At 43.2% G+C, this 267,315-nt stretch overlaps 2 protein-coding genes across 4 annotated transcripts; one reads left to right on the top strand and one right to left on the bottom strand.

The window, feature by feature from the left end:
- Positions 1–51,365: 51,365 nt before the first annotated feature.
- LOC147641887 (uncharacterized) lies at positions 51,366–192,501 on the bottom strand. Of its 3 annotated transcripts, none has more exons than XM_086800675.1 (10): positions 192,315–192,501; positions 191,788–191,879; positions 191,132–191,384; positions 180,054–180,140; positions 179,809–179,936; positions 170,500–170,596; positions 60,305–60,382; positions 59,972–60,197; positions 59,479–59,702; positions 51,367–51,717 (listed from the first exon to the last, which is right to left on the bottom strand). In XM_086800675.1, the coding sequence occupies exons 1-10, from the start codon at positions 192,483–192,485 to the stop codon at positions 51,514–51,516; spliced, it is 1,560 nt and encodes a 519-aa protein (XP_086656801.1). In that variant the 5' UTR covers positions 192,486–192,501; the 3' UTR covers positions 51,367–51,513. The 3 variants fall into 3 exon arrangements, with proteins under 3 accessions (XP_086656817.1, XP_086656801.1, XP_086656810.1); XM_086800684.1 differs by having other exon boundaries at positions 51,487–51,664; positions 191,132–191,402; XM_086800691.1 differs by lacking the exons at positions 191,132–191,384; positions 191,788–191,879 and having other exon boundaries at positions 51,366–51,717.
- Positions 192,502–240,487: 47,986 nt separating this feature from the next.
- On the top strand, positions 240,488–242,847 carry LOC147641886 (uncharacterized). Its single transcript, XM_086800665.1, has one exon. The coding sequence runs from the start codon at positions 240,861–240,863 to the stop codon at positions 242,373–242,375; it is 1,515 nt and encodes a 504-aa protein (XP_086656791.1). The 5' UTR covers positions 240,488–240,860; the 3' UTR covers positions 242,376–242,847.
- The last annotated feature ends 24,468 nt before the right edge of the window (positions 242,848–267,315 follow it).

The raw sequence follows: 267,315 nt of genomic DNA, 5'->3' as shown, positions 1-267,315 counted from the left end.
ATAGGAATGAAATCTCTCTTTTTTTTTAAAAAAAGTATAAACCTTTTTACATGTAAATTTAAACATTCAAGAGAAATGCCATATCATGTTTTGCAAGAAAATAAGCATACATGCTTGTTGAAGAATACAATGCCAAACTCGATGTGCATTATGTGAATAGCACTCGGTTTCCCACACTACCTTGGTTCTCATAGAGAAAGAAGCTCCCATAAAAAAGCTTCACAAAAAAAAAAAGCAATGATGACCTGATGAGGCAAGATGCTTGTGATTGAGATAGAGGGAAGGAGACCAAGAAAGAGGTTGCCCATGGGCTCTTTGCCAAGAGGGCGATTGAGATTTTGAACCTACATATCTGCATCCAAGAGAAACAAAGAAGAAGATGACTACCTTCTATCGAGAGAGAGAGCTTGCCCCTACTTTATCCTTGCTTCCCAATTTTAAATCCTGAATTAATGGAGGTCTAGGCAAAGCATGCAATAGCTCGAAGTAGAAGAAGAACGAGGAGAGACAGAGAAGAGAAACTCATAATAATCATTTCACAAATCCTCAGTTATTACTAAATTAAATTTTTTGACGTAGCTATGTGGGCATTAGCCTCTACCCCACTCTTCCTTCCCTATACTTAAGTCTTGTACCCTATTAAAAATTTGAAAATATTTATATGATTCAAAAACCTTTTACACCATTCCAACATCAAATAAAAAAATGTTTGTTTTTACTATTACTAGTGGGCAACCAGTGCTTTGCACATCTTTTGAGACTCCAAATTCAAATTCTACCCAAATCTCCTCAAACCTCCTCCTCCCCTTCCCGAACCTCCAAATTATTGCCACGTGGCAGCTTTGTGAAACTCTTCCTTAAGATAATATAGAGATACGTCAAAAGGATTATAGCCCTAACTTTACAATTTGTGAAAACCTTTTTTTTATACTTCTCAAGGTCGATTCTCAAATTTTGTCATTCACTTGACATTAAACATGAAGTTTTCATAAACATTGACCATGGTTTGAACTTTGAACTCTATGACAATCCCCCATGGGCTAGATTACTTGGTCAAGGAAAAAGAAATCTTCATTGTGATAAGTTTAAAGTGGCCAAGTTATGAATGAGCCAATTTTGGCGCGATTGTATTTTTTGTGGCCAAGTTTTCTCTAAGGTTTGCTTTACACATCTAGTCCCCTTTTTTTATATGTCAGATTAAAAATAGGGTGAGTAGAACGAGAAAGACTCCATCTCCATGAGAGCCATGGGCAGAGGAGATTTCTCCCTTTTTTAAGGTGTCAATTAAAAAGAAGGGTGGGAGCATGATGTACCCCTTATTAAATTTATCCATGCAAAGGGTCGTTAAACAGTCTTAGGAGTAAGCTAGGGAGGGGCAGGACTCGGGAGGGAAGAATGTGTTCTTATTTGTGCACACACATACCACAGTATAAGGGGTTCCAAAGAGAGGGAAAGAGGAGAGTAATGGAGTTTTAGAAAGAATTTTAGGGCCTACTATGTGTTGCACTAGCCCTACTCATGGATAACAAGAAATTTTCATGACAGTCTATATCAATCAAATGCACCTATGCACCACGTGTTAGTGTCAATGTGTACTCCAGAAGGGGAGTGTGTTCTTATTCATATGAGATTATGCACACAAACAAGCCAGCGTAAGGGATTCCAAAGAGAGAGAGAGAGAGGGGAGAGTAAGAGAGTTTTAACAAAGCAAGTTAGAAAGAATGTTAGGGCCTAGCATGTGTTACACTAGCCCCACTCTATCTTACATGGAGAAAGAATTCTTTTCATGATAATATATATCAATCACGCGTACCTATGCACCACATGCTAGTGCAATTGTGTCAATGCATGCCCTTGTTGAGAGAGAGAGAGAGAGAGAGAGAGAGAGAGAGAGAGAGAAAGAGTGTGTGCATGTGTGTGTGCATGTGTGCATATGTGCATGCATGCATACATATGTGCATACGTACATGTGTGTACATGCATGCAAGTGGGCATGTGTTAGCACACATGCATTCGTGTGTGTGTGAGAGAGAGCACATGCATGCTTGCAAGGGCAATGATACTTTAATAATATAGATCATGAATTTATAAGAGCAAGAAAAAAATATCCAGTTACTTCTCACAACAACTTGTATGTTTTGAATTAAGAAGGTGAAAATTTTATACAAGTGCACGCAAAGTTGATGAGGCTTAGCTCTAAAAGACTAGATGCTTTCAAAACATCTTGAAAAAATCAATTTATATTTACTCTACAATAACAACCAGCAACCTCTTTACTAAGAAAAGAAACTTGTGTGGTTCGTACTAAAGAGTTAAATCACATAGCAATACTTGAGGTCACTATAACTTGTCATGAGATCCCAACACTTTTGAAATAAGTGCAAGTTACCTAATCTTTTCTTGCATAATTAAATTCAATCACCTTCCTTTAAGTCACTATAAGCATCACAATGCTTTGTGTGCATTTGTGAGTGGGAATTCAACCTAAGGTTAAGGGTTTATGATATACTTAAACATCTCTCCCTCCCTCTCTCTCTCTCTCTCTCTCTCTCTCTCTCTCTCTCTCTCTCTCTCTCTCTGTGTGTGTTTGTGTGTAAAGTATTGTAGGCCCATTTGATAAAGACGTGGAATCAAATGCATACAAGAGACTAAGAACCAACTAGGAAATAATTTAAAACCTTGTATGCCTTTCTAAACTCTTGCCCTTGGTGTTTTCTTGCAATCCTTTAAAAAAACTTAGTGTACTAACTTGTTGCATTTTAGACTCATATGAAATATACTATATTACACTTGCAAAATTAAGTCATTTCCCTTTAATTTGTATAAGCATGCTACAAAATAACCTATGATTTTGTTAACCTAACCTTCAAAGTGTGTAATTTTATTATTATTTTTTTGCATATAGAGTCTTTGAACCGCCACATCTTCAAGAACACTTGATTTAGTATAATTTACATCTCTACCAAAATGTAAGCTTCAGTGGCATCATACATTTCATTCATTGGAGCTTATAGGATTAAAAAAACTCTCTCTATCATCAAATCTACAAGCACTCTAAATTAACAAACTCAACCTTTAGAAGCTACTTGGTTGGAATTTGATGACATGTATTTTAAAAACTAAGGGGATTTTAGGGCATGTTCATGGAGGCCACCTATTGTTTTAGCACCATTGGCCATCATCTAGTTTTTTTGTTTTGTTTTGGTCATATATGGGGAAATCTAGCTATTTTTGGCATAGGTAATGGAGAATTCATAAGAATGCATGTTAATATTATCGCTCTAACATAGAGTGGTCACCTCAAAATGGACCACCCAAGGGATCTAAGGAGTGAATGTTAATATTCTCTCTCTAAAACATAGAGTGGTCACCTAAAAATGGACCACTTAAGGAATCTAGGGAGTGAATGTTAATATTATCTCTCTAAAATGTAGAGTGGTCATCTAAAAATGGACCACTCAATGGATCTAGGGAGTGAATGGTCTCTAAATCTAGAGAGAACCCTATGAAGACTTGAAGGAGAGAGAGAGAGTTGGATAAAGATTTTGAAGCCTTCCAAAACAAAAAACACTACCACTACAATCTTGTATAACGAGGAAACCAAAGCCCTAGTTGCTTATTCACCACCACACTAGTTGAGCTCATATGGCATCCTTATTGTCATTTCTTGTCACACCTTCTAGCCATCATACTTCAATAATAATGAGATGTCACATCGTGGTTGAAAAAACACAAAATGAATCAAAAGCAAAAAATTGATTACACAAAGGAATGAATAGCCCCTTTGTTGCACTAGTTGAGAAAGCTTGAAAATAAAGAAGGAAAAGGGTGAAAGGAGGGGGGGGGAGAGAGGGGGGATTTGTGCATGATTTATGAGATGGGGTTGCATTTTCTACCCCTAGCTCCATGCATGTGCCTAGGGTAGGATAAGGTTTAAACAACAAACCACATTGTGAAGCCCACCAAGGCTACCTTGGAATGATTGTAATAATTAAGTGCATTGTGAAGCCAATCAAGGCTACCTTGGATGATGTATGAGCACTATGATTATAACATTTTTTATTTGAACCAAAATGCAAGTGTAATTAAACAAAATTTTAGCCACCAAAGCAAAGTTTGTTTCTTGCATAAAAACATTTCTAGTCGTCTTCATAGCAAAGAGGTGGGAGCCTAATAAAATGTATACACACTCGGAAGCTCTCTCTCTCTCTCTCTCTCTCTCTCTCTCTCTCTCTCTCTCTCTCACACACACACACACACACACACACACACACACACACACACACACACGCACACGCACACGCACACGAGTGTGCACATGCACATGCACATGTGAGTGCACATTGAGTTTCCACTTCCTATACTAGATGTTCTCGTGTTCAAACTCACGTCCCTCCCCATCCCATCAATCAAGTCTTACCTTCTTCTCTCACCACTATTGCCACCACCACCAGTGCTGTGGATTCCATGTAAACACTTTTCTCATGTCACTCTATCTCAACTTCACACTTGCCCCACCCCCTCAAGTTGCACTATTGTCAGCTTGAACGAGGAGCTCTTACTCGCACATTCCTCAAATAGAATGTTTATATTTTATCTATGTTGGAACTTAGTGGCCCTTTCATTGATAAGAGAGTCTCCACTTTAATGAAGTGCTACATTCCCATGCACATAGCACACTTATAAATATGCCTTGCAAGTCTCACTCTCCTTATTATATTGAAAAAAATAAAGCAAGTTGTCAATTTAAAATAGCATCCCCTTTAAATGACATATACACATTAAACAAGGGTTTCTTATCATATGGACAAATGAGATAGATATACACATTAAACAATGGTTTCATTGATAAGAGAGTCTCCACTTTAATGAAGCACTACACTCTCATGCACACAGCACACTTGCAAATATGCCTTGCAAGTCTCACTCCCCTTATTATATTGAAACAAATAGAGCAAGTTGTTAATTTAAAATAGCATCCTCTTTAAATGAGATATACACACTAAGCAAGGGTTTCTTATCATACACACTTGTCACAATAATCATATTACACAATTGTAAGGTGACCACCAAACCATGTATTCCCATCAAATTTACCTTGAGGTTCACTCTCTATAAGGTTTGAAACATAACATTAAAAGTTACGACATTTTGATACAATGGATGAAAGCAATAAAGTGTAATCTGATACAATCTAATAATACATCTTCAATATATTCTCAATTGAATATAAGTATATCATGGTTAGATTAGGAGAAAGTAAGTTAAGTACATGTATAAAAGACTAGTTGATCACATCTCTAGTTAGATGAGGTAAAGAAAATTAACTTTTCTATCCCATATCTAAAAAGTTACTCACAAAATCATATATTGACATATCGTGACAATAGAAAGGGGCACATACTTTACAATGTGAGGGAAAAGCCATGGAGGCCAACCATATGCTTTGCTTATCAAAATTCCAAAAGAGTTGCTATCATATAATAGCTATGAACAATTAATATGAGTGAGCAATGCAATCCTTTTAGATTAACTAAAATAAGAATTCTTTTCTTCAAGGTCGAAATGATTAGACATTAACCTTTTCTTCAAAGTCAGAATGATTAGACATTAACCTTTTAAAGTATTGAAGGTGCTTAAAATCCAATTGGACTAGGTAATTCAATTTCTTTAAAAAAGAGCTAAATCACAAACATGCTCCTTATTGTTAATTAATATGCCTACATGCTCTATTTTGGGATAAAAACATGAGTGGGTAACATAGAGAGCTGTTGCAAAATCAATTTGCCTACATGCTCTATTCTAGGTTTAGTAGACAGCAAATAGTGTCACAATTCTCTAAATAGTGTCATGCAAATCAAGATGTTGGGATACTGTTATTATGATAAAATAATAATTCCAAAGTCTAAAAGGTTATGTTTGAAAAGGTAAACCTTGTGGCGTTCTATATTTAATGTAGATCACTTTATGTAAAGATAAATACCACATAGATGTTAGCCTTGATCTTTGTGTTTTAAGAGTCAATCGTGAGAAACTCTGTGTGTGTGTGTGTGTGTGTGTGTGCGCGTGTGTGCACGCGCGCGAAGTCCTTATCTCGTAATCTAGGGGCTTGATTAACCTAGAGCAAGTAAGGGATGTGAGTCTCTAATTCACCTCCCAACCTAGAACCATCGATCTAGTAAGAACCATTCATGGGCTCACCCTTGATGAGCAATAGAGGAATAGATAAATGTATCTACAATTCACTAATAAGATGATATTTTGGTGTATCCTTCACACAATGCAAGTAATAAGATGATATTTTTTGGTATATCCTATAGTGCACCATACCCTTTAGGAAGGGCTTCACACATGCAAGTATGTTCTCAATACATAGGTTTAAACTCATGATCCTCAAGTTCATAGGTTTACGTCTTAGCAACGTGCACACACCTCACACAACACAACTATTGCACATGCATGCAACACCTCGCACAAAACTATCTTCTAATCATCTCTATGAATCTTATATAGCTCAAAAAAATATAATCAAATTATACACATGCTTATCTTTCAATCATCTTTGTTGAACCTCTATAACCAAGAGTTTTGGCCATATGTGGCATCCACTACTAGAGTTCATGTTTCAAATCCGCTAATATTCATGAGCTCTAGTTTCCTAAGCAACAATTCCGTCATGATACAAAAACCTAGATCTCAATCTAGAACTTATAAGAGGAATATAAATTTCCAAAAAAGGCCAAAACAACATAACCAAATTTCACAGAACGGTGAGAACATACATGATCTTCACAAAATTAAGAGTAATTGGACCAATGACACATATATTATATATAGCCATCAAGAAAAGTTTATCGATACTCTTTCAAGGCACATTCCACCAACTTCTACCAAATAATATCAACATTCCTAGTGTCTCCACAATATTTATCTAGAAAGTTACACTTTCTAGACACCTTTATTCCATAGCTAGCACCTCCCTTTCTTTCTTCTTCTCTCTTTCTCTCTCCCTCTCCTTCTTTCTTCTTTTCTCCCCTTCTTCCTCTCCTTCTTTCTTCTTCTCTCTCCCTTTGTCTACTCCTTCTCTCTCCTTCTTCTTCTCTCCCTTTTTCTTCTCCTTCTCCTCCTCCTCCTCCTCCTACTCCTTTTCCTTCTTCCCCTCCTTTTTTCTTTCTCTCCCTTCCTCTTGCATGCTTTTTGTCCTTCTTCCCCTCCTTGTGTTTGTTTATTGCATGCTTCTTGTTGCACCCTAAGTTGCATTGCTTTACTTTATTTTCCCTTCTACACTTTCCTTACTATAGTTATATGTCACCTTGCTTTGCCCACTTATGTGCCTTGTTATGCTAAAACCACTTGTTTGCCAAATTTCCCATGCTTTTGCTTTTTCCTTTCTATGGTTATATATCACCTTGCTTTGCCCACTTATGTGACTTGCTATGCTGCAAGGCACAACCATTTGTTTGCCATGTTTCCCATGCTTTTACGCTTGCCTATGTTGTTTATGCTTATGTGCATCGTGTGCTTGTTAGCCTTTTTTAGCCCTTCCAATTGCACTTTAGCCTAGTGTGTTTTGGTGTCGCATGCTTGTTTTGCTTATGCACCATGCTATGTCACCTTTTATAATGCACATGTTGTGCTCGCCATGCTTATGTTTTGTGTATGCTTGCTTATGTTTTACGCATGCTTGTTTTGCTTATGCACCATGTTATGTCACCTTTTATAATGCACATGTTGTGCTTGCCATGCTTATGTTTTGCGTATGCTTGCTTATGTTTTACGTATGCTTGCTTACATTTATGTGCCCAAGCTTTTGCATGCTGTTATGCCTTGCTATGCAGCCTTCTTTACTTTTATTATACAGCCCATTATGTTCATGTTTCCAGGAAAGTTCTAATCGAATGAATCCTGTTGACATATATGTGATTTTATCTTGAATTGTATGAGTTCAAAATTAATTCAAAAGATTATTTTCTACTGATAAATCAAAAGAAATGATTGCTGCAATCACCAAGAAGGCATTACGGGCCATGTGGGCCTATGTGTGATGTGACGCATCAGGATTCTTAGCATGTGAAAGGAGGACAATGGGCACATTGAAGCTTGTGTCGGGTGGGGCTAGTAGGGCTTATTCATGCCTTGGCATAGAGAAGATCTATCGGTGTGGTGCTAGAGTCCACTGCTAGGTTTCCTTGTTGGTACAAATAATAATGAATTATATAATGGTTCTTGTGGCACCGTCACACCATCGACTAAAAAATAATAATGAGGGTATCATGGTTCTTGTGGCACTATCACACCACCTACTAAAAAATCAAGTTTGTTCTTTTGATATAATTTTAAATTGTTTCAGTGAAAGTAGGCACAACAATTACATTTTGATTACCCTTTTGGTTAGACCAACCCTTTACTCCAGAAACCCTAGGGAAAATAAGATAAATACTTGAGTCAAGCTCGTGGGAATGGCTTGTTGCCCTTAAAAAGATTAACCTAACAAATTATTTAAAGAAAAAGGGAAATTAATCTTGAAAAGATCTTATCAAATCAATGGACGATTGGTCAACCAATCAAGGAAATTATCCTTAGGAGCTGAAAGGAGATGTGTCTGAAAAGGTTGTGTGAGGATGAATACCAATGTAGTAAAGACTAGACTAGGTTAGATGTTGATCGAAAGTTAACCCACCAAGGTATTGGGGTGAATGGGGGAGAACCCCGGTTGTGAATGGTCTATGGTTATAGAAACTATAATGAGAAGTCCTAGTGAGAAGGGTGTGTGATGTGTTCATGTTTCTAGGAAAGTTTTAACCGAATGAATCCTACTGACATATATGTGATTTTATCTTGAATTGTATGATGCCAAAATTAATTCAAAAGATTATTTTGTACTGATAATTGAAAGCAATGATTGATGCAATCACCAGGAAGGCATTATGGGCTATGTGGGCCTATGTGTGATGTGACGCATTGGGATTCCTAGCATGTGAAAGGAGGAGTTGGAAAAACCAATGTGGCAAGGTTAGCTATATAGACCCTCTATGTGTTATTATTCTTTTGTTGCTAATTATAGCTATGATAAGGATCATCTGAGTGTTATGGAATCTTTATGAGATATAAGCCTAAGGTACATGGTAAAGTTTTGTTAGGTCTAAAGGAAACAATTTAATGAGAGAAGCTAAAGGAACTAGTCTAGAGTATATTGGGATCTAAAGAAACTGGTTTAGAGCATACTGTTTTTGTATATAAGAGGTTGATATAAAGAAACAAATTTTATCTTTGTTGGTTGTTTGGAAAAATAAAATAAAATCAATGCTCCACCCTTATGTTGTTTTTGCACGTGATGATGTGCTTTATTTTGTAAGGCCTCCTTTATGAGGAGTAGCCGCACCTAATAGTTCTTCCTAGGTTTAGACACGAGATGGTGGCCAAATGTGGCCAGATGGTTAGGAGACGGCTTTTGTAGGCTTGGCACTATACTAAGTAGGATGCATGCTTATGCGGGATATGTGACCACATTAGTAAGTGCTGATAACAAATTGAGGACACATTGTTCTTGGGTTGCGGGGGGCTTGTTTGAGGGTCCATACGGTCTTAGGTAACTCGTTTGAGGGTTGTGGGGGGCTTGTTTGAGGGTCCAAATGGTCTTAGATGGCTGCTGTGTGAGAGCTACACGCAGCTCTCACATAAGAGCTACACGCAGCTCTTATGTGACTCTTTTGTAGTCTGATATGATCCTAGTTAGATGATATGGTCAGGTGGCCATTTAGACCAAGTCGTGGGTTGGCCAATGTGGTCGACCCTTACTCATGCCAAACCTTAATACTATGTATAGACTAGATTGGCAGCCTTAATTCATCATTATCATTCATTGTGTTCAAGGACTCTTGTAAGCAAGACATCCTCCTTCCAGAGTCTGTTTAGATTGCCATGAAAACTCCATACTCTGGGTGGGTGAATGCCATCAATTGCAATCAAAGTTTGCAAGCAATAATATTATTTACTCTCCACTTCTTTTTACAATTCAGTGCTTTATATTGTGTTGATCTTACTTTTTCTATTATGGAATCTTGCATGGTATCAGAGCATAGGCTCTAGGCAAATCTTGATTTTAAAAGTTTGCCATTTGAAGAGGCAAATTTGGAGACATAGCCTACAAATGACGTCACCGCTCTTGCCCTCTTTTCACCTTTTAGTGAGACGAGGAGTTTGATAGGACAAATTACACTTTCTTGAAGTTCAAGATTAGGTCTATTATTGATTCATAAGAGTTGTGGGAAACCGTAACATGGGCTGATATAAAACTAGGTCCTCTTGTGAATCCTAGCAGATTCACAAGAGGACCTAGTTTTATAGTGAATCCTAGCAGATTCACTATAAACAATATCGTTGTTAGATCCTACTCTTGCTTTAGCATGGAGGCAAAGGAATGTAGATACATTATGTGCCATTGTCACTACTAGCATTATTAATTATTCGGTTGATGACCTTGATTCAACATACTACCATTACTTCTAAAGCATGGCGTAGTAGAGAACTAGTATGAGATGATGAATTAGAAAAGGATTCAAAATGTTGAGAATAAACTTGCGTAGATAAAGAATCTACAAGATATGGCGATGATGGGGATCACTAAGACTAGGAACTGGCAGGTGCACATCATAGCATTGCCCCTAAAGTATAATACTTTGGTGATCTCACTGAACATGTAGGTGTGTAATCTGCCTCTTACTTTTGAGGAGTTCGCTGAAATGCTAGTAGGTAGAGGATGAGATATGTTTCAAAGCTAGAGATGGTAGTGATGTTACATTCTCTCTGCGAATATAAAGAAAGGCAAGAGGAAGGGATCCGATAACCCTAATGCTTATGAGAAGAAGGAGAAATCAAAGGCAAAGTGTTTCTATTATGACAACCCTAATCATGTAGACTATGAAGGAAGCAGATGAGAAGAATGGCACTTTGAAGTCTTTGACAAAGGATTTTGGGAATATTGCTGAAGTAGAATTGGAGTTGTTTGTGGCAATAGAAGAAATATGTGCAAAGGCAATACATTTCTCAGTATCTGATGGTTCGTGGATCATCAATAGTGGAGATTCTCGACATATGACCAGTCAAAAGGGTAGGTATACCTTCCTCAAGCCTATGGGGGATTCCATCTTGATAGTGGTCATCCTGACATATGATCAGTCAAAAGCATCCTGACATATGATCAGTGAAAAGGGCAGGCATACCTCCCTCAAGCCTATTGGGGATTCCATCTTAATAGCAGTGTCGAGAATGATGCCAAATATCTAGCCATGGGTTTAGGTACTATTTCTTTTGTTTGTAGCAATGGTGATACTAAGAAGTTGTCAGATGTATTTTTTTAATGCTAGACATCAAGAGGAATCTATTGTATGTTGGAAGTTGATCGTAACTTGAAGATTCTATTTGTTGATAAGGTTGGTGTAATAATCATAGATGCCAATGGTAATGTCATTGGGAGAGAGATCCACCACAACTTGTATGAGCTGTCGGCTTTACATTTTGACCCGATATCAAGACAAGCAAGCTATGGCATGAGAGATTTGGGCATGTGAGTTTTGTAGTCTTAAAAGAGATACAAAGGTCTAGGATTGTGACACATCTATGAACATTTTCAAAGATGTTAGATCTGTGTGAAGCTTGTAGGATGGGTAATCAACATCGAAATGCATTTTTATAAGAAAGTAGGAATGGTGCAAAGGCTTCTCTAGAGCTTGTATATATAGATCTTTGTGGTAAAATGATAACCACTACATTGGGTGGATCTTCCTACTTCCTGTTTACTATGATCGATGATAACTTTACTAGGAAGATGTGGGTGTAATTTCTTTGGGATAAGGCTAAAGCTTTTGGAAAATGCAAAATATGGCATATCTTGGTAGAGAATGAGATAAGAAAGAGGTTGATGAAGTTTGAATTGATCAAGGAGGAGAATTCACATCAAGTGAGTTTAATGCTACACCTAGGATCAAGAGAGATTTGTCAGTTACTCAAACAATGCAATAAAATGGTGTTACAGAGTGCAAGAATCACACAATTATGGAGATTGCATGGAGTATGCTCAAAGAGGAAAAGACTTATAAAAATCTTTTTAGGGGTCGAGAGATAGTTAACACTGCTCATGTGTATATCTTTAACAAGAGTTACACAAGGGCATGATACCTCAAGAACCTTCTGTAGGTAAGAAACTTAGTTATTGTTGCAAAGGATTATAAAAATCTTTTTGGGCTGAGAGATAGTTAACACTACTCATGTGCATGCCCTTAACAAGAGTTACACAAAGGTAGCGACATCTCAAGAAGCTTATGTAGGTAAGAAACCCTTAGTTACATATTTTAAGACATTTGGTTGTGATAGTTTTATACATGTTCTAGAGTGAGATTATAAGAACAAGAAGTTTATGAAGCGCATGAAATCTCAAGAAGCTTATATAAGTAAGAAACCCTTAGTTACACATTTCAAGACATTTGGTTGTGATAGTTTTATACATGTTCCAGAGTGATATTCCAAGAGTAAGAAATTTATCTTCTTGGGGTATAGTATGGAGTCAAAGGGTTACTGATGACTACTAAACAACCCACATGCAAAGAAGATGTGGTGTTCAAGGAACAACCTCCTCATGTGGAGGAGAAGGCTCTGTCCACACTATCCTTCAACGAAGGAGTAGCCCAATGGACATAACCACAAGCAACAATACCAACTCCACAAGAGGTGGATTCATCAAATGATGAAGAAGAGAAGCTTGTAACACCACATAAAAGTTCATATATTGAATGGGTGAAGTGGCTCTTAGATGGGAAAGCTCCACGACAATTACAAAAGAGCTAGTAGTTGTTCCACAAATCTAAGAGAATAGAGTAGCAAAAGAGGGCCTCCACTTGTATTGTCAATATGGCCTTGATGGTTAAGATAATGAAAGTATAGTATCCAGCCAACCACTCGTATTGTCAACATGGCCTTGATGGTTAAGATAATGAAAGTATAAGAGTTAGCCATCCACCCATATTGTAAATATGGCCTTGGGTTAAGAGCCAGCCATCTACTCGTATTGTCAATATGGCCTTGGGTTAAGATAATGAAAGTATAGGAGCCAACATCTAGCTTGGGGGAAACATTAGTAGATACGAACTTGAGAAGGGACATGGAGTCAAAGTTTTAGAAACCACACTTGGGGGATCTTGTGGATCATCTTACAAAATGGAAGATTATTGGCACCAAGTGGGTCTAGAAGGCCAAGGATAAGTCTGATGATACATTAGATAAGTACAAGGCAAGGCTTGTGAGTGGTGAAAGGTTTTGCATAGGTCGAAGGGTTTGACTTTCAATAGACATTTACCCCCATAGCTAGATTGACCACTATTTGTACAAACTAGCCTTGGTCGCTCATGGCAAGTGGCTAGTATTACAAATAGATGTACAGTCATCATTTATGAATGGTCATCTCAAGGAGGAGCTTTATATGACAAAGCCACCTGCGTTTGAGATACCCGATTCAGAAAACAAAGTGTGTAGACTCCATGAGGTATTGTACGGGCCCCTCGGACATGGTATCAGTGGATATATCCTTTCTTTGTAAGTTTTGATCTTTTTAAAATCTCGTCGGGCATGGTACTAGTGGTGTGGATAGATTCTTTCTTTGTAAGTATTGATCTTTCTAAAAGCTCGTTAGATGAAAATTTGTATAGTTTCTCTAAGTAGGATAGGTACACGATCATTGTCCTATATGTGGATGACCTCATAATGATGGGAAACATGTTAAGTTCAGAGTTTAATATCATGAACCTGGGGCTTATGCATTTGTGTTTGGGGATTGAGGTCTAGCAAGAGTCAAATGAAATCTTCATTTCTCAGCAAGTATGCAAGAAAAATTTTGAAGGCATGTGGCATTGCTGAGTGTAAGTTAGTGGTGGTTGTACCCATGGAGGTTAGTGCTATGGCACAAAGTTGGGGGTTTCACTTTGGTCACTTCTTGATGCTAGAAGTATGCTCGATGAGACTTGACACCACATTCTCACCTTCCTCTCTCTCTCTCTCTCTCTCTCTCTCTCTCTCTCTCTCTCTCTCAAGTAAGATGTAGATAAAGACATCAAAGGTGAGATTATAATTCATAGAAGGAAAGATGAAAGGATCAAGAGAAGAAAGGAAATCTTCTAACTTAAGATTATGTAAACAACAACGACATAAGATGAGTGTTGGTATATGGCTCATCCATGCGAATTTGGTGAAACATCTTAGAGAAAGATAAGGTAGAAAGGTGTTAAAGATCAATTAAATACATGGAAAATGATAATTCCACAAAGAGATCAAGAGAAATTTGACTATCATACTAAAAATGGAGATAAACAAAGGAAAATTGTTCTCTCTTGAAAAGGGTCCAGAAAAACTGAATCACATAGATGCATGGGGATTGAAGAATCTTGGTGCCCATTAAAAAATAGACAAGGGAGTCAAAAGTTAATGCCCATTTTACTAGAGGGGCAAAAAGTGTCAAAGATACCTTGAAAATTGCAATAAATATAGAATTATAAATTTTTATCCTGATCACTCAACAATCAATTCTATTGCATATGTATAATAAACCACATAATGAGGCTTCTAATATAGATAGCCATTGATCCAATAACATTGTATATATTATAAGAAAAGCTAGCAAATGACTAAGCTTCATAGATTCGAGTTAAGTTTGGGTGCCCAAGTGTGAATAAGGGCCAATTGTATATAAGTGAATTTCTCATAATGCAAACACATAATCCCCCTTTGTGCCAATGATTCTTACTTATCTACTTACTCTCATAGTGTGTGTGTGTGTGTGTGTGAGAGAGAGAGAGAGAGAGAGAGAGAGAGAGAGAGAGAGAGAGAGAGAGAGAGTTGAGAGTACTTGGTGCATGTGCCTTGCTTGTTGTGTGAGAGTGAGCAAGAGTGGCATAGTGAGTCCTTGCAAGGGAGTGAAGCTAACTTCTTGGAGGTGACAACAAGGAGGAGATTCAAGAAATTGGAGCTAGCAACCATTGATAGTGCTTAGAGGTCAAAGAGATCCTAGGTCGAAAGCAAGGTAAGGATCCCACAACGATTGTAGTTTATTTCATTGTTTGCAAGAATGGGAGAGTTCTTGAGAGAGTAGAAATACTCTATAACATTTTATGTCGCCTTATTGGGGACTTAATCTTGCTTCTTCTATCTCCTTTGAGTTGCTCCTTCATTGTATGCTTAACAATCTTTATTTTTAGCTTTGTTGAAGTTTTTGAGTAAATTTGTGAATAGATAAGGTTACTGGAGTTTGAAGAAACATGCGGTAGATGTTTGATTTTTTATTATTTTTGGTGGAAAGATTGGTGTGTGAGTACTTGAGTAACTTGAAGGGAAGCACTCCAATCAAATTTTGTTTGATTTTTTGAGTTTTGTAACATTCTTCTCTTTCATGTGAAAACTAGTTTGTTGGGGTTTTTGTTTTTTTTCTAAAAATCATAAAAACTTAAAAAATATTGTTGTTTGAGCTTTGCTTCTAAGTTTCATTTCCCTAGAGCTTAGCTATACTCAATAGACTTAAACTTCACCTTATGTGAGTAGGTAAAAACAAGATTTGGATCTTCAAAAGTATGATTCAAATCAATTTTTAGTTTTTTATGCTTGATAGTTTTTCACATCCAGGAAAAATCAAAGAAATTCATGCCAATAAAGGGTCCCTAAAATCAAACTGTAATTTATAGGATTACATTACCTAAAATAGAAAATCTTATCCCAAAATCTTATCCTTTTATCCTTAAAAAATTTCAATGTGAAATATCAGAGTTTTTTATAGCCGTGACTATCTACACTTTTTCATGTGTGAATACTCATGTTGTGATTTTTTGAGAAAATCAGGTCAAAATATTTTCATCATTTGAGGATTTTAAGATGTCCACATAACCTAAAATATTCATTTAAGTTCATTCCAAGTGAATTTGATATAAAAACGTTTAAAAAATGGCATGAAAAAATAGAGTTTTTCACGGGCGTGAATTTCTTAAGAAATTCATATCAAAATTATTTCATCAGTTGTTGGGACCTCTGAGGTGCATATATGCTTTGGACAGTCTATTAGAATTTATTGGTGATGAATTTGCACTTAAAATTTTATCATGAAAAATTAGAGTTTTTCACGGTCGCTCATGACTCTCTCTAGTTATTCACGTGTGACTATCTCTTGGATTTTCATGTGTGACTATCTCTAATTATTCACACGTGACTATCTCTTAGATATTCACATCATGATGATCTTTTGAGTTAGCTCATTTGTGAATAGTGCATAGTTCAACCAATTCAGGAAACAATATTGGTTAAGAGTGTTGAGTCTAATGGATAGGTAAATAATTTAGATATAAAACTAAAGTTATTCATTTCGTGATGAGTAACTTAACTTTTGGGTAACCAAATATGCATAAATGGAAAGTTTGGTCGATAAATTAAAAATTAGCCTACTAAAACATCTTTTCATGCACTTGAGATTCGGGGAGGTCTTGGGAGATGAAGTTGCTCCAGAAAAGGTAGTGCATTGAATTATCAAGGATCTTCCTACTAGAGGAGTATTAGATCCGGTCCTCTTTGGATAGCACACATCAAAGTGTGTTTTCCTAGAGAGGTCTGCACTCAAGCAAAACTAGAAGTGATGAATCCATGGAAGATGCTTACATGATTAATGAGTGAGTGGAGGAGAGAGTTTCAAGCTCCCCCACAATATTGGGTGGCTTGTTGAACATTGCCCAAAGGGTTATTTAGAATGCTGTCAGATATGAAACAAGAGGCTTACTCTACCAACAAGGATCCAATGAGCAATAAGGAAAGAATCCCAATGAGAAGAGGAGTTACACAAGAAGCACATCTCTTGTGTAAAATTTTGTGCCACAAGGGAGCCTCACCAGAACTAGAGAAACCTTTTTACGAGTGAGGAGATGAAGATAGAGGGGAGGAGTAGAAACAATTACAAATCTATAACCAACAAAATAAAGAATTGGATAATGGAAGGGCATTAGTAGAACTGAGATACTAAGAAAAAGTGCCAAGCCTAAAGATAAACATACAAGAAAGGAATAGGTTAGAGGCTGTGGCACAAGCCCTAGCACTGCTGGCATACGAATTAGAGAGGGGATGCCCCCTCTAGAGCCAATCCAAAGGGAATCAAAGAGTGAGTAGTCATACAACCCAACTCAAAAAAGGGAAAAAATTTAAAGAACAATCTTACACACTAAGGAGGACATTAAAAAAATGATAACCAATCCTGATTTCCTCACCTACATGCATTTCCCTAGGGGAGAGAAGGACTGAATATGAAGCCCCATCCTTTTCCATGACCTCAAGTAGAGAGGAGGATCATGAGAGACTAATCCATTAAGGGGAAGGAGATGAATATAGAAGTCCCATCCTTTTCCATAACCTCAAGTAGAGAGGAGTATCATTGAGAGACTAATCCAAGAAGGGGAAGGAGAAGAGGGAGAGGACCTATATACTTCATAGAACCAACCTATGAGCTGGTTTCAATCTTAACCACAATTACCCCAGCTGACTTGTTAAGGATGGCAACTAAAATAGGTAGGGGGTGGCAAGGGAATTAGGGACTGCTCAAGTTCATGCCCCACGGCAAAATACCATGAAGCTATATCAGATATCAAAACTAATGCAAAGCTTCAATGGAGATGGGGATCCCATCCAACACCTAGAAACCTTTGAGTCCATTTGTGAAACATGTGGATACATTGATGAGCTCACAAAGATCCATTACTTTTTCCCTAACATTAGGTGGGAAGGCACATTAGTGGTATAAGGGATGCTTAAGCCAGAGGATGAGGTTAATTAAGAACATCTTTGTGCCAAGCTTTGCTAGAAGTGATGATAAGTGATGATAAGTGGAGCCTAGTGGCATAACACTACAAAATTAAGTACAAGAGCACAAGTCAATAAGGGATTATGTCTCTCATCTTTAATATTTGAACTCTTAGTGTAAGCTTCAAGTGAGGCTCACTGATGAAAATTTATTGTCGTGCTTTCGAAAAGGAGTATGAGACCCTAGAATGCAACCATGTTGGTACATGATTGAGCCAAATCTATTTACAAAAAGATGCCCAAGTTCTAAAGGAGGATTTACAAACATGGAAGACTCATCTTGACTCATTCTATGGAGGGTAACCTCTCTTTGGGAATGAGCACATCAGTGCAAGTGGGAAAACTAGAAATTGTTCCAAACAAGGGTGAGGAGGAGGAGAACATGATGTATGCATCCCTCCCTTCTTCTCTGATTTTAGTAAAAAGTAAAACTGGATGCATGTGTTGTCAACAAAAATTGAAGTCTTGATACATGATGGATTTTAGTGAAAATTGGGATGCACATGTTGTTAACGATTGATGTATTCCCTAGTCGGGGGACTAAGTACATGTATTCGGACTCTATGAAGCAAGGTACTTTAACTTCTATCATGATGAGGGTTGGGACTATTTGCTAATGTACCAAAAATAAAGTCGTAAGCTTTGATAGTGAATCATTGACAAATGAAAGAGCCTTAGAAAATGGTGAAGGCAAAAGTACTATTAGGCTAGACGTAATAACATATTATAAATTTGATGGGGTTCGATGCACAATGGGTAAGATACGTCAAAACTACAAAGATGCAGGAGGAGTTTTTTGAAAATTAGGGCAAAAAAATAAAAAAAAATCATTGTCAATGGTAAAACACAAGTAAGAACTCAATCTTTAAAAAAAGTTGAGTCGTGACTTTCTAGATCAAAAAGATGTAGGAGAAACGAAGACTTGGAAAACACATAACAACAATTCAAAAGAATATTGGCCTAGATTGAGGCACTTAAGACCCGAACATTACAAATCATATATAGTGGGGTGAAAAAAAATTGTTTGCCTTAGAGCCCAATGCTCTAAGGAAGGGCAAGAAGGAATTGCATATGATGGGCCCATTGAAGCCAAGGAGGTAGACCTAGCCGAACATGGGGTAGAGCCTAAACCAATATTCATCTCACTAAGGGTCTAACTCTAGATGAGGGAAAGGAACTGGTAGACTTGTTGAGAGAATTCAAGGATTAATTTACTAGAAGCACATAGATATGAAAAGGAGTGCCACCTCAAGTGGTAAAATACACTATCCCTATCACATAGAAGGATCAAGACTAACAAGGAAAGACCTTATCTCACAGATGAATCCCAAATATTATGTCATAATGTAAGAAGAAATTGAAAAGCTTATTGCTATGGGATTCATCTATGAAATCAAGCACACTAATTGGGTATCATCCATTTTCCTTTTACCAAGGAAAAATGGAAAGCTACAAGTGTGTGTGGACTGAAAAAAAGTCAATGCCAGGTGAAAAAACCATTATCCATTGCCATATATACTGAACATATTTTGGAAAGAGTTACCAATGAAGAAGCCTATAGCTTCTTAGAAGGAAGTGCAAATATTTATGGGAAAATATACTATAGTAGGTTTATTGTATTCTATGCAGAGATTACAATGCCATTATTTAGACTACTCATAGTTTTTAAGTGGATCGAGGAATGTCAACAAGTATATGATGAGCTGAAGAAGGCCTGGGTAAGCACACCTATCTTAAGACCCCCAAATCGGGACATAATATTCCATGTACATGTTGATGTATTAAAATTTTCTATTGGGTGTGTGCTGGCATAACTAGGGAAGCATAAGTTGGATTGCCCCATTCGTCTCACTAGCAGGCAACTCAATAAAGCTAAGATGAACACAACCATAGAAAGAGAAGGGTTGGCCATGGTTTATTGGTGAAAAAATATAGACATTATCTTTTGGACAACAAATTCATATTCTTTGTGGATTACTAGGCATTGTTATATCTTGTGAATAAGCCTTGCAGCATGGGGAAAATTACACAATGGTTGCTCTTACTCTTGGAGTTTAACTTCATAGTCAATGTAAGAAAAGGAACATAGCTATGATCATATGTCCTAAATTCCTAATGGAGAGTCCATGAGATGATCTCTCAGATACATGTTTAAGGGCAAAGCCTTCAATGTCTTAGAAATGCTGTATATAAGATGCACACATGAAAATCAAACATAGAGATAGAGAGAGAGATTGCCATGAAAACATAGAGATAGAGAGAGAGAGAGATTGCCATGAAAACTATTTTCTTCCTTGAATTGCATGCCATCAAATACAAGAAAATGGTGGTTATAACTCCATGCAAGCATGTGGGATATGAAAAGTCATAAGTGAATATGAAAGGTGATAAGTCTAAGGTTCTAAAAGTGCTTTCACATGAAACTACATAAGTGGGGTTCATGGCTAACACTTGGCACACCCACTAGATCATTTTTCAAATCCAATGAATTGAACCTATAGACTTCCCTTACCAAACACAATAGGGTCATGCGAAGGTTGTGCACACAACATATACATGTGATACCATGACATAGCATACAATATGAATATGTAGAATCATGCATCAAGAATCAAATCTCCACTCCTTGTCAAACTACCACATAAAAATATGCATGAATCACCAACATCTGCACCATAGGTTGAAAATAGCCTATTACCATAAAGACATATCAATGTAGATCCTCAAGCATCAAGAACATGCACCCAATATGGAACAACACCACAAAAACGTGTCAATGAAGCACATGGTGAAAGACCATCACCACATAACCATGTCGAATAGATCTCAACAACTGTATCAAGAATTGCATATTGAACGTCTCACTAATTTCCAAGTAGAGATAATGCTGGTTAACCTTGTGCAAGAAATTAAACAGCATATCTTGTGGAGTTTCCTACTCATTTTCATCGTGCTCCACTTTAAAAAGAACTTCACATATAAACACATGACTTACATCTTGCGCCACTTTGAAAAGAACACCGACATCTACAAATAATAAAAGACATTAATATAAACACATGAATAAAGAAATAACAAATTCACATTGTGAGATTCATTCAGATATACTAGAGAAGGTTACTTATTGACCGAGAAGGGAGCCCTGAATCGATGCATAACAACATGATATGGTTGAACCTATATAAATAAAACAATGGTATCGCTTTGTATTACATTGATTAGGAGAAAACATGTATCTATATTTAAGAATAAGTTAACCAAGAAGGGAGCTTGTTGTTGGGACACATAATAACACGATATGTATAAACCTATATAAATAAAGCAATAGTATTGTTTTATATTGCATTGATGAGGAGAAAACATGTATCTATATTTCAAGATAAGTTGACCGAGAAGGGAGCTTCGCAGGGATGCATAACAACATGATATGAATGAACTTATATAAATAAAACAACGATATCACTTCGTATTGCATTGATGAGGAGAAAACATGAATCGATTTTTAAGAATGAGCTGATTGAAAAGGGAGCCTCGCACGGATGCATAACAATAGATGAGGAGAAAACATGAATCTATTTTTAAGAATGAGCTAAACTAAAAGGGAGCCTCACACAGATGCATAACAATGCGATATAGATGAACCTATATAAATAAAACAACAGTATCGCTTTACATTGATAAGGAGAAAATATATATTGATTTCATTTGCTTTGACTATATCTCAGTGATGCATAACAACGTGATAGACACGAGCATATATAAGTGAAACAACAGTATCGCATTTTATTAAAACATGCATGACAATTGCCTTAAATTGAAAGTCTAATGAAGTTTTGCTATCGCTTATAAATAAAGAGACTGTAAGCCATACAATGCATACTTGTTGCGTACCTTTAGAATGCAAAAGTAAATTTTTAATTCGCAAATGTGAGTGTAGTGGAAAGGTTAAACATGAGGGCAACATGATATCTATGAGATCAAGTATTCAAAAATGGTCAAAACGGACAGAATATTCGGAATATCAAGGGAAAAATGGGCGAAAAGTGCATGTAAAATTGGGAAAAATGACTTCTTAAGTGTGTAATATTGGAGTGGGTAATATCGGGCAAACGTTTCTCGAGAAATAGGTGTACTTGTTGAATCAACAACGAATGCCATATGGTAGTAGACCGTTTTCTCGCATGTATTATTGTACAAACACATATATTCTACATAATCGAAGCATCAATAGGCTTACTATATCCATCAACAGCTCTGCATGAATCAATGTTTCCTTTATCTGGATAAAGTATTTTTATGTAATAAAAATGATAATTTATTTAAAGAGACTGGAAATAAATCTAAAAAATAATAAATAGTTAGTATCGAAGAATACTTGGCTGCTTGAACTCTTTTTTAAAGGCTTCCACCCACATTGATTGAGAGATTCTCTATATTATAAAGTTTCTTCTTTCTTGAATGAACACCAAGTATAATATTCTTTCTCCTTGCTTCAAGAAGTTTCTTCTAAAATGAGGATATTTTTTTATGTTTGACCTCAGCTTTTGTATAATCTTCTCATTCTCTTCCATTACTCTTTGGCATTCTGATATACTAAGATATTTCTCAAACTTTAGGAATTCATTTTCTACATGAAGATGCATCATATAGCCATGGAAACCATTTATTCCATCACACCTGTAAAATCAAAGAAGACTTGTGACCTTTGAGAATGGAGGTTTAGAATTTGTAATAGGATCCTTTGTATAAATCCTTTCATTTTTCCATAGATCCATGTTCTTCTTTCCATGTATTCTTCTTTCCTTTGGTTAAATCCTTCCATCTATCCATAGATCTATGTTCTTCTTTCCTTGTATTCTCATATAGTTTGTTACCTCTAATGGAGTCAAATTCTCACCTTGTTTCGTTTCTTATATGGCTCATATTTTCTTTCAATCTCTATATGATAATTATATAAATCTCTTCTATTGCTCACCATAGTTTCTATGTTTTTACTTTTCGAAATGAGACCTAGATACTATGTAGAAAATACAAAGAAGATGATTGGCACGCAAAAGTTTATACTTCAGAGAATAATCATCTTTTACAGTGATCGATACAAAGAATATATCTAATCATCTTTTACAGTGATTGATACGAAGAATATATCTAAAATTGATATCACTTATTCTATGTATGTCCTTGAAAATTGATATATTAATGACATCACCATTCTTTGATTCTAACTATTTTGTAAAAGGTTATAATATTAATATAGTTTTAAATTATTTATTATTTATTATTCTATTTATATTAGTGTTCTTTATTATTTTTAATGTTTCTCATTCTCTCTCTCTATGTTGAGTTGGACTTTCTTATGCAGCCCAAAAGTGGCCTCTTGAATCCCCTAATTGATATAGATGGCCATACTAAAACTTTGACGGTTAAGAGCATCAACAACTAATACACTTTCCTTACTAGGAAGGAAGGTAGTCTAAAAATTAAACTCTTGAAGTAGTTTGATCCATCTCCTCTGCCTCATGTTAAGAATAGGTTGAGAGAAGATCCACTTTAAGATTTTGTCATCGATAGTAATTAAAATCTACGTCCTAACAAGTAATATCTCTAGAGCTTCAGTACATGCCAAGAGGTCCAAATCATGAGTAGGATAATTCTTCTTATGCGGCCAAAGCTTTCAAGACTCATATGTGATAGGATGGCCTTGTTATTAAGACAACACCAATAGCAATACCACTAGCATCATTCACCACCTCAAATGGTTCATTGAAGTTCGGAATCTTGATTATAGGTCGAAAAGTAAGTACCACCTTTAGCTTCTCAACTTTGAAATTCTGTTAACAACCACTGGAATGGTAGCTCCTTCTTGAGTTGAGAAGTAAGTGGTACAACTATCCTTAGCATAGTCTTTTACAAAGATTTTATGCCATCATGTTAAACCCAAGAAGCTTCTAATGTCCCCTAGTAGGCTTGGAAGAAGTAGGCTAGTTAATGATAGTTCAGATTTTATAGGATCTAGATTCAACCCTTTCCTTAAAACTACATGACCAAGATAATCAACTTTGTCTATGAAGAAGGTATATTTACTCATCTTTGCATACAACTTATGCTACCTTAGAGTACCTAGAACCTTCCTCACATACATTTCATGCTCATGTTCATCTATAGAATACACTAAGGTATCATCAAAGAACACAAGCATAAAATTATCCAACTTCTCTTGAAATATATTAGACATCAATCTATTAAAATTTTTGGAGCATTAGTTAACCTAAAAGGCATCACCTTGAATTCATAATGGCCATATTATGAATTGAAAGTAATTTTCAAAATGTCCTACTCTCAAATCTTGATTTGATATAATATTTAGATTTTAAGTCTATTTTAGTGAAGTACTTGGCACCATACAACCTATCAAAAAACTTATTGATGCAAGAAATATAATATTTATTCTCGATATTGCATTGGTTAAGACCTTAATAATCCATAAGTAGTCTTAAGGTGCCATCTCTTTTCTTCTGAAAGAGAACATGTACTACCCAAGGTGACACACTAAGTTGGATAAACCCTTGATTAATTCACTACTGAGAGATATGCTCCTTTAGCTCAATTTTCTTTGGGGGACTGATATCTTATAAGCTCTCTTGGCCACTGGCTAGCTCTATCTGATGATCAAATTCCCTACAAGTTGGAAATTCTACAAGCTGGGGAATAGGTCTATTAACTACATGTAACATGGCCTTACCATGACATGAACCCCATTTCCTTGCACTCTACTGGAGGATGCATCCAAGAAATAAACATGACCCAATGAATGTTAGCATCATTCCTACTAAGCCAATCCATACCCAAGATGCCATGAAAAATTCCCAAAGGAATAGCTTTGAAAGCTTGAGAGGTAGGGTGACCATCAAGGAAAAATAAAACCTCATCTATCTTTGACTTAGAGAACTCCAGGAGTCCATTGGCCAACTCTACCCTTAATGATTTTTGAGTTTCTCTAGCCTTAATATTAATCATTTTTTAGATTAATGACTTCTAAGTTTCTCTAGCCTTAATACCAAGCATTTTCTAGCCTTAATACCAAGCATTTTCTAGCCTTAATGACTTCTAGCCTTTATACCAAGAATTTTCAGACATTAAGGAGAGATAAATGAATGGAAATTGCTTAAATCAATCAAAAGGTAGAAATTCATACCTTAAGGTTGCCGGGATCTAGAAAACATAATATTATATATTGAGCCCTCAAGATTTAGACTCAATTGGCACAAGGGGTATTGTGTGTTTGCATTATGAGAAACTCAGCTATATACAACTGGCCCTTATTCACACATGGGCATCCAAACTTAACCCTAATCTACTAAACTTGGTCATTCTTTAGATTTTCTCATACTATACACAATGCTTTGTAGTGTCATTACATAACACTTGTTATGCTACTTTTGTTTGTAGTAGTAGGGAATGCCTTTGTTAAGCCCAAAATGGGGTTTAACATCCCCCCTACTTGATGGATATTCGATCCTTATAACATTTTCAAAGCCTGAATGCCCAGTTGCCAAGCTTGAATCTGTAGTGATTCCTACATTATTGTAGCTTTGCATAATGGGGGTTTGAAATATGGATAAGGCATCTAGAAAGAGGTATCAATCTATCTTCAAATGTATGTGCATGTACCCTGGCAAGCATCTAAGATGATGATAATAACATAAAATCTTTTGCTCTTCTAGACCCCTATTCATTTGTCAAAGTAAAGCACTTCTTTGTCAAAATTTTCCACTATCTCCTTTCTTTGGTCTAGCAATACTAATGGCTAGATCTGGGACTCTCATCCAGGATTTGATCCATAAAAGATGACCACTTATTTAACTCTCTACATTGTCAAATTGTGCTAGATTAAAGAACGAGAATTTGCAATAGGCATAAGAGTCTTTTTTCTACCCTTGTGTAAACTCTGCTAGGTTGAATCTCCATTTGATTGGCATGTAGAGTGGGTCCACCCTGTTGTGTGTCAATAAATCCCACGTATAAATATGCCTATACTCTAGAATAGCCAAAAATTTCTTACGCCATTCAGGTTATATGCCAAAATACTTAATCTTCAAGTTGGTCTCATGTGTCTCTATCTTAAATCCCTTGCACCATTCAGGTTATATGCCAAAATTAGATACATGAGTATTCTAATCTCAAGCAAATCCTAAATTGAGGATTCGCGAGCTTTGTGTTGAGAGAGCCATGTTTGCCCCTAAGGTTTCTTACCTTGCCATTGCCATCAATCCTCCCACTCTCGCATTTATGCTCTGATTAGAGATGGTGCATATGGGAGATTGCGTGGAGTTGTGCTATAGGCTTCGATGAATAATCTTGTTGTTGGTTTGAAGGGTGTCTGAAGGGCATCACGTGCATGAGCACTTCAAAAACAAATTTGGGTAAGCAGCATTAGGTTCCCAACTCTAATGAGATCTTTATATTCTATAATAACAAAGAGCTATCCCACAACATCTTCATTAGTATGCTCTACATATGCAAGGTAACATGCTACCGCATTGTAGATGCAGTTCACTTCGGGGCCGACGACTCCTTGGCCTTGTGTTCTCTTTGACGTGAGAACATTGAGTGAGTGAGTGTTTGCAAAGTTTCTTACATTCAGAGCAAATAGTGGTATTAGAGCCAAGTTTTGAATAGCTTGGTTTCCAAGCTTTTCATAGCTTCCATTCTTTAATAGCTTGTTGGCTACAAGCTTTATAGCTTTCCATCCATGCTTTCATTATAGGTGGTGTAGTTAGGATACACTGGACTAATTTCCATATTAATTAATTGACGTACATGGATGTTCAGCTAGACAGTTTCCACTGACTCATGGTGGTAAATAACCTACCATGTGGTGGCTGATCATGTGCAATTTTCCAATCGTCTGGTTCTCTCGTTTGTGGAGAGCTCAATCGTTTGGCTTTTGTAATCGTGCTAGCCTGAATAGCCGGCGACTTCTCTAATCATTTGTCGTCTATGATCCAATCGTCTGCAGGTTTTTCCAATCGTTTGATTATGCAAATCGGCAGGTTTTTCCAATCGTTTGATTATGCAAATCGCCAGCTTCTCTAATTGCCTGACTGAGTAATCATATGGTGCAAATCATCCGCTTTTCCAATCGATGACTATAGTTTTTCAATCGTCCGATCATCGGTGGTGACCTTCAATTTTCCCCAATCAGTCGTGTTTAATCATCCAATCGTTCTTCTCCAATAGTCCGATCTCCACGATTTTCCAATCATCTGATTATACCTCCTCTCCGATCCTGCAAATCATCCAATCACTCTCCAATCGACAATTCCTCTTGCTTTCATCTCCAATTGTTCCATTCTTCATCTCTAATCGTCCAATTCTTCATTTCTAATTGGTGATTTGACTCATAATTTCCAGCAGCTTTCCAAAGCGTTCAACAACAATAGCTGCCTATGCTCACATCAAATCAAGCTTTATTTTAAAATCTTTCCTTCTCAAATTCTCCAGCACAAGTATGGCCAACAAATCTACAAATGATCTATGCTTACATCAAATCAAGCTTTATTTTAACATCTTTCCTTCTCAACTTCTCAAGTATGGCCAACAACTCTACAACTGATTTGTTTAGTACTCGTTTCAAAGAGGATAAACTGGATGGGTTGAATTACTCTTTATGGAGTTTTATGGTCAGAAATGTCCTAGTCGCAAAAGGGTTTATGGACTCATGTCAGTGGTATTGGCGACCCCTACCCTGACATAATTTCTCATGGTACTCCTCAAAGGGGTTAGGGCTAAATAAATAGTTCTGACACAATTCCAACAACAAGTTCCTCAAATTACTGCTGTGACCAAAAAAGATGGGATTCTCATGATGCTCAAGCTTTGGAATTGAGTGCCTTATCAATTAAAAGGTCTATTGTTTCACACATTCACTCTTGTAAAACATCCATGCTTAGATGGAACACTTTAGAAAATTATGTATTAGTATAAAAATGATGTAAGGATTTTCTTTCTCAGAAGAAAACTTGATAATGAAAATATGTAAGTAAAGGGGTCCATGAATGAACATTATTAAAATTATAGGACTTGAGAGAGTAAATTCTCAATATTGATAAAGATTTTCCTAAAAAATACATGATTAACATCACCCTTAACTCTTTGCCTGATCTTATCTTAATACTTCCCTCCATCTTTCTTTGAGAGGCAATGCAGTCGCTTTGACCTATTAGGAGCTTGTTAGCTTATTGTTACAAGAGGAACAATACAAAAATAATGTCTATGAGAGTTCTAGCAATGATAAAGCTTCAGTAACTAATGATAAGAGCAAGAAATTTCAGTGAAAGACCACTTCCAACAAAACTTCTAAGGCTAAGAGTGATTTTGAATAGCTAAAGAAGGAGACTTGTCGATATTGAAAAAAGCCCGGTCATGCAATTGAAAATTGCTTTAAACTTCAAAATAAAGAAAAAGGAATCCAACAAGGGTTCTAGTAGTTTTTCTTCAGACAATCAGAGTTCCAAGAAAGAGGACTTTGCTAATATCGTTGTCCATCAAGACTTCTCATATTTCAGCTGTAATCCTAAACAAGAAGCATGTCTTAGCGTAGTGCAAATGTCACTGACAATTGGTTTCTTGATAGTGGTGTTTCTCAACACATAACTTCAACGAATTTTGGTCAAACATATGGAGAGTGCGTAAAGTGGTCACGTTTTTATGTGTGCCAATAATAAATGTACTTTTTGTTCCAAGTATTCATAAGAATTTGATTTATGTGCCCACTCTAGTAAGAGGGGGACTTGATGTTAAATTCACAGATGATGATAAATGCACTATCCATAATAGAGAACATAGGACAAATAGATTGTGATTATTGCCCACCACCAGTGGTTTATACAAGTTTTATACAAATTGGATATGTATGACAAGTGTGATGTTTCTTGTCTAGCTAGCAGATCCTTCAAATGCAATGAAAGATGCCCAGTTTGTGGCATCCTAGTTTTGGCCACACTTCTATTGGTAGTTTGATGCTTTTGCAATAACATGTGATTTTAGAGAATCTTCCTCAACTTGATCCTTCAAATGCAATGAAAGATGCCCAATTTGTGGCATCCTAGGTTTAGCCACACTTCTATTGGTGGTTTGATGCTTTTGCAATAACATGGGATGTCAAAGGATCTTCCTAAACTTGATCCCCCACCAAGATATATTTGCGAAGGATGCAAACTTGCTCGCAACCTTTCCCAAAATGCAATAGATAAAGATGATCACAAATTATAGCTCATACAAAACGATATATGTGGTCCAATGAGGAGGACTTCTTTGGAGGAAATTTATACTTTGTTACATTCATTGATGGCTACAACAAGTATGGCTGAAGGAAAAATCATAGCTATTTTCTCATTTTCAACACTTTATTGCTATGGTTGAAAATGAAACTAGCTTAAAAATACAAACTCTCCATTTAGACAGAGGGAGAGATATATGTCCAATGCATTCAAAATTTTTTTGGCACAAAAAGGCATTAATCATCAATGTATAACTCCTTATACACCACAACAAAATGGTGTTGTTTGAGAGACAAAACATGACTCTCATGGAGATGATTAAATACACGGTTAAAGGTCAGCAACTTCCACACAAGTTTTGGGTAGAAGTAGTTCTTTGTGCTACCTGAATAGATGCCCCAAAGACTATCACTCTTTATGAGGCTTGGTTTAATTGAAAACCTAAGGTTGAACACATGTATGTTTTTGGTTGTTTGTCATATACACATGTGCCAGTACAAAACAGAACTAAGCTTGATGGTGAAATGGATTTTTATTGATTATTATAATGTTGAGAGAAAAGATTATCACCTCTCAAAGAAGATTATTGTCAGTAGGGATGCCATTTTTGTAGAGGATTTTGCCTATCCAATGATGGAATTAAATAAGCATGCCTATACCAATTCCCTAGACATGTTTGATGGGTTATTCCTTGTGCCAATTCTTATTGATTCTCAGTAGATTTTGCCTATTGATCCCTGTTTGTTCCAAGGGGGGAATGCTCAAAGAATTGATGCACCAACTTTAGAGATGGAGTAAATGCTAAAAAATCAATAATTAAAGAATGTAGGATTATGCCTAGATAGGTTAGAAGCACCTTACAGGTGGAGAGCAAATTGTGTGCTCCTTTGCAGAGTAGAACCAGATTTGATGCTCAAATAACTTCTTCAATAAATATTATTGAGTTTGTATTTCTTATTTCTCTACATGATTTAGATGAATCTGATTCTTTTGAAAAGGTTGAAGAAGATCCAAATTCATTTCATTTAGAAAAATGATACTTAGTGGATTTACCACTTGGCAAGCAAGTTATTGGTACTAAGTAGGTTTTCAAAGTCAAAAGAAAAGCAGATGGATTAGTTGATAGATTCAAGGTTAGACTTGTTTTGCAAAAGGTTATGCCTAGCAAAAAGGGATTGATTATGATGAAACTTTTGCTCCCACTTATGACCACTATCCAATTTGTTATTGCTTTAGCAGCCCATCATGGATGGAAAGTGTACCAATTGGATATCAAAACATTGTTCTTCAATGGTGACTTATAGGAAGAAGTTTATGAGAGTCAACTAGCTGGATTTGCCTAATCTAGTCAAGAACAAAAGATATACAAGCTTAATAAAGCTTTATATGGTTTGAAATAAGCTCCCAAAGCTTGATACCATAAGATTCATCCCTATTTAATTGGATAGGGATTTCAAAATAATCATATTGAAAGCAATTTATATGTGAGAAAGGAAAAGCGAGTTTTCTTGTTAATAGGATTTCATTACAGCCCCGTCAAGGCTATCCTTGCCTCAAATTTTAAGATGTTTGATCTTGATCTTTTGTTATAGCAAGATGATGGTATAGTCATTAAGTAGTCTAAATACATCAAGGCACTGCTCAAGAGATTCAATATGAAAAGTTACAATTCTATCTCTACAGCAATGGAGCTTGGTGCAAAACTTAGTGTACAGGATGCCATTTGACATAACCACTTATGATCAAGCTATTGGATTTGTGCAACTCATGTAAGTATGTCACAACTTTCAAAGTTCATGCACATTACTCAATCACTACACTCAAGATCTTGGATTGTTCTATGCCAAGTGGGTGATTTAGAACTTCAGGCCTTTAATGATTCTGATTGTGATTTCGATTAGGTAGGCAATTATGATACACATTAGTCCATATCTAAAAACTGTTTCTTTCTTGGAAATTTGTGCATATCTTGGCTAAGAAAAAAAAAACCAACTATGGCAACGTCGTCTTGTGAAGCTGATTATAGAGCAACATTCATTGTAATAGTTGAATGTGTATGGTTGAGAAGATTGATGGAGGATCTTACACCTCTACTCCTATTTTCTCACTGTGATAAGAATCAAAGTGTAATGATATTTGATCATGTCTTTCATGCTAGGACCAAGCACATTGAAGTGGATAGAAGAGATCAATTTGATCTACACATGACAATGTGGTAGATCTTTTCATTAAATCCTTATCCCATAAAAACTTTGGGGTCTTTTGCAAAGATTTGAGCCTCTTCTCTTTTAGAGACTAATCTGAAATCTCTATAAACCTCACATTTTTACTACAAGGGGGTTTGTTAGATATGTGGTAGTACTACACTGTGAGGTCATAAACTTATGCCATGTATACCTTTGTCCCACTAGGTTTTTACCCATGGCAATCTAGGTGTGAATGAGTACCTTAGGGTTAGCTAGCATATAAGTAGCCTCACCCTTAGTCTATGATTTTTGTTCATTTTGTACTTCATTGTATCATTGAGCTCTTCCTTCTAGTGAACTAGCCTTCTACAATCGCTCTTCTCTTTAATCTATGAATATTAGTGAGTGAGTGTTTACAACTTTGCTTATATTCAAAACAAACACACTTTTTTTTCATTTCACTTGGATGTTTGCATAAGTTAGTAATTGACTTCAAAGAAATGTAAACCAATACATGTGGAATTAGCAAATGAAAAAGTTCTTTTCTCCTGCCGCCATGAGATAGATATAATTCAGTTCTCCTTGGATGGGACCCAACCAGAATGATAATTTAGGGTCTTGCCCTTAGTAGGTGTGTATGATGGGATTATTGGTATGGGTTGGCTCACATAGAACCAAGCCAATATCCATTATCACAAAGGGGCCATCTCCTTAAACAATCTTCACAGGAACAAGGTGCAAGGGATTGGAGTAACTAGAACTACCACCTTACAACTTGTCAATGCATTAAAGTTATTATAAGAACTTAGGATGAAGCAAGAAATTTATATTATAAAACTAGAACTGCCACCCTAAAACTTATCAAGCTATCAAAGTTATTTCAAGGACTTAGGAAGAAGTAAGCAATTTATGTTGTGAAGCTTAATATAGGCTAAAAGTAAAATTCAAAGAAATCAGAATGGTTAAGTGAGTATGCTGACATATTTCTTGAAGAATTAACTGAAATGCCCCAAACTCGTGAAGTTGATCACGAGATAGAGTTAATTCCTAGAGCCCAACCAACTACAAAAAATATGTTACAAGATGGTTGTTCCAAAAGCAATTAAGCTCAAGGGCCAGTTAAGGCAACTTTTAGAGCAAGGATTTAATCGGCTCAATGCACCAATTCGTTTCTAAAAGAAGGATGGGACTCTAAGATTGTGCATTGATTAACGTGGGTTGAATCAACTTACTATCAAGAATAAGTATCCTATGTTGTGAGGATAGATGAACTATTAGACGATTTGCATGGAGCCTAGATATTCACAAAGATTGACTAAAAATTGGGATATTATCAGATTAGAATTAAGTAGTCTAGATATTCACAAAGATGATTTGAAATCGGCATATTATCAGATTAGGATTAAGGAGCAAGATACTCTCGACAGATTTTAATACCCGGTATGGACATTATAAGTTTACAATAATGCCATTTGGATTGATGAATGTCCCTACTACCTTTAATCGATTGATGGAGGAAATCTTCAAAGAGTATTTGCATGATTAGTCTTCTTTGATGATATTTTGGTTTACTCCAAGAATGTTGCTGATGCAATGTGCGTAAAGTCTTCAAAACTCTCAAAAATCATAAACTTTTTTCCAAGAAGAGCAAGTTTTTCTTTACTGCTCAAATTAAATTTTTAGGGTTCATGGTGCCAAGAGATGGCATATCATCTGACCCACAAAGGTGCAAGCTGTCATTAATTGGCCAGAACCAACGAGGGTAAAAGAAAGTCAGGGGATTGACAGGTGGTATCGGATCCCTAAGATTAATAGGGTGGCATAGGATCTTCATCCTCGGATATACTAAGATAGCTTCTCCATTGACATTCTTGTGAATAGCTTCTCCATTGACATTCTTGTAAGCTCATTAGAGAAATATTCTCCCACACCATCCAATCTTAAGCATTTTATCTACATACCTTTTCCCTTCTCAACCAAGGCTTTAACTCTTTGAAAGTAATCGAACACACGTTTCTTCTTCATGAAGTAAATCCACACTTTCCTAGTATGATCATTAACAAATGTAACATAGTACACGTACCTACAATTGTTGCAGTCTTGGTCGGTCCCCATACATAAGAATGCATAACATCCAATGGTCTTTCACTGATGTTCTTTTCATGTAGAAAAGCATGTTTAGCCTACTTATTATCAAGACGGCATGCTTCACATACTTTGTGCATACCATCAACCTTAAACTTTGCTAAACCTGCAACAGTATTTTAGGCTTGCATAGACACCTATCCCATGTATAAACATGGTTGTCACCCCCCTGAGGCATGTTAACATCATCCAAAGTAAACATCCTATCATTTTTGTTACCCTTTGTAACTAAGAGGCACTAATTTTTAAAGTCTTCCATAAAGCATCTTTAAGGATTGAACCTCACTTATTACAGACCCTGCTCAACTGTCTGTCCAATCGAAAATAGATTTTTTATAATATTAGGAATATGAAGTACATCTACCAAGTACTTCATTTTTCCATCCTGCATAGACAATGACACTTTATCAACATGCACAATCGGGTACATAGTATCATTATCTGTTTCCATATACCCTACTTTTTTTAAATTTTTACGTATCTCTAAACCACTCAATATGACTAGTCATGTGGGTAAAGGTGCCACGATTCACATACTAAATATCTCCTGATCTTAATATATCTCCTGTTGTGGAACCAAGCATGTGTTGCATCATAAACAGTTGCTCACTTCTGTCATCACCTTGTTTACTTTATGATGCATAGTTACCTTGATGTAACTTTCCACTTTTGATATCATTATACTTTATGGCAGTCCTTTACAATGTGTCCTCATTTGCTATAGTAATAGTACTCTGTTATATTTGTATTTTGATTTCTTTACTAACCATCTCGGCCTCTCTAGGTCCTCCCATCTCTAGAGTGACCTTTTACACCTCTATGAGACTCATTTTCTTATCATTGTTGTTGTTGTTTCTGGTTTTTATTCCCAAAAGATGTCCATGTAGGAACCTAGGGAGGGTGTTGAAAGTTGGCTCCCAAAGGCCATCTCCAATTACCATGCATTTTGGGGAAACAGATACAATCAGATTTCAACAGATGTAGGACTTTTTCCTAGCTAGAAGAAATATTTAAAAAATATTTCCAATGATTTAAATCCTATATCAAATCTTGGAAGATTTAGAGTAGCATCAAGTTCAAATGTTGGCGTATCAAGCTCCATGGCTTTAGAGGCTCCACCACCACGTCCTTTAGATGACAATCTGCCTCTATCTCTACTTATATATTTGAGTGGAATACTTGCTTATGTGAATTTCTAGAGGATGAACCTTCCCCAATATTCATCTCCTCATGGATGAGTAGCAGAGCTATCAGTTCCTAAAAATCAAGAAAGTTCTCTTGAACTCAAATGGATGTCTGAAATCAAGAAAGTTCTCTTGAACTCAAATGGATGTCTGAAACTGACTATATTCCTTGCTAAGACCATTCAAGGTCATTATCATCGTTATCTACTACTGGTGATCCAATATAAGTAAGGGCATCTACAATCCCTTACCAACAAGTAATCATTTATATTTAGCTTCCCTTTGGTCACATTATATAGCTCCCACTTTAGCTGCATCTTCTAAGCTTGAGTGTTCATAATGTACATCCTCACTAAGGTGTCCCAAGCCTCCTTAGATGTTTATGCATCATGTGTATGCTTAATCATAGAGTCTCTCACATTGACAGAGAACCATTACATCATCTTTTTGGCTCTTTCATGCCATGCTTTATATACTTGCACCTGTTGTGGGGTGGGACTTTTTTCAACAATCTTTGGCTCCTTTTCATCACATGTGATGAACTCTTAATATTCTTTTCCCACATAGAAATTTTTCATTCTCAATTTCCAAGCCTAGAAATTATTCTTGTTTAACTTCTCACTCAACCTATAATAGCTTACCAAATAGTGCTTACAAAAGCTTATGTACTTACAGAAGACGTGCAATCTCTAACACAGTGGTACTGTAAACTTGTTGTACCATAACTATATATGAAATAGTCACACAAACATGCATCCACCAACAACTTGCAAATCTTATGTTCTCTGCATAGACTGCCATGTAACCAAATTTTTGTTGCAAGTTTGCACCAAACCAAAAATTGGGCATACATAGTCAAAATTGACACTTTCACAGAGTACCTGCGAAAACTTACAGATGGTCTCGAATCTAAATTTTTAAATGGCCTTGTACAATATAATGCTCCTTTGCTTCATGCACTCTTCTCCTCAACTCTTTCTCTCACACACACAAGACTAGAGTACAAGAGAGACAAGTAGATAAGCTTGGCACAAAGAGGGATTGTGTGTTTCTAATATGAGAAATTCACTTATATATACAACTAGCCCTTTTTCACACTTAGGAATTTTAAAGTAACCCTAATCTACGAAGCTTGGTTATTTGTTAGCTTTTCTCATGATATACACAATGCTTTATAGTGTGTAAAATAAAACTTATTATGTTGCTCATGATATACACAATGCTTTATAGTGTGTAAAATAACACTTATTATGTTGCTCCTGTTTGTAGTAGAGAGTGCCTTTATTAAGCCCAAAATGCGGTTAACAACGTGTGTATGCACTCTTATGAGTGTGTGTAAATGATCTTATCATGTTACTTCACTCATTCTCACATCAATCTACTTTGAGTGTTGTGCTTCAATTTATCTCTCCTTGCTTGCTATATCTATGTATGTGTTGCTACCTTGCACTCCAACAAAACTAAACATCGTAAATTTAGAAAATCTTGTCAAATTTTTCGGATTAGACTAAATCTCTGCACAAGATCCCCAAAAGAGAACCCTAAAGTCAAAAATAATTAAATAAACCTTAGAAAAAGGTAGGTTTGTAACCTTAGGTTATTTTATAAATTTATGAGTATTCTCCTACACCTAGATTAATTTAAAGCATAGATAGCTTAATATTAATTGATCTAATCCTAAGAAATTAATTAATAACCTAGTCTTGGAATAACTTTCAAATCAGTAGAGAGAGAAATACTAGTACACATGCCTTGTGAGACCCCTATCCTTCTATCTATGGTAACAAAGTCTCACTAAGGGTAGAGAGACTCACTCGAGGCATCATGCCCTAACTCTTGGCTATTTAGTCAATTCATCTCAGTCTGACAAGAACAATCCTTTTACACAAGAAAGGTCAATGATTACTCTAGGTGTTTTCCCTTCATAAATCTCACAAGTAGATCACATTCAGTGGCTCCTCAATGTCTAACTCCTCGATTATAAAGAAAACTCTTCTATCCTTATTTATGATTTACCATCTAAACTACTCACTCCAGCTTTTTCTCATTTTCAACAACATAAGTTTGTTTCATTTGAAATGTATCCATAACTCGGGTCAACCCAACCACCCACTTTTTAGAGTTTAATCCTTTTTCTACTTCGACTAAATTCATAGGTTCAGCCTACTCGGCATAGAGGTCTCTTCCCTTTTCTCTCTCTTGAATTCTCCTTCTAGAGTTTTCTCTCTCAAGATTCTTTGGTTAAACGTGCACTAAGTCTGAAAAAGAATTATAAGATATTCATCCTAATAAACCCTAATTATGATAAGATATATTTTTTCCATCTTAACGCTATTCTCTCTCTCTCTCTCTCTCTCTCTCTCTCTCTCTCTCTCTCTCTCTCTCTCTCTTCAAACCTGTCACCTCCCGCGTGCTGACCTCTGTCGCCTCCCTCTTACCGCCCTGCCCTGCTTTGCCAGTTGCTTCACCCTGTTCGCTGTCCGCCGCCCAGCCCTGCTTCGCCACTGCTCTGCCCGTCGCATCACCGTTGCTTGCTGCGCCTTCTGTTTGCTGTTCGCTGCGCTGGCTAGCGCCCTCTCCCTCGCTGCGCCTTTTGTTTGCTGTTCGCTGCGCTGTGGGGGCTGGTGCCCTTTCCCCAGCCACTCTTGCTCAGGCCCCCAAGGTAGCAACATAACTCTCTCTCTCTCTCTCTCTCTCTCTCTCTCTCCCTGCCTGTGGGAAGGACTGCAGAGTGATCTGGAGGAATGGCCCCGAGTCTCCAAGAGAAACTCAAGGCCCTCGAGACGGCAATGAAGGCACTAATCAAGGAGAACAAGAAGACATCCGATTCCAACCTCAATGAGGTGGAGAACAAACTACACCGGCACATCATGGCTCTCGAAGCATGGGTCACGAACCTCGAACAAGAGAACACGGCACTCAAGGAGGAGGTGAGTGCATTGAAAGTGGAAATGGTAGCCATCAAGAATACTGAGAAGGAAGAAGGGGAGATCAATGACAACACTCTCACGGCCATCAAAGAAGAGATCTCCAAGGAGATCACAAAGGACATGGAGGGAAAACTCGAAGCCAAGCAGTCAGGATGGGTTGAGGTGGTGAAGAAGAACATCCGTGAGGGAGGAGACTGAAAGGGAAGAACACCAAATCATTCACACCACCATTGAGGAGGAGAAGATGAGGCATGCCCGTCGCCTCAACATTCGAGTCACAGGTATAGCTGAGACACCCGACTCCACTCCCGAAAAAGATGGATAGCTTCTATGCATGAAGCTCGGCTACAAGGAAGAGCACCCTCTCCCCTTCACCAAAGCATGGAGAGCGGAAAGACTCAACACGCAAGCGAGCCCTCATCCTACAGTTTGCAGGAGAGACGGAGAGACTCACCTTCATGAGGAAGAGGGTCATACTACGAGGTTTAGAGGGAGCTCCTATTTTCTTGGATGATGATCTCACGAGGATGCAGCTTGAGCATAGGAGAGCTTGCATGCCACGAGTCTTACACGCGAGGAGAGAAGGCAAGAAGGCCTTCTACCGAGATGGTCGGGTCATCATTGATGGCCGGCCCATGGATTAGCGGTTTGGGGCCTATGGGACACAGACCAGGCCACTGACAGAGATACACATGGCAGTATGGAACTGTAATGGTTCACTATGGGTGCAGCTTGGACGACTGGAGCATGTTATGGTGGGGAGAGACATCATACTTCTGACAGAGACACATCAGAGCCCAGAGAGAGGGTTACCTCGAGTAGAGGGATTCTAGTGGGAGTCAGCATACAGGAGGACCACACGCACGGGTACCTCGAGAGGGTCGGGGGGAGTAGTAGTTCTATTCAGACGGGAGCTACAAGGGAGACTGAGAGTGGTAGCACAGGATCCAGAGGCCAGATACATGTGGATCAGCTTACAGCTCTCACAGGACAGGGTTATATACATAGCTCTATGTTACTTTTCTCCATCAGGATCCTCCTATGTCATTACAGAGGACATGCCACAGGAACAGGAGACAGGAGCCTCGCCATACACTTGTCCGTCAGAGGAGATTATGCATTATTCTACACTAGGGGAAGTATTTCTTACGGGCGACTTCAATGCCCACACATAGAGCAGACAGTGTGAGGTGTATGACTATGATGACATGGAGATCCTCCACCCTGTGGATCCAGAGGAGATAGGGGCTAGTCGGGCACATCAGAGGACACTCGACCAGACAGAGGACATTATGGGGACCACTTACTAGAGTTGGGAGCGAGGCATCATCTCGTTATTTATAATGGGATGCTACAGTGGCCGAGATCAGGAGGGCTGACATGCTTCCCACATGGGGGTCATACACGGACCGGAGGCACGGTGGTAGACTACATTATGGGGTCTTTGGAGGCATCACAGCTTGTCACCTCATTCTCCATTCCACCTCGTCCTATTGGGGCACATCATACATACTTGGCATTTTCACTAGCCGGATCATTAGTATCACCAGCCCCCCACATACCAACGCCACACACTACCATCTACTTCACACATGATATGGCAGACATATACACTGGCAGAGTAGAGGATGGGCTCCTACTCATGGATCCCCTGGCACCTATGAATACCATTACAGCCCAACTGGCATCACTCCTACTACACACGGCTGCATTACAGAGCTTCCCACATCGTGTTCACTCAAGAGAGCCTGCGAGATCTAGGACTATGCCCCAGAACAGATGGTATGATGACGAGTGCAGAGCCCTATACTCACGGTTCCGCATACAGAGAGCCTTGGGAGCCATCATAGAGCAGGAGTCGAGGAGAGAGATGAGACTTACTCGCCGCAAAAGGCGGGCCTTCGCAGAGATACAGGAGCTGGAGATCTTTCATTTCTTCATGAGTAGAGATAGCCCTGTCTCATGGCGGCACTTCAGAGAGCCCCGGACATCGACACCTATTGCAGACCCACATACATGGCACACATATGCAGAGGGCCTATACCATGCCCCACAGCAGCCACCTAGCCACAGGAGCCTCGACCTACCACAAGTAGCTTCTTTACCCACTCGATGGTACAGGAAGCTATCTGCCGCCCTATAGCATGGACGGGCCGCCGACCATATGGGCCTGCAGGGTGAGCATCTCATATATGCAGTAGATTCTTTGGCTCCTTTTCTTGCACACCTGTTTAACAGGGCACTAGCAGAGGGTTTGCCTGCGGAGTGGACGATGCACACCATTGTGCCGATTCACAAAACAGGGGATATGCTCGATCCGAGCAACTACAGGACGGTTATGGTTGGCCACGTGCTGGCCAAACTCTATGGTGCAGTGTTGGAGCAAGAGCTTAGCTTATATGCTGAGCGAGCAGGTTTACGCTCATCAGGGCAGGCAGGCTTCAGGAGAGCTTTCTCTACCACTGACCATGTATTCACTTTGAGATGTATGATTGATCAGGCCAGAGTGAGGAAGAGAAAGCTCTATTGCTGCTTTGTGGATCTCCGCAAGGCATTTGACACAGTACCACGAGAGAGGCTCTTTCAGCACCTGCAGACTCTTGGCATACCAGCAGATATGACATGGGGCATCTATGCATTATATGAGCAGGTTTTTGGGCGAGTCAGATGTCTAGGAGGTATGTTCGAGACTATTGCTAGCACCATTGGTGTGAAGCAAGGATGCCCACTTTCCCCCACGCTATTTGGGTTATACATTGATGAGGTGGCTGACTTCATTACACGGGGAGGCGGAGATGGAGTTGATTTAGCAGGTACCTCAGTACATATTATGCTTTATGCTGATGATATTGTATTAGTGTCTGAGTCTCCAGGGGGTCTATAGTAGCATCTACATGCACTCGATGATTTCTGCACACAGAGGGGTCTTACTGTGAACCTTGGGAAATCCAAGGTTATGGTCTTTCATACATCGAGACAGGGAAGGAGTCAGTTGACATTCACTCTCGCAGGAAGCCAGGTGGAGGTGGTGACATCATACGTGTACCTAGGGGTTACCTTCTCTGTAGAGCAGCCACCCGCTTCACCATGGGTTTAGCAGCCAGAGCTAGATTGACACGGGGATATGCAGCATTGGCTATGCTAGAGAGGCAGTGCCACCAGGCGCATTTTCAGGAGCCCCGGACGAAGGGGTGGCTATTTGACACATTAGTCACACCGGCATTGATGTATGGAGCAGTGGTATGGGCGCCATGCCTTGCAACCAATTGGTGGACACAGATAGAGAGACCACAGGCCCTCATGATGGCACCCATGATACGTAGCAAACCATCAGTACCTCATGACATTATCCGAGCAGAGTTTGCTGCACCTCTTATGATGGTAGAGGCCATATTTCAGACTATATGCTTGCTAGACAGATTCAGAGAGATGCCATAGGACAGATTGTCATACAGAGCTTTTGAGGCATCGAGACAGCTGGCTGAGGCAGGAGACATGGGATCATGGTATGCACAGGTCACACATTGGTTCTCACAGCATGGCCTAGACATGGATCATCTACCACCATTCCAGTATGACAGGGATGCAGCACATATCCGTCTCTCTCATAGTGAGAGGAACAGAGTATTGAGACAGGACCAATGGCAGCTCTATACACGAGAGACATGGATATCGCCTACACAGCCTCTTCCACCGAAGATGCTATACTACAGAGATCACTTCATGAATATCACTGATGATGGATTTATAGAGAGGCCTAGATACATGGAGGGATTTTTACCACACGGCTTCCGAGTGGCTATTGGTCAACTTAGAGTTTCATCACACTGATTGGAGATTGAGACTGGCAAAGCAGCACGGGTCCCCCGAGAGGAGAGGGTATGCAGATTGTGCAGAGAGGAGGTGGAGAGTGAGAAGCATTATGTATGCAGATGCAGAGCATATACAGCCATCAGAGAGAGATATCCCATTTTATTCAGAGAGCCATATTCCCTACGCCAGATCTTTGAGGCAGCAGACCAGTGCATACTGGGGAGATTCATTCTAGACATACAGCGCCACAGAGAGACATCATTACGGCTCAGACAGCGGACGACGACAGACACAGATTACTACATTTTTTCAGAGACCAGTCCCTACACGGCAGGGAATTACTCTCCAGAGAGCAGAGACACTCAGAGCCCGCAGGAGACAGAGGACACCTGGCTTTTGGACACCACGCCTATACCAGAGAGAGATGACAGAGATCAAAGCTCAGTTTCACAAGGAGGGTGCGGAGCGACTGGCTCGCTTCAGAGCACACCCAGGCATGTTCTTCAGGGAGCTGTGGACACCCCCTTCATTGATGTATACCATTTTATACCCCCAGTATGGTACAGGATGGAGCTAGCTAGGTTGCATATCATGATTGTATACTCCATGCATATAGCTTGGCATTCTCCTAGTAGTAGAGCTCCATCCCCTCCCCCACTCATTGTACTTATTGCACACCCAGATTCAGCTTTTTAGTTCAGTACTTTTTCATTTTGTTGGGATGACAGAGGATACCCCATACAGGTACACCGATTTGTCTCATAGGCCGAGTTCGGTCTTTTGGAAGACGTTAATAAAATCTTTCTTTCTTTCTCTCTCTCTCTCTCTCTCTCTCTCTCTCTCTCTCTCTCTCTCTCTCTACAATCCTTATCTTATTTTCTCTATTAAACATACCTCCATGGCTCTCTTCTCCTTTGAATTTTTATAAAGAGCTCAATGAAAGAAAATATGGATATTTGGTTTCAAATAAATGGCACCAAAAAATCAACACATCCTTCATTCTCTCCCATGGTCTGTGTATCAAAATGGTCATAGGATTGAGAAGATCTAGTGTCATAAATGTGAAAATCGAAGGAAAGGAAGAGTTTGAAAAAGAAATAGAGCTTGGATATGGAAGTTAAAGGCTACACATAGAGGTTCAAATCTCTCTCTACAAAGGAGGAAAAGTGATAAAATTTGTAAAAAACCCTTTCTAATACTAATAAGTATGCAAAAGCATGGACAACTCAAAAACCCTTTTTTTCTAAACGGTAAATATATAAACCTCACAATACTTAATATAATAGTTCAAAATGCATAGACGCACTCTAAGAGCATAGATCTAGGTATGGCTAAAAAGAAATTCAAAAATCTAAATTCAACCACCAAATATCTATTTTTTAAATTTCAAATTCAAAAACTTTAAATACGTCTGATTTGATGGAATTTGAAGTTGAAAAAGTTAAGTGGGTGGTTAAGAGTGGCACATCTCTCAAGTTGCATGTTTTTAGCGCAAATAGAATAGTAGTTTTTGAGATTTTTAAATTTTGAGGACATGTGGTCCCAATCTTGGAGAGAGACACTATTAGAATAAAATACTAGGAAAATCTATTATAAAACTAATAAAAGGAGATCTCCTTGATTCTAAAATCAGAGAGAGTAATAATATAACATTTTTTAAACACTTTTCCTTGATTTATGAAAGAGAGAGAGGGCCCTTAAAAGGCCTTTTTTTTAAGTCCAAATTTTTTCTAATGGTCGTTCACTATTGGAAAACCAATCACATATACATACACAATATAGACTTAAAAACATGGAAGACTCGTCCAATGGGTCAAAGAGTTATTGCTAGTAAGTCTAATATAATTATCCAAACTCCTTTGGGTTAACATTTTCAATTGTTGACATAAGTTGTTGTATAGTGAAGATGAGAGCTAGGCAACAATAGACGCTCGTCCACATAAGCTTGGAATAAGGTTTGCAAGATTGGATGGAATGGAAATCACATCTGTGTTCATGCCAGAGGCATTGAAACAAAAATGACAGTGGAACCTGCTCATCTTAAGCTAGAATAACCATCTAGCTATGTGGCCAACCTTGGTTGACACACCAAGGCTAGTCACAATATTTTGTCTTTGGAGACATGGATCTCATTAGGCCACCCACCCCTCACACCATCCTCAACTACCCTTACCATGCTAAACAATTTCCAATCCATAATCGTCGGGATTATTTTAAAGTAGAGTTTTGCATTGGGAACTAAACCAACATCTTGCAAAGCTTTATATGCCCCCCACAGGTGTAATAAAATAGTGCATCATCCTAAGGAGATGGATTATAGCCACATGATTGTGTAATTAGCTGCAAAAGAACCGTAGCACTCGAGCTTTCCCAAAGAATGGTTAATGCACCCTTGGTGGACAAGGAACACCCCAAGCCTTGTCTTCTAAATTCAAGCCATCACTTGAGATAACCCCTAGCACTAGACACTCCTCTCGCCTCAACGCATATACCATCCCCTCAAACGATTGAAAGATCCAAAACCTCACCAACAAAGACAAAGACCACTCCCTAAACATCAACTTCAACAACCCTTTAGTACCCTATCTAACTAAGAAATGTACGATGACTAATCAAAGACCTGGTAACCACCATTTAGCTAGAATCCTACCCATGAGCAAAAAAATGACAAGTGGCAAAGTGCCTCAATTTATCCCACCACAACCTGAGGGTGTTAGAAGCTCAAGGCTTCTACGAGGGAAACCATTCTATTTTAGTTCCAAACAACCTTATGGTCTTTGCACCCCTATCTCCTAAGCTAAGAGAGTTTTATCCACCACAACTTGTCAGGGTGTTAGAATCTCAAGGCTTCTACAAGGGAAACCCTTCTGTTTTGGTTCCATATAACCTTGCGGTCTCTTCATCCCTATCTCCAAAGCTAAGAGAGTTAAGCAGTGTGACAGCCTTGAACCTAGTTTGAGCCCTAATTTGGATTGTTGACATTCCATTGGGTCCCAACCATGTTACTAGGTGCACAAGGCTTCTACGAAGAGAACCCCTACATTTGGCTTCCAAGATGATCAACAAAACCTGCACCACAAGCTTGGCAACCACACCATCAAAAGTTAAACAAAAAACACTAAGAAGGGAGAGTAGTGGCTTTCACCTCAATTCATGAGAAGTCAGAAGAATTCGTGGACACGCAAACAATCATCAAGAGGTAATACCATATACTAAGCCCATATTGGAAATTATGGAAAAATTCTAAATTTAAAATAAGAACAAAACAAAAAGCAATAAAAATCAAAACAATCGCCTGTGTGTGCACACAAAACACACCTACCCACACATGTACACACACACACTCACGCACACAACATTTACACAAAATCTTGTAGGTGCACAAACTAAAACACACATACTTGCACATGCACACCGTTAAAAACCTTGCACAGGGACACCCTCTCCACACTTCATGTATGTGCACAAACCCTCACTCTCCATGCGCGCACACACACACTTACACACATGTACACACCCCCTCTCCACACGCACACCTCGTGCTCTCCATGCGCGCACACGCGCGCACACACACACACACACACACACACATTTTTTGTGAAACCACTGTTTATATTAAATAGTAAATTGTATAGTCATAGTCACCCGAAGAGCGGGTGGAACTATGAGAACGAACTAGAAAAACTGGGAAAATTCTTCAAACTGCTGGCGAGAAAGCTCGTCAAGATCATAGCAATCTTGAAGAGACTGGAATAGGGTAGCACAAAAATAGGGGAAGGGATGAACATCACCATAAAAAGTACAGATGATTTCTAGTGGAATAGATGGTCCAAAGAGCCCAAAAGCGCACCCATGCGAAGAAACCATCATACCTCGGTAAAGCCGGGGACAATCTGCCAAAAATTCAAAAAAGTTGCCCAGAGCGCTGTCGAGGGAATCTGTACTATAGTAGTGCTGTTAAGTGTTGAAGAAAATCGTGGGGAATGAAAGCAACTCCACAACAAGTGAGGTACAGTCTCGGGCATAAGGTGGTAGTCTCGACGTAAAGCTGGAGCAATACGCCTTTGAGCCAGTAGAGTGCCAACCGGTAGCGCGCCCATAATGCATCGCCAAAAAAAGACCGTTGCTTAAGTGGCAACTTTGACTTCCACACACACACACACTCACTTACTTACACGCATGTGCACATTCCCTCTCCACACTTGCACACATGTGCACACCCCCCACTCTCTCCATGCACACACACACTTACACACACGTGCACACCCATGCGCACACACACACACACACACACACACACACACTTACTTACATGCATGTGTATACACCCTCTCCACACTTGCACATATGTGCACACCCCCGTGCTCTCTATGCACACATACACACTTAAACGCATGTGCACACCCCCCTCGATGCACACACACATACACATACACTTACTTACATGCATGTGCACACACACAGACTAAAACACAATACTCACATACATAACATTCACACAAAACCCCGTAGTGGCCATGGACTATTTTTAAGTTATGGCCGACTAAGTGTGAATACTAGCCAGTTGTATATAAGGTAAATTTGACATTAATATGCTTTATGATCTCGTGGGAGACACTGCTAAGCCTATTAAAAAACTTTTTTTTCCAAAAAAACACCCTCCTTTATTTTATTTTTCCCTGGAATTTTAGCAAAAAATAGTTAATTATTAGTTAAAAATAAAAAATTGAAAGCGCACGTTGCTTGGGCACACGAACTAGGCCCCCATGCCTGGGGCCATGCAACCCCAAATATATACAAGAAAAAGCCAGAAAAGAAGAAGAATTGGAACGAAAAATTAACGAAATTGAAAAAAGAGAAGCAGAGGGGAGGAGAAGAAAAACAACGTATGAAGAGAAGGGGATGTAAAGAAGAAAAAAGAAAGAAAGCAATCCAACAAGCAAGAAGGAGAAGAGAAGAAGCAGGATGGAACCAAGGGACCATGCACAATCTAGTGCATCTCCCGGATGTGTCAACAGACTGTCATCGCCCAACCACAAGAACAACCAAAACACACCTCGCAGAGCAACATCCTCACTCTAACAAATAGGTTTTCTACTCTAACAAATAGGTTTTCTTAACCCTCTTCTTATTACTTATTTGGCTCCCCATTGAGTGGGTAGAATGGCTCCCACTACTTATTTGGCTCTCCACTCAATGGGTAGAGTGGCTCCCCATTAAGCACATCTAACCGAAAAGTCCCAAAAACCCACATCGAAGACTACACATAATCTAGAAGCCAATCTACCCAAACCATTCATTCCCAAGAATGCATAGTACATCTCATTCCAATAGCAGTCCACAACAATCTTTTCCCACCTTAATACATTCAAACATAGCCTCCATTCTTATTTATTGAGACTTGTTTTTGCTATGCAATTAGGAAAATTATGAGCTTATTTTGGGGCCCTCTAAGGAGTTTCATGCTCTTTTTCTCTCAAAAAATGAGACCACGGTGAAATTTGAGCACATCATTCTCAAAAATTTATTTTTTTGGAGTTGGTAGATTTGGAATGTACTCTTCAAGATCTTTCCAATGGTATATAACATGATGGGGTTCTAACATAGGATAGTGAAGCTTCCCAAAAAAGTGGTTTCAAAAGTGATGATGTGGCATGTAACGTTACATTTTGGCATGTTAAATCTTGTTTGTGGTGTATCTTAAGCATTACTACTTGAAAGTTGTCGGAGATTGTATATTTTAAATCTACTCATCATAAGCTTTTTAATGATATGCAACATGGAGGGGTTCTTACATAAGATTAATAGGGCTCACCATGGCCCCATTTTTTAGAAAGAGAAAGAGCATGAAACTCCTTAGAGGGCCCCAAAATGAGCTTATATGAGTGGAGTCCTCTTTCCCACATTGCTTCACACAAACCGACTGGAACTAAGAACTTAATCCTCACATAAGGAACACCAAGAGTAGGAGCCTTGGCTGATGGTGCCGCTTCCACATCAATTCCCACTCCGTAGGGAATCTAGAAAGCGGCCTCTAGATCTTCCAAATCCATTAATTGAGATGGGAATCACAATTAAGGACAATTCATCCTCTCTCAACCCTGCAATGCTCTATAAGATCTGTGGAACCCTCACCCATGCACAGGTTCAAAATACCCTTGGAAATCCCCTCAAGAATCTCTATCCATTGATGTATTATCTTCTTGATCCATTTATTGAGATGGAAGTCACAATTGAGGATAATTTATCCTCCCTCAATCCTGAAATGCTCCACAAGATGTACGGAACCCTCACCCATGCACATGTTAAGAATACCATTAAAAAACCCTTCAGGAATCTCTATCCATTGATGTATTATCAAGACTACTCTTGGGAATCACTATCGTGTCACCTATCCATTGTTGGAATGTCATATCATCTTTCAACCACCTAAAGTAGCCTCCTATCTCAACAAGGTCAAATTCGCAAGCTCCCTAGGGACTATCCTCTGTGGACTCGGATGACCCAAACTTCATTAGGATCCATTACGTTTGATATTGCGATGACTTTTGACTGGGAATCATTGGTCCCATAGAGTTGATAATGAAAATCTAGGAACGTATCACTCACTCCCCATAATCCGACCTGAACCTTGAGACAAGGGCAAAATTTGCAGAATGCCCTCTGAACCTAACCATCATGGGGCTTAGATTTCCCTCTCACCATGTATTTTATTGAGTCCTATCACAATAATGATAATTTAGGGGAGGTAGTGATGCCAAATGGTTCTCTACGCTAGATCACTCTAAATAAGGATCTATTAAGAAGAGCTGGTCATGGTCATAACATTGGTTCATATGATGGCAAATGGGTCTCAATGCAAGATCACTCTAAATGAGAATCTAGTCAAAAGAGCCAACCACCACCAACCTCAAACAAGGCACACCACATATCAGTTGATTAGCCAAACACACTTCAAATATCCTGTATCGTGAGACCAATCAAAGCACACGATCGCTCACTGGAACCCACATACTACAAAATGTGCCTCCACCATACCCTCACCATCGACCAACATCTAGGTATATCTTTCGATGGGGTCCATGGTACATGACCCATTGCATGGATTCCCTTGAACAGTGCACGCACAAGTACCATTCTTTTGGACAACCTATTCTTCTCAACAGCCAACCCCTCAAGTGATATAAGAGTCAAAGAAGGTAGGGAGTTGGAGTCTCACCACCATGTCGGGCCCCATCTACTACTTTCCTTTAATTTATGGACCTGAAGCCACTACAAAACCCTCCTCAAACTTAAAGAGAGGTGCCACAAAAGATTTTGGACTTTGATTCTCCAAAACCGAGATGATAGGTGAATGTCAAAGAAAGCAAAATTGAGAGTCAAAGAAAGCAGAGAGCAAAAATTTTCACATGGATACAGCCACAACTTTAGCCCTCATAGCCCATGTACGACACATGCATTATTCATAAGGACTTTACACTTTACAAGCAGATCTTGCATACTTAGGTACTCAAAATCGCTAGCACTTGCATTGAGCCTCATCGTTGATAGCCATCTAGGTACATCTCTAGATGGGGGGGCCATGGTGGCGGGTAAAAGTGTAAGGTATGGTACGACCCATCGCTTAGATCCTCCTCAAGCGTGTAGGAATTTCTAAAGATCTTTAAAAGAAAAACAACTCCCTTCGGTCTCCATTGGACCATTTACCTCTTCTTTACCTACCTTCGCCATCATAACAAGAACCTCACCACGAAAGTGTGTAATAAGCAACAATGAAGCACCCTAGTCTCTAGTTTCACCACCATGAGAGCTGGGAATCATACTCCGTGCCAAACCATTCAGGACTACATCGGCCATTGCCAATCATATGAAGGTGGTCTTGGTGTATGAATCCGCAAGCAAGCCACGATCCCTCTTTCCTTGTACATGCCCAAACCCATAAAGGAGGCCTCACATCAAGCATTTTTTCGCCACATTACACCACATGTAACCTCGATGATGCTTCCTAACTCAATGGCTAACCAAACCCTATCTCTAATAGGCCTCGAAGCATGTGGATTAGTCTCTTCACTGACTATATCAACTGACTATTCACACCTCTTTGAAATTGATAACTACACCTCCCAAGCTTAGTGATACGAGGACATGGTCCACCGTTAAGAAGGGGGATATATTAACCACTTGTTGGCATGTTAACATAATTTCACTCAACCTACCGCAAGGTAATTCCCCATCTTAACTACACCATTAGGAAGGGGACCATGTTAACTACTTCCGACCTACCATAAGAAGGTGCTTTGTCATCTTTCTTGTATGTAATGAAAACCTATCTTACCCACATGTAACGGAAACCCATCTTTTGTAAGATGGCGTTGGACTTTATAAAGCACACTTAACCTAGCTTAATGCCAAATGGGGAGCTAACAAACTTTATGTACATAGCTGCTTAAGGCTAAAACTAGTGCCAGTGGACTATTTTTAAGTTGTATTTGGCCTAGCATGAAAGGTAGTCCTTTGTATATAGGTCAACTTGTATTAAGTCAATTTCAACACTAAGCAATACACATTCATTCCTCCCTTTCAATAGAAAACTTGTGAGCTCTCCCTCTTCTCTTCTCTTGCTTGCTTGTGTTTTATTGGCTTCTTGCATACTAGACTAGACGGGTTACTTACTTGAATAGGCTGCATTTTAAGCTTCTCCCTCTCATTAACTTCTTCTTCTTGTGAGTGAAGGCCATTGTAGGCTTCTCCCTCTCATTAGTTTCTTCTCCATTCACCTCTTGTGAGAAAGAACCACCATGAAGGCCATTCTCTTCTTACCTTCATCTAGGCAAGAAGAGCCATTATCCAAAGCGATGGGAGATTTCGATGTGAAAATGGAGTGAGGATGCTACGGAGAGGCTAGCACACCCACATTGGGAAGTTACATTTGTGGCTCAATGGCAAGACCAAATGACACTTGTTTCAGTATAGGCTAAGGTAAGCTCTTAACTTGAACAAAGGTGTGATGGGTGGCATCCTTACCTTATGAGTCGACATGGATGGGATCTTGCTATGATTCTCTGCGTTAGAGATAAGACATATTGCTAATGGTTTAAGTAAATAAAACATAATGGCTTGTAATCCAGATACGACAGCAAAAGAGAAGAAACAGTGGATGTAATCCTTGTCACTGTGTACTCATTCATGAAAGCTAGCACTTCTAGTCAGCTCAGGACTCCTGCAATCATATCATATGCCTTGGTGTGATTGTTTGTAACGCCCCCCTTTGTGATGGGTAAGCTCCTCGCTAAGGCCTTGGCAATCAAGAGCCTCCTATGCCGTTTGATCCTCCACAGGTCTGAGCACCACTTTTGAGCAACTGCTGTCAACATGCACCAGCTTGGTCTAGGCGCTCCAAATTGATGATTTCCTTGTGGAGGGCTTGTATGTGTATGTGTATGTGCATAAGCATGCGTACACATGCACATGTGTGCATGAGTGGGACTGCGAATGCAAGTGTCTGCACGTACGCGTGCACGTGCATTTGTGTGAGCGTGTGTGTGTGTGTGTGTGAGAGAGAGAGAGAGAGAGAGAGAGAGAGAGAGTTCATAGGATCCAAGGCTTGTAGAAATGCAATCTAACTTGTGTCTAGTGTGAAAAGGGCTTCATGAACATATATGTCTTCTTTATGTAGTCTTTTTTTTTGGGAGCCTTGCACTTCAAGCCCACAATTGCACTAGTCCACACTTCCTCCCTCAGTGAATGACTGTGAGAGCAGAGGAGTCACTTCTTAATGGTGTGCCCTTTAGGGGGTGGTCATCAAGGCATTACTTGTAATGTCCTTAATGTTTGGCCCAATATCTTACCATTTACCAATTATAATTTCCTCTCAAAGAGGACCTTGCGAAATGAAAAAATGGGGTGATAAATTTGACCTCAAGCGTTCAATTTGTTTAATGGTGAACACTTAGCTACTCAATAATCATATTCCATTCAATTAATTGAGATATAAAAAAAGAGAAATTGGTGTGTACACTTCAGGGTACACGTTTATTTGACAAAAATTGCAATATGGTAAGAATGAGGACACACTGTTGAAATTGTTGTTGAAGAATGAAGGCTAACCTTGCGGTTGCACAGAATATAACTCATTATACATCCATGAGGTAACTGTAATATAGAAACCCTTCAGCCACCTCAAATGGCAATAGGGATGGTCCTTCCTTGCTCCAATAATGCTAACGTAAAAGATCCGTATGAAGCACGACATGCTGCATAGACCATACATATCATTAGCATGCAAAGCCAAATACTTGCTTCTTAGCTGCAAAAGAGAAATTAAAATGAGAATCTTAAAATATTGTTCACAGGCTGCAAAAAAACAAGACTTATACAAGTCAGGGCAGCTCTGCATTAACAGAAATGGAGGGGTATGGTTGCAAAATAGCCTCGCGTAGTAACTAAAGAGGGTAGGATTGCCTGTTCAGAGAACAAATGCTCAAAAGACCAGGGATGCCAGGGATGCACAAGCTTTGTCACTCATTGCATTGTCAGTACAGAGGTCCATTATACCTCATATTCGTTCAGCTGGCTCTTCACAAAATGCATGGGTGACTTTGGAGCAGATGTATGCTGCTCGTAATGAGGCTAGGATCTCATTTTTGAAAAGAGAGCTGGAAAATCAGAAAATGAATGAAGGAGATGATATGTCTAGCCACTTAAACAAGCTGCAGGATTTGAGAGAGCAACTCATCAATGTGGATGAGATTATTCCTGAGACACAGCTTGTGTCCACCATCTTGCACTCTTTGCCAAGATCTTACTTGGCTTTCCATACCTCTTTGAACCTCAGCATGAGGAATGCTGTTGAACCCCTCAAGTATCAGGAACTTGTTGCTCTCTTACTACAAGAGGAGCAAATGAGGAAGAATATGAATATGAACACAAATGCTGAACAAGCATTTACTACAGGCCAAAAGGGGAAAGGAAAAACTCAGCCAAAGAGTGCAAATCAAAATTCAGGTGATGGTGGTTCTTCACAGGATACCAAGAAAGGTGATGGACAGCCCAAGAAGAAGGGCAAATGTCATTACTGTAAGAAGCCAGGTCACTACATCACGGAATGTAGGAAGAGGATTGCCAAAGAGAAGGCAAAGGAAGCTGGGATGTCAGTTAATGATACTTCTAAAGCTCCTCCAGAGACTGCTTCTTTTGTTGAGGACAGGGATTACTGTTTTTATACATGCAGCTATGATGCCTCTTGGTCTTCACAGGCACTCAGTTTGACAGAGCATGCATGTACTTGGTATTTTGATAGTGGTGCCTCAAAGCATATCACATCTCGCAGGGATTTGTTTAGTCATGTTGGCCCTGCCCCTGTTGGCAAAACTGTTCAGTGTGCCAACAATGCTTCATATCCAGTTCGTGGCATTGGGGAGATTCAGCTCACAGCCATTGATGGCTCCATTCTCCGCCTTACAGATGCCTTATATGTACCAGGGATAAAGAAGAATTTGTTGTCCATTTCTTCTTTAGCACATTGTGGAATGCAGGTCCACTTTGATGATGATAAATGCATGGTCAGAGACAAAGCTAATGCCTTGACCTTGATGCTTACTGGTACATTATGTCATGGACTTTATCAGTTGGATGCATTTCAGCCAGTGGATCAGTCTGCTTATCATGCATTCACTCTTACTCCAGCTATGGTTGATGCGGAGTTATGGCATGCTCGCATGGGGCATGTAAATTTTGGTAGTCTTATGCTTATGCAGCGACATAATATGTTTACAGATCTACCTCTCATAGAGAAGCCTCCAGATCACATTTGTGAAGGATGTATTTTGGGAAAAATGCACAGGTTTTCCTTCCCACGTGATCAGGCTCTAAGAGCAACTGCAAAGTTGCAACTTATACATAGTGATCTTTGTGGTCCCATGCAGACGAAGTCATTAGGTGGTTGCTTTTATTTTGCAACATTTATTGATGACTTCTCTCGTATATGCTAGGTCTATCCTTTGACACAGAAATCACAGGTATATGATGCATTTTTGGCCTTTGTAGCACTTGCTGAGACAGAGTCAGGATGCAAGGTGAAGACTCTCCGTTCTGACCGAGGGGGGGAATATATGTCACATGTGCTGAATTCCTTTCTTGGGAGTAGAGGTATAAAACATCAGTATACTACTCCTTACACTCCACAGCAGAATGGGGTTGCAGAAAGGAAGAATCGGTCACTCATGGAGATGGCCAGATGTATGCTAAAGGCAAAAAGACTACCACATATCTTTTGGGTGGAAGCAATAATGTGTGCTTGTCATATTTTGAATCGATGTCCCACAAAGGCATTGGTTTCTATTACTCCTTTTGAGGCTTGGCATGGCCGCAAGCCTTCTGTATCGCATTTTCGTATCTTTGGGTGTCTTGCATATGCACACGTACCCAAAGAGTTGAGGAGGAAGCTGGATGATAAAGCCACAAAATGCATTTTTGTTGGGTATAGCTGTGAGAGCAAGGGCTACAGGTTATATGACCCACTATCCAGGAAGATATTCATCAGTCGGGATGTGATTTTTGATGAAAAATCAGAAATATCCATGGCTGGTTATGAGGCAAATCAGGCTGAAAATGATGTGTTTGAAGGTCTACTACCCATGGAGTTTCATTCCACAGTTGGTGATCCAACTCATGAGGGTACTGGACAGCCAGCAAATGATGTAGGTGGTGCAGAAATTCAGCAGCCAAATGAGCCAGAAGCTGAACCAAATATGGGACAGCAGGCACCACAGGTCAGACATATACCTAGATGGTATTTGAGGACATTACAGGACAGCCATTTAGAGGGTCCTCTTGCTAGTCGTACTCGTAGGGAGACAAGGACCAATGAGCATGCACACATCATGGATTTGAATCTGGTTATGGCAGCCAGTTTACAGGATGATGATGAGCCTGATTCATTCGTGGATGCACGAGATAATGTGCATTGGAACAAAGCCATGCAGGATGAGATTGATTCTATTAAAAAGAATCAAACATGGGATTTGGTTGATCTGCCCAAAGGCAAGAAAGCAATTGGTACTAAATGGGTCTATAAGTTGAAAAGACATGCAGATGGATCCATTGACAGGTACAAAGCCCGTCTAGTTGCAAAGGGCTATGCACAGAAGAAGGGCATTGATTATGAGGAGACATTTGCTCCTACATCCCGTATGTCGACACTTAGGTGTGTCATTGCATTGGCTGCACATCGTGGTTGGGTTGTTCACCAGTTGGACATAAAGACTGCATTCCTACATGGGGACCTCGAGGAGGAAGTTTATGTATTTCAGCCCATGGGATTTGCAGAACATGGTCATGAGGGGAAAGTATGCAGGCTGAAAAAGGCCTTGTATGGTTTGAAACAAGCTCCACGAGCTTGGTATGCAAAAATAGATGCTTTTCTACTCACTCAGGGATTTGTGAACAGTCCATCAGAGGCCACTCTGTATGTAAAGAAAGAAGAGACAGATCTGCTGGTCATCAGTCTTTATGTGGATGATCTCTTGCTCATGGGATCAAATGATGACAAAATTGCAGCTTTTAAGGAGATACTGCAACATACATTTGACATGTCTGACTTGGGCCTTGTACATTACTATTTGGGCATACAGTTTGTGCAGGATAACAGAGGCATTGGGTTGTTGCAATCACGTTATGTTGCTAAACTTGTGGAGAAGTTTAAATTTCAGGATTGCAAGCCTATTAGTACTCCTATGGAGCCTGGGATGAAACTGTCACTACAAGATGACAGTGTTTCCTTTGATGCCACTACATATGCTCGGGCCGTTGGGTGCCTCATTTACTTGTGTAATACAAGGCCAGATATTTAGTATGCAGTCTCTCAGTTGAGCAGATTCATGCACAGCCCACGGTTGTCACATTGGCAAGCTGTGAAGCGTGTATTCCGTTATTTGCAGGGTACCTTGTCTCTTGGATTGCTTTATCCTGAGGCGGGTGACATGCAGTTACACGCTTACAGTGATTCAGATTGGGCTAGTGATTTTGATACCAGACATTCCACTAGTGGAAATTGTTTCTTCCTTGGCGCTTCATGCATTTCTTGGCTAAGCAAGAAACAGACCACAGTGGCCACTTCGTCTTGTGAGGCAGAGTACAGAGCAGCCTACACTACTACTGTTGAGTGTGTTTGGCTGCGTCGTCTTATGACCGATATGGATATTTCAGTGGAGGAGCCTACACCTATCTATACTGATAGTCAGAGTGCCATTGCTGTGGCCAGGAATCCTGTGTTTCATGCTCGCACGAAACACATTGAGATTCACTATCATTTTGTTCGGGAGAGACTCCAGGCAGGAGATATCAGTCTGATCTACTGTCCTACAGATCAGAATGTGGCAGACATCTTCACCAAGGCATTACCACGTCCGAAATTTGAAGCATTCCGCAATGCTTTGAATTTGTTTCCTTTTGGTGGATGATGTATAGTGATCACATATCACTCCAGGGGGGTTTGTTGGGTTTTATGCTGTGTATGCACCCAGAGGAGTGCTAGTGATCATCAGTAGGTTACTGGGGCACTTTTTACTTCAGTTAGTGAAGGTTTTTTCCCCCAGCTTAGTTCAGTTTCACTTATATGCAGTTTATAAGTGTTTTGGTCCACCCGGCACATTTATGGCCGGACATGTGAACACTTATCTTTAGGGTCACTATCATGTGGCTATTGTACTTCACTTTTTATTCATTGAAGCATACTGAAGTCGTGTTCTCTCTCATCTTGGTTTCCACGCTTGCTTGAACCTGTGTAAACCCTAACCCTAACCCTTGAGTGCCTTCAGATTCATCAACAAAAATCTAGTCTATCCGAATAACTCTGGAGAGATATAGGTAGTTGGGTCACACATCTATCTCAAATTTGTCCATGCCCCGCTGCCAGGTTCACACGGTAGACATTATCACTTGGCTAGTAGTCCACTCCCCATTCCATTCAAAATGGACTATTAATAAAAAATGAAAAGGTCTATGTGCCGGCAACTGATGAACTGCGAAAAAGGATACTTTTCGAGTGTCTTTTCAAGTGTCATGATGTCCCTAGTGCTAGGCACCCGAGCATTCAAAGAACTCTTACGTTAGTCAAGAGATACTTTTATTGGCCATAGATGCGGTCCTTCCTATGTGGAGGACTATGTAAAGAAGGTGCAACCAATGCCAAGTAAATATTGCCAAATGCCTTTGGTAGGGTGGTTTACTTCATCTACTAGAGATACCAGAGGCCAAGTGGCACATAGTATCTTGATGGATTTTATTGTTGGGTTGCCTTGCACAAATCATAGGCATGATGCTATGAAGGTAGTAGTCGACAGACTAACAAGATGGGGCTAGGTTTCTCCCAACACGATCTACGATTAAGAGTCATGAGTTGGCTGAGGCCCAGTTGGTCAGGCTATATGGATCACCTGAAGAAATTGTCAGTGTAGATTGTATGCTTTAAGTGCAGTATGTGATCTTTTTATTCATTTGTCTAAGCTTTTAAAGACTTTTCACCCTTCTAGTTTGTTTATTGTAGATAGACTTTTATCTCATGTTCAAAGCGTAGACCTTTATCTTAGTTTCAAAGATAACTTTTATCTTATGCTAACCAGCGCAGACCTCCAAGGGTCTTGGAGGTAGGCATGTGGGTGTATCTAAGGCAGAGTCACACGGGGACGCGGGGACGGCCCTTGGGGACGCGGGACGCGGGACGCGGGGACGGGGACGGCCGGGGACGGGGGGGGGGACGCGCAGGGGACGCCGTGCAAAATGGGGACGCATACAATCGTCCCGGGGACGCGTTCCCGAAACGCGGGACGGGCAGGGGACGCAGACAGGGGACGCAGACAGGGGTCATAAACGGTCAGAAAACGGCCAGAAACGGCCAAAAACGGGCAAATTTCCAGCTATAAAAGAAGGCACACTTTAGGACTTTTCTCCACACTCAAGTTTGAAGCTTCAAGCCTCATTGCTCAAGCCTCAAGCTTCCAAAGTTCCAAGTTCCATTGTCCAAGCCTCAAGGCCCAAGTGGCAAGTTAGCCCTCTCTCTCTCTCCATACTATCTACATTGTGCCAACTTCCAAGCCATCTCTCTCTCTCTCTCTCTCTCTCTCTCTCTCTCTCTCCAAGTTCCATGATCCATCCCTCTTGAGACTTGCAAGCCTCAAGAGTCAAGCGGCAACTTGCAACTCTCTATTGCACCCTTCTTCCCTCTCTCTCACACTATCATCATTCATGGCATCTCAAGGTGAAGGCGCCGCCGCCACATCTTCCGTTGCGGGCTCTTCACGAAGGAGGCCGGCGGTGCACACATGGTCATGGTGGGATGAGGTCCACTACGCTAGTCGTGGAGTGGGCGGTGGTTCAAGGGCATGGAATTGCATGATCTATTGTGATCTATCATCTATGATCTATCTAGTATCTCTATTTTGTACCCACTCTTTTTTGTAACCCTCACTGCCCATGAGGCATGTACTTATCTCTTTGTATCTATCAGACTATCAATCACATAATCAGTGTGCCATCGATGTTTTATTAGCGCATTTTGCTCAAAATGACTCTTGTTTTTTTGTCTATTCGGTGTAAAATTTTGTTCAAAGTGTGTCTCTATATGTATGTCATGCATACAACTCCTAAATTGCTTTTAAAAAAGAGGTTTTTTTTTGCCGTTCCCGACCCCGTCCCCGGAACGGCACTTCCCCGTCCCCGTCCCCGTCCCCCGTCCCCATGTGACTCTGATCTAAGGATACCAAAGGATGCCAATGTTATGCATACGTTGAAGCATTACAAATTATCTTCCAGGTTTTGTGGACCATTTAGGGGCATAAGGAAGATTAGTGAAGTTGCGTACCACCTAAAAGTTCCCCAGCGTGTAACGGTTCATCTTGTCATGTCAGTCGACCGAAAGAAAAATTGGGCGACTCAGACGAGGTTGTCCCTTTGAAAGAACTAGTTCAGGAAGAGCACACATAATATATCCCTAGAGAACCAGAACTGGCTCTAGATGAGCGTACTAGGCATTCAGGATGGAGTACCTATGATGAGTACCTGATTAAGTGAAGGGGAAGAGGCTACATGGCAATCCGTTTGGAATCTGAAGGCCCAGTTCCCCAAGTTTATTGGAGATCAATGGTCCTTAAGGAGGGAAGTATGTTTCGTCCACGTCCAGGACAAGTCCATACTAGGCGCCTAGGCCAGTGTAGTAAGTGCCCAGTAGGAGATAAATCATCCGACAAGAGAAGCGTTTATAAGCAGAGGCATAGTTATTATAAGTTATAGGGTTATTAGCAAGGCCAGTGGCCTATATAAGCATACCCTAGGCTCAATTGTTAGCACAATCGATGAGTTTGATTCGTAGAGCATGGACCATCAGGAGTGCTCATCATGACTTGACCTGTAGCGTGTGACCCATTGACCAGGTGGTATAGGATGCCAGGTCTTACTGCGGGGGAGCTCTGCCTAGGATCTAGCTATGGCTTCTAGCTCGCCTCAAGCTCGGGGGTGAGTCCAGAGTGTCTCTATGGCTGGAAGGTGAGCCTGAAACCTCACTCCACTTCTTGTGATCTCCTGGGCAAGGTCATGTGTAGACATCACAACACAGGGGCAGCAATGCCAAATAAGGTTGGGTGGGGCAGCGCAATTGGAGGTGGGGGCAGCAGCACAATGGAATGCGGGGCGAAGCAACCGAGGGCGGTGGAAGTGGAAGACAATGGCCTGGGGAGGCAGAAGCGGAGGGGATGGGAAAGCGAGGCAAGGAGGGCGAAGGCGAGGACAAAGGCGGCTGGATGCACAAACATATATATACGTGTACATATTATAAGCAAATAAATATACATACGCAAACTTCGATGTAAACATATACAAATACATACATGCATGCACACACTTGCACGCACACATGCTTAGACACACTCACACATATATGACTTAGCATCTATGATTATATTTATATTTATAGTTAAATTTATATTCATATTTATATGTATATTCATGTTCATATTTTTTATTTACATCTATATTTATATGTACAGTCCCAACAAGAGAAAGGGACCCGGAGCACCTTAATCTGTGTTCTGTTGTAGGTGTATGTTGCATGCAAGAACTTGTCGCTAGCTTGGATTACAGCAGGATAAGAGTACTCGTTACTCTCTCTATCCTCCAAAGTCAAAACATCACGCCAAGAGTTTCCATCATCATATGAGACTCCAACCTTGAGAACCGCACGTGAGACTGTGTTGTAAAGAAGAATCAAGCGCCCATCAGGTAGCTTGACTCCATCGATACCTAATAAAAAAAAGAAGAATCAGGCGCCCATCAGGTAGCTTGACTCCATAGATACCTAATCAAAAAAATGGGAAACGTTTATTTCTTGAAAAGATAATTATGTCATCTGTGGGGCACTTGCACGAGTGGCTATGGCACCACCCTGCCCAGAATGGAGGCGTGAGTACAAAATAATACATATTGAAGAAGGATAATTATGCCAGAGACAATTGCTGAACAGAAATAGGAAACGAGTTTTCTCTTCCAGTAAGCAAGAAAAACATGCATACCACTGTTGGGATTTTCCAGCTCCGTGTGTTGCACGTAACTCCATGTTAACCCCCCATCAATAGACTCTGCCATGGAGACCTTCCCAATCTCAAGTGTAGACCTTAGCAAGAAGCGGATTGTGTTACTCTTAGTTTTGTAGGCGAATGGTTGAATTACCCCCATAGGAACATCTCTTACATAAACGGGCCCGTGTTTCGACCACGTCACACCAAAATCATGTGTGATCTGTGCAAACATACTAATCATCAATGCAAACTTACATTCACAACTCAAGCGATGACTGTTGATACATCGTTAGGTTAAGGTGAAGCCTGACAAGAGAATTTTAATACCTCTGCCCATGCTCCCCACGACATGTAGCTCTCCACAGATGACCCACAAAGAAGTTTTCCATCCTCCAACAAAAGTGGCTACAAGTAACAAGCAGCAAAAAAAAAAAAAAAGAAGTCTATATAACTATTTCTGAGCCAATGCCTGGATCTTTCATGAAACAAGTGCAACCTATACCTAGTTTTTCCAAGGAAAACAAACAAAGGCTAGTCATGAATGTTAAAACATATCTACGGAATGAAAAAAGCTACCCCCAAAGAGTCTTGCTAACGGAAGAAAAGGAAAACGGAAACAGATCCCAACACCATGTCATCATACCACTTCAGATGGTAAGCCCCCCTGCACTGCTCCTATGAAATACCAATACACCTCCAGGCTGGAAAGGACCAAATGGGCAGTTGACAGGGACAGGCAGATCGGACAGTTCCTAGCATCACATAGGCTGACTAGCAGCATGAAGGCCAATGAATAGGCATCCCAGCCTCCCCACTTTCATCATCGTGCACTCCTTCCTTCACCTCTCCAAAAGTGGTCTATAGGCAACCTTGAAGAGCACAAAGGACAATCTAGTCGTCGTTTGCATCTGGGTAGCAGGTTTCCTCTGCAACTTGGGCTGAGATCAGAGTGTTAATCACCTTTTGTAATTCAGGCATTCCATTGTATGTAATACACGTTTAGATAGTCTTACATTTGGTATCAGTGTCTTAAGGTTTCGGCCAAAAAAATTCATTTCCACAATTCCATGTGTGTTGTCTGACTGATTAGATTCGAGAGAGCGTAGATAGGGTTTGGGAAAAGTGAAAACTTTGGACACCCTTTGCTTATTACCACTTTTCAGCTTCATCATAAGCACAAAGCAATGATTTCTGCTTTTTACCAATATGCTGGATGAGACGTTTGTGATGCTCCAGCAAGAATTCATTTTCCTGTTAACGGACATGCAACAGACACAATCAGGAATGTCTCAATCAAGGGAGACAAACCCAGCAAGCAAAGCTTGTAGCCCCACATGCGAGCCACACAGAAAGGCAACAACAATATCCCAACAACTACTGGTACGAGGGACATTTGACAGATCGCCATGCACTTTGCCATGAACCATCGTCGTGAGAGATGATCTCATAATCACCATGACCATTTTCATGAAGGACGGTCCCTTGATCGCCACGAGCATCGTCAAGAGGGGCAGTATAGAGTACTTGTGCCAATGGGCTAGGGATTCCGAAATAGAGAGAGAGGAGTGCAGTGGAACTCAAGCACAAGCATACACAAGCAGCCCTAAAACTACTGTATTGTATTAAGTACAATGAAATGTTACAAAATATCATTGAAGAAGTTGATCCCAGATCTCAGCCCACACACGGTTGTAGATCACTTTGGCCAGCCTCAGTCCAGAGAAAAGATCTGCAGAAACTTGATCACTTGATAGAAAACAAGATGAGAATGTTTAATATTTAGGCAAGGGACGCGCCTAGGAAACAAGATGAGTATGTTTAATATTTAGGCAGAGGAGGGCGCCTGCGGGGGGTGTGGTTTCTCAAGCCTCGTCAGCCTGTGCTGATGCTATTGGCCAGTAGAGGGCATGAATGATGTACCTGTGACCGATTGGCACATGGTAGCCACATGGCACATGTCACATTCTCCCCCTCTTGCATTGCAACTGTCCTCCTCAGCTGCACACTGTCCGTATAAAGTGCCATCTGTTATGTACCTAACACTAACCCTTGGGGTTGGTGACTAATCCAGTAGGGTTAGAGGAGCCCTGGGATTAGGAAAGGCAAGCGGATTCCGGTGGTTAAGGTTCCACTCCCACGAGTCCATGCCAGTCAGCCATACGGCGTCCCATACCACTAGTGCGCCTGCCCACAGGGGCCCTTGGCAAGACTACCCATGATCTACCATGTCCATGGCAAGAGTAAACCTCTTGGTCCAAGTCCAGACCACAGTAAATCAATAATAACCCAAGACTCACTTATATAGTGTTTATTGCTGCTGTAAGTAACAGTCCAGTTATAAATAGCCAGTAACTTTGGATTTATTAAATCTGAACCTTGGCCACTTGAATCCACCTACTTTTCTTAATCCCAGGGCTCCCTAACCCTATTAGATTAGTCCCTAACCCCCAAGGTTAGTGCTAGGTACATAACATTAATCCAATAGGGTTAGGAGAGCCCTAGGATTAGGAAAAGCAAGCGGATTCAAGTGGCTAAGGTGCAGACCACAATGAATCAATAATAACCAAAGCCTCACTTATATAGTGTTTATTGTTGCTATAAATAACAGTCCAATCATAAATAGCCAATAACCTTGGATTTATTAAATATGTACCTTAGCCACTTGAATCTGCCTTCTTTTCCTAATCTCAGGGCTCCCCTAACCCTCTTGGATTAGTTCCTAACCCCAAGGGTTAGTGCTAGGTGCATAACACCATTCATAGAAGAAAAAGATACAAGCAAAGCTCATCCAAGGTACCCAAGATCTCGAATACTGTGAGATCATTTTGCGTCCAATGCAAAGGCTCACATTCTATCCTCACCACATCAACACCATGTGGAACTAGGGTTAAGGGGGACATTGCTAAGCTATGGTGGCTCAATGATCTTCATGATTTATGTGTGTGCAGAAGGAAGGATAGAAAGAGAAGAGAGAGAGAGATAGAGAGAGTATTTGCCCGACTACAAATGATGTGACTTGTATATTTCTTCAATCAAGTCATGACATCATTACTTATGTCAAACACACATAAAATATATAGATATTATGTTAGCCAAACTAGAACCATGTAATTTATCCTTGACGAGGAAAACATACAATTCCTTGAGGGGGGTATGTTGGGATCAAGGTCTTGTCTATGTGTTTGTTTGTGTGTGTATGTGAACCCACTCTTAGTAGGCACATACTATTATGGGGTCCTAAGGGTAGAGACAAATCACGGATTTTAGGTCACACAAACAAAAGAAAGACAACAACATACATAATGGAGTTTAAAAGGCCCAATCATCCATACACTAGTTGGCCTCATGTGTGGAAGACTCTTCAACAACATTAGCGGTGTTCTTCTTGGAATAGCAATCTTTTTCAAGATGATTGCTTTTCGCATAGAAACCACAAGAATTTAGGCTAAAACATTAGCATTGTTACTCTTGGAATAGCAATCTTTTTCAAGATGATTGCTTTTCCCATAGAAACCACGAGGATTTAGGCTTAAAAAATCCTTTTCCAAGTGATTGCTTTTCCCACATAATATGCAAGGCTTTCCTTTGGCTTGTCCTTTGTATGAGCCCTTGGACTTTACAACAAGACCTTGTTCTCTAAGAGCTTATGATGACCTTTGCTTCTTCTTTCTTTCTTCTTCATGTAAGGCACTGATGATTCCCCCCAAGCTTGCATTAGGTACATTTCTCTCATCGTCTCAGATTGAGCTATCATCTTAGGTGTAGAAGGTATACCCTATAGTGTGATGTTAACTATGTCCACCACACTTGTTGACGCCTTTAAATGGCCCAAGAGTTTACGTACTCTACAAAGTTTGCATCTTATTTGCAGGATACATCTTCTTCATGTGAAACGTTAGCTTGTGTCTTTTTGTGATAACAATCCTTTTCATTGTGGTTATTTTAACCACAGTGCTACAAGGATGCTTTTTAGAACAATCTTTCTTGCATTTGCCACATATGGAGCATTTTTTATCTTTGTAATTCTTCAAGGAACTGTCTTCCCTTGCTTCTCTGCTCTTTATATTCTTTTCTTCTTCCTTGAAGGAGGTTATGACCCCTTCCAAGGTGAGATTGGGCAGGTTCTTTAGTGTGGTGATGAGGTTGCTATAGTGCTCTTCACCCATTGGCTTTAGTAGTGTTGCAAGGTGAGATTGGGCAGGTTCTTTAGTGTGGTGATGAGGTTGCTATAGTGCTCTTCACCCATTGGCTTTAGTAGTGTTGCTAGGGCCACATCTTCTTCCACATTTGCTTTAAGTCCTACAAGCTGGTTCATTAGAGACTTCATCTTGTTCACATGAGCATCAAAGCTCTCATGTGGTTACATTGTGAGTCCACAGAACTCTATCTGCAAAGAAACTTTGGAGTTTCTTGCCTGAGCCCCGAAAAGCTTCTCCAACTTATAGGCTCCTTTGGAGGTTGCATCTTCAGTTTCGGCCATCTTCTCATTAATTCAATTAAAGGCCGAGGCCCTTCCTCATGAGACTAAACTTCAGTTTAGTATGCTCTAAGTGTGGAAATTCTCCTCATTGAACTTTTCAATTAACATGTGGGCAGCCATGATGATATGATGAGAATTTGGGAAGGTCTTCATAGAGGGAAAAAAATTTCCAATGCTGGTGTTTGTTCCCTTAGAAATAATTCCCAAGAGAAATTAGGTTTTCCAAACAAGGGGGTTTTTAAAAAAATGATATAGTAGTCTGTAGCAACCCTCTAATGCTAGATTTGCACCCTTAAAGCTTTAATGAAGTAATTATAACTAATTACATGATCAAGCCTAATTTGCAAAAAGAAAGGAAAATCTCCAAAAAAAAATATGACTGTAGCAGCATCAAATTAAATGGTTTTACCCTTGATTTGAAAAAGGCCCATTTTGAATTTTGATGTGTGCAGATGTTGATCCTTCTGATTTGCTGAATTTGATTTTGTTGCAGTCGATTTGAGCTCCCCTTCTGTAATCTCCCCTCGGGTACCATGCCGCTATTCGACAATAGTGTTTTTTTTAATTAGGTGCACGGCTAGTCGCTGCAGGCGGCTACAAGTTTGTTGTTGTTGTACGCCTGCTGGTCGGCGCTGGCTGTGACTTAAGCGCCACTGGTTGCTGCTTGTCATAGATGGCAGCTAAGCTAAGCTTATAGGTGGGAAGGGCAGGCGCACACAGGGGAGCACACACTGGAGAGCAAATCAAGGGAGAACTATTACAGATAGTTGACAGAGATGGAGAGGGCTGAGCAGAGTGGCGAATGAGAATCGACGAGTATTAGGTATTAAGTCAGCGCAGCATCGAAGGGAGCAAGAAAGATTAACCTCGCTCTGATACCATGTTGGCTATCAGCATTGGACAGAGGGAAGCTAGCTAGCTATGGTGGCTTGAATAGAAACATTATGGCATGTTTAGGGGAGAGAGAGAGAGAGAGAGAGAAATGAAATGAAATGAAATGTTATATTAACGTCTTCAAAAGGCCATAATGACCTATGAGACCAAAAGTTACATCATGGTGGATCTGATACAATGTCTGGATAAAAAAACCCAGAAAATGAAAAAATAAAGATGATACTACTGGCACCTAAAAAATGAAACTGGAACTGGAAGGTACACTATGCAGGTACCTCCATCTCATAATATGTGCCGCATCGGACACTGGCGGATCTCCTCAATATCCTGTGTGGTCAGCACCCTGACTGGGTGTCTCGCATGCCTCGCAAGAATAATCCGAATCTGCCGCTGCAACATCCGTCTATGCTGGGATGCCCTCCTCCGTGGTCGTGGGCGTCTGGACCACCCAAGCTCAATCGCACGATCAATCAGTGTACCTCTGGTGTGGGCGGTATCCATGTCCTGCTGCTGCTGTGGTCCATCTGGCGCAGTGATGGCCGGACTAAAGAAGTCTGTAATGTGCCTCTGAGTCTGGCTCTCTGTGCGCCTAAGCAGGCTATCTCTATGTCTCCGCAGCTCAAGCAAGAACAATCCCAAACACCTCTGGTCCTGGTACCCCATGACTCTGGAAAGTGGTCCAAAACCCTCTCTGAATAAACAGTGGAAACGACCACGTATCTCATAGTATGCAGTACAATGGCATATATAATGCAGCTCTGTCTCTGGCTCCCCATGGCATACTCGGCATATCCTGGCCTCAGCTGGTATACCTCTATATCGGCCAATCTCAATCTCAAGCTGGTGTGAGGATGTGCGAATCTGACCAATAGCACATCGTACTGCATGAGACAAGTGTACATCCATGTAACTGGGTCTGATCACAAAACCATCTGCTGTGAGCTGAAGAAAATGTTCTCTGTAGAAAGCCATCTTCGTGCCCAGCTCCTCAGTCGGCTGTATCCATGTCCTCCTAATGTCCAGCTGAACTAAATCCTGACGGATGAGTCTGGTAATCTCTGTCCGTGTAAGAGTGAGAGAGGGTGCCTCCAGAGAATACTGGAAGGGAGGCAATCTGTCCATGCTAAAACCATGTGCCTGGAACCAAGATGTCATCTGTCCATACCAACAAGCCGTGTCTCCCTGTAAAGCTAACTGTCGGGAGGACTCCAGGGCGAGGCGTGCATATCTGTCTCGGGGGAGATCCCACAAGCCATGTATGTAGGAGACTGATCTCGTAAGAGCCTCAATCACCAGAGGGGCAGCCGCCAGCTCTGCTCGAATAATCTCATGAGGTACCACAGCCTTGGCTCTAATAAGCCTAGCAATCATAGATACCAAAGGCCTCTCCATACCTCTCCACCCGCCTGCGCTGTGATGGCCCACTGAAGGTCCCCATATCTGCACTCCATAAAGCATAGCTGATGTCACTAGAGTGTCAAAAAGCCAGAGTTTTGTTCGAGGTTCCTGAAACTGAACCTGCGAACACATCCTCTCCAAACCACCCAGGGCTGCATGTGCTCTAGTCAATCTAGTCTCTGCTGCTCTCCTCATCGAAAACACTGGCCCACTGAATACTACCCCAAGATATGTATATGCATCTGTATACTCCACAATCTCCTGCCCATATGTAAATGTGGAAGCTGATCGCCGAACCCACTGTGGCGTGGTGTTAAACACCATAACCTTGGTTTTGCCAAGGTTGACAGACAATCCACTATCATGTGCAAACTCATGTAAAGCATCCAGATGACGCTGCATACCCTCAGGAGAGTCAGAGATCAACACAATATCATCAGCATATAACAATAGTGGGATCCATGTACCTGCTAGCTGGGCTCCTCTGTCCCCCAATCTCTCAATGTAGTCAGAAGCCTCATCCACATACATACCAAACAGTGAAGGAGATAACGGGCAACCTTGCTTCACTCCTATAGTGGAGTGAACCAAAGTAGAGACCCCCTCTGGGGTGCGTACCTGTCCTGCAACTGATCTGTATAAAGCCATAATTCCCCATATGAGCTCTGTGGGTACCCCCATCTCCTGTAATCGCCTCATCAATCTGGCTCTGGGCACTGTATCAAATGCTTTGCGGAAGTCTACAAAGCTACAATAAATCCGTCGCCCATGCGACCTGCCCTCCTCAATAATGGCCCGGAGAGTCAAGATGTGGTCAAGAGTAGAGAAACCTCTCCTGAACCCTGCCTGTCCCTCTGCTCGAATGCCAACTCTCTCTGCCCATCTACTCAACTGCTGCTCAAGAATGGATGCATACAATCGTGCTAGTGTGTGACCAATCATAATAGTGCGATAATTCCCTGGCTGCATAGGGTCCCCTGACTTGAAGATAGGCACGATGGTGGACCTACTCCAAGTCTCGGGTAAGCCTTCGCACATAGCACGATTGAACATCACTGCTAGAAGCTCTGCCAGCATGTCTCTCGCATGAATAAAGTGCTCAGCAACCAATCCATCGTGATCATATGCTCTCCCAGTCTTCATCCTATCAATGGCCTTCCTTACCATCTCTGCGGTAAAGAAAGTACATGTCTGTGGGCATGGTGCTGGCGGGTCAGGAAAAGGTGTCTGTCCAGGAACTGTATATAGAGATGCTGCATAACTACCCCAGACCTCTGTAGAAGTGATGGCCAAAGCAGGGGAGGACTCATGAAACAGACGCCAAGCCTCCCTCGAATCCTGGCTCAAGAACAGCTGGTATAATTCCTGCTCTAGCTGAGCAAGGAAGGCCCGCTTCCTCCTTCGCACAAGGCGTCGGAAGGCAATACGTGACTGTCGGTAAGTAGTGACTCCCAAAGCAACCTCCCGCTGCAGTCGGGATCTGGTCTCTCTGCACTCCTCATCATACCAGCTGTTCTGGGGCATACATCTAGAATGCTGTCTCTGTCCAGGCTGAGTATGTGGATATGCCTCTCTCGCTGCATCATGTAAAGTCTCTGTCAGTATATGGGTCAACTCCTCCAAAGGTCTCCCTGGCTCCTCTGTGTACAGACGTCTATAAATCCCATCTGTGTAGACAGCATCAGTCTCTGAGGTAAAAGTATATCGAGTGTGATCTGCCCCTCGTGTCCTCTGAGCTGTGGTAAAGTGAAAAGAGATAGTCAATGTCAACAATGCATGATCCACTACTACCCCAATGGGCCGAGATCCAACTGTGAAGTCCTCAATGCATGAAACAAAGCTGGGCATAGCCATAACATAATCCACTGTGCTAGCACCATGTCTATGTGGAAAGCAAGTAAATCCAGCTGCTGACGGAAACCTCTGCAAGCCATTAAGTATGGCCAACCCATGCGCAGTCCCCATATCTACCAAATATCTCCCATACTCTGTGCACTCCACATCCTGTGAGCTTCTGTCTAATCCCATATCCAGAGTGTCCAACTCTCTCAGCATCTCCTCCGAGGTATCATAAAAGGCTGTCTGGCGGTTGCCCGTCCGGGCATTAAAGTCCCCTAACAGGATGATGTCTCCATCCCTAGAGAACTCCCATATGTCATCATCTAGCACAGAGAAAGGAGACTGCCCTCTAGGTGCTGCATATGTCGATGTACTAGGAGCAAAATAGCATATGGCAATATACAGGAATCTGCCTGTGTCGGCCTTCAGTCTCACCCACATATATCTGGCCTGATCATCTCTCCGAACTATGTGTATAAGCGGTTGCAGCTCCTCCCTGAAAAGAACTGCCACCCCTCCTGATCCTCTACTACTGTGTACCGATCTCGTCCCTACTCTGCAAGCTGTCTCCCATCTGTATCCTGTCACCTGTGGCATCATCTGACCAGGGGCCTGGTGAGTCTCCGAGTAGAAGACTATATCTCTATCTCTAAAGCTGTCCTCAAAGGCACCTACATCAAGTCTGAGGGATCCATTGCAGTTCCAGGCTGCCAGCTTTAATTTGGTCCCATAGGTCTCGCACCGTCATGTAGAGCGTCGCTCCACGATGACCACCCTCCCTTCTCTATAAAATGCTATCTTACCCTTTTCTCTTGCTGCTCTAATCTCTGGCATGACTTCCTTCATATGTGCAAGCTGTGAAAGAGTAAGATCATCACCAAGAAAAATGCCTGTATTCTTTAAAGTGGGTCGTCTCTTCAAGAACTCCTTCTTCGCCTCAATAGAAGGGAAGCGAAGTATGAGAACTCTTTCCTTTGATGTTTCCCCGTTGCCTCCGCTTTTTTTGCCCACTCTCCAGGCTTTTCCGTGTGTCGGACTGTCAATCCCCATCAACACCATAAGCTCTTTCACCTCCTCTTCAACTTTATCCCCGTCTTTAAGGCCGGTAATCCTCACATGCAAAGCACGTGTACGTCTTCGTTGTTCCTCTTCCAAAGTCATATTAATGATTTTAGGTGTAGGGGTTGTTATCTCCTTACCTTTACCCTTCTTGGCGACCTCTATCCACTTCTCCGCTTCATCCATCTTCTTTTGCGTCTTGGTGATGACTTCCACCCATGAGGAAGTCTTTGCTTCCTGTTGCTTCTCTTCTTCCTTAATTGCCCGTACTTGTTCCTTGATAACCTTGAGCTCTTCTATCATGGATGGCTGAATTTCACCTTCTTCAAGTCCAACTGAAAACAACACAACTGAAAAATAGTAATACAAAATGATAGAAATGCTTATACAAGAATCTTCTTAGCTGCTAATACAGCTTACTTTTTGCTAATAAGAGGATTAGGTGCCCATGATTCTCTCCACCTCTGGTATGTCGGCTGCTTGCAGGTACACAAAGCGCATGCATGGTGAGTTTCCAATAGCCAGTGTGCTCAGTAGATGGACGGGCTGCTACACCTGGTCGCGACAAGGAGCAAGACGGTGCTCACTAGACAGCTCACGGCGGTGATGGAGGCACAAGCGCTCACAAAAGTGGAGCAGCGGCACATATGCAGCATTGAGAGGTGAAAGAAGGCGGAGCAGATTATGGAACCCTAAAAAATCCAGCGCTCTGATACTGATTGTGGAACTAGGGTTAAGGGGGACAGTGCTAAATTGTGGCTCAAAGATCTCCATGACTTTTGTGTGTCAGAGAATACATATATATATATATATATCTATATATATATATATCTATATATATATATATATATATATATATATATATATATAGAGAGAGAGAGAGAGAGAGAGAGAGAGAGAGAGAGAGAGAGAGAGAGAAATAAAATGAAATGATATATTAACGTCTTCAAAAGGCCAAAATGACCTATGAGACCAAAAAGGTTACAACAATTGGTGGATCTGATACAATGTCTGTGTAAGAAAAGCTAAAAACAACTAACTGAAACTGAAATAACTGTGAGGAAAAGTACGGTACTAGGAGCTCCTAATGGATAACATCTGGGAGGAAAACTCTAGCAACAAAGGTAAGCATCATACACATCACTATCCAAAGATGTCTCTCATCGGTCGATGGCGGATATCCTCAATGTCCTCCATGGTGAGTACTCTGGCTGGACGTCTCCCATGCCGTGCTAGTATGGTCCTGAGTATCCATGTAGCTGGTTCTAATCACAAACCCATCCTGCGTGAGCTGGAGAAGATGATCCCTATAGAAAGCCATCTTCGTACCAAGCTCCTGTGTCGGCTGTATCAGTGTCCAGCTGAATCAAGTCCTGCCTGATAAGTCTGGTAATCTCTGCCCGTGTGAGAGAGAGGGAGGGTGCATCCAGGGAGTACTGAAATGGAGGTAGCCTTTCCATACTAAAGCCATGCAACTGGAACCAAGCTGTCATTTGTGCATACCAACATGATCCGTCTCCCTGTGATGCCAACTGTCGTGAAGACTCCAGGGCTAAGCGAGCATATCTGTCTCTAGGGAGAGCCCAAGTGCTATGTATAAAGGAGACTGATCGAGTGAGTGCCTCTACCACCAATGGGGGGGCAGCCATCTCTGCACGGATAATATCATGTGGTACGGAGGCCTTGGCGCTAATCATCCGGGAAATCATAGAAACCAAGGGCCTCTCCATATGTCTCCATCCATCAGTGCTACCAGCTCGGCTGTGGTGATCCACTGAGGGTCCCCATATCTCCACTCCATACAGCATGGCTGAAGTGACCAAAGTGTCAAAGAGCCAGAGCTTTGTTCGAGGTTCGTGAAACTGAACCTGCGAACACATCCTCTCTAGTCTCCCCAATGCTGCATAAGCTCTGGTCAATCTGGTCTCCGCTGCTCACCTCAAGAGAGAGAGAGAGAGAACAAAGCTCTTAGAGAGTGTATTTGCACGACTACCAATGATGTGACTTGTATATTTCTTCTATCAAGTACAATAACTCATAGGTATAAAGGTTCAGCTCATGACATCATTGCTTATGTTAAACACACATAAAATATCTAGATAAACCTACAAAGAAACCTGCGAATGACCAACTTTTGCCTAATCCAACACTTTTCATTCATCCAACCATCCCAAAGTAAACACGGCAAGCCAATGAGTATCCTCCTATGGCGCAAGCAAAGAATACTCCAGAGAACGGCCTAACAAAAATCCACTATCCAAACTCCATCCACGAATGCATCAGCTCAGATGGATCACAATACTTGCTTGCACCAATTCAAAGCACTCCGTTGGAAGAAAGCAAAACCTAAAAAAGTACTCCCTAGAAGTGTTGCACCAAATCTATATCCACCAATACTGATTGGCACTTGTATACCTAGACCTCCATCTCCTTGTCGAACATACTCCAAGTAATACATTGTTTGATACACCGAGAAAGAAACTCTTGCTATTGTTGATGCAATCACCAATTAGTATGCCTTCAATAGAGGTTCAGGAGACATTGATTGACATATCCTCCCGAAACTCTATTAAAGACATACTAATTGGTGACATGCCCTCTTGTGGTGCCTCCACGACAATAGAAATTAAAGATACTCCACACAAAACAATCAACAGACAAGAAGAGTCAGCTTGTACACGCCTTGAAACCAAAGCAACCACTAAAGATTCTCCACCTACTGTAGACCATACTGCACACTGTAGCTGTGAAGACTCTCCCTCAGAGACTAGGCTAAAAACTTCCTCTATTTGTGGTTGTGGCTTGATGCAATCCAACACCCCTGGTGTGCACTCAACTTGAGAAATGAGAAAAGTTGAGAGGCACACACATGGATCTCCTTCACACTCATTCTCTGATTAGGAAGAAGCCTCCTCCTCAGACTGCTCCTCTCATGTCCTCTAACAATCCTTCGAGATGTGCTCGTGGAGTCACACTTGAAACATTGCCCCACCGGTTGCTTGGCTCGGATCTTCTCCTGAGAAAGTCGTGTCCATGACAGTTCCCTTGAAACCGGCCTTCAGAAAATTGATGGGCGGTGAAACAAGCACTCGCACACAAAACACTTCAACACCCATGGGGACCTGAAAAAGGAAAATGAACAAGGGGAGCTAGAGTGCTCCTGCAAAAATTACACGGACACCGATTGGCCCCAAAATGCAGTGGCGCCCCTTGCGGTATTTCTTTACTTGATCAAATTTGAGTACGAAGTACAACTTGTAGAATCCTCCACCAATAGGATCCCTTATAGTTTCACCCACGACTTCCAATAAAGAACTCTCGTTATTACAGCACAGCATACCATAGAGAAGGCACACCTACCTGCTTTCCAAAGGTCTTCTCCATCTCAACTATGGATCCTTCAAACCTTTTCCCAAACAACAGTAGGGTTGTACCGTACCACATGTCCTTCCCTGTAGCCACAGTTTGCATGTAACCTCGAGAAAACTACGACCTGTTCACATGAATCCAAAGACATGTTTTCCACATAAAACCAAAGACCTGTATCCGAAAAACCAAAGACTTGTATCCCATAAACCATAGGCCTGTTTCCTCGAAACCAAAGTCCTATTTCCTCTCGAAAACCAATGTCCTGTTTTCATGAGAAACCCACATACACCATCCAAGCACGGTGCCAAAAACCAGGGTTGTTTTCCATAGCAATACCCTTGCTTTTTCCATAACTCATAGAGAGAAAGATAGAGAAAAGCCTATCTCTATTCTCCTTCAGCCAACCCACGTGCATCCCATAGAGAAAGAATAGGAAACTCTCTGACGGAGGTGTTGATGATCTGGCAGACGGCGAGAGCGATCATGGAGGTCTTGTTGGTGCCGGACTATGCCTGGGCGATGACGTCACGATTCTAGATGATGGGATGGTTAGCGCGCTACTGAATGGCCAAGGGCCTCTCGAAGCCGTAGGCGTAAATGCCCCACAGGAGCTCGTCCCGGATGCCCATCGCCTCGAAGCTGCTGTACACCTTCACGCCTGGGCTTGTTTCGAGGCCATGCCATCATCGTCCACTGGTGCTCCACCTCCCCTATCACCTGAGGCCATCGCTCCGCTTGCACCACCACCTGAAGCTGTGCTCTCCATAGCCGAAGGAAGGCAAAACAAAACCCTGACCCCTGCTCTCTCTTTGTCCAGTGCTACCTGCGCACTCTGGCGACCAGCCTTAGATGCGCCTCACACCACCATATTGGGAGAAGAAGCCAAGCCCAAGGAGAAGAAGCCATACGCCACATGACCACACTACAACTCCTGTAGCCAGCCCACGTGAGAGAGATATTCAGGCTGCGATCGCCAAGATGATGTGCCACACTACTACACGCCACCACCACGAATCTCCGCCACCCTTCGCTTTATAACCAGGATGCGATTCAAATCGCTTTTCTCCAAAAAGCCAAAAGCGAATAACAAAAACGGATCCTTACAAAAATAATATTATTATATTATCAAAGGTTTTAAAACCTTATAAACTCAAAATCCCCTTCACACTTGGGCTGGCCCACATGGGTTTCTTTTTCATATCCAAATGGATGCCATTCACACTATCCATCCCGTGCCCGTGCTGCCCACCTGCTTGTTGTCTTGAGAAAAACCCAGGGTCGTAACATACCCCCCTCTTCAAAAATAGGAAGGGTCCTCGATTGCACTCAATAACACAGTAAGGCATCGTATGAGCAAAGATTCCCCATATGACAAAAGCATTGCCCCTCGAGTGCATCTGGGTGATGAAACAATCATCTTGGACAAAATAGCCACACTGTCACATCAGAGTGACATACAACTCTTGCTTGTTTCTTTAGAACCTGCAACAAAAGTCTAAAACCAAGTAGAAACACGTAATCTGTGTTAACCAAAAACAAAATCATGCATCATTCTACATATGACAAACATATGCATGACACATATATGCATTCGCAAACAATATGCTCCTCAAGATGCTCTACCTACTCCAAAATAACAGTCTCAGGGCTGCTCGCAAGCCTTACACCCATGGGCATCCCGCAGGACCCACGACTGATGGTACAACATGAGCATATGAAAGCACTCAATGCATCTAAACTATACATCCACAAAGTACTTTCCACATATGTCCCTCTTGATGCTTTACCCACTTTGTTTATGGCCATCCTGCAGGAGCCATACCCAGTGGTGCATCCATGCACATAATAAAGTACTTGATGTATCATACCAATATACATGCATCACACGACACAATCCAGAGTATTACTCAATTTATTCTCAATGGTACCAGGATCCAATGGCACCATAATACAGTAATACCTCAAAAAGTGTATGCATACATGCACAAATAGAGTTCGATCCATATATCCATGAACCAAACCAACTCTAGGATTGCTCGCAAGACTTATGCCCTTCATAGAATCTCGAAGTGTTAGCTCAACTTGCTGCAGACTTTGAGCTCAACCAAACCATGCCATTCCAAAGGAGACCAACTCCACAAATAGCATCATCTCAATATCCAATTGACCGATCCTGTGGTCAAGAACAACCAGAACCATATGACAAAGATCAATGTCCCAATCTTACTCAATCATATCTTAGTTCCAAAGGCAAAAAAACCATCCATAGTTGCAGTTATAGTTCATGGTGCGGCCGACTATGAACCATACCCAACTTTACCATCTCATGTGACTAGTACACAATATCATAGAAGTCCCATAAGCAGATGTACTATCAGCCTCAGTACCTTCGGGTGAATACAAAGATGTCACCAAGCGACTCCTAGATGACAATTGAGCCTGTCTGTAACAAGGGAGTGGAGGTGCTACCTCCCTCTTGAGCATCAGGCAATGCTCAAGACCCATGCTCTGCTGAACCTGAATGAGCCGTAGCAAGAGTCGGCTCCAACTCAAAGGCATCAAGATAAAACTGCAATACCTTAGGTGAATCTGCTAAGTCACCCTCCTCCATCCACTTCACATCCATCGGTGAATAGTTCTTGAACTTCACAAGATAGCGACGGAAAACTTTACCTTGTACCTTTCTTTCCTTGTGTGCCAATATCTGCTCGGGAATAAGAACCTCATCAAGTTCCTCCGCTTCCGTCTGAGCCTCATCTAATACATCCACTAGCACCCAAAACCTGCTTGCACTCCACCCAAGTGGTAAGCACAAGTCCCTAATGAAGCATAGTAGACCACCACTACTAAACATAGAAAGAAGCTGCCTTCCGAACACCATGAAGTCTCCATGAAGATACCACTGGTGACAAAGTGTCGAAAGCCATAGCCTTCAACCCATCTCTTGCACCATAACACTTCAATTGCTTCTTGTTCCTGGCTGACTACTTCCTGTCCTTGGTGTCTTTTCTCAGAGCCTCATCTTTAGCTTTTGCTCTTCTGATCTAGCAGACGGCGAGAGCGATCATGGAGGTCTTGTTGGTGCGGGACTGGGCCTGGGCGATGACATCACGGTTCTAGATGATGGGACGGTTAGTGCGCTACTGAATGGCCGAGGGCCTCTCGAAGCCGTAGGCATAGATGCCCTGCAGGAGCTCGTCCCGGATGCCCATCGCCTCGAAGCTGCTGTACACCTTCACGCCTAGGCTTGTTTCGAGGCCATGCCATTGTCGTCCACGGGCGCTCCACCTCCCCTATCACCTGAGGCCATCGCTCCGCCTGCACCACCACCTGAAGCTGTGCTCTCCATAGCCGAAGGAAGGCAAAACAAAACGCTGACCCCTGCTCTCTCTTTCTCTAGTGCTACCTGCGCACTCTGGCGACCAGCCTTAGAAGCGTCTCACACCACCATACGTGGGAGAAGAAGCCAAGCCCAAGGAGAAGAAGCCATACGCCACATGACCACACTACAACTCCTGTAGCCAACCCATGTGAGAGAGAGATATTCAGGCTGTGATTGCCAAGATGATGCGCCACGCCACTACACGCCACCACCACGAATCTCCGCCACCCTTCGCTTTATAACCAGGATGCGATTCAAATCGCTTTTCTCCAAAAAGCCAAAAGCGAATAACAAAAATGCATCCTTACAAAAATAATATTATTATATCATCAAAGGTTTTAAAAACCTTATAAACTCAAAATCCCCTTCACACTTGGGCTGGCCCACATGGGTTTCTTTTTCATATCCAAATGGATGCCATTCACACTATCCATCCCATGCCCATGCTCACTTGCTTGTTGTCCAAAGAAAAACACAAGGTCGTAACATCCCTACTATAACTGTTGTTATCCTCCATGGTCTTAACAGCTCTATCTTTTGAAATATTCTTGCCCTTCTACTTCTGGACTTGCTGAGTCCCAAACTTGAAACGCTCCTACATCTCCAAACTCACGGGGTTTTTTAACACCCATCTCATTGGCAATAGCTTCAGATGTAACATCAGGTGGAGTAGCCCTAGCCTTGGATTCCAAGACTTTTCATACATCTGGATCAAGCCCTAAGATCCTCGACCTCATGCCTCAAAGCTTCAAAGTTGGTAGTTGTGTTTGTGGCTTTGGTCCTAACATTCCGCTCATGGTCGGGAGTGTTCTCCACACACTGTGTATTGTGGCTAGCCATAGTGAGTTAATCAAGTCCACAGTCAATGATTCCAAGCCCCGAATCATATCCCACAAAGAGAAAACCGTGCTCGAATACCAATATAATGTGGCGGAGCATGTTAATCGAATTCAATTACAACAATCTGCACATGATTCTCCAAATATGAGTAATGAATACAAAACAAACAATAGTGCTTCTATGGTTCCCAACCATAAAGCTCAAACATCCTGCTCTTGAAATCCTTTCGTCTTGCATAAAGATCCAAGGCTATTCTCTTGATCTCTCTCGCCTTGCATGAGAGATCAACATCTTCATGAAAACTCTTTACAAGTGCTCTTCACACACACACACACACACACACACACACACACACATGTTTAGGCAATCTTAGGAAGCCCCCTTCACATCCCTCTTCACATGTTCGAATGTTCCTAATTGCTTTTAGGAATCACCTGATCTCAAAATCTGATATTCAGCCTTCTCCACTGAATTTAGGGCGACAAAATTATTTAAAACGCATCTTTAAGGTTTCAGTAAATTTTGCAGGCCATACAACCTGTCTATAGAGCTCCGTACTCTGTCCACACATGTTAGAAGTAGTTCCCTGGCCATGTAGATGATGTTACAACCCTGTGTTTTTCTCTTGACAGTATGCAAGTGTGCACTGGAACATGGTGGTCAGTGTGCAAGACACAAGTGCAAGTAGGACTTTTGACAAACAGTAACACTTGGGGTCAAAATTTTGAAGGACCTTTTTCTTAACCCCATGTGGAAAGGGGGGGACAAAAGGATTTAAGATTAAAAAAAAAACAATCCCCTTTATGGAGGGATCATGGCCCATACGTTATTTTTGGGGGAGACCCTTTTAATGGAGAAGTCGGGCTGCAGCTTATAGGTGCTTTTTCGGGCACGCAGGAAAAAAAGCTTGACGTGTGTGCGTTTTTTCTTGCAGGGGCTGACGGGCTGGAGCTTCGGCACATGTCGAGTTCTATGCTCACAAAAAGAGGATGAGTTATACTGACTTTTCTTAGGGCGAAACTGCAAAGAGGCATGGAGAAAACTCCGAGAACATCGCCCTCCCACACCTATCACCTGCCCAGACACATGGCACTCCTATGCACGCTCCCTCTATCATATCCCCCATCAGCCACCCCTACCCCCACCACCTCCACCTTCTTCACAAAGGGCATGGTCCTCAAGGCCATTCGTACACTACGCAATGGGCGAACCCAAGATCATGAGGGACTCGTTGCCGAGTACATCTCGCATGCCCATGATACCCTAGCACCCCTACTACCCTACATGTTCAATAGAGAGCCCTTTGTGAAGGATTTCCACCCTCTTGGTGAAACTCGCGGCGGGTGCCCGGGGGACTAGGGCCTTTGACACACTTGTTGATACCATCAATGCATATTAAAACATTTAAACATGGCCACAGCCTTAACACATCCATCATCACTTTGCATAAAACATAAAGCTGGACAAAACATCCACAAATGCTGAAAATGGAGCTTGCACGTGTGACACCGCATAGAGGCCGGAATGGGCCGACCCCCCCCTTGGAGTATTTTATTACCCAAGGAGAATAATATCATGTACAAGCTTTGAGGGCCTTACTCTCCCCACGCGAGATGCCGGATTATCCATATACAAATGCCATAACACAGCCCAACACGAGGCAACCAAGCCGGAACATAGGCTGTAGAAATGCTGAGCCAACAACATAATCCATATACCTCTGTGTGGGTACTGATTCTTCCCCAAAAACCACGGGTCTTCATGCAATAGAGCTGGTACAGCAAGTACAACTCTCCATTCAGCAGGTACAACCGGTACAGTGGTTGGTACAGCTGGTACGGTGGCTGGTACAGCAAGTACAAAAGCTGGTACAGCCGGTACAAGGACAGCTGGTACAACAAGTACAGTGGCTAGAAATCATAATAAATGATTAAATACCCTTGCCTTCAGTATTTCTTCACGATGGAAGCCTCCAAAATAGTGGTATTCTTCATGGGCAGCCTTCAAGAGAGAGAGAGAGAAAGAGAGTAGCCATCATTAGGGCAGCCTGTAACGGTGGTAGAGACTAGTGTGTAGCAAGAGAGCCTCCATTAATGAAGAGAGAGGGCCTCCCATGAACTAAAATGGCAAGAGAAGGTTACAATGACAAGTGGAGAGCCACACAATAGCTGAAGTGACAAGTGTGAGGCCACTTGTCTCACTGATCCACTTTCTAACAAGTGTCAGGCCACTTGTCTCACTTTGGTCCACTTTCTTGCCACATATCCCAATCTAAGAGATGGGTCCTTCCATAAACTTTATCTCTAAAAATATCCCAACTAGTAGACATTCTGTCATAGGCACTTTGCCAACTCTTGGTATCTGCTCAATTCCAGATGTAATGACGCGAACAGAATTTCCATCGGAGTCGGGCCAAAACTAGCAACTCCTAAATTTTAGGAGTGTGGTCCTTTGTATTCTAGGATAATCCCCCATTCCCAAAGCTTGTACTTTCCAAATATTTAGATATCCTGGAGTCTACCAGACCCCTTTCATACTGGGAAATGTCTAGGCTGGTGACATCCTTCCCAACTTCTTAAAAGTTGTCCGCAACTTTAAGCTTCAAGCCATATATTCAAGATATAATCATGTCCCATTAAGTGGGCGAGACGAGACAGTCTCAAAAATCCAATATAACTGAAGAATCCATGTCCCAAAGAAATGGGTGAGACTAAATAAGTCTCCATAATACCAATATCAAAATCATGTCCCGAAATAAATGGGCAAGAATTCCATGGAAGATATGCTAGACACAGGCACAAGAGCCGATTGTGTCTCAGTCACCAATATCAATGAGATAATCATATACCAATGAAAATCACGAACCACGTGCTAAGACACTTAAATAAGTGCCATGCACAAGAAACTAGTGCCTCGCACAGAAACATGTGCTATGCACACAAACTGGTGCCATTCAAGAGCACAAACCATGATGACAGAAAAGCTGGTTCTCCATAGTTCTGGCAATCCTTTCTCCCAATCCCAACAGTTCCCATGTTCTCCCATACAATCCAAACTCTGATCAATAAGCATGGTGTGGAAACAATGAAACACTCACTCCACAATCGCAACACGAATCCATGTGTATGGTGGAGTGTTCATTGAATTTCCCTCTCACAATCCCAACACGAATCCACATGCATGGTGAGATGAACAATGAACCTCTTGGCCTCTGTATGGGGAGATAGTAATTCTAATATGGCATAAAGATAAATAAATCCATGTCCCAAATAAATGGGCGAGACAAAATAAGTCTCTTGCCAATAAGGCATCGGTCCACATGACCCTTGGCATAGACATAAGTCCCGTGCCAACCAGGCGTCAAATCCACTTTAGCACTTGCACTCCGTGTTGGTACTCTGACCACACACCTTGGATGAGAGGTGGGCTCAAGTAACAAGATAAAACAATCACTCGCAGGCATAGATAACCTGGTGTTCCATAAGCATTTTTGCTACACATAGTTTATAGGCATTTCGGCCACCAACTCACACTACCCTCTCAAGTGCCCATGTTCCCTTCCATCTGCTCTCTATTGTTCCACCCAGATATGGTAGAAACAATCTTCAAGAGAGCACGTAGGACAAGAGAACACTACACACGGCATGTTGTACTCAACACTACCCTTTGAAGTGCCCATGTTCCCTTCCATCTGCTCTCTATTGTTCCACCCACACATGGTAGAAACAATCTTCAAGAGAGCACGTAGGACAAGAGAACACTACACAGGGTATGTGAACAATGAGTTTCATAAGTCCAATGCATCCCAAATAAAGGGAGCCAAAAAGAATAATCATAAACCTGAGGATAGATCCAAATCCCTAGAAAAGAAGTCCAAGAATCCAGACCTGTATACCATAATCCTTGTATACCATAACTCTTACCACATACTCCGCGCTAACCACACACCTTGGAGTAGAGGTGGACTTTATCCATAAAAGCATCATATCTATGAGATATCCAAAGATTTCTTCTCTATAAACTCAGACAGATTCGTCCATAGAAATTGCTTGTGAAGCCCAATATCTATATAAATCTCGTCCAAGAAAGAAATCTCCATAGATATAATCCATCCCAATAAAGAGAGCCATAAACAATGTTTCCCTGAAACCATCTTAAGGCAAACAACACCACCTTTCTCCTTGTATGGCTATACAAGGGTTAGTGAGCATAAAAAACACTTCATAGTGAATAGCAAAAGCACCAACTTTGCAAACTAAAAGTATACTTAGCTTTTCTTTGCTGGGTTGGTCATGAAGCCAAAAGAAATATCTCGTCACCATATCCTTAAGATATCCTAATATATCTCCATATAGCTTGCATGTAAGCTTGATAATATAATCCACAATATCCATATGGAAAGAGTGCTAAACGTGTGCACATAAAGCCGACTCCATACCTCCAAGATAAATTTTGTGAATTCATAAATCCTCAGATCAACAAGCTGTCTACTGCTCATGCTCATGCTCTTGCTTCATAAGCTATGAAGCGGCTGGCCATGCTTAACAGCAATGATGGTAAGTGTGGTCCCCAATTGAGATCTTTTCTCTTCCTTATTGATAGAAGAAAGCCTCCGCTTCAAAGAAAACCTATGCTCTGATACCAATGAAACTTGCGGCGCCGCTCGGGGGACTAGGCCCTAGGGCCTTTGACACACTTGTTGATACCATCAATGCATATTAAAACATTTAAACATGGCCACAGCCTTAACACATATCCATCATCACTTTGCATAAAACATAAAGCTGGACAAAACATCCACAAATGCTGAAAATGGAGCTTGCACGTGTGACACCGCATAGAGGCCGGAATGGCTGAACCCCCCCCCCCCCCCCCTTGGAGTATTTTATTACCCAAGGAGAATAATATCATGTACAAGCTTTGAGGGCCTTACTCTCCCCACGGGAGATGCCGGATTATCCATATACAAATGCCATAACATAGCCCAAAACGAGGCAACCAAGCCGGAACATAGGCTGTAGAAATGCTGAGCCAACAACATAATCCATATACCTCTGTGTGGGTATTGATTCTTTTCCAAAAACCACGGGTCTTCATGCAATAGAGCTGGTACAGCAAGTACAACTCTCCATTCAGCCGGTACAGCAAATACAATGGCTGGTACAGTCGGTACAATGGCTAGTATAGCAAGTACAGTGGCTGGTACAGTAGGTACGATGGGTGGTAGAGCAAGTACAAAAGCTGGTACAACCAGTACAAAGGCTGGTACAACAAGTACAGTGGCTAGAAATCATAATAAATGATTAAATACCCTTGCCTTCAGTATTTCTTCGCGAAGGAAGCCTCCAAAATAGTCCCCAACAGCCGGTATTCTTCATGGGCAGCCTTCAAGAGAGAGTGAAAGAGAGTAGCCATCATTAGGGCAGCCTGTAACAGTGGTAGAGGCTAGTGTGCAGCAAGAGAGCCTCCATTAATGAAGAGAGGGCTCCAATTTATAGATTTGGGCCTCCCATGAACTAAAATGGCAAGAGAAGGCTACAATGACAAGTGGAGAGCCACACAATAGCTGAAGTGACAAGTGTGAGGCCACTTGTCTCAGTTTGATCCACTTTCTAACAAGTGTCAGGCCACTTGTCTCACTTTGGTCCACTTTCTTGCCACATGTTCCAATCTAAGAGATGGGTCCTTCCATAAACCTTATCTCTAAAAATATCCCAACTGGTAGACATTCTGTCATAGGCACTTTGCCAACTCTTGGTATCTGCTCAATTCCAGATGTAATGACGCGAACAGAATTTCCATCGGAGTCGGGCCGAAAATAGCAACTCCTAAATTTTAGGAGTGTGGTCCTTTGTATTCTAGGATAATCCCCCATTCCCGAAGCTTGTACTTTCCAAATATTTAGATATCCTGGAGTTTACCAGACCCCTTTCATACTCGGAAATGTCTAGGCTGGTGACACTTGGTCCACCAACACCATCACCTCCATCCTCAAAGCCGGAGATCCAATTGATCCTAATAACTACAAGACGATCATGATTGGCCACGCATTGGCCAAGCTCTATGGATTAGTGCTAGAGGCGGACCTCCGTTCATTTGCAGAGAGCCACGGATGCAGAGCCTCAGGACAGGCTGGCTTTCGGAGGAGCTACTCTACCCTTGACCACATCTTCACCCTCCGTGCAATCATCGAGGAGGGTAGAGCACGACACCAGAGGATTTACTGCTGCTTTGTGGATTTCCGCAAAGCTTTTGATATTGTACCCCGAGCCCGCCTCTTACACCGTCTACAAGAGATCGGAGTCCCATCTGACATGGTTTGGAGCATCATCGCCCTGTATGAGTCCGTCACCGGACGAGTGAGAGCCCCAGGAGGTACATCACAGGAGATTTCCAGCACCATTGGGGTGAAACAGGGCTGCCCTCTATCACCCACTCTTTTCGGCTTCTACATTGATGAGATCTCCAGCTTCATTGATGGATTAGGCGGGGCTGGTCCCACAGTGGCAGGCATATTGATCCCCATACTACTTTATGCAGATGACATCGTCCTCCTCTCAGACTCAGCCGAAGGGCTTCAAAACAGTTGGATGCCTTACATGACTTTTGCACTCAGCGGCACCTCTCTGTTAACCTTAGTAAAACCAAGGTAATGGTCTTCAATACCTCTCGCCCCGTCACATCCAGATTGAGCTTCACATATAGAGGGGATCCTGTGGAGATTGTCTCATCCTACGTCTCCCTTGGTGTCACTTTCAATGGCCCACGCTTTACCATGCTTCCCGCAGCACATGCCAGAGTGACGCGGGGATATGCAGCCTTGAGCTTACTTGAGCGGCAGTGCTTCCAGGCACATTTCCAGGAGCCCAGGACAAAGGGCTGGCTTTTTGACACCCTCGTCACACTAGCCTTGATGTATGGTGCAGCTTTCTAGGAGCCAGATTTATCCGATGAGGATTGGCAGCGAGTCGAGAGGCCCCGGGTCATGATGTTCTCCCATATGATCTGCAGCAAACCATCAGTCCCACACCAGATTATCCAGGTAGAGTTTGCTGCAGCCCCGATGGTAGTGGAGGCACTCTTCCAAACAGTCACGTACCTTCATCGCATCAGTCACATGGATCCCCACAGGTACCCGAGGCTTGGCCTGAAGTCCTCCAGACAGCTAGCACTTGAGGGGCACTGTGGAGTATGGTATGCACTGGTTTCCACTTGGTTCTCAGTATACGGGCTCTGCATGGACCGCCTCCCCCCCCCCCCCCCCCCCCACGTCAATACAGTTTGGACTCCCCTTTTTTCCGGCGGTCTCACGAGGATACCAACCGGCTTATCCAGTCAGATCTTCTTAGCCTCTACACACATTGCACATGGATCACACCCCCGGAGCTCCCCACGCAGATGCACTTTTACGAAGACCACGTCCCACTCATTGAGGATGGATTCATCTAGCAGCAGCTGGGCTACTTGAGTGTTCACATGTCCCATGCCATGCGGATTGCGATTGGCCACATACGGGTTTCTAACCAGTGCCTAAGAGTGGAGACACGTAGAGCTGAGCGCATCTTCAGAGCCGAGAAGCTCGTACGGACACCCAGAGAGGAGAGGATCTGCCGACTATGCCATAGAGGTTGAGACGGAGGAGCATTACATATGCCGCTGCCCAGTATACTATGAGATCCGCAGGAGGTTTCATTGTCTATTTCGTGAGGGATTCGGTCAACTCTCTCTCCAGGATCATTGACTTCCAGGACCAGCGTTGCCTGGGCCTCTTCTTGCTTGAGCTCCGCAGACACAGGGACACCTTCTTGAGACACAGGCCCCAGCCACCCCGCCCCCTCCCTTGGCAGCCAACCATCACCAGTTTCTTCCGGACCCAGGAGGTGGAGGACACCGACATAGTGGATCTTGTGGACCCTCCACGAGCTGCTCTACACCTACCTTGCCCGAGAGGAGTTACCTCGGACCGAGCCTCTGCACTCTAGCGTGCCCGATGCCCTCGACCCCCCCGTCGGCCACGATCACCTCATCAGCTCCAAATCCAAGACATGCTCCACCGCCATCGAGCTACCTTTCCACGTGACATAGCTGAGGGAGACCTCTCGGCCATACTCGTCAACCCCCTGCTTGACATTTTGGAGAGTGGTATACCATCTACTCAGAGCTGATGTTGCACCCATCTTTTTATGTTCTTAGTATTCCATGACGAGTTTCCATGGATAGTTTTGTATCACCCCAGTGAGATAGCTATACTTAAGTTTTCATTCTGTTTTATTTTCCATTCCATGATGAGAACATTATTGTACCACTTTGGTCCCATAGGCCCATTGGGTCTTTAGTAGACGCTTAATATATCATTCACAACACCATTGAGGAGGAGAAGATGACGCATGCCCGCCGCCTCAACATTCGAGTCACAGGTATAGCCGAGACACCCGACTCCACTCCCGAGAAAGATGGACAGCTTCTATGCATGAAGCTCGGCTACAAGGAAGAGGACCCTTTTCCCTTCACCAAAGCATGGAGAGACGGGAAAGACTCAACACGCAAGCGAGCCCTCATCCTACAGTTTGCAGGAGAGACGGAGAGGGTCACCTTCATGAGGAAGAGGGTGATTCTACGAGGATTACAGGGAGATCCCATCTATTTGGATGACGACCTTACAAGGATGCAGATAGAACACAGGAAAACATGCATGCCGAGAGTCCTACAGGCCCGGAAAGAGGGCAAGAGAGCATTCTATCGCAATGGCCGTGTCATCATCGATGGCAAGGCCACCGATTAGCGCCAGGCGGCCTATGAGACATCGGCTATGGAGGATCCAGATTCACAGATACACATAGCAGTTTGGAACTACAATGGAGCACTTTGGACACATCCTGGGAGGATGGAAGAGGTCATGGAGGGACGGGACATCATACTACTTACAGAGACGCACCAGAGCCCAAAGAGGGGGTTACCCAAAGTAGAGGGCTATCAGTGGGAGTTTACATACAGGGGGACCACACGACAGAGCACATCGAGAGGATCTGAAGGTATAGCGGTACTCTTCAAGCGAGAGCTACAGGAGCGCCTCCTGGTGGTAGCACGTGACTAGGAGGCTAGATACATGTGGATTAGACTGCAGCTCTCAGCAGACAGGGTGTTATACATTGCTCTATGCTACTTCTCTCCTAGAGGATCGAGATATGCCATGACAACAGAGGAGGAGAGTAGAGAAGAGGAGAGGAGAGGAGAAGGACACAGTGCCATTGGGAGAGTCACCATATGCAGCCCTTTCAGATGAGATCATACAGTACTACAACCTGGGGAAAGTCCACCTTGTGGGAGACTTCAATGCACGGACACAGAGCCGACAGTGCGACATTTATGTTTTCGAGCACCCCGAGGTGATGCACACACTAGAGGTGGAGGATACGGGAGCTTGCAAGGTGTCAGAGGACATGGGGCCGGATAACACCAGATATGGTCATCACTTATGTGAGCTGGGAGCGCGACACCATCTTGTTATTATAACAGGATGAGACAGTGGCACGATTCAGGAGCACTGACATGCTTTCCAGGATTAGGGGGGGGTAGCACAGTGGACTACATCATGGGGTCCATGGAGACCACACAGGCAATGACATCTTTCACCATCCCCCCCTGTCCTATTGGTGCAGATCACACGTACCTCTTACTGTCACTAGCGAGCTCCACACCAGCACCCACATAGCCCACACAGGCATCGCATACAATTTTCTACTTCACCCATGACTTGGTAGACATATATGAGCATCATGTATATGACGGGCTATTCCAAATGGATCCCCTGTCACCTCTAGACACACTCACCACCCAGCTATCATCTCTACTACATACGGCCGCCACCCGCAGCTTCCCCCATCATACACACATAGATCTGGGAGCATGCCCCAAAATCGGTGGTATGATGATGAGTGCATAGAGCTATATAGACACCTCCGTGCCTAGAGAGCACTGGGGACCATTACACAGAGAGGCGAGTCGACAGATGAGGACCCTCACACGCCGTAAGAGGCGTGCATATGAGGAGTACTTGGATATATACCACCTACTCATGAGCAGAGATGCAGCCACTGCATGGCGCAGGATGAGAGAGCCTTTCCCTCGTACCCCAATTGAGGATCCACACACATGGCACACATATGCAAAGAGCCTCTACCACATCCCTCAGCAGCAGCCGCCCGCCCATACCACTGCCACAGGAGTCCAACCCTACCACCTCTACTTTCTTTACCGCCTCGATGGTAGAGAGAGCTATCTGCCGATTACAGCATGGGAGATCGGCTGAGCACACAGGTATACAGAGTGAGCATCTTATTTATGCAGCTGACACACTGGGACCCTTTGTTGCTCACCTCTTTAATAGGGCACTAGTGGAGGGCCTACCAGCTGAGTGGACTATGCACACCATCGTGCCTCTCCACAAAGTGAGAGACATGATAGACCCCAGCAACTACAGGACTATCATGATTGGTCATACATTGGCCAAACTTTATGGCGCAGTGCTCGAGGCAAAGTTGAGCTCATATGCAGAGAAGGAGGGACTGCGAGCACCAAGGCGGGCTGGATTCCGACGAGCTTTCTCCACTATTGACCATATATTCACTCTGAGATGTCTGATTGACCAGGCTAGGTCGCGGAAGAAGAGATTATACTGCTGCTTTGTGGATTTCCACGAAGCATTTGACACAGTGCCACGAGAGAGACTCTTCGAGCGCCTACAGTCATTCGGGATCCCATCAGAGATGATTTGGGGCATCTATGCTTTATATGAGCAGGTCCTCGGGCGCATACGATGCCCCAGCTGATGTTATTGCTAGCACCATAGGTGTGAAGCAAGGATGCCCACTCTCTCCTACACTATTTGGGCTATACATCGATGAGGTGGCTGACTTCATTGGTCACGGTGGTGGGGATGGGGTAGACATCTCAAGTACCACATTCCACATTATGCCATATGCAGATGATATTATTCTGGTCTCTAAGTCGCGGATGGGACTACAGCACCATCTCCATGCACTCGATGACTTCTGCACACACAGAGGGCTTACAGTGAAGCTTGGGAAAACCAAGGCCATGATTTTCCACACCTTAGGGCCGGTTCAACGACAAGCCATCTTCACACTAGCAGGAGGACAGGTAGAGGTGGTAGACTCATATGTGTACCTGGGGATTACATTTACGACTCCATCAGGAAGATTTACTATGGCACAGGCAGCCAGGGATAGACTCACACGAGGGTATGCAGCTCTGGCCATGCTGGAGAGACAGTGTCACCAGGCACACTTCCAGGAGCCCCGCATGAAGGGGTGGTTGTTTGACACACTAGTCACCCCTGCTTTGATGTATGCTGCAGCAGTATGGGCACTTGGGCTCGCCACCTCTACATGGTCTCAGATAGAGAGGCCTCAGATTCTCATGCTCTCAGGGATGATCCGCAGCAAACCCTCCGTCCCACATGACATTGTCCCGTTGGAGTTTGTTGCACCTCTTATGCTAGTAGAGGCCCTCTTCCAGACGATCTGCTTCTTCATACAGAGGATCAGAGATATGCCATTAGATCGACTCTCACATAGAGCTTTTGAGGCGTCCAGGCAGCTCACAGAGAGTGGAGATAGGAGATCATGGTATTCACAGATGATACAGTGGCTCACTCAGCATGGTCTCGACATAGATCACCTGCCACCTTTCTAGTATGATATACATGCACCACACATCCAGCTCTCTCACAGTGAGAGGAACAGAGTCCTTCAGCAAGATTTATGGCAGCGATACACTCAAGAGACTTGGATTACACCAAGTCAGCCTCTACCGCCGAAGATGCTATACTACAGAGATCAGTTTATGCGTATCTCAGCGGATGGATTCATCCAGAGACCTGGATACATGGATGTGTACATGCCTCACAGTGCCCGAGTGGCGATTGGCCACCTCAGAGTGTCATCACACCAGCTTGAGATTGAGGCAGGTAGGGTAGCACGGATCCCCAGAGCAGAGAGGATATGCAAACTATGCCAGGAGGAGGTTGAGAGTGAGGAACATTATGTATGGAGATGCAGAGCATATAGTGTCATTAGAGAGAGATACACCACCATCTTCAGTGGACATCCCTCACTCCGCCAGATCATGGAGTCCGCAGACTACCCAGCGCAGATTTGGCCAGTTCTTGTTAGAGACAGCGCCACAAAGAGACACTGATATGGACTCATACCACAGGGAGAGGTGGGCGACAGCTCCAGCTCACTGATTTCTTCCAGAGATCTATCCCAGTGCCTACCCTGACACAGGAGGGGGTTACACTTCAGCGCGCTGCGGACCTCCGAGCCAGACGGAGACCGAGAGCACCAGGCTACCAGACTCCCAGACTACATCAAAGGGAGATCACATAGATACGGGCTCGGCATCAGCACCATATCCAAGAGCGGCTAGCTCACTTACACTCACACTCGGAGATCATGCTCCGAGGTATGTTTGCCTCGCCATTGCCTATGTATCACATATTACACCCCCATTATGGTACTGGTTGGAGCTAGACAGATCTGCATTGCATTCTTGTATACCCTGCGCATCTAGGTTGCATACTGAGCCTCTAGCAGTAGTGCTCCATCCATCACACCCCCCCACTACATTAGTACTTTCATACTTTATTTCATGTTCATTTTGTCCTTTTTTTTTGGACATCCAGAAGACATTGATAGTTGTACATTGATTTGTCTCATAGGTCGAGTTCAGCCTCTAGTAGACGTTAATACAACTTTCTTTCTTCTCTCCCCTCCCTCCCTCCCTCTCTTTTTTTTTTCGTGAAATGGTGTTTTATATTATATGTAAAAATGTACATCAGCCACATGGCTCACACAAAACCTATGGCCCCAAAAAAACCCCCACAAAAGATCCAACTCTCTCTCTCGCTCTCTCTCTCTCTCTCTCTCTCTCTCTCTCTCTCTCTCATACAGCTGCAGCGACGGCCTTCCCACACACGCAGCCCACAGTACGACCACGTCCTGAGAGCATGCCCCAGAATAGTTGGTATGATGATGACTGTAGGGAGCTCAGAGCCCGGCTACAGAGAGAGGTGGCCACAGGTGTTACTACATATAGACAGTCACGCATCATCTTCCGATACCTCATTTGGCGGAAGAAGAGAGCATTCTTAGCTCGGCTGGAGAGAGACATCTATCAGTTGTTTTTGAGTCAGGATTCTGGGGAGCCTCTAGCAGTAGTGCTCCATCCATCACACCCCCCCACTACATTAGTACTTTCATACTTTATTTCATGTTCATTTTGTCCTTTTTTTTTGGACATCCAGAAGACATTGATAGTTGTACATTGATTTGTCTCATAGGTCGAGTTCAGCCTCTAGTAGACGTTAATACAACTTTCTCTCTTCTCTCCCCTCCCTCCCTCCCTCTCTTTTTTTTTCGTGAAATGGTGTTTTATATTATATGTAAAAATGTACATCAGCCACATGGCTCACACAAAACCTATGGCCCCAAAAAAACCCCCACAAAAGATCCAACTCTCTCTCTCTCTCTCTCTCTCAGAGGCTTTACATACAGCTGCAGCGACGGCCTTCCCACACACGCAACCCACAATACGACCACGTCCTGAGAGCATGCCCCAGAATAGTTGGTATGATGATGACTGTAGGGAGCTCAGAGCCCGGCTACAGAGAGAGTGTCACAAATCCCTATATTCTAGGGACATGCGGATGCGTGTCAGGCCTAGAAACATGCGGATGCATGTATGTATTATACCTGGGCATGTGTATGGATCATATGAGTGGATGCATATGAGTCCAAGGACATGGCAGGACATTTGTGGACTTTCGGGCAGTGCCCGTGTGGATTCCGGCCATGCACACATGGTGTGTTATGATGGCAGGCGGAATATTTTCAAGTACAAGAATGATAATAGGTGGTTCTCCAAGTTTACATGTGCACAATGCATAAATGATGCATGCCATAACTTTATTTTACTTTGTGTGACATTGTCTTGCTGTCTGGACAATGCTTGTTATTTTGGCTTGTGAAGTCCGAGGGACCGGGGACGCCCGGGCACCTTGTGGACACGTGTGTGCACTCCTGCTTGGGCCTAAAACTGTGGGCTTATGGGTTTTGCAGGTGGTAAGTGCGTCCACACTCAATTTACAGCTTATTTCATTTACTACTAAGGTTTATTGGTTTGCAGGTCCACACTCATTAATAAGTGGCCGGACAACTTATAATGCGTTCGCATTTGGTTGGACCAAAATTAATGAAGCCCGGACAGCTTATGGCCATTTCCCATTTGGTTGGACCTAAACTTATACAAACAGGACAAATGGAGCACTATGGGCTGGACACCTACCTGGACACCTTATGGGGGACACATGTCAGCCAGTTTGTGCACCCACCAAGCCCCTTAGGTGGCACTCGAGAAAGGCGCCTCCCTCAAGAGGTCTTTTGGGCTGTTTTATTCATGATTCAACACATTGGAGAGCTGATTGAAGCTTTGGGAGTTGCTACAGGGCTGGTTGCTTGCTTCCCGGACTCACACAAGCTTGGATAATGATCCCCACACTCTTCTAAAGGGCTGGTTGGTAAATTTCAGACCTGTATTTTCTGGTTATTGCGAGTTTTGGGCTGGTTACAGGTGTCCAAAGTCAACTTGGACAATACAGGACAGCTCTAGGGACCTCCACAGGGCTATAGGACCCTTTACAGGTGGATTTCTCGCGATGGAAAGCTGCTGTTTTGGACTGGTTATTGCATAAAACAGGCCGGACAGCAATGGAATATGTGAGCATGGATGTGTCTCAAGGATTCCTGGTGTAGCAGGTGTTTAGGGCAAGCATTGGGAACACTTGCTCGCGGAGAACACAGGTTTCTGGATCAGTTTCTCGCGTGGAAACAGGGCCTAAAGATCCATTTACATCCTGTGCAGGGCGGAGTACCTGTGAGGATTGTGATACTCTTGTGCAGGGCGGATGTACCTGTGAAGAGGCTTGTGCAGGGCGGATGTACCTGTGTGTAGGGCGGATGTACCTACAGATTCTCTTGTTTGAGATGTATTCATACATGATGTATCTGGAAGAATCAGGTGCAGGCTGGTGGTGAATCCCCAGGCACCCATAATCTTGTACTTTGCAGACTCTTTTGGTAATATAACCTAAAGGGGGGGGGTCAGCCTATCATCGGCCCCTTTATGTGGTGTACTGTCATTTTCAGCTTTGTGGTTGTAATGCTCAATTGTTAAGTGCTCAGAATCTTGTTCACATTTATACGATTCCAATACACGCGTCCGCCTCCCGTTACATTGGTATCAGAGCTCAGTTTTTCTCCTCATTGGAAAACGGTCTGAGGCTTGGAATCATAAGTGGTGACCTGATTTGAGTGTCATGGACAGCCACATTTCTGACAGTGTGGAGAACACACAGGACCGTGAATTTCATGGTACAAAGGATGCAAGAGATGCTGCAGGCAATGATGTCTATGGAGATGCAGGTACTCATGACACTATGCATTCTGATTTGGAATCTTTGAGGCGTCAAGTGCGACGCTATAGGGCTGAAACCGAAGAGCTTAGGTCATTGAAAAATGACCCGGATGTACAAAGGGTGTTGGCTGCGAAGGCAAAGGCTTCGGTCCATGAAGTCACTTTTGAAGCAATTGCAAAGGAAATGGATGTTGAGAAACCCCGAGAGCTTGCACTTGCATACCTAATGGTTAAGGGTGATGTATATACTGAAGCAGATGGTAGTTTGGCTTTCAAGAAGCCACCCCTCATGGCTGCCCATGGTGATGCACATGATGCACAACAAGCAGAAAGAGCACAGCAAGTGCCAAATGCTGAAAGGACAAGAGTCCTTGGTGCTAGGCTTGATGCAGGTCAAGAGAAGAGTAAGGATGAGGGATCCTCTACTCATTCCCGCTTTGCTCCAAGAAGACATGTCCGTTCTCGTGTTGAGCTTTCCACTCATTTGGAGAGTGTGACTCAAGAGAGAATGAAGAGGGATCGTGAATCTTCATCGCGGCATCATCATCATGTAGATGAACAGGATGTACATAGGGATGCATATAGAAGGAAGAAGCCTCGAGAGTTCAAGTCCGGTGACAAGGATGTAAAGTTTGAAAACTTTCAGGGACGGATGGACTCTACCAAAGCACTTGCTTTCATTAGACAGTTTGAGATAGCTTTTTGCAATGAAGACTTTTCGGAAAAGTCTATGCTCAGGCATGTGGGAATGCATCTCAAGGATACGGCAAGTGATTGGTGGCTTGCAAAAATACTTGATGGAAGTGCTGCCCCAACTTGGTCTTCTTTCAAAATTCAGTTTTATGATCAATTCTTACAACCAAACTTTGCAAAGGATGTACGCAAGGAGTGGGACTGGCTGTCCCAAGATGAGGGAGAGTCTGTTGCTTCATACATAGCAAAGTTTTGGAAAGTCCTTCTCATACTCCCTTCATGAAGATTGGAGAGGACGAGAAGAAGAGAAAGTTTGAATCAGGGCTCCATCACATCATTCAACAAAGCTTGGGAGTGTACCCAAATAAGACCATACAAGAGCTTATACACTCAGCCATGATTGCGGAGAACTTGCACATAAAAGCACCCACAAATAAGCCATTTGCAGGTCAAAACAAGAGCAAATTCAGGGCTGGTTATGACCAGAAAAAGGGTGGACAGCCACCTAAGAATGCTCCCAAAGATGGCCGAGATGCAAAGGATGACTCCGAAAAGAAGCCGGGGGGTAAACGCCACAATTTTGGGCTCTCAAAACAGCAATTGGAAGAGTACAGGAAGGCTGGAAAATGCTTTAAGTGTGGCAGTAAAGATCATATATATCCTAAATGCCCACAGAATCCTAAGAATGCTGAGCCTAATGTGCAAAAGCCTCTTGTGAATGTTGTACCCGATGTGCAGGGTAATACAGGGCATGAGCCCAAGAGTAGAGTCATATGCAAGGCTTGGGGCAAATTGAAGGATCAGCCCGCTTTGTTTCTTTTTGATGATGCTTCCACAGATAACTTTATATCCGTACAGATGGCTGCCGCCATAGGTCTCAATGTGGAAGACATGGGAATGCAAATGAATGCAGATGCCGCCTTTGAGGGCAAACAGGTTGATGTAACTCCGGTCATTGGTAAGCTCCGTGTACATATACAGGACTACCTCGACTATGAGAGCTTTTTAGTGGCTCCTCTTACAGGTTGTGATGTTTTGTTGGGGATGCCCTGGCATCACCGTTTAGAGCCTGTTAAGGCTTACAAAGAGAAGAAAATCAGCTTTGTACATAGAGGCCGTGAGAACTCTATAGATGCTGGTACTACTGGAAGTACCATACCTCTTGTAAGCCATGTACAAATTAACAAGGCAATAAAGAAATCAGCTTGTTCTTACTTGGTTTTTGTACGTGATACCATTGAGCATTCTAGTGTTGATGTTAGTACATTAGATCAAGACAAGCTTAACTTTTTGAATGAGTTCAAAGATTGTTTTGCGAATGCTTTGCCAGCAAGGTTGCCACCAGAGAGGCCGGAAGATCATTGCATAGATCTAATTCCCGGTAGCTCTCCACCTAATAGGCCACCATACAGGGTGAGTGCTAGTCAACAAGAAGAGATTATGGCACAGGTGAATGAACTTTTGGAAAAGGGTTTGATTCGGCCTAGTTCCTCGCCATATTGCTCGCCGGTACTTCTTGTTCAAAAGAAGGATGGTACTTACAGGATGTGTGTTGATTATCGTGCCCTCAATAAGATAACCATCAAGAATCGGTTTCCCATTCCGCGTATTGATGACATCTTGGACAAGCTTGAAGGTTCGGCATGTTTCAGCCGAATAGACCTCAAGAGTGGGTATCATCAAGTGAGAGTGGCACCTCAAGATGTACACAAGACTGCATTCAGGACAGCCTTTGGTCTTTATGAGTTTTTGGTGGTGCCTTTTGGCCTTACAAATGCACCCGCTACCTTCAATAGGATGATGGACAGGGTGTTCAGAAAGCATAGAAAGTTTACAGGTATATTCTTTGATGACATTATTGTATTCTCAAAGAATGAAGCCCAACATCGTGAGCACCTGGCTATTGTGTTTAAAGAGCTTAAGGAAAATCAGCTCTACATAAATGCAAAAAAGAGTGAATTCTTCCTCCCAGAGATTCACTATCTTGGTCACATTGTATCAAAGGATGGTGTGCGCATGGATCCCGCAAAGATACAAACCATGCAAGAATGGCCAGAGCTGAAATCGGTCCATGAAGTGAGGAGCTTCCTTGGTTTATGTGCCTACTACAGGAGGTTCGTCAAGCATTTTGCTTTTATTGCCGCTCCGTTACATGACTTAACGAAGAAGAAAGCAATCTTTAAATGGACACAAGAAGAGAGAGATGCCTTTCAAAAGTTGAAGAGTGCAATCATCTCGGGACCGGTACTCATTATTCCGGATTTGCACAAACCTTTTGTTGTGGAATGTGATGCAAGTGGGGACTGCATAGGGGCTGTTTTGAACCAAGAAGGACATGCCATTGCCTATGAGAGCAGACGCTTGCAACATGCAGAGCTTCACTTACAGGTTTATGAGAAGGAGTTGTTGGCTGTAATTCATGCCCTTACTATTTGGAAACACTATCTTTTAGGGGCTGATTTTATGGTCAAAACTGATATCAAAGTTTGAGATACTTTTTGACTCAAAGTAAGCTCTCAGAGAAGCATATGAGATGGGCAAATTTCCTCTCAATGTTTCATTTTCAGATTTTACACACTCCAGGGAAAAAGAATGTGGTGGCGGATGCCTTATCTAGACGACCACAGGTTCATGCTATTACAGTTGCATACCATGAGGACTTATCGGATATGCGTAATACTTATCATCTGGATGAGGATTTTGCACATGTATGGGCTGATTTGCCAGAGGGTATTGCTGTCCCATCTTATGTCATAAGAGATGGATATCTCATGATGCAAAATCGTATGTGTGTGGTAAAGAACCTTCGCCATAAGGTTATGGATGAGTGCCATGCTTCTCCATATGCAGGTCATAGAGGCATTTTGGCCACAGCACAAGCTTTGGAGAGGTATTTCTTTTGGCCACATATTCGCAAGGATATTGAAGCATATGTACGTGAATGTATGGTATGTCAAAAGGTCAAATTTGACAGACATAAAGCACCTGGATTGCTTCAACCTTTGCCTATACCAAATGAACCATGGGAAAGCATTGCTATGGATTTCATTATGGATTTGCCAAGGACGCCACAGGGAAATGATGCTATTTGGACCATTATTGACAGGTTAAGCAAGCAAGCACATTTCATTCCCGTGCGCAAGACAATAAAGCCAGATCATATGGCTAGGATGTTTTTGGCACAGATATTCAAACACCATGGCATGCCTAAATCTATTGTGGGGGATAGAGATCCTAGAACCACAAGTTTATTTTGGCGCGCATTGTTTGACAATATGGGTACAAAGCTGAACTTCTCATCAGCTTACCATCCACAGACAGATGGGCAAAGTGAAATAGCAAATTCAGCCGTCCTCGACTTGCTGAAATCTTATGTATCCGACCGCAAATCGGATTGGGAGAAGTATTTGCCACTTGTGGAGTTTGCCTACAACAATACGGTACATACTTCTACGGGCAAGGCGCCCTTTGAGATTATCTATGGCAAGGTGGTACTACCACCCATCCTTCGTACAAAGGATGAGATTTTTGCAGCAGATGAGTATGTCAGATACTTGGATACTGCATTTGCACAGGTACGGACAGCCATAGAGAGGTCTCAAACCAAGAATAAAAAGGCAGCTGATAAGCATAGAAGGGATGTACAATTCAAACAAGGTGATTGGGTCTTGGTGAAATTTGAAAAGGCACGCCTTCGGAAGAGGCCAGGAAAAGAGGGAAAGTATCCTAAACTTTCCAACAGGTACTATGGACCTTTTCAGATCTTGGAGAAGATCAATGATGTTGCATTTCGGCTTGTACTCCCAGATCATTGGAACATGCATAATGCTTTTCATGTGAGCCTATTGAGGCCTTATGTGGGACCGACACCGTTTGAGCCGGTTCTGGAAGACCCACCCGAGGTGGATGAGCTGGAAGAGATTCTTCAACCTGAACAGATTGTTTTTCACAAGGAACGAAAGCTTGCGGGAGGCAAACTTGTTCGTAGGTACCTTGTGAAGTTCAAGAATTATTCAGCTTTGGATGCGAAATGGATGGATGAGGCCTACTTCGAGGATTACCCAGATCTTTTAAAGGCCTATCTGGAGGCTTTTCAGCTGCGGTCAACTGATTAGAAGCCGGGGGGATGTCACAAATCCCTATATTCTAGGGACATGCGGATGCGTGTCAGGCCTAGAAACATGCGGATGCATGTATGTATTATACCTGGGCATGTGTATGGATCATATAAGTGGATGCATATGAGTCCAAGGACATGGCAGGACATTTGTGGACTTTCGGGCGGTGCCCGTGTGGATTCCGGCCATGCACACATGGTGTGTTATGATGGCAGGCGGAATATTTTCAAGTACAAGAATGATGATAGGTGGTTCTCCAAGTTTAGATGTGCACAATGCATAAATGATGCATGCCTTAACTTTATTTTACTTTGTGTGACATTGTCTTGCTGTCTGGACAATGCTTGTTATTTTGGCTTGTGAAGTCCGAGGGACCGGGGACGCCCGGGCACCTTGTGGACACGTGTGTGCACTCCTGCTTGGGCCTAAAACTGTGGGCTTATGGGTTTTGCAGGTGGTAAGTGCGTCCACACTCAATTTACAGCTTATTTCATTTACTACTAAGGTTTATTGGTTTGCAGGTCCACACTCATTAATAAGTGGCCGGACAACTTATAATGCGTTCGCATTTGGTTGGACCAAAATTAATGAAGCCCGGACAGCTTATGGCCATTTCCCATTTGGTTGGACCTAAACTTATACAAACAGGACAAATGGAGCACTATGGGCTGGACACCTACCTGGACACCTTATGGGGGACACATGTCAGCCAGTTTGTGCACCCACCAAGCCCCTTAGGTGGCACTCGAGAAAGGCGCCTCCCTCAAGAGGTCTTTTGGGCTGTTTTATTCATGATTCAACACATTGGAGAGCTGATTGAAGCTTTGGGAGTTGCTACAGGGCTGGTTGCTTGCTTCCCGGACTCACACAAGCTTGGATAATGATCCCCACACTCTTCTAAAGGGCTGGTTGGTAAATTTCAGACCTGTATTTTCTGGTTATTGCGAGTTTTGGGCTGGTTACAGGTGTCCAAAGTCAACTTGGACAATACAGGACAACTCTAGGGACCTCCACAGGGCTATAGGACCCTTTACAGGTGGATTTCTCGCGATGGAAAGCTGCTGTTTTGGACTGGTTATTGCATAAAACAGGCCGGACAGCAATGGAATATGTGAGCATGGATGTGTCTCAAGGATTCCTGGTGTAGCAGGTGTTTAGGGCAAGCATTGGGAACACTTGCTCGCGGAGAACACAGGTTTCTGGATCAGTTTCTCGCGTGGAAACAGGGCCTAAAGATCCATTTACATCCTGTGCAGGGCGGAGTACCTGTGAGGATTGTGATACTCTTGTGCAGGGCGGATGTACCTGTGAAGAGGCTTGTGCAGGGCGGATGTACCTGTGTGTAGGGCGGATGTACCTACAGATTCTCTTGTTTGAGATGTATTCATACATGATGTATCTGGAAGAATCAGGTGCAGGCTGGTGGTGAATCCCCAGGCACCCATAATCTTGTACTTTGCAGACTCTTTTGGTAATATAACCTAAAGGGGGGGGGTCAGCCTATCATCGGCCCCTTTATGTGGTGTACTGTCATTTTCAGCTTTGTGGTTGTAATGCTCAATTGTTAAGTGCTCAGAATCTTGTTCACATTTATACGATTCCAATACACGCGTCCGCCTCCCGTTACAGAGAGGTGGCCACAGGTGTTACTCATATAGACAGTCACGCATCACTTCCGATACCTCATTTGGCGGAAGAAGAGAGCATTCTTAGCTCGGCTGGAGAGAGACATCTATCAGTTGTTTTTGAGTCAGGATTCTGGGGAGTCCTGGAGATTGCTTAGAGTGCCCCCCCGCCTCCGGCCATTCCTCTCCAAATACAGGGGCGAGTATGCAGCCTCCCTCTACACAGTATTAGAGCAGCCACCACTACCAAACCCTCCAGAGCCTTGTCCACCCACTTCTACCTTCTTCACAGCAGAGATGGTTAGGGGGACCATCAACAGATTGCATACATGGAGGGCACAGGATAATGAGGGCATTGTAGCCGGGCATTTCATACATGCTAGAGATATGATTGCAGACTTGCTAGCTCTCATGTTTAATAGAGCCATGGGATGGGTTTCCTGGGACTTGGAGTACTTCCACGATTGTGCCGGTACTCAAGTCTAGAGATCCGAGCCTGCCGACTAACTACCGCACCATTATGATTGGTCACTTGCTGGCCAAGCTATATGCCTCTATTCTTGAGCATGAGTTGAGCAGATGGGCAGAGAGACAAGGGGTCCGAGCTCAGGGACAGGCCGGTTTCAGGAGGAGATTCTCTACTTTGGATCATATCTTTACCCTCAGGGCTATCATTGAGGAGGGCAGAGCACATGGGAGGAGGATCTACTGTGGCTTTGTGGATTTTCGCAAGCCTTTGACACAATGCCCAGAGCTAGACTGATGCGCAGGCTGCAAGACTTGGGGGTTCCATGTGAGCTCATTTGGGGTATTATGGCAGTTTATGAGACAGTAGTTGGGTAGGTGCGGACTTCAGAGGGTCTCTCCCAGCCAGTACACTCCACTATAGGGGTGAAACAAGGCTGCCCGCTCTCTCCGACTCTATTTGGACTATACATTGATGAGATCTCTCATTATATTGGGACACGAGGGGACAGAGGAGCCCAATTGGTTGGCACTTGGATACCTCTGCTCTTATATGCTCATGATATTGTGCTTATAGCAGACTCACCAGAGGGTATGCAAAGGCACTTGGATACTTTACATGCTTATGCACAGGACAGTGGGCTCTCAGTTAACCTGGTAAGACCAAGGTATGGTGTTTAACACTATAGTCAGTGAGATCAGCCTATTTTCACATATGCAGGAGACAGGGAGTATGTTGACCATACACATATCTTGGAGTAGTTCACTGGGCCCACATTTTCCATGAGGGGGGCAGCAGAGGCCAAATTGGCTAGAGGATATGCAGCACTAGGAGGTCTAGAGAGGATGTGTTCACAGGTATAGTTTCAGGAGCCACGCACTAAGCTGTGGCTTTTTGACACCCTGGTCACATCGGCTATGCTATATGGAGTATAGACGCACATACGATGGATGTCGAACCACTTGTGTCCATGATCTCCAGGATGATTCGGGCTAACGCCTCGGTACCCCATGAGATTATCCGAGCCGAGATGGGAGCACCACCGATCGTAGTCGAGGCTCTTGCCGATTGTGTCCTTTATTCATAGCACCTGGGAGCTTCCCCGACACCGGTATGCACGACTTGCTTTAGAGTCCTCTCATCAGCTAAACATGGAGGGAGACACTTCATGTTGGTATGCGAAGATAGCATCTTGGTTTGAGATCCACAGGTTCAGCTTAGACAGACTTCCACCCTTCCAGTACTCTCTAGAGGCACCCTCTCTCACCTTGACACATTCTGAGATTGGTAGAGTCATCAGACAGGACCTCATTCAATTGGACACTAGAGCCCTCACAGGAGTTAGGGACGAAGATGGCTTTCTATAGAGACCATCTTCTCCGCACCACTGAGGATGGCTTTATACTTAGACCGAGCTACATGGATACCCATTCGTCTCATGGATTGAGGTGCGCCATTGGGCAGATCCGCACCTCTTCACATCAGTTAGAGATAGAGACAGGCAGATTTAGAGGCATACCTCCAGGGGACAGGATATGTCAGATTTGTTGGATAGAGCCAGAGACGGAGGAGCACTACATCTATCGCTGCACAGCATATTATGAGATTCGAGGGCGCTACCATTGCCTTTTCAGAGAGGGATTTGGACCACTGGCTAGAGTCATGGACAATTGTGATCAGCGATGCTTGGGTTTTTATCTCCTGGAGATCCGCAGGCTCAAAGATCCATTATGAGGAGCAGACGCCCGACTGGCAGGGAGTCCACACAGAGACAGATTAATGACTTCTTTAGAGGGACTACCCGGGAGGACACACAGCCGACAGCCCAACAGTGGGCACCCCGTGGGACTCTAGTTGAGAGAGCTATCCAGTTGGGCAGATCCAGACACCCGAGGGTTCGCGGATCCTTACATCAGAGACGGTGCCTACACCGGAGGATTCAGAGCATCATTGCGAGGCATCGGGCTCGTCCGACCAGGCATCTCACTATGGCACATATCCAGGCCATCCGGCAGAGACCCATGCTAGAGCTCCTAGGATGATTACCACTCCAACCATATACTGTTGTACTCACTGTCACTTTTGTACTCCCCCATATTCATGTATTCATGTATCCATGTACTCATGTACCCCATTTTGACTAGTAGCATTAGCTCCCACTCTCCCTAGTTGCTGCTTTTGGATGCTCCCTACTGATGTATTGTAGGGCTAGATACTTACCTTCAGTCCTTTTCTTTTTTTTTCCAGATAGTGTATCAGATGTCACATGGTTGTAACTTTGGTCTCATAGGTCACTTTGGCCTTTGAAGACGTGAATATAACATTTCTTTTTTTTTTCGTGAAATGGTGTTTTATATTATATGTAAAAATGTACATCAACCACATGGCTCACACAGAACCTATGGCCCCAAAAAAACCCCCACAAAAGATCCTCTAAAGGATCATGACCATGCAAACCTGTACACTAATAAGAAAGCCTCCTAGCCAAATAAGCATCCCAAATAAAAGCATCAAAGATGAGCCAGCCGAGCCGCCGTAGACCATAACGAAATAACATCTGCATCCAATAGTTGAGCTGAAAGAAGAGAAGAAAACTGCCAAAGCAGCAACCCGCGGCGGATACGTAGAATGTGCCCATGTATTCCAAACAAGGAATCAAAGATGAACCCATTCCGTGTAGTCCAAATATGCCAAAGTCCTGTCCATCTAAGGAAATGGAATATCACAAGATGACTGTCCGAAGTAATGACTTGAGGACGAATCCCAAATATCCACTGATGAGCCCAAACAGTAGACCTCTCTACTGCCTCCCAAACGCGAGAGATAAAAGACCAAATCTGACGGGCCACTGGACAACTCATGAACAGATGCATAACTGTTTCAGTGCATGTCGCGCAGAAGAAGCAAGAGGCCCATGTAATTTTACGACGGCTGAGCTGATCCCGTGTAGGTAACCCTCCCACCAACATCCTCCAAATGAAAACCTTACCTTGGTAAGGGAGTTTAGATTGCCAACCACGCATTAGAGTTTTCTGCCACCATGATTTAGACTTGTGCAATCCCCACACCTTATTGGCCTTGGCTGAAACTCGATCTTTCTCTAATACGAGCTTATGATAGACCTGGTTAGCTGAAAGTGATATCAAGTCACCAGATTTACATAGTGTCCAATCAAGCCAAGGCTGATCTGCAGATGGCCGACGCAATGAAGTAAAAGGCTCAACTCCATGCATGATGTCAACCCATAGTGGCTGAAATGTCCGAGGAACCCTAAAGTGGATTCTAACCAAGCCTAACCTGACCATGCGGTTGAGTCATATGCGTGAAGCATCTCTGTCTAGCCAAACGATGACACACGACTCCACAAATGTTTCGAACTGCAAAGAGTTCAAAAGTAGTCTTTCATGACCAGGATCCCACCGAGCCAATAGTAGAACTTCATGCCAAGAAAAAGGAGAATATGCGATAAAATGTGAGATGAGCGAATACGGACAGGATGAGCCGCATTCACAATGTCCCACCATGAAGCCTGCACACATGTCCGTCCATGTGACAATCCCTCCAACTCAATCAAGTCACGAGCCATGAATACCCAAGGCTGCTCCTGCAAACACACATCCTGAAAAAGCGCCCACCTACGCGCCACCATATGCAAGCGGACATCCAATAAAGCAGCCCCACCCATTCTTTTGGGCGTCGTAATGTGATTCCAAGCTATCCATGTTTAACCCATAATATTTTGTTGCCTCTTCCACAGCATAAACCAAATGGGAGCAACCAAACGGAGAAGAGATTTGTGCGTCCAAGGTAGCAAAGGCAAAAAATAGGAAATCATGCTAACCATAATAACCTGAGCTACCTTAACCCTCACGTGCATAGGCCACCCTTGAGCTTTCCAATACACAAATTTATCCGACATCCGAGCAGAAATCCAAGCGGGGGTCCACATCGACACCCACCGGATACCCAAGATGACGAACAATGTCTCCTGTATGCACCACACGGCCTTGCCACCCTAATGCCTCAAGATCAAATTCCGTGCATACAATGAGGGCTGATTTTGTTGAATTTATTTTCAGCCGAGAAGCCAATGCAAAATTATTCCAAGCTTCCATTGCTCGATCTATACTGGCTATTTCGGCCCTGAGAAACATAAAAGTGTCATCCGCAAGGGCTTGAGCAACCAATTGCTTGCCATGAGGGAGATGCAAACCAACCACTTCACCATGCGATGCCATAGCATCTAGGCGAGATAACATAGGATGAGTGGCAATGGCAAAGAAAAGAGGGCTAAGAGGACAGCCCTGCCAGAGAGAACGGGTGAGAGAAATACCATCCGAAAGTTCTCCATTGAGCATAATCCGCGTGATACAGCCAGAGCCAATTTTGGGACCAAAGCCCATGACTGTCATTAACTGAGAAAGGAAAGACCAGCTGACATGATCAAAAGCTTTTTCAAGATCCAGCTGCACCATCACAATCTCTTGCTTCTTTGCCTTGCCATCATCCACTCCAATTTGAACATTAAGAATATTATGCAAAATATTCCTGCCATGCACAAATCCATATTGATATGGATGAATAAGAGTAGGAAGCACCTTCTGCAAGCGATTGGCAAAAATCTTTGTAGAGATTTTATACATAATACCCATAAGTGAGATCGGGCGCCATTGAGCCAAAGAAGTAGGCGAAGGGACTTTGGGCAACAAACGAAGTATGCCCAACTTCCAATCGGCAAGCATATATCCCTCATCCCAAACCCTTTGACAAATAAGCGTCAAAGGCTTTGCAAGCTGATCACCATATTTTCGGAAAAACTCATTTGTCAAACCATCCCAACCAGGGCTCTTTCCCATGGGAAGTTTGGAGAGAACAGCTTCCACTTCCCCTTGAGTAACAGGAGCATCAAGTTGAACCGCCACATCAGGGTCAACTTGATATCGTACTTCAGCAAACAATGACTCCCTTGCAGCCAGGATAGTCAGCCAGACATCCTCTCGAGGGGCAAGCAAATCTTCATAAAACCTGATGCAATGCTGAATAACCTCAGAAGGTTGAGTAACAAGGTTGCCTTGGGCATCCATCAGCCTAACAATATTCTCACGCATATGTTTTTGATGCAACTTATCATAAAAGCGATGAGATTGTCAGTTAGCATCCCGCAAAGCATCAAGACGTGCAAGTAGTTTAATGCGAACATATTGTGCTTCCTACACACCCTAGATAGCTCCTTTTTCAGCCATTCTATGGCATCCACAACTTCAGCATCCATAGAGTCAGTAAACATGGACGCTTGCAACCCCTTTAAAAGCGACTCAAGAAGAGCCACGTGCTGTTTTTGAATAGAGGCATTAGCAAGACCATAATGCCGCGCTAATTTCCAAGTGTTGAAAAGGAACACTGGCCAAGCATGATAATCAGCCACCATGGACACTCTTGTGGAGAAATGTCGTATCAACTGACGCATATAAACATCAAAAACTTCATGCTCCAAAAAAGTGTGATTTAAGCGCAAAGGCAAGCGTCCCACCAAGCCTTTATATGCATCCACAGGATGATAGACCATTTCAAACACAAGCGGCCAATGATCCGAGAAAACCTGTTGCTGATTAACCATCATAGTAAGAACCTCTGGCAAAAAGAGAGATTCCAGTGGGAGTCAGCATACAGGAGGACCACACGCCAGGGTACCTCGAGAGGGTCGGGGGGAGTAGCAGTCCTATTCAGACGCGAGCTACAGGGGAGACTGAGAGTGGTAGCACAGGATCCAGAGGCCAGATACATGTGGATCAGCTTACAGCTCTCACAGGACAGGGTTATATACATAGCTTTATGTTACTTTTCTCCATCAGGATCCTCCTATGTCATTACAGAGGACATGCCACAGGAGGAGGAGACAGGAGCCTCGCCATACACTTGTCTGTCAGAGGAGATTATGCATTATTCTACACTAGGGGAAGTATTTCTTACGGGCGACTTCAATGCCCACACATAGAGCAGACAGTGTGAGGTGTATGACTATGATGACATGGAGATCCTCCACCCTGTGGATCCAGAGGAGATAGGGGCTAGTCAGGCATCAGAGGATACTGGACCAGACAGAGGACATTATGGGGACCACTTACTAGAGTTGGGAGCCAGGCATCGTCTCGTTATTTATAACGGGATGCTACAGTGCCCGGGATCAGGAGGGCTGACATGCTTCCCACATGGGGGTCATACACGGACCGGAGGCATGGTGGTAGACTACATTATGGGGTCTTTGGAGGCATCACAGCTTGTCACCTCATTCTCCATTCCACCTCGTCCTATTGGGGCAGACCATACATACTTGGCATTTTCACTAGCCGGATGACCAGTATCACCAGCCCCCCACATACCCACGCCACACACTACCATCTACTTCACACATGACATAGCAAACATATACACTGGCAGAGTAGAGGATGGGCTCCTACTCATGGATCCCCTGGCACCTATGGATACCATTACAGCCCAGCTGGCATCACTCCTACACACGGCTGCATTACAGAGCTACCCACATCGTGTACACTCAGGAGAGCCTGCGAGACCTGGGACTATGCCCCAGAACAGATGGTATGATGACGAGTGCAGAGCCCTATACTCACGGCTCCGCATACAGAGAGCCTTGGGAGCCACCACAGAGCAGGAGTCGAGGAGAGAGATGAGGAGACTTACTCGCCGCAAAAGGCGGGCCTTCGCAGAGATACAGGAGCTAGAGATCTTCCATTTCTTCATGAGTAGAGATAGCCCTGTCTCATGGCGGCACTTCTGAGAGCCCTGGACCCCGACACCTATTGCAGACCCACAGACATGGCACACATATGCAGAGGGCCTATACCATGCCCCACAACAGCCACCTATACCTCAGCCACAGGAGCCTCGACCTACCACAGCTAGCTTCTTTACCCACTCGATGGTACAGGAAGCTATCCGCTGCCTACAGCATGGACGGGCCGCCGACCATATGGGCCTACAGGGTGAGCATCTCATATATGCAGTAGATTCTTTAGCTCCTTTTCTTGCACACCTGTTTAACAGGGCACTAGCAGAGGGTTTGCCTGGGGAGTGGACGATGCACACCATTGTGCCGATTCACAAAACAGGGGATATGCTCGATCCGAGCAACTACAGGACGGTTATGGTTGGCCACGTGCTGGCCAAACTCTATGGTGCACTGCTGGAGCAAGAGGTTAGCTTATATGTTGAGCGAGCAGGTTTACGCTCATCAGGGCAGGCAGGCTTCAGGAGAGCTTTCTCTACCACTGACCATGTATTCACTTTGAGATGTATGATTGATCAGGCCAGAGTGAGGAAGAGAAAGCTCTATTGCTGCTTTGTGGATTTCCGCAAGGCATTTGACACAGTACCACGAGAGAGGCTCTTTCAGCGCCTACAGTCTCTTGGCATACCAGCAGATATGACATGGGGCATCTATGCATTAAATGAGCTTTTGGGCGAGTCAGATGTCTAGGAGGTATGTCCGAGATTATTGCTAGCACCATTGGTGTGAAGCAAGGATGCCCACTTTCCCCCACGCTATTTGGGTTATACATTGATGAGGTGGCTGACTTCATTACACGGGGAGGCGGAGATGGAGTTGATTTAGCAGGTACCTCAGTACATATTATGCTCTATGCTGATGATATTGTATTAGTGTCTGAGTCTCCAGGTGGTCTACAGCAGCATCTACATGCACTCGATGATTTCTGCACACAGAGGGGTCTTACTGTGAACCTTGAGAAAACCAAGGTTATGGTCTTTCATACATCGAGACAGGGCAGGAGTCAGCTGACATTCACTCTCGCAGGATGCCAGGTGGAGGTGGTGACATCATACGTGTACCTAGGGGTTACCTTCTCTGCAGAGCAGCCACACGCTTCACCATGGGTTCAGCACCCAGAGCTAGATTGACACGGGGATATGCAACATTGGCTATGCTAGAGAGACAATGCCACCAGGCGCATTTTCAGGAGCCCCGAACGAAGGGGTGGCTATTCGACATTAGTCACACCGGCATTGATGTATGGAGCAGCAGTATGGGCACCAAGCCTTGCTACCCATTGGTGGACACAGATAGAGAGACCACAGGCCCTCATGATGGCACGCATGATACGTAGCAAACCGTCAGTACCTCATGACATTATCCGAGCAGAGTTTGTTGCGCCTCTTATGATGGTAGAGGCCATATTTCAGACTATATGCCTGCTAGAAAGATTCAGAGAGATGCCACAAGACAGATTATCATACAGAGCTTTTGAGGCATCTAGACAGTTGGCTGAGGCAGGAGACAGAGGATCATGGTATGCACAGGTCACACATTGGTTCTCACAGCATGGCCTAGACATGGATCATCTACCACCATTCCAGTATGACAGGGATGCACCACATATCCGTCTCTCTCATAGTGAGAGGAACAGAGTATTGAGACAGGATCTATGGCAGCTCTATACACGAGAGAGATGGATATCGCCTACACAGCCTCTTCCACCGAAGATGCTATACTACAGAGATCACTTCATGAGTATCACTGATGATGGATTTATAGAGAGGCCTAGATACATGGAGGGCTTTTTACCACACGGTTCCTGAGTGGCTATTGGTCAGCTCAGAGTTTCATCACACCGATTGGAGATTGAGACTGACAGAGCAGCACGGATCCCCCGAGAGGAGAGGGTATGCAGATTGTGCAGAGAGGAGAAGGAGAGTGAGGAGCATTATGTATGCAGATGCAGAGCATATACAGCCATCAGAGAGAGATATCCCATTTTTTTCAGAGAGCCACATTCCCTACGCCAGATCTTTGAGGCAGCAGACCAGCCCATACTGGGAAGATACATTCTAGACATACAGCGCCACAGAGAGACATTATTACAGGCTCAGACAGCTCCAGAGGGGGGGCGACAGACACAGATCACTACATTTTTTCAGAGATCCATCCCCCTCCCAGCCCCTACACGGCAGGGAATTACTCTCCAGAGAGCAGAGACACTTAGAGCCTGCAGGAGACAGAGGACACTTGGCTTTCGGACACCACGCCTATACCAGAGAGAGATGACAGAGATCAGAGCTCAGTTTCACAGAGAGGGTGCGGAGCGACTGGCTCGCTTCAGAGCACACCCAGGCATGTTCTTCAGGGAGCTGTGGACACCCCTTTCACTGATGTATACCATTTTATACCCCCAGTATGGTATAGGATGGAGCTAGCTAGGTTGCATTTCATGATTGTATACTCCATGCATATAGCTTTGCATTCTCCTAGTAGTAGAGCTCCATCCCCTGCACACCCAAATTCAGTTTTTTTTGTTCAGTACTTTTTTATTTTGTTGGGATGACAGAGGATACCCCATACAGGTACTCCGATTGTCTTATAGGCCGAGTTCGGTCTTTTGGAAGACGTTAATAAAATCTCTCTCTCTCTCTCTCTCTCTCTCTCTCTCTCTCTCTCTCTCTCTCTCTCTCTCTCTCTCTCTCTCTCTCTCCCCTCTGCTCGCTTCCGCCGCCTTCCCTCCCGCATGCTGTCCCCCCTGCTCGCTGCCGCCGCCCTGTTCGCTTCCGCCGCCTGCTGTTCGCCCTGCTCGCTTCCGCCGCCCTTCCCTGTCCGCCGCCTTCCCTCCCGCCTGCTGTCCCCCCCGCTCGCCGCCGCCGCCCTGCTCACTTCCGCCGCCCTGTTAGCGCCGCCTGCTTCGCTTCCACCGTCTTCCCTCCCGCCTGTTGTTCGCCGCCCCCTCTCTGTTCGAACTTTCTGTCACCCCCTCCCGCCTGCTGCCCTGTTCGCTGTACGCCGCACAGTTCTGCTGGCAATGGCCAGTCTATCTATCCGTTAGGCTGTGCGCCCCCCCGCCTGCTGCCCTGTTCGCTGTACGCCGCACAGTTCTGCTGGCAATGGCCAGTCTATCTATCCGTTAGGTTGTTTCCCCACCCACCCTTGCTCAGGCCCCGAAGGCAGCAACATAACTCTCTCTCTCTCGCTTCTTCCATGGCTTCCGCCTTGCGCAACCCGACGAAGGCGACCTTTATGGTCACAAACAAGAGGATAACAAATGTGGAAAAGGAAATGAAGGAATGGAAGGCAGAGATGGAGGGATGGTGGAAGGAGAAAGCAAACTTTCTCCAAATGGTATTCAATGAGGGTAAGCGGTGGAAAGAGGAGAAGGAGGACCTCATAGCGGAAGTCAAAGACCTTCACGGGGAAGTCAACACGCTCAAAGGCGTAATTTCAGCTCTTCAGAGGGAGCTTGCAGAGGCCAAGGCAAATGGTGGACTTGAGGAAGGTGAAATTCAGCCATCCATGATAGAAGAGCTCAAAGTTATCAAGGAACAAGTACGGGCAATTAAGGAAGAAGAGAAGCAACACGAAGCAAAGACTTCCTCATGGGTGGAAGTCATCACCAAGACTCAAAAGAAGATGAATGAAGCGGAGAAGTGGATAGAGGTCGCCAAGAAGGGTAAAGGTAAGGAGATAACAACCCCTACACCTACAATTATTAACATGACTTTGGAAGAGGAACAACGAAGACGTACACGTGCTTTGCATGTGAGGATTACCGGCCTTAAAGACGGGGATAAAGTTGAAGAGGAGGTGAAAGAGCTTATGGTGTTGATGGGGATTGACAATCCGACACACGCAAAAGCCTGGAGAGTGGGCAAAAAAAGCGGAGGCAACGGGGAAACATCAAAGGAAAGAGCTCTCATACTTCGCTTCCCCTCTATTGAGGCGAAGAAGGAGTTCTTGAAGAGACGACCCACTTTAAAGAATACAGGCATTTTTCTTGGTGATGATCTTACTCTTTCACAGCTTGCACATATGAAGGAAGTCATGCCAGAGATTAGAGCGGCAAGAGAAAAGGGAAAGATAGCATTTTATAGAGAAGGGAGGGTGGTCATCGTGGAGCGACGCTCTACATGACGGTGCGAGACCTATGGGACCAAATTAAAGCTGGCAGCCTGGAACTGCAATGGATCCCTCAGACTTGATGTAGGTGCCTTTAAGGACAGCTTTATAAATAGAGATATAGTCTTCTACTCGGAGACTCACCAGGCCCCTGGTCAGATGATGCCACAGGTGACAGGATACAGATGGGAGACAGCTTGCAGAGTAGGGACGAGATCGGTACACACTAGTAGAGGATCAGGAGGGGTGGCAGTTCTTTTCAGGGAGGAGCTGCAACCGCTTCTACACATAGTTCGGAGAGATGATCAGGCCAGATATATGTGGGTGAGACTGAGGGCCGACACAGGCAGATTCCTGTATATTGCCATATGCTATTTTGCTCCTAGTACATCGACATATGCAGCACCTAGAGGGCAGTCTCCTTTCTCTGTGCTAGATGATGACATATGGGAGTTCTCTAGGGATGGAGACATCATCCTATTAGGGGACTTTAATGCCCGGACGGGCAACCGCCAGACAGCCTTTTATGATACCTCGGAGGAGATGCTGAGAGAGCTGGACACTCTGGATATGGGATTAGACAGACGCTCACAAGATGTGGAGTGCACAGAGTATGGGAGATATTTGGTAGATATGGGGACTGCACATGGGTTGGCCATACTTAATGGCATGCAGAGGTTTCCGTCAGCAGCTGGATTTACTTGCTTTCCACATAGACATGGTGCTAGCACAGTGGATTATGTTATGGCTATGCCCAGCTTTGTTTCATGCATTGAGGACTTCACAGTTGGATCTCGGCCCATTGGGGTAGTAGTGGATCATGCATTGTTGACATTGACTATCTCTTTTCACTTTACCACAGCTCAGAGGACACGAGGGGCAGATCACACTCGATATACTTTTACCTCAGAGACTGATGCTGTCTACACAGATGGGATTTATAGACGTCTGTACACAGAGGAGCCAGGGAGACCTTTGGAGGAGTTGACCCATATACTGACAGAGACTTTACATGATGCAGCGAGAGAGGCATATCCACATACTCAGCCTGGACAGAGACAGCGTTCTAGATGTATGCCCCAGAACAGCTGGTATGATGAGGAGTGCAGAGAGACCAGAGCCCGACTGCAGCGGGAGGTTGCCTTGGGAGTCACTACTCACCGACAGTCACGTATTGCCTTCCGACGCCTTGTGCGAAGGAAGAAGCGGGCCTTCCTTGCTCAGCTAGAGCAGGAATTATACCAACTGTTCTTGAGCCAGGATTCAAGGGAGGCTTGGCGTCTGTTTCATGAGTCCTCCCCTGCTTTGGCCATCACTTCTACAGAGGTCTGGGGTAGTTATGCAACATCTCTATATACAGTTCCTGGACAGACACCTTTTCCTGACCCGCCAGCACCATGCCCACAGACATGTACTTTCTTTACCGCAGAGATGGTAAGGAAGGCCATTGATAGGATGAAGACTGGGAGAGCATATGATCATGATGGATTGGTTGCTGAGCACTTTATTCATGCGAGAGACATGCTGGCAGAGCTTCTAGCAGTGATGTTCAATCGTGCTATGTGCGAAGGCTTACCCGAGACTTGGAGTAGGTCCACCATCGTGCCTATCTTCAAGTCAGGGGACCCTATGGAGCCAGGGAATTATCGCACTATTATGATTGGTCACACACTAGCACGATTGTATGCATCCATTCTTGAGCAGCAGTTGAGTAGATGGGCAGAGAGAGTTGGCATTCCAGCAGAGGGACAGGCAGGGTTCAGGAGAGGTTTCTCTACTCTTGACCACATCTTGACTCTGCGGGCCATTATTGAGGAGGGCAGGTCGCATGGGCGATGGATTTATTGTAGCTTTGTGGACTTCCGCAAAATATTTGATACAGTGCCCAGAGCCAGATTGATGAGGCGATTACAGGAGATGGGGGTACCCACAGAGCTCATATGGCGGATTATGGCTTTATACAGATCAGTTGCAGGACAGGTACGCACCCCAGAGGGGATCTCTACTTTGGTTCACTCCACTATAGGAGTGAAGCAAGGTTGCCCATTATCTCCTTCACTGTTTGGTATGTATGTGGATGAGGCTTCTGACTACATTGAGAGATTGGGGGACAGAGGAGCCCAGCTAGTAGGTACATGGATCCCACTATTGTTATATGCTGATGATATTGTGTTGATCTCTGACTCCCCTGAGGGTATGCAGCGTCATCTGGATGCTTTACATGAGTTTGCACATGATAGTGGATTGTTTGTCAACCTTGGCAAAACCAAGGTTATGGTGTTTAACACCACGCCACAGTGGGTTAGGCGATCAGCTTCCACATTTACATATGGGCAAGAGATTGTGGAGTATACAGATGCATATACATATCTTGGGGTAGTATTCAGTGGGCCAATGTTTTCGATGAGGAGAGCAGCAGAGACTAGATTGACTAGAGCACATGCAGCCCTGGGTGGTTTGGAGAGGATGTGTTCGCAGGTTCAGTTTCAGGAACCTCGAACGAAACTTTGGCTTTTTGACACTCTAGTGACATCAGCTATGCTTTATGGAGTGCAGATATGGGGACCTTCAGTGGGCCATCACAGCGCAGGCGGGTCGAGAGGTATGGAGAGGCCTTTCGTATCTATGATTGCTAGGATTATTAGAGCCAAGGCTGTGGTACCTCATGAGATTATTCGAGCAGAGCTGGCGGCTGCCCCTCTGGTGATTGAGGCTCTTACGAGATCAGTCTCCTACATACATGGCTTGTGGGATCTCCCCCGAGACAGATATGCACGCCTCGCCCTGGAGTCCTCCCGACAGTTAGCTTTACAGGGAGACACGGCTTGTTGGTATGGACAGATGACATCTTGGTTCCAGGCACATGGTTTTAGCATGGACAGATTGCCTCCCTTCCAGTATTCTCTGGAGGCACCCTCTCTCACTCTCACACGGACAGAGATTACCAGACTCATCCGTCAGGATTTAGTTCAGCTGGACATTAGGAGGACATGGATACAGCCGACTGAGGAGCTGGGCACGAAGATGGCTTTCTACAGAGAGCATTTTCTTCAGCTCACAGCATATGGTTTTGTGATCAGACCCAATTACATGGATGTACACTTGTCTCATGCAGTACGATGTGCTATTGGTCAGATTCGCACATCCTCACACCAGCTTGAGATTGAGATTGGCCGATATAGAGGTATACCAGCTGAGGCCAGGATATGCCGAGTATGCCATGGGGAGCCAGAGACAGAGCTCCATTATATATGCCATTGTACTGCATACTATGAGATACGTGGTCATTTCCACTGTTTATTCAGAGAGGGTTTTGGACCACTTTCCAGAGTCATGGGGTACCAGGACCAAAGGTGTTTGGGATTGTTCTTGCTTGAGCTGCGGAGACATAGAGATAGCCTGCTTAGGCGCACAGAGAGCCAGACTCAGAGGCACATTACAGACTTCTTTAGTCCGGCCATCACTGCGCCAGATGGACCACAGCAGCAGCAGGACATGGATACCGCCCACACCAGGGGTACACTGATTGATCGTGCGACTGAGCTTGGGTGGTCTAGACGCCCACGACTACGGAGGAGGGCATCCCAGCATAGACGGAGGTTGCAGCGGCAGATTCGGATTATTCTTGCGAGGCATGCGGGACACCTAGTCAGGGTGTTGACCGCAGAGGATATTGAGGAGATCCGCCAGTGTCCGATGCGGCACATATTATGAGATGGAGGCACCTCCATAGTGTACCTTCCAGTTCCAGTTTCATTTTCTAGGTGCCAGTAGTATCATCTTTATTTTTCATTTTCTGGGTTTTTTTTTTTTTTAATCTAGACATTGTATCAGATCCACCATGATGTAACTTTTGGTCTCATAGGTCATTATGGCCTTTTCAAGACGTTAATATAACATTTCATTTCTCTCTCTCTCTCTCGCTCTCTCTCTCTCTCTCTCTCTCTCTCTCTCTCTCTCTCTCTCTCTCTCTGTGGTGCAAGGAAAACCCTAAAACAGTAGCTTTGCTGTAGGCGAAACCCTAAAACAGCAGCTGTAAACCCCAGACGACAAACAAAACCTCTGTTCAAAACCCTAAAAAAGCTGTTTTGCTGCAGGAAAACCCCTAAAACAGCACGTGTAAACCCTAAAACAGCAGCAAAATTTTTGATTGAAACCCTAAAATAGCATCTTTGTCGCAGACGAAAACCTAAAAGAGCAGCTATGTTGCAGACGAAACCCTAAAACAGCAGCTCTATTACAAACGAAACCCTAAAACAGCAGTTCTGTTGCAGACGAAACCCTAAATCAGCAGCTCTGTTGCAGACAAAACCCTAAAACAGCAGCTCTGTTGTTGCAGACGAAACCCTAAAACATGTACAAGAAACCAAGATTCGGCCCTCTGAGATCTCTCTCCGTTCAGCGCTCTCTTCGGGGACCTCTCTCTCTAAAAATGATGACGTTCTCTCTCTCCATTTCATTTTCTCTCTCTCTCTCTCTCTCTCTTCACATCAGTTAGAGATAGAGACAGGCAGATTTAGAGGCATACCTCTAGGGGACAGGATTTGTCAGATTTGCAGTGGGCACCCCGTGGGACTCTAGTTGAGAGAGCTATCCAGTTGGGCAGATCCAGACGCCCGAGGGTTCGCGGATCCTTACATCGGAGACGGTGCCTACACCGGAGGATTCAGAGCATCATTGTTGCGAGGCATCGGGCTCGTCCGACCAGACATCTCACCAAGGGAGATATCCAGGCCATCCGGCAAAGACCCATGCTAGAGCTCCTAGGATGATTACGACTCCAGCCATATACTGTTGTACTCACTATCACTTTTGTACTCCCCCATATTCATGTATTCATGTATCCATGTACTCATGTACCCCATTTTGACTAGTAGCATTACCTTCCCCCCCACTGATGTATTGTGGGGCTATCTCTTTTCTTTTCCAGACAGTGTATCAGATGTCACATGGTTGTAACTTTGGTCTCATAGGTCACTTTGGCCTTTTGAAGACGTTAATATAACATTTCATTTCATTTCATTTCTCTCTCTCTCGCTCGCTTGGCATACGGGCAGGCTGGACTGCAGGTGCAAAGGGCTGAACACGCTCTTCTTTGTTTTGTAGAGGCTGACAGGGAGACTGCAGATGGCACACAGAGCTGCAGCACAGGCTTTATCTCTAGGGGCACACTGTCAGGCTGACTACAGGAGGTGCAGTCCGACAAGTTTTACTCCCTTTTTGGCTACTGGTGGGCTGGCTGCAGGAGGCGCACAGCCCACTGATATTCTCAGCCCACCCCCCCCTCTCTCTCTGGACATCCAGAAGACATTGACAGTAGTTCGGCCTCTACTAGACGTTAATACAGCTTTCTTTCTTCTTTCTTTCTTCCTCTCTTGAAAGGAGGCTACCTCTGGGCAGCGCAAGACTGTTCTGTCTCTCTTTCTCTCTCTCCAACTCCACCTCCTCCTACCCATTCGGACATGGAGCTAGTACAGTGGACTATCTAATGGGATCCCTCTTGATCCCACTCATTCCGGAGTTTACCATCTCTCCTCGCCTCATCGGTGTTGCAGCCGACCATGCATACCTGGCCTTCTCCCTCACATGCCGATACACCATCTAACCACCTGCTTTGCCCCATCACCGTCCGAGATACCACTTCACCAGAGAGACCTCTTCCATCTATTCTGATCAAGTCTACCGCATCCTCTCCGACCTCCACCCCCACATCCCACTTGATGAGCTTACTACACACCTCTCAGCCACCCTCCATACGTCCGTTGCAGCCACCTTCCCACACTCCAGAGCCACCCCTACATCACCAAGCCGGACTGTCCCACAGAATAGCTGGTATGACGAGGAATGTTGTGATACCCGAGCCCGTCTACATCGGGAGATGGCACTAGGATCCACCACTCACCAGCAGGCGCGAGTGATATTTCAACATCTCACACAGTGAAAGAAGAGAGCCTACCTAGCCAGGCTCGAGCAGGAGCTATACCAACTATTTCTTGGAAGGGACAGTAAGGAGGCCTACAGGATCTTCCAGGATCATCGCCTTCTGACTCCGATTACTTCACCCAGCACCTGGCACACCTATGCCACCTCTCACTACCATGTCCCCGAGCAGCCACCTCTCCCCCATCCACCCAGACCTCGTCCCCCACACTCTTCCTTCTTTCACCTCAGCATGGTGAGAGATGCTATTGACAAGATGCAGACTGGGAGAGCACAGGATCATGATGGACTCCTCACCGAGCACTTCTCCCATGCTAGGGACACGCTTGCCCCTTTACTAGTTCACATGTTTAACAGGGCTTTATGTGAGGGCTTCCCCGTCACCTGGTCATCGAATACTATTGTACCTATCGTGAAAGCAAGTGACCCCATGGGCCCCAACAACTATAGGACTATCATGATTGGTCACACCTTGGCCAAGATTTATGGTTCGATTTTGGAGCATGAGCTTAGTATATGGTCCGAGGAGCAGAGACGCAGAGCACCAGGGCGGGCAGGCTTCAGGAGAGGGCACTCCACACTAGATCATATCTTTACACTACGGGGGATCATCGAGGAGGGGGGAGCTAACGGGCAATGGATATACTGTTGCTTTGTGGATTTCCACAAAGCTTTTGATACCGTCCCACGGGCCAGACTGATGAGGAGATTGCGGGATATGGGAGTGCCAGCAGAGATGCTGTGGGGGATCATTACACTCTATGAGTCAGTCAATCACAGGCACAGTACCGGCTCTAGGAGGTGACTCAGAGATCATACACAACACTATCGGGGTGAAGCAGGGCTGCCCCTTGTCTCCTACTCTATTTGGTCTATACATTGACGAGATATTGGATTACATAGACAGACAGGGAGGACCAGGAGCACATTTGGCAGGAGTCCTGATACCGATCCTCTTGTATGCAGATGATATTGTTCTTATTTCTGATTCACCAGAAGGGGCGGCAGAGGCATTTGGATGCATTACAGGCCTTTTGCGAGGACCGGGACCTTACTGTGAACCTTGGAAAGACCAAGGTCATGATCTTTAACACCTCCTCACAGTGGATAAGTAGATCTGCAGTACAGTTTACATACAGTGGAGAGCCTATGGAGTATATTACCGCAAATGTATACCTTGGATCACTTTTGCTAGACCTCAGTTCTCGATGGGAAGGCGGCCGACGCTAGATTGATGAAGGGATATGCAGTCCTTGGCTCGCTAGAGAGGCAATGCTCACAGATACAGTTTCAAGAGCCAAGGACGAAGCTTTAGCTATTTGATACTCTAGTTACACTTGCACTACTGTATGGTGCCCCCATCTAGGGTCCTAGCTTATACCACAGGAGGAGACAGAGGAGAGAGGCGGCCGAGACAGATATAGAGGAGGTATATGATGGGTGGAAGCCAATGGAGAGGCCCCTAGTGGCGATGATCCCACACATGATTAGGACTAAACCATCAATGCCACATGAGATTGTGCGGGCAAAGATGGGGGCTGCACTAATAGTGACAGAGGCTCTATTCCAGACAGTGACATATTGGCATAGGCTATGGGAGCTTCCACTTGATAGATACCCCCGGCTAGACCTGGAGTCCTCGAGACAGTTGACACTTGAGGGAGATACAGAGCGCTGGTATGCACAGGTAGGCACTTGGTTTGGTATGCACGGTATGCAGATGGAGGCACTCCCCCCCTTCTAGTACAGCATAGAGGCCCCGTCATTTGCTCTCAGCCGCACAGAGCGGAACAGGGTTATCAGGAAGGACATTGTCAGACTGGATACTTAGAGGACATGGAGTTTACCTAGTCATCCACTAGGGACGAAGATGGCCTTCTACAGAGATCACTTCCTATGCCTGACAGAGGATGGGTTCATCATCCATCCACGCTACATGGACATACACCTATCCTTTGGGGTGGAATGTGCAATCGGCCAGATCCGCACCTCGTCCCACCAACTGAGAGTGGAGACTGCCAGATATGGGCCTAGGGTGGCCGCACCAGAGGACATGATATGCCAGCTCTGTCACACAGAGCCCGAGACAGAGGACTTACATATGCCAATGCCCTGTATACTATGAGATTCGGGGGAGGTTCCACTGCCTCTTCCGAGCTGGGTTTGGACCACTTTCCAGGATCATGGACTTCCCGGATCAGAGATGCCTCGGACTTTTTCTTCTAGAGCTCCGTAGACACAGGGAGTCCTTAGTGAGATCCAGATCAGTTGTACTTGCTCAAGGACCAGCACAGAGAGCTCTCACCGACTTCTTCCATACCAGCACTCCGAGGGCCGATCCACCCATCATACCCAGACCACAGGCTAGTGTAGGAGCTCGGCCGAGAGGTATGACACTCGACAGTGCACTGAGTTATGCAGAGCTTGACGCCCCAGACTCCATGGCCCTCGCCCACAGCCACGCCACCACAAGAAGATCCGGGCCATCATCTCCCTTTATCGCAGGACCTTCTCGCGCCAGCTCAGTTTTACCACCTTGAGCACCATGCCACAGCGACCCATCAGGGATGTATTAGGGTGATATGAGAGCTCTTTGCTCATGTACCTAGATCAGATTTTAAAGTTCTAGATTTTTGTTATCTTTCTTGATTACTATTTTGTACCCAGGATGATGTACCTCATAGATATGATGTAACCTTTTGGTCTCATAGGTCATTTTGGCCTTTTGAAGACGTTAATACAACTTTCTTTCTCTCTCTCTCTCTCTCCCATGGAAGGCGGTGCAGGATTGCTCGACGTTGCAGGAGGGGAGGAGGCGCAGGGCAAGAACAGGGAAAGCTTGTGGGCTTTTTTGGATGAGCTTGTGGGCTGTTTTTAATGGCTGTGTTTACAGCTGTAAGCATGGACACTTGGCTGCGTGTACAAGGCCTTGGGGATGTATCTCAGGAAGAGATAGGAGACAGGCTTGTGTGGGTTTGTGAACTCGAGGCTGTTTGGCACTCCTTGTCTTGAGAATCAAGGGACCTGGTCAGAACGCTGCGTTCGTGTATTTTCAGTTTGTGACAGCCTATGCAATCTTGAGGCTGTGGAAAAAGGCATAGAGTTTGCTGTGGAAAACAGCCTTGGTTTCGGCACTGTTTGTGGACGGTGCTGTGTATGTTTGCACGTGGGAACAAGACATGGGTTTCATGCTGAGATCAACCAAAGGTTTCATGTGGAACAGGTCACTGGATGTATGCTGAAACAAGTCTTTGTTTACATGTGGAATCCGGTTGTTGGTTTCTCGTGGGAAACATGTTACATGCAAGCTGTGATGGATGCAGGGAAGGCACGGGCTTGGGTACAGCCCTACTGCTGATGGGACAAGGGTCTAGGGTTCCATGTTTGAGAGGAAGGTTGTACAGGTGTGTCTTCAATGTGCTATGCTGTGTTGTAACGAGAGTTTTCCTTTGGAAACAGCTTGGAGTCTTTTGCGTGTGGACACGAGCACTGATGGATCAGAGTGTATTTTGCTCATAGGGTGAAAGACTATGAGTAGTGGAAGTCACCCGGGTCAATGGAGAAAGCTTCTGTACGCAAGACTCGTTGTATGAGAGTCTTTTGATTTTATATAGCTGAGCTGTATGGCTGGGGGTGGAGATGAAGGCATTCCTCTCTCTTAGTTCGATTGTGCTTTGAGGCTGTGTTGTACATTTTCAAAGCTCTTATATAAATTAAAGAAATACCACAAGGGGTGCCACTGCATTTTGGGGCCAATTGGTGTTCATGTACTGTTTGCACGAGCACTCTAGCTTCCCCTGTTTGTTTTCCTTTTCTAGGTCTTCAAAGGTGTTGAAGTGTTTTGTGTGCAAGTTTGTTTTTGCACCGCCCTTTGGTTTTGTCTGAAGATCGAGGTTGGTTTACATGGTTCCGGTGCCGGGACATCGTTGACTTTCTGAAGGAGGCGAGTCCATGGTTGCTCTGGTCAGGACAATCGCCAACTTTCCTAGGGGGGCGGGCTCCTGGTTGTCTCATGAGAGTCACATGGGTTCGGAAGGTAGTTTCTTTCTATGTTTAGCGGTGGTGATCTTCTATGCTTCATCAGGGACTTGCTCTTACCATTTGGGGTAGAGTGCAAGCAGGTTTTGGAAAAGATCAGTGAGGTGGCCTATCGTTTGAAGCTACCAGATCACTAGATGATTCACAATGCATTTCATATGAGTCTTTTTAGACCTTTCCGAGGTGATGTGCTTGAGGATGTATCAGATGAGGCTCAACCGGAAGCGGAGGAACTTGATGAGGTTCTTATTCTCGAGCAAATACTGGTACACAAGGAAAGAAAGGTACGAGGTAAAGTTTCCCATCGCTATCTTGTGAAGTTTAAGAACTATTCACCGATGGACGCGAAGTGGATGGAGGAGGGTGACTTAGCAGATTCACATAAGGTATTGTAGCTTTATCTTGATGCCTTTGTGTTGGAGCCGACTCTTGCTACGACTCATTCAGTTTCAACAGAGCTGGGGTCTGGAGCATTGCTTGATGCTCAAAAGGGGGGTAGCATCTCCGCTCCCTTGTTACAGACAGGCTCAGTTGTCATCTAGGAGTCACTTGGTGACATCTTTGTATTCACCTGAAGGTACTGATAGCTGACAATACATCTGCTTATGGGACTTCGATGATATCGTGTACTAGTCACATGAGATGGTACAGTTGGGTATGGTTCACAGTCGGCTGCACGGAGGCTTCATGGGTTTGGAAGGTAGTTTCTTTCTATGTTTAGCAGTGGTGATCTTCTATGCTTCATCAGGGACTTGCTCTTACCATTTGGGGTAGAGTGCAAGCAGGTTTTGGAAAAGATCAGTGAGGTGGCCTATCGTTCACTACCAGATCACTGGATGATTCACAAGGCATTTCATATGAGTCTTTTTAGAACTTTCCGAGCTGATGTGCCTGAGGATGTATCAGATGAGGCTCAACCGGAAGCGGAGGAACTTGATGAGGTTCTTATTCCTGAGCAGATGCTGGTACACACGGAAAGAAAGCTATGAGGTAAAGTTTTCCGTCGCTATCTTGTGAAGTTTAAGAACTATTCACCGATGGACGCGAAGTGGATGGAGGAGGGTGACTTAGCATATTCACATTAGGTATTGCAGCTTTATCTTGATGCCTTTGAGTTGGAGCCGACTCTTGCTATTACTCATTCAGGTACAGCAGAGCTAGGGTCTGGAGCATTGCCTAATGCTCAAGAGGGGGGTAGCACCTCCGCTCCCTTGTCTTACAGACACACTTAGTTGTCATCTAGGAGTCGCTTGGTGACATCTTTGTATTCACCCGAAGGTACTGATAGTTGACAATACATCTGCTTATGGGACTTCTATGATATCGTGTACTAGTCACATGAGATGGTACAGTTGGGTATGGTTCACAGTCGGCTGCACCATGAACTATAACTACAGCTATGGATAACTCTATCTACATCTATGGTTAACAGAGATGGTTTCTGCCTTTGGAACTAAGGTATGACTGAGGAAGATTAGGACATTGATCTTTGTCATAAGGTTCTGGCTGTTCTTGACCACAGGATTGGTCAATTGGATATTGAGATTGATGCTATTTGTGAAGCTGGTCTCCTTTGGAATGGCATGGTTTGGTTGAGCTCAAAGTGTGCGGCAACCTAAGCTAACACTTCGAGACTTTATGGAGGGCGTAAGTCTTGCGAGCAGTCCTAGAGTTGGTTTGGTTCATGGATATATGGATCGAACTCTATTTGTGCATGTATTCATACACTTTCTGAGGCATTATTGTATTCTGGTGCCATTGGATTTTGGTACCCTTGAGAATACATCGGGAATACTCCGGATTGTGTCGTGTGAGGCATGTATGTTGGTATGATACATCAAGTACTTTACTATGTTCATGGATGCACCACTGGGTGCAGCTCCTGCGGGATGGCCGTGAGCAGAGTGGGTAAAGCATCAAGAGGGACATATGTGGAAAGTACTTAGTGGATGTATTGTTTGGATGCATTGAGTGCTTTCATATGCTCATGATGTATCACCATTCGTGGGTCTTGCGGGATGCCCATGGGCATAAGGCTTGCGAGCAGCCTTAGACTATTATTTTAGAGTAGGTAGAGCATCTTGATGAGCATATTGTTTGCGAATGCATATGTGTGTCATATGTGGAATGACGCATGGTTTTGTTTTTGGCTAACACAGGTTACGTGTTTACACTTGGTTTTAGACTTTTGCTGCAGGTTCTGAAGGAACAAGCAAGAGTTGTTTGTCACTTCGACGTGACGGTGTGGCCATATAATGCAGGATGATTGTTTCATCACCCAGATGCACTTGAGGGCCATTGCTTTTGTCATATGGGGCGTCTTTGCTCATTAGATGCCTTACTATGCCATTGAGTGCAATCGAGGACGCTTGCCATTTTTCAAGAGGGGGGTATGTTATGACCCTATGTTTTTCCTGTGACAGTATGCAAGTGTGCACTGGAACATGGTGGTCCGTGTGCAAGACACAAGTGCAAGCAAGACTTTTGCCAAACAGGGACACTTGGGGTCAAAATTTTGAAGGACCTTTTTCTTGACCCCATGTGGAAAGGGGAGGTACAAAAGAATTTAAAGATTTAAAAAAAAAACAACCCCCCTTTCTGGAGGGATCGTGGCCCATACGTTATTTTTTGGGGAGAACACCATATTGGGAAATATGGGAATTTCCCACAAGTTTGGGACACGTGGTCAAAAGTTTGGATTAACCATAACTTGAACTCCACTAATCCAAAATGAGCGCTTTATAGCTCTTTAGATTCCATTTTTCAAGCGCTTTCCAACGATAGGTCATATGATAGGGTTTTGAGAAACTTACAAACATGTTATCCATGTCCTCTTTTTTAAGTATTCAAAAATGGGAATTGGGAAATTCCCAAATTCACTAATATGGTGTTGGGAGACGCTTTTTATGGAGAAGTCAGGCTGCAGCTTATAAGTGCTTTTTTGGGCAGGCAGGGAAAAAAGCTTGACGCGTGTGCGTTTTTTCTTGGAGGGGCTGATGGGCTAGAGCTGCGGCACAGGATGGAGCTAGCTAGGTTGCATATCATGATTGTATACTCAATGCATATAGCTTTGCATTCTCCTAGTAGTAGAGCTCCATCCCCTCCCCCACTCATTGTACTTATTGCACACCCAAATTCAGCTTTTTAGTTCAGTACTTTCTCATTTTGTTGGCATGACAGAGGATACCCCACACAGGTACACTGATTTGTCTCATAGGCCGAGTTCGGTCTTTTGGAAGACTTTAATAAAATCAATCTCTCTCTCTCTCTCTCTCTCTCTCTCTCTCTCTCTCTCTCTCCAGTATCACCAGCCCCCCACATACCGACGCCACACACTACCATCTACTTCACACATGACATCTATGGGCTCCTACTCATGGATCCCCTGGCATCTATGGACACCATTACAGCCCAGCTGGCATCACTCCTACACACGGCTGCATTACAGAGCTTCCCACATCGTGTACACTCAGGAGAGCCTGCGAGACCTGGGACTATGCCCCAGAACAGATGGTATGATGACGAGTGCAGAGCCCTATACTCACGGCTCCGCATACAGAGAGCCTTGGGAGCCATCACATAGCAGGAGTCGAGGAGAGAGATAAGGAGACTTGCTCGCCGCAAAAGGCGAGCCTTCGCAGAGATACAGGAGCTAGAGATCTTTCATTTCTTCATGAGTAGAGATAGCCCTGTCTCATGGCGGCACTTCTGAGAGCCCTGGACCCCGACACCTATTGCAGACCCACAGACATGGCACACATATGCAGATAGAGAGACCACAGGCCTTGCTACCCATTGGTGGACACAGATAGAGAGACCACAGGCCCTCATGATGGCACGCATGATACGCAACAAACCGTCAATACCTCATGACATTATCCGAGCAGAGTTTGCTGCGCGTCCTATGATGGTAGAGGCCATATTTCAGACTATATGCCTGCTAGAAAGATTCAGAGAGATGCCACAGGACAGATTATCATATAGAGCTTTTGAGGCATCTAGACAGTTGGCTGAGGCAGGAGACAGAGGATCATGGTATGCACAGGTCACACATTGGTTCTCACAGCATGGCCTAGACATGGATCATCTACCACCATTCCAGTATGACAGGGATGCACCACATATCCGTCTCTCTCATAGTGAGAGGAACATAGTATTGAGACAGGATCTATGGCAGCTCTATACACGAGAGACATGGATATTGCCTACACAGCCTCTTCCACCGAAGATGCTATACTACAGAGATCACTTCATGAGTATCACTGATGATGGATTTATAGAGAGGCCTAGATACATGGAGGGCTTTTTACCACACGGCTCCCGAGTGGCTATTGGTCAGCTCAGAGTTTCATCACACCGATTGGAGATTGAGACTGACAGAGCAGCACGGATCCCCCGAGAGGAGAGGGTATGCAGATTGTGCAGAGAGGAGAAGGAGAGTGAGGAGCATTATGTATGCAGATGCAGAGCATATACAGCCATCAGAGAGAGATATCCCATTTTATTCAGAGAGCCACATTCCCTACGCCAGATCTTTGAGGCAGCAGACCAGCGCATACTGGGAAGATACATTCTAGACATACAGCGCCACAGAGAGACATTATTACAGGCTCAGACAGCTCCAGAGGGGGGGCGACAGACACAGATTACTACATTTTTTCAGAGATCCATCCCCCTCCCAGCCCCTACACGGCAGGTAATTACTCTCCAGAGAGCAGAGACACTTAGAGCCCGCAGGAGACAGAGGACACCTGGCTTTCGGACACCACGCCTATACCAGAGAGAGATGACAGAGATCAGAGCTCAGTTTCACAGAGAGGGTGCGGAGCGACTGGCTCGCTTCAGAGCACACCCAGGCATGTTCTTCAGGGAGCTGTGGACACCCCCTTCACTGATGTATACCATTTTATACCCCCAGTATGGTGCAGGATGGAGCTAGCTAGGTTGCATATCATGATTGTATACTCCATGCATATAGCTTTGCATTCTCCTAGTAGTAGAGCTCCATCCCCTACACACCCAGATTTTGCTTTTTTATTCAATACTTTTTCATTTTGTTGGGATGACAGAGGATACCCCATACAGGTACTCCGATTTGTCTCATAGGCCGAGTTCGGTCTTTTGGAAGACGTTAATAAAATCTTTCTCTCTCTCTCTCTCTCTCTCTCTCTCTCTCTCTCTCTCTCTCTCCTTTTTTTCTGGACATCCAGAAGACATTGACAATTGTACATTGATTTGTCTCATAGGTCGAGTTCGGCCTCTGGTAGACGTTAATACAGCTTTCTTTCTTTCTTTCTCTCTCTCTCTCTCTCTCTCTCTCTCTCTCTCTCTCACTCTCTCTCTCTCTCTCTACATACGGGCAGGCTGGACTGCAGGCGCACAGGGCTCAACACGCTCTTCTTTGTTTTGTAGAGGCTCATGGACAGACTGCAGATGGTGCACAGAGCTCCAGCACAGGCTTTATCTCTAGGGGCACACTGTCGGGCTGACTGCAGGCGGTGCAGTCCGACAGGTTTTACTCCCTTTTTGGTTACTGGCGGGCTGGCTGCAGGAGGTTTACAGCCCACTGATATTCTCACGAACCCCCCCCCCCCCTCTCTTGAAAGGAGGCAAGCTCTAGGAAGCGCAAGACTGTTCTATCTCTCTCTCTCTCTCTCTCTCTCTCTCTCTCTCTCTCTCTCTCTCCCCCCATGGAAGGCGGTGCAGGATTGCTGGACGTTGCAGGAGGGGAGGCGCAGGGCAAGAACAGGTAAAGCTTCGAGGCTGTTTTGGATGAGCTTGTGGGCTGTTTTTAATGGCTGTGTTTACAGTTGTATGCATGGACACTTGGTTGCGTGTACAGGGACTCGGGGATGTATCTCAGGAAGAGACAGGAGACAGGCTTGTGTGGGTTTGTGAACTCCAGGCTGTTTGGCTCTCCTTGTCTTGAGAATCAAGGGACCTGGTCAGAACGCTGCGTTCATGTATTTTCAGTTTGTGACAGTCTATGCAAATCAGCGAGGGCTCTTTGAGGCTGTGGAAAAAGGCATAGAGCTTGCTGTGGAAAACAGCCATGGGTTCGGCATTGTTTGTGGATGGTGATGTGTAGGTTTGCACGTGGGAACAAGACATGGGTTTCATGCTGAGATAGACCAAAGGTTTCATGCGAAATAGGTCACTGGATGTATGCTGAAACAGGTCTTTGTTTACATGTGGAATCGGGTTGTTGGTTTCTCGTGGGAAACATGTTACATGCAAGCTGTGATGGATGCAGGGAAGGCACAAGCTTGGGTACAGCCCTACTGCTGATGGGACAAGGGTCTAGGGTTCCATGTTTGAGATGGAAAGCATCCTTGGAAAGCAGGAAGGTTGTACATGTGTGTCTTCAGTGTGCTATGCTGTGTTGTAACGAGAGTTTTCCTTTGGAAACAGCTTGGAGTCTTTTGCGTGTGGACAGGAGCACTGATGGATCAGGGTGTATTTTGCTCATAGGGTGAGAGACTAGTAGTGGAAGTCACCCGGATCAATGGAGAAAGCTTCTGTATGCAGGACTCATTGTATGAGAGTCTTTGATTTTATATGGCTGAGTTGTATGGCTGGGGGTGGAGATGAAGGCATTCCTCTCTCTCAGTCCGATTGTGCTTTGAGGCTGTGTTGTACATTTTCAAAGCTCTTATATAAATTAAAGAAATACCGCAAGGGGCGCCCCTGCATTTTGGGGCCAATCTGTGTTCATGTACTGTTTGCAAGAGCACTCTAGCTTCCCCTGTTTGTTTTCCTTTTCTAGGTCTTCAAGGGTGTGGGTGTTGAAGTGTTTTGTGTGCAAGTTTGATTTTGCACCGCCCTTTGGTTTTGTCTGAAGACTGAGGTCAGTTTACAGATGATGTTGGTGGTGTAGAAGTTGTCCATGCAACCTTCCGAAGGAGAGAGAGAGAGTCGCCTTCTTCATGTGTCCAAGCACCCCACGTATTCCTTTAAATATATGGGCTGCGTGCGTTTTCCACACTCTTTATCAAAAGCCTTAGAAATTTCAAAATTGCTTTTCCATCTTTTTCCCAAAACTCTTTTACGAGTTAAATGATTGCCTTTCCACGCCTCATGAAGGCCAGGCTTTAAGAAAAGGGTCCCCAAACACATTAATGATGGCCTTTAACTTGTTCCCAAGTGCCCACACTTTTTTTTTCCTCGGAAAGAGATCCTTCTATTAGTTATCAAGAGAAACACCCATAATGGCTAAGTACATGGGGAGCGAGAGTCAAGAAACATAAAAAGGGGGGAAGATGCACCTCCTCTGGCTGGTTGCTCTAGGAGGAGAAGGCTATCTCAGACAATGGGGGGGAGGGGGAAACAACCACAGATGAAACCGGCCTGACGGGCGGTGAAACAAACACTCGCACATAAAACACTTCAACGCCATTGAGGACCTAGAAAAAGAAAACAAACAGGGGGAGCTAGAGTGCTCCTGCAAACAGTACACGGACATCGATTGGCCCCAAAACACAGTGGCGCCCCTTGTGGTATTTCTTTAATTGATTATAAGAGCTTTGATTACAATAAGGCTCCGTCATAGTAGAACTCCTGAAGCCTGCAAAGAATCTGCATCATGGCTTCTTGTCCACACGGCATCCACAAACAAATCCAGCCATTGTTCATATCAAAACACTCCCACACATTGAGTCTGCATACAGAAGCTTTCTCCCATGATCAGGGCTGCCACAACCATCCATAGCCTCTCACCCTATGAACAGCATCACACCTTGACACATCCAGTGCTTCTGCATCACAACACAGACTCCCAAACTGTCTCTCAGAAGAGAAACTCGTATCACAGCACAACATACCATATAGTCGACACACCTGTACCAACCCTCTCTACCTTTCAAGGGTACTATCCATCTCTGTCATGGATTCCCTGTCCCCTGCCCAATCGGTAGCAAGGCTGTACCAAGCATGTGTCCATTCCTGTACCTTCTGCCTGCATGTGACCTATCTCCTGGAGAAACCCAAAAGCATGTTTCCTCGAGAAACCTACGACCTGTTTCCACATGAAACCCTTAGGCCTGTTTCCCTTCTGAAACTTCTGTCCTGTTTCCATACAGAACCATTCATTGCACCATTCAACAACAGTGCCAACAACAGCATACATCTAGTTACCTGTTCCCTCATGAAACATCTCGCAACATAGAGATGCCCATAACTGTAGGTCCCTCTGTTCCTTTCTAGCAAGAAGAAAACAATCTTTTCCATGAGCACGCAGCCATGCGAGCTTGCATCACTCCCATGCCAAGAAACATATTCAAGTGACCTGTACTTGCTGCCAATAACCCAAGTACATAGCTGAATTTGCAGCCAAACAAAAACAACCCATAAACAGTCCTCAAACTGATCTGAAAACAGTCCTGAACCCAAAGCAAAGAGAAGCTGAAAGTTCCATCAGTTGAACGCCATCGACATGATGTCTATGTTCATGAAAAACCAGCCCCTCCTTTCTGCAAAAACACGGCATCCTCCAAAAAGCACACACCTGGCTTCCTGTGTGTCTAGAGAAACCAACCTGTAAACTGCAGCCTGACTCTTGTGCAAAAGAGCATGAGTTTCAGCCCTCTGCGCCTGCAGTCCAGCCCACCTTCTGTTCTGCAACTCAACAGTCGCCAGATAAATAGGGCACGTGTGCTACCAATCCAGCCCACCTCCTGTACTGCAGTCGTACACCTGTACCTGCAGTCGTACGGCTGCCTGCGCCGCCTCAATCTACAACTGCAACCGCCTAACCTGCGCCGCTTGTACCTGCAGCAGCCGTACACTGTACCTGCAGCAGCCGTACACTGTACCTGCATTGGCTCTTCTGTGCGCAGCCAAAAACCAGCAGCCCCATATGCAGTCGACTTCACCTCTCTTCCACGCATGAGAGCTTACACACTTCCCAAAAAGCTAGAGAGAGGGAGAAGAGAGTCGTGGGCCTCCAAAAGTGGAGTAGCCTCTATAAATTGCTTAGTGGCCTCCTAAGGTTTTAAAATCTTTTATAACTTTAATTTTTGCCCACCAAAGGTTATAAAACCTTTTTAAATTAAAGTCTCTTTGCCCCTTCACACTTGGGGCTGTCCACACATGGGCTCCCTTTTTAACTCAAATATGATGCCATTCACACTGTCCACCATGTCCCCGTGCACACCTGCATACTGTCCAGAGAAAAACACAGGGTCGTGACATACCCCCCTCTTGAAAAATGGCAAGCGTCCTCGATTGCACTCAATGGCACAGTAAAGCATCTTATGAGCAAAGACACCCCATACGACAAAAACAATGGCCCTCCAATGCATCTAGGTGATAAAACAATCATCCTGCACAATAGGCCACATTGTCACGCCAAAGTGACAAACGCCTCTTGCTTGTTCCTTCAGAACCTACAGCAAAAGTCTAAAACCAAATGGAAACACGTTAACTGTGTTAGGCAAAAACAAAACCATGCATCATTCTACATATGACAAACATATGCATGACACACATGCATTCGCAAACAATATGCTCCTCAAAATGCTCTACCTACTCCAAAGTAGCAGTCTAAGGGCTGCTCGCAAGCCTTACGCCCATGGGCATCCCGCATGACCCACGACTGATGGTACAACATGAGCATATGAAAGCACTCAATGCATCCAAACACTACATCTACGAAGTACTTTCCCTCATATGTCTCATGGCCATCCCGCAGGAGTCACACCCAAGGGTGCATCCATGAACATAATAAAGCACTTGATGTATCATACCAACATACATGCAGCACATGACACAATGCAGAGTATTTCCCAATGTATTCTCAATGGTACCAAGATCCAATGGCACCAGAATACAAAAATACCTCTACCTCAAAAAGTGTAGGCATACATGCACAAATAGGGTTCAATCCATATATGAACCAAACCAACTCTAGGACTGCTCGCAAGACTTATGCCCTCCATAGAGTTATCCATAGTTGCAGTTATAGTTCAAGGTGCGGCCGACTGTGAACCATACCCAACTTTACCATCTCATGTGTCTAGAACACAAGATCATAGAAGTCCCATAAGCAGATGTACTGTCAGCCTCAGTACCTTCGGGTGAATACAAAGATGTCACCAAGCGACTCCTAGATGACAACTGAGCCTGTCTATAACAAGGGAGCGGAGGTGCTACCCCCCTCTTGAGCATCAGGCAATGCTCCAAACCTATGCTCTGCTGAACCTGAATGAGCCATAACAAGAGTCGACTCCAACTCAAAGGCATCAAGATAAAGCTGCAAATCCTGAGGTGAATCTGCTAAGTCACCCTCCTCCATCCACTTCGCATCCATCAGTGAACAGCTCTTGAACTTCACAGGATAGCAACGGGAAACTTTACCCTGTACCTTTTTTTCCTTATGTCCCAGTATCTGCTCGGGAATAAGAACCTCGTCAAGTTCCTCCACTTCCGTCTGAGCCTCATATGATACATTCTTAGGCACCCAAAACCTGCTTGCACTCCACCCAAGTGGTAAGCACAAGTCCTCGATGAAGCATAGTAGATCACCACTAACATAGAAAGACACTGTCTTCCGAACCCATGAAGCCTCTATGAAGATACGACCGGTGACAAACTGGCAATGTTTTGCACCATAACACTTCAACTGCTTCTTGTTCTTGGCCGACTACTTCTTGTCCTTGGTGTCTTTTCTCCTGAGCTTCATCTTCAGCTCTTGCTCTTCACCTCATACAGGCAAAGACACACAACCCTGCACTGCTTCTTCCTGCACTTCCTTTTCACTTTCCTCATGTTGAAGCTTTTGATGTGACAACCACGGGCTCGCCTCCTTGAGAAAGTCGACAATGTGTCCCGACCGAAAGTCGACGATGTCCCGGCAACGGAACCTTGAAACCGGCCTGACGGGCGGTGAAACAAACACTCGCACATAAAACACTTCAACGCCATTGAGGACCTAGAAAAAGAAAACAAACAAGGGGAGCTAGAGTGCTCCTGCAAACAGTACACGGACACCGATTGGCCCCAAAACGCAGTGGCGCCCCTTGCGGTATTTCTTTAATTGATTATAAGAGCTTTGATTACAATAAGGCTGGGAACTCAGCCGTCATAGTAGAACTCCTGAAGCCTGCAAAGAATCTACATCATGGCTTCTTGTCCACACGGCATCCACAAACAAATCCAGCCATTGTTCATATCAAAACACTCCCACACATTGAGTCTGCATACAGAAGCTTTCTCCCATGATCAGGGCTGCCACAACCATCCATAGCCTCTCACCCTATGAACAGCATCACACCTTGACACATCCAGTGCTTCTGCATCACAACACAGACTCCCAAACTGTCTCTCAGAAGAGAAACTCGTATCACAGCACAACATACCATACAGTCGACACACCTGTACCAACCCTCTCTACCTTTCAAGGGTACTATCCATCTCTGTCATGGATTCCCTGTCCCCTGCCCAATCGGTAGCAAGGCTGTACCAAGCATGTGTCCATTCCTGTACCTTCTGCCTGCATGTGACCTATCTCCTGGAGAAACCCAAAAACATGTTTCCTCGAGAAACCTACGACCTGTTTCCACATGAAACCCTTAGGCCTGTTTCCCTTTTGAAACTTCTATCGTGTTTCCATACAGAACCATTCATTGCACCATTCAACAACAGTGCCAACAACAGCATACATCTAGTTACCTGTTCCCTCATGAAACATCTCGCAACATAGAGATGCCCATAACTGTAGGTCCCTCTGTTCCTTTCTAGCAGGAAGAAAACAATCTTTTCCATGAGCACGCAGCCATGCGAGCTTGCATCACTCCCATGCCAAGAAACATATTCAAGTGACCTGTACTTGCTGCCAATAACCCAAGTACATAGCTGAATTTGCAGCCAAACAAAAACAGCCCATAAACAGTCCTCAAACTGATTTCAAAATAGTCCTGAACCCAAAGCAAAGAGAAGCTGAAAGTTCCATCAGTTGAACGCCATCGACATGATGTCTATGTTCATGAAAAACCATCCCCTCCTTTCTGCAAAAACACGGCATCCTCCAAAAAGCACACACCTGGCTTCCTGTGTGTCTAGAGAAACCAACCTGTAAACTGCAGCTTGACTCTTGTGCAAAAGAGCATGAGTTTCAGCCCTCTGCGCCTGCAGTCCAGCCCACCTTCTGTTCTGCAACCCAACAGTCGCCAGATAAATAGGGCACGTGTGCTACCAATCCAGCCCACCTCCTGTACTGCAATCGTACACCTGTACCTACAGTCGTACAGCTGCCTGCGCCGCATGAATCTGCAACTGCAACCGCCTGACCTGCGCCGCCTGTACCTGCAGAGCAGCCTGACCTACGCAGCCTGTACCTGCAGCAGCCGTACACTGTACCTGCAGCAATCGTACAGTTCTGCATTGGCTCTTCTGTGCGCAGCCAAAAACCAGCAGCCCCATATGCAATCGACTTCACCTCTCTTCCACGCATGAGAGCTTACACACTTCCCAAAAAGCTAGAGAGAGGGAGAAGAGAGTCGTGGGCCTCCAAAAGTGGAGTAGCCTCTATAAATTGCTTAGTGGCCTCCTAAGGTTTTAAAACCTTTTATAACTTTAATTTTTGCCCACCAAAGGTTATAAAACCTTTTTAAATTAAAGTCTCTTTGCCCCTTCACACTTGGGGTTGTCCACACATGGGCTCCCTTTTTAACTCAAATCTGATGCCATTCACACTGTCCACCATGTCCCCGTGCACACCTGCATACTGTCCAGAGAAAAACACAGGGTCGTGACAACAGATGTGGTCTATAGTGCCAAGTGGGCTCACCATCACTATCAGTGAGAAAGGGACCGTGACTCCAGATCCTCGGGAAGGCCTCTTGGCACTTTTGCATGCAGTCGAAGCCACCTTGAAGCTTCCCCTCTATCAAGCTAGATGCTTTGGATGGACTCCATTGACAGGGTGAGGGTGCCTTTGATGCATCGAGCTCTCCAGATGTGCCATGCAACAATACTGCTACTACAAATCTCCCATCTCTGGCGAACCTGGAGTCCAATGACCAGTACATGGAGCTGTGACTCCCACTGCAACAATACGAAGGTGAGAGACCTGAAGGGCAAAGGCCCAAGCAATTGTGCCCCATGTAACTGTGGCATGTGCAGCTGGTCCAAAGTGAAGATGTAGAGACTGCACTGCCAAACCTGTTGAGCCTTCGGGCAATCCCAAAGACAATGATGTTGGAACTTGGGACTCCTAGGGATGGCCACACCTCGAACACACTGCTGGCCTACCTCCCATAGTTGTCACGGTACGAAAATACGATACCGTACGATAATTTTTGGTACGATATGAAATTTTCGGATATCGTACGATAAAATACAATTTTTTTTAAAACACTCGCAAACTATGGAGCTTCAACCTTCAATGTGAGGGAAGGTTGGGGGGGAGAAGTCTACATGGCTTGAGGAACCAGAACATGGAGATGTGTCTCTCCCAGTTGGATCTCCCAATTGTCTCCAAAAAAGAACAGGTAATGCAATACCAAACGTCTCCCAGTGTAGTGTTTATGACACAAATACAAGCAGTGCATCTAGGGCATAGTAACATGAAACGTTTTGTCCATTTCATCGTTTCGTTGTTTTGAAGGTTTAGTTTCGTTTCATTTGTTTTGGACGAAATGCAAAGGTTTCGAAATGACACTAATTATATACACACACCAAATTTATAACATAGCCAACATAAAGATGAAGATACATTTTTTGGGACTAGTGGGTATGAAATTCATGATTTTGGGAGTAGGTTTTTTGGTATTTTTTAAATTTGGGCAAGAAAAGGAGAGCAAGAGAGGAGGAAAGAAACAAGTTGGAAGGGAAGAGCGAGGTGAGAAGAAAAGGAGAGAAACTTGGAAGACAAGAAAAGGAGAGAAAGAGGAGGAGGGAAGAGGAGGGGTGGACGGTGCTAGAGAAGAGAGAAAGAGGAAAAGGGAAGAGGAAGAGGAGGTGTGGAGGAGAAGAAGTGAAGGAGCGAAAAGGAGGAGTGGACGAGGAGAAGAGGTAGAGCAACACGTTGCGGCCGAGAAGAAGCGTCGGATGCGTGAAGTGGCAAATGGGCAGCAAACAAGGACGGGAACGACAGCAAAAATTGCATTTGCAAAAAAAAACCTTCTACCCTTTTTTTTTAACCTCACTTTACATTTGGGCGAAACACCGTTTCGATGGGTAGGTTTCGTTTCGTTCCAAAAACGTTTCGTGCCGTTTCTAGAGGGTAAAACGGGTTTTTATGTTACTATGATCTAGGGTGATAGGTTTGGGGACTCCTCTCTAGATCAAAATGGCCATGTCCAAATCTTCTCCCTTGTACATAACTTGAGGAACTGACTGTCTAGCCTACCTATACCAGGGATCTCCAAGTCATGTAGCAAGATTCTCTCATCCTACCAATCAAGTGTAAACTACCAGTCTACCTTGCCATATTTTTTAGGTCTCTCAGCAACCCCATATGGAATACTAAGTGGACACGAAAGTTACGAAGTATTGTGATTTATATGTTTTTTTTAGCATTTGGAAATTTTTTCTCAATGTGGGGGGGGGGATCCGTACCGTATGAACCGTACGGTACGAATGGGTTCGTTCCGGTATGACAAACAACTATGCTACCTCCTATGGCCAGCAAATGCCAACCGCCAAGCTCCGATGTGTCAGCTCCCACAAAAAGAGAGTGATCTTTCATAGTCGAAAACTATCCCATAGCCTCTTCCAAAAATCTGAGAGAAACTAAGGAAGGCCCTGAGACTGCTAGTGTCCTGCTACTACTGGAGTGCCCTCAACCTTTGGCATCTGAATCCTACGACCTAGCAGTGCAGTGTAGGCAAAGAAGCGGATACTAGGAGTCTCCTCATTGTCAACTCGATCATGCCAAGAGTCTCCTCACCATAGTCACCAGAAACGTTTCGGGGTTTTTGACGTTGGGTTTTTGAGGTTTCGGGACAAAACGTTTCATCTTTCGGCTAAGAAACGCGGAGGTTTCGTAGTTTTTTCTATATAAATACAATAAAATTGTGACTCATGAGAAATTGGGCAATTGTGAGAAATTGGGGATTTATGAGAAATTGGGCAATTCAGAATTTAGGGAGTTGGGGAATTTGTGAGAAATTGGGGGAGAGAGGAGGAGGAGGAGGAGGAGGAGGAGAGGTGAGTGCAGATCGTGTGCAAGAGAGAGGGAGAGGGAGAAATGAAATATTAACGTCTCTAAGGGGCCATAATGGCCTATGAGACCAAAACTAAGAGTACATATGAAGTTGGTGTCTCATCAAAGAGAACAACTAAATGAGACTAAAAAGTACAATAAACTGATTGTCTTACAGTTATAAGAACAGAATTGTAAAACTCCGAGATGATACCGAGTAGAAAATACTGGAAAATATTGGAAAATGTATCTCAGGTAGATCCATGTATGCTGCTCAGTTGAAGTGTTGCCCTCTCCTTAGATCAAGTATCTCTGCCATGGGACTGTCTAGAATGGAGAGGTCGTAGAAGCGAGGTAGGCGCCTCCGATGCCGAGCAATAATGGCTCTGATCTGGAGATGGTGAGGATGCCATGGTCGGGATCTTGGTGGGTGTGGCCGACGAGCACGACATAAGATGATTGCTCTATCACTGTTGACTCCCTGGGAGTGTAGTCGGTGCCTTGATGGCCCAATGGAAGAGGTATCAGGAGGTGTGTGGGCTAGGTTGCTGGTGCTGGTGCCGAAGAAATCTCTCAGGGTCCTCTGTCTAGGTACATCATGGCTCGGTCTCCTGTCTGCCAAGAGGGTCTCCCTGTGTCTCCTGAGCTTAAGTAGGTACAATCCCAGGCATCTCTGATCCTCAAACTCCATGACCCTGCGTAACGGCCCAAAACCCTCTCCAAAGAGGCAGTGATATCTCCCTCGGATCTCATAATAGACTGTACATCGGCAAATGTAGTGCTCCTCTATCTCTACCTCTTGGTAGCATAGCTGACAAATGTGGTCATCATCCGAGATCTGATGCACATATCGCCCTGTCTCAATCCGCAGTTGGTGTGATGAGGTCCGGATCTGTCCAATGGCACAACGTATCCCATGTGATAGGTGTACATCCATGAACACCAGGTGGGTGATAAAATCATCTAGTGAGAGGTGTAGAAAATGGCTCTTGTAATGAGCCATTTTCGTGCCTAAGGGCTCAAGGGGGCTAGTCCATGTCCTCTCTGAGTCCACTCTGATGATATCCATCCTGATCACGCGGTTTTGCTCTAAGCGGGTGAGATCCAGAAATGGACAATGCAGACTGTACTGAAAGGGTGGTAGTGCCTCTGTCCGCAAACCATGTAGGTCAAACCATGATCTCATCTGAGCGTACCAGCAATGAGTATCTCCATCCTCTGCCAACTGTATGGATGAGGTCAATGCCAATCTGGAGTACCTCTACTGAGGGAGCTCCCATAGCCGCTGTAAAAAGGTAACTGCCTGGAATAAGGCCTCGGTTACTATTGGTGCGGCACCCAGCTCAGCCCGAACAATCTCATGTGGTACTGACGATTTGCTCCGAATCATGCAGGCAATCATCATAATCAGTGGTCTCTCCAATTGCCTCCATCCCTCATCCGTCCCTCTCTGAGATCTATGATGTATGCTGGGCCCCCAAATTGGAGCTCCGTATAGGAGGGTCGGTGTGACAAGCGTATCAAATAGCCACAATTTGGTGCGCGGCTCCTAAAACTGTATGTGTGCACACTACCTCTCAAGTGCCCTCAAGGCTGCATGCCCTCGAGTTAATCTAGCAGGCTGCCTCCTTCAGGGAGAAACGCGGTCCTATGAAAGTAACTCCCAAGTAGACACATGACCTGACGTACTCAACCGGCTCCCCTCGGAAAGTGAAATGAGGCTCTGATCCCGTCACCCATGCCTGTGTGGTGTTAAACACCGTAACCTTGGTTTTCCCAAGGTTCACTGTAAGATCTCTATCCGCATAGAAAGCCTGTAATGCATCCAGGTGTCTCTGTAATCCCTCCGGAGAGTCTAAGATTAGAACAATATCATCAGCATATAACAAGATGGGTATCAACACCCCTGCCAGGCATGCCCCTGGGCCTCCCAATCTGTCTACATAATCAGAGACCGCATCAATGTACAGTCCAAAGAGGGTGGGCGATAGCGGGCATCCCTGCTTCACCCCTATCGTGCTTGTCACCATATCGGATAGTCCGCCTGGAGCTCGGACTCTGCCTGTCACACACTCATACAAAGCATATATCCCCCACTGCATATCCTCACGTACCTCAATGTCATGCAATCTCTGCATAAGCCTGGCACATCGTACGGTATCGAAGGCTTCGCCGAAGTCCACAAAGCAGCAGTATATCCTTCTCTTCTGTGCCCTACCCTCTTCAATAAGTGCCCGAAGTGTTAGTATGTGATCCAAGGTAGTAAATCCTCTCCTGAAGCCGGCCTGTCTATGTGCTCGATGGCCATGTCTCTCTGCCGAGCGGCTCAGCTTCGACTCCAATATAGAGCCATATAGTTTGGCCAAGTAATGACCAATCATGATCGTCCTGTAGTTGCCTGGTACCATGGGGTCCCCACTCTTAAAGACTGGTACAAACCCTCACAAATGGCACGATTAAACACGTGTACGATGAGCGGAGCCAAAGTGTCGCGAGCATATGAGAAGTGCTCTTCAACTAGCCCATCATGATCCTGTGCCTTTCCATTCTATGACCTGTCTATCGCATCTAGCACCATCCGCATAGTCAAAAAGGTCCTGCTAGCCGGTCTAGCTCCTAGTGGAGGGGGGGTGGGGGGTTGTCCTGGTGCATCAAATAGCTTCCTAGCATAAGTATGCCATGCCTCACGTGCAGTAATCGGTGTACCAGGCTATCTCTCCTGAAACATCTTCCATGCCCTCTTGCTGTCCTTCTAGTTGGTAGATCTCCTCCTCTAGCTTAGCCAGATAGGCTCGTTTCTTCCTCCGCACAAGGCGCCGAAAGATCATCCTGGCCTCTCTATGCGTGTGAGTCCCAATGGCAATCTCACGCTATAGCTGTGCTCGTGTTTCACGACACTCATCATCATACCAACTGTTTTGTGGGGCGGTGCTGTGTGTGTGTGGGGGGGGGGGGGGGATCATAGTGCAGGGAAACGCATATGAGGCGGATGCATGCAGTACACCTGCCAATCCTCTCGTGATCTCGTCCAGAGGGCTATGCGGGTCTAAAGCGAACAAGCCATCAATTACTGCATCTCGGTAAACCCCAACAATCTCACATGTAAACTGATATCTCGGGTACCTAGGTAGATGAGTGGCTCGCCCATCTCTCGGGGATCTACCTACTAGTGTGAAACTCAGGTATGCATGATCAGCTGCTATACCAATGGGCCGACTAGAAATCATGAAACCCCACACATCAGGTATCAATGAAGGAGATCCCATCAAGTAGTCCACTGTGCTCGCTGCCCCTTTAGAGTTCTAGTGTGTGAGAGCATCTGATCCTTGCCATCTCGATAAGCCATTGTATATGACCAACCCATGTGCACTTCCGAGTGTGAGAAAATGCTTGCCATAATCTGTAATATCCCGCTCATCCTGTGCTGATCTCTGCAACCCTACATCCTCTGCCGTGATCTCCCGGTACATAGCCTCTTGAGTATCATACAGCTCTGTCTGCTCTAGGCCTGTACGTGCATTAAAGTCTCCCAATAGTAATATGTCTCCCATGTTGGCAAACCTCATGATATCATCATATAGTGGCGTATAGGGCGACTCTCCTGATGGTGCACTAGGGGAAAGTAGCATACCGCCACACATAGCTCACAGAGCCCCTTTGCATATTCGGACCATAGTTCCATCCAAACTACGTTTGGATGTAATTCAAACGTTGCAAACGTTTGGAACGTTCACTAGTGTTTGGAAACGTAGTGAACGTGCACTTTTGATTTTATAGGTTTAAAAAAGGACGCAAGTCAATGTCGTTTTTTTTTTTTTGCTTTTCCTTGCGTGCGTGTGGCAGCCTCTGTGCGGCACTCAAGTCTTCTCCTGCGGGCGTCTCTATGCGGCGCTCAACTCTCTCTCTCCCCCACACGCTCAAGTCTCTCTCTCTCTCCCTCCTGCAAAATTGAAACTAAATGTTGTATAGTATTAGTAAGTGCTTTAATGTTCATTGATGAATCTTCAAACTTCATATTTTTCAAAATTTTATAAGTAAACTATAAATTTTGTGTGTGTGTGTATATATATATATATATATATATATATCGGGGGCAACGTTCACTACGTTTGGAATCTTTTCAGCACGTTTTCCAAACGTACTAAACGTATCGTTCACTACGTTTGGAACCACCTTGATTCGGACCCACGTGTACCTCGCATCTGCATCTCTATGTACCGCATGTATTTTGTCACGAAGCTCCTCCCTGAAAAGTATTGCCACTCCTCCAGATCCTCTGGTACCTCCCAGTGTGCGTGGCTGAGGGCGGAAAACTGATTCCCATCTATAACCCCGCACGTCAGGAAGCCTCTTGTTTGTGCGCCGATGGGTCTCCGTATACATAGCAATATCACTGTGTCTGAAAGTATCCTCAAAGTATCTTGCATCTGTTCTAAGGACTCTGTTGCAATTCCAAACCGTGAATCGCAAGGTCTCATAGGCCGCGCACCGTCAAGCAGGCCTCCTCTCCGTAATGATGACTCGGCCATCTCTGTATACAGCCCATTTCCTCTCTTTCCTTGCCTCAAGCACACACGGCATGTGTTCCTTCCGGTGTGCTATCTGTGCCGGTGTAAGGTCCTCATCCAAATAAATCTTTTCCCCCTTAAGGGCCATCCTTTTGGACAGGAAGGCCTTCTTCTTCTCCAAGTCACCAAACCTAATGATCAATATCTTCGCCTTGGTTTCATCTCTGCCTACTCGCCATGCTCCGGTAATGGGTACATCAATGGCTCCAATTTTTGTTGCAAGAGCTTTTGCATCCTCTTGGGGATTTCCCTTATCTTCCCACCCAACTACGCGTACATGTAAGGCACGTGCCCGTCTCTTGGCTTCCTCTTCCAATGTAGCATTAATCACCCCTACTTTATTGACTAGTGTATCCTTATGCTTTTTTACTACTTCAATCCATGGGTTGACTTCCTCAATTTGTTTCTTTGTGGCACTAGCAATTTCAGCCCATGAATGCATTTCCTTCTCACCTGCAGCCACTTTTGCCTTACATGATTCCAAAGTGTTTTGCATTTCTGTGATGTCTTTTTCGCGGTCAGCCATACATGTCTTCAAAGTGCCTTCGTACGATGCAACCGTTGTGCCAATCTCCCGGAGCATGTCATCCTTCCATCTCTGCATCTATTTTTTCATTTCCGTGTGCATCAAGGCTTGGGCTAATTTCATCTCAACCCGTACTTGGGCTTGCATTTGTTGCTTCAATTGGGCATATATCTCTTCCTTGAGCGTTTCGTATATCAATTGCCTTTGGGCATGCATATGCTCGGTCCATTCCTTTTCAAGCTCCTATCCCATGGTGTCCTTATGTGCAGTTGTATCTCCTCATAAAGGGCCTCATCTCGTTGGGCCATCTTCGCAAGCCTTCGTGAGCCAGGGGACATGATCCCTTGCCTCAATCTTCTGCGGTAGGCATTTGGTGCCTCTGTGGGGGTGTGAAAGGTTGTCTCACCATCCTGTTCTCCCTCCAGGGATTGAGACATGTTTTCCCCTAGTTGCTGCCTTGGGGGCCTGAGCAAGGGTGGAAGGGACAAGGCAGGCAGCTGCCTGCGCACAAATCAGCGCAGAGAGGCGCGCACAGAGTAGAGCAGAGAGGCGGGCAGAGGTGCGCACAGAGTAGAGCAAACAGACGGGTTGCAGAGGTGCGCAGGTGGGTGCGCACAGAGCAGCAAGGCAAGCTACAGAGGTGCACACAGAGTAGAGCAGAGAGGCAGGCAGAGGCGTGCAGGTGGGCGCACATCTCAGCAAGCGCACATCTCAACAGGCGCACATGAGAGAGAGGTGCACATGAGAGAGAAAGAAAGAAAGAAAGAAAGAAAGATTTTATTAACGTCTTCCAAAAGACCGAACTCGGCCTATGAGACAAATCGGAGTACCTGTATGGGGTATCCTCTGTCATCCCAACAAAATGAAAAAGTACTGAATAAAAAAGCTGAATCTGGGTGTGCAGGGGATGGAGCTCTATTACTAGGAGAATGCAAAGCTATATGCATGGAGTATACAATCATGATATGCAACCTAGCTAGCTCCATCCTGTACCATACTGGGGGTATAAAATGGTATACATCAGTGAAGGGGGTGTCCACAGCTCCCTGAAGAACATGCCTGGGTGTGCTCTGAAGCGAGCCAGTCGCTCCGCACCCTCTCTGTGAAACTGAGCTCTGATCTCTGTCATCTCTCTCTGGTATAGGCGTGGTGTCCGAAAGCCAGGTGTCCTCTGTCTCCTGCGGGCTCTAAGTGTCTCTGCTCTCTGGAGAGTAATTCCCTGCCGTGTAGGGGCTGGGAGGGGTATGGATCTCTGAAAAAATGTAGTAATCTGTGTCTGTCGCCCCCCCTCTGGAGTTGTCTGAGCCTGTAATAATGTCTCTCTGTGGCGCTGTATGTCTAGAATGTATCTCCCCAGTATGCGCTGGTCTGCTGTCTCAAAGATCCGGCGTAGGGAATGTGGCTCTCTGAATAAAATGGGATATCTCTCTCTGATGGCTGTATATGCTCTGCATCTGCATACATAATGCTCCTCACTCTCCACCTCCTCTCTGCACAATCTGCATACCCTCTCCTCTCGGGGGATCCGTGCTGCTCTGCCAGTCTCAATCTCCAATCGGTGTGATGAAACTCTGAGCTGACCAATAGCCACTCGGGAGCCGTGTGGTAAAAAGCCCTCTCCATGTATCTAGGCCTCTCTATAAATCCATCATCAGTGATACTCATGAAGTGATCTCTGTAGTATAGCATCTTCGGTGGAAGAGGCTGTGTAGGCGATATCCATGTCTCTCGTGTATAGAGCTGCCATAGATCCTGTCTCAATACTCTGTTCCTCTCACTATGAGAGAGACGGATATGTGGTGCATCCCTGTCATACTGGAATGGTGGTAGATGATCCATGTCTAGGCCATGCTGTGAGAACCAATGTGTGACCTGTGCATAGCATGATCCTCTGTCTCCTGCCTCAGCCAACTGTCTAGATGCCTCAAAAGCTCTGTATGATAATCTGTCCTGTGGCATCTCTCTGAATCTGTCTAGCAGGCATATAGTCTGAAATATGGCCTCTACCATCATAGGAGGCGTAGCAAACTCTGCTCGGATAATGTCATGAGGTACTGACGGTTTGCTGCGTATCATGCGTGCCATCATGAGGGCCTGTGGTCTCTCTATCTGTGTCCACCAATGGGTAGCAAGGCCTGGCGCCCATACTGCTGCTCCATACATCAATGCCGGTGTGACTAATGTGTCAAATAGCCACCCCTTCGTCCGGGGCTCCTGAAAATGCGCCTGGTGGCACTGTCTCTCTAGCATAGCCAATGCTGCATATCCCCGTGTCAATCTAGCTCTGGCTGCTGAACCCATGGTAAAGCGTGTGGCTGCTGCAGAGAAGGTAACCCCTAGGTACACGTATGATGTCACCACCTCCACCTGGCATCCGGCGAGAGTGAATGTCAGCTGACTCCTGCCCTGTCTCGATGTATGAAAGACCATAACCTTGGTTTTCCCAAGGTTCACAGTAAGACCCCTCTGTGTGCAGAAATCATGGAGTGCATGTAGATGCTGCTGTAGACCACCTGGGGACTCAGACACTAATACAATATCATCAGCATAGAGCATAATATGTACTGAGGTACCTGCTAAATCAACTCCATCTCCGCCTCCCCGTGTAATGAAGTCAGCCACCTCATCAATGTATAACCCAAATAGCGTGGGGGAAAGTGGGCACCCTTGCTTCACACCAATGGTGCTAGCAATAGTCTCGGACATACCTCCTGGACATCTGACTCGCCCAAAAACCTGCTCATATAATGCATAGATGCCCCATGTCATATCTGCTGGTATGCCAAGAGACTGCAGGCGCTGAAAGAGCCTCTCTCGTGGTACTGTGTCAAATGCCTTGCGGAAATCCACAAAGCAGCAATAGAGCTTTCTCTTCCTCACTCTGGCCTGATCAATCATACATCTCAAAGTGAATACATGGTCAGTGGTAGAGAAAGCTCTCCTGAAGCCTGCTTGCCCTGATGAGCGTAAACCTGCTCGCTCAGCATATAAGCTAAGCTCCTGCTCCAGCACTGCACCATAGAGTTTGGCCAGCACGTGGCCAACCATAACCGTCCTGTAGTTGCTCGGATCGAGCATATCCCCTGTTTTGTGAATCGGCACAATGGTGTGCATCGTCCACTCCGCAGGCAAACCCTCTGCTAGTGCCCTGTTAAACAGGTGTGCAAGAAAAGGAGCTAAAGAATCTACTGCATATATGAGATGCTCACCTTGCAGGCCCATATGGTCGGCGGCCCGTCCATGCTGTAGGCGGCGGATAGCTTCCTGTACCATCGACTGGGTAAAGAAGCTAGCTGTGGTAGGTCGAGGCTCCTGTGGCTGAGGTATAGGTGGCTGCTGTGGGGCATGGTATAGACCCTCTGCATATGTGTGCCATGTCTGTGGGTCTGCAATAGGTGTCGGGGTCCGGGGCTCTCTAAAGTGCCGCCATGAGACAGGGCTATCTCTACTCATGAAGAAATGAAAGATCTCTAGCTCCTGCATCTCTGCGAAGGCCCGCCTTTTGCGGCGAGTAAGTCTCCTCATCTCTCTCCTCGACTCCTGCTCTGTGATGGCTCCCAAAGCTCTCTGTATGCGGAGTCGTGAGTATAGGGCTCTGCACTCGTCATCATACCATCTGTTCTGGGGCATAGTCCCAGGTCTCGCAGGCTCTCCTGAGTGTACACGATGTGGGAAGCTCTGTAATGCAGCCGTGTGTAGGAGTGATGCGAGCTGGGCTGTAATGGTATCCATAGATGCCAGGGGATCCATGAGTAGGAGCCCATCCTCTACTCTGCCAGTGTATATGTCTGCCATGTCATGTGTGAAGTAGATGGTAGTGTGTGGCGTCGGTATGTGGGGGGCTGGTGATACTGGTGATCCGGCTAGTGAAAATGCCAAGTATGTATGATCTGCCCCAATAGGACGAGGTGGAATGGAGAATGAGGTGACAAGCTGTGATGCCTCCAAAGACCCCATAATGTAGTCTACCACCGTGCCTCCGGTCCGTGTATGACCCCCATGTGGGAAGCATGTCAGCCCTCCTGATCCCGGCCACTGTAGCATCCCGTTATAAATAACGAGACGATGCCTGGCTCCCAACTCTAGTAAGTGGTCCCCATAATGTCCTCTGTCTGGTCCAGTGTCCTCTGATGCCCGACTAGCCCCTATCTCCTCTGGATCCACAAGGTGGAGGATCTCCATGTCATCATAGTCATACACCTCACACTGTCTGCTCTGTGTGTGGGCATTGAAGTCGCCCGTAAGAAATACTTCCCCTAGTGTAGAATAATGCATAATCTCCTCTGACAGACAAGTGTATGGCGAGGCTCCTATCTCCTCCTCCTGTGGCATGTCCTCTGTAATGACATAGGAGGATCCTGATGGAGAAAAGCAACATAGAGCTATGTATATAACCCTGTCCTGTGAGAGCTGTAAGCTGATCCACATGTATCTGGCCTCTGGATCCTGTGCTACCACTCTCAGTCTCCCCTCTAGCTCCCGTCTGAATAGGACTGCTACTCCCCCCGACCCTCTCGAGGTACCCTGGCGTGTGGTCCTCCTGTATGCTGACTCCCACTGGAATCCCTCTACTCGAGGTAGCCCTCTCTCTGGGCTCTGATGTGTCTCTGTCAGAAGTATGATGTCTCTCCCCACCATAACATGCTCCAGTCGTCCAGGCTGCACCCATAGTGAACCATTACAGTTCCATACTGCTATGTGTATCTCTGTCAATGGCCTGGTCTGTGTCCCATAGGCCCCAAACCGCTAATCCATGGGCCGGCCATCAATGATGACCCGACCATCTCGATAGAAGGCCTTCTTGCCTTCTCTCCTCGCGTGTAAGACTCGTGGCATGCAAGTTCTCCTATGCTCAAGCTGCATCCTCGTGAGATCATCATCCAAGAAAATAGGAGCTCCCTCTAAACCCCGTAGTATGACCCTCTTCCTCATGAAGGTGACCCTCTCCGTCTCTCCTGCAAACTGTAGGATGAGGGCTCGCTTGCGCGTTGAGTCTTTCCCGGCTCTCCATGCTTTGGTGAAGGGGAGAGGGTGCTCTTCCTTGTAGCCGAGCTTCATGCATAGAAGCTGTCCATCTTTCTCGGGAGTGAAGTCGGGTGTCTCGGCTATACCTGTGACTCGAATGTTGAGGCGACGGGCATGCCTCATCTTCTCCTCCTCAATGGTGGTGTGAATGATTTGGTTTTCTTCCCTTTGAGTTTCCTCCCTCACTTCTTTACGGATGTTCTTCTTCACCACCTCGACCCATCCTGACTGCTTAGCTTCGAGCTTTCCCTCCATGTCCTTTGTGATCTCCTTGGAGATCTCTTCTTTGATGGCCGTTAGAGTGTTGTCATTGATCTCCCCTTCTTCCTTCTCAGCATTCTTGATGGCTACCATTTCCACTTTCAATGCACTCACCTCCTCCTTGAGTGCCGTGTTCTCTTGTTCGAGGTTCGTGACCCGTGCTTCGAGAGCTATGATGTGCTTGTGTAGTTTGTTTTCCACCTCATTGAGGTTGGAATCGGATGTCTTCTTGTTCTCCTTGATTAATGCCTTCATTGCCATCTCGAGGGCCTCGAGTTTCTCTTGGAGACTCGGGGCCATTCCTCCAAATCACTCTGCAGTCCTTCCCACAGGCAGGGAGGAGAGAGAGAGAGAGAGTTATGTTGCTGCCTTGGGGGCCTGAGCAGGGGTGGGTGGGGAAAGGGACGCAGAGGCGAACTGGGCGGCGGCAGGGGTGGGTGGGGAAAGGGACGCAGAGGCGAACTGGGCAGAAGCGAACTGGGCAGCGAACTGGAGGCGAACTGAGCCAGAAGAGAGAGAGAGAGAGAAAGAAAGATTTTATTAATATGTACTGAGGTACTTGCTAGATCAACTCCATCTCCGCCTCCCCGTGTAATGAAGTCAGTCACCTCATCAATGTATAACCCAAATAGCGTGGGGGAAAGTGGGCATCCTTGCTTCACACCAATGGTGCTAGCAATAGTCTGGGACATACCTCCTGGGCATCTGACTCGCCCAAAAACGTGCTCATATAATGCATAGATGCCCCATGTCATATCTGCTGGTATGCCAAGAGACTGCAGGCGCTGAAAGAGCCTCTCTCGTGGTACTGTGTCAAATGCCTTGCAGAAATCCACAAAGCAGCAATAGAGCTTTCTCTTTCTCACTCTGGCCTGATCAATCATACATCTCAAAGAGAATACATGGTCAGTGGTAGAGAAAGCTCTCCTGAAGCCTGCCTACCCTACTGAGCGTAAACCTACTCGCTCAGCATATAAGCTAAGCTCTTGCTCCAACACTGCACCATAGAGTTTGGCCAACACGTGGCCAACCATAACCTTCCTGTAGTTGCTCGGATTGAGCATATCCCCTGTTTTGTGGATCGGCACAATGGTAAGCATCGTCCACTCCGCAGGCAAACCCTCTGCTAGTGCCCTGTTAAAAAACAGGTGTGCAAGAAAAGGAGCCAAAGAATATACTGCATATATGAGATGCTCACCCTGTAGGCCCATATGGTAGGCGGCCCGTCCATGCGGCGGATAGCTTCCTTTACCATCGAGTGGGTAAAGAAGCTAGCTGTGGTAGGTCGAGGCTCCTGTGGCTGAGGTATAGGTGGCTGCTGTGGGGCGTGGTATAGGCCCTCTGCATATGTGTGCCATGTCTGTGGGTCTGCAATGGGTGTCGGTGTCCGGGGCTCTCTGACGTGCCGCTATGAGATAGGGCTATCTCTACTCATGAAGAAATGGAAGATCTCTAGCTCCTGTATCTCTGCGAAGGCCCGCCTTTTGCGGCGAGTAAGTCTCCTCATCTCTCTCCTCGACTCCTGCTCTGTGATGGCTCCCAAGGCTCTTTGTATGCGGAGCCGTGAGTATAGGGCTCTGCACTCGTCATCATACCATCTGTTCTGGGGCATAGTCCCAGATCTCGCAGGCTCTCCTGAGTGGACAGGATGTGGGAAGCTCTGTAATGCAGCCATGTGTAGGAGTGATGGCAGCTAGGCTATAATGGTATCCATAGGTGCCAGGGAATCCATGAGTAGGAGCCCATCCTCTACTCTGCCAGTGTATATGTCTGCCATGTCATGTGTGAAGTAGATGGTAATGTGGCGTCGCTATGTGGGGGGTTGGTGATACTGGTGATCCGGCTAGTGAAAATGCCAAGTATGTATGGTCTGCCCCAATAGGACGAGGTGGAATGGAGAATGAGGTGACAAGCTGTGATGCCTCCAAAGACCCCATAATGTAGTCTACCACCGTGCCTCCGGTCCGTGTATGACCCCCATGTGGGAAGCATGTCAGCCCTCCTAATCCCGGCCACTGTAGCATCCCGTTATAAATAACGAGACGATGCCTGGCTCCCAACTCTAGTAAGTGGTCCCCATAATGTCCTCTGTCTGGTCCAGTGTCCTCTGATGCCCGACTAGCCCCTATCTCCTTTGGATCCACATGGTGGAGGATCTCCATGTCATCATAGTCATGCACCTCACACTGTCTGCTCTATGTGTGGGCATTGAAGTCACCCGTAAGAAATACCTCCCCTAGTGTAGAATAATGCATAATCTCCTCTAACAGACAAGTGTATGGCGAGGCTCCTGTCTCCTCCTCCTGTGGCATGTCCTCTGTAATGACATAGGAGGATCCTGATGGAGGAAAGTAACATAGGGCTATGTAAATAACCCTGTCCTGTGAGAGCTGTAAGCTGATCCACATGTATGTGGCCTCTGGATCCTGTGCTACCACTCTCAGTCTCTTTTGTAGCTCCCGTCTGAATAGAACTGCTACTCCCCCCGACCCTCTCAAGGTACCCTGGCGTGTCGTCCTCCTGTATGCTGACTCCCAGTGGAATCCCTCTACTCGAGGTAGTCCTCTCTCTCGGCTCTGATTGTGTCTCTGTCAAAAATATGGTGTCTCTCCTCTCCATAACATGCTCCAGTCGTCCTGGCTGCACCCATAGTGAACCATTACAGTTCCATACTGCCATGTGTATCTCTATCAGTGGCCTGGTCTGTGTCCCATAGGCCCCAAACCGCTAATCCTGGGCCGGCCATCAATGATGACCCGACCATCTCGATAGAAGGCCTTCTTGCCTTCTCTCCTCGCGTGTAAGACTCGTGGCATGCAAGTTCTCCTATGCTCTAGCTGCATCCTCGTGAGATCATCATCCAAAAATAGGAGCTCCCTCTAAGCCTCGTAGTATGACCCTCTTCCTCATGCAGATGGTGCGTGCCTCCACATCCCGACACTGTATGATGAGAGCTCTCTTCTTTGTCATGTCTTTCCCGGCCCTCCAAGCTTTGAGGAAGGGGGGGGTCCCTCATGTGAGTATCCAAGTCATGTGCATAGTGTCCGCCCATCCCCCTCGGGGGTAGAGTCGGCTACCTCGGGAATCCCCGTGACTCTCACATTGAGTCTACGAGCATGTCGCATCCGCTCTTCCTCAATGGTGGTGTTGACGATATTAACATCTCTAAGAGGCCATAGTGGCCTATGAGACCACAACTGAGAGTACATCTGAAGTTGGTGTCTCATCAAAGAGAACAACTAAATGAGACTAAAAAGTGCAGTAAACTGATTGTCCTACAGTTATAAGAACAGAACTGTAAGACTCCAAGATGATACTGAGTAGAAAATACTCGAAAATACTAAAAAAAATGTATATCAGGTAGATCCATGTATGCTGATCAGTTAAAGTGTTGCCCTCTCCTTAGATCAAGTATCTCCGCCATGGGGCTGTCTAGAATGGAGAGGTCATTGAAGCGAGGTAGGCGCCTCCGATGCCGAGCAATAATGGCTCTGATCTGGCGATGGTGAGGATGCCGTGGTCGAGATCCTGGTAGGCGTGGCCGACGAGCACGACATAAGATAATTGCTCTATCAGTGGTCACTCCCTGGGAGCGTGGTCGGTGCCCTGATGGCCCAATGGAGCAGGTATCAGGATGTGTGTGGGCTGGGTTGCTGGTGCTGGTGCTGGTGCTGGTGCTGGTGCCGAAGAAATCTGTCAGGGTCCTCTGTCTAGGTACATCATGGCTCGGCCTCCTGTCTACCAAGAGGGTCTCTCTGTGTCTACTAAACTCAAGTAGAAACAATCCCAGGCATCTCTGATCCTCAAACTCCATGACCCTGCGTAACGGCCCAAAACCCTCTCGGAAGAGCAACCTCTCAGAAAGGGAAAGTGATATCTCCCTTGGATCTCGTAATAGACTGTACATCGGCAGATGTAGTGTTCCTCTGTCTCTACCTCCTGGTAGCATAGCTGACAAATGCGGTCATCCAAGATCTGATGCACATATCGCCTTGTCTCAATCCGCAACTGGTGTGATGAGGTCCAGATCTGTCCAATGGCACAACCTATCCCATGTGATAGGTGTACATCCATGTATGCCCGGCGGGTGATAAAATCATCCGGTGAGAGGTAGAAAATGGCTCTTGTAATGAGCCATTTTCGTGCCCAAGGGCTCAAGGGGGCTAGTCCATGTCCTCTCTGTGTCCACTCTGATGATATCCATCCTGATCACACAGTTTTGCTCTGAGTGGGTGAGATCCAAAAATGGACAATCCAGACTGTACTGAAAGGGTGGTAGTGCCTCTACCACAAACCATGTAGGTCAAACCATGATCTCCTCTTAGCGTACCAACAATGAGTATCTCCATCCTCTGCCAACTGTATCGATGAGGTCAATGCCAATCGGGAGTACCTCTGCTGAGGGAGCTCCCATAGCCGCTGTAAAAAGGTTATTGCCTGGAATAGGGGCTCGGTTACTACTGGTGGGGCACCCAGCTCAGCCCGAACAATCTCATGTGGTACTGATGATTTGCTTCGAATCATGAGGACAATCATCATAATCAGTGGTCTCTCCAATTGCCTCCATCCCTCATCTGTCCCTCTCTGAGATCTGTGATGTATACTGGGTCCCCAAATTGGAGCTCCGTACAGGAGGGTCGGTGTGACAAGCATATCAAATAGCCACAATTTGGTGCATGGCTCTGTATGTGTGCACACTGCCTCTCAAGTGCCCCCAAGGCTGCATGCCCTCGAGCTAATCTAGCTGTTGCTGCCTCCTTCAGGGAGAAACGGGGTCCTGTGAAAGTAACTCCCAAGTAGACATATGACCTGACGTACTCTACCGGCTCCCCTCGGAAAGTGAACTGAGGCTCTGATCTCATCACCCATGCCTGTGTGGTGTTAAACACCATAACCTTGGTTTTCCCAAGGTTCACTGTCAAATCTCTATCTGCACAGAAAGCCTGTAATGCATCCAGGTGTCTCTGTAATCCCTCCGGAGAGTCTAAGATTAGAACAATATCATCAACATATAACAAGATGGGTATCAACACCCCTGCTAGGTATGCCCCTGGGCCTCCCAATCTATCTACATAATCAGAGACCGCATCAATGTACAGTCCAAAGAGGGTGGGCGATAGCGAGCATCCCTACTTCACCCCTATCGTGCTAGTCACCCTATCAGATAGTCCGCCTGGAGCTCGGACTCTGCCTGTCACACAGACTCATACAAAGCATATATCCCCCACTGCATATCCTCAGGTACCTCAATGTCATGCAATCTGTGCATAAGCCTGGCATGTGGTACGGTATCGAAGGCTTTGCAGGAGTCCACAAAGCAGCAGTATATCCTTCTCTTCTGTGCCCTGCCCTCTTCAATAAGTGCCCGAAGTGTCAGTATGTGATCCAAGGTAGTAAATCCTCTCCTGAAGCTAGCCTGTCCATGTGCCCAATGACCATGCCTCTCTGCCCATCGGCTCAGCTCCGACTCCAATTTAGAGCCATATAATTTGGCCAAGTAATGACCTATCATGATCGTCCTGTAGTTGCCTAGTACCATGGGGTCCCCACTCTTAAAGAGTGGTACAATGATATGCTCTGTCCAGCTTGTCGGAAAACCCTCACAAATGGCACGATTAAACACATGTACGATGAGCGGAGCCAAAGTGTCTCGTGCATATGAGAAGTGCTCTTCAACTAGCCCATCATGATCCTGTGCCTTTCCATTCAAGTCAATTCAGCAATGAAGCTCTAATATGGTGCTTTTCAGGTATCTCTAGTATGGGGCCATGCTCTTGCTTGCACACTTAGAGAGAGAGAGAGAGAGAGAGAAAGAAAGAAAGAAAGAAAGATTTTATTAACGTCTTCCAAAAGACCGAACTCGGCCTATGAGACAAATCGGAGTACCTGTATGGGGTATCCTCTGTCATCCCAACAAAATGAAAAAGTACTGAATAAAAAAGCTGAATCTGGGTGTGCAGGGGATGGAGCTCTATTACTAGGAGAATGCAAAGCTATATGCATGGAGTATACAATCATGATATGCAACCTAGCTAGCTCCATCCTATACCATACTGGGGGTATAAAATGGTATACATCAGTGAAGGGGGTGTCCACAGCTCCCTGAAGAACATGCCTGGGTGTGCTCTGAAGCGAGCCAGTCGCTCCGCACCCTCTCTGTGAAACTGAGCTCTGATCTCTGTCATCTCTCTTTGGTATAGGCGTGGTGTCCGAAAGCCAGGTGTCCTCTGTCTCCGCGGGCTCTAAGTGTCTCTGCTCTGTGGAGAGTAATTCCCTGCCGTGTAGGGGCTGGGAGGGGTATGGATCTCTGAAAAAATGTAGTAATCTGTGTCTGTCACCCCCCCTCTGGAGCTGTCTGAGCCTGTAATAATGTCTCTCTGTGGCGCTGTATGTCTAGAATGTATCTCCCCAGTATGCGCTGGTCTGCTGTCTCAAAGATCTGGCGTAGGGAATGTGGCTCTCTGAATAAAATGGGATATCTCTCTCTGATGGCTGTATATGCTCTGCATCTGCTTACATAATGCTCCTCACTCTCCTTCTCCTCTCTGCACAATCTGCATACCCTCTCCTCTCGGGGGATCCGTGCTGCTCTGCCAGTCTCAATCTCCAATCGGTGTGATGAAACTCTGAGCTGACCAATAGCCACTCGGGAGCCGTGTGGTAAAAAGCCCTCCATGTATCTAGGCCTCTCTATAAATCCATCATCAGTGATACTCATGAAGTGATCTCTGTAGTATAGCATCTTCGGGGGAAGAGGCTGTGTAGGCGATATCCATGTCTCTCGTGTATAGAGCTGCCATAGATCCTGTCTCAATACTCTGTTCCTCTCACTATGAGAGAGACGGATATGTGGTGCATCCCTGTCATACTGGAATGGTGGTAGATGATCCATGTCTAGGCCATGCTGTGAGAACCAATGTGTGACCTGTGCATAGCATGATCCTCTGTCTCCTGCCTCAGCCAACTGTCTAGATGCCTCAAAAGCTCTGTATGATAATCTGTCCTGTGGCATCTCTCTGAATCTTTCTAGCAGGCATATAGTCTGAAATATGGCCTCTACCATCATAGGAGGTGCAGCAAACTCTGCTCGGATAATGTCATGAGGTACTGACGGTTTGCTGCGTATCATGCGTGCCATCATGAGGGCCTGTGGTCTCTCTATCTGTGTCCACCAATGGGTAGCAAGGCCTGGCGCCCATACTGCTGCTCCATACATCAATGCCGGTGTGACTAATGTGTCAAATAGCCACCCCTTCGTCCGGGGCTCCTGAAAATGCGCCTGGTGGCACTGTCTCTCTAGCATAGCCAATGCTGCATATCCCCGTGTCAATCTAGCTCTGGCTGCTGAACCCATGGTAAAGCGTGTGGCTGTTGCAGAGAAGGTAACCCCTAGGTACACATATGATGTCACCACCTCCACCTGGCATCCTGCGAGAGTGAATGACTCCTTCCCTGTCTCGATGTATGAAAGACCATAACCTTGGTTTTCCCAAGGTTCACAATAAGACCCCTGTGTGTGCAGAAATCATCCAGAGAGAGGATGTTTGGCTGCAGGTCGTGCGCGGAGGGAGACAGAGAGAGAGAAAGCAAAAAATTTAAAATAAACACTTAGGCAAATTTTTAAAAAAAAACAATGTGTGTTTTTTAGAAACAAAAAAAAATCCCCGTTTCTAAAACACGATTTTGGCGTTTCGGCCGTTTCGGGGTTTCGGAGTTTCCCAAGCCAAAAACGCGTTTCTATGTGACTATGCTCCTCACTATCATCTTGATCATGCCATGTCCACTCCCCTGGGTCCCACTCGAGGTGCATGAGAGGGAGACCCTCCCAAATCCACAAACGCCAAATCTCTCTCTGACCACCTTGGCCAGTGGAGGGTCTATGTGCCACTCATGTGCATGGAACCCAATTACCCTCACCCTCTGCAAGGTGCATCCCCTGAAACCCTCCATAGGGGAGCGTTCTCTCTCAGGTATGCGATGAGTTCCAATAGAGAAGGTGAGTAAGGTGGAGCTCTCATCCGTGCCATGGACTGCCAATGGTATGTCATGCCTGGTGAACACTCCCAACAACTGTTTGGAGGGGGGGGCGGGAGGGGGGGGGAGGGGGAGGGGTCGGAGATCACGGCCAGCCACTCTGCAGGGATGGAAGAGTCGATGTCGAAGCTAAGTCTGTCCCTACCCTATATCCCAGTGAGGCTCCTCTCCTGGGCCTCTGGGGGCAGCTGCCTACACGCAAACGAATCTCCAAGTGACCAAGCGGGACCCATGCTCAAAGCTCCCCGGGCGAGCCCCCAGCATGTGACCACTGGGCAAACAGACCAGGGGTTCCAGTCATAGCAGCCAGGTATGAGACGGGATGTACAATACGGCAAAGTATAATACGCGTATTATACGTCTTTTTCGCGGGGCCAAAAATTACATTTGGTCGAGACATGTCACATACATGTTTAAAGTTGAAACTTGAAGTGTTGAACTTTAAAAGACCAAAGAGTCAAGACTCAAGACTGGAGTTATAACTTATGAACTTATGAACGTTTAAACTTTAAACTTTAATTTTGAAAGACAAGGAGAGACTTGAGTTATGAATCATTATCATGCTTAAAGAGATTAGAGAATACAAGATAATCATGAAATGTACTGAGTACTCATGAATCTAAAATCACAAAATGGGAATCTTGAATCCTGAATCCTAACATAAACAAGACAGAGAGAATCTTCAATCGAGAGAGAGAGAGAGAGAGAGAGAGAGAAAGAAAGAAAGAAAGATTTTATTAACGTCTTCCAAAAGACCGAACTCGGCCTATGAGACAAATCGGAGTACATGTATGGGGTATCCTCTGTCATCCCAACAAAATGAACTATGTAACTTGTAAGACAGAGAGAGAGAGAGAGAGAGAGAGAGAGAGCTTCGCGAGAAACATGTACACAAGAGAGAGAGAGAGGGTGGAGGGGAGAGAAAAGAGACGAGAGAGGAGATGAAAGAGAGAAAGAGAGTATATAAGAGAGAAGGAGATGAAAGAGAGTATATAAGAGGGAGAGAGAGAGAGAGAGCTTCGCGAGAAATGTGTGCACAAGAAAGAGAGAGAGAGAGGGAGAAGGGGAGAGAGAGGAGATGAGAGAGAGAGGGGGTGAAGGAGAAATGAAATGAAATGAAATGAAATGTTATATTAATGTCTTCAAAAGGCCATAATGACCTATGAGACCAAAAGTTACATCATGGTGGATCTGATACAATGTCTGAAGGGGAGAGAGAGAGAGAGTACCATGTGAGGTTGGGCGTGCAGGTTCGGGAAGCAACAGAGCGAACGCGGATCCCAAAAAAGCCCAGGCGTAACGTTAAACGTTAGCCTGGCAAATTTTTTAATTTAAAAAAAAAACCTCACGTTTTTTTTCAAAAGGACGTTTTTTATCCAAAAAAACGTCCCGTCGAGTATTTTTTATAAAAAACGCGTTTTATAGCTGCTATGGTTCGAGGTCAGAGGGTTCGTAGACGCTTCTTGGATGCAACACGAGCAAACTGTTGAAGGGCCAGCCTCATATGATCCCAAGCATGCAAGAGGCTGGTTGTGAATCTGTCATCAAATGTAGGGCTAAAGCCACGAGCCCGCATCTTTGTGAAAATCCATCTCATACTTTGGGGCCAAGGGCCTTCCAAAATCGGGGTGTGGGCGGAGATCCTAGCCATGAGAAAGTCCTTCCAGGGCTTGCCACCTGAAAGAAGGCCACGAACTATCAACTTGCCCAACTCCCAAATCCTTGGGAGCTCGCCATACATGCATTTCACTTGACACTTGAGCTCCAGTGCCTTTTTTTGTGTCCAAGGAACTATCTCCGACGCTTGGACCAAGCTTCAAGCGCTTGATCTTTGGTGCTAGATAATCCCCCATTCCCAAAGCTTGTACATTAATGCATATTTGGGCATCGTGGAATCCACCACACCTCTTTTTACACTAGAAATGTCCAAGATGGTGATAGACACTTCGACAGTGAGTGATAGCAATGATGAGATTGCTCATGTCAAAGGACTCTTGATGAGCAAGTTTGAGATGAAGCATTTGGCACAAGGAGGCATTCATAAGGAGGATCGAGCATCACAATCCAACTTGGAGTTGGGAATGTTGGTATAAGCATACACAGCTAGGGAAGTGCAATTGGATGTTTTCGCACAGTAGCCGTTACCTGAAAGAAATTTCCTCGCGTTGAGTTTCTTTGGATGGTGCACATCGAGTTTTGGTGATTCCAAGTAGCAAGTGCATGGGTGGCTGGAAGTGCTTCCATGCTTTCTGGAAGCAGCATTTGTATCCAAAAGAAGGTTCTTGGCATGAGGACTCTCATCAAGGGAGCAAGACCTACTAGATCAACGGCCAATACTTCGTCTGGAGGAGATCAGCCAGAGCATTTGTTGGGGGTTTTGTTTGAGACTTTTGGTGCTCACAAGGTGAGAACAGAATGTTAGCCTCTGCAGTGGACGCAAAGTGTATCTCCCAGTTCTCTGGCCAATCAGCTCCTTGGGTGAGGTTGAACTTGAGTTTTGTGCGCAACAACACAAGACAATTTGAGGACAGCTGCAGTTTTATTGGGGAAGAATGTAATGTACCCATATACACCAGACATGCCCGACATGACCAAATGGCACCAAACAGGACCAAGCGGGCACCACAGGCTGGTGGGCAAGTTGGCCAAAGGGCGCGTGTAGAGCACCTAATGCTGTGATTGCGTTCAAAGAGAGGACTGCAATGGAAGACAAGCAAACACAAAGCACACTAGAAATCCTTGTACCATGTACAATGAATGAAATAAAACTGAATCCTTTATAGTACAAAATTTGATCAATCCTTTGCAGAATCTTAGCCCAAGTTACAGTAAACAAGCTGTTCTAGTGTGAAAGATTGGATGCAAATCTCCCTTGGCTCTTCCCTTCGCCTGTAGACTGGTGTAAAGAGAGCTCTTTGAAAATGAAGTCTCTGCTTTGATCAATGAATAGGGAGGATTGAAGGTCCTATTTGGGGCCCATTTGTGTGCTGGTCAGCCATCTCATGAAACCAGCCTGTCTATTCCCAGTCGATTGCTTTACGACCATGCCCACAGCCTACACATCTGCCCAACTAGGCCCAACCTGCCTGACTTGTGCCCAGGCTTTCCATTCAAACAAGTCCGGCCTGGGCACCCTGTTCTAACCAGCCTCGCTTCCTTGGTGTCCATTTGCCCATCAGGTGGTGTCCAGCATATGTGGGTGCATCACATTCTCTTCCCCACTAAAACTACAACTGTCCTTAGTCCATGTGAATTGTCCCAATCAAGTCTCATCCAAGATGTGGGTCGTCCAAAGCGCCGTGGAACCACTCTTCACCCACCTTTGAGGCTTGCATTCCATCCACGCTTCGTCAACACCAAAACACGCAAAGCAACCTTCAACACATCCCTTGCTCATAAAGCACTTGCCACTTGTCCACCAACACTCCCTGATAAAGCATTGACACCTGCAAAGCATCCTCCAGTGTAAGCGGGACTGTTTGTAGAGGATGCTCTTGCCAAAAAAAAAAAAAAGTAAGTAATATTAACGTCTTCAAAAGACCCAATGCATCCATGAGAATATTGAACCATGGAAAACTGAAAAGAAAACTACTTACGCCTTGATAACATGTGAAAACAAGATCCAAATACATCATGGGCTCCTGTGGGTACAATGAGAGAGAGCAAATACATCATGGGCTCATGTGGGTACAATGAGGATAACAATAGAGAGACATCATCATCATCAATCAAGAATGTTCAAGATGGGTGAATGTAGGACCTCAAAGAGGCTCCCTATATCCACTTCCCTTGGGGAGAATCTCTCTGTCACTGTGGAATCTCTTGGATTTGTTGTAGTATGGAAGTCCATCTCAAGCCAAAGTGCCTTGAATGCCTAGCCCGCCGCTACACATGTTGGGCTCTATCCAGAGTGACTCCTGAGGGTCGAGATGGTGCAGCCCCCGGCTGTATGTCACCTGGTCCTCTTGCGGGGATCCTTCGACTCGAATGTCCCTTGGGGTCATCGTCTCATCAAGCCCTCCTATGTCACCTGGAAGAACGTTGTGATGGGTGATTGTGTGGTTTCCAGAACCTGGCTTGACTCGCTCGCAGAAGGGAGGCTCTATGTCTGTGGATCTCCATCAAGTAGAGCCCTAGGCAATGCTGATATGGAAAATCAATGATCTTGGATACTGGGCCAAATCCATACAATGGAATCTCCCCCAGATCTCAATATGCTCAGCATCTCCAGATGTAGTGCTCCTCCATCTCAATTTCCATAGGGAAGTGCCAGCAAATCTGGTCCTCCCTCACAATGCCATCTGATCGCCCAGTCTCCGCTCTAAGGCGGTGAGACAAGACTCGAATATGCTCAATTGTAATCCGCATAGCATGTGACACGTGTCGGTGCATATAGCAAAGCCTCTGGTGTGACCTGCAAGAAATGATCTCGGTGAAACTACATCTTGGGGGGTTATCTACAGAGATGCAAACCATGTAGTATGAGTTTGCAGGCCAAGGAGATCAGAGCGGATAATCTGGTTAGCATTCTAGTGGTTAAGGTGAAGGGAGATCCAAGCTGTACTAGAAGGGTGGCAAGTGGTCCATGTGAAGCCCCTTTGTGAGGAGCCAGCGAGTGACTCCCACAAACCATGCTCTATCATGTCCCTTCTCTTCCAGTTATCGGAGAATGACTCCAGTGCTATCCTCAGTTCACCATTTGAAAGAGTGCATCCACCATCAATGGTGCTACTGCTCTGAACTCTGCAAGAATGATGGAATGAAGCAATCTGGTCCCCCAAAAATCGCCTCATTCATCGCTGCTAGAGTTACTAAGGTGTCGAAAAGCCATGCCTTGTAACTAGTCTCTTAAAAGTGTGTTTGGAGGCACTCTCTCTCAAGAAGGGCTAAAGCTGCAATTCCTCTCATCAATCTAGCCTGAGTTGCTGGGCACCAGGACCTCTATGTCATAAAGTGCCATAAAGACTCCATCCATTAATGCATTGACTTGTATGGATCAAAAATTCATTTTTGACCAGCTCCAATGCACTCTTGTAAATGACAGAAACCAAACACTTCTTAGAACTGTTGCATCAAACCTTTAAGCACCTGTACCTCCTTGGCCCTGTATGCTCAAACCAACGTGCACCAACTCTGATGCTTGGCCCTCTCTGACAAACACTATCATGTGGAATGTACTCCAAGAAATACATTCTGATACCTGAAGCAAAAACTTTGGCCCTCGTCCGTTCAGCATCCAAGAAAGATGCCGCCTTGGAACACACTGATTGGCACATCCTCTCGATGAATCCTCTAGATTGACATGTCCTCCCAAGTTGAAGACTAGTCTACTGACATGCCCTCGTGAGATGAAGACACATCCACCAACATGCCCTCCTACATTGCTACACAGCCCAAGTTAGAGTAGGAGGAGCTGTCCTGGTGTAAAACGCAGGCTGCAAGTCTCTCTTAGCTCTTCCCTTTCCCAATGGACTGTTACACAATGAGCTGTTTGAGATGCAGCCTCCTTCGACGTCTAAATAGGCGGGTTGGGGGTCCAATTTATGGGCCATTTGTGTGTTGGCCGGCCATCTGGAGTTAGCCTGTTTATAGCCAGAAGGCAGATCTAGCCAGCGTTTGCATCTGGACAGCGGGTTTTCTCTGCAACTTGAGCTGAGATCAGAGTGTTGATCGCCTTTTGTACTTCAGACAGTTAGTTGTATATGATACAAGTTTAGAGTAGGTTCCTTTGTGTGTGATTGTGTGTTCAAGCGTTCCACTGCTGCTTTCTCTCTGTTCAGCACCAGTAGTGATGCACAGCCCCTCCCACAACTTCAGACAGTTAGTTCTATATGATACAAGTTTAGAGTAGGTTACTTTGTGTGATTGTGTGTCCAAGCATTCTGCTGCTGCTTTCTCTCTGTTCAGCACCAGTAGTGATAGACAGCCCTCCCACATCATCATGGCACATCGCATCCAAATGCCATGTCATCATGCCACGTCAGATGTCAACGTGGGGAACCGGTGCACATGTCAGATCTATATTTTTTTTTTTAGTGAAGATGTATTTTTATTAATAATAAGAAAAGAGTACATATAAACTGTGGGATAGTCTTCTCAAACAATCAAGAGAAGAACTACCCACAGAAACTGCTCAATCCAAAATCCTCTTAGTGAGTAGTTTCATTGCAACTTACTCCAGTCTGTTTATACTCACCAGACTAGCAATGTTAGCTTTCACTAAACAAATAACTTTCTTAGGATCTACACTTTGCATGCCATCATTAACAAAGACCAGAGTGTTCCTCGTAGACCATATCTCCCACAGGCATGTAAATCTTGCAAATCCAAAAAGGCTATTACTCTCCTCTGCTGGACCAATCTTTTTACCCAAAACCCAATGGGACCATGTACATTGCAGCCCAAAAATATTCACCCCCCCCCCCCCCCCCCCCATTTAGAGAGCTGTGTCCAAAAGGATTTTAATGCCGGGCAATCCCAAAAGGCATGCTAGAAATCCTCGATGGCTGTTTTGCATCTTGGGCATATCCCTGAGGCCATATTTCTGATCATCAGCTTACAGCCTAACGGAAGAGCCTCAACCATGATTCTCCACAAAAAAGTCTGAGCATGTGTTGGCAGTTTGGATCCCCAAATTCTTTGCATCTGGATTCCTAGCATTTGTCCGGCCAAGCTACTTTCCATATTGTATTAAAATGTTTAAAATCTCTCTTCTCTTGCATTAACATCTGATAAAACTTGGCAGTTGATTCCCGACCAAGGGGAAGTCCATCTGTCCACCCCCAATCTTTGAGTAAGCTTAGAAGTATTGATAGTTAGCATCTTGAGCTTACCAATAATTACATGCAGATGAATCTTATCAAATCTTGAGAGACCATACATGACAGATAGCTGATCCTCATCTCTCCACCCCAGAAGAGAACCATCCCAAAAATCCTCAAATCTGTTTATCCCTTTGTTGTTGAGTCTTTTGCTCACTTTGGGCTCAATGAGGGCTAATGGGGGGGAAAAAAACTGGGGACCACCAAACATTATACATGAATAATGAATTTCCCGTGATTCTGAGATATCCCTGCCATTGAATGAGGGGAATGATCCTCTTCCATTTCTTAATCAGAAATTCAACAAAAGGCATATTTTGAAAGACAAGAGGAGCATGGGAAAAGATCTTATCAATCCAAGAGAGTCTCCTCCATTTGCCTTGCCAACTCACAGTATATTCAGAGAAAGCTCTTTAAGCATCCTAGTCCAAGGTTGACTCTGCTGTAGAAAGGAGGTCAACATTTTTGGCATTCTTGCCATTGCATGTGTTTCCATGTCTCGGATGCCAATTCCCCCATCCTTCTTGGGTTTACACACCTTCGGCCATAACAAGAAGGAACATGGTCTCTTGCCCTGCTTATTCTTCCATAGAAAAGCTTTAGCATAGCTTAAAGCTCTCTTCCAAAGGCATGCTATAAAATCTATACAAGGAGTGAAGAAGTGAAAGCATGCCAACAACACCATGTTTACTATTACTATCCTTGAATGAAAGGGAAGAAATACGTTGTCCCAAGCTCTAGATTTGGCTATCAATATCGCTCGCTGAAGCTTTCGCCGTTCCTCCCGCCCCACCTCAGAGGGACTCTTCCGCAGCCCCCTCACCCGCCCCTGAGGATACCCCCATCAAGCTTTCTCTTTCGCCAGAAGAGGAAGCAAGCCTCGCCGCAGAGGTGGAACGCCTCCAGGCACATTCCACCATCTGTCGTATAGTTGGCACTCGCCCCAGCAGAGGGGAGATCCGGGATCTTCTCCAGGCCCGCCTTCTTACAGATGTGGGCAATATCCTGGACGTTCAGTTACTGGGCCGCAGACACTACCAGATTGAGTTCGAGGCAGCCCAAAGCGTGGCCCAAGTCCTAGCCATGAGTCCCCTTGACATCAGGGGCGCTCGGGCCTTCTTCAGACCTTGGCAGCATGGTTTCGACCCAGCAGCGGCCGAGTAGGGAGAGCGCCTATTCCATGTCACAGTTTGCTTTCCTGGACTTCGCCGCGAATACCTTCCGCTCCTTTCTAGGATAGGATCATTGGTGGGCTCGGTGCTTGAGACTAGCCCCACAGCAGCTTCAGTGGTGGCTAGAGCAGCTGGCCTGCCTTCGGTCGGAGTTTTGGTTCCTGACATCTCCTCCCTTCCGAAGGTCATTCAGTTACCTGGGATAGGGGGGGATGGATCGATCAGAGAGTGGAGTTTTCGGGGCTCCCAAACCAGTGTTTTATATGCAGGCAGATCGGCCACCTGGCCAAGGCCTGCCCTCGCAGGAGACCCCGACCTTCACCACAGCAGCAAACCCCCGATGGCCCGCCCACAGATGCAGCTCGGCAGGTAGCCTCCCACCTGCTCAGCCCACAGAGACCTCGGATTGGCAGCTTGGACAGGGGCGCCGTAGAGGGAGACAGCCACAGCAGCATGCCCAGAGACCGACGCAGCAACAGTCACAGCCTCAGCATCACTGGGTTCCAGTGAGGAACAGCTTTGCTCCCCTCCAAGAGGAGACCCCAGCACAGACTGAGGATCAGGAGATGCCAGCACCCCCCCCCTTCGCCCCCACCCCCCCCTCCCCCATCCCCCCCTCCCGCCTCGCTTCCACCTTCGCCTCCTCCCGTTCCCGCTCCCGCTTTTTCAGCGGCTCCTTCCCCACCCCCTTCTCCCCCCCCTCCTCCCCCTCCGCTCGCCTCAGCTCCCCGGGAGGCACAGGCAGTACCCTGACACTCACCTGCAGTCCGGCGGGCCGAGCACCGCAGAGGAGACCTACCATGCCGATTCGTGCTTCACGGATATCCTCTATCCACAGTCGGCTAAGTAGTCTCGACACTAGACAGCGCTCGGAGGCTTTCGACTACTCCTTCACATGCCTTTTTGGAGCGGAGGGCCCCCATGAGCCAGCACCCATCAGAGTTCATGTGGTGATACCCGAGGGGAGGAGGCACTTGATTCAGTGGTGGCCTTCCCCTTCCCTCTCTGCGGCACTAGCGACTGGGAGTGGACTCTGGATCTCGCTCTTAGTATTTTGAAGACTCAGGCAGTTGAGTTTTCTCACCATGTGAGCGATTTGGAGATGACAGACATGATAGGCCGACTCTGGGAGTTGGCACATTTCTTTGATACCGGGAGTGCGGATGCCTCCGGGAATTGACATTTGGTGGTTCGCATAGTGGCAGACCTAGCACGAGACCCTAGCTATGTATGCGTACATGAGGTTTCTCTCTCCCAGCGGGAGGCAGTCGCTATGGGACACAGCCACTGGCGCCTAGTCCGAGACTCTTGCAGCACACCGAGTGGGCAGATTCGTAGCCGCTCGGATGGGGATTACTCTCCATCCAAGCCGCTTGCGAAGGCCCGCCGTATGGCTAAGACAGCCTCCACCTCAGCAGGTCATCCATGAGGATCATCTCATGGAATGTACAAGGCCTTGGCTGTACGTTATCGTGGTTGCTTGAGGCAGGAGCTTCAGAGATGCCTGGTTGGGGGCAGTATTGATATTCTGATGATGCACGAGCACCATTTAAGTGAGAGCAGGATTCGGAGATATGGTTCGGTGATGCCTGGTAGATGGGCCTACATGTGAGTGGGTGGCGTCCCAGCTGAGCCAGGCACGCCAAGAGTTAGAGAGGCAGAGGAGCAGAGAGTTCTACTATCATCGCCAGGCCTCTCAGTGGACGCAGCTTGGTGATAGAGTGACTGGGGAGTTTTTTGAGATCACCGGACCCTGCCATGCTCGAGCATGAGTATGCTTGCTCAGGAGGCAGGACGGATCGTTAGCCACTGAGCCCGGGGAGATTAGAGCTATTGCCACTGAGTTCTATAGAGACCTGCTTTCAGCGGAGCCAGCCACCCACAGAGGCACGTGATGCTTGCAGACAGACTGTGTGGGCCCATGTGCAGAGGAGGGTCACAGATCGTATGCGCACAGTTTTGGGTGAGCCCCTTTGAGAGGATGAGCTTGTTGAGGCTTTGAGGGTCCTTCCGCGTCATAGTTGCCCTCGGGAGGACGGATTGATGCCTGCCTTTTTTATGCGCTATTGGGACCTTTTGGGGCCAGGCCTCCGCAGGGGCTTTCAGTATGTTTTGGACACTGGGGTGATGCCACAGAGTTTTTCAGAGGGCTTGATCTTTCTTATCCCCAAGGGGGTGGGTGTGTCAGATGATATTCGGCATTGGAGGCCTATTACGATCCTCAATACTATCTACAAGGTCCTAGCAAAGGCCTTGAGTTTGAGGATCCAGCCCTTCCGTGGGGAGTTGATTCATGCTACCCAGACAAGATTCGTCAAGGAGCGCAGTATCCTTGACAACATTTTCACCTTCTGGGAGGTGACGGCCCGAGCTAGATTTCTCGATTAGGACTTGGTCGTAATGCTTCTCGATTTTGAGAAGGCATACGATAGAGTCGATTGGCGTTTCCTAGAGGGCACTATGCTTCGCCTGGGTTTTGAGCCAGACTGGATTCGAGTGGCGGCGGCTCTATATTCCACAGCTCGTAGCCAGGTGTTGATGGTAGGAGGACGGGGGCCGAATTTTGAGTTGCCCAGTTCAGTCCGTCAGGGATGCCCTCTCGTCCCGATCCTTTTTCTTTTCTTTGCAGAGGCTATGAGCATGTATCTGACAGTAGAGGAGGTTGGTTTGAGAGGACTCTAGCTTCCAGTCCGGGGTGAGGACCTGCTCGATTCTAAGTTTGCTGATGACACGGGATTGTTTCTGCATGGCCAGGAGGCCAATCTACAGAGGGCAGAGCAGTCGCTACAGGTTTTTGGTGTGGCTTCGGGAGCATTGATCAATTGGCGCAAGACCAGTGGCTTTTTGGATCAGTAGCGCTCCCGCTCCGGCATGGAGCCCAGACCCGGGTTTTAGATGGATTCCTCCTGGCACAGCAGTGCGGTATCTGGGATGCCAGATTGGACTTGATTTGTCACCTGAGCAACAGATCGCCCCGCTTCTTCTGAGCATTCGGAAGAAGCTTTTATATTGGAGTACAGGTGGTGACAAATCAGGTGCTTTTAGCGACTATGTGGTACATCACGTCTTGCTGGATCTTCTCGAGCTCTTGCATCAGCCAGGTACAGAGGCTGATCAAGAACTTTCTTTGGTCTGGGCGGGATGGTCAGCCGCCCGGGCTAAGGTTGCTTGGGCAGTTATTACTCTTCCGCTGGCCCAGGGGGGCTTGGGCATTATAGATCCAGCTGATCAGAGTAGAGCCTTGTTGGGGAAGCTTATTGTTCGGGGGCTGCTTCCAGGCGCTGAGCCTTGGAAGGAGCTTCTTTTTCAGCGGCTGCAGTATAGAGCTCCCCCAGCAGGGGGCACTTCGGCACCAAAGATATAGAGATGAGGAGGACATGCCTCAGTAGAGGATGGGAGGATTGATTTGCCTTGAGCATCGTACGAGCTTGGGAGCTGCTGAGACCGGGGCTTTCTCAGAGACCTCCCACTTGTGATGAGGAGTGGGCCAGACAGCCGCTCATCTGGAGCCCTGCAGTACGCACAGAGTAGGGTCATATGCTGGGTTCTCGGCCTCGTCTAGCCTGGGGACCATTGGCGGCAGGCCCAGCACGCAGTTTTGGAGATTGGCAGGCCTTTTGCAGTCTCCCGGAGGAGATCCAGGCGGAGAGGCTGAGTCACTTCAGAGGGGGGCTGATTATGAGGGATGACATTCAGGAGGCACTCACTGAGGAGTGGTTCACGCCTTTCGAGCCAACGGCCCCACAGTGGATGGGAGCCTTTACACAGTTGGAGATCCTGATTGCTGTCAGAGCTTGCGCTGAGGATGGTAGATGCCTCTACTATGAGATAGAGGATGAGGGCAGACTTCAGAGAGTGGAGGCAGAGTCGCCTTTGGTTGCAGAGTGCATCTTTAAGAGGACACGGATAGTGGCCGCCGCTTCTCGGAAGTGGCATATTGATCCAGACCCTGCAGATGTGGACTCTGATTGGCGCATACGGGCATATGTTGCGCGCCCCTTGGCCCGGCCAGAGTCACACGGGGACGCGGGGACGGCCCTTAGGGACGCGGGGACGGGGGGGACGCGCAGGGGACGCCGTGCAGAATGGGGACGCATACAGTCGTCCCAGGGACGCGTTCCTGAAACGCGGGACGGGCAGGGGCCGCAGACAGAGGTCATAAACGGTCAGAAAACGGCCAGAAACGGGCAAATTTCCAGCTATAAAAGAAGGCACACTTTAGGACTTTTCTCCACACTCAAGTTTGAAGCTTCAAGCCTCATTGCTCAAGCCTCAAGCTTCCAAAGTTCCAAGTTCCATTGTCCAAGCCTCAAGGCCCAAGTGGCAAGTTAGCCCTCTCTCTCTCCATACTATCTACATTGTGCCAACTTCCAAGCCATCTCTCTCTCTCTCTCTCTCTCTCTCTCTCTCTCTCCAAGTTCCATGATCCATCCCTCTTGAGATTTGCAAGCCTCAAGAGTCAAGCGGCAACTTGCAACTCTCTATTGCACCCTTCTTCCCTCTCTCTCACACTATCATCATTCATGGCATCTCAAGGTGAAGGCGCCGCCGCCACATCTTCCGTTGCAGGCTCTTCACGAAGGAGGCCGGCGGTGCACACATGGTCATGGTGGGATGAGGTCCACTACACTAGTCGTGGAGTGGGCGGTGGTTCAAGGGCATGGAATTGCATGATCTATTGTGATCTATCATCTATGATCTATCTAGTATCTCTATTTTGTACCCACTCTTTTTTGTAACCCTCACTGCCCATGAGGCATGTACTTATCTCTTTGTATCTATCAGACTATCAATCACATAATCAGTGTGCCATCGATGTTTTATTAGCGCATTTTGCTCAAAATGACTCTTGTTTTTTTGTCTATTCGGTGTAAAATTTTGTTCAAAGTGTGTCTCTATATGTATGTCATGCATACAACTCCTAAATTGCTTTTAAAAAAGAGGTTTTTTTTTGCCGTTCCCGACCCCGTCCCCGGGACGGCACTTCCCCGTCCCCGTCCCCGTCCCCGTCCCCATGTGACTCTGGGCCCGGCTCCAGTGGGACCCTGGCGAGTACGAGTGGCACGATCCTTATGCATCCCCCGAGGCCACAGAGATCACCTTTTTCCAGTACACTGTTCGGTTGGGGAGGCATATTTTGACTGCGAGGAGGATGGTCTCTCCAGCTGCATCGGAGCATTGGCGGCTACAAGGACTCTCACAGGAGTTCCTGGAGGATTTTTGGACCAAGCTTTGGGCTAGCCGACAGGCACGCAGGATCTCGGCTTTCCAGTGGCTGGTTGCCCACAGGGGCTCCGCAGTTGGCACCTGGCTTGTCTACAGTGGCCTTCCGCTGGCCTGCATCCGATGCGGCCACCCATTGGAGACACAGAGACATTGCCTATGGGACTATCGGTGCAGCAGATTTGGCTGAGGATGCTGCGCATTTTGGCCCCCCTCTCTCCAGAGGGCATGTATACGTGGGGAGCCGCTGCTTGGTCGACTTCGTCAGGGCCTGCTCTGGGATACGAGACGGAGGAGGACAGCCAGGCCATCAGATTCATTAGGGGCCAGCCTCGCCTTGTTCCTTCACCGGATTTCTCGGCCGCCGGGGCTGGACACAGGAGAGGGATTTACGATGGGAGCTCCTCAGCATCCTCACCATATGGTTCACCTGGAGAGCCCGTTGTTTCAAGGCCTTTGAGGGGAGATTGGAGCCACCAACAGAGACTGTTCGGGCTATCTGGCAGGAGTTTATTCACACCCTGCGAGGACAGTATGACCGCATCCGGGGTGAGCGATCTTGCGGCGCCAGGCCTTCCACACCACTTGGCGCAGCGGCCCTTTCTATACTCTACATGCGGGTACCCCCCGCTGGCACTACAGGCCACCTGTTTGGATTTTTCCCCCTCCTATTGTATGATATAGCCTCTCAGTTATTTGTACTTTTTTGCACCTAGGGAGAGTCTCCCTGGCTGCCTTGATTGGATCTCTGCTCTGCCTTCTTATGAGCAGGAGAGGGTTTTGTAGCCCAGTGGGCGTTTTTTTATAACTAATGAAAGGATCTTTTCTCGGAAAAAAAAAAAGATTTGGCTATGAATTTGTCCATAAGCCAGTCCGCGCTGTCTTTATCTGAAACATCCACTCCCATGGGGCATCCCAAATGTCTAAAGATCTGGCCTTTGTTCACAACTTGGCATCCAAATCTGGTTACATCAAAGGATTCATCCTCGGTTAAACTAATTAACCTTGACTTGTGAATGTTACATTTGGAGCTAGAAGCATCTGCAAAGACTTGTACAATTGCCAAAGCCTTTCTGACATTATCATTGGATGCATCCAAGAAGAGAAGTGAGTCATCAGCAAAGCATTGAATCTATAGTTCATCATTCACGTGTAAACCTTTTATTTGATTTTCAGCAACTGCCAACTCAAGAGCTAGAATCAAAGGATGAGAAATTACAGCAAATAACAATGGAGCAAGAGGGCAGCCTTGCCTGACTGACCTTTTAAGGTTGAATGAGCCAACCACAAAGCCATTGAGCATAAGACTTGACTTAGCACCAAAGCTGAGTACATAAATAAAGTTTGAGATTAAGGGTCCAAAATCCAACTTGGCAAGCACTCTGCTAAGAAATGACCAATGGACTCCGTCATATGCTTTCTCTAGGTCCAGTAAAACAGCATGATGCATTTTTGCTTCTTCTTCTCTGCTAGCTCTTTCCCTAATAGGGCTGCATATATGTTGTCTATTATGGATCTCCCCTTAATAAAGCCATGTTGTCTGGGTAAAATCACCTTTTGCAATAATGGAGTCATTCTCGTTGGCACAACTTTAGCTATGATTTTATACAAGACTGTAAGCATGGTGATTAGCCTCCAATGTGAAAAACATTCGCAGGCCACCTGTTTAGGAATCAGTTTGATTAGCCCTTCCTTCACACTACTCTCCAATTGTTGATGCTTGAAGGCCTTATTCACAACTTGAAGGTGACTGGAACCTTGAGATATGACAAAAACTCGAGGAAAAACTCCACAGTAAGGCCATCCCAGCCAGAGGATTTATCCTTCCCCACCATTACTTTCAAAGCATTCAAGCATTCATCTTCCTGGATGTTCCTCTCAACCCATTTGGCTTGGTCCAACTCCACTGCCTGAAGGATGATGTCCAAAAGCCAATTTTCAGCAAGGAATCTTTCCGTGGACTCATCCTCCTTCAGGCTTAGAGTATCCCCAAGGAATGCGGTCCAGGCCGCAGCCAAATCCTTGGGGTCTGAGATCATTTTACCATTGCTATCCCTAGCCTTGGAGATGTATTCTCTATCCCTCTTCTCTTTGAGAGCTTTGAAGAAGAATTTCGAAGGGGTTTGAGCTTGACCAAGGTACAGCTTTCTTGACAATAATCTCCCTTTTTGAGCTCTCCTGTTTTCTATCTCCTCTTACATACTTCTATATTTGATAAAATCTCTCAACTCTGCTTGTGACAAGGGTCTAGACTGTCTCTAATCAAAATCAAAGCATCCCATTCCTCCTACAGTGCTTCTTGTTCTTTTCTCCTCTTTGCTGCCATGTCCTTTGATTAAGCATTGCATCTCTCCCACAAATTTCACCCATGCTTGGGCATCGTGATAAGCCCTTACTTCCAACCTTGCAATTGCAGCTCTAGTTCCATCCACAAAGGCATCTTCCCTGATGAGAGAATTATTTACAATGAGTTTCCTCTTATGAAAAGGCAATCTATCCTCAGCCCAGCAATTATTGCTCTCCCAAACCCACCTCAAGATAAAGTGATCAGAAGAAGTGGTTGCGTGGTCAACCCATGCCTTAAAGGTGTGAGGGATCCATTCTGCATCCTTGTTGAAATAAACTCTATCAATCCTGGAAGAGCTAGAAATAGACTGAAAGCTAAAATATATATGTCTCGGTGTAGAACCCCAATCCCCAAGGTCCCAAGCATCCACTAGCCTCTTTTGCATAATAAGCTCTTCCCATTAGGTTTTCTCCGAACCCATAACTACATTGTTAGACCATAACCGATCCCTCTGTCTGACCACCATGTTAAAGTCCCCAACCATGATCCATGCTTTCTGATTATCAAGACCACAAATCCATTCCCACATCTCCTTTCTTTCTTTAGATGAGTGTGCTCCGTTAGATCTATATTTTTTATGTTGTTAATTGCTATCTTAGACAACTCAGAGTAGGAAGTCCTCGTTTAAGAACAACCATCTCCCTAGACTTTTTGACACTATGGAGCTTTGCAACAAAATAATCAAGGTGTGCACAACGAGATCCATCTTTAGTCCAAGAGGTCATTTTCCCTCAAAAACTTTCAAAAAAAAAGAGAAAACAAAAGATCTTAGTGTGACTGTGATTGCAACTGGGCTTCAAAGTAATTGTATTAGCAAGAAATCCACCTGAAAATAATTGAGTGATTTAATACCTTGTTCTTGGTAGGGCCCAAGATTCCCGGTGGAAGTTGATCTCTGCTTGACCAAGTCTTTCCATTGTCACTTGACCTCTTCATGAAACCACTCCACCTACAAAATACAACAGAAGCTATGAACAAGGAACATAGTAACAAAATTGTTTCTAAAGAGCCCACAAGAACTTGAACTTGCCAAAGGTTCCACAAAGTGTAAACTTGTAAAACCCTAAAATCATGTGCTTTTTGATCGAATTTTTGCGACATCTTGGGAATCATAAACAAAATCAGCACCAACATCACATGTGTAGGACCAAAACATTATAGCACAAGGTTAGGACACATGGGACTGCACCTCAATTTGTTGCACCCTTCTGTCAGGAGAATATTAATGCACCCTCAACCAGGACAAAACTCGTAAGATTACTAGTGCTTTTGTGCTCTGAAAGTGTTGGAAGAGAGAGATGTGCAGTGGAACACTTGCAAACACAATCACACACAAGTAATCCGAATCTAACCCTTGTATTATATACACAAAATATGTACAAATGAATGTTCTAAAGTACAAGAATGATCAATCCCAGCTGATTTCACCCCAAGTTGCATGTGAACCTTCCAATCTCATGAAAACGCTGGCTCCCAGGTCATCTCCTTTCTTGCAGCCCAGCCCTACCAACCTGTGGCGAACTGCCCAACCAGATGTACCCAACCTGGCTGCCCACGTTGCTGGCTCAATTGATCCTATGGGCTAGGTGCATTGTTGCCTGTGCTGCTACCCAGTGCCTTATGCCTACAAGTACGTCACATTCTGTGACATGAAAGCCTTGCCTGTTGCCTGAGGACAGGCACTGCAAACTCTACTCACAGAATCCATATAAATGACCTTTGATGCTAGTTTGGTATGTCTTGGAAGGGAGCACAAGCGTCTAGCTTTTTGGCTGGATTACACTCTCTCACTAGTGACTTTGTGGGTGTGTGGGGCTACAGGGTCCCATGATCAGGTATGTAGTTGGTGAACTAGGTGATCCCTTTATCCTTGTGGATTCTGGATGACACGGCAGCCAGCAGCAGATCAGCCGGGCGATCCTCCAGTTATTAATGCACATATGTCAGGTGATATCTATGCATGTAGTTGCGTTTCAGTCAGTTTAGTCCAGCACTGTTTTCAGCGAGATCCAATCTGGTGTTGATGTGTACTTCTCTCAACCCGAAAATTTACAAATCAGTTTTCAGCAAGTGTTAAGTATCATAATCTTATCATTAAAACACTTCCGCACGCAGGTGCATGCGTTATTGGTATTGGAGCGTCAGCAAGGTCATACGCAATTAGGGTTGTGTTTTTGCGTCAGCATCCAACTTAGAGTTTGTGTTTTTGCACCAACAACCAATTTAGGACTGCATCAGCAGCGTTTGTGTTTTTTCTATTGCAACCAGTTTTATTAGGTCATATTAAAGTTTCTAGATCATAGGGTTTCAAAAGGTCAAGCAAAGTCAAGCCTCAAGTAAAGCCATCATTATGGAGAAAATCACCCATCATTACGCAGCCCCAGGAGCTGAAAACGCAGATCTTCTTTAGGGTACAAGTTACTCACTTCAAGGCAGCTTCACGAAGGGGAAATTCTAATCAAAAAGGTTGGTCAGTTTCAATTGCCTAAAGTTCAGCAACATGCTGTGTACAGAAGCCATCAAGACTATGCTAGATGGATGATTGGTGATTTGGGAGCAGACCATCAAGAATATGTTCTCCATAATAGAAAGAGAGGATTTCATCGAGTGGAATGCTGATTGCCGGAAGCGTTGGGAGAACCAGTTGGCATCATGCCGACAAGAGTTTCAAGCAAGAAAGGTGCCAAGTACATCGGTGAGTCCACCCATGGAGAAGCTCACAACAAAAGGGAGTGTCTGAGAGTGCACAACAGTTTTCAAGAGAGGAAGTGGCATCGCAGATAGATTTCCCAAGGAGAAAATTCCAGAGACGATCTCAAAGTGCAGACATTGCCAAGCTTGAAGGTGATACCAACAGAGGAAGGATAGCCCATCTCAGATCCATACCAGTTTTCGGGTTCAGGCATGTCTCGTCTCTCTGAATCCATTGAGGATGAGAGTGCTTCAACAGTTCCCAAGTTTCCGTGGAGTCTACCATGCCAACAGAGCATCCAAAGGCAAAGGGGCTGGTTCCAATGTCCGCAGTTTTTCAAGGAGGCACTGGTAGAGACATCATGTTGGACAATCGGATCAACACCAAGTTGGAGCACACGAGCATCATGTGCAACACACCTTCTTCTGACGGTGTGACATGGACATGTCTACCATTTAGCCAGTTTAGAGGGCATGTTTGCGAACAGGTCTTGGTAAATTTTGGGGCTTTTCAGCCATTTCATTGCATTTAGTCCATGCGCCTAATGTGCAGCCAAGTGCGGACACTTTTATTATATTTGGACATTACTATTAATAAGTTAGGGTTGGCAGCCAACCAGCACATAATACACTATATTTAGAGGGCAAGGGAGTAAAAGTCAATCATGTAGAGTTTAGGCATGCACTGAGAGACAGTGGGCAGCTAGCAAACTTAAGAGTTCCCTAACATACCGTGAGTACAGGCATCAGACCAGGTCGAATCTCACCCTTATCTACTGTGGCTGTTAATCATCTTTGCCTTAATATGTGATTAGTTGTGTTAATCTCATCTTAAATCTTTCGATGTTAGTAAGCATGTTACATTGGTATTAGAGCTTGAGGCTTTGATAGGAGAAGATGCTGAAATCCCTCCCCCCCTTTGTCAAAGAAGTCCTTAGGTTGCTTTGGATGTTGGGGATACCTGCAACACCCACCACTCCTTATCGTGAAGGGATGAAACCCTTGTCACTGCCTTGACCAAGATGTGCTAAAAGTTTTTTTTTCTCAGAAGGGTTATTTGTGTGGTTGGTTTTCAGGATTTGGGGGGCACACCCCTAGTACCAAAGTGGCTTCCATCTCTTGAAAGGTGGTTGGTAGCCTTCCCAAAAGCCCCTAAAAGAGCCTCTCAAACCTCTAGTGGATGGTCTTATTGCATTTGGGCATTAATACGAATGCTTCCACTATCAGTAACCAAGAAGACAGTTGCGAGGTAGAGAGGGAGCCGCCCGAGTCTCCCATGTCTTTACAACAGGCCTCTACTTTGAGCGTTTCCCCTTCCATTGATACCCACATGAATCTATGCTTCAAACTGCAATCACTACTAACCGCACTGCAACCCAAGGCCAAGGAGATCCCGGAGGACAAACAACACCAACGTGCCATGGAGATGGAGCAGTTGACTCCGAGTCCCCTCAACAAGAGCGAAAGAGGCGAACCCCGCCCCTCTTCCCTTATCCAGATGGACAGGTGCCTAGACCACGCAAAACCTACGTCCCACTTCCAGCCTCCCCAGCAACAGGCCCATCACACAGAGGATACATAGTGTTGGCAGCCAGCCTGATGGCCTCGTCGGCAGAACCATCCCTCCCCCTACTTGCGCAGCAGTAACAAGAGGGCCAGACTGGGCACCAAAACAAGAAGGATCCCTCACCTCCTCGAGTTTAGAGGTGGTCTTGTTTGTCTTTCTACATGTGTCACAGTGGCGATACCCCTTATGCTGGCTTATCACTACCTCTATTGTGATGGATGAAGCCCTGAGTATGCATACACAGCAAGGTGAGAGCAGAGTGGGTCTTCATAAAAGGCAAGATGAGGGCTCACCTAGCTCGCCTTCGGTCGCAATAGATAGTGACTACTCCCCCTCAAAACCCTCCGTGCAGAGGTACGCCAAGCACGTCTCATTCCCCCCATCTGTAACCATACACATAGTCTCCTGGAACATTCATAGGATGGGCGCGCCTCGTTTCCATAGTCGGAGAGGCGTCCTTTTGCAAGAGCTACAGAGAGCCCTTGTAGGAGGCATCCTTTTCCTTCAGGAGCACCACCTTTTTACAGGATGTACCTGTAGAAGCAAGAAAGTCTTGCCGAGCCGTAGCCACCATAGTTGCAATGAAAAGCGTTTCATTCAGTTTGAATGAAACAAAACATGTCATCAACGTTTTCGAAACGTTTCATACGAATGAAACACTTTTCATTCGTGTCCACTTGGAAACTGTACGATTTAAGTGTTTTTAACCCAGATTCCTTTTTTTTTACTTGTAAACATGTTTTAATGTGTAAATGATGCATGTTTAATATTGTTTGCAGGGAAGGCAACATATTTTTTACATATTATAAACTTATATATAAAATTTGGGGCCTGTACCCCCCCTTTTGTATGAAACCTTTTTGAAACGTCTGGGATTTGAAAGAAACGTTTATGAAATGCATTTCATGAAACGCCTGGAAACTATGGTAGCCACACCTTCTGGTAGCCCAATTTTGGCCTTGAGGGGAACCAAAGGGTGTTTGCATCTCAGTCAGTGAGAAGTTGATACCATGAGTTCTAGACTTAGGTACCATTGTTCAAGGGAGATCTCAATAGGTGATCATCAGGATTGGGGAGGACCGGGTGGGCCTCCTCAATATTGTGCCCCCAATAGGGCGGCGGGGTGGACGCATTTCTAGATATTGGTGAAACAAGAGCTACCCCATGCAGATTTTTGATGCATGGGAGGGGACTTCAACATGCTAGAGGATCTAGAGGACAGACAGGGTTGGACACTATCTCAAGAGCCGAGTAATTCACCTGAGAGGAGTTGGTTCTCACCATTAGCGAACAAGATCCCTAGTGGCACCTACCAGAGTTTGGATGCACACACGGGAAAGCCTCTAGGTTTCCAGGTCAGGCGGGAGGATGCACGGACCGAACATCTCTCATTGACAGATTGTATGTGGATGAGTGGGCTTTGCAACCACGGAGGGGGTGGGGGAGGGGGCATCATTGGCATCATTGCAGGTGGGTACACAGTCATGATACATGAACTCCACCCTCCTCTACTCAATCGAATGTATCTCTGTGCTGGATGTCTCCAGCTGTGACTCCAACCATGGGCTATCTAGGGTCAGCTCTTGTAGTCTCTGAAGAGAGGCTACGCTCTTGTGAAGGCTCCTCTCCTACTCTTGCTATATGTTACTTTCCACCCAGCACATCTCATTATGCAGCGCCCAAGGGGCAATCTCCATATATGATTCTAGATGAGGACATATGGGAGTTCTCCAGGGAGGGAGATGTTATCATATTAGGGGACTTTAATGCTCGAACGGCTCAGTACCAGACCTCCTTCTTTGACACTTCGGAGGAGATGCTGAGAGAGATAGATGTGGAGGAGATGTGTTTGACCCGGAGATCACAGGATGAGGTGGAGTGTACCGAGTATGGGAGATACCTCTTGGAGATGGGGACTGCACATGGGCTGGCCATTTTAAATGGCCTAGAGAGGTATCCACTTGCCAGTGCCTTTACTTGCTTTCCACACAGACATGGGGCCAGCACAGTGGATTATGTTTTAGCCTTGCCAACCTTCATCCGGAGTATCCAGGATTTTTGCGATTGGCCCCAAGCCCATCGGAGTTACGGTGGATCATGCACTTCTCTCCTTTACGGTCGATTTCCACTACAGTACCCGCCAGGTTGGGCAGTCCTCCTACCACCCGAGATATACCTTCTGTAGAGAGACTGATGGAGTATACACTGCAAAGATCTTCAGCTTGTTGAGTGCAGAGGATCCACAGAGGCCATTAGCAGAGCTCACACAGATCTTGACAGAGGCTTTACATACAGCTGTAGCGACGGCCTTCCCACACACGCAGCCCACAGTACGACCACGTCCTGGGAGCATGCCCCAGAATAGTTGGTATGATGATGACTGTAGGGAGCTCAGAGTCCGGCTACAGAGAGAGGTGGCCATAAGTGTTACTACATATAGACAGTCACGCATCATATCCACGATTTTACTAATGAGGTGATAGCTCAAGTAATGAAGGTGTTTGCCTAGAACCAAGAGGTCTTGGGTTCAAAACCCCCCTTACTGCTTCCTCGGCGACATCGCCTACACAGGCGGATAATTAAGTGCCCATGGGTAGATGCCTACGGGCGATGACAAATCGGTAACTACGGGAGGATCTTGGGCCTAAGGCCAATCGATAAAAAAAAATCCACGATCTTAGGCCTCAACAGTCGACTGGTCTTTTGACTACTGTGCCTCTATAGTTGACGAATTTCGCTCTGCAACCTGGTGGCTTGTAGCACGATTTTCGGGCATTTTCAACCAAATCCGCCAATGATTCTTAGTGAGAAGGGACACTTAGATGTAAGCAAGGTAGCCCTTTAAGGACTTGGAAAATGCTTGAGTGAGTGAAGAGAACAAGCTCTTGCAAGCTTGGCCACAAGAAGAGGATGGGGATAAGGTTATGGTTAAATGAGATTAGTGGCTTTAATGGTATTGATTAGTGCTAATGAGCTAAGATTAGGCTGTTAGAAGATCATGGGAAGAGGAGTGGCTCTGATACCATGTTGAGAAACATGGGTATCCCACTATGGTGATTAGTACTAATCCTACATTAATCTAGTGATTAAGCTAATCTAAGGTTGTGATACCTAAGCATAAACATGATGATTAATTGCTAAACTAATTAAGATTAACAATTAGGTTACAAGATTGAGACTTGTGCTCATAAAGAGGCTTGAGAGCTTGCTTCATATTTCATTGCTTGAAATGACCTCTTTTTATATGGGTGGGTAAAACATTCGCTTTGTTAGCTCATGTGGGATAATTCCACCTTTGCTCATGTGGCTGCTTGCTAGGCTTGTACTTCATTTGGACTACTCATACTATCATGTGCATGAATATGCCATGGACATTCTCAGAGATTATCCAGAAGAGGCAGCCAGAAAAAGAGATTAAAGACTAGGACATGGAGCACTGTGTGAAGTGGGGACTTGGAGATGCTGTCGGTTGTGTACAGGAGCTGTCGGCTGAATCAAAGAAGGATTCAGGAGCTGTCGGCTGAGGCGGCTGCAGGCACATCTTCAGGTTGGATTTAGTATCCAGTCAACTTGCCGACTGCTTGTCGGCCAGTTCCCCAAGAAAACCAAAGGCCTATAAATAGGCAAAGAGGCTCCTCATTGTCACCATTCAACTCAACTCCTTTGAGTTGGGTCTTAAGACTAGGACAGATTTTGGGTGTTTCCCACCTTTTTATGAAGGCAGCCTATGGCTGTAGATTAGGAGTACCTTTTTGTACTACATGAATATACTGAATTTCCAGCTCTCTCTCTCACTGTACTCTCCCATCTGTCTGTGTTTTTGCATCAGCATGTTCTCAGTGGTGTTTAGGGCTGAAAGAAGACCCCCAGAGCTTCCGCGTGTTACACATACTCACTCCCTACCAACTCCTGTGCTCAATGGCACCACATTTCTCAACAAGGAGGATATCCCCTAGGCTGGAGCACTTCATAATATCATCATAAAGTGGCAAGTATGGACACTCCCCACGGGTGGCATATCTCGATGTGGCTAGTGCAAAGTAGCACACTGCAAAGTAGATGTCTCGGGCCCTCTTCGTCATGATCTCCTCACCCACATAAACTGTGCATCCTCATCCCGTCTGACCACTTGTATCACATGCTGTAGCTCCTCTCTGTATAATATGGCCACTCCTCCTGAGCCTCTACTGTGCATGGCTGTGGACGGTGGACGGGCTCCCATCTATATTCCCTCACCACGGGTAGTTGTCGGCTCCCCTGGCATTGGTGCGTCTCTCTATATACAGGACCATGTCACGCCCTATAAAAAAAAAATTGTCAAACAGGCCTGCATCTGTTCGCATAGCGCCATTGCAGTTCCAGACCGCAATCTCTAGCTTGGTCTCATAGGTCGTGCACTGTCATAGAGAGTGCCGCTCGGTGATAATCACCCTCCGATCTCTGTACACTGCCCACTTGCCTGCCTTCCGCGCTTCTAGTATAAGCGTCATGCACTTCCTCCTATGTGCGACCTGTGAGGTCATCCTCAAGATAAGTCTTTTCCCCCTTTAAGGTCTGCCTTTTGGTGAGGAATGCCTGCTTCACCTCCAAACCCTCAAACTTGAGTATGAGAGCGCGCTCCTTTGTGGTATCCTTGCCCACTCTCCATACCTCGATAAAGGGGGTGTCCGGGATTCCCATCTTCCTGCATAGTGCTATGGCATCTTCTTCCAGTGAGGCCCCTTCTTCCATCCCACCACTCTCACATGTGATGCTTGGATCAGAGAAAATACCCAGAACTGACTCTTCCAAAACCCTACAGTTCCCTGTTCCAACCCTAGATCAGGCAGGCAGCACACACAGGATGCTGGAAATTAATGCTAAAATTCTAACCCTTATATCATGTACAATGAACAAAAGAATGTTCAAAGTAAAAAAAGATGATCAAATCTGCTGATGCCAGCCCAAGTTGCAGATGAACCTCCCTGGTCTAATGCAAACATTGGCTGCAAAAGCATCTCCTCTCTCTTCCAATTGCTAGTCCTGATGTGCAGAAAAGCCCCATATGCAGAAGGTTTGATGAATAATGTTGGGGGGCAGGGGAGTTGTTTATAGGCCCTCTTGTGGGCTGGTCAGCCAGATGAAGATGGGGTGGCCTACTACAGTCCTAGCTAACCTGCCCTAACTGCCCGACCTGGCTGGTGGGCCTGCCCAACTGCTGCCCAACCTGCCCATTTCACATTGTGGGCGCCGGATGGTAGTCCAGCTATCTTGGGCACCCACCCCGCTGGCCAATCAGCTGGCTCAGCCACTCTATGGCGTGGACATGGGTGACAATCGTGGAAGGCTGAATGCCTCTTTATAGGGCTCGCTAGGGCTGGTTGGCTGGTTACCACTGATCGTGGGCTGTTCCTCTGCATTATTCAGCCAATTATAACCTCATAATAAAGATCATTTTGTCCTCATGTTTTGAACCCATGGCTAGCCTTCCCATACCCACATTGACCGACCAAATGTACCCAACCTGGCTGCCTACACTGCTGACCAAATTAATTCTGTGAGCTGCGTGCACTGCTGCCCAACACCTTCTGCCTGCAACTACATCACAAAACTCCTGCATCAAGGCTAGATGGGCAGCCTTGGCAGGTGCTGGCATTATTATGTGCACCCACCGTTGTTTTGATTTCACTGTGTCGTCTCGTGTGTAAAATCTTGTATCTGTGGTACAGTTGAGTAATGAACTAGTCTGTGTAAAGGATTTCCATTGTTTGGATGTCACACATTGCGCTTGAATGATCTCAAAAATTGCTTGCTTCGTAGACTCACAGCCAACGGCACATAGTCACACATTATTATTGTTTATCTTGAATATCACCTTGTACACACCCCTGTAAAGAACTTTGAAAGTAGAGACCATAGCTTACTTTTGAACCTCAGGCCCAATCTTGTAGAAGATCAAAATTTGATTATCAGGCATTCTGAAAAGAACTGGATTCCACATAGGCATGTCTAGCTCTTCATCGATCACTTCAGGAGAGGACCAAATTCCAGCCTACACTTGTCAAAACAAAGTAACCCCTTAATGATGGCCTTGTCAAGCATGATGAACCTTCCAGAGAAATAGAGGCAAGCGGGTTGAACAAAAAGTCAATTTTCTTGATTACTATACCTTGTATGTCTGCATCCATATCTTCACATCTGGTGCACCTTCATAACTGCCACCAAAGTAAGCCACAAGAAAGACCCCCGGCTCTGCCTGCAAGATCATGACATGAGATGAAATCATTGCCATCAAATAAAAACAATGGTAAAAAACAAGCATGCCACATATCATGTTTGGATATTGAATCTCACTGGATAGCAAATCGAGGTCAAGCTTGTATGCAGATGATACTGCATGGAAATAGATATGATTAAGGCACTCATTCACATTACCACCCTCCACTGTAATCAACTCGCGATGCTTCAGCACCAACACCGCTCACAGCCAACCTGAGAAATCATAGCAAGGTTTCCATAGACCTGAACATCGAACACGTCGCATGACCGCAGTAGATTGTGGCTAGCAACTCACCACCCAACCGTAGGTTCGGTACCTCGAACTACCCTCAAGCCTCAGGTCAGATTGCTGCGAGCCTGCCAATCACTATTGATAACGTCCCATACCACCAAGCCATAGCCACCCACTAACAGCTCCATGGCCATGAGATCTAGCACGCTCTGTAGTAGCCCTAGACTACCACATGACTCCTTGATCTCTTGTTGCGTTTAACAAGTGACCCTAGGTCCCCTATACAGTTATACCCCCGCTATAAGTGGCCTACTTTTATTTATAAAGCTTTCATGCTTTATTTATAAGCTTTTTGCCATTATTACCCTAGCCTATTAATAATAAGCTTCTTAGCCAATCTAGACCTCTTCTTACTAGCGCTCTTAGCCCACGTGTGAACCCTCCCAAGTCCCCACGCCCTTGGCCAAGACTTAACCCTACTCATGGGTTAATCCTAAGCCTAATCTTGGGTAAGCACATGCCTCCCTAGCCCTGACCGTAGGCCGGTCAGGACATAACATACTCCCCCCCTTAACTTAATTCGCGTCCTCGCAAATGCATAAGGAGAACACGCATAAGCACAAACTTGGATGTGGACATTTGTCCATAGCATGTAATCAAGTCCACTGGCATATACCTTTGCCAAAGCAAGACTTCAGCTAAAAAAAAATCTACCTTGCTTACTGACAATCATTTTACTCCATATCGCAAGCACTATAGTTTCCAGATGTCCATTACTCCACGAGTAGTAACGTGAGTAGCTTATGCCACCATCCACCCCTAATGTAAGTAGCTTAAACTTGTGTAGCTTATGCCACCCCTAACATGTCCATAGCTATAGCCCTTCGAACAAGTGGGCTTTCGCATGACTCCAAAATCTTGGAATCAAAATAACCTTGTGGAACTGCATCCACCCTAGAGTATTAAAACGGTCCAATCCTCAACTAGTCTAGACATTCAATTTAAGACTAAGAAGTTTGAAATTTCTCCTCTCTCTCATGTAGGATTTCGATGCATCGATTTTATTTGGCCATCACGAGAGAGTGTGTGAGGAATCATAAAACTTGTGACCCTACGAGTGACATGCCAATGCTCAGACAACCAAGTAAGTCCCTTATACTATTGTCACTCATAGACCAGCATTGCTCCTCACAATTACCATAGATTAACTATGCCCAATCATAGAAAGTCCTAGATAAGAAACCCACGAAGCCTCGAAAGATTCTATATGAGAGTATACTCTGGCATTCCGTGCCGCCAGAGCATACGCCACATAAAACCTCCGTTAAACGATTGCTCAGATCAACTTAGAGGATCAATCCAATCTCTGCAAAGTCAAGGATCAAAGATACCACCATGCTAACACCCCAATCCGTGTCCCTGTCTCCTCAATCAGCTCCATTAGCTATCAATAAGCCATTCGGAAACCTTGGCCCAAGCATCCTAGAGTATGACCATCACCACAAGACTGCCTAACTCAGCATCCCATCTTGGGTTAAGTCAACACCTAACATGGCTGCCCATGCCATCTGCCACCCAGTGTAGCTATCCAAATAACACCAAGGGCTCATGGTAAATCCTTGTGTGTTCTCTTCACCGTTTTAAAAACGAACTATCCACTCATGTGGAAAAGTAAGAGCATGCAACAAATCAGATTACATCGCTGACCTCGAAAATTTATAAATTAGGGATTTTACAAGAAAGTACAAAAAGTACTTGAAAGAAGCATCACGACTTAGGGTCTTCTAAGTCAAGACTAATGAGCCATTCCTTGAACCACCAATGTGTGTGCAAATTCAAACTTGAATCCCACTGAGCCAAAGCCTCCTAACACCACCACACAACCCCACGGTTATCGGTTGGCAAAGGCACGGAGCAACCATCAACTTGGGCTTTAACGGTGATAGGTTTTTTCTTGCTTAGGAAATATGCCCAAAGAAGTTGCCTACCCAAGACCCCAGGAATAAGAAAAAGCATGGAATATGGTTGGAAACCTTAGAAACTAGGGACTACTGCGTGGTCATTTTCTAAAAATGAAAACTAGCCGTTGTGATTACAGTAAACTGAGGAGAGAGTACTTGCATGTACAGAAGGAGGTAGGAGAACAGTGCATGGCGGCAGGAAGCTGTGAAGAAAGTCAAGATTTTGCATGGTTGAGAGAACCAGGTTTTTGGTGTGCATGTGGATTGCAGAGAGGAGAGTGTGGTGAAGGAGAATCGTAGAGAGAGACGTGCTTGTGTGGTGAGCAACTTGCTATCTTGGCATTTGTTTTGTTTTTGAGAAGGCAGCAACGCAGGTTTTGTTTTGAGGAGATTGGGTTTGCCCAGAGCAGGGGTTGCATTGTTGGTAGAGGGTCTTGTAGGAAGTGGGTTCCCTAGGACCTCTAAATAGCAACACTGTTGGAACTTGGACTGGCTCAAGCTTTTCTCAACAATCCTTTGCAATATCTGTTGGTGGTAGTTTGCAGAGTATAGCTATAGCTTTTGTTGTTGTTGATCTTTGTGACATTGAGAATACAAGATTCTAGTTGGGAATAATTGTGTGGAAATCCTTTGGTTTTATAGTGTTCTCTTTTATTTGTTCAATATGTAGATGGCATGCTCACTACAGGTACTAGCAAAGCACAAATTTCAGATTTCAAAGCTAGTTTGAAAGCTGAATTTGATATTTCAAATTTGGGGCCTTTACACTACTATCTCGGCATACAATTTATGCATACAGATGATGGCATTGTTATGCAGCAAACTAAGTACATAAAAAGTTTGCTAAAAAGGTTTCATGTGGATGAATGTAAACCCATTTCTACTCCAGTAGAACCAAGCGTACGGCTTACTATGCATAATATTGGAGAGCCTTTTGAGGCCGGCATTTACAGCCAGGCAGTGGGATGTCTCATTTACTTGTGTAACACGAGGCCAGACATATCTTTTGGGGTGTCTTTGTTGAGCAAATTCATGCACGGCCCAGGCACAAAGCATTGGCAAGCAGTCAAACGCATTTTTCGTTATCTTCAGGGTACCCTGGATCTTGGTTTATTCTATCCCAAGGGGGCAGCTTGCAGCTTTATGCATACAGTGATTCAGATTGGGCTGGTGATTATGATACCAGGCAATCCACCAGTGGGAATTGTTTTTTTCTTGGCAGTTCATGCATATCTTGGTTGAGCAAAAAACAACCCACTGTTGCCACATCTACTTGTGAGGCTGAGTACAGGGCAGTCTTCACAGCTACAGTAGATTGTGTATGGTTGAGGAGATTATTGGCTGATCTTCGTAAGTGTCAGCAGACACCCACCACCATTCTCACTGATAGCCAGAGTGCTATGGCCGTGGCACGAAATCCAGTATTTCATGCACGTACCAAGCACATTGAGATTCATTATCACTATGTCAGAGAGAGGTTACATGCAGAGGAGATCAATTTATCTTACTGCCCTACATAGGATAATGTTGCAGATCTATTCACAAAGGAATGCTGAAATGAATATGAATGCTGAGTTTACCTTCATCAAAGTGCTGTAGCAAAACGATGAAGATAGGTATCTTGAAAACTGCTCCTATGCAAAAAAACGCAAGGTAATCTAAAGACTGAATGTTGTATTCTGCTGCATTTAGGTTGATGAAGGCTGAATGCACAAGCGTTGATGCTCCTAGATGCTGATGGATGAAACCCTCAGGACTGAGGTGATGAATGCTTCAATCGCTTATGCTCCTTGTGGTGAAGGCTCCAATCGTTGAAGGCTTGATTGCTGAATTATGATATGAATGATGGAATGATGCAAAAGCATGCCTATTTATATGCACAAGTGCTGGTCAGCTAGCATTTAATGTTGGCCGACTCTAGCATAAAATGCTACACTACTTGTTCATGTAAACTAACGTTTTTAAATGCTATAAATTATGGGAAAGATGCCATATAAATGCTAATAAATATTCTAAAAATACTAGATGTTATTTGAAGGCTTCAGCAATGGTCTATATGCAATGGATGAATGATATGCAATATGCAGAGTGCTTTCTAATGCAAACCCTAAGGCTTCTACTAACTCTACATGCATGAATGAATCTCTTCAAGTGGGTTAAGGGACTTGACTGACTGACTGACTCGCTATGGCTGAGGAATGACCTACGCAGCTCGTGCCTAACTTATCTTGGACTGAGGATTACAATGGGGTCATGGCGTACAACAAATATCATCCTAAAAGGGTACTAATATTGTACAATGTTGTACTCATGATGATGAGCCATCTTGTCACCATGCACTACAATGCAGAGTGCATGTGACATTTTGGAATCTCAACCATAAAGATCCGAACCTGATGATAGCCACTTTTGAAGTCTATCTTTGAAAAGAACTTTGCACTGTTGAGTCGCTTGAGGATATACTCATTCCTGGGCTTTGGGAACCTGTTCTTCATTGTGAGCTTGTTAAGAGCCCTGTAGTCCAGACATAATCGTGTGGACTTGTCTCTCTTCTGCACCAAGAAGATAGATGCAGCAAAGCACGAGGATGAAGGCCGGATAAATCCATCTCGGAGTAACTGGGAAAGCTGTTGCTCCAATTCGCCCTCCAATGCCTTAGAAAAGCAATAGGGGAACTTACTCGGTGGTTCTGTCCCGGGGACCAACTCAATGCGATGATTCTCAAGACGACTAGGTGGGAGCTGCGGTGGAAGATCATGCTTTAGCATGATGTCCAGAAACTGTGCTAGAAGACCATCCAGTTTGGGCATTAATGGAGTTGTTGTGACTGAACAGCAGACTACTGACTATGGACATATATCAATGCACACTCGGCTCCTTTTCTGATAGCTCGTTGGGCTTGGATGCGTGAGATTAGGAGAATACCTGGAATGCTCCTATCCTTGCGAATTAGGACAAGCTCAAGAACACCACCAACAATAGTGAAAGTGTCTTGCCTCCAATCAGGAATGGGTGCATAATCCCTAAACCACTGAATGCGGAGACACCCCAAAAGAGGTGAGAAAATGAAGTCTCGGTGAAAAGTGGCCTTTTGAACCATGAATGAGAATTGTTGAGCCTTGTGAGATATGTGAGTGCGAAGACCGGGTGTGAACCCATCTACATTCTTGTGAGATATGTGAGTGCAAAGACCAGGTGTGAACCCATCCACGTCTAGATGATGGGGTACGAGTGTATAACTCATCTTTTTAGCCAACTGAGGAGAACTGGCATCCTCAGAGCTTCCCATTTCAAAGAGGAGAATGAACCGTCGTCCCTTTGCTATGCCATAAGCACAAATGAGGGCGTTCTTTTGCTCCTCAACCTCACCCTCTTGCTTATCGTCAAATACCACTATGGGTATTGCGTTTAAGGCAAGTAAGAGTTGGATTGCGTTGGTGGCCAATGCGAGAAGCATGGCTACAACTGTGGTGGTAGCTACTATGGAGACAGTCTTTCTTACCATGCTCCACGGTGTGGCAAAAGAAACATCTGTTCTCCTCCTTATACCGCATTTGCTCTTCTGGCTGGAGATATCCAATGATGTTCTCCTTGGCCTTTTCCTCAAGTGTTTTCTTAGGCATAAAGTTTTTATCCTTCTTGGCTCCTGAGGTGCTCTGGGATTCTTTCTTAGTATCTTTGTTGTTATGAGCTCCCTTCTCCTCCCTAAGGTGATGATTGTTGGGTGGTAGATGATTGTTGTTGGGATTTGGAGCTAGCCTCGGGTTGCTTGGACTTACCTCCGTTCAATATCATTTCCTGATTCTAAGCAAGTGAGAGCCGTGTCATAGGACTGTGGCTCTAAATTACGTACAATAAACCTAATGTTAGTATCCAGACCTCGAATAAACCGTTTCAACTTATCCTCCTCGGATATACCTAACTCTTGTGCTGACGTGATTACTTTATTAGAGTATGTCAACACGGGTGACCCGTTTTGGTAGAGTTTGTAAAACTCATCCTCAAGGTTGGTCATGTACTGTGGAGAGAGAAACCGTTTCTTTAGGTCGGACACACATACATATTGTTGAGCCCCTGTGAATGGGTCTACATGTAGACTCGACCAATACCACCACCAAGTGACTGCTTCACCGGAAAGGTGAGGTGCCGCCAGGTGGACTCGATTGTGTGGATCTGAAAGCTTAGCCAATGGAAAATATGCTATAAACTAACAAATAAATACCGTCCCTCCTCCAAGTAGGAGTATTTGCCTATATTTCCTTGGAGAACTAATACAATGAATATGAATGATGACTGAGCACTACCAAACGCAAGGACGAAGTATACCGAACGCAGGCTGATCTAGATGCTGTCCAAGCTCCTTTGAACAGCTCTTCAATGACCACCATGCAAGCCCAAAACTGAGGGGTGCACATATGTTGGCTGAATGCTGAAGATACTCTTCGGGAAAGCCTTGGGAATGGTAGCACCCTAAATGCTGAATGCTGAAAGTATGCAAAAGGAAGCCGGAGGCTTGTTTGGCACACCAAACTGCTTGGGACTGCTGTAGACTGAATCACTTGATGAATGAATTATGCTGAATGTAAGTGCTGCTTATATATGGATTATTGATGCCGGTCGGTTCACACCAGATGCTGTCAACCAGGGAATATTGGACAAAAAATGCTAGTTTGCAACATAAAATGCTGCGCAATATTCTCTTGCTGCCCGTGATGCCTGGCCGACTGGCAGGGTGCTGGTGGCCGACCTGTTGCTGATGGGCTCTTTGATGGCCAACTGAAGCCTTTAGGCATCTAGTGCTGGCCGACTGAGATATGGGAAATATGTAAGCTGCCGACTGGCTGCCTATGCCCCTTATGGCCTTTGATGATGCCCTTATGGGCTAGCCTTTGGCTGGCTCATAGACCTATCTACCATGCACTATATGCTTCTGATGCAACTACATGCTATGGGTTGACTTCTACATGCCCTATCTGATGAATTCTGCAAGTGGGTAAGAGGACTAACACATGCAGACTCTCTATGGCTGTGGAGATTGACCTACGTAGCTCGTGCCTGACATGTCCCAAACTAGGGCTCACAATGGGGTCACGGCATAAAGGTAAATCCTAGTGATGAATGTTGCACTGATGTAGAGCCAGTGTGTCACATAGCACTCCGGTGCAGGGTGCATGTGACAGATGCCTCTTAGCTCCCTCATTATACCTCATAGTAGCAAAGGCTATGAGCACGTTCATTTGGGCTACACCAAGAGTCTCGGGCCTCAGTTTGCCTCTACATACAAAGGAAGGGTTATTGGACTTGGAGCTAGCAGATGATACCATGATGTTTTTGCAGGCCTCGCATGTCTTTGTGCCTTCCGGACAGCCTTGGAAGTGTTTTGTTTGGCAGCAAGAGCTACCATTAACTGGCACAAGTCTATGGGATTTTAAATCAGTGATTCTCCACAGGCAGATTGGGGTTTGGATGTGGAGTTCACTTGGATTGAGAGAGGATGCACTACCAAATAACGTGGCAGCCAAGTTGGCGCTAACATCTCCCCAAGACAACAGTTTGCACCTATGCTCATAAGCATTAAAAGAAAACTAAGCATTGGAGCTTGATTTGGCATCTAGAGCCTTGGGGGTTAACCAAGTGCTGTTGGCCGCTGCTGTTTGGTTTATCACTTCTTGTTGGGTTCTTCATAGGGGGATGCATTGGCCACTTACGTCGCCTCATTCGGAATTTTGTTGGTCAAGATTAGATGGCACAGTACACACCAGGGCCAAGAGTTGCTTGGGAAACCATTATCCTCCCCAAGCAAGAGGGGCGATTGAACATTATAGACCCACAGATGCAATGTAAGGCATTGCTTTGTAAGATGATTGTTAGAGGATTTCTTCCTGGCACTGAGCCATGAAAAGAATTTCTCATGCAGTAGGTTACGAGGTGTACTCTAGTTAGGGGAGGTGAGTGGATATACAACCCATGTTTTATCTTCTAGGAGGCAGAGCATCAAGCCCCATCCTCCCCGTTGGTTAGATCTTCCCTTCAGCCTTGGATTGCATGAGGAGGTTCTTGGTTCACATACCTCCGAGTACACCTCAGGAGGCTAACAGACAACCCATTACATGGAATGACTTGATCTTGGATAAGTATGGTAGACCTCTTGGGGCAGCTACACATATTTAGTGGGCTGGCTGGGAGACTCTCTTCCCCACAGCACTGGATTGGAAGAGGCTTAAAATTGGAAGGCTAGATGCACTGAGGCCCTTTTAGGGCAATTTAGTTTATGAGTCACAATGCATTTGCAAGATTTGGAGTGATATCATTCACACAATCATGGCCACTTGGCCAGAATCCAGGGATGTTTAAGGGCTGCGGGGAGCAAGCACAACCAATTTATGAGAGTGGGATTATGGCATCTTTTTCACTCCCACTTATATACATGAACCAAGAGGATTCCCTGGGACACTGGGACCTAGAATATGGTCGAAATTGTGCATCTCAATGTTATAGGGTTGATGAGGCTTTATTCTATTTTTCTCCTATTTTAGCAAGTCATGAGCTGTTGGCGAGCTCACTCACATCACTATAAAAGGGGTTTCCCCATTATTCACTTCAGTAGTCTATTCCAAGTACAGTGCAACACTTCCTTGTTGGCTATGGCCATTGAAAAGCTTCATGCTATTATAAAAGGTGATCTTGTCCACAAGCTCTCTCCCCTTTGCTCCCTCTTCTCTCTCTTGTTTTGTCTACTCTTCCGCCTGTGCATACTCCAACATGGTATCAGTCGCTTAGGTACCCGGCTGCCATCATCTGCGAGTTTGATCCTTCCACTTTGCTACGTTTCCTGGATTTCACAACAGTAGCTGCGTTTTTCTCGACAGTGGTTGCATTTTCTGGAGTTCAACCCAGTGGCTGCGTTTTTTGGAGATCAAACAGTGGCTGTGTTTCCTCATCATACCTGTGTTTTCCTTCTCCGGGAGGCTTCTCACATCTGCGTTTTTCCTGTTCAGGCTGCCCTGCTCCTATGCTTGGTTACCAAGCATCTTTTGCAAGCTTCTGTTGGCTGCGTTTTTGCTTCTACATGCATTTGCAGCAGTTGTGTGCAATGTGAAGGCTGTTTTTACAGCGTGGACTGCAGTGGAAGGTGTTTTTTCGCATGTGGTGCATCCCAACAAGCGGCCCCGACATCTCTACTTCTTCCCCGGCCCCCCTCCCTCGGTTGGGTGTTTTTGGCAAGTTTTGGTGGACTGTTTTGCTGCTGTCCAGCCTCTTTCTCTCTCAGATTTGCGAGGGGGCTGATTGGTCCTGGTGCTTCGCTTCGTTAGAAAGTGTTGGAGAGGAGTCTTGGAGTGCTGAGATTTGTGTACTTTGTTGCTATGGAGATGGCTCCATAGCAACAAAGTACACAAATCTCAGCACTCCAAGACTATGCACTTACTTCAATATAGAAGGATGACAAGTTGGACGGAACCAACTATGCACTTACTTCAATATAGAAGAAAGGTCGGAGTCGTTGCTTGTGGGAAGAGAGGACATCTGTCCAAGGATTGTTTGTCCAAGAAGAAGGACAAGACCAAGATCAAGTCTTCATCTCAGAAGAAGTTCAAAGACACAACACACAACAGTGACTCGGATACTTCTAGTAACACATCTAGGGCGCTTCCTGCTTGGGAGGACCAAGATGGTGTGCTTCTCTAGTATTCATGCAATTTCCCCCATGTGCTTCCAGCCAGAGAAGGCTTGTGGGCGGGAGAGTGGACTGGTTCCATTTGTTGGTATATGGGAGCCGTGAGTTAGAGTTCCAAGCATTAAAAATCTGGTAAGACATGGTCATCTTTGGTGTGGCAAAGATTATGGACACGATCTGTTCCGAGTTCATTGTTCGAGGCCTTAGGGACGTAAAGTGTTCACAATCCACTGTTGGGGATTATGGACGCGGTGTGTCCAACAACTTATCATCTTATTCTTGGAGTTCACTGCACACTTGTGTGGGAATTTGGAGCCAAGCAAAGTTCCTTGCTGTTCGTGGTGGCATTTTTATTTCGAGGAAACAGGTTGGCAGGGCTCTCTCCGAGGTGATTCTGGTATCTGCAATACTAGAGGGTCCATGGTTGCATCTTCATCGGCTTATCTTCTTCACTCTTGCACACTATGAGCTGCAAAGGGGGTGTTAGAAATTGTGCATCTCAGTGTTATATGAGGTTGTGCCTATTTATGAGGCTTTATTCTATTTTTCTCCTATTCTAGCAAGTCGTGGGCTGTCAGCCAGTTCCCTTACATCACTATAAAAGGGGTTTCTCATTTATTCACTACAGTAGTCTATTCCAAGCACAGTGCAACACTTCCTTGCTAGCTATTGCCATTGTAAAGCTTCATGCTATTATGAAAGGTGATATTGTCCACAAGCTCTCTCTCCTATGCTCCCTCTTCTCTCTCCCGCCCGTGCATACTCCAACAGCATAGGCCTACACAAAGTGCAACCTAAAACCTACATCGGTGGACCCGTGTGGCATGGGACGCAAGGGTTGTGTCCGAGGATAGGGCAAGGTTGGCTAGCCTTGGAAATCCATGGACTTGATTCTATGGGTGCCCCCGCCTTGATTGGTCATTGCTAACAACTCGGTTGATTCGCAGGTTTGATCTACAAGGATTTGAACCGCATCTACACTTATGTACTGGATTAGGCCCCCTTCCTTGAGTGTTTTTTCACATTTGCAGATGTCAAAATGCGGGGCAAAAAACATGCACTCCCATTAGAGATAAACCTTCCAAAAACATCCTTCGTACCTCAACAATCGTGGAAGAATGGCAGGTGTTGAATGGAACCCCCCCAAGTGGAAAGAGATACTCTTGCAATATAATAGCTGGGCTGGGAGGGGTCGAGTCTGGAGGTGGTGCAGGTGGATGCCCCAAAAACGGGACCGCCGCGGGTAGTGGGCCACCAGCACGCGGGCTGTTCTTTGGTGGATGTACTTTGTGGTGTTCTCCAAGCTGGTGGATATGTGTGTGAGAAAGATTCCTTCTGTTATCCACAGTTTTCCTACAAAAAACACAAACACTGCATGGCATAAATACATAAGATTAAGCGCCAGCTATATGGGACATGTCAAGCCCAATGAAAAAGAGAGTGCCCATGCCTCTCCTGACCTGGATAACCATTAAATGCTTTCTGACTTTGAAGTTACAGAAACCAGCATATTCAATGCATGCCAGAGCTGCTACCATCCTATTTCACTGAAAAGCTACTAATAATAGGCAACACTACAAACTAAATAATGTTATCTACAGTAAAACTTGAAAGCTGCATTGACCAGTGCTTACGGCACACGTACTGATTCAATTCTCAATAATACACAATTTGGTCAAAGTTAATGATGATTACGCAGAAGGGTTATGGCTTTTTTAAATACACTAATCTATGGGATCTTAGGCTAATCCATTACCCAGCTCGATCTTGGTCATTGATTTCTTGCAAAACCCGACCAAACCTTGCATTTTCTGCGGTTAATTTTTCTCCTTTCAAGATACTCAATGCCTGTTGAAAATTAGCCAAAAAAAGCGGTGTGACTGCGAGATCCTGGTGCAGTACCCATTCCCAGAGAAAGCAAAAAAGCATCAAAAAGCCTGCTAATCTGATACAATGGAGTCTGCTCATTGCTTGATGATTCCGAAAATGATGATGGCTATGGGCTGCATTGAAAGCTATCCTGTGCTTGAAAAGGCGAGTCAGACAAAAGCCCACCAAAAAAAAAGCTTAAAAAAAACCTGCGAGACTGGATTCTGAGAAACGAAGGGAATAAGTGTCAACAAACAAAAAGAGGGCTCTGGATTCTGGGCAACGAAGAGAGAACTAGCAGTTTTGGCTGCGCTGCAGAAATGGAGTGTCTCTGCTTTCTGGGTGCTTATTTCCCCCCACTGCCTGACCTGCAAAATAGCTAGCTCTATATGGCTATGGAGGAAAGAGACCCACCAGACATGATATTTCTGGCTTCAAAGAGCGTGATAGGTCTAGCGTGCGTTGAGCAGTACGGGCCCCCTCCGCTGCCTGCAGGTCTGCTCTTCGTGCTCTCGAGTTTAAAGCAGAGCATGCATTGCCACACTTGAAGAGATGAAGTGTTACAGTCAAAATTCGGTCCCTCATTATTATTCAGTCACTACCTAGGCTCTAGAGTCTATCCACACTTTAAAAATATATATATTTTTTAGGTTTTAGGTTCTTGTAATCCACACTAACATATTTTTTATTTTATTTTTTTTGCTGGATTGTTGTATATGTAGGTGGGCAATTTATATAATTATATTCCCTTTTTTTTTTTAATGCTTGTTCTAAATTACAATTTCCTTCTCAAATCTATGGTGAAAAGGATTGGCCTGAGGTTGCCATGGCCGAGTGGACACATGGGGCCAATTCGGCTAGGAAATGACCCATGAATGGACTAAGTTTGGGATCGATGTTCACAAAAAATTGGCTTTTAGTGTATTTTTCACCGACCGAAATTTAAAAATCTCGGCCAAAATTTGGGCTTGCCTTGAAGAAAATCGGTCAATTTTTATGAATTTTAGTTATAAAACCCGAAAAATTCCTGAATTTTAACCGAGGTTTTTCCAACCTTTTCCTTATTTCCACTAGCTAGGAAAAATGTTTTTCGTTTCGCGAGCACTGTTTGGGATGAGATTGCCTTCACACTTTAGGGTGTGATGGGACCACAGGATGTGATTAGAGTTGAGTCACGCCAACCGTCTATGATTAGAGAAGCCATGTAAGTCTTGTTAGTGGTTAGTGTCCCACAAATTTTTTGGAATACTTACTTCAGTTTTGTAAAGTTAGGAGGCATTTAAGTCTTGTTAGTGGTTAGTGTCCCACAGATTTTTTGGAATACTTACTTCAGTTTTGTAAAGTTAGGAGGCATTTAAGTTTTCATAAAGTTAGGAGTCATTTAAGTTTTTCTAAGGCTTTTATACTTGGTATAGACTTAGTACTTACCATTACCTTGCAAGAATATGCACACCAATTGGAGGATTCCCAAAGTTGTGTCAACCCCTTTGTATTTATATCCTAATAAAGCTAGTGTTTTTTATCATCATTGTTACTTCTCCTCCTATCTCTATGTCTAAGAGTGCGCAAGGTGCAGCTCTTATGGTGGGATTGCCTCTAACGGGTGGTGAAGATCTTTGTCTTTTCATGTTTTATGGAAAGTGTATAAATGTCCTTCATTTTATTAGTTGGAACTTGGAAAGTGATAATTTGGATGACAAACCACCATCTCCCACATAAAAAAGCCAAATCTAGGTTTACTTTCATGGAGATCGTGTTATTCCTATAAATTATAACCACCCCTTAATCAAATCAATTGATTCTTTTTGGCCTGCTTTGGTAAGTTAGTAGAGCTAAGAGATCACTTCATTTTGAGTCTTGCCTTTGCAAGACTATGGGGGAAGGTATGCAAACTTCAAAGTTGGATTTTTGGTATAAGACATTTAAAATTACTTTTGAATCAACGTGATTTTAAAGCATATTAACAAATAGCATACTAATTTAATAACTTCATAGTGTTATTGGGTTAAGATAATATAGGGTGTAGTTAGGGTAAGTGGTTAGGACCAGTGCTAGAAAAAAACAGTCCTTTAGTGTATTTTTCACCTATTAAAAATTCAATAAAATCGATTGAATTTACTCTTGTCTTTACATAAAGATAAAATTTATAGGTTTTTAGTTATGAAAACTAGTACATAAATATAAAATTTATAGGTTTTTAGTTATGAAAACCGGTGAATAATGAGTTTTTGAATAAGGGAAACCGATTGGACTCCAACTAGTCTTTTTGCACCGATTAAGAATTCAAAAAAAAAACCGACTGAATTTACTCTTGTCTTTACATAAAATAAATTTATAGGTTTTTAGTTATGAAAACCGGTGAATAATGAGCTTTTGAATAGGGGAAACCGATTGTACTCCAACTAGTCTTTTTGCACCGATTAAAAATTCAAAAAAAAAATCAACTGAATTTACTCTTGTCTTTACATAAAGATAAAATTTATAGGTTTTAGTTACGAAAATCGATGAATAATGAGTTTTTGAATAGGGGAGACCGATTGTACTCCAACTAGTCTTTTTTCTCACTGGTCACGTTGGGAAAAAAGTTTTTCTGTGGAAATGGTTACAACGGAGTCCCATGAATATTTAGAGGGACTTGAGAAGCCTTCCTTTTTGCAATTAATCCTCATGAGTGCAAGTAGAGCCTTTTTAAGGTGACTTAGTCCAAAAACCTCAAAAGGAGGGCACAAAACTCTGATGGGCGGTTCACCACTGGGGCTCGAGTGAGCGTTGCCCAAGTGGTCTTTTAGTAGTGGGTCCCTTGCCCCACCAACCGCTTAGTCAGAGGGTTGAGTTTTTTCTCCATGGACGCCGTTGATGTGGTTGCGCGTGCCAATCACGGGTAGCCAGTTGCTAGCCACCCACAATTTTCCACTCTTCGAGCGGCCGGGCCGTAGAACTGACTAAATTGGGAGCCAGTCTTGTAGCCCACCACTTTGTAAGTTTGCTATGTCCAATGTGGAACCACTGTTCGAAAAAAAAAGTATTGTCCCAAAAAGTGGAAAACCTTTATCTAAAAATTATGAAATTATTTATAAAGGAAAATCTTGAAATCTGAAATAATATGCATTCCTACTTCTTCATGGCCTCCACTTGTTTTGAAAGTTGAACCACTGCTCGAAAAAAAAAATATTTTTCAACCAATCAAAATAAGGACAAATCTTAAACCTATCTGGTTTTTGTTTCAAAATCTCTATAATATGTCGGCGTTATGACTAAAATATATGAAAAATCATTCCTTAAAATAAGGGTTACTTAAAACCTTAGTTGGTTTTTTCTTAATTAGAATGCCATTTTTTTTAGCCCTAGTTGCAACTTGCTAATGTTATTATTGGAGTGTTCTATGGTGAGTCGTGACCCTATCTCTTTTTGGGTTGCTCCACACGATGTTAATACTACTAATGTGCATGATATTAAATCTAGAATGTAACTTGCAAGTTCCATATTAGTGTGGACAATTCTATTGTAGCATTCTCATTAGTACTAGTAAAGTGCTTACAAGTTCCATATTAGTGGATAGTTCTATTCTAGCATTATATTAATGGACACTTCTATTCAACATTGTCATTAGTAGTAGAGTGCTTACAAATTCAATATTGTTTGCAAGTAATCTTTGGATCTTTTTCATTACACATACACTCTATTAGGCTGAGAGATCATACAAATTCAATGTTGTTTGTAACTAATCTTTGGATAATTTTCATTGCACATACACTCTATTAAGCCGATAGATCTATACGTAAGTCAATCATTAATTGCACGGTTGCATTTGATTAAGGAATTACATTTTGCAAGGCCTATCTTAGGTCAATAGAGCCTTTTCATCTAATACACCCCCATCATGATTTAACGGTCATGTTCCAACTTTAGAAGCATGGGACATTGGGATGGGCATGCTCATAGGTAACATGGGTCACACTTATAAAAGAGGGGGTTGCTATGAAAGGGCAAATGGTCCACACGTTCACAAGGTGTGAAAGCAAGAGCAAGAGAGGATTAAAGAATTCCTTTTGTTTTGTCATGTAGAATTATGAAAAATGGTTTATAAAATTTGAGAAAGGGGAACGTAATTACTAGAAATTAATTGGTGCACACAACTTTGAAGGCGTATGTGTATTGGTTTTTCAAAATATAAATTGGTGATCAACTAATACACACAATTTTGAAGGAATATGTGTATCGGTTTTTCAAAATATGAGATGAGTATGAACACAATTACTAGAAATCAATGCACTATGTGTATTGGTTCTTCAAAATATGTATTGTGTATATATTTTTAAATAAACATGTTATAAAGCTTTTCTAGTATTTTATTCCATTTCTGTTGGTGTTTTTGGAAGTTTATGTTGTTGATAGAGGGCTAGACAATTTTGTGTTTCCAAGGTTTTGCCTTAAAAGCTTCACACCTCTGGGATTTTTGTCTAGATATTTTGGTATTGTAAGGTTGCATGGAAATACACTACGAAATAATGCAGGCCCAAGGAGAGTCATAGAGAAGATTACGAGGTGCTATGTTGGCTATTTGAATGTGTTTTTAATAACTTTTCCTTTGATGTTTACTAAGTCTCATTTACTACTTATATTGTTATTGATGTCTCCAAGATTTTTAAATGGTCCTTTTGGATGGATCCATGTTTATCATGTATGTGGTTTCAATTTTATGTATACTTTTATGCTTTGTTGGAAACGAAATTGAATATAGAAGGAAATTCGACCATTGTATATGATGAATTTACTGTGCTCTATTTTGTGACTCCCTAAATGGCTCGTTGGTGAAAAACCCTTAAAATGTTATTATCGATGATAGATATATCATGTTCGATACCCCCACGAGGTAATGATTAAGAGGAATAAACTTTTACATCTAGCATATTTTGCACTTTGAACTTTGAAGGTGATCATTAATCTATTTACGTTTAAGATTTAATAATTTATCGACTTCGACTAGGGCCTCTACTCCAAAATCTTTTAATTCCTAAGTCTTAGATCTTCTTCACTCATGGGAGTGAATCCTAATCTTCTAAGTCCATTGACCCTAAAGGCATTTCTCACCACATACCTATAGAATTTGAATACTTCCATGAGTCCTTTTTGAGGGAGGATCTAGAAGAGTCATTCTATCCCATATGCATTTTAATAGTCATTTCCAAAATCTTTATTAATACTTTATAGCCATATGCATTTTAATAGTCATTTCCTAAATCTTTATTAGTACTTTATCAACACAGTTTGAATACTTCACAAGTGAGGATCCATTCTTTATGCATTTTAACAATTTGGCCCTTTAGAAATTCCCTCTTAGAGTTAACCTAACATTTCTTTTATTTCATATTAGCCTTGTAAGGACTTTTCTTAAGGGTGGCATAAGGTGTCACTAAGCTATGTAATCTCTTGAAACATGACCCTTTTAACCATTAAATCCTTAGGGTATCGAAGATCTAAGTATGTTAAGCTAATTGTTCCTAGCTTAGAAAAAATTAACAAGGTTTATTATGTATAGTAATCTCTTTAAAAAATCATTTTTCTTATTTCTCGAGTCTTTGAAATATAGATTTTTTGTTTATATTTTTCTTATTCCTTGAGTTTTTGGCATATAGTTCTAATAGTCTCTAGTCACACTTAAGAGAACATTAACAATATGTTCCTTGAGTCTTTGACATATAGTTCTAATAGTCTCTAGTCACACTTAAGAGAACATTAACAATATGTCTTCTAATCCTCTTATCAAAATGGGAGATCTAACATCCAAATATCATTTTCCAATCTTTAGAGCCCTTCAATTAAGATAAATTGATCTAAGGAATGTTATTTATTAATCCTAGATTCTAAGCATGATTAGAAAAAGTTGTTAATCCATCATACTTCTTTTAAAATTTTAAGTATGTCCTTGATTGTAAGTTAAAAATGTCCTCTTAATTTTTTTTTATGATTAATAATCACTAGTCTAGCTTTTAAGGATATTAGAAAAGATTAATCATTTAAGTACCGCGATAAGAGTTAGATAAAGCGCTTGACCTTAAGATCCTTCTAAAATGTCCATCTTTAAGGTCCATTCAAGAGTCTTCTACAAAATTTCTTGATTAATGTTGATTAAGATAAATTCTAGGATTTTACTTAATTAATATATCTATAACCTCTATTAACCCATGATTAAGTTAAGTTTTGATCATGTATACATTTATGCATTATAATTCATGTTTTCAACATCTCTAAGTTTCATATGTGTCAAGTTTTACCATGCCTATGATGGAATGGGGCCATACAATGAGGACAAATTTTTCTAGGGTTGCCTATGTTGTAGGGCTTGTGATTAATTTACCATGTAGAATTAGCTTTTTGTATAAACTAGGAAGTTCATACCTTAGAATTTTCTACAAAACATGTCTCACTACCAAGTTCTTTAAAAAAAAAATGTGACTAATCTTTCTCTTTTATATATTAATCATAATATGATTAATAAATGAGTTAATCAATTATTTTCTTATGTTTAAGCAAGTAATAAGGAAGCTAGGTCCATTCCTCAATTATATATTAATCATAATATGATTAATAAATGAGTTAATCAATTATTTTCTTATGTTTAAGCAAGTAATAAGGAAGCTAGGTCCATTCCTCAACCTCAATAAGGCATTAAAAATAATTAACATAAAGAGAATTAAAATAACTATACCTTGTAAAAAGGTTCATTTGATATTTTGACCTAGGAAAACGTGCTGTCAATGATCTTTAGCTTGTCAGAAAGCTTGTGAGTAGACATAGTATGGACTAATTTCACTCATATAGGATGGTGATCTAAGGGGTTAGGGCAAGTTCTTCACATGAGGGAGGAAGTTGATTGTGTCCTTGAGCCAAAGAAAATTTTCCCAAGGTCCAGTCAAGCTAATTCGAGAATATTCCCGACCATTCACATGTGTAAGAAATGTGACTACATATCAAGGTGGAAATTTATATCTATGGTAAAAGTGTAGTTAAAAGTCGCCTTCAATAATTAATAATTCTTATATAAATATAATTAAAGGTATCTTACATTTTTCCCCACTTAAAGAACCAAGATGTCCTTATTGTTGGATCTCACAGAATGGAGAGCAAGACTTACACACCACAATGCTCAATGACAAGAACACAAGTGTGAGATAAAATGGTAAGCTCAGAGGAGAGAAATGAAAGCTCTCTATAAGTACAAAGAGAAAGTACAAATGAGCAAGCATTCCTAAATTGTAAATGAGGTTTCTTATATAGTGGATAACCTTAAGGTGTTCGTTCACACGTGGGTGTCCATGGAAAAAAACCCAATGGGATAACCTTAAGGTGTTCGTTCACACGTGGGTGTCCATGGAAAAAAACCCAATGGGATAAAATTGCCCATGGCATACGTGATGACCTCACACGGTGAAGTACCACCAAATATCTAACAAACCCCCTTGTAGTACAAATGTGAGGTTTAGAAAGATTGTAAATCAATCTCTGAAAGGGAAGTGTTTGCAGAAGGCCTCGACTTTTCACATGATAAAGCTTTAGTGAAAAGATCTGCCACATTATTATGTGTACTACAATATATCAAATTGCTCTCTCTTGCATGGAGCCTCTCTCTTGATATAGTGATAATGCACTTCAATGTGCCTGGTCTTGGCATGAAAGATAGAATTCTTTGCAACTGCCATTATGCTCTATAGTGAGAATAGGAGTAGAGGTGTCTGAAGGGACACAACAATCCTCCATCAATCTTCTCAACCATAGACACTCTATATTCTGCTTTATTGGATGATGTTGCCACAATTGGTCATTTCTTGCTTAGCTAAGATATACATGAATTGCCAAGAAAGAAGTAGTTTCCAGGTAAGGACTATAGTGCATCATAATCACTTGCCCAATCGGAATCATTGAAGGCCTGCAGTTCTAAATCACTCCCTAGAACAATCCAAGATCTTGAGTGTTTTGTAAGTATCAAAAGATACATTTAACTAACTACCAATGCTTAGTGCATGGGCAATGCATGAACTTTGAAAGCTATGACACACCATACTGGATGTCTAGTCGTGAGTTTCATGAATAGCTTAGGCATCCACAATAGCTTGATCATAAGTGGTTATGTCGAATGGTTTAGTGGCATCCTGCAAACTAAGCTTTACACCAGAATCCATTGGTATAGAAATTGATTTACAACTTTTCATATTGAACCTCTTGAGTAGTGCTTTGATGTACTTTAAGTACTTAATGAGACTATACCATCATCTTGTTGTATGAACTTCATACCTAAAAGACCAAGATCTGACATCTCAAAATTTGAGGCAAGGTTAGTCTTGAAGGCTATAATGAAATCCTCATTGGTATCTGTCTCACTAGCATGTCATATACATAGAATAACAACAATCATGCTTGTCCTTTATCACTATTGTGAAATCCCTGTCTAGTTAAATAGGCATGAATCTTTTGATACCAAGCTTTGAGAGCTTGTTCCAAATCATATAAAGCTTGCATTACTTGGGTTGGGAAAATCCAATTGGTTGACACATATAAATTTATTCTTGTAAGTCACCATTTAAGAACGTTATTCTTGATTAGGTTGGGAAATCCAATTGGTTGACACACATAAACTTCTTCTTGCAAGTCACCATTTAAGAACGTTGTTTACTATCTAATAGATGTACTTTCCATCCATGATGGGCGCCAAAGCAATAATAAACCAGATAGTGGTCATACGAGAAGTGGGAGAAAAAGTTTCATCATAATTAATCCCTTTCTATTGAGCATAACCATTTACAACAAGTCTAGCCTTGAATCTATCAATAAATCCATCTGCCTTTCACTTGACTTTGAAAACCCAGTTAGTACTAATGGCTTTCTTCCCAATTGGTAGATCCATTAAATCCCAACTACCAATTTTTTTTAAATGGAATGAATTTCATCTTGCATGGCTTTCATGTAATTTGGATCTTCTTGAGCCTCTTCAAAAGACTCAAGTTCATCTACATCATGTAAGAACTAAGAAATGCAAACTCAGTAATATTACCTACTGCAAGAAGTGATTCAAGCACTGGATCAAAGGAGTAGACAATTTGCTATCCTGCTAGGTCTAACCCATCTAGGAATAACCCTAGATTCATTGATTGCTGATATTTAAGCATTTACTATACCATCTAGTTGATCTGAAGTTGGTGTGCAACAAGTAAGGATCAATAGGCAAAATCTATTGAGAATCAATAGAATTTGGCACAAGTTAACAACCCATCAAACAGGTTTGGGGAACTGGCATAGGTATGCTTATTGAATTCCATCATTAGATAGATAGAATTATCTACAAAAACAACATCCTTACTGATAACAATCTTCTTAGTGAGAGGATTTTAGAGATGATAACCTTTACTTTCTATAACCAATAAAAATGTATTTTACTGCCTTATCATCCCAGCTTAGTTTTGCTTTGTGCTGGCACATGTGTATACCTTAGGTTTTCGATTAAATCAAGCCTCATAAGGAGTGATAGTCTTCAAAGCTTTAGTGGGGCACCTATTTAGCACATAGGTAGTACAAAGAACTGCTTCCATCCAAAACTTGTGTGAAATCTATTGACTTTTAGCCATACATCTAACCATCTCCATGCGAGTCATGTTTCGTCTGTCAACAACACCTTTTTTTAATGGTGTATAAGGAGTTATACATTGATGCTTAAGGTCTTTTTGTGCTAAAAAATATTTAAATGCATTGAACAAATACGACCTCGCTTTGTTTGAATGGACATATATTCCCACCCTCTATCTGAATGCAGAGTTTGAATTTTATAGCCAGTTTCATTTTCAACCATAGCAACAAAATGTTGAAAAAGAGAAAATACCTTTGATTTTTTCTTCATAGGGTAAGACTAGGTATACTTGCCATAATCATCAAATGAATGTTACAAAATATAAGTTTCTTCCCAAAGAAGTAGTTCTCATTTGACCACACACATCACTATGTATGAGCTGTAATTTGTGATCCACTCTATTTGTTGCATTCTTTGGGAAAGGATGACAAGGATACATCCTTTACAAAAATATCTTGGTGGTGGATTAAGTTGAGGAAAATTATCTAACATCCCATGTTGCACAAAGCATCAAACCATCAATAGAAGTATGACCAAACCTAGCATGCCACAACTGGGCATATTTCATTGCATTAAAAGTGTCTTGCCAGACAAGCAACATCACACTTGTCATAGATGTCCAATTTGTACAAACCACTAGTGGCAGCTATTCATGGTGTAGTTATCATTATATAAGTGAGAGCTTGGGTTTTTGTGAGACATAGTTGTGTGGATGCACCTTGTGGCACTTCTTTCTTTTTCCCCAGTATCATGGCCTGCTAAACATCTTCTTTTTCTTTGGTTTGGTGCCTTTGCCAAAGAAGGAGAAGAAGACAAAGAATAATTAGGATAGGTCTATGAGCACATACAAGGAAAGATTAGCCAAGGGATAGATCTATGACATTGACTATGAGGAGACTTTCTGCCTAGTTTCCAAGATGGCAACCTAGAGAGAAATCATTGCTATATCTATAGTTAAGGGATGCTGTCTTTACATCAAATGGGTATAAAGAATTCTTTTTACATGGTGATTTACAAAAGGAGTTGACATAAGGACCATGTATACCCAATTTTTGATTGTAGATATTGTATAAAGACTTGTATAGACACAAGATAGGAGAGTATCTTATCACTATTGGATTATTGTTTCTTTTACAAATTGAACTTAGAATTAAGATCCTCTCATAGTTACAATTTTTCAACTGGCCTTAGGACCAAGATCCATTCGTAGTTACCATTTTTCACCTATAGGAAACCGCTCATACGCATTTTTTACATGCCGTCAAGGAAGCATTGTGTGGGGCTTTGAACCCAGGACCTCCCAGTCCTAGACAAACACCTCTAGCACTTGAGTTATCACCTCCTTAGCTTGTCACTATTAGACATGAAAAAGACTGATAGGGGCATTGTGCTAGTAGCCATCTATGTTAATGACTTAACTATCAAAGGGGACAATGATGTTGATATTTATAACATGAAGATGCTTCTCAAGAAGAAGTTTAAAATGAAAGATTTGGATGGGCTAGGGTACTTCCAGGATAAATTACATGATGGGATTTAGCTTTTGCAAAGGTAGAGGAATTATGTTTTTAGACATGTTGTCTAAGTATGAGAAGGTAGATTATGGGGGATTTTTTATGGTTAGCATTTTCTAGCGAGCGCTTTTTGAGAACTAGGCGATCAGATTCTAAAAAGATACCCTCCCCCTTCATAAAGAGAGAGAGGGGCAACGAGAGTTGGAGAGAGTTTCATGACATAATTATTTGAGAGGGAGAGGGCGAGATAGAGCCAGAGGGAAAAACATGACAACATTACATCCTCTACATTGAGGTTATTACTTCAAACTAAAAATAAAACCAAGTTCATTCACGTACAACTTCCAAATACAGAAATGTGAAAACCATCATCTTTACTACTATGGGCCCTACTTGTCCTCCAGGGTGAAGGAACAAAGTAAGCGAACATCATTCGTACCCTTCCACACTTCCTCTAGCACACACTCAGAAGATTCATCAATAAAACCATGGGCTCGCTATATCGCAATTAAGCCCACCATTTTGGCCTTCACTTGAGAAATAGCATCATCATTACCAAGAAGTGGAAAGTATGTGAGACCTTTCCATGCTTGTGCACCATCTATGGTCTTCTACTTGACCTTCACATTGATGGCCTCCCTCTAGATACGCGCAACAATAACTTCAATGCTAATATTTGATGAGGCCCTCACAAACAATACGAAGGAGCATTTAGGGTGGTGTACTCTACTAACAAGGCTTGGTGGCGATGGTGATTAACAAAGTGATTTGGAGCTTATCTCTATTTTAATAGTAGTGGGAGAGGTGTACTCTACTTTTGCAACAATAAACAAGATAAAAAACAAGATAAAAAACACATTTTGTCTTTTTTAATATCAATAATAAAGGCATATTTCCTTGAATTTCTACACCACAATAATAAAGGCATCTTTTGTACTTTTTTGGCGAAGAGCGAGTATGTAAATACTTGCAATTATAAATAAGGGATTGGGTGTTTTATGGAAAACCTTGATCCTCTCTTCTCTCTCTAGCTTGCCGCTCCCCTCTCATTTCCGTAAGATTTCAAACCGTTGAATGCTCGTAAACGTGAATACCATTCATCAATACATGACCACATTCTACAATACCATACCTGCTTGAAAATGCACAACCCATAGCGAGAGGGGGAAGAGGGAGAGAGGGGGGGGAGAAAGATATTGCACAATCAAACCCTCTACAATGAGGTTGCTTCCATAGAGGTTACAAAAGTCCCAAAATACTACAGGTCAACTAATAATCCATGCATTCAATTATCTAAATTATGGTAGGTTCTCTTACAAGACAAGGCATTGTAAAGCTCAAGGTCCAATACAATAGGTTGGTGAGGATGAACAAATTCGCGTTCTGGCTCAAGCCTAGCACCCGCAAATAAATGAAGTACAAGTGCTTGCATGCAAGATACAGCTTCTTCTTAGATTCTCTATCTGTAAAATTTGGATACGTACGACACGGTTTGTCTTTCACATGGACATCATATTTTCCCACGTGTGCATCATCCTCGTGCGATTCGATCTTGAAAAATTAATACTTGTGCTCTAGTCTCTGCACTTCTTCTACCACCATAGTTTTCATTTTCAAAGAGGCCTTTAGTTTTTTTTCCACTTCCTCTGATATCAATGTGGTACTTGACTCTTATGCCATTTTGCATGCTTGAGCCACCAACCTCTGTATTAGTAGTGGACCCATATGGTGGTTCTTTGGAAGTTGTAGTTATAAAGAACCTTGAAGCCCTACTGCTACTCGGTGGGGTGGGCATAACACCTTTTGCATTCTTGCTCTCCACCTTGTATTCACCTTCCCATAATGAATATACCTCCTTGTCTCTGTGAGGTTACTTCCTATAGCAATTGGCCATATCTTAGGTGGTGGATTGGAATTTGGGTCTATGTTGGTATCCACAATATAGCAATGATGCACGTGGTGAGGGTAGAACCACATCCATTGTCTAATGAGACCATTAAGGTGCTTGCACCTTCAAAAGATGGTGCACGCACATCCTTCATAGATTTGGCTATGTGTTGCCCACACCTCTTACCCCCACGAGGCGTTTCACTGCATGTGACCTTATTGCCAATGCATTTCCTGAGCATGTCCTCGGATTGCCCACATTGCTTCATTCACCTTGTGCTTAATGACATTGCACTCTGTGACTTTCGCTATTCTTTCTGGAGTATTGCATTATAAAGAGAAATCTTGCGTCTATATCCTTCCCCTGCAAGCCAACTTCCATCATGACAAAACTCCAATGTGCTATGCGCACCTCCCTCTAGACCAACCAAGAGTCCATTTTAGACATATTCCTATCCATCACATGACCATTGCGCCATCATTGATGTATCAATCGAGCCTCCACTAATGCAGCTTCACTAGTAGGAGCCATGCACCACTTCTTGCACATTGCTTTGTTATCTCCTTGAGATGTATTGCACACATACTTTGTTGTGTGGAAAACCATACTCTGCTCCCAATGAAATAGGCAAGACCTCTCCCTATCTGTCAGGATGTTATTTTTCCCACCATTGAACACATGTCAAACTGCATTCCAATAAGCCTGAGCCTTGTCTGCCATGAAACCAAAGAAATCTTCCCTTTCACAACCATGGTTTGCCATCACTTCATTAATGCATTCCCAGAACAGACATTGGCCTCCATATCCTCCTCTTTCATTTCACATGTTGCAATTGTTAGACGATCGGCAGAATGCTGCGTGAAAACTCTAGTCATTTATGATGTAACACACTTGACCAGATCTGACTACTTTTATACTCTATATTCGTAATATGATACCTTGGATATTATACATGACAAGCCATGGTCACCCAATCTATTGTTCATTGGGTGTGGTCAATTTGTATTCACATGTCGCGAGAGCCGGTTTGTCGCATTCGATTCACCGAATCCAACCCTCCTGAAGTGGGTCCAATGGTGAACATCTTGAAAACAAAGCACTTCTCACTCAAGGATCCTTGTCTTAGGAACCTGCTTCCATGGAAGAAGTCATAAGTGCACTCTTGCTTCAGCTTCAAAAGTGCATCTAGGCCAAAGCTCTCCTTTGAAGGCTCGTGCCGTGCTCCAGACTACTGACCTTCGAAACCTAAAAAAATCTAATTGTTTAAATTTCACACTTTACTTATCTAGATTTTAATAACTCTTTTATAAAAACATAATTGCCCAACCAAATTAGCCTACCAGCTATCTTCCACCACTAGTGGTCCCATCTCCGTTGCAATGTTGATGAACTCTTGTTCCCCAATGAAATGTGAGGAACTACCTTCTTGCACTAGCATTGCCATTACGATTTCTTTGGCCACACACATATGTACCTTTCTTGTGCCTTGGCATTGCGATCTACTCCTAGCACCCTGGACACACACATGTACCTTTCTTGTGCCTTGGCATTGCGATCTACTCCTAGCACCCTGGACACCATTTTCTTTGTCCTATCAGTTAGTGCCTTTCATGTGCTTGCTCGTACTTTATGTTGATGCAAACTGATGTGTGTTATTAATCGACTCATCGTCTAGTCGAAGGGCATCACATAATAGATGCAGTAATTGCATGTAGCAATGCACATCACCAGCACTGAGAAATAGTGGCAAAGGAGATTTCTAGATGCATGGCTTCACTCCTCACTAGTGGTCGGTGCCTTTAGCATGCTTCTAGTAAAATGTGATGTATTTGACACCTTGTGGTTCTTTAAACGCGGGAAAAGTTCATTCACACACTTCAAACTACCTAGGCAATGGCTTCTTCGACACACTCCAGGGATGGTAATGTTAGAGGTTTACGGCTTTGACCACCAGTGGGGATCATACTTATGCTCCATGGAGTCCATTCCTGAATATGTTCCCATGGTTGGTGGGAACTTAAATGCAATATCACCATTATATTGCCTAGGAATCTCCACGGCCTTGATAACCTCATTGACATTCAACAAAATCTTTATTAATGTGTTTCCCTTCTTCACACTCCAAAGGTATTCCAAAATGCTCTTACCATCTCCTCTTGCAATAGTGGATGAGGTTGATGCACCGGTTTTGTTGTTATCTTGTAAGGGATGCATAATTCTATCACATTAGAGTGAGCTGGAAGTCCTTTAGGTGGGCTATCTAAGATGGCTATTGGTTGTGGGTTTGAGTTTAACAAAGCATCAACTATTGTGGAGTAATTGGTTGAAAGAGAGTCTAGAACTCCTCTCCCTCATGATTAGATGTTACCTCTAGATGGACCTGCAACTCTCGGGACCCAATATTTACTATTGCTTGCAATCTATAAAATGAGTGGGGAGCTACTTGTTCTTGTAAGAACTTTGCACTCATGAGAACTCAACCATTGCTGAAACATAGATTCTTCTTAGAAGATGGGAAGGTGATTGAACAACTCATTATAAAGAGGAACAAAAAAGAAGTACACAAGAATAAGAAAGAATAACATAACAAGTACCAAAGTACACACGAAATGAATGGTGATTAACACCCTTAAATAAGTTAGTCGTTTTTGATTTTGCCATTTTAAAGTAATTATTATTTTTGGAAAAATATTAATTCTAAAAAATCTATGATATATATATATATATATAATTTTTTTAAAAAATTAGCATCCCTACATTTGATGCCCCTAATGTTGTTACTAAATTTGGTGAGTCAACAAACCATGTTAGCTTTGAAATCTTTTCCATATCAATAACATCTCCACAAATGATACAATCCACATCATAAAAATAATAGTAGGAAAGAAGACACTAAGGATATTTCATCTTTGTTATGTGTTCATTCTTCTTTGAAGGCTCCCTTGGTGTTGTGGTTTTTCACATGCAATTCTAAAAGAAAATCCATATCTAGAAAACAAGCAATTTGCATATCTCCAAATGTAAAAGACTTATTGTACATTATAACAACCATTAAAACCCTCATAGAGACAACCAAATGGAGGAATTTTTTAGTATATTACCTCCTTGTGTTTTGATTCTAAATTTTAGCATTTGGCTACAAATATACTCATTGTTATATGCTTTATTATAAAATTCAATTGTAAATGGCATAGGTGTTCCTCTCTCTCTCTCTCCCTCTCCTTTCTCTCTCTCTCTCTCTCTCTCTCTCTCTCTCTCCCTCCTTTCCCTCTCTCTCTTTGTCTCTCTCTCTCCTCCCTCCTCTCTCCCTCCCTCCTTTCCCTTTCCCCCCCTCTCTCTCTCTCTCTCTCTCTCTCTCTCCTCCCTCCTCTCTCCCTCCCTCCTTTCCCTTCCCCCCCCCCCCCCCTCTCTCTCTCTCTCTCTCTCTCTCTCTCCCTCCCTCCTCTCTCTCCCTCCTCTCTCGTTCGCTCTCCACTGCCTACGTGGATAGCATAGTCCATGTGGCACTATCCACGTGGCAGCTACCATGGGTAATGCCTGAGTTTGGGCATTACACGTGGCTGCCTAAATGGACACCGTTGTCCACGTGTAATGTTTGAGCTCGAGCATTACACGTGGCTTTCCACCATGGACAACGATGTCCATGTAGGTAACCACGTGTAATGCCCGAGCAGCTTGAGCATTACACATGGTAGCGTCACATGGCATGTGCATGCCATGCATGTGGCGCATGCCACACGATGCTTCCTATCATTATAAACGATAGGAAGGGCTCACAGCAGCCCTCCCCCCTTCAATGAGAACTCTCCCTCACGCGCCCCCCTCAACGCTCCCTCTCCTTCATGTGCCCCCCCTCAACGCACCCTCTTCCTCCACGCGCCTACAATATTCAACACGGACTCTCCTTCAACAAGGCATGTCCTTCAACACAAAATGCCTCCCCAAATGCGTTTGCAATTGAAGGGCTTCATCGGAAATCAAGATGAGATCATAGTATCGCAAGTGGGCATGTCACAAGTGGCCACATCAAGCGAGGTAACCAACACCTCTCAATTGCAGTTGGTTGCGGGGCTGCTCCTTCAACGCCCACCAACAATCATGTTGCTACTAGTAGTGCCATGATTGCCAAAGAAGAGGAGTCCATAAAGGAGAGTTTCGATCGGCCAAGTGGTTGATCGACACGTCTCCATGAATTGGGTGGAGGACCACTTGGTTGATAATCATAACCACCTTCCTAAAGTGCCTCTTTGTCACCTCTTGCAAACCCAGCAATCCGCACGAATGAGGATTCCATCAAAGGGTTAATTAAAAGTATGAAAGAGAGAACACACCGGTCAATAATGGTGGCATTCATTGTCTCTGAGGGATTCCCTGACCAAGAGTCCTTTCCATTCGACCGTCGACCGTCGAAGTGCAGTTGGTCACGACCTATCATTGTCAGCAATGTTTGACACAACACTAGAGCAGACAGAAGGATGTCAACACATTATTGGGAAGATGTTTGTTGTTTGGGATGGCAATCATGGCAAGAATGGGTAAAAACCAATTGAGTTGAAAGAGAAAATGTTCCCAAGGTGATTTGTAGAGTGGTTTGATTCCTTGAAGAGGAGGAGGTAGAGTTCTTGTTGGTGCTGCGTATGATAAACAAGTAAGTGGATTGTATCTTGTCTTTTTGTGATTCAAATGAATAAACATCTTATATGTCATTGCATTTACCTTATTTTATATGCATGCAAAGTTGCCAAGGTCACTACCATTCATGTGCTGAACACAACCGCACATGATATATTTATGATGTAGCATGTGGGCATTGCTGATCCACAATCATTGTTGCCATGGTTCAATGACGCGGATCGTGCATGGGACAAGAAAGCTACCTTATTTTATATGCATGAAAAATTACGAGGGTCACTACCATTCATGTGCTGAACACAAGGGCACATGATATATTTATGATGCAGCATGTGGGCATTGCCGATCTACAATCGTTGTTGTCAAAGTTCAATGACGCGGATCGTGCATGGGCCAAGAAAGCTATTACTCATCAGGGACATAATAGATCGAAGTGGCTGAAGCTTCCCATGGCACTCCTCTCACAATTAGTTTTCAAGGTATGTGCGTGCCTCGTTCTCAGACCGCAATAAAGCCATGTTTTGCTTTTGAAATATGTTTCTTAAACATAAATGCATTGTAGTCAGATTTCGATGCCACATACCAAGCCAAGGTCAGTGGCTTGCCTGAGAGTGTTGCCTGAGAGCAAGGGAGTAGAGAATACCTTTTGAATGCAAAAATGTTCAACAAGAATTACAAAAATGCTGTAAAGGAGATAGAGGCGCTATTTACAAAGAGGGGATATGAGCTGGCATAAATTGCCAACCTTGACTATGGCAAAGAGTTTTTCACAAGAAAGTGATCTCCTACTAAGGCTTGGGTGAAAAGGATAGCAAATTCACTACTCCCAAGCTAGCAGAGATTGCTTGAGCACATATTCTAAATGGAGAGTAAAATCTCTAACTCTCTCGATCCATTAAAATATTTTTTATACGTTAGGTAGAAATATAACGCTTGTTCACAATGCAAGAAATGTAGGCTCCTTGACATATTGGCAGGTAGGTGGCAAGTTTGCTATGAGGTATGCCCAGATTCTGCCATCCGACAGAGCATTCTTTATGTGGATCCATCGTCATGTGTACTGGTTCTAAATGACCAAGTACATGCTATAATTGTAAGCAAAGTTGGAGATGAGTGCACTCGCCATACCCAGGCATGCATGAGAGAGCCACAGTGGATTTTGGGGTAGGTATCACGGATGCCCTCAAATCGTATAGGAAGACTCACTTTGAGAAGGCGTTCGTAAAGCGCAAATGCGTATCACCTTGTATCCTGACCCAGCAACCACACCTACCGTACATAGCACGATGCCTCTTGTACATGTATGTGCGTAGTAGCATGCTACAATACTATTATTGTTATTTTATCACATTAGGTGGTGGAGAAGTTTTTATTGTTATTTTATTGGTTTGTTAGAGAATTTTTATGTTTTTGTATTAGGTGGTGGTGATAGGTGGTGGAGAAGTAGTGTGTGTAATCGGGTATACATTCCTGAGCACTCTTCATATACAAGTTGTGGTGGATTTCTCTCCCAACGACATTACCATTGGCATCTATGATGATTACACCAACCTTACCAACAAATAGAATCTTCAAGTTACGGTCAACTTCCAACATACCATAGATTCCTCTTGATGTCTGGCACAAAAAACATCTGACAACTTCTTAGTATCACCATTGCTACAAACAAAAGAAATAGTACCTAAACCCATGGCTAGATATTTGGCATCATTCTCGATACTGCTATTAAGATGGAATCCCCAATAGGCTTGAGGGAGGTATGCCTGCCCTTTTCATTGGTCATATGTCAGGATGCTTTTGTGACTGATCATATGTCAGGATGACCACTATCAAGATGGACTTCCCCATAGGCTTGAGGAAGGTATACCTACCCTTTTGACTGGTCATATGTCGGGAATCTCCACTATTGATGATCCACGAACCATCAGATATACTGAGAAATGTATTGCCTTTGCACATATTTCTTCTATTGCCACAAACAACTCCAATTCTACTTCAGCAATATTCCCAAAATCCTTTGTCAAAGACTTTTCAAAGTGCCATTCTTCTCATTTGCTTCCTTCATAGTCTACATGATTAGGGTTGTCATAATAGAAACACTTTGCCTTTGATTTCTCCTTCTTCTCATAATAAGCATTAGGGTTATCGGATCCCTTCCTCTTGCCATGGGTGCAGTTTGAGACAGAGGAGATGGGATTGTACCCCGGGGAGTGGATCGACAAGCTACGGGGTAAGGACACTTAGACACTATGCCCATGGTGAATAGACTACCCAAAGGGGGAGTTTACTCTAGAGGAGGCTGAGCAGTTTCAGAGTACGTTTCATTGTGTAGGGTAGCACATTTGTATGAACTATGAAGATTGTTTTTTGAGAGTTTAAAGTTCCTATGTTGGTTGAGAGAAGGAGAAAAGAAGGGCAAGAAGCCTAGCATCAAGCAGCAATCAGCCCTCGAGAAGAAGAAGGGCAAGAAATCAACAAATAGGGAGCCCCATCATCCATGACCATGATAAACAACACCCAAAAAGAGGTCACGGTTAGAGTGGGAAGGGGATAACATTGATGTTGAGGATGCTAAGGATAGCCACTCTAAGGATGATGAGCATGATGATGAGCATGAGTCCCACACATAGGGCGATGAGCAGGTGATCATGCTCGCATGGTGAGAGAAACAAAGAGCAGGGGTCGGAGAGTTCAAAAGAAGACGATGCAGCCCTCTGGGATCTAGTAAGTGAACTTAACATGTTTGAAAATTCGTTAGTTCATTTATTGAACAACAGTAATAACATGTATTTGGTCTTGTCTAAATGAAGACTACCGTCCACATGTGGTGGACCCTCTGCACTTAGTCCTTAGCTCCAACATTGATCACCTCCGTCTCGTACTTTTGGGAAAGTGAAAACATAGGTATGATCTCTAACCCGTGCTAGTGACTCTCTCTATTCGTTGTCATTATATAGTTTGTAGTTCACTTATATGCTTTGTTGTTCCAAGAATCTCTAACCCGTGCTAGTGACTCTCTCTATTCGTTGTCATTATATAGTTTGTAGTTCACTTATGTGCTTTGTTGTTCCAAGAATCTTGAGTATTGTAATGATTCATGGTATCTCTAACGAGGTGGGGAAGCATGGACGCCTTCAATAGCCTCAGAGGCCTGCGCTTGGTGTGCGCTTGGTGTGGGCCTCTATCTCTACAAGGACGAGGTTGTGGTTCCTCGATGGAATGTTTTTAGGGAGGTACTTATGGAGTTAGCTTTTGTACTTGTTTTGCAGAGTTCCTACAGGCCGATGGCACTATGGTGTGTAATCTACGCGGAGCACCTGGGGATTGCTATGCGAGAGGTAGGGACTTGGAACTTCACATTGCGAAGGACTTTGTTCTTGCACTTCCTGCGATACTTGTATGTCATGTTAGAAGATGGCCAAGAAGAGGTGAGTGAAGGAGTGGTTTTTATTAAAGTGAAGCTCAATGATTTCCCTAGCATACTTACTAGTGTGTGCACATAAATCATTGTTTTGGTTATCGCCATCTTCACACACCCCAGTGAGAGTACATTAAGTTGTCCAAAGTATGATAGGCGGGGAGGTGAGGTAGCTGCAGATTGTTCAAGTTTTGAGGTGGAAGTTGATATCTTTCTAGAGCCAAAACCATAAGAGGGATGTAGATGAGAATCTCATCCGAGATGTTGTTGAGCGTAGCGAGCCTTTCGCAAGGTAATTACATCACTCACTTCATTACAATTCGATTTGAGTAGTGTAATCATTATATAGTCATTGACTTTTATATTGTCGTCCATTTATATATTCCAATTGTGAGCTTGTACTATGGCAGGGGTGGTTACTCGGGACATTCACCGATCGGCGGGGATGTAGTCCGAGATTGCTAGGTCCCTTACTAGAGCATGCAGGATGTTGTAACGGCATTGCATCAGCATGGAGAGTGATGAGGTGTGCCTTAGTTCGTGTTTATGACCACTTATGTATGCTTATGATGATTTGGGTCAACAATTTTTCAAGGGTGAGGTTAGTGAGTATGTGCGATGGGAGCAAAAGAGGGACATAGGGGCATCATCTCCACATGTTCCCTCACCCATATCCTCCACTCGCCCAAGTAACCATCATGAGCCCAACATGGTCAAGTGCCTTGTCATGTTGGACACTTGGTGTTCCAAGGGAGCCCCAATATCGACATGTCATGCCACAGATATCCCTCGTGGGTTCTTTTACAATGCCCTCATCATGGGCACCATGTCCTGAATCCTGAACTTGCGAGGCCTCTATTCCCACCCACACCTGCACCATTTGGTAGGAGCTCTACAAGAAGCTCACAACAGAGAAAGCGGTAGACCTTACAAACAAGAACATGCTAGAGGTGAAAGCAGCAACAACCATTGGGATATGGAGAGATTTTGGCATCATTGAAGAGGCAAAGGAGGCTTCTCTTCGAGTAGAAGTTTCCACATTCATTGCAAATTTAGGGTAGACGGAGAAGGCCAAGATGATAGTTAAGGCCCAAAATGCTTTCATATATTGTTGCATATGTTCAACATCTCATAGGTGTTTATCATAGTATGCTACAATATTGTAATTTTTCTTTGAAATATAATGGAATTTGCATCTCTCTATGGTGTCTTTGTGAAGACGTAGCAATGACAGTGGCCATGGAAGTAAAGAACATTGTCTACACCCTTGCTTTTATGTATTGTTGTGTGTGTTCAACATCTAGGCTAGAGTTTGTCATGTAATGCTCTGGTCTTGTAAATTTGCTTTGGAATACAATGCAAGTTTTAGATCATAATATGGTGGCTTTGTAAATGAGTTGCAATGATAGTGGCCCATGGAAGTAAAGAACATTGTGTACACACATGCTTTCATCTATTGTTGCATGTGTTCAACATCACGTAGGTGTTTGTCATGTAATGCTGTGGTCTTGTAAATTTGCAGTGGAATATAATGGAAGTTTTAGATCATAATATAGTGTCTTTGTAAATGAGTTGCAACAATAGTGGCCCACGGTATCTAGTGCTCAAAACATCTCGTAGGTGTGATAGTAGAGGGAGAGGAGTAGGTGGATAGAAGAGGGAGAGGAGTAGGTGGATAGAAGAAGGGTAGAGAGAGAAACCACTCACCTCAATACTAAAAAGCGCTCGCTAAAAAATGCTACCAAAAAAAATACACCCATAGATTATAATCCAATCTTATTTCCATTTGAGTACGTAAAATTGGCTACAAGACCCTACTATGTACATGCATATTTTGTAGCGAGTTTGATTTACATGACTATCACTAGGCTAAATTTGAGCTATGATGTTGGATTGGTGAGTTAGTTTATACAGACCCCAAGGAAGCCACACTTGGATACGACTAGTAGGATACTCAAGTACATAAAGTCTAAGAATATTGTGGAATTTTCTATGAGACTTATACATAAGAGTGCATTTACAGGTACATAGGTATACATATGAAGATTGGGCTATTGTCGACTTTTCTATGAGACTCATACACAAGAGTGCAAATATAGGTACATGGGTATACAGATGAAGATTGGGATGGTAGTGTCTAAGAACAGGAGATCTACTTGCATATATGGGTGATCCCATGGATGGAAAATTTTTATTTATTATAACAACATGAGTAGCATACAATTGGCTAGTAACCTAGTGTATCATGCTAGGATGAAGCACATTGAGGTGCACTATCATTTTTGTGAGTGAGAAGGTTCTCGCATGTTATGTGGATTTTGTATATCTCACCACAACAGATTAGGTAGCTGACCTCTTCACAAAGGGATTGGATACATTGAAGCTGCACAATAGGTTTAGGAGCTTATTTAAAGTGTAGGGTATAGAGTTGAGCTTATGGGGGTTGAGGGGAGTATTGAGATATCAAGCGCAACTAGTGCAGATATAGATGACACCCCAGAATTATTGCATTGGCATGGTTGGTGAGATTATGGGTGATACTCCACCAATGGTTTATAAGCTGTGTGACAACCACTTTGATGGACTGGAGTTATGGCATAGTTATAGTGCCACCTCATGTAGTCAAGTTCACACTATGGAGCCACCTTATATGTTTTAATAAGAGAGTACTTTTTGAGATTACTTTCCCTTATAGTATGTACTCTTATCTTTATGTATGGTTATAGAGAAGAGAATAGAAGAAAATTCGGCCATCCATCTCTCTTATGTGCTAATCTACTCGTGTCATTAGGGCCAAAAATGAAAAAAAAAAGAGTCGCATAAGGATTGGATTAAGTTTCTTAATCAAAGCCATTTAACTAAAATAGTAGAGACAAAAAGCTATATTAAATGCCTCTTTTCCACCTATATTTAGAGGGTAGTGCATTTAATACGTTGACCTTATCTATTCTTGGCAGTTGTCTTACCTAATTTAGTACACTTTTTGAATGTTTTTTAAAATAAACTTATTTGAAAATTTGAACTCGTAAGGTACTTCTCTCTTCCATAGGCATAGCACGAGTTTTTCTCCCTTTTCTCTTTACTGTTTTTTTCTCCCTCCCGCCATCTCTTGCTTTCTCTTTGAGTCTATATCATTTTTTGTTTAATCATGCTTTATTTTCTCTTATTGCTGCTATAGTGACTCAAGAGGTGGATCCTAACTCAAAGAAAAGACTCCATATCAACTTGGTGCTGCTGCTCGACAAAGACTACTACACAAAAGAGACTACACAAAAGAGAAAACACAAAAGAGAAGTATTCATCATAAATCTCTACATGATGAGACTAAAGTTCAAAGACTACATGCAGAAGGGAAGAACCATGCAGATTTGTGAGTTCAAGGAGGTCTATACCCTCTCGACCCATCAATTGGTAAGCCTCCATCATTGAACACTTTACATGATCTTGTTCGATTCATTGGGGATGGTAGAGAAGGCTTATTTGGGTATTGCTCAACAATTAAGCTGTCATTTCCTATTATCAACATAAACACATGGTTAAAACTATGCTTAGTGTGTACAAACAATCTATTAAAGGGCTTGCAAACATTATGCTCTCACAAACTCAGCATGTAAAGAGCATGTAAATGAGTTACACAATCATCTCAAGAAGGGATGACAGAGCTTAGACAAACTAACATAAAATTGGAGGAACACACAATCTAAAAAACCCAACTAAAAGATACTCCTCTTGGGTTAAGGGTAAGGTCTAGACAGTTTAAGAGTGTAACATGCCTAGCAACACATGGGAGTGCTAAGAAGAAATGGATGAAGCTTGCTTGAAGCTACATGAATAGTGTGAAAGAATTTCGCATGGATAATCCTATGGATAGAATTGTGTTGATCAAGTCTGCTATCAGAAACATAATTGAAATGTTCAAGCTTCAACTTAATTGAAATGTTGAAGCTTCCGAAGTGTGCAGGGCTTTGAAGGATGGTAGTCAAGGAAGTTTGCAATGACTTTTGTGACTTGGTCAAGCCTGATGAGGTGGTAGAGACATGTGACAAGGTTTCAATAAGCAAGAAGCGATACATAGCCATATCAAAGCTATGGTACCTAAGGGTAGTTGTAGTGCCAATGGAGAGTCACACAGAAATTCCAAGCATCATTGATGCTCAGGATAAAGGTGAGAAGCAAAAAGGTGCCATTGGTGATGTTGTGGCACATATGTGTCGATGGAGGAGCCAAAGGAGGTTCTTGTCGTCAAACTATGAGAAAACACAGGTTTTAGCAGTATGGGAATGTATGGGAGCACACAACTAACCAATCAAGTGATCCAATGATGGTAAATCTTTGCTTTTTGCATGAGTGTTTGGAAAGAGCTAGACAATTTTATAGAGCTATTATGTAAGAAAAGGACTAAAGGAGATTACGCAAGTCAGTTTAAAACAACAATTGACACTCTTGTAAAAACAATTGTTGCTGCATGGGGGAACAAGGACATAACCTTTAGAACTTGGTAAGATATTTTGATCCATGTAATTTATTTATTGATTAATTAATCATACATTGATTGACTATTAATATTTTCTTTTTTCTTTTTTGTGAAGCATATTTTGTTTGCACATGGCCCATACTTTGTGAAGAACCAAGGGCCTCTTGCTACATGGAACACTCAAGGCATGGAGAAATCACACTATGCTGCCCATATCAACTATTTTTGTATAACTCGACATGGTGGTGGGAAAACAATTTTTTTTTTACGAGAGCTCTTCAACACATTCTATTAGAGGCAAATGCAATGATACAATGTAATTCTTAAAGACCAGGTTAGTTTAAACCTAACAAAAATATTATCACTATTATCAACATCAATTTATTGTTGTAAACAATCATCGTGCTAAATAAAGTGTATCTTTTTGTAGGATGGGGAGTAAAGATGGAGCAATAGTCACACGTTGCTACAAATCTTATAAAATTTTGAAATTAGGCTTACAAAGCCAAATGAGTAGCCCACACTATGTAATCAAGCAAAAACTTATAAATACAAGTAGTACAAGTTTTACTAATATAAGTTCTCATGTTCCTTTAAAATCGTCTTCTTCTTTTCCTCCTCTTCTCCTATTTTTCCTTCTTCTCCTCATCTTTCGGCGGATTGTCTTCCTGGGGCATCACACTCCTCTCCTTGGGCAGTAGCACAATCTCCTCTTCGGGGTTGTCTTCCTCTAGTAGCTTACCTCTATATCGAAGCAACTTTTGGTGTTCATAGTCTCCAAGAGCATGGGTATTTAAATCAAGAATTGCCTTAGCATAAGCTGTATAATATAAAAAATACCTTGTCCTTGATCCCCAGAACCTTGGACCATATCCAAATATCAGTATTACTTCTTGCTTCTCTTGCAACATAATCTTTTTGCATTATGTTGGATCTTAGCATATCCTAGGTGTTATGTTGATATTAATACCTTTAAGGCCATTACTGCATTCCTATTCTTTAGCTTTTTTATGACACATTTATAATGCCTTTGGTTCTTCAATGAAATTGTTACCTGCTTCTATATCAAGGATAGAAGATTCATAATCTCATCTGGATGAATGAAGTCCAAAGAAGCTTTAGAAGATTTGCTAGAGAGCTTGAGCTCTTACAAGCACATACACACTCACACAAACCCTACAAGAGAACACATAAGGTGAGAGGCTGAATATTCTTCTTCTTCTTCACAACACAACACAACAAAAGAGGTCTACAAAAAAGATAGAGTGACTAACACACATAATAAAGTATATATAAGCAGTCCATAATGTGAACACGCTAAGAGGAGTGGGTAGGTATGGACTAGTTAGTGTAGTCTAGCTGTAGAATCTCTACCGAAGATATGTTGGTACCAGTTACCAAACCCACCATAGTGATATAAATGTCGAACAGTCATACAGGCGCCTCGTGAGTGTCAGCTCATGTTAAGCTTGACATCTGAACACTCCCCCTCAAGCTCAACTCCACCTCATGAACTCCAAGCATATCTCGAAATTTGCGAAGCTTCTCAACTCCCAAGGCCTTCGTGAAGATGTCAGCGACATGATCCTGTGTGCTCACGTAGGCCAAGTCGATGTCTCTTGCCAAGACTCTCTCCCTGATAAAGTGGTAATGTACCTCAATGTTTTTCATCCACGCATGGAAAACTGGGTTCCTGGCCAACTGTATACTGCTAACATTGTTGCAATATATGACAACCTTTCTCTCCACATGCAACCCGGGTTCTTGGCCTGCTAACATTGTCACAATATATGACAACCTTTCTCTCCACATGCAACCCTAAATCAGCAAAGTAGCTTGCGTAACCAAGCTACCTCACACGCTGCCACCACAGCTCCTCTGTACTATGCCTCTTTACTCGACATGGCAACTGTGGGCTGCTTCTTGTTGCTCCATGTCACAACAACACTTCCCAATGAAAACATAAATCCACTGGTAGATCTCCTGTCTGAGATGCTACCTGCCTAATCTGCATCTATGTACCCATATAGCTCCAACCCTACATCTGCTGCATAAAACAATGCATAACCAACAGTGGCCCTCAAATACCAAAGTGTGCGTCACACAATGTCAAGATGTGGTTTGCATAGAACCTGCATAAACTGGCTCTCTAAACCAATGGTGTAACTCAAATCTGGCTTGCTGATCGTGACATAGATCAAACTCCCCACAATCTTCTTATACATAGTGGGATCCTCCAACACATAACATGCATCTACACTAATTACACCGAGATTGACCTAATTGCACCGAGATTGACTTACAGTCAGCCATCCCATACTTGGACAACATGTCCAATACATACTGTCTCTATGACAGCAGCCAAATACCATCAGGTGTGCAAATGACCTAAATTCCCAAAAAGTAGCGCAGATCTCCTAAATCCTTCATCTCAAACTTCCTTTTGAGATGACTTCTCACATGCTCAATCTCATCCAAGTTGTCACCCCCAACAATAAGATCATCTACATAGATGGTGATGATCACAATACCTTTATCACTCTTGCGCACATACAAAGAGTGATCTACATTTGCCATATGAAAGCCTTACATACGTACTTTGGGTGACCTATATCCTCAAACTTGGTGGCTAATCCATATACACCTCTTCTTGCAAGTCACCATGCAAGACCACATTTTTTACATCCATCTGATGTAAAAACCCAGCCTTTAGCTGCAGCCACCGCAATCACAGCTCTCACAGTTGCCATCTTTGCAACCGAGGCAAATGTCTCCTCATAATCAATCCCATATGTTTGCGCATATCCTTTGGCTACCAATCTAGCCTTGTACTTGCTTATGCTACCATCACTGTTATGTTTCACCTTATACACCCACTTACTACCAATAGCTTTCTTGCCTTCAGGCAATGGCACCAAATCCCAAGTCTCATTTCCATATAATGCATCCATCTTCTCATCCATAGCTTTCCCCAAACACACATTTCCAATAACCTCATCAAAACATGTGGTTTCTGCAACCTGCACAACCTTTGCCATATAAGCATAGTGATGTGTCACATAACCATCATAAGTCAACCTCTGCACAGGGTTTGACTCTTCCAGATCTTCGTAACTTTGCATTCATAGCTTCCATAGCCTTCTCCACACCAGGTGTCCTCATTGTTGCTGGAATCCCAAGCTCCTCATCAAGGCTCACCTCTGAGCTACTAGACTCTCCATCAACAAGAGAATGCCTTGCATAAATATCAGGCATACCAAGGGGCTCAACCACTTTCTCTTTGCCTTTATGTGATGTACCAACAACATTTCTAGGACTAGTATTATGATGCAGCCTGCCACTCCATGGTATATCAACAGAACCACTGGATGAGGACTCTCCTAGTCCACTCAATGATTGTGATTGTTGACTTGCATTTTGTGCAACCACGTTTTCACTTACATCAGCTCCAACAACATCTTTTTCAGTAGCATACCAGCTACTCATCTCATCTTCCAAATTGACATGCTTCACATACTTTCTGCATATTTTCAACCTTAAACTTAAGCAGCCCTGTCATAATTTCTTTATTCTGCATAGACTTTATTCTTTGCACATTTATATGCCCAATTCTCTTATGCCAAATGTCTGTATCTGCAACAACTCCTAAACCATTTTCAAACATTGCAGCACTCACTTCAGGCATATTTACATTCAATGCCCACTCTGTTGCCTTTTGCAACCAACCTGCACTTATCTTTAAAGTCTTCTACATAATAGCCATCAGGGTTAAACCGGACCTACAAACCCTGCTCAATCATCTGGCCAATACAAACCAGATTCTTTGTAATGTTCGGAACATGAAGTACATCTGCAAGGTGCTTCACCTTACCATCCTGCATAGACAATGGCACATCTCCAACATGGGAATCGGATGAGCAGTGTCATCCCTTGTTTCAACAAAACATGGTCTTTCAAGACTCTTCATTTCCTTAAACCACTCACCATGACTTGTCATGTGGTTCGAAGCACCTAAATCAACATACCATACATCATCCTTACATGCTGCTACATCATTTCCAGACACAGCATTAACTACATATTGCTAACAAACAACCTCTCATTATCCTTATTAATTTCGCTAGAGGATGCATAGTTGTTCTGCTGCACTTTTCCATTTCGCATGTCACTCTGCTTCTTATAACAAGCTGCGTGCACATGTCCAGGCTTACCACAATAAAAATAGCCTCGTGTATCATTATGTTGCCTTTTCCAATTACCAACATGACCTCTTTGACTCCCCCTACCTCCAAACTGGCCTCTTCCACCTGTGTTGTTGTTGTTGTGAATCCTGGGACTGTTACTGCTCTGCTGACCATAATTCTGATTACCTGTTCGGCCACCACCTTGGCCACGTCCACGACCTCTACCTCGTCCTCTACCTACACTTATGTAGAAGGCCTGCTGCTCTGAACTGTTTTTGTTTTGTGAAGACTATTGATCTTCACCCAAATTCTTCTCTTCAATGATCAGCATTGACACCAAATCTGTGAAGTTGGGAATGTTCTCCCGAGTCTGAATAGACGTCTTGAACGCCTTGTATTGTGGCTCGAGACCATGTAGACACACTTCTACCTTATCAACATCATCAATAGAAACACCAATTGATGCAAGGGATCCCACAATGCCCTTCATCTTCAAGGCATAATCATTCATAGACATATTTTTCTTCTCCACAGTATGAAGCTCATTCTTCACCTAAATCTTTCGTGCCTTGGTGTTAGTTTCATACAGCTTCACCTTGGTGTTAGTTTCATACAGCTTCAACAAGGTGTTCCATGCCTCCTTAGGTGACTTAGCATCCTGTATATGCCTAATCATGGTGTCCTGTATACTAATAGAAAGCCAATACATGACTCTCCTTACTCCTTGATTCCAATCCTTGAATTCTTTTACATCTGCAACAGTTGGATTAATCTCCGGTATCTCTGGTGCCTCCTCATGTTCACCTTCAATGTAGTCCCAGCAGTAACCTTTTCCCATAAGGAAATTTGTCAATCTAAAACTTCAAGCATGGAAGTTGTTCTTGTCAAGCTTCTCTGCAAACAATCTGGTTTATTCCATCATTCGACATGTTGTTTGCAACATAAATTTACCAAAAAACAGCACTCTTGTTTGACTTGCACAAACTATTATATTCTCTGTAGCGGTACTATACTGCACCAAATTGTCACAACCAGTGACCTCAATTTGTATACATACACCCAATGGCAACTTTAAGACCTCTTTGCAGTACACACAAATGTTTGCACAACTAATCTCCCTTTCGGTAGTTCCAAAAATAGAGTTCTGCAGAGAATCGAAACTTACCTATAGTGCCCGCCGTGAACGCCTCTGCGAATTGAAAAACAAAGGTCTAGAAGTGCGCGAAACGTGTTTTTGGCCCGAAAATTTTTTGTCCAACAGACATTATAGTTGCCCTGTAGCTTTGCTCCCACGTAGAAAGCTCCTCAATTGGAGTTCATTTGCCGATGCCTCTCGAAGAGATCCCGACAAGGGTGTAGTAGCCAACACAAAGGGGGAAGAGTAGATAGAACTCTTACCCTTGTATTGCTTCCTGTGCTTCTCTTGCTTGTCGATCAGCCCTTAGCATGAAGAACCAGGCTCTGATACCATGAAAAGATGCAGGGGAGAAGAGAGCTTGAGCTCTTGCAGGCACACACACACTCACACAAACCCTAGAGGAGAACACATAAGGTGAGAGGCTGAATATTCTGCTTCTTCTTCACACAACAAAAGAGGTCTACAAAAAAGATAAAGTGACTAACACACATAATAGAGTACATACAAGTGGTCCATAATGTGAATATGCTAAGAGGAGTGGGTAGGTGTGGACTAGTCAGTGTAGTCTAGCTATAGAATCTTTGGTGAAGATATGTCAATGCTAGCTACCAAACCCGCTAGTGATATAAATGTCGAACGGTCATGCAGGCGCCTCGTGAGTGTCAGCTCATGTTGAGCTTGACATCTCAACACTAGGGGCTTCATGGTGGCCATTGACTTGAAGGGATTTAGGCCCTAATAGAAGCGCCTCACTCCATGCCAGATAACTTAACATAGCTAGCACTGCTGCCAAAAGCTAGTCTGGCAAAGCAAGATGCGAAGACTAGCAAAGTGTGCCTAGCTAGGGCCAAAGGTTGGTCTAGCAAAGCAAGATGCAGACGAAGGTAGGTGCTTGGAACTATATTCACATGCGCATTCACTCCAGGCCTTTGCGTCCTCTACACTGTGACAACATGCCATGTGAGAAAATACCCTTCCTTTTATAAATTGTGATACATAAGCTTTTATTATAGGGGTATGGTTTAGTGAGGTTTTAGTTCGAAAGTATATATGTATTAATCGTAACAATTATTTTTTTAGCATCCATGTATGGCTCCAAATATATGCATTAAACGTAACAATTATTTTGTTTGCATCCACATATGGCTCCAAATATATGTATTAAATGTAACAAGGAATGGCTAACTAGCGGGTTTGCAAACACAAAGCCATGGCCTTGGAATATAGCATCAAATTACTGCCATGATAGCATAATTTGAATAAGGTCTTGAATCTTAACCATGTAAGAGACACTTTCAACCACCACTTCCTCTTCACGCATGCAACACGCTCCTTCCTTCTAGTAATCGTGTGCTTTTTTGTGTTGGAGATCTTACAATTTTTTTCTATTAGAGATAGACAAAGATGAGCATGATGATGAAGGCGATGATTCATATGTGTATTTGCAAGTTTTGAGAGGTTACAAGTTTGTGTTTATGATGAGCAAAATTGAAATGTTTTAATTCTTGTTTAATGGGAAGAAATGAAAGCTATAGCATAGGTTTTGCCCCATCATGTTCTCGAGAAGATAAAATGTCCCTTATAAACACTGCCTTTTTGTTATATGAATTCCTTTATAATAAACAAAGAGTGTGAACTACTCTATGTCAATAGCTGACTTTTTGCAATGCACATGTGAAGAGTTTCAAAAACGAAAGAGCAAGCACCTGGCATACATGCCAATACTTTGTGTACTTGTGGGTTCTAGGCTTTGATTTAGTGGCTCATGAGTTCATGTACCAGGCAACACTCACTAAGGTGGAGTTGTTTCAGGCCCTTAGTTTTGTAGAAGATGCAATGTGCCTACATGAGGGGCAGATGTTTTTGGTGTCTCTTTTCGATGGGTTGAAATATAGCACCTTGACCTATTGTGGAACTTTTTGTTGTGAGCTTCGAATTTTGTGCTGAAAAGATTATATACTAAGACTTGTTTCAAAAATTTTTTTTTGGCAGTTTACATCTTCATGTTATACATGCACATATATATATATATGGTGGTGAGTGAGTGAGAGCAAAGGTAATCAGACTAATACTCGCGAATTGTGTATACCTTCCCCCTGATCTAGATTCACCCACCACTGCCACCACAAAAGAGGAAAAAAAAGATATTGAAAAAGAAGGGTTTTCCCACAATATCTCCATTGAGATCTCCATTGAAATTTGGGGCATCCACAAAATCCATGGAGACCAACAAGCCGCAGCCAAAGACTGAGTAGAAAAATATTGAGAATAAGAGATTTTGTTCTCACTCTTTGTATCTAGCTAACTTGTATAGATACCCTTGAAATATATATATATATATATATATATATATATTTCAAGGGTATCTATACAAGTTAGCTAGATACAAAGAGTTATATATATATATATATATATTTCAAGGGTATCTATACAAGTTAGCTAGATACAAAGAGTGAGAACAAAATCTCTTATTCTATATATATATATATATATATATATATATATATATATATATATATTCACCACTACCACCACAAAAGAGGAAAAAAAAATATCGAAAAAGAAGGGTTTTCCCACAATATCTCCGTTGAGATCTCCATTGAAATTTGGGGCATCCACAAAGAAGAAAACAAAAAAAGTGTTAGAGAAGAAAGGAAAGGCTAAAGTGAAGCCTGTTGAAATGGAGTCCAAGTCAGCTACTAAAGAATCCATGGAGACCAACAAGCCATAGCCAGAGCCTAAGGAGTAGAAAAATATTGAGAATAAGAGATTTTGTTCTCACTCTTTGTATCTAGCTAACTTGTATAGATACCCTTGAAATATATATATATATATATATATATATATATATATTAGATTACCGTATATTGAGTTTTGTTTTTTGTTTAACATTGATCATGTTTTCTTATATCTTAAATATTAGAAGGTGGAATGATTATTGAGTTTAGTTTCTTATGTTATCTTAAATATAACAATATTAAATCCTAAAGACAAGATAGATGCGAGCAAAATTATCTCGTATTAAGAAATAAACTTCAAGATTACAGGGGGACAAACATTTCATACAACTGAAAGTATTTTCATATCTTCTTCCCAACGCAATACCTTCTTACCTTAAATTTGAAGTTTAATGGTATGCTATCTAATACAAATTTCAAGGACTCACGCACATCCTTCAATGTCCATTTTTCAATCGACAGAGAGAAATTTGATGTCATCATCACTCAATGTCCATTTTTCAATCGACAGAGAGAAATTTGATGTCATCATCACTCAATGTCCATTTTTCCTCTGAATCCACTCCACACTTCCCCAAGATCAGCATGCATAGCTTTGAAAGGCTCGATGGATGACTCCATAGGTTGCCACTCAATGTTTGTTGATGGATAAACATCTATCCTATATACAACACACATAAATAAACCTTAGAATCATAAATAACATAAATTAACTTATAAAAATTTCTTACAATGAGCTTGCAATGCAGATGCAGTCTCTTCTCGTGTACACATGCATCATTGCCTTATACATATCTTTAGCATCATAAATAACATAAATCAATTTATTAAAAAAATCTTACAATGAGCTTGCAATGCAGATGTTGGAATAGAAGGATGCATGTGCATGTCTCTTCTTGTGTACACATTTGTACCTTAGCCTTCCACCGATATTTAGCTATCTTCAATTCCAAGATACACCCCTTCCTATCGTATTGTAGTAAGCCTCTTCTTTGCCTTTTTATCCTATGAGGACCTTTGCATAATGGTTGCCTTTTTATCGTTTTCCACACACCTTAGTCATCTTTAACATTATGAAGAATGCATGATGAAATGGCATTCGAAGTGTGCCTCAGGTTGGACTATTGTCTTGAAATTGTTTGATGATGAATAGAGGAGAGGATGATCCACAAAGACAATGAAAAAGAGGTGAAACGTCGGTAGACTAGGGAATTTGAAATGCATTTACTCAAATGTACCGCTCATTTTGAGGGGAACCTAAATTTCAAATTTTATTTTTTGAAGTACTCACATTTGGTACGTTGGGGCAGTCCCTTGAAGTTGGAACCCCTAGAAATAGCCGTGCCTTATTACATTAAAGTGGAGATAACCCACTTTAAAGTGGGGATAACCCACTAAAATAGCCAAAACTAGTGAAGTTAGTGAAAAGTAGATATGAAACCGAATGTCATATTTGTGGTTGAATGTCACATTCTTATTAGTCCAAAGCTTAATCCAAATCTAGTACAAGTTATTAAAATGTGGAATGTTTTAACGTTTTCTCTCCCTTGCATTCTTCTCATAAATATCACTCTTATTTTGTAATTTACTATGAATTATAAAATCTTATTTTTACTTAAAGGTTCTCATCAGCCTTCTCCTAACCAAGGAAGTTTTTTTTTCAAACCTAGAAAATCAACTTTCTAAAAGTGTCATGCCTACCTACCTATAAGGTATTAAAAGGCTTTTTATGGTCCATGGCCTCACACATGCAAACAGAAGGGAATGGAATTGGCCAAAGTTCCTCACGTTCTGGTACGATAGAAAATGGGTGATGTTTTGATAGAGGGAAATGCCATCATCCAATAATTTAATACTCCCAAGCTAGCTTCTTTCTAACTCAGGCAACTCTCAACCTGCGTCCATCGAGTCCTTTTCCAATAGAGGGGTATTCTAGATTAACTAGTAGGCTTTATTTTCTTTCATTTTTATCCTCATGTTTATTCAACTTGTTAGCCCAATGACTTTTGTCCTTTTCCAATAGTCTGATATTCTGGATAACTAGTAGGTTTTCTTTTCTTCCCTTTTTTCCTCATGTTTGTTCATCTTGTTAGCCTGATGGACTCTCAGCCCTAAACTAATGTTATGGGCTTGTAACAATTGTATGTGCTTGTATGTGTCCCATATGTCATATCGGGTCTCTCTCTCTCTCTCTCTCTCTCTCTCTCTCTCTCTCTCTCTCTCTCTCTCTCTCTCTCTCTCTCTCTCTCTCTCTCTCTCTGTGCACACGCTTGTGATTGTCAGTAGCAAGGGTTGGCAATGGGAAGACAATAAGTTGCAATCACATACACATGCTCTAGGAAACTCAATGTGCTAGATCGCTCAAAATAATCTTCCCATGTAACAACTAATTGTGCCTAACTATGTTCTTTGAGGATTTCCTCACCTTCCCATGCTACCCTTTTTCTTCTTACCTGGAATGTTTTACCCACACCTCAACTCTCCAAACTGCACCAAAATGGGCAAAGACAAGAGCTAGTGAAAATTGCCCCTTTTAATTGAATCCGGTTAGTGGTGATTGACTAGTAAACTCATTACCTCCAATGAAGTGATTTTCATTGACCCCAGCATGGCAATAGCACACGTAGAAGATGGACTAAATATAAGGGCTTGTTAATGCAATTGAGAGATTTCTCAAGTGCATATGTGAAAAAAGTCTCGAATATAACCCATACACACACCTACACACACACCCTTCGTGAGGTCATACATTGCTCTTGCATAGTGTGTGCTAAGTAGTATTTATTGTAGACTTGGTCTTGTATTTTCTTGGTGCTGCTTACTGTACACTTGGTGCTTGTATTTTCTTTGTGCTTATGCTTACTGTAGACTTGGTGCTTGTATTTTCTTTGTGCATCATCTAAGCAAAGGGCCCACTTCCAATATGGAATATTTGTGATGCTTCTTTTGTGGCTTTCAAAATAAAAGTATTTGCTCTCTTGATAGGGTAGTAGCATCCGTATTTCAAAATCATTTGCTCTTTTGATAGCCAAGCATGTGTATTTCATTAGCCATATTCGAATCTAGCCACAACTTCTTTAAAAGAAAAATGCAAACCTTTTATCAGCGTGTTGCTTTTACCTCTTTCCCTTAAAAAAAAATCCCTTTTCTTTGCTCTTTTGATAGCCAAGCATGTGTATTTCATTAGCCATATTCGAATCTAGCCACAACTTCTTTAAAAGAAAAATGCAAACCTTTTATCAGCGTGTTGCTTTTACCCCTTTCCCTTAAAAAAAATCCCTTTTCATTATGCACATGAAACAAAAATGTGCTTGCTAAAAGACAATGTAGATGTGCATCTTTTCGAAAGATGAGGGGCCCCTAATGAGCAAAAAATATATACAGGGATGTGTATGGTGAATGAGAGAAGCTATGTTCTTTGATGTGGTTTATGGTCCTTGAGTTTTTGGAGTCTCTGTATGGTGAATGAGAGAAGCTATGTTCTTTCATATGGTTTGTGGTCCTTGAGTTTTTGGAGTCTCTTTATGTTCGATAGGTCTAGCCAAATTTCACTAGCAAGTTGCATATCCCAAGGGCATGGAGTGCCCATAATCATTAGCCCATAGGAGATGAGGCACAGAATTCAAATAGGACCAATTTCCACACGAGGGGGAAAAGAAAAAAGAAAGCTTTACAAAATTGTCCATCGTGGTGAGCATAGGATTTGCTTAAGAATCAGTTTGCCAACCGTGTCATACGAGGCAGTGGAAATTGACCCATGGGCCATAGGTGCATATTTGTTGGCCACCAAAGTCCGACAAGAATCATGGGTTGGTCACCTGCCATACCAACAACCAGTCCACACTATTAGGAGGGCGTGGGGACCAGAAAGAGTTTTACCCCGTTACGCAACCGTCCGGCGTCTATCCTGAGGACCGAGGTGGCGGCCATATCTACCTCTCCAACCTCCGTCGCCTTGGCCATCTGCTGCAATTGGCGCGTCAGCCACCCTTTTGAGCACCAGACAAAGGCAATAGTATATCTTGGCTCCAGAAGTGGGACGCTGCGCCCTTCTCAACGCACGAGCGCCTGCAGCTAGCTGCTACAGTCAGCTACTGCTCGTGGAGAGGTGCAGGGACTAGACCACCTATAATGCACAAGCAGCAGTTTACTGCAGATTTGCTGCATGGACTACTACGTAGGCTTCTCATGTCATAAGACCTGCACCCACCATATCCACTCCTCGCAGTTATAGTACAGAGAATGCCTCTCCAATCAACCTCTCTACCCTGTGTGGTGGAGAGGAACTTTTGTACCAGCCATGGCAGCATACTTGCAATCCTGATGTGAAACTTTGAAGTAGAGTTGCGGCTCCAAATCAAAGACTATCAATTTAACTCATAACCATATCAAATCCTAAGGTCTCTTCGTTGTTAACTTTTTACACGCTCAATGCCACTTCAAATCCATGCTACATCACATTCCTACTAACTAGAACTCTTGAAAAGCAGAAAATTTCAATATGTTTTTTTTATATTTAAAATTGAATGCATTGGAATCAAAAAAAGGGAGATAATTCTCTTTTGTTAAATGATCAGGAACCTTTGTTATGAAAAGAGAAAAGCTCTTGAAACAAAATTTTCCTAATATCCACACTATTTCAGATGGTACTGATATCACAATTACTTTGCAAGACTTGATAATATCCATGAGCTTTAACAAACAAGTCTTCAAGCTCAACATGTGTCATATTTCAAGCCATTGCTAACTAGAAGCAACAATAATATAAAGTCTTAAACCAATTTTATTGGGTGGATATTAGGTAGAAAGCAAGACCTTATAAATAAAAATATTATATTCAATAAAGTTTAATATGCTTCACACTTGTTGAAAATGACAATGTAGCTGCAAAAGGATGAAGGTAGAGCAAATACCAACTACCTACAAGGAAATAGAAAAAATTAAACACATTAAACACAAACTTATTGTAACATGTTAACCTACTCACTAGCTAATGAATAATCATTATAAAGACTTACAAATCACTCTAGAACATGCATTTCATCAAAGGAATAACACATTATTACAAAATTTAGCTAACCATTATGGCATATACAAAAATGGTAGGAGCATGTTTATTTAAGGGAATCAAACTACATAAAATACCCCATGGCATTAAGTTAAATATTTTAATTATTACATGTTGAGAGAAGATTTGTAATAGGAATTGAACCAAGGCGTGACTTGTGTTTTAGAGAAAAGCTAGGGAGAAAAGAAAATTTAAGGAATGTATACCCATAAGAAAATGGAAACGGTAATGTAATGTATGGTCAATTTTGTGTGATTATTAGAGTATGTGCATTTAGAAAAAACTTATTGAGAGGAATATTATTATGTAGTACTTACATGATCCCATCACCTTTTTTATAGCATCCATACACAGAATGGTGTAAATAATGCTTCACTTTTCAAAGCTTCAGTCATGTGTACGTAAATTTTTACATGTACTTGTCCTCCAATCATGAGGATGTCTCCTTTGTGTGTGTGTGTGTGTGTGTGCGCGCATGCGCGCATGCATGTGCAAGGGAAAGCTTGCATATATGTTCGAATGTATGTGAAGGTGGATTATGTGTGGGTGCAAGTATGGCATAGGTGTTTTCATGCATGTATAAATGGCTGGTGGATGCGTCTAGGCCATGTGTGGATGCACAATTAAGCACAGAAATGAGTCTCTCTCTCTCTCTCTCTCTCTCTCTCTCTCTCTCTCTCTCTCTCTCTCTCTCTCTCTCTCTCTCTCTCTCTCTCTATATATATATATATATATATATATATATATATATATATATATATATATATATATATATATATATATATATATATATATATATATATATGAGCAAAGCTAATGTGCTAATTTTTACTACGAAAATTTCACCTTCCATAATATAATTTATGTGGTTTCTCTTACATAGCATAGGGCAAGAGGTATTGATTCTTATTATAGGCTTGCAAACTTGCATTTTCTCTGTGTATTTGATCAAAGGGATCACTTGCACGTGTGTATGGAAGAATGTGCACACACACACGTGTGTGTGTGTGTGTGTGTGTGTGTATGAGAGAGAGAGAGAGAGAGAGAGAGAGAGAGGGAGAGCTCATAAGGATGTGATCTATTAAGCGAACAAATAAAGGCATGCAAAGCATTGCATGGAATTCTTTAAGCAAAGAGATGAAGGTTAGTAGGATCCATGCATGTAGTTGAAATCATGAGTGAACATTATGAAAAGAGTGATGTGTGACACTTTAGAAATTTGCTAAAAATGAAAGAATACCTTATATGAGCATTTACAGTCGTCCATGTATTCACACATTTAAAGTTTTTAATGTAATTTTAAACCTAAGATATCCTCGTCCTAGACAAACACCAAGCTACCACTTGAGCTATCCCCTCATTGGCTTGTCACTATGGATATGAAAAAGATTGACAGGGGCATTGTGCTAGTAGTCATCTCTGTTGATGACTCTCTGTTGATGACTTAATTGTCAAAGGGGGAAACATTTGATGTTGACATTCTCATGAGGTAAAGATGCTCCTCGAGAAGAAATTTGAAATGAAATATTTGGGTGAGTTAAGATACTTCCTAGATAAATCACAAGATGGGATTTGTAGCCATACTTCTTACTTGTCAGCACCCCTTAAGTATGGATCATGCAAAGGTAGAGACAGTATGCTTTGGACATATTGTCTAAGCATGGGACTATAGGTTATAATCCAATCTCAATGCCATTCGAGCATAACACAAAATTGGCAGGACCCTACTATATACATGCGTATTTTGTAGGGCTTTTGATTTGCATGACTATCACCAAGCCAAATATGAGCTATGACATCTGTTGGATTGGTGAATTAGTTTATGCAGGCCCCAAGGAAGCCACACTTGGATGTGGCCAAGAGGATAGTCAGGTACATAAAGTCCAAGAACATTATGGACTTTTCTATGAGACTCATACACAAGAGTGCACCCCCACTTGGATGCGGCTAGGATGATACTCAGGTACAAAAAGTCCAATAACATTGCAGACTTTCCTATGAGACTCATACATGAGTACAGATACAGATACAGGTACATGGGTATATAGATGAATATTGTGCTAGTAGTTGTATCTGTACTCATACATGAGTACAGATACAGGTACATGGGTATATAGATGAATATTGTGCTAGTAGTTTCCAAGAGGAGATCTACTAGTAGTTTTATGTTTTCTTTTGGGAGTGCAGATATAAGTACATGGATATACATAAAGATTGGGTTGGTAGTGTCTCAAAGGAGATCTACTAGTGGTTTTATGTTTTCTTTTGGGAGTGCTATTGTGAACTAAAGCACAGTACAGAAGTTAAGTATAGGGGTGTTGCTACTATGGCTACTATGGCAGCATGCTAGGTAGCTTGGTTGTAGATATGTATGAGCCCATGGATAGGGCAGTATTAATAGAAGTCAACTTTGGAAGGTACATAACAAAGACATATTAAAAAGAACCTTCAAAATACTATTCCTTCACAGGTATGTTACACAAATTATAACACTTCGAACACTACCCCATTCTTCTCACATAGAATCTTTAAATTGCATGGTAACTCCCCAAACTATACCAAAATGGACAAAATTAGTGGAGGCGGTGGGCCAAGTTTCACCGATAGAGTTGGTAGCACTCGTGAAATTTTCCCCTTTTAATTGGTGAATCTCTCTCTCTCTCTCTCTCTCCCCCCCCCCTCTTTACACATGCATGTGATGGTAAGTACTAGGGGGTTGCCTATAGGGAGGTGATCAGTTGTGCAAATGCACATGCATTGTATCAAACTCAATGTGGTGGATGGCTAAACATACTCTTCCCACGCAACAAATAATTGTGCCTAATTGTATTTTTAAAGATTTCCCATGCTACCTCCCTTCTTCTCGTCTAGAATCTTTGAACCACAACTTAGCTCTGCAAACTGCGCCAAAAAAGTGGCAAAATGAAGGGACAGAGAGGGCTATCAGTAAAGTTGGTAGAGCCCTTGAAATTTGACCATTTTTATTTTTGCATTGTCCATTTGTTAATGTTGTGTTTTTTGTGAGTTGAGTCGGGTTGGTGGTGACTTGTAAACTTGCTACCTTCAACAAAGTGCTTTTTACTAACCCCCATGTGGGAATAGTGCACATAGAAGATGGAGTGAATGTAGGGGTTTGCTGGTGTAGTCAAGAGATTTTCTCAATTGTGCCTATGAGAAAAGTCTCTAATATAAGTTTCAAACACACACACACACACACACACACACACACACACACACAACCCCACACACACACCCCCACCCCCCCCCACACACACACACTCCCCCCGTTAGTAAACACTACACTTGCATATTATTGGGCCAAGTAGTATTTATGCTTATAGCTTCTATCGATAGATTTTCTCAATTGTGCTTATGGAAAAAGTCTCTATCGAGAGATTTTCTTAACACTAGTTTGGTACCAAAACAGGACACTTGAGTGTCCTTTTTTGGGGGTTGCGAAAAAAAATCAAACTCCTAATGTAGGCTTTAAAAACCAAAATGCTTCATTGGGCATGTAGAACATAACCCTATGCTTATGTAAAAAATGCTAAACATATAAAATGCCTTTTTATTTGGAAGTACATAAGCAACAAAGTAGCATATGTCTTGAAAATGAACATTTTTCAGGATTTTTCCAAATATGCAAGCATCATTCTCTCAAAAAAAAAATCCAATGATATCAATAGCATTTTTCCCAAGATATTTTGATAGCATACATCAGTCCAAGGAGGTAGAAGTTCACCAAAAAAAATCATTTTCCTTTCCTAGAATTTTTTCCCAAAAAGTTGTATAAAATCAGCAAAAGTAACGCGTATTATCAAAACTCAATCACGCCACTAAAAAAAATTGTAGCCCTATCAATGAGAATGTTGATTATTGGTTTTCATGCTTGAGATGAGATAAATAAGCCATAATTTGATGTGTATGACACTAACTTAGCCTCCACTTAAGTAGGTTCTTATCGCCTAGTTCTAAAAAAACTGTAAAAAACAAAAATACAAAATTTGATCATCTTTTTTCAAAAACTAATCATAACTATGCTTGCACAAGTAGTCTACACCTATAGTTACAACAAATAATGTACTTACACAGCTTTTCCCTTTGATGAAAATCAAAATTAGGCTCATAATTAGACATTTTACGTATTAAAAACAGGTTGCGCAAAAGGCCATGTATGAGAAGAGGCCCAAAAAGTGGCTCTAAAGTTTTGGAAAATTCAAAACAAAGTAGTATTTACCCTATATAACATGGGTGCACCTCAAGTTTTACATTATTAGCTTGCATATGGAAGGAGAAAAATTCATGCTCCACCTGTATAAAAAACATCATTTCAATATTAGCGAGTCAAAAATTTATCCAATAATTATCGTTTGATGATTCCAAGATTTAGTTTACATCATGGGCTTTCCATCAAGCCAAGTTTCATGATCAAACTATGTCCCTTCTAAAAGTTATGTACAAATTACTACTATTTTGAAAACAGCAAAAATCATGCGTTTTATCAGCATGCGTCTAAGAAAATTAAAATATTGCCTTGCAAAAGCTAAGAAAAGTGCAATTTAAAAAATCTCAATTTTTTTTGGGTCTTGAGGAACATCTGTGGATGTTAAGCATTTCAAAACTCTTAATAGATTGCCCACAAAAATTCAAGAAAAATGCTGACTTTCAGGACACTTTAGTGTCCAATTACAAAACTAGTGTTAATTGTGCTTATGGAGAAAGTCTCTAACATAAGTCCTCCCCAACCCCAACCCCAACCCCACCCACACCCCCTCACCCACATTATACATTGCTCTTGCATAGCATGGGCCAAGTAGTATTTATGCTTATAGCAGGCTACCAAGCTTGCATTTTCTTTGTGCATCTTTGAGCAAAGGGTCCACCAAGCTTAATAGCCAAGCATGTGTATTTTAAAATCATTTGCTCTCTTGATAGCCAAGCATGTGTATTTCATAAGCCATATTCGAATCTAGCCACAACTTCTTTAAAAGAAAAATACAAACCTTTTATTGCCCTATTGCTCCTACCTCTTGCCCTTTATAAAAAGTATCCCTTTTCATTATGTACATGAAAAAAAATGTGGTTACTAAAGATTATGTGCATGTGCATCTTTTGGAAAGGCTTTTGGAAAGGTGAGAGGGCCCTATTGAGCAAAAAGATACATAGGGATGTGTATGGTGAATGAGAGAAGCTATGTTCTTTCATGTGGTTTGTGGTCCTTGAGTTGGATATGTCCATTTTTGGAGTCTCTCTATGTTTGATTGGTCTTGCCTAGTTTCATTAGCAAGTTGCCTACCCAAGGGCGTGGAGTGTCCACGATCATTAACCATCCTAGCCTACCCGTAACAAATAGGGCCAATTTCCACACTTCAACTCAAGGTTCAAGAAAAGATACGTTTGCCTTAACCTAGAACTTGTTCAATTTCTAAAAATACCTTCTCAAATTGAGGGAAGAACGAAAAACACCTCCTAAAAATTTTCAAATTTTAGTTATATTTAGAATTCAATATAAAGAAAAAGCTTGTTCAAAATCACAATGTCCTCTTCAATACATGATGAAAAGGATTGATGCAAGGCCGAGTTAATTAATTTCCAGGACCTTGCTTTGAAGTTCAACTACAAGGAAAAACCAGTTGGGGTTTGGAAGAGTAATAAAGTAGAAAGCCTACAAAATTGTCTAGAGTTTGTGTGGGTGTGAGGTCAAATACAAAGGGCTCTCTAAGAATCAGTTTCTAACCATGTCTTCGGTCTTCCCCATGTGGAAGTGGAAATTGACCCATACTGAATCATGAGTCGGTCACCTGCCATACCAACAACCAGTCCACACTAGCCGATTGCCCATTAGGAGTTACCGCGTTACGCAGCCGTCTATCCTGAGGACCGAGGTGGCGGCCATATCTACCTCTCCAACCTCCGTCGCCCTGGCCATATCAACCTCCGTCGCCTTGGCTGTCCGCTGCAATTGGCGCGTCAGCCACCCTTTTGAGCACCAGACAAAGGCAATAAGATCTTGGCTGCAGAAGTGGGACGCTGCGCTCTTCTCAACGCACGAGCGCCTGGAGCTACAGTCAGCTACTGCTCGTGGAGAGGTGCAGGGAGACCAGACAAGCAGCACTTTACTGCAGATTTGATCACTCTCATAATTTGTGTAGCGGTATGGACTACGTAGGCTTCTCATGTCATAAAAGGTGCACCCACCATATCCACTCCTCGCAGTTATAGTACAGAGAATGCCTCTCCAATCAACCTCTCTACCCCGGCCTGTGTGGTGGAGAGGAACTTTTGTACCAGCCATGGCAGCATACTTGCAATCCTGATGTGAAACTTTGAAGTAGAGTTGCGGCTCCAAATCAAAGACTATCAATTTAACTCATAACAATATCAAATCCTAAGGTCTCTTCGTTGTTAACTTTTACCTTTCTTACACGCTTCAAATCCATGCTACGTCACTCTCCTACTAACTACTAACTAGAACTCTTGAAAAGTAGAAAATTTCAATAATATATAATATGTTTTTTTCTTGAATGCATTTGGGGAGATTCTCTTTTGCCATTTAACAAGTGATAATTCTTGTCTCTTTTGTAATTTCCATATAAAAACACTCGTGCTTTATATATATAAAAAAGAGGTGTCCTAAAAAATCAAAAACATATTAGATTGTTACTCAACTTTGGAAGGTACATAACAAAGAACCTTCAAAAGACTATTCGTTCACAAATGAAAGAACTGAAATTTTCTTACATTATATTCAAAATGCTTAACAACAAAAATGTGGATTCTGTAAACGATCCTATGTTGTTACACATGTAAATACAAAACATTCATTCAAATTCAAATCACAACCCCCCCATATAACCTTACAAAACATTCAATTCTTGTATCTGCTAGTATTCTACCCCAAAACATCTCTCAAACGAGCTCCAACCTCATTCAAATGCACCGAACATGTAAATGTTGATTGTCACTGCACACAAAAAACAATCACCGATCCCTTGACACTTCATCATGTTGGTACTCATAGACCACCAACAATAAGGAAATGGATGCACGCTACTCACTGACACATGGTAGTGCTTATTTCCTTATAAATAGTATAATGTAAGGAACTATAGAGTGGAGTTATCTTAATATTCATGATACTTGGTTTCTTTGTCTCCTTACCACCAAAAGACCAGCCAAGTGATATAGTTGTACATGACACACTTATGTTGCCTTACTACATGCATGATGGAAAGGGACAAAAGTACTGACATATAAAAAGTCTTGTATGTTTATTGCTCTCCCATGTAGCAATTGATACACTTGAGGCTATGCTCATATGATTCACACTTTCATGAGTAAATGAGATACTACCGAGGGCATGTTTCCCCCTACCATATCACATTATAACACCACATTATAACAATCCTAGTGCTACAAATAAATGAGCAATGATAGTATGTTGTTCATGATTTCGTTTCTAGTGCTTTCCCACCAAACATAGATTTTTGCAAAAGTTTTCATTGTGTATCCATATTTAATGTGCATTCACATCACATGGTAAAAGCAATAAAAGTAGTGGCAAGTGACATTTGATATTGCTTGTATATTTAGATAGAGAATACTTAATAACAAAAAGTCCTCAATTGCATGACATTACTCCTTATATTGAGAGAGAGAGAGAGAGAGAGAGAGAGAGAGAGAGAGAGAGAGAGAGAGAGAGAGAGAGAGAGAGAGAGATTTTAATTTAAAAGCCCAATAGTCATTGGAAAGAAACACAATGATCAAGAACCTTGGTTATGAATAGAGAAAAGCTCTTAAACAAAATTTGTGTAATATCCACACTAGCTTTTTTTTTCCCAAGAAAGAGACTGCTATTAAGTATGAAAAAAGGCATACAACAATCACAGCTAAAAGCCGGAGTAGAATAGAATCATCCCAATATGTAAGGTGATCTCAACCAATGAGGAGCATCATGGTGCCATGAAACATTTATCATATTTCAAGCCACTAGAAGTAACAATAATATAAAGTCTTAGACCAATTTTATTGGGTAAATATTAGGTAGAGAGCAAGACCTAATAAATAAAAAGATTATATTCAATAAAATTTAATATGCTTTACACATGTTGAAAATGGCCACGTAGAAAGGATTAAGGTAAAGCAAAGATCTACTAACTTCAAGGAAATTGATAAAATTATTTGCATCACATTTAAAGAGAAACTTACAATAAGGTGTTAACCTACTCACTAGCTAATGAATAATCATTATAAAGACTTACAAATCACTCTAGAACATGTATTTCATCAAAGGAATAACACATTATTACAAAAATTTAGCTAACCATTATGTCATACTATGAAAATGGTGGGAGCATGCTTATTTAAGGGAATTAAACTAAATATAATACACCATGGCATTAAGTTGGATATTTTAATTATTTCGTGTTGAGATAAAATTTGCAATAGGAATTGATCGGACCAAGGTGTGACTTGTGCTTGAGAGAAAAGCCTAGGAGAAAATGAAATTTTAAGGAATGTATGCCCATAAGAAAAGGAAAATAGCAAATGTAATGCATACTCAATTTTGTGTGATTATTAGAGTATGTGCATTTAGAAAAAAAAATTGAGAAGTAGTACTTACATGACCTTATCACCTTTATTGCATTTATAAATAGTATGGTGTAAGTAATGCTTCACTTTCAAAGCTTCAGTCTTCGTGTGTACCTAAATTTTTACATGTACATGTGCATGTCCTCATTGCATGAGGATGTCTCCGTGTGCGTACGTGTGTGTGTGCATGCATGCGTGCAAGGGAAAGCTTGCATACATGTTTAAATGTATGTGAAGGTGGGTTATGTGTGGGTGCAAGTATGGCATAGATGTTTTCATGCTACCTCCCTTCTTCTTGCCTGGAATCTTTGAACCACAACTTAGCTCTGCAAACTACACCAAAAAATGGCAAAATTAGGGGAGACGGAGGCCATCAATAGAGTTGGTAAAGCCATTGAAAATTTCCCATTTGTTGTGTTGTGTTTTTTTTTTGTGAGTTGAGTAAGGTTGGTGGTGATTGGTAAACTTGCTACCTTCAACAAAGTGCTTTTCATTGACCCCAATGTGGGAATAGTGCACATAGAAGATGGATGTAGGGGTTTGCTGGTGTAGTCAAGAGATTTTCTCAATTGTGCCTATAGGAAAAGTCTCTAATATAAGTTTCAAACACACCCACACCCACACCCACACCCACACCCCCCATCCCCCCTCATTATATACACTACACTTGCTTAGTATAGGACCAAGTAGGATTTATGCTTATGGCATGCTACCAAGCTTGCATTTTCTTTGTGAGTCTTTGAGCAAAGGGTCCACCAAGTTTTTTTTTTTTAAAAGTTGGGGGGATAGCCTAGCGTGAGGGCTCTTGCCCTACACGGCGATGGCTTGGGTTCAATACCCGCCCCCTCCTCCCGCATGCCTAAATGGCATGTGATCTGTCCATTTCCTCACTAAAAACAAATAAAAAAATATTCCTCTAAATACAAAAAAAAGTTTGTATTTTTTGGATACATATTACATATATATATATATTTATTTATAGAAATAAAACTGAGTCCTTCTAAAGGGCCCACTCCACTGCAAATACGGCATATTTGTGATGCTTCTTTTGTGCGTGTGCTCTGTTTTTTGCCACAAGTTCTTCATAAGCTGTAAAATGCGAACCTCTTATCACCGTGCTGCTTTTAGCTCTTTACTTTTTTGGAGGGGTCCCTTTTCCTCTCGTAGGCGATTCACTAGTGAAAAAAAGAGGAATCGAGAGAGCGTGTGTGGGGGAGCTTCGTAGCAGCATTGGTGGCGCCATGGTGGTGGTACGAAAACGCGTGGGGTTTTTAGAAGGTGGGAATGTTAAGAGGTGTGTGACTGCTGGCAGGAGTGGTGGAAAACAAATAAAAATAAAATTAACATTTGATCTCTGGCGACTAAATTAACTAATGATAAATTAATTATTATAATGAAATTAACATTTGATCTGAGATTAGCTGCAAAATTAATTAATTGGATGCGATTAAAATACGGTTTGTTGTTTTTCCATTTTCTCAAACGTGTGCGTTTCGGAGGTCATCTTCTTCTTTTTTCCATTGACTGTTGACCCATTCTCTGCACGCACATAAGAAGGCTCCGCGGACGCTCCCACCCCAGAGCTTTATTTACACTCGACTTCTTCGCCTTCACGAAACAAAAGCCTACGGAAATTGCAGATTCTGCGACCCATTTGGCCCCTTGTTCTGAGAGACTCATCTTTTCTGAACCGCCATGCCGCCTCCTGTAGTGGGTCCTTCAGCTGATTCTGCTTCTGCTTCTGCGCCTTCTGCTAAGGTATGGCGTGCTCAGGAGCAAACCCCTCCTCCATCTTCATCTTCTTTACAGCAGCCCAAGTTATTATCTGGAGGAGATGACTGGTTCCTGAGCACTTCTCAGCGTGACACTCAGATTTTAACCCAAGCTTTAACCCGTGAGTTAAGCTCTAGTAAAGACCCTGCTTCTTCTTTTTCAAAGTCTTTTGCGGAAACCCTAACCCGATGTTTGGAAGGCAAAGCTGGTTGGCAGAACAAGAATCCAGAGGCTCTCTGCGTTGCGAGGACCCTGCAGCAGCAACTAGAGAAGCAAGCGATATCTAGTGCGCTGCTTCAACAGAACGCTGTTGATGGGTTTCTTCAGCAACAACGGGGTTTTCCCCAGAAGGAAAGCCCACTCTCAAGTAATTCAGCTTCCCCAATGTCTGTTTCCAAAGAGAAGCCAGAAAGCACCTTCAACACTAGTAGTCTGTCTGCAAACAGCACCTTGTCCATGCCCAACGCCATAGGCACAGAGAGCTCTGTAAACCAACAGCATCAAACCCACACTAAGCTCACTAATCCACATGTCCAAAATGCCCAAATGGGCCTTTTTGGCAACTTAATTCCATCCTCTAGAACCTCATTCAAGCCAGAAGAAGCCCCCAATCTAGCCCACAGATCACTTTTCGCTTCAAAGACAGCCTCCATAGCCTTGTCCTCTCAAGTGTCAGCAGGAGCAGGGGCCGCCAAAGTGAGCAAAAGACGATCCCGTGCCAACAAAAAAGCCCCCATTGCTGTCCTCTCTGCAGACACCTCCAATTTCAGAGCTATGGTCCAGCAGCTCACAGGCATACCCACATCACCTTCTCTCCAACATTATGGCTCTCATGTTTGGGGTGGTTCTGGGGCACCCCTTTTGAAGCCCCATCCCACTAGGCCCCTTTATAATGGCACGCTAAACTTACCTACTCTCGACACTTCAGCTTCCTTCCTTGGGCCCAAACCCACCCCAATTAAGGGCCCTTTACAGAATTTTTCCTTTTTACAGAGATCTCATCAGCCGTTATCTGGTCCTTCATTAGGTGCTAATTTTGCTACAGAGCTTGGTCTCAGTCAAGGGAGAGGCACCAACAACATGCTTCAAGGCAATCTATCTCATGATTTCAAGTTTTTTCTTTCTAATCCTCAAGCTAACCCTATCAATTATAATACATCAGCATCATTGCCTAGTCTCTGGGATCCCACAGATAGTGGCAAGGTAAGAGGAGATTATCCCACATCGAAGGAGGATCTTAAACCAGCATCATCTCAGGGCATGATGAGAGGAGCTGATCAATTCACTGTTAGGCAGGCTCCAACAGCATTGGAGAGCTTGCTAATGGCGGAGGATCTGCATGCAAAATCATCATACAGTTCTGTGGACTCGTGGCTCGCTTTTGATGGAGCACTTGCCAGCCATTCTCCTAAAATGGAGTTAGCTAGAATGGCTTAAAATTAGGGGGGAGTTTTATCCCCTCATGATAAAAGATTGTGTGATGATGCCGTTTCGATGGAAAGCTAGAAATCATGCAGAAGAAATACATGAACTTTGAGACGTCACATCCACAGCTTTACTTCTTGTACAGAAGACAGGGCAAAAAGCTTCCTTTTGTAGATGTTAGACATACAATCTATAAGATCTGGATGCAAGGGCTTAAAGGCATGTGGAGATGGCAAACCACTTATCTCCTAAAGATGTAAATTCTGGACTTGGAAATTGTTTGTTCTTTCTCAGTGCCAACTTAACTAGCACTGGTTCAAAATATATTACAGAGATATATATATATATAATATATATATATATATTTGATGTTGTATTAGAGGTTTTATGCCTAGGTTTCATTCTATTCCAAGGCTGAGAGCCTGAGGTTGTGACTATCATGACTGTTTACTAATATGATTCGACTAATATGGTTGTTTGTTAATAAGATTTCACGTCTTAGATTAAGATAACTTGTTTTTTAGTAACTTATTGTTTGGCGCTTAAGCATGCAAGTTCCTACTTGTGATTTTTATGTCTAAAAAATGCAAAAGTTTTAGGGAGGCACACATTCTTGGAGGACAAAGGAAAGGCTGTACACATTGGAATGCTTTTTAATTGTAGACAAAGTAATGGAGATAGCATTGCTGTACACCCATGGAATGCATCTAAATCATAGACAACGCTAAATATGGGTGAGGCTCTGGGTGAAATGCTTGTTGGTACATGTAAATCGTAGGCAAAGCTAAATATGGGTGAGGCTTTGGGTGCAATGTTTGTTGGCACTTATGTGTAAGTGAAGTGGGATAGTTGTCTGGTCTATATGACATGCACGTTGGGGAAAGGAGCGTGTTGTTGCTGTTGCCATGTGTAACTAAAGTGGGAGGTTGTGTGACATGTAAGTTAAGGCAAGAGACTCTTGTTTGCATGAGGTGGTGTATGTAGCCTTACTTAAGATTATGGCATTTGCATGGTGTTCATGGTGCATATTGCGAGCTTGTTTGCATTGCCTAGATGCTTGTGTTTTGTGTTTTCTCTTGTTTGCACACCAAAAGGATGTGGATTACACATAATCTCATAGGAGATTGATCCCAAGGAGAAACCTTAGGTTCAATCATTAACTTACTTATTAGTATCCCAACTTGGCCTCGGTGTGATCTGCCTCTTACACTGCACCAACTTAATGTCATGTATAGTGAAAATAACACTTATGTTTTTAAACCCGAATATGGGTCCCAACGTTTTTTTACATTAATTAGTTTGGTGAATGGAGATAATCTTATGAGTGAGGGGACGGCACCTGGGGAATGTTCAATTTTTTAAACCTTAGCGCATGGAGGATTTGGAAGGGTGCGTTCTGGATGCTTCAGCTTCTAGAGGTTTTCAATGAGGGCTTTAAAAGCTTGTGCCTCACAATTTTCGAGTTGGGGATTTCAAGAGGAGAGAGAGAGAGAGAGTATGTGCTACAACGCGATATATAGAGAGAACGATTTGCGATCTTGGATTATGTATGAGAGAGAGAACGTCTGTGTGACGATAGAAGAGGGACCTCTTCGATGTGTTTAATGAGAGAACGAATGTTAGCTTCTAAGGTAGACCTATTAATTAATAATTGGGTGTCTAGCCTTGATATGTAACCAAGCATCCACCTAATTGCATGTGCTTTTTTAGAAGCACCTTATTATTTTTAGCACAAACACTATACAACTTAAGCTTTTCACATCATACAAGAATATTAGTGGATTAACAAGTAAATTCATCTTACCATTCAGAATGTCTCGTAAATTATAGCATAAGCATTGGCTCAAGATGTTTGGATCGAGCTTCGCCACTTGAAGTATAGTGTAGACCTCACTTTTTCACACGTGCTAAGCAACTCTTATAGATTGTCTACAATCCTACCAAAAAGCATGGGAATGCCAAAGACGGACTCTTCTCTAGCATTGCTAGGACCACTAACCCTCGGAAGGGGCAGCTATTAGTACTCATTTAAGGATTCCTTACGATATGTACTCAATAAAGGATGTCTTATAGTGTAGGTTTTGAGTATTTGTGTCACTTGATTTTCTTTCATTGGGAAATTTAAAGTGCAAGTGCACTTCCAAACATGGCACACACTCCACCATATATTATCACGATTTCAAATGACTTGGTGCAAGGAAACCAAACCCCTTAACCAATAGGGCTAGCACTTGTTGGCAGTGACTCTAAAGATCTAAAAAGGTTTCACTGATAGAATTACTTCAAGTTTATGGAGATAAAGGTTCTCTACCCTTTTTTCAAACACTTGAATGTGCCAATGATGAGATCTCATATTGTTGACTATAAAGGACTAAAAACATTACCATTTAAAGACCACGTGCATATTAAAAAAATGATTAAAATTAGATACAATTTTGCAATATTTGTAGCATTACCATTAAGAGACCATGTGCACATGCAATATTATATTAAAATTGGATATAATCTTGTGAAATGTATGTGCACATGGTTGATCAATATGTGCTTTTGGATAAATTCAATGACTTTTAAAATCCCAAATTAGAGTGTTCAAAAAATCATCATTAGAGTGGAGTAAAATTCATGGAGCAAACCACTTGGGTAATTGGAGAGAAGGAATAAGAGATAATCGAAGAGTAATAGCTCCTACAATGGTGCTTAATGGGGTGTTTCTACGTAATAGGGAATTCATTTGTAAAGAAGTAACTTGTGAGCTAGCTACCCCCCCCCTTCGCTTCCTTCCCCCCCAAACCACCATCACCACCAATACCAAACCTCCAACCACCTCCACCCAAATTCCACCTATGGCCACAGTTGGTTAATATATGGTTTATTGCTGTAAACCTAGAGCTTCTTTGTTATCCTTCACACGGTGACCTTATGGTGAGCTAATTTTGGTCTCCCCACTTTTTGTTGTTAACATGCTTTTAACTCTAATAACTTAGTGTACAACTTTTGTCTTGATGAGATGAAGCAAGTGTTGTATTTTCAAGGGGAAAAAATCATTTATATTTCCCAACGCTTAAAGTCTTCATACTTAGGTAAATTCTTAGGTGGTCCCCTTTATCCTATAAGGTGTTTGATGGGATGCATTGCTTCTAGAAGAAAAAGACTTGTAGGAAATTATGGTACATGAGGGGGTGAATACATGTGCTATTATTTCTACAATTGTAGGAAATTATGGTACATGAGGGTGATTATTTCTAGACATTGTAGGAAATTATGGTACATGAGAGTGAATACATGTGCTACTATTTCTAGATTTTGAATATCATGTAGTTGATATACTAACTTTTATGACTGTCACATGTAAACCAAAAATTCTTTAGGACATAGTATTAATTTGGAGGTTTTATATGTGCTACCATCTCTTGTTGCTAAAAAAATATAAGCATTTATTGTAGCATACTCTAATAGGAACCCTCTTGATGTAATGCATAAGGAGAAACTCTGAGGAGCTCCCTGCCCTCTTTCTCCATTCCCTTCTGTTGTGTGCATTGTGAGAAGCTTTTTATTTCCCTTTCTCCTTCTCATGTGTTAATGTTCTTTCATTGTTTACCTTGTCTTACTAAAATTGCATAGGAAGCCAACTCTCTAAAGCATGGTTAATGTTAGCTTTACCTAGCTTGTAAACATCTAAGGTTCTCATGTTTCATGTGAGGTACACTTTTGAGAACATTATGGGTGTAATCTTCATTGGAATGTTTATTTGAATTGAACCTTCATGAAATGGAAAGGTGATAAATTTAGACAAAAATATGCAATTGCCTATGACATTCCAAACCTCTTAAAAAAGTTTTAAGTTGAATTTGTGTATTTTGTGTACAAGCCCATGTAAACCATGAAGATGATGTGAGTATTGCATGGACAAATGTATCATTCAAGTGGTAATTTTGGTCACTTAAGTCTTTAAAGATTTTATTAACTAGCATTGCATATCAAGCAAACTAAATGGCATCAAAGCCATATAAATGTGTAAAAAATATATATAAATGTGTAAAAAATATATCACGGTATTTTGTATGCTTAATACTTGATTGATGTGCATAACACACATGAAAATTGATGGAAATTGCATGTAAGTGCATCTACTTTCAAAAATCATTGTTTAATGTACAACATAACTTGTTTCTACATGTTGTAACATGGCAACAATGATAAGGTTTTTATCTTATATCAATGGTGGCATGATATGTCACAAGATCCTTTATTCTTGTTTGCAAGCCCTTGAACATTGTAAGACCTGTTTCCACAACTTCCAACCAATATGGATACAATCACAACTTTGAAATTAATATCCACTTCAATTGAAAAAATATTTTCAACCCTTATCCTTGATATGTTTCACAATGGTACTTGCATTTTTTTGGACATAAAATTTATCTTGGTTAATGGAATGGTTTCTCTTTCAAAGAAAGTAGAAACTAATACTATCATTGATCATGCCTTGTTGTAACATCGTGAGGCTAGTGTGGCCATAACTATTAGATATTTTTGTCATGGTGTAAGAAAAAGGGAAAAAAGTGCTATGGTACAACTCAAGATTCCCAAAAGTTTATTGATGCCTTTATATTCAAAGGAAATGCTTCTTTTTTAATCTTTATAGAGAATGATGGCATAATCATTTTTAATTCACAATTAATCTTATAGCTCCAAGTGCAAATGTAAAAAATTAGGCATGAGTTAGATGGCAATCTTACTTCTATATGATATTTATGTACATATACATATACATATACATATACATATACATACATATACATATATACATATATATATATATATATATATATATATATATATATATATATATATATATATATATATATATTCTATAGTGTCCTATCATGAAAACTTTCTTTCCATAAGAAGGTATTCCCAAGTTTACAAAGGAAAAAGTCTCAAATTATGCCTTACGATATAGCTGAAGTGATCTATGAAAATGCATTTTTTATTGTGTGTAAAAAGGTGCTAGCCTGATGATAAATACTAGATTCTATGAATATGAAGTGACATGCATCTACCTAAATCCATTGTAATTTGTGTATCTTGTGCCCTTCTAGAAGGTATATCTATGGGTAGCACTTGGTCATTGTGTGGAAAAAAATTAGCCTCAATAAGTGACCAAATTCAAATGAAGTATGTGGGAATGATGTACTCAATTTTATGCATCATAATCAAAGAAGCGGCTATGTTTATCTTATCAGAATAAGCCATACAAAGTACTTTAGAAAAAAAAACAAATGACTAATTCTTAATATCAAAATATCAAGGTCTATCTTTAAAGGTTCACTCTGTGATTTAATAAACTGTTTTTTAATTTAAAAAGAATTTCTACACATGGGAATGTGTAGCATCTCACAAGGTAAATGTTCAAAATTCTTCCATACATGTACATATGTAAAGGATGGTCTATATGAGTGTTTAGTATATTGAAGAATATCTTATGATTTTAGGAGTTAAGGTGAAAGTGACAAAGCAAAATAACATTAACAAATCTTTATTTGTGGAAGACACTAATCATTACTTTTTGATAGAGTATAACAAAGTTTACACTTGTACATGGAACTAGCTAGAAAAAGAAAGGTCATGATATAAACACTTATGTTATAGAATGGTGCCTTCTTTTGCACGTTGTTGTCTGTCTTTGTGCACTACGCATTAATAAAAACATCTATCACTATATACTTGGACCCCATATATGCCCCATATGCCCTTCATTGTGTATCATTGATATTATCTACTATCAAGCATGGTCAAAGCTCAACCTCTCCATGCATCAAGCTTTAGAGCATTCAACATTGGTGTTGTCTCCATGTAGGGGTGGATGGGTGAAATGGGAGCAATTCTTGAGTCAAATATGCACAAGGGGCAAGGTGTAGATTTAACTACACCCTAGAAAAGTAAAATGATGGACCTAATGGTTGGCGAAAGAAGAGAGTGTTTGAAATAGGACTTAATGGTTGGGTTATTATTTGTCTTGGAGCTAGTCTTCCTTTGTTTGGGAAGATGAAAGATGGAACCTCCTTTGCAAACTACTGAATTCTAATGAGAAGGAATTGGAGCAGATAGGGGCCTTATGGAAGTGATAAAAACTGGACTTGAATTGTAGGCTGAAAAATCTTGATATGGATATTGGATAAGAACTGTTTGTAAAGGTTTTCTTTTGATTAATACTATATATATATATTTACTTCCCAAAAAAAAAGACTGTTAGAAATTTCTAGCCAGCAAGATTCTCAGTGAAATGAAAGGAGTATAGGATGATGATGCTGGGCCAAAAATGTGCTAAGGTCACGTATGGTATACTGTGCAGTCTGTCTGGTTTTGAAATCATCTGATGTATATGGGTGACTTTTGAGAGACGGAAGGATGGTCATGATGTAATAGCCCTTATATAATATAATATATATTTTTTTAAAAAGCAACATCCAAAGATAAGATAAAATGGAGGACGTGAAAGCTAGGTTTAATCCACAAAAGATGAAATAAGACATGAAAGCTAGGTTAAAAGTTAAGCTTATATCTCTAAGGGGAGGCCAGTGATGGGGGAGTGGAAACGTGTAGGACCTTAAAATTGCTCCGTCTTTCGTGTCGTTCGGACTCGTTCCGCATCGGTAGCCAGGGACAGCGTAGACATATCTCGTCGTGTGTACGGTTAGTTAATAAAAATATTATTATTAATGGCACGTCGGTTGAAAAAACGCGTCTGCCTGATCGGTCCTGCACGTGCTCACTCGCGCGCCGCGCGCTCCCAACAAAAATATCATTTGTCTTCTCCAAAAAATTGGCGCTTTTTTTTTGACCAAATATATATATATATTTATCACAAGATCATTACATCAAATTAAATCCCTGATGCCACCTATTTATTCCTATTCTTCATTGTTTAACAACCTCCATAGCAAACTCCATCTCTCATCTTCATTTACAAAAGAAGATTTCTCCCAATATATTTTATAATCCAACAGAACACAAGCCTCCACTAGAGCCTATGTGGTGCGCATCCCCTTGGAGTCTGCTTTTCCAACACATCTCCTTTGCCTGACCAAATCTTTATAGTGGGTCTAGTCCCTACTGGATTTTCTATAAGAGTCACAACAGTGTATTTCATATGCTTCTCTTTCAAGTAACATCTTCTAGTCTTGGGACAAAAAGCTCCTTAGGCTTCACATCCAATGATACTTGCAATCATAATATGTCCAGGTTAGGTTTCCCTAGTATGCCAGAGGGTTTCCCAGGCAGATCATGCTTAGGCTTCACATCCAATGATACTTGCAATCATAATATGTCCAGGTTAGGTTTCCCTAGTATGCCAGAGGGTTTCCCAGGTAGATCAGCAGTCACTTGATGCCACTCTGAACCAATAGTTCGAGACCATCAATTTTTATGTTGTTTACACAGATTACATATCTACACATATATATACATTTATAAATTTAACATCGGTCTCATTCATGAAAGGAATGGTCTTTTGAATATTGGTTGACAACGTTATCATGCGTGGTCATTACAATTAAGAGATACCGAGAGAGTAATGTTTTTTAATATAGTTTTTTTTTCATTTTATAAAGGTTGCTATAAAAATCTCCATGAGCATATAAGTGAGAGAGAGTATTATGTTTTTAACATATACATTGCTTTTTAATTTTCATGTTTTTTTTAAAAATCACATGTGTTTATTTATATGTTGTTGCATACATGCACATATCACATCTACATACATATGTCATATAGATTACTATATATGTATATATGTATGAATGACACAGATGAAAGCGGTGACTCGCAGGCTAGAGAGTTCGAGCACCATTTCTTTTATAGGGAATGGGTTAAGCCATGGACTGTCGAAGCTACTGGATGGGATGATAGATATCCCAGAATTATTATGGGTATAGATGGCCATAAAAATTGGATGAAAATATAGCCCTCATGTATATTAAAGAAAATTTAGATTTGATAGATTTTTATGAAATAGATTATAAGGTCATTAGAGACAAAGATCAAGTACGACAGGTATTTGATGAAGTAATTAAAAGTATTCCAAAGCATAAATTCATTAGAAATTAAACACGAGTGTGTCTTTCCTTTATGACCATTGGTGTTAGAAGATTTTTTTAAGTGTTTTAATTCTTTGTAATTTTAATGTTTTTTTATATATACTGTCTCTGTCTCTCTCACTTCTTTCCTTTCTACTCTCTCTCTCTCTCTCTCTCTCTCTCTCTCTCTCTCTCTCTCTCTCGTCCACTAAAAAAAAACATGATTGCTATTTAATATAAAGTTTTGTTTATGTTTTATGCAGAGATATATCATTAGACATTTTAAAGGTGATCTATGAAAATAATAAATTGTAAGATACGTTATTTTTTTATGAGGTTCCAAAATTGGGTAATCCTGGTGGATACCATGTATACCAACCTAGCCCAAAATGGGAAGTTCATGGATTTGATGGATGGCATGATGCTACTCCATGGTATATTTATATAGCGTTAGACCCCTCTAGGCTAGATGACAATCTTAAGCTCCTCTTAATCAAAGAGGCATTAGGATTACTAGATGGATTTTATATTGTGGGTAATAGATGTAGGAGCTCTAACAAAAGCGCTACATTTTTAGGGGAATATTAAAGTGCATTTCGACAAGGAAATTGGTAAAGATAATGATGTAATAATCTTTGAGATTATTAATGGATGTCTTTCTCTCTCTCTCTCTCTACATCTCTTTGTAACTTTTTGTCACTCATCCAAGGCACCATAAAAATTTCAATGAGGAGTTATCATTCTCATTCTCTCTATGGCACACATGGTCACTCTGTGTGTGTGTGTGTGTGTGTGTGTGTGTGTGAGAGAGAGAGAGAGAGAGAGAGAGAGAGAGAGAGAGAGAGAGAGAGAGAGAGAGAAGAAGAAGAAGAAGAAGAAATTAGCACATGTGTGTGTGTGAGACAAAGAGAGCGAGAGGGACCAAGATAGACAAAGCGCACACACACACACACACACACACACACACACACATACAAATAAGTAAATATGTTAGTTCTCTTTCTCTTTGGCTATTACACACACCTATCTCCCCCTCATGGTCTCTTTCCTTGTAACTCTCTCTAGCTATTATACAAACATACACACATATTCTCCCTCCGTCCCTCTCTCTCTCTCTCTCTCTCTCTCTCTCTCTCTCTCTCTCTCTCACACACACACACACACACACACACACACACACACACACACACACACACACAAACACACTTGTAACATAAAAATAGTTCCTCTTGCCTTTTATGTGTATTTGGTGTGAAACATAGCATGGACAACATGAGAGAGAAATAGAGAGAGAGGGAGAGAAAGAGAGTGACCATATATTTTTTGTTGTTTTAGTTTGTGTGTGTGATTGTATAGAGGCAAGGTACAAGGTTGATAGCCAACAAAGTTGGAGGTTTGGAATATCATTCTCCCTTGAACTTGAGGTTAGTTTTATTGTTGCCCTTTCTCTCTCTATCTATTTGGGTGTTTGCAGTTAATATGTGATACATAGATAAAGAGATTTATTTATGAAGATAAGTTTGGTTGGCTGAGAGAGAGAGAGAGAGAGAGAGAGAGAGAGAGAGAGAGAGAGAGAGAGAGAGAGAGAGAGAGAGAGAGCACATTAAAATACTTTCTATCTCTCTTTCTCTCTCATTAAATGTTTTATAAATGATAATTGGTATGGCAAATGTGAGCGTAATAATGATTTTTGCATGTTTTTTTAATACTTTAGTGTGTGCACATAAATAGAGTTTAGTATAGTGATATGCAAGACTACCTAAGCTAGAAACTTTTCATTTATTAGCCCATTGTGTTTGATTGTAGTAGAGAGAGTTCTAGAGAGAGAATATATGGGCTTAAGAGAATATACATACGTGAAATTATTTGAGTACTTTAAATTAGACTATATTAGCCTTAAAACAATAGAAAAATGTGCTTAAAAAGTAAGGAACTTTCTTTATGGTTGTTAATACTAGACTTTTAGAGAGACGATTATATGGCATGCTAAGAGTATATATTGTTTCCTCTTTACAACTACGAGGTATCTACATGTATAAAGTGTTGGTATATAGTTGGGTATCTACATGTATATAGTGTTGGTATAGAGTTGGTATATAATTGAGTATATAGTTGGGTATCTACATGTCTATAGTGTTGGTATATAGTTGGGTATCTACATGTCTATAGTGTTGGTATATAGTTGGGTATATAGTGTTGGTATATGGTTGGGTATATAGTGTTAGTGTATAGTTGGGTTATTAGGGTTATGTTATATGTTGACTAAGATTTAAAGAGATTTTTGGAGAGGCTTAAGATGTTCATTTTGGATTTCAGCAAATGACGATCCAGAATGATAACAATGGCTCAGTTACCATAGTGGATATGTATGGAGCTTCCAATTCTCATGTAGCTTTGTCTACCCCACTTGAGCTGATCAATGTTTGAGTTGCAAAACACCTTGCTCGGTCGAGGTCTCCAATTCTCATGTAGCTTTGTCTACCCCACTTGAGCTGATCAATGTTTGAGTTGCAAAACACCTTGCTCGGTCGAGGTCTCCATTAGGACAGCCAAGCTCTAAACGTCTACAGAATATTACAGACATATGCGAGTGTACTGAGAAAAATTAGGTTGCTTGCAAGGAGTACTGTTACGGACAACATGCTACCTTGCACACAAGAGAGAAAGAAGAGAAGAAGGATGCATGGAAGAGTTGAGTCCGGAGAGTTGCACTTGGCCAACCCTGAGAGGGTTAACTCCGATGTGAAGCCGCTAGGGGCTCACTTCACCTCTTCTTGTGTTACCCAAGAAGAGACCCAATAGCTACGTAGAGAAGGAGGGAGCTATGGAGAGCTCAACCTCTACTTCATGCAACTAGCATGCAAATGGGACAGGTAGATAGCAAAGAGAGGGTAGAGAAGTGGAGAAAAGAGAGCATTACCATCCCTACTTACATACACCAACAATCCAACATGCAAGTAAGCAAGAACACAAGCTAACATGCAATCACAAACTTAAATGAGAAAGAGAGAGATAAGGAAAACTTAAATGAGAAAGAGAGAGAGAAGGAAAACTCAAGTGAGACAAATGGGATTTTCCCTTTTCATATTCCATAAAATGACTTATATACAAGAGCTCATAGTTACAATGTCCAGCCACCCATTTATAATTAGGGGCTCGATCCTAGTTTCTCTAGCTCTATGTACAACTATTCCTCATAACCGGTGTTACACAAGCCGTAAGCTCAGTCATCACATGTCTCTTATACAATGAGCACTTTGTGCGGTTACAAAAGATACATTACAAAGGGTGTAGCCACGTAAAAGGTAATATTAACTGGAGTGGTTAACATACCCCCTCCCTCATGTAGGTCCGTCCTCGGAGCTGGCCGGATCTATCTGTAGTAGATCGAATAAGTGCAGATGAAATCTCAGTGCGAGGTTGGAGCAGGGGGGCTCGAAGGAAGACCTTGTAGCTCATCCATATCTTCGAAGGTCTGGAGGCTCCAGGTGGGCATCCACATGATGCGTTTATAGTAGCCAAAGATCTGCTTGAGGGTGGGCCCTTTGTTGATGTCGAAGTTCAAACCCTGCGCATCTTCAAAGTAATGGTCCCAATTAGGAAAGGACTCCAGCAGTGTGATGATCAAATTGAAGAATCGAATGGTTGCGACCATGGCTAGGTTAGGGACTTAGTCGTAGCAGCGGCGAATGAAGTCATGGAAGCGTCCGGACCATGGTTTCTTCTGTACATGACTACTGTGCGGATGGGGGAGAAAACCAAGGGAAGTTGAATTTGACTTTGGGGTTCTGCTTCTTCTCCTCGTGGAAGAGATTCCACGCCCATCGTTTGCGAATCGAGAGGTAACGGGGGCCGGAGTGTGCGAGGCGCATGGTAGTAAGTCTCCCAGATGAAAGGTTTGGCGAGAAAGGGTCCCTCTAGGCCGGCTGCTTGCCCATAAGTTCGAACGTGATGGGGTGAATAGCCGGCGTGGTATCCTCCACGTGTCCTTGGGGGGTGGTCCCGCAGGTTGCTGGTACTTTACATTAAGGTAGGGGTGCATGACATAAATGTCCATGCGGTCAGCGAGGTGGGTGATAGGCTCTGGGAGTTGTCAACCGAGCAGGATGGCGATGGCCTGCTCAAACTCCGTACGGTTGAAGGAATCACTCCAATTGAGAGGGTTGAGCGGAGGTTCGACCTCCTCATGCTCCAAGGGTGCAATGGTGGGATCTCTCTTTCTTCGAGGTTTTGGGTGAAGGGTGGTTGTTTCGGCGCGCGATGGGGGTGGAGGGGTTGTTGATGCTGAGGCTCCCGTTGTTGGCGAGGGTTATGTATGAGTATAGCATCCGAGATACATATAGACAGGTAATGCAAAACTTTGTATGCTCTTTCTGACCATTGCTTATGAGCTACAACCTATTGCTGTGTAGGTTGTCGGGGTAGTTTTGGCTCTGGCTCTTGGCTCTTGGCTCTGGCTCTTGGCTCTGGCTCTTGGCTCTGGCTCTGCACTTGTAACAAGGTTCCAAAAACCTTTTCCCTTTAGAAAGCTTTTGATCATGTACTTCCATGCCTGTAAGTTCTTCCTATCCAACTTTTCACCCACATATTTGTACTGGGTTGTCTACATATTTGCTCAATGCAAATGCACCTTCCACACACGTCCAAATCTATAAACAAGCCTTCCTCAGCTCAACCACACTCTAATAAGTGTTCCAGATACTCCAAAGTACTCAACAAACTTCACTTTTAATGTAGAGAATCAAACTGATTGCATGCAAAATGAAGTGGCATGCGCAGTCCAAGGTACCCTATTTTGGCATGCTTTCCAAGGCTTCAAATTGCAATGTAGTGGTTCAATCAAGTGTTGATAACTTGCATTGACCCCTAAACAAGCTAAATTTTGCATATCAACACCAACCAAGGTGCGTACATACCAAATTTGTCAGATCCCCTTCTCTGTTTTGAGAAAAACCAGTAAAACCAGTAAAACACCAGAAAAGACCAATAGTAAAATTGCTCTAATTCCTTTTATTCTTGTCCAAATCAAGAGGCCAGGCATTCATTAGCTTAGCATTGATGTCTACTAACTCCATGTGAAAGGAATTAGACCAATTGTTTAAGATGAGAGAGTAATTAGCCGATTAATCACCCTCTGTTTCACTAATCACAATAGATTGCCTGTTTAATCAGTTCATTTCCAACTCCATAATGCTTAATTGCTTCAACCAATCATATAGCAACCTCCTCAAGTATGTGTATCACACAATTTCTAAGCAAGTTTTGGGTTTAATCAATCACACTAGTAGAATTTGGCCTCCACTTATCAAAAATATGAGAAAACTACTCTGTTTTTGCATATCTGCCTGCGCTGCCTGCTCCTGAGGTGATTTGAGATGATTATAGTGGCTATCAAGAGCATAGGTGAGTTCCCAACACTCTTAGGCATGTACACTATCCATCAATTGAGTGATTTTTGCAAAAAACCGGCGTTAACTTCATCCACAATGAGCATCACTTCTCTGTTTTGTGAAGGCTTCAAACCAGTGATTTTCCTCTCACATAAATGCATCAACTTGGCTCCAAATTCAATGTAGGACTTGCACATGAGTTGCCAATACATTAATCCTTGTCACATACATGTTCCTTTGCCATATTGAATCTATTTTCACAACTTCACAATACATCACTGCTTTCAAGCTCCAATGGAAAGCTTGCAAGAAACCAGAATTTTCTTTTACTTTGGGCAACCCTGATTTGCCTTGTTTGTGCTTGAATCACTTGCAATCCGCTCAAGGGTGTTTAGTAGTCCTTACCCGCCGGTAGGCCAAGCTCTTAGATTTGATCGTGCTCCAAGCTTCACAGCATCAATGGCAAGCTTCACAGCATCAATGGCAAGCTTCACAGCTTCTTCTCCCTCTTCTCTCACTCACTCGTAAACCCTAATTGAGAGCACCAGGCTCTGATGCCATGATGAAAAATAGGTAGAGGGAGAGGAGATACACACACAGGAGCAAACCCTAATGTATATTGCAAACCCTAACCATAGAGGGAAGCCATCTCCCTTCTCACACAATGCATGAAAGCATAATCCATAATACACAAACACACACTATGTGTTGTGTCCACACAGAGCTAACCCTAGCTAATGTCCACACACTATGACCAGCTGGACGCAGTCATTTATGTCTCACACATGTTCCTACCTAACATGCCACCACATAGCACAGCTGGCACAGCTGACATCGAGCTTGAATCTCAACAAGTGATATCCTTAGGACTTATGTTAGGAGATTCAATATGGGTGTTATCAAAAGTGTAAAGGAAATTGGTTAACATGGATTCTAAATGTTTGTAGATATTATGGTATAGTTTTAGAATACAAAAAGGGTGATATAAAGAAAACTCACATAAGTTTAAGTGTTGGTGAGTATTGTAGACTTCTAGCCACCCATGGCGAATAATCCATTGATAACTTTATGCTATCACCTCGTAGATGGTCGGTGTTTCTGGAATATCATATGGAACAAACAAGTCTAGTTTTTTGACACTGTTGTCTAGGATTTTAGAGTTTTGGAGTACCTAACACCAACTACGAAGGTTTAATACATTAGGGTGCAATGGATAAAAGTAAATATCTTGTGGATTAGTTAATACTACATCTCCCTATAAAATTTCCATAATGATAGTGGGATTAGCATCATGCTCAGTATTTTGCTTAATGAGGGTTAGTTCACCTAGGCTTAGGTCTCAAATAGATTTATATCATATTGAAGAAATGAGAGGGTAAGTGTAGACAAAAAATAGAGTAAGAGTTTGAGGAGGGACCCGAGGAGTTATTGGCAACTGACCTATCTCCGAGGCTCACTCAAGGAGTAGGCACATTTCATCTGCAGGGTCTTTTCTTTGATCTGTGCATCATCCAACTCCTCGAAGTGCCTTGTTACTTCTTGTGCACACGTCTAGCAGTAGCCTCTCTTTCCTGAGCTTCTGTGATTCTTTGAGGTCTTTCGACAGCTAGTTTTTGACTATCTTGTAACTATTGGGTGACTTGCGCCATTGCCTCTTGGTGTGCAATCACCATTCTCTGGATCTCAACTTGATTGGCACTAATATCATTAAGGGATCTCACCTTCTCTACATGTGCCTTGTTTGTCTGTTCCCTTTCTTGTTTAGCTCTGCTTTTTGCTTCCTTCAGACTTAAGGAAACTGTTGGATCTGGCTTTGTAGCTCCTCTTCTTTGGCCAGGGACGTATGCTCCTCTTGTACTTGCTGGGCATGAATGGCTGTTAGCTCGTGGTTGTTGTGGGTAACTTCCTTCTGAAGTTGCTCTTTAGCCTGCTCCAGTTGCGCCTTAAGATCCGTATTCTCTTTAATTCTTTGGACAATAGTTTGGCTGAGAACCAAATTATTATTTTCTAGTGCTTTGTACCTGGCCTCTTGCTCCTCAATGGCCTTTAAACTCTTCCATGATCACATCTCGATGTGTGGCCTCTGTTGTTGTCAAGTGTTCTTTTAAGGTTTGTACTTGTATGTTGGACTCTTGAACTTTCTTCTAGAGTAAAGCATTATGATCATGAAGCATATGTGTTGTGAGAGGAGATGGCATCGCCATACTCATTGCTCCTACTCCCAAAGTGCTGCACTTGTGCCCACTGCTCCTTCCAGTCCATCCAAGCCTTCCACAGTTTCCTGCAAGAATTGTTCATAGTCTATATTTTGTAGGAATGACAGTTGTGGTATTCTTTCTTTGTCCTCCAGATGCCTTCTTTTGCTTGGACTGGGTGTATCTTCATCTCTTGGTCTTTTACTTGTATCCAGTGGTGCTGCTGGATGTTGCATCAGGAACAATGTTGCTGCTTCAAGCTCTCCAGGTTCTTCAGCTGGCACTGCTTCTACTATAGTCTCTGGCTCCATTCCCGCAAGTGTGTCTGTCATAGTCAAATCCTTGAGCGGAGATAGGTTTTTGAATAATATTAGTTGAGCTGGGCTTTGAGAGGGAGTCATCTGTTGTGTTTCTTCTTGTGTGGCCTCATTGATAGCGGCTTCTTTTTGTTCAAGTACTTCTTGGTACGATTTGATCTCTTGGGCGAGCTCAGCCTCAATCCATTGTGTTTTCTCACATGTGGAATGACATCCCTCATCTTTCTTTCCGTCTTATTTTTTCTTCTTTTCTTGATCTCCTTCATTATAGCGTTTGTTTCCATGAGGACAGCTTGCCCTTCTTGCATCTCTACAGTAGTCAGCGCTGGTTGCTTTGGAAGGAGTGCCAATTGCATTTGCTCTTCTGGTTCGGATTCTGGAAGGGTCCTCTGAGTCACATGATTGAGGACTTGTGTCATGAGGTATGGGTTGCATATCTTGGATTGATGGGCTTTGAGGTAGTTCTCCATTTCCCGATGTATGTAGTATGCCCAGTCCTCCTCCTTCTCATCATGGACTTTTGCGATTCTGTTCAGCGGTACCCTATTGTATCGGTCCACTGGCTTCACCTGCATGATTAAAGGCATCGCCCTGCATGTCTTCTCTGTTGCTTCATCTTTGATGTTCTTATATTCAACTCCTATCCTTCTCCACAAGGGCATTGTACACAGCCAATTGTCTTTCTTCATTTAGCCGCTCAAGGATATACAAACGCTCTACTAAGGGATTACCATCCTAACCCTCTTGAGTAGCAACATGAAGACTAGGAATGACAAATTCCCATGGCATGACTGCTTCTTGGCCATATACCATCTTGAATGGTGTGCAATTAATAGCCACTTTGTACGCAGTATGATAGGCCCATAAAGCTGACGTAAGCTGTAGATCCCAATCCGTGCAATGAGCCTCAACAGTCTTTGTGAGAATAGAGATTAAGGTCTTATTGGTACTCTCGGCTTGGCCATTCACTTGCGGATAATAAGGAGTAGATTTATAATGGGATATCATGAAATTTGTTGTGAGCTCCTTAATCACTTCATTTATAAAATGCGTACCATTATCGCTCACAAGTTCAAAAGGACAACCGAAGCGTGTGATTATATTTTCAAAGAGGAACTTGGCTGTTGTCCTCGCATCTGCCTTACGTGTCGCTTTCGCTTCAGCCCATTTGGTCACATAGTCAGTGGCCACAATAATATAGCGAGATTGTGTGTTGCGGGCCGCTAGGCTAATTGGACCTAAAAAGTCTAAACCCCACTTTTCAAATGGTTGGTTTACTTTAATTGGATGTAGGTGCATCTGATCTTTCCGCTGGGGTTTCTTGTAGCGTTGGCATTCATCTCGCAACCCTTCACAAAAAGTGATGCATCTTGGAACATAGTGGCCACCAATACCCTGATTGTAAGATCTTTCGCGCAGTTAAGTCTCCTGAAAAGTGACCACCGGCTCGTATGTGCCTCTTGCAAAATATATAGATACTCATCCTCTCGGGCACAACGCCTAAGAACGTCATCCTTTCCTCTTTTATAAAGAGTCCCGACCATCAGGCAATAGGGTTCGCATCCCTTGATCAGCTTTCGAGCTAGATCTTTACGAAGCTCCTTGGGTGGAAAGCCATTAACCAAAAAGTTAACAATCTTCTCACTCCATTCAGGCATTGTCTCCACCATGAACAACAGGTAAGTCATCTCATTAACTCCCGTAGGAGCTTCACCCCCATTAGGTATGCGAGACAAATGATCAGCCATGACATGTTTTTTGCCAGGTCTCACAACAACAGTGAAATCAAACTCAAGAAGAATCAATAACCATCGTGTGATTCTTCTTGTGGAGCATGGTTTGTTTACCAGATACAACAATGCTTGATGATCCACATAGAAAACAAACTTGGTGGCAATAACCACGTGTGATTCTTCCTGTGGAGCATGGTTTGTTTACCAGAGATACAACAATGCTTGATGATCCACATAGAAAACAAGGAGGTAATAACGAAATTTTCTTATTGCATATATCATTGCCAAAACCCTTCTCACTCCGTAGTGTTGTAGTTTATTTCAGCATCGTTCAGGCGACTGGCAAAGCTAATGGGTAGTCTAGTTTATGTTCTCCAGGTTGAGTTAACACACACCCAATAGCAAAGTTTGATGCATCAATATGCATATGGAAGATTAAATCCCAGTTAGGCATTCGCAAGATTGGAGCACTCGCCAAGGCCTTCTTTAATAGCTCATATGCACGGTCACAATCTTCGGTCCAAATAAACTCGATGAGAAGCTTGTACAATGGTCGAGCTATGTCAGCGAAGAATAAAATAAACCTTCGATAATAACCAACATGGCCCATAAAGCGTTGGACTCCCTTATAGGGTGGGGGCAATTTCCAGAATGACCTTGATTTTACTTTCGTCGGTGGAAATCCCATTTTTGGACACTATATGCCCTAGAATAACTCCGTGTTTAACCCAGAATTGGCATTTGAAAGGATTCAATGAGATGCGATATAATCTACACCTTTCAAATATTTTTCGTAAACACATCAAGTACTCGTCCCAAGAGGAATGAACACAAAGATCATCTAAGAAAGCTTCACAAAAGTCCCTTAGATATTCCTTAAAGGCTGTGTTTATCAATCATTGGAATGTTGCAGGTGCATTGGTTAAGCCGAAGGCCATGACGTGAAAGGCAAACACTCCAAACTCCGTTATAAAAGCTGTTTTAGCTTGGTCCTCTACTGCAATTGTGATCTGATTATAAACCAGAGTACCCATCTAAAAAGCTATAAGCCTTCTTACCTGCAACTCTTTCAAGCACATGTTCAGAATACGGCAAGGGGTAATGATCTCTTCTGGTGGGGCTGCATTAACCTTTTTGAGATCAACGCACACTTTGAGTTTCCCATTCTTCTTTGGTACAATGACTATCGGAGAAACCCATTCTGAGTGCTCAATAGGGTATATGAATCCACATTTTATAAGCTTTTCAATTTCCTCTTGTACAATCTTTGCATACTTAGGATTCATTGGGTAGGGACGTTGCTGGACTGGTTTAGCAGTGCTAATCATTGGAATTGTGTGTTGCACCACAGAGGGTGGAACACCCTTTATATCATGGTATGTCGAAGCAAATATGTCTTTGAATTCTTTAAGAAGCCTCTTAAGTGTAGCTTCCTCCGTCTGGGTGAGGTCCTGAGCAATAAAAACTAGGTTAGACTCCTCACCTGGATCTGCTAGTTCTATCTCCTTAACTACCGTCGGGCCATCATAGACACTGCTACTCCCAATGGTAGGCGTTCGTTGGGCTTTTGTGTAGATGACTTTACGTTCCCTCGTGGTAAACGATTTGAAATGCTCGGGTGCGGGGTGTAAGTCTACCGGTTCTTGTTGTGCCATGCTTTTTTCTTTTAATTCCGCATCCTTTTGTTGCCTGAGCTAACTCTCGGTTTTGACGCCTTCTCGCAGTACGACTTAGTTTCGGCTTCTCTTCGATTTCTAATTGGGCGATGTCATGAGGTTGCGGAATACACCACATGACACTTTGGAGGTATTATCCCTAATTATCTGCTAACTTTCGATGAGCGTCATATGCTCCTACATAACTAAGCCATTCTACAGTGGATCTCTCTTTGTTTGTTGTAGTTCGTACAATAGCTCGATAGCGTTGTCGCTTATGTCTCGTTTTCTTCTTACCTAGTTTTTTATTTTTGTTTCTATCAGATTCGGACTCACTTGGTCGATCTTCACTTGTGTCCCCCTCACTCTCGGATGAACTACAACGGATGAACTGCAAGAGGTCACTGTCCTAGGCCTTGAGCACGTCGCTTCCACATGGGTGAATATTTGATTCATACCCCCTATCAGGCTCAGAGTCAGTTTCTTCTTGAGATTTAGGCTCAGAGTTGCATTGGTCAAAGTCTTCGCTACTGTCAATGTCAAGGGAGTTTGCCACTTTCTTGCCATCAGGAGTCAAGTGCATAACACCTATCATGTTTACTGGCACTAATGGTGGCATATCTTGCCCCTCAGGCGTTACCCAACTTATGCCTCTATTTCCCCATGTGTCTATGGTTGCCGCTAGGTGTACCCAATCCACATTATCCGACTCAGTCATGCCCGGTAGGACATCCATATAAGGAGAATCTTTCCCATCATCAGTCTCTTTTTTACATGTATAGCAATACTTTAATGGGACTGAGTGAATAGTGGTATCCGATCGATTATCGATGATAACCTTGCTTCCTAAAGGATGCGCCCGACCATTCTCAAGATCAACTCGAATGACAGAGTCCTGGAATTGTAAGTAGACATGGTTTTTCGACCAGTCATGCACCATTTGTGCTTCCCTCATGAAGGGACGTCCTAAGATCATTTGATATGACATAGGATGCTTAGAGAAATCCATTACAATGAAGGTATGTCTTACCTTGTATCCCAGAAAATTAATCTTAAGGTCCCTTAGCATTCCAATAGGTTTAGCTGTAGTTCCATTTGCCATCTTAACCACTATGTTTGTGACTTCTAGGTGAGGTTTTCCCATAGATTCCCAACAATTTTTAGTTACAATGCTCACTCTAGCACCACCATCAAGGATTCCCTTTAGAGTTAATCCCTTGGTAGTAATGGGGAGGGTTGCATTAGATTCATCACCTTCAAAGTACTGTCCCAACTTGTTAACAGGTATTTCAACAATCGAGTCTTCATCTAGGTTGGGTTGTAGATCCAAATGTTCCTCCTCATCTTGAAGCGTGTCGGGTCTATCCATATTTGCAAATTGTGGTAACCCCGCCTTCAGTTCTCCATTGAGAAATGCCCGAAGAAGAGCTAAGAATAGCTCAGGATCTCCGTATAACTTAGATATGATCGTGGTTCTGATTTCAGAGGACATGAAATCCATTAGTTTGGACACATTCAACGGTACTTTTTGAGATATCGGGCTAGTGCAGATGGAATCACTTCCTCTTCGATGGGGTCAGGAATTCCCTCACTAAACATTCTTTCAAGCAAGAAGGGTGTCTGCCCACTTCCTGATGTCCTATCCTCACTTTCTTCCCGAATGATACTAGGTATAGCTAACTGTTTATGGCTCCTGTGAGGCTGAACTTGTGTAGGAAACACTGTGTCTGGAATCTTGATTTTTCTAGGGTCTGGCTCTAGTTCTCTTTGTGTTTCTTCAACCAAACCCCTTAAGTGTTGCACTCGTTCAATGATAGCTCAAGATGAGCGTATCGTTCAAAGGGTCCTAGCGTGCTTTACAGCACAGTGTTCACCTATCCGGAGCTCCCGTGGTACTCAAAACACTCTATTTGTGTCTAGGTGTGGCCTAAATTTGAAAGTCCAAGGGTGCCTTTGGGGGGAAAGCTGAAGGCTTTGTCCCACATGCCCACTCCACTCCTTGGGGGGTGTAGACTACATATAGGGCTCCACTCCTTTGGGAGTAGACTACATATAGGGCTTCACTCCCCTTAAACTTTCACTTGAAAGAAAGCTATGGAGGCTCACTCTCCTATATATATATATATCAAAAGACCGAGACCGAGGTCGAGGTCAATTGGGGGTTTTTCTTTTCAAAATTTCTTTCCGCTCCACGCGGGTTTCGTTTTCGTTTTTTCTTTTTCTTTTTTTTTAATAAATTTAATTTTTAAAATTTAATTCTTTTTTTAATCAAAATGTTTGTTTTAGGGTTTGCCCTCCATGTTCACGCGGTGCGCAGAACTGAGAGAACAGCCCTCCGTGTTCACACTCACACACACAGCGCGTAGAACTCAGAAATGGCCGGATAAACTTCAAGCTTAAGCTTCTCCATAGCTTGTAGCTTATCCATGGGCAAGGCATTGCTTGAGTAGTGAATGAGAATGCATGTTTATTTCAAGTTCCATTAAGCTTCAAGGTTTGTGTGCATGCTAGGGAAGTAAGTGCTTGAGAATGAAGTGTGCTTTGAGCTTGTGTGTGCATTAGCTTAGCCTTCTTCTTGTATTGGATGCATGAATGAGTGGGATGATGAGTGAATGAGCTATGGCAAGATTGAGCTTGTGTGTAAAGTCTATGTCAAGGCAGTGGTGTTCATAGCATTTTCTCCATTCATGGATAAGCTTCCGTGCACCGGTACGGGTTGAATCCCTAGCTCTGAAAGGGATGCAAATCCCATTGGATTGAGCTACACACGGATCATGCTACTCTTGCTCTACAAGTGTAAAGAGTCTTCCGTCTCTCCATTGGCAACGCTGCCGGGGAGAAGACTCAAAACCGGTTGAGAAGCTTGAATCCACTACCACACAAATTAGAGTTAGAAAAATTAGTTTTAAAGTGCTTTTTATTTGCTGTTTTGTATTAAGAGAAGCATAGGATTAGTGTAAAGTTAGTGTAGCATAGATTAGTGAAAGAATAGACATTAGTTTAAGAAGATTTTAGTTGGTTTTGAATTTCTGTGCCTTTTGTTAATTAGTGATTAATTAGTGTAGTTAAGTTAAAGATAGATTAATTAGTTAGTAGAGAGAATAAATTAGTGATAAGTGTAGGTAAGTAGCTCATTGTTTAGAACATAGAGTAGCTTAGATTAATTTGAGAGTAGCTTAGTCCCTTGCCTTGGAGGGGGCAGGTGAAGGCAGCCATCGCCGCCAGCTTTGTGCGTTCCCCTCCGACCTTTTCAAGGACATGAAAGTAGACGGTGCCCGGCCTTCCAACATCTCTCATAGCCAAAAGGCGCTTCAGCTGGTGGCCGCGAGGAGGTGAAGGCACCCGTAGCAGAGAGGGCGGCTGTGGCGTCTGCAAAGGTGGCTACGGAAGAGAGTAGGTGGAGTGGAAGAGGCCACATCGCGCCACGGAGTCTGGTGCCCTCCACAGCTTGAGGATGTGGTACACATCCTGCAGGTGCTCCAGGAAGGTGCCATGCTTGTGCCAGCATTCCGACGCCCCCGTCTCCCTCAACACCTCCAACAGACCAGGTAAGGCCGGATCGATGGCAGCGTAGGCGCCTCGGAGAAAAGGTCGTGCAGCATACAGCAGCACTTGTTGATGAGCCGCGTCAGGGTCTCCTGTTGCAAGTGCCATAGCAGATGATAGCAGCTGCTGGCGGGCGAAGGCGGCTGCAGCAGGAAGAGAAGAAGGAGGCGGAGCTGAAAGAGAAGGCGTCGGCGAAGGCGGCAGAGCTGAGAGCAAGGAGGAGAAGGTGGCGTCAGCTCACCCACAGCAGAGGAGAGAGAGGTTGTAGCGAAGAAGGTGAGGAAGGCGAAGGTGAGGTGTCAGTGAAGGAGGAGAGGCGCCAGATAAGGCCGCAGCAGAAAGAATGGAGGTGCCGGCTGCAGCAGATTCGTGAGGATAAGGTTCGTATTTTATTATTTATTATTTATTATTTATTATTTATTATTTGTTAATTTTTAATTTTTCAAAATTTGCATACCAATTTTCATGTTTTTTACTTTTTAAAAAAAAATAATAATAAGTAAAAAAATAAAATAATAAAAATAAATTTAAAAAATTCTATAAATTATGTGTTTTCTTAGGAGTCCACATTTTTTGCATATTCTATATTTTTTTAAATTTTTGTAATTTTTTACATAATTAGTGTAATCTACATAATTAGTATTTTTGTGTAATTAGTAAAAAAATAAAAAATAAAAAAAATATGTATTTACACACATATTCATGTTAGTTGCATTTAGTGGTTAGGTAGGGTTTATATATATATATATATATATATATATATATATAATTCAAAAACTGGACACTGCAACGTGCTAAAAATAGCGTATGCATCTACGCTCGGGAACAATCTAGGGGGACGTAACACTAGTGCACCATCTAGGGTAATCACTCAAGGGAGCGGCACTCAATCGGTTGTTGGCAACTTGGAGAGCATTCTCGAGACATCTTCGGAGTCTCAAACAGAGAGCCTCTCAAGAACCGAGAGTGATATTTCAATGGACGTAAACGAGTCATTTGGCATGAATAGACCATCCACACCCATTGGTATGGCAGATTCTGCTAACCCATTTGAAATCCCAGATGGGGAGTTGATTGACAACATGAGACTCCATTTCTTGTATACAAACGCGCATGGCGGTGAGATCTACAAAGATCCAATAGCCGGTTTGTTGTTAAAATTGCAGATATTCATTCTGCATTTGAACCAACACCATGGGTAAACTACCAAGACGATATGTACATGGGTAGAAATGGAGTACGCTACGAGGTCACCAAAAATCCTGAACAAGTGGATGCTTTGGGTGTACTTCAACCTAGCGCACCCCTCTTAGCTAACATAGGCACAACATCTACGTTTCCACCTATAGAGAGGTTTTGCCAAGGGTGTAGCATTGACCATCTACCAAAGGATTGCTTGTTGAAGCCTGTGGATCCGGCAGCACAAAAAGCTAAAGCGCTCCTCAACTATGTTGAAGTGATTCCATCACCCACGACATCTGAGGAGGAGAATGAACTAGTGTCGCTAAGAGTAGTGACTAGAGCCCAAGTGCAAAAGAATGTCAAAGAGGTTGTTGAGAAACCCTCTGAGATTAAGGTTCTATCCAAAGATGGAAAAGAGAGAAAGAAATCAACTCGACGTAAACCACGCAGCAAGGGGAGTAAGAAATCGAAGGAGCAGAAGAGCTCTGATGGAGGAAACTGTATCCCAAAAGAGCTAGAAGGAATGTTGAAAACGAAATAAATCGGAGAGAAAACTCAAAATGAGCAAAAGGGAAAAGCATCCGAGTCTGAGGAAAGCTCAGGAGGATCAGTCCTTGTGGACAAGGTGTATGAGCCTTTAGATGCAGCGCTTCAAGCGTATAATAGTAGGATCACAGCTCTGACCGAGTTGCCTAAGAAGCTGCAAGAATATCCCAACCCTCGTGAAGAGACAATCAACTTGGCTATCCATAAGCAGTTGATTAGGGATACTCAGACTCTAATAGACGGCCCACCACCTATGTACGCAAGAGGACCTGCTTCTCTGAAGCCTAACTTAAAGACGATACCAGAAGCC

Source organism: Cibotium barometz, chromosome 1, assembly GCF_041138505.1.
Source record: "Cibotium barometz isolate CiBa-2024 chromosome 1, ASM4113850v1, whole genome shotgun sequence".
In the NCBI taxonomy this organism is placed as follows: Eukaryota; Viridiplantae; Streptophyta; class Polypodiopsida; order Cyatheales; family Cibotiaceae; genus Cibotium; species Cibotium barometz.
This window is presented reverse-complemented; position numbering and strand designations above follow the sequence as displayed.

Bases quoted from the DNA above. Each gene is read 5' to 3' on its own strand.
- LOC147641886 (XM_086800665.1), top strand. From the start codon at position 240,861: ATGCCGCCTCCTGTAGTGGGTCCTTCAGCTGATTCTGCTTCTGCTTCT.
- LOC147641887 (XM_086800675.1), bottom strand. From the start codon at position 192,485: ATGAGGGACCGAATTTTGACTGTAACACTTCATCTCTTCAAGTGTGGC. The intron at 191,880-192,314 runs GTGGGTCTCTTT...AATTTTCAACAG, and splicing joins AGCCAGAAATATCATGTCTG to GCATTGAGTATCTTGAAAGG. The intron at 170,597-179,808 runs GTAAGCTATGGT...TGTATTTTGTAG, and splicing joins ATTGGGCCTGAGGTTCAAAA to GTGGAGTGGTTTCATGAAGA.